At 39.1% G+C, this 245,583-nt stretch overlaps 2 protein-coding genes across 4 annotated transcripts; both read right to left on the bottom strand.

Moving 5' to 3' along the window:
- Positions 1-11,914: 11,914 nt before the first annotated feature.
- Positions 11,915-73,165, bottom strand: LOC131592812 (receptor-type tyrosine-protein phosphatase beta-like). Of its 3 annotated transcripts, none has more exons than XM_058864603.1 (34): positions 73,069-73,165; positions 71,408-71,797; positions 62,807-63,045; positions 57,357-57,633; positions 50,216-50,494; positions 49,624-49,881; positions 48,153-48,416; positions 45,459-45,728; positions 43,292-43,552; positions 40,884-41,150; positions 39,345-39,608; positions 38,088-38,351; positions 36,914-37,177; positions 35,977-36,240; positions 34,864-35,133; positions 33,980-34,243; positions 32,834-33,097; positions 32,178-32,459; positions 30,801-31,079; positions 29,977-30,126; positions 28,516-28,759; positions 27,225-27,331; positions 26,614-26,713; positions 25,054-25,137; positions 24,933-24,950; positions 24,747-24,828; positions 24,198-24,288; positions 22,978-23,054; positions 22,034-22,168; positions 20,847-20,969; positions 20,488-20,651; positions 19,280-19,415; positions 16,751-16,871; positions 11,915-15,739 (listed from the first exon to the last, which is right to left on the bottom strand). In XM_058864603.1, exons 1-34 carry the CDS (start codon positions 73,121-73,123, stop codon positions 15,717-15,719), a joined length of 6,630 nt encoding a protein of 2,209 aa, XP_058720586.1. In that variant the 5' UTR covers positions 73,124-73,165; the 3' UTR covers positions 11,915-15,716. The 3 variants fall into 3 exon arrangements, with proteins under 3 accessions (XP_058720586.1, XP_058720587.1, XP_058720589.1); XM_058864604.1 differs by having other exon boundaries at positions 11,915-13,904; XM_058864606.1 differs by lacking the exons at positions 62,807-63,045; positions 71,408-71,797; positions 73,069-73,165 and adding an exon at positions 57,792-57,881.
- Positions 73,166-73,868: 703 nt separating this feature from the next.
- On the bottom strand, positions 73,869-220,811 carry LOC131572571 (receptor-type tyrosine-protein phosphatase R-like). Its single transcript, XM_058825820.1, has 16 exons — positions 220,708-220,811; positions 212,941-213,909; positions 212,670-212,836; positions 198,957-199,261; positions 143,062-143,175; positions 139,742-139,897; positions 132,377-132,487; positions 127,953-128,215; positions 104,851-105,037; positions 99,346-99,430; positions 93,510-93,589; positions 91,293-91,430; positions 84,802-84,912; positions 83,555-83,712; positions 81,450-81,563; positions 73,869-75,084 (listed from the first exon to the last, which is right to left on the bottom strand). Exons 1-16 carry the CDS (start codon positions 220,809-220,811, stop codon positions 74,991-74,993), a joined length of 3,156 nt encoding a protein of 1,051 aa, XP_058681803.1. The 3' UTR covers positions 73,869-74,990.
- Positions 220,812-245,583: the final 24,772 nt, after the last annotated feature.

Below are 245,583 nucleotides of genomic sequence, written 5' to 3'. Positions count from 1 at the left end.
ACACAGCCCTTTGACAGGGTCCAGCACAGACTGCTGGATTTGAAGGACTTTTCTCAGCTCAGCTCCTCCGTAGGTGCTGCAGGATGCAGGTTGGGAGGTGCAGTGGCGGGGTAGAACAGGTCTCAGTTTCCAGACTTGCACTTCCAAGTGTGTTTTGAGGGATTTGTCCTAGGACAGAGCAAAGACATCTGCGAGGTGTGAGAGTGCAGAGCTCTCCATGCTGAGCTCTGGCTCAGCCTGCTGTGCCCACCCCAGCCCTGGTGCTGCTGCCTGGGGTTCCCCTGTCTGCAGTTTGCTTCTGGGACCTCTCCTCGCTGAGCCAGGTGTGTCACGGCCACAGGAGCAGGTATGCCACACAGCTCAGCTCATTTCACACACAATACAAAATCATCCATCAAGTGTGTGTTAGCCAGAGTCCAGCTGGGAAATGTGGAAGGGGAAATGCTGGTGAATGTTTAAATTCTTTTAATAGATAAAGTGGTAGGGCTTCAGTATTCTTGAGGAAGTGTCTAATGCAATTTGCTAAGGCTTTCTTGAAAAAGGAAAACTATTTAAAATTGGCAGTGGGGCTGGGGTGACAGTGGGACGATGTGGATTGCCTGTGAACAGAAGGGAAGTGCTGTGCAAGCATCTTTGCTCAGCACTGCAAACATGGGAGCTGCCAGCCAAATCAGGGTTTCTGCAAACTTTAGCCTAAATGGCCAAAGTATAAAGAGAAAACACATGGAAGTGGAGACACCTAGAACAGTGTTTAATAAGAAAAGAGAAACACTCATGCCATGGCTTATATTTCAATAATCAGATGAGAGGAAGCATAGATGAATTTCTAATTATGACATCTATTATATTATGCAAATGTGGTCTTTCAATCCCTGACAGAAATCCCATAGCCAGAGTTATCAAAAAATCAGCTTATTCCTGTGTGTGGTTTTCTCTGAGAATCAAAGCCTGTTTGGTTTGGGATTTTTTTCCCCTCAGTGTAGAACAGCTGCTGTCACTCAGAAACCAACTGCTTCCCTTTCTGGCATCTTAAGAGGCTGCTATGCTGATCTGTCAAGCTAACAATCTTTGCTGCAGAAAGCATGAGCAGGAAAACCTCTGAGGGAATATGTGTGCAATTAATCATTCTGCCTTGTCAGGTCACAGACCCGCTGAATGAATCAGCCCCAAAGTTTGATATGTGAGAGGCTGCGCAATTCTCGTTCTGGTTTGATACGCGAGCCCGAATGCTGCCACTGCTTGCACTGTTTAATTCACAGCTCTTTAGTTTGAAGTCTGGTAAGCCAAAAATTCACTCTGTGTGCAGCACATGCATGGCTGGAGATGTTATCAAAAGAAAAAAAGAATAGCTTATTACACTATATAGCTGTAATTTGCCTGTAAAATTATATTATAAAATATGTTGGCATAGCTGTAAAATTGCATACACACCTACAGTACACAATCCCCAAACAGCAAATACAGCAATCAATCAAAAATAACTCTCCCAGAAATTCAGCATTACTTCTGACACTGCATTAAATTAAAAGAAGAAAAAAAGCAAACTCTGTAATTTAATTTAATGAGCTAATGGAGCGTCAGACTTTACTTTTAATAATATAACTTTTTCATAATATTTCAGCTAGCATAAATTCTATCCTTATTTTTATTTGCATGCCAATTGCCATTCACTAAAAGCAGTTGGAAAAAAAACCCAACCAGTAAGCTCTTTCACATAATTGCTCGTTCAGCAACCGAGGGTTTCTGGACAAAATACTTCAACTATTTGGACCCCATACAGCAGAACCAATTCCTTCCCCCTGTTGCAGCCGGCTGGTTTGTCTCATGGTACCCACAGGAGAGGGAGTGGGGCAGCCACCCAATCTCCATCCAACATCTGTGTCCATCCAGCAGCATCTCCAGGATGTAATATCTGGCATTTTCCAGGGGCCTGGATTTCAGGAGCACTGCCAGGCTGTGGGGCTGTGGGGAGGGAAGCATGACCCAGGGGCATGGCCCAGGGGCAGCAGGGAGAGAGCTCCCACCTAAGGCAAGTGTGAAGCGTTGGAAGGGGCATGGGTTTGGCAAAGAATGAAATCTTTCATGGAATCCAAAGGGCTGAGCTATATTTTCCTGCACTATTCCTCTGAAGAATAATGTTTGAGACTATTAAAAATGACTGTGAAAATTTCAGGAAATCTGTTTGTAGGCAGGGGGAAGAGTAGTTTGGAAGGACCAAATATACAACAGTCAGCACACCAGAACAGCAGGTAGCCTCAATCCTTACTGTTTCTTTCTGAAAAATCATGAAAAATGGGTCTGATACAAAAGGGAAAAATATATGGAAATTATGGAGTTAGCTAGTGTCTCTTGCTTTTAATGGAGTAATTTTAAATCCTTAGCAAAAATATAGAGCATATGTTATGAATCTGCAAGTATCTGGACAAGTGAATCACAGGCAGTAAATGATTCTGTGGTATTGAACATAAACAGTGCCTTGTCAACTTCCCTGTTTTTTTTGCTAATGGAGACATATATGGGAAGCAATACATCATAAGGAGCATTTAAAATATTATCTCAAGATCTTATTGATAAAGTTAATTTAGTTCAGGCTGGCAGCAACAGAGAGGAGACTGAAAATGGGCTGCAGAATTGTCAGCACTAAGCAAAAATGAAGAGTGAGATATCAAGCACAGGTGTGGGATGAGGCGTCTCAGTAACTTTTTTCATTATATTAAATGGCAAGATAAAGGGCAAATTAATTGCATTTTTAAAAATATACCAGATCAGGAGATTTATGAGCTTCAGTTTGATGGGCAGGTGATTCAATAACAAATATAAGGAACTAAGAATTCTATCAGAAGAATAAAATATCTTGTGAATTCTTGGAAAATATAAGGTAATAAATAAAGATAAAATGTACAGACCAAATTTTTTGGTGGAAGGAAACATCTCAGCAAGGAAAACTTTGCCTGTAAAGCCTTCTGATAGCTGCTAAAAAACACACTGGTACTAAATAACCTTGGGTTTTGATGGCATTTAGCTGATGTTTTGGGGCTGAAACTGTAGCCTTTTCTCCAGTAGCTGTCACTAGGTGACATTATGGGGACATGTGAGGGTACCATGGTTTTTTAACCTGTTTCAAACTATATTTTTCACCTGTTTTGCTCAGAGCAATGTATTTCCCACTCTGTTTTTTTTTGTGCTGAAATTTCTGAGAAGTTGAGAGCAGTGTTGCATGGCATTGTTTACAGCAATTTGAATGTTTTCTGGTGCCTGAGGAAGGATCTGAAGCAGGCAGAACAATGGAAATAGCCCCACCTTGCCTGGGTCCAGGTAAAGCAGAGTAACAAATTCTACTGCCAGCTTCAAGCTCTGCCAATGCAGCATCAGAACCATCACATGGATTTTTGTTTCCAAAAAGCAACGCAGTTCTGCTGGAAACTCATGCATGACCAGAGGACCCCTGCCTAAACTCTTGCCAGGGGAAGGAAGTTTGCACAACTGGATGCAGTAAGCAGAACATTTCTGGGGATGAACATCTCAATGCTCACTGGTGTCAATGTCAACATCAGGTTTGGGGCTACATGGGGTCTTCCTCCAGACTTCTTTTGGGCAAAAGCCATATATTCAGGCACACAAATTACTTAACAGTAACCTGTCTTCTTCACTGACAGGACATGTACTTGTGACTACAGAATTCTTGCTATGCCAAGCAAAGCAAGATTGAAAACGGTTTAGGCAATACTCCATATTTCAAGTCAGTTTTTAAATAATGCCTTGATCTATGTTGAAAATTTGTGGGAATTACTTGGTTTTGTTTATAATACCTATACAGATTTACAGCCTGTTTGGTAGGAATGGAACAACTAATGTATGGGTGCATAGTGGAAGCTCATTGCAGCAATAACTGTGCCTCAAAGTAAGATGGATTGGAAGTTCTTCCTTCCCTGCATCCTCCTATTGGAGTGATGCACACACGCTTTGATTTCCCTCCGTTGCTTCCTTGTTAAGCAACCTCTCTCCAGGCACACCAATACATATGTATTGTGCAGTAAGTGTTTACCAAACTCATCATTATTCTGCATTCATGCACACTGAGCTTTCTCAATAATTAGCTTTGTGATGATCAAAGACATTCTGTACTCTCCTGCATTCCTCCTCATTTTATTGTTCCTCCATCACTCCTAACTCTTCTTATGTTACGTTTTCAAGGTTGCTTTTATTGATAGCTAAAACAAAAAGGTTTAAAATTAAAAGGTTTTAAAAATGAAAATCCAAATTTATTACTTTTATATTTATTTTGCAAAGACATATTAAAATGAACTTTTAATTCTGTTTGATGTACATTCTGTGCTTTGCTAAATAACCTTGAAGACTGTGCTGCCAAATCAAGCATTGCTATTAGCAATACTCATTCTGTAATCCAGAAGTGTTACAATAGTTTGTCCCTCTTTGTTTAAACTATACCTTTTATACCTTATGACATTTGAGGAAAAAAAAAAGAACACATAAGAGTTGCAGTCTTGTTGACAGTGAAGCATTTTTCACAAGAGTAGAAAAAAGAAGCATCTTTCACAAGAGTAAATTTCTGGCAAATGTATCATATTAAAATGTACTCTGTCCTTGGATGAGGAAGAGTGCTAGCAGTAGAGTTATTAATTGAAGTGAGGTCTCCTCAGAACTCCAGGAAGCAAGAATTTCTTTTACAAGAAGCTGAACTACTACATGCAGAGGTTAGATTTTTTATGAAAGGCTGGACAGTGAAACAGAGACAGATACAAACTGCAGGGATCCGGATTCCTCAAACCCTGCCTCAGAGACTAGCCTGGTTCCCGTCCTTTGCTGGAGACATCTGTGGGAAGGTGCAGGTTTCATGGAGCAATTCAATGTTTTTGCACATCAGCAGCCCAGCTGAATGCTAAAAATGCTCTGGGAAACTGGCTGTGCAGGCCAGGGTGTGAGGCTGAGTGGCAGTGCTTGCTGCTGCTTCCACTGGATGCCAGCATGACAATGAAGATGCAGGTCTCCATGTTGGCTGGGGTTGGTACTCACACATCTGAGGGGAAGGGAGACAGCTTTTCCTCCCTTTTCCTCCCTTTTCCTCCTTCTCCCCTTTGCTTTATCCCTTACTGTTCCTCTGAACAATGCCCTTGCAGTTTGAACTCATTTTCTTTGAGCTGCAGGCACTGTATAACTTATACTTCTGCCTGCTATTCCACCCCTAAACATCTGCCATTATTTATCTGTATGGTTTAAACTCTTTATGTTAGATTTATTAGTCTCTCTGAGAATTACCTCCAGCTTTGTGTGGAAATATGTTCAGCAGTGGAAACAGCTGCAGGGCTCCCCAGCTCCTCTTGTGATGGATTCCATTAGGAGGCGACCTCCACCGTTCAGAGGGTGGGATCTGATGACTATGCCATTTTCCTGGACAGAGGCTGCAGCTAATCTCTTTTACCGCCTAGGTGTTGAGTGAAGATGCTTTTAATGCAGATCCAGAGGTGAATGTCATTGGTGAACACCCTTCCCCAGTTATGTTGGCAGAAGAGCCCCCGTTTCCCTGTTCTGCTGGATGTGCTGCAGTGGGCTCCTGCTACACAGCGCTCCTCCAGCATATCTGGGGACATTTGTGCTGCCAGCAGCTCTGGCACCTTGTCCTCACCCAGCCTTGCCCACTGTGGTCTTAAATGTAAGGAAGACAGGGGGAGAAGAGGCTTAGAGCCCCACAGAGATTAATGATCTCCTCTTTTTGGTGTTTTCCCCCTTACATTTCAGACTTGTGCTAAACTGAAATGCTTGTTTCAGGGCTCCATCTTTCCCACATGCCATATTTCCTACCACTGTCAGTTACCAAAGACCTGGTTACATCACACCACATTCTGTGGCAAATTAGACCAGCCACAGTGTTTGTGGGAAAGCTTGATTTGGATACTTAATTCTGAGTATCAAGTTGAAGGCTGGAGGCCATTCATCCTTCTGCTTAAAGGTCATTGCATGAGCAGCCTTTGAAGTTCAATTACTTCAAGGCCCATATACAACCCAAATCTGTCTGCGTCTCTGCTGCAAGGTTTAACATGCACCACTGTTTTCTATAGCATCTTGAATGCCATCTGTTTTCCAAATCACTTTCCTCAGCTGCATAATTTAATTACTGAGATAACAACTAGAGGGGGGAGGACATGGAGAAAAATGGGAAATTTGTTTGTGAAGCCTCTGCTTCACAAATTTTTTTTTTTTTAACTGAAAGTACCCTTTCAGTGTGTGGGTACTAGAAGATGTTAAGTGGCACTTCAGGAGCAAAGGGGACTTGGTCACACTAACAAGACTGTCAGCTTCCCCATCTCCCTGGAGAAGGCTGACACAGGGAATGAAGTCTCACCATGATGAGCTTTCATGTGCTTGGCATAACACAGGGCATGAACCTGTATCCATCCTCCTCCTGCTATCCAGAGCCACTTCCTTGGGGACAGCAGCATCTCATGCAGACAATGCCAGTGTGGCTTCCCCGAGCGAGGCTGGGTGAGGAAGAAGTGGGTGTCCCCTTGGTGCAAGGACCTCATGGGCGAGGTGAGTGTGCCCCTGCACTGCGTGATCTCGTCAGCTCAGCCCCCTGCTCAGAGCACAGCAGAGACCGTCCCCTGCGATCACACCATATGGTCCTTCATTTTTTTTTCCTCTGGTCTCTTGACAGTGTGCTGGATAGAGAAGGAGAAATAAATAGAAGATGTTACCACAATACTGTTGGAGGTCTTTGGTGGCTTTATCCTTCTTCCTAGCTGCCTTCCCATCCCAGCAGGGATGTGTGTGTTTTTCCCCACTGAAATGCATGCATCTTCCCTAGACAAGAACAGAAAAAAATTCACTCACCACATTTTCTGGCTTTTCTCCTTTTTCTCTCATGGCCTCTGTTCAATAAGATGTTTAGATCTAATCCCAGCAAAGCAAACACAAATCCATGGTGAAGAATACTGCCAGGGCAAGGATCTGAAATTTTCTTACCTGCCTTGGTTCAACAACCACCACATAGTTGACATTAGCACTTCTTTTTGCTTTTTCCCTTCTCCACTTTTGTAATTGAAAGCTCTGGCATTTTAGAGGCAAGATTTCACCCTGGGAACTGCTGGAGGGTGCTGGGACAGTTGCTTGTTCACCAGAATGTTTCCAAAAAATTTGTCACAGCCTGACCAGATCTCATTGGCATGATGTGTAAAGAAACCAGCTCCTTGGATATTTTTAGTATTCTCCAACCTTTCTAGCACAGAACTGTTAGGCATTAATTAATTCCAGTTGTCTGCCAGTTCATTCTCTCAAAGCTGGATTCTCACAAATAATTTAGCTCCAGGTGTCTTTTAGATCCAATGATGAGACAACAGGATGCTGGCATTTATCATGTGTGGTCTTGAGCATATCTTTTTTGATGTTTGATACTTTGGACATTATATATCTCTTTATTGCCTTTGCAACTATCCATCTTTTTCTCCTAGTGGTTTCATTACTGCAACTTTAGTCATTGACAGGCAGGGGAAATGCCCCCAATTAACAGATGGACCTTTCTGTAGCTGTCTTCCATTTGTACAACATTTTTTCCCTAGCTAAGATGCATGGAGCATTCTGAACATCTTCACTTCGCTTTCTGCATCCAATTATTTTTACTCTGTGTTTTTACAGTGGAGCTCTACTCATACCAAACTGATTTGGGTAGCTTTACTACAGGCCATATGGTTGGCATTTGATTTTCCAGGAAGTTTGGGTGTTCTCATCCGGAATGCCCCTAGTCTCTCTTTTAATTTCAGGATTCTTTACTCCCTGTGGTTTGGAAAACAGAATTGGAGGGCCTTCTTCCTGTGCTGGCCACACTACAGCCTCAAACTCCATCTGGGCAAAAACTAGATACATTCATCCCATGTATCCAACAGAACTGGGAGAGATCTTGTGATTATAGTGGGAAGAATTAATTCTTCAAATTTCTATTACTAAGTTTCCAAAGTAAACATTTCTGAGCTAGAAGTGGAGGCAAGGATTTAGAGACAAGAAGGAAGTACCAGATCAAAGCCAAATTTATGCTCTTGATAAACCACCAAAGGGTTTTTATGAAGGTGTTATAGCAGCCTCATATTCAGTTTTCTTCTGCTCAAGTTTTGGATCTATGCATGAGGATGCACTTGGGCATTGATCAGCAAAACATGGACAGTTTTAATGCTTTGTGCAAACCAGTCCAGCCTAGACAGATACATAGAAAAACATCCATGAGATTCAGCCTCTGAAAAAGGGCTGCTGGGAGACATGGACCCCCAGGAGGGTTCACTCAGCTCATCCCTTTATACCTGCCCTGTCCTTTGAAAAGAAGAGTTCCTCTTATTGAAAAATGGGTTAAGATTTGTAGGAGCAGAAATACCCAGGTTTGGGCCCCTTCTTGTCCTGTGAGGACTAAAATTGCAAGTCTCAGGTGTCCCCTGCCAACCAGGTCTCACTGCTGTGGGGAGAGTGGGAAACCTCTGCCATTATCCTTGGTAAGAAGTAGCTTCTCTACCTGCTACTGGTTTGCTTTGGCACATCAGCAAGCAACTACCAAAGGCAAGGAAGGACACTATGTGTGATTTGGCAGGGATTTTGGCATGAGTGTGCAAAAAGCTGTGTACAATGATGTCTGGCCAAGCTGGCGCAGCAGCGGCACTTGGAGCCTGGCGTTTGGCTGCTGCACAAGGCCATGGCTGTTGCCCTCTTGGCCTGGCTTTTGGCACTGAGCTCACACTTTGGGCCTCTGGAGTGTACAGATCCCTGTGAGCCTTGGGATGGGGGCACTGGTAGAGCTGGTGTGTCCCCATCACGCGCCTCTGCCATCCCCACCACGTGCTGTGGCCCCACAGCTCAGTGACTGAAGGCCTCAGCACGGAGGGAGGAACACACCAGTGCTGAATCCCAGCTGGGCTACTGTCGCCCTGAAAACTCAGCTTCTGAGCTTGCTAACATGGTTTTCTAAAGACTTTCCCAGGACAGTAACTGTAAACATAGATATGTGTACATTCTTTCTGTTACACGTCTTGTGATAGGCATCTCTCATGGCCAGTGCAGTGAGAAAGTGTTATCCTGACCATCCAATCCCTGGCTGTGGTCAGGAGCCTATAAATCCTGGGAGGAAAAATAAACTCTCTCTTCCTTTCACCACACCTCGAGCTGTGTCCATGTGATCTATTCATCTTCAGCGGTAACAGGCTACCTCACAGTTTCCTCTCTCCTTGAACCCTGAAGCTGTGTGCAGCCACCTGGAGCACCTTGTTGGCTAGGACATGCTTCTGCCACCCTTTCTGATTGGGAATTTGAGTCAGGAGGGGTGGGGAGGGCAGCCTGCAACTGGGCTTGGAGCCTCCCTGTGCTGACAGTGGGGACCTTGCTTGGTCAGTGGGAGACCTCAGGTGAATTTTAGCCTCTTTTGGGGGACCTGGGACCTCTGCAACAGCAAAGCTGTGGGTGCTGAGGTGATATTTTCCCTGGAGATTTAAAGGCTTTGAGGTTCACAAAACACTTAGCCCTCTTGGACCAAGGTGCCTTCGTGCTGCTACTACTCCAGATCTCTGGGAGCTCGGACCATCTCTCATCCAAAGGAAAGCTGCTCATTGTGAGGGGTTCTGCATGTTGCAGTAAACACAATTGGGGTATAAAGAGGATGCCAGGCACCTGCAGGAGCCAGACCCCAAGAAGCTGCAGCTTTGGCCTTTGGAGAACCAACAGCAGGTCAGTTGCAGGGGGAGACCATGGGCGGCTCAGTGACCAATCCAGCCCAGCCATGGCTGCCTCCTGACCTGCCCATAGCCTGCCCAGCCACTGCCCACATGGCCCTCACCCTGGGAGCAGGAGAAGGGCTTCATGCTTTTGGAACATCTCCACAAATTAATTTAAATGCTTTTTTCTCCTTTTTTCTGCTGTGATGGTTTGCTGGTTTTTGTTTGTTGTTTTTTTGTTTTTTTTTTTTACAGGTTGGGAGTGGTATTATACCAGAGCGATGTGCAAAGCCTTGGCTGGTAACATCTAAAATTTTCACTTGTGGTATTCACTGACATAACAGCATCACCATGTCCTGCCTGACATAAGACATCTAAGCAGCTATTTCTAGGGTATAATAAAACAACTGATAGTGAAGACAGGCAGAGACAGAAAAGTGAGATTATGGTACAGGAGATGACTTTATCAGACAAAACCACCAGCTCATAGGTATGAAGCCCAAGTACAAGTGCATATAAAAATATCAAAGTTAAAAACTAGATTCTGGGGATATTTTAACAGGAATCAAACTCCGTGTTCTTGTTGAACTAGAAGAGACTCTTTAGTTTCCTTGCTGTACCTTGTAAAAACATTTGTATCTATCCTTGTCTACAATGTTGGTCTTGTTTCTCTAGAGAGGAGATATTAACTGTACATTATTTTATCTTTATCAGTTCTCTTTTGTGTCTCCATTGATTCCAGGACAGAGCAGAACTCAGATAAACTTTTATATCACAAAGAAAAAATCTCACAACTCCCTCAGCCTTTGCTACACCTCCCCTCAGCAAGCAGTTCACAGTACAAGTCAATAAATCATTCTTTCTTTTAAATAAACTTGTCTTAAACACTTCCGATGACCAATAAGGAGTAACTGAGACAGAGCATTGGCAGTAAGCACGCTACTGCCAAGCACCCTGACCCCACGAGGATGGTTATGATAATGGTTTTTAAGAACTGTGGAGAGCAGGAGGAGAAGAAATACATTTGTTAAAAGCATGGTTCAGATCCTCGAGGGGCAGGCAGCGATGGAGCTGCAGTGTGGTGCTAATTGGTACAACTGCCTGGCAAAATGTCTCTAAAATAACAGGCACTCAAGTTCAAGACCCACTTGGTTTCAAATAACCACTGCATAACCCAGACAGAAGCTGTCTTATTAAAGGAGGGCACAAAATCAGGGAGGAGAAGAGAACAACAGTATCTTTCCACATGGGCACTAATCTGGCCAGCGGGCAACAGCACAACATCTTTTCCCCCAACAGGCTGAAGCTACTGATGAATTTAATGTTCTCTGAAAACTGTCTCAATTGAAATCAAACTCACTAATGACCTTTTCTCTGAGCACCAGGACAACAAAATCTCTAATGCAAAAACAGAAGACAAGAATGTAATTTTTTTAAATGAATGTTTTATTCATGAAGTATTTATAAAAATGTGTAACATACACTCAAATATATTTGATTTGTTGACTGTAGCTAAAAATATAAAAATATACTTAAATGCATAAATTAAATTGACAATAGTAGCACAGTTCTGTGTTCACCCAGTGTTTGTTAGGAACACAATTATAAGTAATTATATTGCATATGAGCATGGAATATGTACTGAAGATGTTTTTCAGACACTTTACTCCAGGCAGTGGCAAAGAATTTATGGCTTACCACATTTCAAAATGGTGGGGTTTTCACTATAGTGTACTGCCCTGCTCTAGAGCAATATATATTTAGCTTCTCAATGTTACTTACAGTATTTCTTTAGCTTTCAAATAAACCAAGAAACAACTAAACTGTCATGGATATTAGACTATCTGCATCACTGACACTGTTTCCCAATTCCACAGTTTTTTCTCAATTAGCTAGTCCCTAGTCTCAGTATTTCCTTACAGCCTTAAAAAAAAAAAAAAAAAAAATCCCAGTTTGAACCAGCTGTTGATCTGTGAGGCCACTGATAACAGACCAGTTTGCTTTGGCCATGGTGGTGCTACCAACTGGTCAGGAGTTTGATTTTGTCAGTGTGAGGGAGACAGATGAGGGCACGGGATCTACAGCAAGTTGCCCAAATACTGGGGTGAGCACTCATTTAAATTCAAAGTTACAGCATCCTGGGATTATAGGTCCCAGAGCTCACAGCTCCAGAGCCCAGATATCTGTGACAGGGCCATGAGGGAGTGGTGGTCATTCTATATTGCATTTTATTTACACAAACTGTATGTCTGAAGTATTGAAAGAAATCTGAATAAATGTTAAGCACCTGCCAAGGCACTCTTTGGACATGAAGCTGTGGTTGTGGCAGGCTGTATCTCACAGTGTCAGATGCATTTCTTTGATCTGTGGCCCTGGAGAGAGATGCTGATAGAGTGATTTGATGGCTATTGTTCTCATCCCCCTAGTCCATATATTAAATCCCAGGCTGAGGAGCACAGCTAAGTGCTCATGTACTCCTATCTATCTAGTGTTTAACTTTCTGCTTTCAAAGTCAAAGTGTAAATAACCATATACAATACATAATATAAACTTAAAGCTCACATATTTTCTTTTCTCTGTTCTAAAATTGAAAGGAAATTAATAGTATATTATAGCACAAAATAATATTTCTGGCATTTTAGGCATTATTTATTGCTAAATAACTATAGCAGCAGAGAAAAATGTATAAAGTTGCACTTTTTGACATCTTCACAGTATGCCTATTTTTCTCACTCACTTTTGTGTTCCATTAGTAACAAAAAATATCATTTATCAACTCCAGCTATGGAAAATCTTTTTTTTCCTACAATCGCTAGTGGATCTTGTAGTTGTATTGCACAGATTAAAAAAATATTTATTACAATTTTTTCATTATTAAATAACTTTTAATACAAAAATTTGAATTAACCTAAAAGCCCAACCCTGCAAGTGCTTCAGAAGTGGAATGGTATTTTCTTCAGACAAGCATTCCAGTTGACTTTCATGAAAGTACTCAGGTAGCTTTGTGGACAATGCAGAGATTTGAAGGATGGGCTCCAAGTGTGCAAATCTTAGCTTATGGATCAGCAACAACACTAGCCTTGCTTTCTAACATTATTATTGGGAAACATCAAGAAAACAATTCTGAACATCATCAAGGACATTCAAAAGATGCTTTTTTCCTTAAGAGCTGTCTTTGTTCAGCACAAGCTCCTTCACATCCATTCTTGTTACATTAACAATTTCCCATTAGTCCTGCTATTCAGCTTAGAGGCACAGTAAATATAATTACTTATACTGAGAAGTAGGTGTTGTATATTAAAAATGCTACATAGATACTTTTTAACTTTTTCTCAGTGGATTTACATTGGTTTTGTACGAGCAGAATTGGCTAGAGAGCAGAACCAGAGCAATAATATGTGTATACAGTCTCATGTGTGACCTACTTGGGCAGAAATGTAAAGCTGCTCAAGAGCACTGTGCCAGAGTGTTTAAGGTCATCTGTCATGTTATGAAGTGATGAGGAGGAAGAGGCTTATGAAGTGTGTCCATTATTAGCTGAGAGAAAAGATGAAACTACCTGTCTGCTACGCCATCGTCATTTTGGGTATGCATTTGTGAACTCTGTAGCTGCAGAGAACAAGGGAGCTGAGAATGATAAAATAAACTGCAGAATGATGTGTGTCTTTCTGAAAATTATGAACAACATGCATACAGAGCATACCAGCAGACTTTTGCCCTCAGATCATATGGTACTGAGTGAGCTCCATTTCCCTCAGCATTAAAAAATGACACGGTGATATGGAGTGTGAGGTAATTTATAGGGTACACTTGGTGTGTCTTAACTGTAATTGTACTGCTGGTAAATAACATGGTGATCTTCATCCTGCAAAAAAGAAAGGCGCACGTAACGCAGCAACAGTTTTCATGATTCCTTAAGTCCAGCAGTAATCAGCACCATCAACAATCAATCTAAAGTGGCCATGCTTGTTTATCCTTGCTTGCTAATGTAGTCGTCTAGCAAAGGAAATAGCTAAAAGCAGGCATCTCCAGAAAATGTGCACACGTCTTTGTGGTTTTGCTTAGACTTTTCTCTGTGAAAACGTCTTCCACTCTCATGCTAGTTCCCTTCTTCTTCAGTTTCTGTTAAGGGTGGTGAATTTTGAGGTTTGTGGCCAAAGAGGACGTGCAGGAGGTATCAGCAGTATTTTCATTCAGAAACACCTAAAAAGATTAACCAAATTTACATGTTCTGAGAAGCTGTGACAGCTGATTTGAAGGGTGGCTTCTGAGGCATGTGAGGGTATTTGGTGAAGAAAGGATGAGATTCCAGATGGAGCACTAAGAGTGACTATTGGGCTGTTACCTTCTCTAGGAAAACTAGAGTGATGGATGTGCACAGTCTTGATGTGCCACAGGAGTTCCTCAGTTAGGCACTCAGCTATTTACTGATTCTCAGAAGGCCTTCGGAAATAATATTTTTCTCCAAAACAGAAGTGGAATTTAGGCACTTGCCTTCAGCAGTAAGGTAAGTTTTTACCACAAAAGTATGGGTAGGTATATGAAAGAAGAACTATGAAGTCCTTCCTTATTTTCACAATGGAGAGGAACTGTGTATTGTCTCTTCACTACTTTTTTTTTTTTATAAAGACAAATAATAGCTGAACAGAGTGTTCAGAACCTTGAATGAGATACCTCTTTGAAGAAGAGAGAGAGGCTGTGCATAATCCACTTGGCTGGGCAGGATACCTGGTAAGTGCTCTTTGATTATACTTCTTGCTGACCACCGCATGTTTTCAGTAATAAGCCCCTGCCTGGGGGCATGGGGGTTGGAACTACATAATCTTTACTGTCTCTTCCAACCCAAAACTTTTGATAATTCTATGATCAGGACAGCCCTGCCAGCCTACATTCCCTGATGAGCCTTTTTCCATTCCAACTGCCCCTGTGGTGGTGACATCAGGTAATATTCCAGCAGAGAATTCCTTCTATGCACACATACTGGGGCCAAACTGTCCCTTGTGAAAGCAAGTGGCATTTGAAGGATACCAAGACTTGGGGCAAAGTGCAGCTTAAGGCCAGTTGTGTAAATTGTGGGATACATCTTTGTTTCAATATGTTTGCAATCTCTGTACTTTTTTGGCTGTCATGCTACAGACATTGTTCCCAAGGAGCTATGGAACCTGCCAGACTTCACATCCTCACAGGTCTATTAACACTAATGTCTGAGGTGCTTCTTTGAACACCTTTCTTAATTAAAATATACACACATGAAAGTGCACAGACACAAGTTGTGATCTGATTCTGCTCTCTTAAACCAGTGTAAAGAAATCAGAATGTGACCTATCTCCCTCCAAAGTATGTGGTGGGAAAAAGGTCTGCTAGACTTCACTGCAGTGTTTGATATTTTTCTACTATGTCACACTAGACTGAAACAGTTGCTTCTTGTGAGGTGAACCCTGTTTTGCTTGGTTGTTAATGAGTTCTGTAAAAGGTATGCCACTGTGATATGGGTTGCTCCCATTTTCGTCCAATGAAAAGCAGTAAGTTTAAAGTGTAGAGTAGCATTGTAATTCCTATACAGGACTACTGTTCCCTTGCTTAATAGTAGCTTATTTCATCTTACAAACACTGCAATATCTTAAAAATGAGGTTCTCTGTATAGGACTTTTCCCGTGTCATGCCAATAGCGCCCCGAATGCAGCAGTCCTGTTAGCCATACAATTTAAAATAGTTTCTGTAGAACAGTTTATAAAAACTGTGATAAGAAAAAATAGTATTATCTGAAGCATAATATTAATATAAACAATATAGAAAAAAATACATATTTACACAATACCAAAATACATTTATATACATTAATATCTATTACATTTAAATTATATATCTTTAAAAAAAATCACCAGACCAATAAATTATACACAGTCTCAACCAAAAGGTCTGGCACCTTTCTGGTGCATGAAATACATATATAAAAAAACCAAAAAAACCCCTAGTTAACAAATGTGTTCACAAAAGCAGGTATCTCTAACATTCTTAGTGCCTTGAATAAACAGCATCTGAAAGCAAGGAAAACTGAGATTAGAAAAAGTAAACCAACATTGATTCAGCAGTGCTGTAAGAGGTGGTTGTGTGGCAGCAGCACTGCCCGGTGACTGATGTGACAGCTAAAGATCAGATCCCACCTCTGCTTGGACTCTCAATGTGTGGAACCTGGATATTTCAGTTCTTTGGCTTCCTCCAAGCCTGTTCTACCTGTTGATGACAACTGATTTCTACAGGCTAGATCAATAAAATTATTTGGATTTCTTGTAGTATAATCCTAATTCCTAATATCCAAATTTGTAGAGCTACTGAGATCCTTCTTACATGACCCCAAAAACTTCTACATCCCTTAAGAATCATCTCAACCAAGGCACAAGGTCACCACTGCTCACAGCTTCTCCACACTGGTCCCCTAGCCATGGGCACAGGAGGTGAAGGGCAGTGCTAGTGCCAGGTTTGCTATTCCTGCAACTCTTATCAGCAAGAGACTGGATACAAGCTATGAAAAGGAGCCTATAAGGATGGAGAGTCTGGGGAGAAAGAAAGAGCACAGCCTAGGACACCTGTATTTTCCAGTCCAGGCAGATGGGAAGTGTCCCAAGGCTGCCTGTATTGTCAACAGCAGATGAGGGTGATGCAGACAGAAATCACATGCTGTGAATGACAGAAGAGCCCAGTGAGTGCTGTCAGTGGCCTCAGCTGCTTATGGATGGTGTAAAGACTTGTGAGGTAAAACCAATATCATGATAGGGAAAGGGGTTCAGTTCCCTTGACAGCATAGGAACCATGAAGTGTGACATAAGGAGAGCATAAAGGCAAGGTGGGAGCAGGAAGTGATGTTATAATGACTACTAATGGAGAAAATAAAGACACAACTTCAAGAATGAAAAGAGCAGAAGGAACAAATTAAGCTCCAGGAAGTAAAGGAATATCACTGGATAAGGAGAGCACAATTCCCCCTCAATTACACTGTCAGTGAGCTACTACATTTGAAACATTATACAATTTGATAAACTTGCAATTACCTCTGTGATATTCTGGATTCACATTTTCATATATTGGAAATAAGGGATTTTCCTGTTCACTGCGAAGTTTTCTGGCTCTTAACACATCTCTCACACATTGATGTAGATACACATATTGACACTGCAAAAGATTTGTTTTTAAGACACTGAGGAATTTTGTAATTTTATTTTCTGCACTGTGAAAAATCATTACAAGCTAACTCCATCACAAAATCAAGCGTGGTGTTAAGAATTAAAATATCCTTCTAAAATTAATCTCCTTTTCACACTAGTAATACAGTAAACTTTTGTGATCACCTCTCTTTAGAAATAATACCAGTAAAACATAAATGAACACAATATGTTTTGACAGATCATGACATTAGTGAAAGATTTAGCAGCTATAAAGTGCAATTACACGTGGTGCTGTGTTTGATAGATACTACTTCTGAATGCTTTGGTATAAAGTATATGTAGAAGAATTAATATGTACAGGGAAGCATGCAGAAAATACAATTTCCTGATTTTTCTTTTTGTTCTGAGAAGAAATATTTCCCACCAAATTTTATAATAACATATAAATATTTCAGACAACCATGAGAAACCAAATCTCTGAAAAAATCAGAAGAATCTCTGAAAAAACTATTGTTTTGATCCAGCATAAATTTGAAGATTTCAGACTATGCAGCAAATGACAGTCTTTTCTGAAGCATGCCTTTCATAGAATGGAGCTAAGATGACATTCACAACCAAAGTAACGAGGATCAGCATGTAATTGGCTATTGAATACTCACCAAACTGTCTTGACAGAATAAATTATTAAACTTTTGTGCTTTGCTACTCTTTGTGGTTTATGACAGGGGTTATAATAATTTTTTGATTAGTGTAACATGGTACCCAAAAGTCAGGCCAAGCATGTTTATTTATCAAGGTGTACCTTTTTAACATTATCTCGAAAACATAATTTCTCCAATAGGTACCTGTATTTTCACCCCTCACACCTTCAGCCATTGCTCTGTGTCTTTTCCTCAGTACTCTGGCTCTGGGAAAGTGAGGATATCTGCCTTTATGCACACGTAGCTGCTCTCTCTGTGGAGCACAGCCCTGAACCCCACCCACCAATGTGATGGAAAGTTGGCCAAGCATGGACACTTTCTTTGGCAAAGACCATTTTTCACTGGAATGGTTACAGCTGCTGTAGCATGCTGCTTTTTGAGCTGATGCACAGTTTTCCCTTGCGTGTTTCCACCTGCAGTTCCTTGTCTTGAACAATGCTGAGCTAAGTCTGAAGCAGGGGCATTGTTTTGTTGCTGCTGTTTTCCTGCGATTGAATATTGTCAATCAAGTACGATGGTACTGTGGCCTTTGACTTTTGTGTGGATCTGGCTGACTTTGGGCTTAGATGTCATGTCAAGCTCATGCCAAAGGCAGGTTTTGTATCACACAACTTTAGTTGTCTATAAGTCAAATTTAGGCTCTTTAGGTACTTGCCTCTTTTCTCCAGCTAGGGAAAAAGAGCCAGCCTCCTGAGATGTCTCTCTGGCTCTGCAGACTATGGATGATGGGAATGTAGGGGGATCAGTCTCTGAAGATGCCCAGAAATGGCTGGGAATCTGTCTCCCCTCCAATAGAAGGTTTTCTGCGATTAAGATATTTCCAGGAACTCCTTTGTTTTGTGTTCCCAGCTGGGCCTCTCTTTATATGCATATGAGACTTTTACATCTATCAGAAAACACTGTCACTGTCATTGGTTTCCAAATTGCAGCAAAGAACTCCATCAGTATCAAGCTACAGCAGACCCATCAAACTTGCTCTCATTCTTCTATTAATGGTTCACAGGGAAAATGTAAAAACTACCTCCACAACTCACCTTTATTAAAGTAGCTCCTAAGTGTTTAGCTCCTATCAGCATAACATTATTTTCTTACTATTTTAAAAGCACAGAAAGAAACATTTACTTTTTCTGAACTTTGAGAATAAATGTAGTTGCTCTTCCATAGTATGTTAGAAGAATGCCGATCAACTTTACAAAATAATTTTAATGAAAATGACAGAGCAGCTCAATAAAACATAAACTGCATAGGCACAAGGTCATGGTGGCTAGAGTTATAAAACTGCTTACATCTAATTTTCTCTGTCCTGCATTCCTCTTTCCTATTACATCAACCTATGTGTCTGGTCTAGGTTTGTCTTCCAAACCCATCCCTGAATGACCTATCTCCACTTAAAGCTCATTTACCGGACTCGGCAGTAAAGCAACAGTGCGCTGTTAAGTGTCTGCTGCATAATGCTGCTGGAGTGATTGTGGCCCAGGGAAAATAAAAGGAGAAATCTACACGAAGAATAGCTACCACTTAAAATGATTTGGACCTTCTCTAAGAGAGCCAATGGAAAAAAACCTAAACTGAAAATTCTCACAGAACTGAAACACATCTAACTAGTATTCCACAGTGGAGTAAGCACAAAGTGCTTTGAGAGCCTTTAAGACAAGAGACTGATTATTATATCCTGCAGCTGTTGTCACTGTGTAGCAGGCTATCCAAACCTTACCTCTGTCTGAACCATGTGAACACGATGAAGCCTTAGATCATGCACTGCTGCATAAATGTCAACAGTGTCCTTCGAATCCAGCTGTTGCAGAATTCGGTCCAGTGCAATGAATGTGCCAGTCCTACCAACACCAGCACTGGAAAAGAAAACAACGCAAGAGATTTAAAAGCAGATGGATCAAAGCATTCACTGTCTTCATGTGATACTTTTGTAAACTTCAGATCTCCAAGGTGAGAAGCAAATTGTTCAAATGGCAACTTTGGGACTTTATAACACTTTATAATGGAATTTATTTAGGAAGGAGGAAAGGATAGTAATGTAGAGGTATCTCTGCTGCTGCCTGCACTGCTTTCTGCTTTGCATTAACCCAGTCATTGAGATACACTGAAAGACCGCACCTGACTCTGACTTTGAAACCTCTTCTCTCCAGGGATGCAGCTGTGGGACACAGTAGACATCTGACACGCTGCAGCACATGCTGTACAGGCAGACATAGGCAGGGTCATGTAAGATACAAGCCTCAGCCCATACAACCAGGTACCACCATTGAACATACGGCTCTATCAGAAGACACAGCACCACCACACTCTCTCTCTCTGTAGCCCTATACTCTGCTGCAACTAGCGAATCTGTTGATCTGAGGCAGTTCAGTTTTACCATTTTTTATGCGAGTGTAGGGGTGGACCACAGAACTGAGGGAAAATTGCAGCCCAGTGACTGCCAGAGATGGAAAAAGAAGAAAAGCATGAAAAGGCAGTAAGAAAACAGAGTCTCAGTCAGAATGGGGGAAGGATGGATGTCAGCTAGTCTCAACATCCACATGTAGCCAGATTTACCCTGGGTATACCTTATCTTTTAAAACACCCCTTTGTGATTCAAATGTATGGCCACAACAGCAGCACATGGGCAATTTGAGAAAGCAAAAGCTTATGAGCAGCGGCAGCTGCTGACACTTTTGTGCTCCCCAGTGGAACCACAGAGACACCATGCTTCTCTAAGAATAATTTTCGAGGCATCTCGAAAGGGTGAGGTTGTGGGTGAATGCATTTGCTTTGGGAATATTGCTCTGATGTATCTGGGAACTTAAGACCATCAGCTGTCTCTCAGATTCTGTGGCTGCCCATAGTCTAACAAGGATGAAGATTTGGAATCATCCCAAGGGTAGGCACAAGGGCTCTGTGTCACTGACCTTTTGCTGTTGCACATACCTGCAGTGTACAATACTTGGTCCTGTGTCTGGGGTCCTGTTGATATAATCTCTAACGGTTCTGACAAACTGAATCAGGGACTGGGTGGTCTCTGGCACACCATGATCTGGCCATACAGTGTAGTGGAAGTGACGAATGAGCCTTGTTGAGTCAAGCTGCTCTTCCTGTTGGGATTCAAAAGTGTGGGTCATGAGGACAAGAGAGAAAGGGTCACATAGAACAGGTACCTTCAGAGAAAATGCTTTATCTTCCACCAGAGGGGAGCCAGGCATGATGGAACTGTGGTATGGCAGAATAAACCTTCCTAATTTAGCCTTGTTTAAGCCAATTAATCAGGAAAAAAAAAGAAGTTAACATACACTGCAGATTTTAAACTCTCGAATTGTCCATTCTGGGAGCACTGATTCAGACAGCATCTCAACAATCAGGTCTCCATAGTATAAGGAATCCTGGTCATGGGGCCAGTATTGATCACACTTTACCTGCAGGGACACAAGGAAAGACAGATTTAAGAGTTTGAAACAGCTATAAACAATGCCTCCACCCTACACTGGCAGAAGCAGACTTCAGACATCTTGTGCCTGAGGATGAAGGAAGAAAGGCAGCAGCTGAATTCAGAGAGAGATGCCACTCTCTGCCATGTCAATAAACAGGGTCTGGCATAGAAACAGGTTAGCATGGGCATGAGAAGTAGAAGTTCTCATAATTCATTTGTGATGGGGGGAATGGGAAGCATTTCACTGATGCCCTCTTCTAGGGCACATTTTCTGTGCTAACTCTTCTCAAATCTCTGCTTGGATGGCAGCTATGCCTCCAGTGCCCCTTCTTCACCTCTTGCTGAAACATGGCAGTAGGGTCTCACATGGAACCAGTGATACGCAGAAGGACATAGATCCTATTCTGTGGTGGCTTTCACCCTCCCCTCAGGAAGAAATGGTAAGCTGAAAGGAGCTGACCCTACATGTGCCACTAGAGGATCACTACTTCAAGTTTGTTTAATCTTACAGATCTAGTCACTGTCTTACAAAGGACACATGATGTAGTCATTCCTGGGGAGGTATACTACACCTGCACTCAGTAAGACTGTTACGTGCATGAGCGGTGTCTTTGATAACTACATCAGAGCTTATATATCAGAGATAATCTGATGTATTTACTGATCAACATTTGCTCTCCAGAGCTTATATTTTAAGTAGAAGTTGATCAGAATTGATGTGATAAAACAGGCACTTTTTGTTGGTGGTTGTCCTGCTGCATGCTGAAGAGAATTGTCTAGTGAACAAAGTCCTGGATTAGAGACCAGAAGCACTGAGCTCTGCTCCTAATTCTAGCCTTGACATGCTGCATGATCTTGAGACAGTCTATGTATTCTTACTTCACAGTTTTAATCTGTCTCCAGTCTTTATATTATACCTTTTCTTCACCTTTTCAGGTGCTGTGTACCTCCTTGACTGGGCTCCTCTTGGCTTTAGTGTGATACAAGTAAGAAGCAAAAACTTTTAATAAATGTTAAAACAGACAATAACAACGAAGAGTCACTGCTTACCCGGCCCTTCTCAACACACTGGGTTACCATGACAATATTGTGAACATTTTGCTCCCATGCCATCTTCCAGAACTCATCTTTGGTTCCAGGCAAAGGGCCCTGAGTTGCTATGTATTCCCTGCGGAAATTATTGCCCTGCAAATAAAGAGAACTCCATTACTTTCCAAAAAGACAGAAAAAAATGTCTTCTAACAACTGAGCAAGCCTTAGGGTTGCAGCCAGGGCTCTGCAGCAACCCTTGCTGGGACAATAGTTTTGAAAGCTAAATTGCTGCCTTGGACCTGGAAGCAAATGACTGATTGGAACACAGAGAAGGAAGAGACTGTGGCAGTATATCTAAATACTGTTCCTTTTGTGACAGTCAAAGCTTTCCATTGTTCTTTTGTGTTCAGCACAGTCTCAAGCAATTTTAAAACTGCTAGGGGATTTTGTTTTATTTATTGCTTTTAATAAATTAGCTGAATTCTGGCTTGAAATCTGGGTTGCTAAAGCCATCGCTATTATCAATCATAACTCTTTGGCAAAGGGCAATATTTTAATTTCAGCCAGTTCTATCGCCCTGCAAGGTGCCAGTGCTGTCAGCATGAACTACAGCTCCATGGTGAGGATGCCACCTGCAGTGACAGCTACAGTTGTTGTGGACACTGTATAAAATCAGCGACCTTTAAAAATATGTCCTTGGCCAATTAGACTTGCTATCTTACATAACTACAGCAATGCAAGAAAGTGTCCTTATGTGCTGGGTAAATCACCCACAGTTAACTTAATGGTAGTCAGACACAGTCTTGCAGCACACCCACAAAATGAGTTCTCAGCTTTTAAGCTCAAGTGGATCAAGGAAGGGGAATAAGAGCCTTAACTATCCACCTTTATATTCAGTTTTAGATGAAGGAAAAATGACCACTGAAAGAAGGACTGTAAAACACCACCCTTGTGTCACTTACTGGTATGTAGCTTGCATTAATGTAGTCTGAGCAAGGGTCATCATCCACATTGGAAAGCTTCACTCTTGATGTATCATCTAGTAAGAAATTGATTACAAGAGGCTTAGGGCTAGGTCTTGATTTTCAGTCTGTCTTGGCACTTACAGAAATGCATTTGTGAAAGGACTGCCAGCACTATTACAAGATTTTATATGAAGAGCTAATTTATAAGGAGTAACTGCTGGTTTCACTGCCTCTTTAATCTGTGAGTGCTATGGAGTGTTCCAGAGAATAGGAGATAGATGGGTAAGAAGGAAGCAGTAAATATACCGAATTTCCTCTGCTGAGTTGCACAGAATTTGTTACGACAACAAAAGGGCCAAAATAGCATTGATCCTAACAGCAGTGTGCTGTACTGGAAAGCAGCACGCAGCTCTGCCCTTGAAAGAACAGTTGCACTTCAGTGATATTCTGAGCTAATGCTGAGCAGGCCACACATCTTCTGTAGGTGAAGGGCCCTTTGTACAGAGACACATAGAGCGTGAGCTGCCAGGACACTGATTCCTGAGATAATGCCATGTTGGATCTCAGTCAGGTATCATGGCTGGCATGAGCAGGTAGGACACACCAGAGGCTGTGCTGCAAGCACATGCCACATCCATTAGCAGGGATGTGGAGCAGTGAGTTATGTGGTGTTCCTCCTCAATGTTCTACCTCCAAAATGACAGATAGGAAATTAAAGGGGGAATCTCTCAACAGCAGACAGGTCTTGCCTGAGAAGAACAGGGTTAACTTAACATGTGTCTTACCATGCAGAATCACGCTAGGTCTACATTGTATAATAGGTTTGCAATGTACTCTGAAGAACAAAGATTTGGCAAGGATGTCAAAGACCACTTAATGGATGATAAAAACCTGTATGCAAAAAACCCTACTGTTATTTCTACTATCCTTGTTATCAGCAGTGACTGAATGCCCCTAATAGCTGGAGCATTTTCTCCCTGGACTGAGTGTTAGTCATTACACCTCTAGTGTGAAATTAAATTACTGGTCTGTGTGAAGCCATTCAGGGCCATGCATCATCTGCCTCCTAGCACAAGAACCTGAGCTGGCAGAGATATTTCATCTTGGATGGAGAGGAGGGAAGGGATTGGCTGCACACTTTTCCACTAGGCTTGCTGAAAAAAAAGTGAAAAATAGCTGGTGCGATGCAGTATTACACAACCAAAGTTAAAACTCACAGGGCAATATATTATTGTATCGATTTTTCCCTCTGTTCTCTGGCAGAAGTGCTATGTCGCATGTCTGGTTTCGACCCACATCTTTCAAGTCCTACAAAAAAGGAATAGGAATAAAATGTGAGGTGAAAATAATTAAAGGACAAGACAACACAAAGGGAAATAGTGCTCATCAGCTCTCAAAGGCTATGGACAGAAAACAGTTTTTTTTTTTTAAAAAAAACACCTGAAATTACATAGGTGATCATATTATTTTAAAGCAAGTGCATGCCTGGCAGGTACTTTCTATAATTTATCACACAGATGTGCCATACAAACAAATGCTCCTGATCTCAGCCAGACAGATATCAGGCAGAGGCTGCCAACCAGAAGATGACAAATGAAGACCTGGTTTCTTCACATAGCCAAGTGGAGTTCAAGTGAAATGCTCCACCTTATTTGGATTTGTGTGAATAAGACAAAAAAATGCAGGTCTTTCTAATACATTAACCAGTTGATTCAGTCAGCCCGACCCTTCACAAGGCAAGTCCTTTGCCTAGGTTAGGATCCCACCTCATACTCCTTGGACAGAAGGTAGTTGGAGTCTGCTTGAAGTTTGGTGAAGTGTGCTTCAAAGTGACTGACTTTGATCGGACTGAAATATTCAACAGGAGGAAGAAAATCACAGGATGAATCACAGTCATAATTTATCCAGTTCACTACCAAGATGTTTTTTAGGTATTAATTTTTTCTTTTTACCTGGAAGTTTTCCGGTACCTGGAAATTATTTCAAAAGAAAAAGAAACAGTTCATCAGTAAGTGATCAGATGGGTCTGTTCAACCATAATGCCATGTTAAAAAATCAAACTTTTTACATTACCCTTTTTGCCCCAAGTTCAAATGGACTGACAGTGGCCTGTCTCTGCGAATGTTCAGCCTTGCTGTAGGTCTCTCATGGCCATTGCTGGAACAGAAAGGAAGGTATTCTGTTATATCATTAAGTTTTGAAACTGGTAAGAGTTGGCAATGACATAACTTATACTTTCTTAAATTTCTTTTTTTCCAGTTTACCATTTTCCAGTGTGTTTAGACTTTTGGCTCTGATCCTGTGACATTGCTCTTAGCTGAGGCACAGAGTTTTCTTGTATTTTAGCTTGGCAACAGTGATGTGGAGTGTATGCATGACACATGTAGTAAGACATTTTTCTTGTTCTGAAACACTTGCAGCCAAGTCCATCATTAAGGAGTGTGCCCTATACTAAGATGGAGCCTGAATTGGTTGATTCTCTACATGTAGAGGAATATATAGGCAGATTTTCAGAGGTGTAAAAGATCTACAGCTTCCAGCACATCCACTCTGCAGACCAGGCCTCTAGCAGATGCCAACGTTCACGGCAGGAGTAAGTAGCACAACCACAGCAGGCTTTGGTTGAGCCACAGAAGTGGTACTTACTCCACACAGCTAGTGTTGCCTTTTATCTTTTTGCTGCCTTCTCCTCCTTCAAGACACCTCCCTTAGAGAACACTTTCTCTTTATGTCTGATGTGGGAAAACCATACCAGTACTATTGCCATCCTGCTAGGTATATAACTTACAAAAAGAAACCACATTCTATAATGAAATTTATCCATTTTGGCTAAAAAGTATGTCAGAAAATAATTTTTTTTCAATCTGAAATTCTGGCATATGAAAATTCACAAACATATCAACTTAATTTTGTATCAGTAAAAGAAGGGAATTTCAGACTTGCAGTGTTTCCCATGGACTGGGAATGTTGAGCTCTTTTTTCTAATTTCAGAAACTACAAAGAATTTCACATCTCTCAGTCATGCAAAATAGTTTAAACGGATCAAGATTTTTTCATCTGAGATACAGTATTTCATTTTTTTTAAATATGTAGGTTCACGATTTAAGATTCATCTATAATGTGAAATAGACAACTATAACTGACAAAAAATGAGAAGCAAAGTTTGAGCTAGTCTTTTGGACACTGAGGTAATGTCACATCTCAGTATTTTTTAATTGAAATGATAAAGTCTAAATGAACAGTTTTAAAAGCTTCCTCTACAATGCAGATGCAAGTAATCTGAAACACTTCATTTTTTGACAAAAGACATTTTTTCCCAGAAGATAAAAGTTTGAATAATAAACCATTTTTTATTCAGAACTATCCAGACTCCTATTGAAAACTTAAAATTTACAAGGATCCTCTATGACATAATTCTGACACCATTTGAAATAAGTATATATAAATTTCTTAATATGCAAGTCATTAGTTGTATACTTAGTGTGTACAGAATTTGAGGGACACAGATTTTAGCTGTTGAACAGTTCAGTGCATCCATCCAATTTCTACCTATGTCTAATCAATTGTATTACTTAAATGAATATAATTTGACATTACTTCAATAACAGAGACTGATAAAGGGAGTCAGCTTACCCAACTTTTTGTCTGCAGACAAATAAAGCAGTAACAGCCACCAACATCACAATCAGAAACAAGCCAGCACTCACACCTTCAATAACTCCAAAGAGAGGCTCTAGAAACAAAACAGTGTATTTACGTATCTTGAGGAAAGAATCAGAAGCATCAGAGAATCAGTAACTTTCAGGGGATCTGTTATTATCAGCTGAACACAATGGCTAAATACAAGGAAACGTAAGCCATTAAAACACTTAGCTAAAACCTGGCCTTGATTTTCTGTCCTCATTTTTTCAAGCCCTTAAGCAATTTTTTTCACTCCCAACCACAGTAAAAGAAAGCACAACTCCATTATACGGGACTGGTTCCCTTGCAGTTAGAAGCTTTTTTGGTGATAGCCTCACTGAGTATTTTTCCTTTTCTCTACTTTCAGCAGCTCTGTCAAGCAGTCCCCTGAATTTTCCAGTAAAGGTAGATAAGCCAAGGCTCCAGCTTCCTCTCAGAGCAGCCCTCAGGACATGCACAATAAGCTTTGTTCCACTTGTTACAAATAGTTCTAGATGCCAGAGTATTCTCAGGCACAATATATAATCACATGGCACAGTCACTGATAACAGCCTGAAACTAACCTGCCTCTGTAGTGATCGGTAAAGAGAAGAAGGTGTCTGCAAAGAGCGGTTTAGGAAGTTCCCTTGGGTCTTCACTGAAAAGCTGAGTAAAAGCTCGTATGCTGATTCTAAAAGAAACAGTAAAAAAATGGCTCATCAGATGTTCAGAACCAACAGCAGAAAAGTAAAAACTCATTTGCTCCTTTGAGACATCTAAAACCTTTCCCCTGACCACAGATAATTCTTAATACTGACACCTGAGTTCATCAGTCTTCTACTTAATTAATAATACTGATCCCTGAGTTAAACATGGGGGAGCCCAGCTAGTACAGGTGGAGGGCTCTGAGGTACCCTGGCAGAGGTAGCAGATGGGGCTCTTGCTGCTGGCACACACAGCCTGACCATATCTGAAGGCAGGACTAGCAGAAGCTGCAGAGGAAAGAGGACTCAGAAACGCTTCTCAGTGGGGACATATTTTCCCTTCACTTGGCTGGGCACAGCTGTGCTAATAGATAAGTGTCATAGTCTCTTTGTTCTCCTGGTAATGCAGTATTTCCCAGACTGAAGTTTAGGGAAATGTGCCCTCATGAGAGCAGACTATAGAGGGCAGTCACTGCTTTAATGATGATGAAGAAGCTGAGGCACAATGGGCATTCCTTGGCACGTGCCTTTTGTCCATGTGCCTTTTCAGTGAGCAGCTTGCAGATCTCTTGGGACAGTGCTTGCCTGGGTGGGGGTGGTGGGAGGGGTGTCACTGAGCCACACGGGAGCTAACGTTTGGTCTCACAGCCAGTGTAACTGCAGAGGCTGGTCTTGGCAGTCACCCTCTTCTACACTCTACAGCTAACCTGGACCTAGCTCTGGAGCCTGAGGATGGTGCCACAGGGTAGAATGGCCTTTTGGTTTTTCTAGCGTGTTCCAAAAGAACAAGTAGGGTAGTTCTGCCAGACTGAGTGAAGCATGCCTGCCTTCTTCTGTTAAGTACTCTTCTAACTTAGCCAACTGTCTTCAGTCTTTTCAATGAAATGTCGAGCAGCAATAGGCGAGCTTTCCATCAAGTTGAGGTATATAAATAAATGTATCCACTGCACAGAGTTTTAGGTATAATTAATCATATCCTTCCCATGCTAGTGAATGACTAGTTCTTACCTATGGAACAGGAGCATGGATAAAGCTTTCATAAATTTGCAGTGAAGGACAAAGCACGTTGTACAACGCAGTTACTAATCTGCAGAAGCTCAAGTGGATCAGGCACCCAGATGATATCAAGCCTAATAACGCGACAGAGCACAACTACCAATATAAGCCTAACCTATACGCAGTTCGAGGCTTTAGAGGTCCATCGCAGAATTTCTGGTGATCTGGATCACACTTTCCTCCCAGATTTTCCATTTCTCCTCCCAGCTTAATGTCAAAGCTTTTATAGTCACTGTCAGGGTTTTCAGCACAGCTACTGGCAAAATAATTTGTCTGGTAGATGCGTATAGAGTCGTTGTATTTGTACTCCAGGTAGGAAGGTAATGGGTGCTGCTCATCAGGCTTTGGTCCTTCACTGCCTGTGTCATGTGCAGAGAAAGACAAAAGGTTTAGATGCCACAGCCATCAATGTGATGAGATTTATAGGCTCAAGCTCTTGACAGACTTACTCTTATCCAATTCTCTATTTCTTGGTGGCCACCTCATGAACACAAAGTTACAATGGTTAGGGTACCATCCTTTCTATTATTTTTTTAGGCAGATTTCCTCAAAAGTCCTCAGTGTAACTTTTGCCACAATAGGCATGTACAGGTTGAATGCTATGACATTTTTTCCTGTGCTGTTGGTGGTAGTTTTTGTGATTCAGATTCCTGGATCCTACTACTAGCTATTTCAAAAAGCAAGTAAAAAATCCCACACACTGACAACTCTACCGTGTATACAGAGAAAAAACTACAGTAGGAAATGACAGGGGTCCCCAGAATGTAAATTCACAGTACTGGATAAGAGTCTCAGATACGCAAAGCTATGGCAATGAGTAGCCCACTTCTCAAACTGCTTTATAGTTTGCCCAAATATAACAAAGCAGACAGTGGAAATATTATCTGTTTTTTTCCCCTAAGAGAAAGACAGAGAGATTAAGAAACTATCATAAGGATCACAAAATATGTCCTGGTATTCCAGTAAATAAGCCACTTCTAAAAACAAGGTATAAATTGTTGAGACATGTATCTGATTTGTCAGACACACATTTCAACAACAGGTCTGCTGTAGAAAGGGAGGTTTACATGCATGCCACAAGGACAATTTCTGTTTTATTTTATAGTACTGCATGCAAAGTCATTTTCTTCAGTCAGCAAGCATCACCTGGCAGACCTGTGCCTTCTCAGCATGGCTTACTGAGACTCTCCAAAAGAGTTGCCTTTTAGTGTTTGCACCTAACATTTAAACTACCTTTTGAGATCTGTTCACAGCAAGGCACATTCTGTGTTCACTGGCAACGGCAACCAACGTAAGCCTTCTACTATGGAAATTGTCTAAACATACATGACATTATAATCCAGAACACATAAGCTAACTACTGCTTCTGTCTGAGCTCTGTAGTTGCTACAGGCTCCCTGAAAATAGGACTGAGCTCCTACATCCTCAGGCTAGGGAGGAAGTATAGATCTAAAATCTGTATGACACTCAGCCACTAGATGAGAAGAAGCCCCTTTGCTGCGCAGTGATACAGATGTACTTCCCCATGTAAATTTTATTGGCTAAAGAGAGAATAGTGTTAAATCATACCACTTACCATCAGCCTCCCTCACAACCACAGTAAAGTATTTCACAGCTCCATTAGTATCACTAAACCAGCTGCAATTAAAAGTAAAGTTGATGGAGGATTTGGTAATCAGGACCTCTTTTTTGTTCACTCGTATGTCTGGAGGTGGCTGAGGAGGACCTGAGTAATTAAATAAATACAAAATAAATACAAAATAGAGAGAAAGTATTACCTATGTACTTGTGTGAAGTAGACATAGTAAGGAAAATGCAACCTATAGTAAATCTCAGTTGCCTGGACCCAAGTCACTGATTCTATTCTTTGTAATCAAGAAAGTGTCTTCACCTCCCACAGTGAAGCTGCCAAAAGATGAAACAAGCCAGCAGTGTATTCACCATAGTAAGAGTGACACCTCCTCAGCAGGAATTCCTGCAGAAGCCCACAGAAGAGTCTATAGAAGCCAAAAGAGAATGTAGTACTACAATCCAATGTCCTTATAGATGGGTATTTGTGCTGAGGATGGCTACCATCTATGACAAGAAACAGCCAGATACAGAAAGCCAAGCAGTGAGTATGAAGCCAACTGAAGGCATGTGATGATGAGGACAAGGTATTTATGTTTCTCAAGCTATATTTCATGAATGAGCCTAATAATTGAGTCTGACAATGTGATTAGAGGCAATATAGTCAAAATCCTGTACTGTCTGTCACAACAGGGACCAAAGGATGGGTTCAGTCTACTTTGGCCACCACTCCACACACTGGAGTTCAGAACTTCTTTTACTGCCTAACCATGAGCAATTGTTTATTGCTGCTCAATGCCTCTCTTCAGGGCAACTCCGAGTTCCACTTACGATCAATCATTGTGATGGTGCTGTCTTCAACCACTTCACTCGTCATGTCTGCAGAATGCACCTTGATGGACACCAGGTATCGCTTGTGGGGAACAAGGGTCATGATATTAAGCAGAGATTTGTCTTTTTCTATCCTTTTAGAAAATTCCACTTCACGAGTGTCCATTTTCTTGCACTCGACGCTATACCCATCAAAGTCAGAATCGGGAGGAGTCCAGGAACATGCGATAGCAGTAGAGGTTTGGGGCCGACAGTGAAGGCTTTGTATCTTGTCCGGTTCTAGAGAAATGTTGAGAAGTTGAAGCTCAGTGGAAAAAGGGACAGGTGTCATACACTCTGCTCACACTAGCTCCTAGATTCTGCATCAATTATCAGATCAGAGCGGGAGGCTGGGAGTTGGAATTCCCAGCTATCCTGCAAATATGTGCTGCCTAATTCTTATGTAAAGCTGTCTTAACTCATTTTTGCCATCTGAAATCAGATCTAGTGACATCTTCTCCATCAGCATTGTAAAGCTCCAGTAATTAATTGTGAAACCATGGAAAAACTTGATGAAGTCTTAACATGAACAGCAACACCACAAAGAAATGGACTTCTAGAAAGCTATTACAACTTATTTGGAAGCTCCATGTGGTCACTTATTTCAGTCAAGACTAATACTGTCATCTCATGACTGATCTGGTTTCCTGGGCAGCATGTGATGTGTCCATATTACTAAATAACACAGAAAAATGCTTCATCCATGTAATATGGGAGCACCATTTATTATCATATAACATCTAATAAAGACAGGATTCCACTCTCAGATCGCAGGCATCTACATTTAAGTGATTAAGTACCGGTGAAATTTTAATTATTATGCTGTATTAAAGAGTTATATAGCTTACTAAATATAGATGTCAATTTAGAGCTGAATCCTACCCCAAATGACATGAGGATTTGCCATGACTCAGTTATTTTTACAATTTCATGTCACTTTTTCAAATCAGCCTGTTACTAGAGACAGAGTAGAGCTAGAGATGAAACAGATTCATACACATGGCCAGAAAAACAGAGCAGTGAAACACTGATTCCAGTTTCAAATCTAGTACAGCAGTTTCTTTCATCCTTCCTGTCTTATCATTCAGAAACTGATTGATTTAGGCTCTGCAACCAAACAGCTTGACTCTGGATGTGAAGATTGTAAGTGTATGTCCATTATCAGTCTTTAAACAGCTGACCTTGCATACAGCAAGTGCTTAGAATCTAGCTGAATTCATCACTGTCATTCATGAATTTATTAATGGAAATTACTGATTGCATAAGGAATTGGTAATATTTTACAGTTTTGCATCTTCTTCAGCTGAGTGTTAGGGTGCAATAGAAATTTTTACTTACTTGTTCTCACACTTGCAGACTGTGACTGACTGTACGTCTTCCAGCTGTCACCACTGACAGTTCTGACACTGAACTCATAGAGTCTTCCTGGTCGCAGACCGTAGATGATGCGTACTTTGGATTTGCTGCTGCTGTAGGGATTGAATACCGTGAGAGGATCCTTTGGAAGCCACTGCACCTCAAAATCGTCATAGTCTGTCCAGTCTGGAGGACCCAGCCAAGTGATTGATAAAGAGGTGTTTGCAACATCAGTAAACGACACAGTGTTAGGAGAGCTGGGTGCTATGCAGAAAGAGGGGAAAAAAGGAGAGAAGAAGAAGAGATGCTTAACAAATTTTTACACAAGACAAATAAAATGTAACATGCATTATTTTCTTCATGCATCACAAAGTAGTTTGTATTATCTTGTACACACAGCCAGTTACTGCACCTGTGCTGATAACAGTGACTTTCATAGTTGTAGCATTCCTGAGCCTCTGAAAGAAAAACAGTGCTGACTGCTTTTCTTTCACATTCCATTTGTTTAATGCACTTAAGGTTATCCTTCAGCTTTATACCTTCAATGACTCTCATAATAAATCCTCCCTCAGGTAAAGTCTGTTGCATAGTTGTGAACTAATGAATTCAAACAGATGGGACTAAAAAAAATCCCATACCTGTTCTTCCTTCAGCATTTGCTGTGTTGGTCAGGTCACCACTGTGAGTCACCACAACTAAAGTGTACTTTCTGCCAGGAATGAGCCCCTGAAAGTGCCACCCTTCCAGGTCTTTTCTTTGCTCAGTTTCTTTCTGTGTCCCATTTGGGTTGTAAAGATTCAGCTCATAGAAGTCCACATCTCCTGCTGCTGGGCCCCAGGTGAACCACAGACTGTCCGTCATGTTTCGGTTGGATGCCTTGAGACCAACAACTGGGGCTGGTACTGAAAAAAGGAGGAATGAATATTACTTTATGTAATAAAATATATGTAAAAAAAAAAGTAACATCCTTTGGGTGAGAAGAAGCAAAAAGGTCAAGCAGACCTTATACTTGTCCTGTAATGATAGTCATTTTATAAACTAGACAGCCACCACAGCTGGCTGGAAAGCAGAAAGCATATCTCAGTAGCTTCCTTTATTATTTTGAACTGCCACTGTTACCAAAAGAGGTTGCAAAGTTTATAATGGATAGTTTTGCAAATACTAAGCAGCTTTTTCCTAGTCAGTATTTGGAAACACCCATTTCTGAGGCAGCTGAAGAAAGTGCACCACTGTGCAGACGTAGTCCCACAGAGGGGCTCCTATGTGGTGCCACATAGGAGAATAAAGGTGCCACAAGGTGAATAAAGAAAGGCTTCACAGAATGTCAGAGCTGCTAAAGCTGCTTAGAAAACTCTGCTTCCCAAATGTGGCTGAACACACCCAGAGCTGCAACCAGAGCTTCCCATGGGAAACAAGTTTTATTTCACTGGTAGACTGTCTATCCCATTAACACCACTTGCTTTGCCTTTTTGCCTTTTCCACTCAGGCCAATATTGCTTTTAGAATAGGAGACAGCCATTTTCCTGCTTAAGGAGCATACACTGGGATGTCTTTCCTCTGACACAAGCTCCTGGGAACTGTTGTAGGGTTCCTCACTTAATTTTTCCTGCTGTAACTACATCATTCAGAATTTACCTTTTTATGTATCTAATGCTCTTTACATATTAGAGCCAATTTTGATAATAGTTGCTCTAATCTAGTATGAGCATCAGACTAAGACCAGCTCACTGGTGTCCCCCATGAGCACCACACTGGAGACAGATGGTTTTCTTAGATGTTCTTGCCTGTTCTTCCATAGACAGATGACTCGTTAGTGAGGTCTCCACTGTGTGTAACAATCACCATTCGATACATCCTGCCTTGACGCAGATTCTGGAATGAACACTGCTGGAGATGCTGCTCTCCTGAAATCCTGTCATGAAGGGACTTGTCTGGATTGTATAGGAAGATGTCATACGAATCAAGCTCCCCTTGAGAGGTGGTCCAGCTGAAGGACAGTCGGTCAGTGGTGTTCTCTGTGACTTTCAGATTTGTAACAGCTGCTGGAACTGAAAAGAACGATAAATGTAAGAGTAAATATCAGTCTAGGCCCTAAGCTGAACCTTTAATAAATTCATGGCTGTAACACATTTCAATTAAGCCACAAGTAGCTAAGTAATATCAACAGCAACTGTCAGAAACAAGGGGAAATCATTTATGGAATGCCACTGAGTCTCTCCAATACAATATTTTTATTTCCCAGAAGGCCTGATTCTCTAGACTGTGCTCACACAGAACCATCCATTAGCTTCTACAAAAAGCTTTAAATCAGTAAAGACTGCAATCAAGACTTGGCCTTGAGTTTAGAAGTGTGTATTTACATCAATCTTGCACTAAGAACCTTGAGACTGTGAATTAAAAACTTGATGACAATAAAGCATTCAGGTATTTCCACAAGAGGGAAGCATTCAGCATTTTGGTTTAATATCCTTTTTATGAACCACGGTCACATTATTATGATAATCAGTTTCAGATTCACATACAAAGCATGTATCAGGAAAAATGATGCATGAACATCCAGAGTCTGTACCTTACTAGAATCTTTGCAGAATCAAAATATACAGATGGTTCATGTACTTAATGATATCTGACTGAGGGAAGTATAAGTAAACCAAGATGTTCTAATTACCTGTTCGGCCAACAGTTTCTGCACGCTTACTGAAGAGTCCACCACTGACTGTCAAAACTTGTATTTTATACTTCTTGCCAGCCACTAAATCTTCAAATTTGTGCTGTTTGGCAGTAGCTGGCTCTGATTTGTTACTCAGGAGGATTCCTTGCTCATTCAAGAGCAGAATATCATATCTTTCAGCTACACCAGGAGCTTTCTGCCACGTTACTAACAAGGAATGACTGCTGTAAGCATGATGGGCTAGTAATTCCTGGACAGAGGCTGGAACTGGAAGCAACAATTAAAGACAGGATATTACCAGGTGAAATACAGCCCATTCAATACACAATTCTGAATAAAGTAATTAAGTATATATTTTCAGGTTCCCTTGTGGGAAAAGAAATATCTATGCATATGTTTATGCAAACAAATAATTCCTAGACATAAATAAAGACATGAATTCACAGAGCATCATGGATATCTGAACTGGGAATGGAGAAGCAACAGCTATTTATAGACTATCATGAAAAGATGGAGAAGTAGAGTGAAATGAACAGACTGAAACAGATAAGAAAGGAATATGAAAAATAAAGGAGTGGTAAACTGGTGCAAAATAGTAGCCCAGAATAGAAAATGTTAGCCAGCAGCTGCTGCACAAAAATCAAGGCCGTAGATAACAAATACAGGTGCTAAAGAGAGAATAGATTAAAAACAAGGTATTGCATTGTTTTGTATGTTCTGACACCCTGGATACTGGGGCAATGTGTTGTCTAACAAGGCTTGATCATGCAATAGGCTCTGCTAGAATACAATACTTGACTACACATGGAATGGATGTATGTGTCAGATGGGTACAGCCAAAGGAAATGAGAGGGATGGAACTGCATTCATCCTATGAAGGAGGACACTGGGCTGGACTAGAATTCTATGCACATTCACCCAGGTAAAGTTACTGAAATGACACATCTCACTGATATTAACAGACCCATGACTCATGACTCATGCTTTGAGATAGAAACTTCCCATGAATCTAAATGTCCCCCCTATGGTACATTCATAAACATTATTAAACAAGGGTCAGTCTCTGGGAAGATATAATGCAACTTTCTCATTGTCTCAAAAGAAACATACTTGTTCTCCCAGAAGCTTCTAAGCTGTTGTGCAAGGTGCCACTGTTAGATTGTACCACCACCTGGTACTGCTCCCCAGCTTCCAACTTGTGAAACATGTACTCAGAGATGTGTTTGGAGACACTCTGGGAATCAAGCTGATGGTTTTGCTGAAATATAGTCACTGTGTAGGAATCAACATCTCCACCTCCAGGGGTCCAGCTCACTTTCAGGCTGTTTGTCATGCCATTAGGTGACACATGAATGTTTCGGACCTTGCTTGGAACTGGAAAAAAACAGGGAACAAAAAGGCATCTGCTCAAAAATTTCCTGTTTGACTCAGGCTTCCTAATTTCTACCTATTTTATGGCCATAGAAAAATGATTCAAAAGAGAAAGATCATTTACAGGTACAAGGCATGTCACGCATGGGTAAACACAAGTAAAGTTGTAAATATTTGTGCGGCGTTATGTCATTTTAAAAAAGAATTCTACGTGTAACCTCCCTCTTGTCGAAATGATGCTTTAAAAACACCTCAAAAAATGAAAGCTCTTTAGGTACCCTCAGTTAGTTGGCCATTTTGCCATTATTATCTCAATCATCCACTTCAGGTAGGTAAACAGAGGTGTAAAATACCTATTTTACAGGTAAGTGATTAAGCTAGAGACACTAAGCAAACAACTGGCATGCTTGGGAGTAACAGAAACCTAAATGCTGACATCTCAATACAATTCCCATGCAACAAATCGGATTCTCTGCCAACCATCAAATATTAGTAAATGCAACACTTTTTTATTAAGCATGGGTCACAAGTTGGCTGAAGTACTAGTGTGATTTTCAATGAGATCTGTCTCCAAGAGTGTTACAGGAGCTTGAATATAATCATGGCTCAACCTTGATTTTCAGTGCTTCATTCTAGAAAAGCCTAAACACATTTTAAATACCACATTATTTCTTACTTGTCAGGCCTTCTATGAAAGTAGCACGCTGTGCATCTCCACTGATGGTCAAAACAAGAATTTTGTATAGACGTCCTGGAGTCAGAGCTGTGAACCAATACTCCTCGATGGTGTTCCCAAGGAAAATGGGTGGGAAGATCTTCATATCATTGAAGAGGAGCTGAATCTCATACTTATCAACATCCCCCTCAGCCTTTGACCAAGTTACCTGCAGATCTTCTGTGCTCCTGTTACTAAGAGTCAGCTCCTTCACTGACTCTGGCACTGAAGAGGTGAGAAGAAAGACGGAAAACTTCTCAGTACTTACTAACAGATAACAGCAAAAAGCTAGCAGCTCTGAAGCCATGCTTCTGAGCTACAATTTTTCATTTGGTTCCCTAGAAAAAGCAGTAGATTGCATTTATTTGGGTAGTTTGCACCCCATCTAACACTGGAAGGTCCCATTTCAGAACAGAAGTCCACAATCTATCTGCATAAAAGTAATAAATAATAAGTAAATAATAATGGAGCTTGCAGGGAGTTTACAAATACAAATACAGAGAAAAGAGGCCTGAGCTAGTGCCAAGCCAAGGCAATCCATCTGTGTGATACAGCACCATAATGCAGTTTCTAACTTGTGCCAGTCACAAGTGAGTTATTTTTGCCCCATGCTACATCTTTGTTAATAAACTGAGTTTTTCAGTATGGCTCCTTAATTCACATATGGTGCTAGGTGAAGACTGCACCCAGATCCCTGCTGGCTCCCAACCAGCAACCTTACCACTCTTGCCCCATGCTCTCCCAATTCCAGTGCTTGGGGCAATTTGAATAGAGTGAGGTCTAGTCTATCTTCTTTCCCACATTTCCATGACCAGAAAAAAATTGTTTAGTACATTCTGACATAATTAAATTATAAATACTAAGCTCATGTGGAAAACTGTACAACTGTTTTTTGGCTTTCAATGTTTCAAGATTTGCTTTCCAGTTTAACAGCACATGTCTCTCACTTTTTTGTTTGTAACTTAAACACTGGTCAAAAACTAAATACTGCTTTCTGTATTTGGCATAATACACATTCAAAGAGTAATAGTCAACATTCTATGTTAAGATCATATGAAATTTTTGTTCCTGGGTATGGTAAATAAAAAAAAAGTACTCTGGGATGTCTCAGAATGTTTCCAGGGTGCTTACTTACTTGTTCTGCCGTAGATTCTTTCACTGGTTTCATATTTCCCACTCCTTGTGCTGACCGTGACACTGTACTGCCTCCCTGGGACCAGACTGGTGAACACACATTCATTTTCATCCTTTGGGACACTTTTTGTTTGGATGAAATCATTGTTGTTCCTGATGATCACTTCATAATTATCAAAATATCCAGATGCATGTAACCAGGACACCTTCAAGTAGTCACTTCTGGCTGAATTGCTGACAGTCAGTCCCTGGACACTTGAAGGGACTGAAAGAAAAAAAAATGCAATTAAAGATTCAGAAAGCAATAACTCCCTGAAGTAACCAGAGTAGTGGTAGAGAACTGTATTTGTGGTAGTTACCAGAGTTTTTTGAGGAAGTTGCAAAATGACAACAATGTGGATTGAATTGTATCTGCAGTTTCCAGGCTGCTTTACATCTTATGACAATACAATGGTTTGCCTTTCTAATTTTTGGTTTTATGGAACTTGCTCCATTTTTGTAAGAGTAGTGAGTTCCACAGACACTACACTGATCCAAAATTTGTTTCTCATCCCCTTGTGGCTGTTCCGTGGATTTTCACTTAGATCATGAGAAGACTTAAACTGCACTGACTCAATACTCTGTTATTTTAGCACCCCCTACAATCTTTCTTTTGTTCTACTGGTTTACCAAGTGTAAAGTCTCAGTTTTTTTTAATCTTTGAGGAAGTTTTAAAAGGCTCTCCACCATTATTGCCATACTTTTCTGAGATTTCTCTATTCCTATTCTAACATTCCTTGAAAATTGCATGACCAAAACCATAGACACGTGTGTTACATTACCAAAACCAACTGACATGGGTGTTAGTCATTATTGTGACACCTCACTAATATTTTACTAATTAGCCTATCCTATTCTGCTCTTTCAGTGCCTCAATAACTTTCTGAAGAGATGCTCTTCAGGATATACTTAAAGGGCCAAGTAGAAGCATTAAGGTTAGGACAACACATTTGAGCCAAAACTGATACATGATTTCTCGCTCCTAAGGACTGACATGACTTTTATTTATGCTGAAGTATTTTTGCATGAAATAAAGCAACAAAAGGGGCATAAGGATACAACTAAGTCTATAAAGCTGTAATTTTATGGTTTGACCCTCCAACATCCACTCATCCATCCAAGTTTGGTCAGATATCGATAAATCATTGGTAATGGCTATACATTAGCCATTGACATATACATTAGCCAGTGACTGTGCTTGCCCAGAGTTTGTCTTTACCTGTTCGTTCCTGGCTGAGGGAATAGTTTTCATACTTTCCACTCTTTGTGGTTATCATCACATCATAAAGTGTCCCAGGAGTAAGGCTGCTGAAGGAGCATTCACTGAATGATTTGGAAATGGTGAGAGTCTGAACAATCTTGTCATCATGAGAGAGTGTTATCAAATAACTGTCTACATCTCCAGAAGCTGGCAGCCAAGAAACACTGAGGTAGTCACTCCGACCTGAGTTATTTACTGTTACTCCAGTCACACTGGAAGGAACTGTGCAACAAAGAGGAAAAAACAAGAAAAGCATTAACTAGCCAATCATCCCCTGCAAAATAAGCAGTCTGGGACTCCTGAGAAGTTCTGCACTGACTGCCTCTCAACAACATTCATCTCCTTTTTAAAATACAGTGAAGGAAGTTGTCTTTGGTGGCCTGATTCCAGCACTTCTAAAATTCCACAAGTTGAGTCATCCTTTCAAATTGCCTTTCCTCAATAACAGCAGTAACTGATGAGGCTGGTAAGATGCTGAGGCCCACAGCTGAATTTTTCATTTTAAGTGGGTTCTCTGACGCCTAGTGGACGAAACATGAATGCCACTTGTTTTTGAAGCCAGCAAGGTGAGCCCAAAGGCTCTGCCAGAAGTATCATCACTCAGGAACAAAACTCTCAGTTATTACTGGGGCAGAACTTAGACATAACGAACTTCCACATTTTCACTGGACTCTGCTGCACTGAACTTACTTATCTCAGCAGAGGGGCTGGCCAACAGCTGTCAGAGTCAAAACCTCCCCAGATTTATCAAATACGCTTATCTACTTTAAGCCTTTTAGTATTGTTCTTCTCCATTTTTTTTCAGGTTTGCTTTGCCTTTTCACCTGAAAATAGTTGTTTTCAAGGAGAACAGTGCAGAAAACTGCAGAATGCCTGGCCTATGCCAAAATCACATAATGGGTGAAATTGCACTATGTTGTCAAATTTTTCCTCTAAATATCCACAGAACTGGTATTACATTTCATGACTCTTCAAACCTAAAGAATTTGATGCAACTGTAAATCTTGCTCTATGAAGTACAGAAGAACCTCATAGTAACTAATTAGCCCTGGAGGACATTCTTTGGTGCTGGATTAAAGAAAAAGAAAAGGGTTGTGAGAACCTGACACACAAATTCACTCCCGCACTTTTAGGCAGGTTCTTGGCACACATAAGTACAGAGCAATCATCCTACACCACCAGACAGCCAATGGAACAAGAAAGTCCCTTCCAAGGAGTGATTCACCCAGCACAGTTATTCATTATTCTCAGGGCATATTTTTGTCTTTGCTAGAGTGATCCTTCTGTAGAGTTCCCACTGCAGTTAGAACAGTTAGCTCTCTATAAAGCTGTATTTACACAAATCTGGACAGACAGTGTGCACATATAGAATTATATGGATGAAACTCCTGTTTTTCTGACTTCTCAGTGCAGTGGATTAATCACAAGACCATTCTCTTAGATAAATTCAGCTTTTAAGAACTACCAAAAAGCATGCTGGAGTGTTTTCCTTTTTACCCGTCCTTTCCTCTGCAATCGTTTGCCTTGAAGATATTCCTCCACTGACAGTGGTGACAACAACTGAATAGAGTCCTCCAGGTTTCAGGGGATAGAAGTGATATCTGTTGGTTTCACTAGGAACAGTTTCATTTTTAATGACAACATTCTCGTGAATCAGCAGCACTTGGTATGAGTCTACATCTCCCAGTGCTCTTGTCCAGTTGGTGAACAAGCTGTTGGTTGATCCCTGACTTGCCACAGTCAGACCTGTCACTTGGGCTGGCACTGAAAAGGAAATTGTCATACTGTTACTGAGAAGAAAAAAAAAACAAAACAGAATCCCCCAAAGAACACAAGTTTAGTCACACTGAGGAAGTGCATCAAAAGAACATTCCAATTTGCAGCCAGACTCAACAGGACTAAAAATACTTTAACTGGGGACTGTTTCCTGTCTGGGATGTGGTCTATGGGAAACTAACTAAGGCACAGAAAGGTCTTTCAGCCTTTAGCACAACTTTTCTCAGTCAGATGAGAATGATTCAATATCAGGAAACCAAAAGAGATGGCATTTTATAAATATCATTAAATAAAAGCCATCAATTTAGGAAATCTCTCGGGGTTTTTTGATGACTACTTCAAATACAGTCTGTGTCTTTCATTTTCCCTTTCCTCTCCCATTCCCAATCTTTCATTTCTAATAAATGGCAAACTTGTTTGAAGAATACCTCAGGCACAGTCATCTATACTGTGTCAGACCATTTAATTTTGGGGATAACCGACTTTAAAGTTGTCGTTTAACTTTTTATGTCAGAAGACCTGCAGGAACTTCTTTAGCACTTTTATAGCATCAAAAGATGAATTGTTAAACAAACATAACATTTATCTAAGCATAAGCTCATGAACTTAGGCAAACCAAAAAGGATGAAGAAATAACAAAGGAATGTAATATGTAGCACAAATTTTACCCCAAATCCTTTTTTTCATTTGGTTTGACAATACTTGGTCAAAGCAAGGTAATAAAATTACTTCTAAAGATTTCTGTTTACATGACCAAGCACAACTGAAATAAAGAAGACTCTAACTATATAAAATGTGAATGCACTCTTCCTCTCTTGTTTCATATCAACCCTCTTGCATACATAGTACTGGTTTAGTAATTATTAACAAAAGCTAGAAAGTTAGGCACATAGCTGAAGAAAATGTAAAGTTGACAAAAAACTCAATCAAAAATCCTTCCTGATTTATAATGTTCTCATAACACTTAGCTCGAACAAGACACTAAAGTGCCACATTTCTTTGTTAAATGCTCTTTCAGTGATACTGCAGGTTCCACTGGAGGCTGACCAGTCTTGTATGGAAGTATGACCTACTCCTGTCATATTTACAGCAATATTTTTCAAGCCTAGTAAGCTGTTCTGCTGCAAAGAAGATTCAGAGGTTTGGAACACTTATTAAAACCTATGTTCAAGCTAAATGATGTTTCTTCTTTTTAACTCATTTTGAATGTAATATTGACAAACAATCAGTGCCTGATGCGTTTTCAAACATTGACTCATACTAGTGAAGTGGGACCTTTATGCCTGAATAGGTCCCCTAAAGGGGTGTAAGTAAGATGGAAGTGAAATTCCAGCTATCTAATAACATAACAGAGAAATGAAAGCTAAACTTATCAGGCCTTGGAAGGAGTTCTAAAATTTAAGTAAGGACCACCAGCAACCCTAGGCATGCTTAGATTCAGACACAAGTAGCTTGTAATTCCCCATGCTGTGCAAGGCCAGAGCTACATTTTAAAATTTTGCTTGCACTGGAGAATGCTTAAGCAGAGTAAAGCAACCTGTATGGTTTAAAACTTGCACATGTGCACAAAATCAGCAACTTGCAGGAGGCGATAATAGGACCTTCCTTGTGACACAGTCATCATCCTCAGTAACAAATACATATTCTGCAATCAGAAAAGCAAAAAGATTCAAAATACATCTTCAAGGTCACGTATGTTTAGTGTCTGTCAGCCTTGGAATGTTCCCCCTAAAGTAACATCTCCCTGTGTGGTGATGTTTCTCTTTTTCCCAGATGATGAATGTTTTTGTATCAAGGAAATGACCCTCCTGAAAATACACAGTGAAAATGGTTCTACTTATATGGAATCATGTGCTAATGTAGATTGATTAGATGTGACATAATATTTCAGAAAACTCTTTTGCCAGGAATTACACAGCTATTTCCCAAAAATCTTAAATAAATACAGCACGGTAACTGACAGTCAGAAACGAGAAATGCAGACATATAACTTTTTTACTGAAGAAACAACCATAAGATCAAGACTTTTGAGATTTATACAGTGAATTAATTCAGTTTACTACAAAGCAAAAAAAAATTAAAAAAATTAATGGTTAACAGAAGACTAAAACAGTTTGACAAGATGATACCTGTTCTTCCTTCTACTGAAGTCCAGTTGCTCAAAGTCCCACTAATGGTTGTGACAGTAGCTGTATATTTCCTTCCAGGTACCAAGTCAGTGAAAGTGAATTCCTTAGCTTCTTTTGCAAGTCCTTTTTTCACAATAGTAAGATCGCTGTCTCCCAGGGAAACCACATAGCCATCCCATTCTGCAACAGGGGTCATCCACATGACACTAAGTGAAGATTCATTAGCATGCTTTACACGGAGCTGGAGAACAGGCTCTGGAGCTGGAAAAGCACACAGATATCACAACGAGAGCAGGACTGTGTAGTGAGCACAAATTCCCTATCTCAAGCTGTTGTAAGAAATGTGTTCCGTAAGACAGAAATGTGACAGCAACAGAGTATCTGCAATCAAGAGGAGATTCTTTACCTTTCTCTAGGAAGTCATTCTTACAAATCTAGTATTTGTGCCCCTCTTCCACTAAAGGACTGTTAGCAGCAGACTTCAGCAACGCACTATGGCTGTAATGCTTAGGTTTAAACTTACATCAGGATACACGTTCTAGTGCAAATGGAAATGCAGGGAAGTCAGTGAACTTCCTCTTGCACTCTGGGTGCTGAACAGCGATATAAGACATTTGTACCATAAATCAGATCTACACCAATGTACTTCTAACAAACAAGGATGCAAATTATAGGGTCAGAGTGACATTGATTTTGCATTGGTTTATACCTCAGTCAAATTGGGAGACACTTCAAACTTCCAGTGGCACAAAAGAAAGAATTTGATCAGTGAATTTGTGTGGGTTCACGTGTGTGTGCATCTGCATATACAGCAAGCATGTCTTGCCTAATATAGTCCCTGATCTGATTTTGCCCCTGTCACATTGAAATACAATTCACTTTCCAGGTCTGTGGGTTAATGTAAGAGAAAACTGAGTCACAACAGGGCCCAATACCTATACTTCATAACAGACACATTGTGCACCTCACTTTGGGTCAAACACAGTCATGATACATCCACTGCAAGATATTATTTAATGGATCATGTTCTAATCACAGACTCACTTATGTTGGAAAAGACCTCTAAAATCATTGGATCCAATTATTAATCGCTTTGCTATGTCAATTAAAAGTAACACCATAATCTTAAATTACTGCAACATATGTCAAAGTAAGGAAGATGAGATGTATCCTGCTCTGATCAAGTTTGCTACAAGTCAGAGAAAGCTTCGGTTCTGTAGCTTCTACTGTTCTTACTGTTGTGCAAAATTAACAAAATTAAGTCCTCAGGGAATGACAGGTAAGGGTATAGTAGAAAAGGTAGGCCCCAGGAAGGGTGAGGATAAAGTAGAATGGCCCTGTCCTATCTCCCATTCTTCAGTGAGATAAGGGTTAGATTTGAGCCTTGCCTGTTATTGCTACTCCAAGTCTTCCTTTCCTCTGAATTGCACTTATTCTGCATTCACTAAGCAGAAATTCTAACACTTATATAGGAATTATTTTTTAAATTTGAAGTAAATCAGATGTGGCTTTGACTAACACTGCGAAAGAATTCCACTCATGTCCCTGTAGCATATATGGATTTCCTTTGGAAACACAGACTTGAATAGACTTATGGAGCACAAAAACAAGAACTGGGATGTTATAGGATAGCTATACTAAGATACACCTTAGCCACACCATTAATATTCTTTACACAGACTGGCAAGGAAACATACTGATGAACAATACAGGAAGGCCTATAGTGCCGTCTTTAAGATGTTTATAGGGTGCCCTACAATCAGCTACAAAATATAGCTGTGAAATGAACATGTAATGTAACATCTGAGTCATGACAGAATTGTGATATAGTTCCCATAGCTCTCATTAACAAAACTTTTACTACAAAAGTAATCCCAGAAGTTTTCACAGAACTCTTAAAATTATTTCTGTAGTTTACAGAAGTAGTTTACGCCTTTTATTAATATTAATAGAAATATTAATTAGTTAATTAATTAAATTAACTAATTTAGTGAATTAATTAACTAATTAATTTAGTTTTTTAATTTAGTTAATGAAATTTAATTAACTAATTTAATTAATTAATTAAATAGTATTAATAGAAAAGTTATTTTGTGAATTCCCACGTAGTCTATCATTGTTCACAGAACACTTTGCACTCTCACAGTGCCTGGATGAGCATGCTGACCTGTTCTCCCCATGCAACTTGTCTTGCTCTGCAAATTGCCACTCTCCACAATGACTTCCACGCCGTACTCCCTCCCTGGGATGAGGCCCGCATCACGGATGAGGTACTCGGTGGTGTCCTTCTCGAGGGTGGTGTTGAGCACCAGGGCTGAGCGGTTCCACAGGAGAAGGTGGTACCTCTCCCAGTCTCCCGCAGGGGGCACCCAGGTCACTTGCAGAGACCGCAGCCAGCTGCTAGCACCTGCCTGCAGCTCCAAAACTTTCTGGGGAACTGGAGAAGGAGAAGGTGAAAAAGCAATTCTGAAATGGGGTATTTCTGGTGAGATGTAAATGTACAGGCAAAACCTGTCTCACAGAACAGCTATTGTACAAGTCTTGGAACAGCTAGAGCAACATGAGTTATTTTGTTGCAAAGGCTGGCTTTCATTTTAAAGACAATTTTTACTCTTCCCCACACAAACCACTCACTTATTTTCCTTCTGGTTTCTGACATCAGAAATGGGCAACCCTCTTAGGTCAGGCAAAATCTCCCCTGTGCACTTCCCGGAAGCATCTTGCAGTTTTCAGTCAAGTTCCCTGTTGTTTCCTGCACTTCAGCTCACTTAGAAACTCTCAATCAATTTTTTTCACCACTAAGGTTGAAACTTCAATCTCTATCAGCCCAGTTCTGGTATCAGCAGCAGAAATTCAGAGCTGAATGGCTTTTTTCACAGAAACAGCTTCTTCCACCTAGTATGTCCTAATTCCTCCCAGCTGTATAAGGCACTGAGGTTAAGACAGTGCCATAAAAGTGGTCCACTAAAGCATCCACTCCATCCTGTCCTGTACTTCAAGGATCCTGAATTTGCATTCCTAATCCTTTTACCCTATACTCCTGCAGGTCACATTAGGCCACTGAAACTTTTCTGATTTTCATGGAATAATTAAGTATTAGCCAGATAGCAGAGACTAGAAGAGAGATGCTGACCCTTAGGACAGGATACCTGTCAGCTTCGTAATAGATACTCAGAGGTCAACATTGGAGCCCTGAGACCATCCACAAGTATTAACTGTAAACTACAAGGCTAGCATCACGTCCTTATGCTTTATCTAGCTTAGTTACTATTTAATTGCTCAGTATCTAGCACAGGATTGAAACCTCTCTACCAGCATCACAAAATACTCACCTTTTCACTTCCCATGGGCATAGCTGGATATCAGACCTAGAACTCCCATATGCCAGTGAATATGGGGAAATGTGTTTCAATTTCTGAGCGAGTGGATAAAAGCACACAACGTATTGTTAGGAAGCACAGATGACCTTAATGGCATAATGTTTCAGTCTCTGAGATGTCCATATTTCTTACCACAACATTTCTTGGCTGCCATAGGCAGCAATACACAGCAATGTGTATTATGTTCTTGGGCACCTGGCTCTCTCTGTAACTTACAGTGGGACCCTAAGAGTTTAATCCCTTCAGCATCTGTAGACCCAACAGTCTGGGCTTACAAATTTATCTTTACTCCACAGAGCTTCTGCTGAAGTGATTGTTTTCAAAGCTCTTGGTGTCTATGGTAAAGGAAGGAATTGCATATGATCAGCATGCTTGGAAATAGGACTTCAAATCCCCAACTTTGAAAGCACTGGGTCTAGGTAACAAAGCTGGGGATCAGTGGTGTTGAGTGAGGGCCTGAAGCTCTCCCTTTAGATTGAAATGGTAACCTTAAAGGACTTTAATGGTAGGCTAAACAAACAAAACAGACCAGCATTTAAACTAATCCAGCTTTGTACTTTCTGGACATGAAAGACTTCTAAGGCTCTTCCAGCCTCCACCGAGAATGGGGTATCAGCTAGTTATGTCAAGGATGTGACTTTCACATGAGATGTTTAGCTGTAGACAATAAATATTTTCTAAAATAAATACTCTGCTCTCTTACACACATATTTTCTACCTTTTGACTCTGAGTCTACTAGAAATTTATAAATGCATTCTTCACTGAGTTAGAACTTTTAGTTCTAAGTCTAATTCTAACTAAGTCAACTTTTGCTCAGGCTAGGCTGGTATGGAAAATATGACACACCTCTAGGGCCAGTAATGCTGTGGGAGAATTATGCAGGATTTTTCAGGTTCAGAACTCATACAAAAGATACCCGAAAGAAAATTATTACTTCTGAAAGAAGATAAAAAACTAGTAACTCCGCTCTATCCTGGCTGTCACATGCCTTTGTTAATCCAAGCTGTTTATAGTAAAGAAATCCGAGACATAATATTTTCCAGTTTGTACGTTTGTGTCTGGAAGAAGGAATAAGACTAGACCTTGAAAAATTACTTTAAAAACTGTTAATAATTTGACTACATGCACACTTTCCAATAAAGTAACTCAGTTTATATAGTATGCTGAGCTGAATTCAAGATAACAAAGTTGATCAGAAGTGCAGTAGTATGCAACAGTTTTGTCCCAGACTCACTCAACTATAAGGTCCAACAAAAATTCATGACTGTTGCCTGCTACAAGATATGCTGAAGCTGCTTTTGGTTGTCAGATTAACTGCTGCCAGAGAGTCAGCAGGGGATATTCCTGAAACGGTACTGTGCTCTTAATCTCATTTTGCCTGAAATCCAAATTATTTTGTCTCTTACAGTGACTTGCTACAAGGCCAGTGTAGGAAAAAATAGCATTAGTTACAATGTTCTTACTGAAGCAGAAGACTTACATGTCCTGCCAGTTGCCATCCGATCGGTGAACAGTTCACCACTGATTGTGCGGGCAGTAACCTGATAAAGACGTCCTGGAGTTAGCTTGTCAAACTGCGTCTCTGTGACTGGTGGCTGCACAGTTTTGACTTCTTTAACTGATCCAAGATGAGACAGAGTGATATTATAGAAATTGAGGTTTCCTGAAGGTCTTCTCCACTTAACTTTTAAAGCATCTAAGCTGCCATCATTAGTCACCATCAAATCTAGGACTTCAGCTGGGGCTAAAAAAGGAAAATAAGAAAGAGAATAAAATATATCCGTCACAAAACATATAAGACCTGCTGCCTTCCAAACTCCCACAGTTAAGTTTTGATTTTGAACAGTTATATGAGATAGAATATGAATGATTTTGCCTGAACAGTGAAAGGGCAAGATCTGGTCACAGTGCAACTGAACCCTGCCCTGTGTAAGACATTGCACTTCTGAGAACGACACATTTTATGATGCCCACTCTCTTTTCATGAAACAGAAAATCTTTTAGCTGTGTCTACACTCACACCCATCACTTTGACCAGATAATGCACATGCTCCTAAGAACAAGAGATGCCTGCATACATTTTAGTAAATGTATTACATGCATGACTGCAGATATGCCTGTTTTTCACCAGTGTAAAAAGGATTTTTATTCAAATGTTCCACCAAAAGAAAAGCACAGCTACCTCAAATATCTTAACTTCTCAGGCCTGAGGAACAGTAGGTACTAAAATGTAGGACCATGCTGCAAGCTACATGGAATGCTTTTATGCTCTAAGAATACCTGTGAGATTTAAATTTTTTTTCACCCAACAACAGAAAGAAATAAAAACTTCTGAAGAAAAAAATCAAATTAGTATAATTCCCCAAACAGCCCAGACAACAGCACTCATCTGTGCATCCTAAACATAACAATATTTTCACTTAATATACATTATGTTTACATTATAAGATTTCTGTAGAAGAAATTGTATCTTACTCTTCCCAGAAATTAACGAGAGCGAAGGCATGACCCTTGTTTGCCTACATAAGTGTTTTAGTAGGATGTCATCATTATCTCTATGACCACAGAACTCCAGCCCGAAAAGTGTTCCTAAAAAAAATAATTTCTAAGCTCTGTGAATCAATATCTCTTTGTGAAAAGAAAAAGAAATCCCAACAATCCACAAAAACCCATATCAAACCAATCAACTAGGCAAACAAAACCCCAAACAACCAAACCACCATTTAGTTTTAGAGTTCTTAACCTACTTTACCTTTTTTCCATTTCCCTTTCACACTTCTACTTTCATTTTAGCCTCTAAGTTTGTTGTAGTGGTAACTTAGAGAATTAAATAAGCTTATGGTGTCTCTAACTTGGAACACGAATCACTTATTATTCTGAAATATGTCTATCATACTATTAGGTTATGGTCTTAGCTTCTTGTTTTCTTGTGATGAATTCTGAAATCATACCTGTCCTGACTGTTTGAAAACTGCTGCTCTCCAATCCTGCAGCCTGGGTTATGATAGAGAGGTTATACAGGTGGCCAGCTGTAAGTCCTGAAAAAGTGTAGGAGGTCAGAGAACCTTCCTGGTGAACCTCATGAACTCGTACATGATTATCCAGTAACAGCAGTCTGTAATGATCCACATGTCCAGAGCCAGAAGACCACGAAACGTGGATAGTGTCTGTCTTGACACTGACCTGAATATTTTCCACAGGAGATGGCACTGTTGGTAAAAAAAGAATACATGCTTAAGGCTTAATGGTTATCCCCATGCCAGCAATTTTGAATAGATTTACTCTTGGAATATGTTGGGTTTCTTTAGAGTTATTGAAAACCGAACCCCAAACACATAATAAATATGAGACTCCATTTTTAGCAAACAATTCTTTAGGTCAGTCAGAGATTCAAATTTTATTTCTACTTGTAATCAGTAGATACTTATATATATATATGTAGCCATGTAGAAGAATTATACCCATTTGCTAATTTCAAAATGCAGAAATGCAGTATACTTTACGTGGTTTTAAATAGATGAACTACAGCAAAAGAAATCCTACCAGTGGATCCACTTATGTGAAGTTCTGGGGTAGTCTTATTTCCAGCAACAGCACTGAGGACAATGTTGTATTTATTCCCAGGAATGAGACTGGAAAACGTATTTTCTGTTTTTGAAATTCTTCCTGGTACGGAGACTTCTTGTATCTTTTTATTATCACGATCAAATAATACTAGGTTATACATGTCCACCTTTCCTGGAGAAGGATCCCACTGAACCTGCAAGCTTGTCAGTGTAATTTTTTCCTTATTAATTTCCAAACGAGATGGTGGCAAGGGATCTGCAGTTAGGAAAGAAAATCCAGAAAACATAAGCCATTTCTTGCTTTGGGATTGTCTGAAATTTTACACAGCAGCACAAAAAATCTTCCAAAATTCCCTCTTTATCACCATCATGATGCCAATACTTTTCAAAAAGTTTTTTCTTTCTATTTATAAACACTGTGCACTGAAGCCAGTCTACAAGACAATTTTGCAGAATTCAGAAATATTTATAAAAATTATAAACTTTTATATATTTGTACACACTCACACAGACATACATACAGCAAAACACTTCCATTGTGAATGTATATTGCAAGCATGGAAATTTGCTGACAGTAGAACTGTAACAACTTTAATGAGAAACAGCAAACATGTAAACCCAGCAAATTATACTCAGTGCCTCAGTGTAATGCAGCTTTATAGACAGCAGCTTTAATTTCCTAGCCCTCACCCTAAACACTCTATCAGTTATGGGCATGAGCATTTATACAACTTTAAAGGCAATGATATTTTGTTTTTAGTATTAGCTTCAATGACTTCAAACAGATTCTGATAGAGTATGCTTCTGCTCTGTTGTAGTATTGTTCATATACATTTTAAAAAACCCAAACAGTACATTGGGTACACCTTAAGGAACTAATATTGGGATTACTTCTCTGAAATTCTCAACATGAATTATGTTGTTTATTAAGAAGCTCTCCAGTAAAACCATCTGTGAAATAAGATACACTCTAAAGGGAAGGCAAACTGACCAAACCTAAAGAATCTGGTTGCTTTTATTTTTCAGGTGTATTTCATCACTCACAAGCCTTCAAGCAAACCATACAAAATGTATTACATGTTGATGTACTAAGGTGCTGATGTTTATGTCTTCCAATAAGGTTAAGCAAATGCTTATTAACAATCCAAAGCAGTAAAATCAAGCCTTCATAAGTTGGGATGTTAAAGTTTCCCAACAATTTAGGAATAAATTTGCCTACCACAAGAGTAGTAGGCAAAGCACTTCTGTGCTACTCTTTGTAGCATCAGACCAGGAGTGTAAGGTGCATCCAGGCTGTGGTCTCTGTTTGAACAGCACCTCAAACACAGAAGGACAAGATCATTTTCCCAATGCAGACATTGCTGCTTGGTTCCATGAATAAAGGAGATGGTAAAGTATCAATCACATAACTAAAAAATGCAATGTAAAGGCTGAAAGGATGAAGTTGAATCTACCCCCCACCTACAAATCATTAAGTAGGAGGGCTTCAGAAGCCTTTAAGCTGCTTTTTCTTCAAATTCTGGGTGGTGCAGAATCACTTCCTGCAAAGCTCTGATGAGAACAGAGTAGTGCCAAGTTCTTTGTCAATCAGATACATTACAAATGTCAAGGAAGCATCTCCTTCCTTGGAAACATTCAAAAACTGACAGGACATGGTCCTGGGCAACCAGATCCAGGTGGTCGTGCTTGAGCAGGAGGCTTGGACCAGATGACCTCCAGAGGTCCCCAACCTCAACCTTTCTGTGACTCGGAAAAATACTGTGTTCCTTTGAATCCATGTCTCTGCTTAAAGTCAAATTCTTCCTTTGGAACACAGAGATATTAGTGCTCTTCAGAAAAAGAGATGAAAATTAAACAAATTGATTTACAAAATCATTTCATAAAATTAACTATCTTTTCTTGACTGATTTCTTAAAGGCCAAAACTAAGTCTGCTCAAATCTGAAAAAGAAAAAAGTAATATTAAAAATCAATTCAGAGACCAAGTACGTCAAACTTCAGGCCAAATACTTAAAACTTCACCCAGTTACAGCAACTGAAACAGGAGGTTTTAATGAAAAGTGTCAGGAAATCTTAACAATAGGCTTGACTACCAGCTCCACCTATAATATGTACTAAGCCACTAAAGACTATTATGTTGGCAAAAGTGAATAGTGGGGGTATAATCTTGTTCCTTGAAGGCAATTGTTCTAATCTAAAAGGTCAGACTTTGGAAGTCAGAAATAAATTCCAGCACTATATATGGTCAGATGCACAGCCAGCTGAAAAAGTTTTAATTTGACTGACATTGAGAGAACAGTCATGATAATGGTCAAGAAGTTTAACCCACTTTCTGACTAAGTTAGGATAAGGTCGACTGCTCTTTAGTCCTGCAAAAGTAATCATTGTCATCTGTATTATTTGCCAAATTTGACAAAAGAAGATATCTGATTTTTTAGAAGCACTTATACTATCCTGGGTAATCTGTCTTCTAAGGTGCATGAGCAAAGAAGAAAGTTGCGTGCCTAGAAGGTGAAATTCAGAAATTCAGACTTTATCTAATCTATCTGGTCCAGAAAACAAAACAGTCAGTGCTTTGTACATCCGCTAGAACAAAGGAACAATGAGACTGGGAAGTGCCTGGGCTGAAAGAGCTCTGGATGGAAACAAACACTTAAAAAACCATTTACATTGTTATACAAGTCTCTGTTGGCAATGATACAACACTGATATATCACAGAAATAAGATATTTTCATCAAGATATTTTTATACCATTTGACACCATATGAATTAATGTCCCCTGGTCTACAAAGGCATCTTCCAGAAAACTTAATGGTCTTTGAATTATATTGCAACTCCATTTTCACTTTTGGGGAAGAGGATATGCTTTGTGTGCACAGCTGCTGCAGATCCAATTTATAGATATGGCTCTGTCAAACTCCAGTGACACGATTCCCAGATACAGCCTGTAAGCACAGAAACACACCTGCCTTATGCAGGAGAAAAAAAACCCAAAACAACTGGGAGATATGAGCCCAGGACCTAGTAACGGGGAATTCCTGCCAGTCTCAATCATCTTCCTACCGTATTATCCACTTTTTTCCTAGCCTTCCCTCTTCATAAAACAGTAACCTACTTCATAAGCTTTTAGGAAGGTTAAGTAAGGAGGATTGATTTCATTGTCTTTACTAAGCACAAATATCCATTTCTTTGGGATGATACGCAACTTAGATAATCTTTAAAACATTGTTATTTAGTTTCTTTTTGTACTCTGTCTTTGAAATGGTGATCACAACCATTATATGATTACAGATGATAGGATTATAGAGCCTATAGTTAGAGCCATGTCACATGTTGTTGTTACAGATGGCTAATAAATCAAATTTGTCCCAAATAATTTGAAATTTACAGGAGTGAACACATGGTAAGGCTATGCTTCTTGCACTTAGAGAGTTACATATTACAAGGAAAAAACACTCTAACAGTCTGTGTCTTAGAAGATAGAATTTTATCTTCTTTTCATTCAAATATTTAATGGAATTTTCTAGCAAAAAATTATTTACCTGTTAGTTCTCTCAGTACAGGAGGCTTGGATTAGGCAGTAACATAATATAGCACTGCAGTATTTTTGTAGACAATGATTTTGAAAATGGCATTTATAAGTCTATTTTAGAAGACATAGTTGAAAGTAGGGTAATTGCCAAACTGTTTTTCATGGCTCTCTAGACCAGTATCTCAAATCCGAATTTCAATTCAGAATTGAAATTTATATTATACTACTGTTTTTAACTAGACCTAGTCATTCATTGAAATACAGTTATACTGGTGCACAGACATTTGGAGATTTGAGAACTTAAAATGTATGTTGCTTGAAATCAGGAAAGACAATCCTACCATATTTTGCCATACATAAGTTCTTAAACACAGAAATAGTTTTACTGAGAAAGCAAAGAACAGAACTTGAAAGGACTGACAGGTGCATATCCCACCTTTACAAGGTCAGCAGCGTGCTGACTAGTTGTATGGTTTTATGTGCTGGCTCATGTAAATATATATCTTAGAAGAACCCAAACAAATTGTAAATATTATGAAGAAAATGTGCAGACTTGTGCCTACTAACATCTGTAATCTCAGTTTTGCAGTGGAAAATGGATCTGTAGCTCGGAGCTGATAAATCGTGTTATCAGCTTTTTCTCTTTCCTATTCTACCAAAATAGCACAAATGTCCCCACTGTGTGTGTTTCCATAGCTATGTATACATGGCTTATGAAGTGCATATGTGACTGCATTTTCCATCATTTTGGATGACCTATTTTAGTTCTGCTCTACAGGATTAAATATTTGCTGTTTTAAATTGACAACAAAGAGGTCAAAACTTGAGTAAAGACAGTCACTTTAGGAGACTAGTGTAGATTCTTGTACCACTATTTCACGCATTATTAGACTTTAGATCTATGTATCCACAAGTGAACTAAAAGCTGCTTCTCTATGAAAAGATGCACAAGGGTTAATCTGGTGTTACTTAAGAGTTTATGGAATCTTGGCAAGATGCACAGTTAGTTATGCTATCAGAATATCAAACTTGCAAACAACATGGACCATGATTTTAATGTGACATTATATATTCTCAAAAGGCCAATATGGTCCTCTCCAAGCTTTTACATTGCCACTGCAACTGTGGCATGTATTATTTATTGCTTTCACTGCGAGTCCCTCATCAGAAAAGATCACACTCAAAATTTAACCAAATGCTTTGGATTTTATGTGCTTAGCTACTCAAGTACTTTGCATAAGAAACTTGATGAAAATTAAATATAGAACTGGCACACAAAATTTTTTACAGGATTAGATATGAGCAAAAAGCTAGTTTCTGAACTAGGTATATAAACAAACCAGCAACTTTCTTGCAGTTTCTCATGTGTATTTATTATATCAAGATGATACAGATGTTCAAACATTGTTTTGCAAAAAGAAAACACACAAGATGGGATTCCTTTCACTTCAACCAACTACACTTCAGCTTCCTGGTCTAACCTAGCCTCCCTTGACAGTCAGTGGAGAAAGTACCTTCAATGGACAACTTAGCCCATCTTCATTAGAGAAAGAGCTCAGGAGGGGAACCTCATTGAGTACCAAGGTCAGACCTTGTCGTTTTAGATGGCCCATGATAGCTCAGTTCCACTAACACTGAAATTGGTGGAAATTTTGTTTACAATATGGCTGGAAAGACTGCTTATACTTTATATTCACAAGACAATTTCCAGGAATGCATGCCTATGGGCACTCAGGCTCAGTAGATAGTAAACTAAAACTATTGTCATCAAGTCACCAAGGAACAGGTGAAAAAGAGCTTCCATGGGACTGGATTAAAATGCTGCCCCTGGTGGAAACATAATAAGAGGAATAATCTTCCCTCATTGTGTATTGAAAAGCTTAGTATGGACAACACAACATGTGTTGTTCACAGGTATAATCTAGAAAAATTCTTTAGAAAAGAAAAAAAAGACAAATTTTGGGGCTTATTGTGTATTTTTAACACTATCAAGAAATTCAACTCAAGGAAAGCAAGGAACCACAAAGCAATCTGAGTATCTCTCTGCAGGAAACATTCATGGCTCCTCTAGTCTTATTTCATGCTTTTGACTGATCTCTGCTAATCTGGATCCAAAATCCAAATGTAAACCTCACTTCAGCTATGGTATACCAATTTAAAGTATTTCAACTTAAGCTTTAATCAGACTTTTCACTTACATGTCAGCTACATAATATGACTCTAATGATCACCTGCTTCCAATGGCTTTCACCTTGCAGCCTTGAAAAATCTATTTAGTGATTTAAAAAGTCCTAAATGGCATGTACAAGTTTCTGTATTAATGGTTATGCATTAATCAAAATGTGCTCTAAAGTGCACATCTACTCTACTTCTATGTAAGTATTCAATAATAGAACTTTACTATACAGAAATGATGGTGATTTACACCTCTCTGATAACGGCTGATCTATTCTTTCAATTTTCACACTGCAAGTCATCAATATCAATATTAAAAGCAATCAGCATGATACACAACAAATTTAAATCACTGTCTGCATAGAAACTATTACTCATTTCTACCAACTGACGTGACTTGTGCTTAGTGCATAGCTATGACACCAGCAGACCTGTAAATGGATTTTTTTAAAATTTGTGTTACCACAGCAAATCAATGGAGAGTATTTAGTGCATTTGTATGGTTAATGCAAGAAAATGGCTCTGACAGAAAGCAACACAATACCTCTGAACAGGTAATTGTGAAGTATTTGGCTGCTGTAATCTTCAATACTAATATTAAGTACCTCTCTAAAATCAACACATTAGGAGCAAAGAGAGGTATTTAATGATGGACCTCATTTAAGACATCTCTGCTTTTGGTCTTGAACCACTACCTTTAAAAGGTTGAACAATACTATATTTTATCATCTTCAAAAAAGCACAAATACAGATAGAGGCCAATTGTGCCACTGCAGCTGTTGTCATTCAATGTCCCTTTCTTCACAGCTGAGTTGTTCACACAAACATGAATGCAGAAAGGGGGCTTTCCTTGGCAGCCCTCTGTCAGGCTGCTGGACCGTTTCTACAGCCAGTCATGGATGTGTCACTGTAAGTGCTCTGCAAGCAACAATATCATAATACCTCACTGGTGATAACCAAGGAAAACATATAAGAAGGAAGTTTCAGCCTTACTTTCTGACTTTTAGACTACGGTTAGACAGAATAAAAGTATGGAAATGGGCTGCAACGGTAGATTGTCCTTAAAGAAGATTTACCTCAGTAAATAAAGTGTCAGTTGAGGAACTATGATGACAACATGTTTGCATGAGCACAAAGAATGTTATGGGCATCTACTACAAAAAAAAAAAAATATTCTGACTTAATAGCCTCACAGCACCTTCTTCTTTCAAGCCTGTTGGGTTAACTGTAAAGTTACTTCTGGCAGTGGGCTGTAGAGAGCTCAAGCGCAGGGCTGCTGTTTTCAGTAAACACTGTCCGCTTGCAGTAGCTGTAAATCCATCGCTCTCCTCCTCCTCTTAGAGCCGGCCGAAGCAAGGGGAGGAAAAGGAAAAGCCCGGCGCCCCTCCCCGCGCACCTGCCGCGTCCGTACCTGTCTGCAGGGAGATGTTCAGAGCCTCGCCGCCGGCGAGCGGCTCGATGCGGAGGTGGTACCAGGTCCCGGCCTCCAGGCCCCGCAGGGTGCAGCCGTAGGTGCCGTTGTCGGCGGGGACGGGCTGGCAGCCGGCCGCCTCCCCGTCCTCGGAGCGCCCGCTCAGGCTGAAGTTGCAGGCGCGGCCCGCGGCGCCCCAGCGCAGCCGGACGCTCTGCCCGGTGACGCTCCGCTCCGTCAGGTTGGCGCTGCATCCCGCCGCCTGCCCCGGCGCGGCCTGCGGAGAGCGGGGAGAGCTCTGAGAGACCCGCCAGTACCCCTGGGCTCAGCCCCCAGCCCCGTCCCCGCGCTGCGCCGGTGCGGGGCGAACCTGCCCGTGTCCCCCAGGCTCTCCTGCGACCTGCGAGGGGCGACCCCCTCCTCCCGGCCGCTCACCTTCGTCAGGGCCAGCGCCGTCCACAGGGCGAGTCCCGCTCCATAGCTCAGCATCGCCGACAGTTTTTAACCCCAGAAACCCTCGCGGGGAGGGGAAAAGGGGAAGGGACGGCGGGGTTGGGATGGGGGGATCCGAAGAAGCGAAGTGGCGGCGGCGGGCCCCGGGGGCCCCCGCTCCCCGCCGGGCTCCGAGCCCTGTGCCGGGCCGCCCGGCTGCTGCATGCGCTCGGGGCTGCCCCGGCCGCCTCGCCGCCTCCCTGACACCGCCGTGGGGTGGGGGGGCTGCCCGCCCGCGGCTGAGGAGGAGCGGAGGAGGCGGGGGAGGCGGCCGCCGCTTCCCACGCTGCCATTCTGACCCGGGCTGACTCTCCCGGAGCCCTTCCCGCCGACTTCCGCAATCAAGAGGCGATTTCCTCGCGTCTCGCTGCGGGGGGCGACGCTCGGAGACTCGGGACTTGCCGCCCACCGGGCAGGCGACTGGCCCCGGGGTGCCGCCCCTCTCTCCTTAAGGATCCCACCTCCCTCTCTTCCTCGCTGCTTCCTCCTCATGTCGGTTTTCCCCTGTGTCCTGTCTTCCCAAGCGTTCCCCCCGGCGCACGGGCCCTTCAGCGGTGCCGCTGCTGTGGGGCGGCACTCTTGTCTCACGCTGGCTGCACCTCACTAGGCGCTGACTTGCCTTGGCTCCTGGTTGCATCGCCTCGCAATGTCTTCTTGCCTCTGCCCCACCTCACAACTGCCTTGTCTTATGCTGGTCCTGCCTCATTCCCACCTTGTCTCTTGCCTGCCTTACCTCACGGCCGCCTTGCCTCGTGTGGCTCCTTCTCCTCCTGCCTGCCCTCCTCTTAGCCGCCTTGCCTCAGGCTTGCTTCATTCCACGGCCACCTCACCTCGCATGCCTGCCCCCTCACACCTGCCATCCTTCACAGCCGTCCCACCTGCTGGCCCACCCTCCTCTTGGCCTCAGCTATCAGTAACCCACCCCTGCAGCTCCTGAGTCTCAAACTGACGTTTTTAAGGGTTAACCATAGACCACCAAGGCCTCCATTCTCTACCTGACCATATGGCACTGCAGCCAGTGGCCTTGCATCCGGGAGAGTCCAGCAGAGCCCAACACTGAGCTCCTGCCTGCAGCAGCAGAGTCTGTCTGTGAGTAGCCAAGTCATCTCCGTTTTCTATTTCTACTTGTGTCCTCAAAACAATTCCTTCCCACATCCCCTGAATAACTCCCAAGGTAAAATTACACACACCATGGAAAGCAAGAAAGTCTCCGTGTTTTCAGACTGCACCAATAAAGCTGTGTGCAACTCTGAGTTGGCTACTGCCAAAATGAAAACTTTCCATTTCTGTCATGCATACCCATTTCCTTCTTGTTTAAATTTCAGCCTCTGAAAACTCACATATAAGTCTGCATATGGGGAGACAGAAGAATTGTAGGCAGAAGCATTTTGCACCTTCAGATATTCAAGTACACAATAGCACCCACAGAGTGAATTTGGGGGTGCACAAAAGAGAAGGAAATGGACATTTACTTTCTTCAACAGGAATGGCATTTTTCTGCATCTTTCTGTACTGCATTATGCATGTGGGAATTTAACTTTTAAAAGCAGTACCTCAAGCAAATTCAATACCATCCCTGTATCACTTTTGCCCTCTTTGAGGGAGAAAGAGGTTCTACATTTACAAACATTAGTCTGCCTTCTAGGGGAGCTGCTGTTCTAGGATTTTTCTGGGCACCAGCCTGTCAAACAAGATGCAAATATCTGAAAAACCTTAGCTCTCCTTCTGTTCTGAAATCAAAAGTCTGAGCACTCAAGGGTGTTACCTGCACGTACAGGAAACTTCATCTGTCCCAGCGGAGCTCTGTGCCTGGTCCTAGGGACATGGCACTGAAAGTGCTGTGCTGTAATTTGCAAAGCTGAAGATAACTAATAACTTTTTGATCATTGCCTTAAGTGACAATATAAATCTGTGTTGGTTATTATGTCATTCTCAAGCCCATCACAGAAGATATCCCTTGGAAGAGATGTTTTACATACTTCAGACAGAAGGAGGAACCAAACCCCAAAGAGCTAGCACAGGGGATAATCATACCATTTATGGGAAACATGAGGTGTGTTTCTTAGATCTAAGCTGGGACTAAAATGACATAGATGTCTTGTAGTTATTTAAGGTGAGAGTTTCACAGTGTGATTTCTTCTTTAAGTGGTTGTGTTTTTTGGGCTAAACAGCATAAACCACACCAATACTTTTCCAGCACTGGAGAAGTGCAAGTCTGAAGGCTTATTGGGATGTTTGGATTACTTCAAAACCCTCTCTGAAAATTAAAACATTCAGAGTAACCTGCCTTTTCTTGAAAAGGAGCTCACATTATTCTAAGGAATTTTGAAAACATACATGACCTGAACTTGCAGGGAAGATATAATTTGGAGTAAGTTGTTTAAGCAGATGTAGTAAGTAAGAGGAAAAAAAAAACCATAATCAATACTGCAAACATAAAATTCAGGAAAAAGAGTGGAACGTACCACAAGTAAAACTTAAAGACTTTTGGAACTAAATACCTGCTTGTCTCTTCTAGCTAGCATAAGATAATTTGTGGAGGAAAATTATATTAATGCTTCTCAGAAGTGCTCATAATTCAGAAGTTCCTACTTTATTAATCTTATTCTTGCTATCATAAAATCTTTACATTTTTGTATTAGTAGGACAGTACTGGTTTATTACAGGTTTTTAGACTTCCTTCTGTATGTTATCCAGCAAAAGTTGCTACATGGGTAAGGTCTGACACAGATGCTTATGCCAGCACTGGAATAAAACATGAGGGGTCCATCATTCACTGGTGGCAATATATTTATACAGAATAGCCAACATAATACAAGTAATTACTTCCAGACTGGTACTGAATAAATGGGCTTTTAGTAAATCAGCAGTCACACAGCCTTTAATACTTACTGACCTGTGTGGCAAGCCAAGAAACTAATTAAACTGAAAAAAGAACTGGAAGTGAGTTTTGGGAGTTGCCGGACGTGTCTCTAATAGCAGGCTCCAAAGTCCCTTTCAGACACTTTCCCAAGGTTTCCTGACTTTTTTTTTTTTTTTAACACCAACCTCTCTGTCTCTCTAATCAAGAGGAAATGGGCTTTGCATAGCTTTTGTCATGGATTCAAAGTGCAAGCTGCAGTTTTACTTGAAATCCAAGGCAGCTCTAAACCAAACATTTTGTTCAATTGAAATGTCACTATTGTCGCCCCCAAAATTGGTATGTGCACAGCCAAATAACAACATGGCTTTACTTCTGCAAACAAGAGGCCCCAGCCTCAGCAAATGCAGTTCATAGAAGGTATTGTCTTCCTCACAACAATATTCTGCACTTAGTCTATGTGTTTTCAAAGTATTATGTTAAATACAGTTAATCTTTAAACATCCCTGAAGTTTGACAAAAAATGTTTTTAACTCCATTCTAAAGACTGGGAAACAGAGATGCAGGCCAAAGATTTTAAGTTTGTGTATGTAAATTGGTGTATCTAGATTTCAAATGTCCAGAGCCAGCTGGAGGCTACAAGAGAAAGCTATTACCGGTTCTTTTTCATAGATATGTTTAGGCACCTTATCATCAGAATTCTGGTTTGAAAGTTTTGACATAAGCGGCTTGCAAATGATGTGATTCAGGAGGTGAAGTGGGGTAGAAACACAAGAGGCAGTAGTTTCTGTTAAAATGGTGCCATTTCTTTTGCTTTGGCAGGATTATGTAGTAGTAGTGCTGGAGGTAGTTTGGATAATACCTGATTTTATAGGACATTTCCATTTGGAAGGAACAAGTGTTCTGTGCAGGAGGTATGCAAATGAGCAGAGGGCATGAGGAAATAAGCTCAGCCTGCATGCACCGAGCCAGAAGGATCATGTTTAAAAAGAACTGCATCAATTTTGGAATGGGGTGCAGTGCATCCATTCTTGCCTCAGTCCCTTCCCCTCATCAGCATCAGAACAGTGGTGTTGGAGTCCATAAACCATCAAGTTTATGGACCCTGCCAGTCTGTCCACAGCCCTCCCAAACATAAAACACATTTTCTTAGTCTTATCCACTTCAACATACAATAGTAACTAAAACATGTTTGCCTGCCCCAATATATTGAGTGTAGTGTGGTCTCCTGGAAGATAAGCCACAGGGAATTTAAGGATTTTCAGTTCTAAACCGCTGTGAGATAATAGTGATACAGTGACCAATAATGTTCTGCATGTTTTAATTCTAACTGCCCGTATACATTTTGCCAGCAGTGTTCCAGATTTACCAAACTGAGTCTTGCAGAAAAGGAAGACTGGGAATCAATTTGCAGCAAATGGCCTGCCATGTGCTCCTTCTACAGCTGAGGATGGCAGCCCCATTCACTGCCCATTCTCTGCCTGGGCAGTTTGTGGTTGGACAGAGCAGAGACTAAGAAGTGTCTGTGTGTTTCCACTCTGCCTATCAGCCTGTAGGTAAGCTGACTATGGCCAAGGCCAGGATTCCTTTTGAGGCCAGTTAAAGCATTTGGATTTCTTTTGCTTTGATCTGTAAATAATGTATGCAATTATCTGTAAATAAGGTCATTGTGTACTGTAATTCTTAGCATGTAATTAGAGTTAGACCTTCACATAATGCAATAAGCAGTACCAGAGCCTGAGTCACTGAGAGCAGATACCCAGGCTCCTCTGGGTCTTGCCACATCCAGGAGCTTTCCATTGCTTCTCACAGATCCTGGTAATTTCCCTTGAACTTCTCCCAATGCAATGTGCACACCAGGACTGGGCTGTATCGAAGAGGCAGGACTTTTCTGCATCTATGCTTCTAGCAAAGGACACTGTCAGCATGAACATCAAAACAAAGCATCCCAAAAGAGCAAAGCTTAGTCTTGTAGCTAGTTTGTTTTTAGGTTTTGGTTTGTTGTTTTTTTAAGGCCACAAAACATCCACTTGTAATAGCTATCAGGCTCCACAGAGTGGAGCAGGCTCAATAAAAATTAGTAGTTCTTCTGCCTTACCTCTTCTGTAGTGCTAGAGTATTGAAGAGTGGTTGTTGGAATCCAGGCTTTCTCTGTTACTGCAGATTTCAAGTCAAAGTAGAGGTTTTCGATGGGACTTTTACTGAAATGTTCAGTCACATTTCTGATGAACATCTCTGTGCTACTCTTCAACACGTTTTCAGGCCTAGAAGTAGTATCATTTGAAGAGGGGGATGTAGTTCTAGTGCTCCACACAGGAGTGTCTGCATCTTGGAGATCTAAGACAAACAAAGGAAAACTATTAAAATCAGCTCTGCATTTTTATAAACAATTCATTGGATTCAATAAACATGGCTGATACAACTTCCAAATAGTTTAAGTGCACCTGTCAGTCCAGTAGTTTTTTGTTTTCAGTGCAAATGTGTTTTTGTATCAATACTAAAGCCTGCAAAACACAACCAGAAAAAAAAAATAATGTCCCTGAACATTCATACCATTAATTTTAAATTTAGTCTGTCAGTGATTCTGACTGGAAGAGAAAGGTTGTACTTTGTCATTACCGGCACACTGTTCTTCATTTGCAACTTTTCCACTTGCTTGTATCTATCAAATGGCACACAGTATCAGCTTTATATTTTAAACACCTCTAACTGCCTTTCTAACTGCAGGGCCAGATTCTCATCTTGCTATTGTTGGAGTAAGTTTAAAACATGGCTTTGTTCAGTATGATTTTTCAAGGGGACTTTTTCAAGATAATTTTTTTTCTCAACATGTGTTCAATGTAAGTTCCTTGTGCCCACATGAGCATTTCCCTTGCTTTCTAAAATCAGTCCTATGCAGACCCCATGCTAGTCCCTGACTGCTGCCTTCCCAAGGCTCAGCTAATGATCTATCACCTAACTGAAGTATGTAAATATGACAGTGGATTCGCTTTTTCAGTCACGTATCCTTCAGAGAAAGCCAAAGTTGCAATTAGAGCTCAGGAAAGATTTTACTACACATTTTTCCTCCACATTTTCATGGCTCTTCCTCCCCATTGGTATGTATTTAATATCCTTTCTTTGTGGCAGTGAGGGCAGGGTTCAAGCTGTCGTGGCCTCTACATCTGGTAGCATCACATTTCAGTTAAACTATTGGAATTACTCACTGGCCCCTTCTCACAAAAAGCTAACCTGCCATTGCTGTAACACAGCTAGTGTGTATTGGCTCGATGCCCAAGACACTTTGTCTGTCCTTGAACTGGGGTCTCCAGCACAGCAGAACCTTGTTTTGCTGCTGAGCCACTGGGCCGGTTGCCATGTGTAACAATTTTAACTCACAAATCCTTTAAAAACAAAGTAGTGACTGGGTTAAATTGCACCAGATTTCAAATGCAATTACTTGGCTTGCAATTACGATGTCTTAACTGGGCAATGTGTGATTACCTCTTACCCAAAGGAGCAGTAGGTGAGCTTCCGCAAAATCAACATTATCAGTTTTTTATATACATATGTGTAAATATATATATGTTAACCTGATAATGTAAAGAAATCTGCAGCACTCCGATTTGCACAGAAAAGTGAGATTGTAAACCCAGTAGGAGACGTTTCCACGCAAGCATTTGCTGTGCTTGATAGCACAGTGTGTTCACCTGCTACATGGTTCTGGAACTTTTTGGAAAAGAAGTGGTTTACTGGAATGGATTGGTACCCAGAGTAGATGTTTTCCCTCCTTTTACCTAACTGTGTTTCTCTGGAAATAAAAAAAAAAAATCCAAGTCTCCATTAAATTAAAAAATGTTGATCAAATATTTTTCCAAATCAAGGCAGTGAAAACAATACTACAGGTTTAATTCCTCTCTCTTACACTTGGGCAAAGGGTTTCATCGAAACCTCAGGTCTTGTCCAACTGTGCAGGATCGTTTTCAGGCTGCTGCCTTTGCAGAACCCTCTATAGAGAGCCTGAGGTGCAGTCTGCTGTGGTCCCATGTCACATATCTTCCCACCAGAAGGACAGGAACCTTGTGCTCAAGCTGTCATCAGCTGCTACAACACACCCATCAGCTGACACAAGTAGACTTAGTCTAGATTCCATGTCAGTCATTGCTCCTGGAGATCTCCTATTACTTGTGGGTCTCTGAAAGTCTGCTTTAGGCAACTAGAAATCCTAGCCCCAAGGACTTGGAAAGAGCTCTATGCCTCTTAGAGATCTCTGAGTTCAGCAGAAAATAGAACTTAACGATAGAAAGACAGCAAAAAAAGGCTATATCTGCAGCCACCAGTCGCTTAGGAAAAAAGGCCACACAGTTGGGTTCCTAAATATATATTTACACACCCAATGTGAAAACCGACAAAAAAAAGAAATAGCTTAATTTACAGACAAATAGCAGTGATTCCAGCAGGAAGGCATTTGCATTCCAGTGCAATTGTGCTTTAGGGAAGCTGCTCCTCCATAAAAAGGAAGCCGGTGCTGCCAGTAACGTTTATGGGACTTGGCAGCCAGGGAATAACTGACATTCTTGGTGCAGGAGCTGAGGGGAGAGCTTGACTGTCCTGGAAGCAAAACACTTGGTACTCAGAAAAGTTCCACCATTCCACAGAGGTCCCATGAACAAGCATTTGGCCACTGCATGACCCAACCTTTCTTGTTAAACTTCAGGCTATTCTGGGCTTCCAGCTATAGGATTTTTCTCAGAAAACACTGGTTACAGTCTGTTACCTGTAACCTATGGATAGAGTGACTTATGTATAGCACTATGCCATACTGGAACTTCAAATATATGTACCAGTATTTTCCATATATCCTACAGTGGACTGACTAATGGGGTTCATCTCTATTACCCACTTTTAGGAAAGAATATAAATCCACATTTATATTCTAAGCAAAACCACTATTGTGATCCTAGCACAAGGACCTTCATAGCCCTTCTTCAGTAGCAGGCACTTGAAAAAGAAAACTGCATATTATAAGGCCCATGTAGCAGATTTCTACACGGCTTGAGTTCCAATTCTTTTATCCAGAAAAAACTCACCTCCTCTCTGGACATTAGTGAAGTACACAGAAATGTCAACAGTGGTATTTTTAAGATGTGTTTAGCATTGTTCCAGCAGCCTCTGTGGAAATCAGTCATAAAACTGTTCTTGGGAACAGAACAGCAGCACTGACACTGATGTTGATCACTAGTGGCTGCATGATATACAGTGTGTGAACATAATATTGTAATAATCAGTAGCACACCCAGAAGAAATGATGATGTTCTGACTAAGTGCACATTTGAACCATGGGGTGTACTGCAAACCACATCCATCCACACAGCAGCAGGCTGCTTACAAGGAAGGGACTTCCATATGCTTGGAGGTATGAATAGCAGAAGTGCTGGTTAGTTGTCAGGAACCAAAACCCCTACAATGATGCTTTTAGCCTTAGCTGAGCTGGCACAGTGCAGCTTTCTGAAATAGCTCACATTGTACTGATCAGCCTACTCTATTAGAAACTAAGGCTGACCTGCTAGTGAAATGTAATTGAATCAGATATTTAGTGTATAAGATATAAAATACTCTGTAAGACTGCATCTAACTCACTACAAGACTTGAAAGAAGGGGTTGCTTTAAGATCTCTTTTTGTGCAGGACAAAATGAATTATCTTTTTAGGTGTCTAACTACTTGTAAATGAAAAAAACTGTAATTCATATTTCTTTTGTACGTAGGAGTATGACAGAAGAACAAAATCCACTTAATGTCTTCTTTCCCATTCAATGAGACTTAAAAAACCTGCAAAATCTGTGCTGCTTGAAAATTTTTACCTTCTTTATTTGAATGTTGTAGAAGTTAGTATTTCATTTGTATCTTATGTCAGAGAGGACGAATGTCTCCAAACTCCAGTATAATCCGGAGCTGCTCTTTCACTTGCTCATTTTTGAAAAGCTGAAGTAGCCACTGAAAGGTTCTTTCAGCATCAGTGGTAGAAGAACATCCATATTACTATGATGATAACAGTACTGCTGTAGCAGCCCTATTTCTGACACTAAGAACTGGTAGTTCCCAGCTCACCCTGAAAAAGATTTTTGGTCACTGGAATGGCATCTAGACTTCATTAACTCAATGGATTGCACATCTACTGAAGAGAGCTCAGGTACTCAGGAATTACACAGACACCTAGGTCTTGGTTAAGTTGCCTAAACCTACTGGAATCTGAACTGCCCTAGGGCATCTGAGGCATCTGCCCAGGGCTCTATAACACTTATGGGGGACCTATGTCTTTCTGGGCTGGCAGCCAGAGATCAGGTGGAATAGTGTGGAACATCTCAAATGACAAAAAGCACCTTGTTGAGATAAGTGAAATAAACCCTTCAGACACCTACATTTAGACACCTAGAAGTCCAAACCCACTCCAGCTTCCATGAAGGTCTACACAAAATAAAGGGAGAGACTGTAATAATGAAAAATACGAGTATAGTTGTTTGGAATTGGCATCTTTGTTAGCACTAGCAGAAGATGAAATCATAAAGCAGGACTTGTCTGATTGCTCTGGGAAGATGTGCCTATTGTTCCATTTTTTCCCTCTGAAAGTAGCTGAGCTGTTTTCTTTCTATATTCTTTGTGCTGTGGCTCATTTAGACTTTGAAAATTTACAAAACCCAAAGATGTAGGCTACAGTGAAGATTTCTCCCTTTCTTTTTAGAAAATCTAAGCCCACACTTATCTTTGAGCTTTTATCAGTATGCTATTGGATAGTGTACAAGGTCTTGTAATTCTATCCAAGGATCTGACATTGATGCCTCTCTTTGCCCAGGTGGAGCTCAGCAAAAGTGGTCAGCCATGTATTTCTTTGACCAGAGAAAGAGGATTCAAGTAATTTTTGATATTTCAAAATATCAAAATGTTCACATGTTAGCAAACTTATACTTACAAAATCCTGTAAAATAACTTGGAGAGATTAAAATTAATTTCAGTGAATGTATTCTAGGAAAAATGTCTTGGGTCAACTTAAAAGTGAGATGAAAATATTGTTTATCACTCTTCTAATTTATCCTGAAGAAATTTGTGAAAGTTACACACACAGAAAAATTACAACTGGTAGTGAATTTATGGATACATTATTACAGTATCTACAAACACTAAAGATATGGAAAGCTTAAAGCCTAAAGATATTAAAGATATTAAAATTTACATTATTTCAAAAATAGGTAAGGGTTGCTGCCTTTTCTGTGCTTTTGCCACCTTTCTTTGGGGCTTTGCCACCTTCCCAAGAGTCCCAAGAAGATGCATGTGTTCTCCCTTCCCATGTTCTGCAGTTGCTATTGCTGCTCCAATGGTTTAGAGCATGCTTGGAGTGTGCATTGCTCTGGTCTTGTCTGTGGTCCACCTCAACCACTGAAGCATCAGCAGTAGGATGTGAACTTAAATTAGCTGAAGCTCTGATTATGAAGCAGCTAAACTGGAAGGGGGATAAGGGGAAGAGAGAAGCTCATGTGAAAGAAATGACCCTGGACAAGAACCAAGGGTAGAAAAGGGGGAAGGAACAGCATGAACATCAGATGGCACATCACACTTCAGGTCATACTTGGTATCTGGTATTTTGTCTATTTCTGGCTGGAAACAAACAAAAGATAGAAAGATGTTCTAGTTGTTATTTTAGTTCCTCGTCCAGCGTGTTGTATGTCTTTGTAGATCCCACTATAGTTCTTCAGTGCTTGGCACACAGCTGTAACTAAATCCTCCAAAATCAGTTACTCTTTTTGAATGTCTCAATAACCACAGCATTAGGGTTGTCCCTACCATGCATGATATGACAGAAGAGAAATGCAGTGAAGAGTATCATATTACAAAACAGTTGATGTCACCTTCTGCATCCAGATTGCTCTGCAGCCTGTGTGACAGTCTCTAGAGCTCAGAGCATAACTGCAGCATACAGCTTGGCCTTATGTCTCCTCATTTTAAGTAGCTCTCTACTTAGTGAATAATTTTTGGTCAGCAGTGGTTTTGAGGTTAGCTGGTAATATTCAAGTTGCCACATAGCATTGCATCTGTTCTTAACTGGATATTTTATTGAAATTAACCTACCCAGAACAAAAGAAGCTTTTAAGAATTGCTTATGCAGCTCAGGAGTGACATCAGTGTTAGTGTGTCAGAATTAATGGTGGACATTTGTTCCACAAGTGTTTTTTACATGCAGAGGTCTTTGTTCTTTTCAGTTGTCCTGCCTTCTACCTCTTCACCTGCCCCATCTTTTCCTCTTGCCTGTTTCCATTCCTGTTCCTTCTCCTGGCTTCTGAGCTTAGAGAAGCCCTGAACCCAACAGTGGGCTGGTGAAAAGGCTTTAGCATTACACAGATTTTTTCTCCCTCTGCCCAGAATGTCCTCATGAATTTGGTAGGAAATGAAGTCTCACTTTCTCAAGGGATAAGGATACCTTATGACCATTCTTCATGTTAGCTGTTTCAGCCAGAGGCCAGATTCAAACAAGAGTTTGTGTGAGAAGGACTGTTTGCTGCTAGGTCTGGAATTACCTCTGAGTCAGCATACATGGGTTGCATTCCCAAAGTGATCCTGGTTTCCACAAACAGTCATCTAGGTCAGAACTGTTACAAAACATGTAAATCCAAACACATATCAGATGGCTGATTTGAAATCCAAATTCAAGCTCAGACTTTCCCCAGCCTCAGAAAAATCATGTTTGACATTTGAGTAAGAATAAAAGGTAGTTGTAGTTATTGGGTTTGAAGCTTGTACTCTGTCTGGGCTGATGTTTGGGATGCAATTCAGTGAGCTAGTCTTATGCCAAAATATAACTGTTTTTATGAATACTGTGAAAACAGAGGGTGAATTATAGCAAAATGTGGTCTTAGTCAGGAGTAGAAAAACTTGCAGCCATTTCAGCTCCCAAGATTTTGCTCAGTTTTTACTATCTTAGCTAAATATAGGCGAAATGTGTTATTTTAGGCTGATCCATTTCTGCTTGTACTGAAAGAAGATAGATGTTCTTGGAAGGCTAATTTTACACATTCAGCATTGAAAATTTTGACATGCACAACCCGAATTGGGAGTGTTAGATATTGTTCTCATAGTACTTACTACTATTTGAAAAATTAATCTCTTTGCACTACTTCCACTTTATGAGCTTCTTATATTCCTAAAATACTTAGTTAGGCATTGAGGATTATAATGTTTTGTTGATTTTCAAGCAGAGCTTCCCAGAGCTGTCAAAAATAAGTAACACTCTTAGAAAGGATTTACAGTCCCGTCTACAGGCAGAATTTCAGGCAAATTAAGGTAAATTAATTTAAGAACTGAGCACAGTAAATAGATGAGAAGGCAGTTTAATATCCCATCACAATTGTCTTAGTGCATATTGGTCTTCAACTGCTTCTCCTCTGAGGATGATTAAGAAAAGTGTGTAAGGTTACTTTGTTAGGCCACACTCCATCCAGCTATCTGAAGGAAATAACACTACCTGTGTACCTCATCTGAACTGTTCATAGCGTCTTTGAATATGCAAGCCATACACACCCCACAGGACTTCAAATGATTTTTCCTTTTTAATCTCTAACATATATGGGAGGGCTGGGATGGCATCGTGGCCACTTTTCCACTCCCTGATTCTGCAAGCTGTCCTTCCATACCTCCACTCAGGTGAGTAGTCCTGGTCCTATGAGTAGAGTTCTGCACGTGGAAATTTGCTGAAAAAAATGTCACCCTGCCTTGCAATAACTAGGAGTTTAGAAAAAATGAGGATTTGGTTTAAACATTCTGAAAACTTGGCCATATGCAACAGTTTTGGGTCATAAAACAGTTTTTTAACCCCGTAAAGACAAGAATTAAGAGTAAAAAGATGTCTGTAGGTTTTTCTTATTTACTATGAAGAACTGCTTAATTGTGCCTAAGAACAATATTAGCAGGATTTCCAGGAAGGATTGACAACAGGATATTGAAGAAAGCATTATCAAGCAGTATTCAAACCACTGTACCTTGCATTTTGCCATGGATATGGAAACCCACAACTACACAGATATACTGCTACATGTCAGTAGGTATGTGCACGGACCTTTGCATTTCAAGGTACTATTCCAAGAATTTCTGAGACTTTTGAGTCAGTTCATTATTCTCAGGATTTTGAGTGTTCTCATGTATATGGCATCTAAGAGGAAAATTACAGAGTAAACATGTAAATGTGTAAGCCATCACTGTTCTTATCACGCATTTAGGTTAATAAGAGAAATAATTGTGCATGTGTTTGATTTTCAGATGTCTTCTTGCTCTTGATGGATTGAATCTGGATTTGTATGATAAAATGAATGGGGGGGAGAATTTCTTTGCATCCACATTTTTGAAAAGTACTAGGAATCAGTAACCATAGTTTAGAAATGGAGAAAGGAAATGACACAATGATAGCGAGTTGAGATTACATATAAGCACATTTGATCCAAAGATTCAGAGTAGACAAAAGGAGAGACATCCCGAAAATATAAAGTGGCTTAAAAACTCCACCAGTTGTGAGAAAGCACTCATCTCAGCTGTTCTTTAATAGTTCTCAAAACGCTTTTCAACTGTGAAAAACATTCTTCTTTGTGAATAAAATATACTTTTTCACATTTGAGTTAGCATAACAGAGATATTTTTGTTACCAAAACTCCCAGATATTTTCTTGAAGGAATAACTCACCTTGCTTTGAGCACAGATTTACATAAACAGGTTTTCCCGTCTCGCTGGCTTTTAGCTGCATCCATGTATGAAGGTATTTTTTACTCCGCTTGGCCATTACCTTCTGACCTTGTTTTGTGAGGAAAAGAGAGCTGTTGGCCACCTTCAGGAGCCCATCCTCATGGCAATTCCACCTGACTGCCTGGGGACAGTCGACGATGATGCTGCGAGACGACAGAGCAGAGAGCGTAGAGATGCTGAGACACTGGGCAGACTTCACATGGAGGAGCCTGTCATCTGCCATCCACTGCCACTTCTGGTTCAGGTTGGTCATATTGCACTTTTCCATAATGACTCCTTGCTTTTCCGAAAGACACTGCTGTTTCTGGACATGGATAATCAGAAACCCTTCTGGAAAAGGAAAATCCCAGAAAAGTATGGTAGATTACACATTTACTTGACAAAAAGCAAATTCTCAATGATTTAAAATACATCAGCAAATAAATCTCTCTTCCCATTTTTTGTGTGTTGAACTTTTCATGAAACTTCCCATAGGTTGAACCTATTTGAAAACACCCCTTCAAACACAATACCCATGTAATAATGTGCTGGTAGTGGAAATAATGAAAATGCAAAACCCCAAGCTATTGTGGCAAGGTTATCTTGACCTTCATTATATATAAAAATATGAAAAAATTAAACTGGATATAAAAGAAATCCAAGAACTATTAACTTCAAACACCAGTTCCTCATTTTCCCTGCTGGAAAGCATACAGACATCTACATGAGTTCTCAGTCTCTGCTTCAGTTTCACAACACAGACTTTTAAAAATATAATTTACTGCCTAAAACTTGTTTTAGTAAAATTCATAATGTTTGTGAGGGAAACATATAGGAGGCTTTTCACAAATCAATGTGTCTCTCAGTGCCTGTGTTACAGGAATGGAGGTTCTTTACTGATAGGAAGTACATCTGTTTTACTGGATTTATTCCAATGTCTCTAGCTGTTAGCTTTGTGACCATTCCAATTCACGTAAGATCACCTCTCTGTGTCACCACACTTAAAGATCAACACCAGCTACTCAAATAAAGAAAATTACAGTGCATCAATCAAACCCCCAGAAAGTTACCAATGCAAAATGCATACTTGTTACAGAACACAGAACTGGTTATTTCAAATGCAGCCTCCCTGAAATATCATGTTTAGGTTGTTCTTTGTTTTTAATCTCAGTTCCTCAAACATTTCCAGCCCCAGTAGTTACAAAGTGCTACACCAAATGTGCATTTATTTCCCTCAACTTATGTTGTCATTCCCCTGTTTTTGCAGACCTGGAATTTTCTAAGCATTACAGAAAGCTCTTGTCTCTGAAGTTTCAAATAGTATGAATGAAATACAGGAATATCCCCTCTGAAGCATTTGTACCAAAAACTCAGACCCTGGATTTTCTGTCAGATCTTCTTAAAAAGAGAAGATATATCTCCAGCATAGAAGAAGAGAGTTTATTTTCCTTTGGAAAGGAATCTAAACAGAACAGGCTATGTTGGCCCTGCCCCTCATTCCTCTGGTATGAAGCCCAGAGAAGAGGTGACTCGTTTTTAGTAAGTTACCGGCTGTGCCGGAGGGCTCTGCTCAGTGGCAGAAAGAGCAATTCAGCAGAGGGGAAGTGAGGAGAGACACTTACCTGAGAACGTCAAGGCAAGACAGGTAGAAATCAGGACGTGAAATAAAGACTCCATTTTCCCTCTAGCAACTCCCCATGCTTCTCTTAAAAAAACCCACCTCAGATAAGTGAAGCGAGGGCTAGGAAGGAAACGTGCCTTCACGGGGGAAAAAGTCAGTGACGAGCACTTCCTTCTATTCAATTGTTTTGGGGGGTTTTACAGCACTTTGTCCTTTTATATGATTCTTCAGTTTACTAGTTGGTTTATTTTGGAAAAATACAAGCAAAAGAGAAGTTTTCAAGCACCTGGGAAATTAAAAGAAAATTTATTGAATCTCTTTAGACTAAAAGAAAGGGGATCATACTTTTGTGTAATTTGTTGCCTGTGAACTGTTAAAAATCTACAGGTCATCTGGAGGGTGCTGACTAAGTATATTCTATATTATCCAGGGAAAAAAGTGTATTTTTTGTAACTATATGCAATCAAGCAAAATCTCAGTATATTTCTAACTCCAAAAGCTCTAAAAGCCAAGTGGAGGGTGGGGAGGAAGGGGAAGAGGAGGAGGCAAAGCTCTGGCATCTGTACCAGATCTCACAGAAACTCCCTGTGAGGAATCAAGTGATGCTGTGTTTGCCTTCCCATCAGGTGGTGCACCTTGCTCCATGTCAGTTGAGGATTGCCTGTGTCTTCTGGATTGGTTCCCAAGTGGTCTGAAGCCATGGTGGAGGCTGACCAAATTGTGCTGGGCTGAGACTGTTTATGGGGGTACAAGAGTGTGTGTGCATTCTCTCTAGGCAAGAACAGAGACTTCAGTTAATATTTTATATTAAGGGTAATTTATTAGCAGTATGAAGCAAAGTCAACATCACTGCATTAAAAACTCATTATACCCTGTAAACAGACCTCCCAGTGCTGTAAGCCAAAAATGCCAACTTCGCATATCTCTTAAAAACAAACTTTTACTGAACAATAAAGGAAACAGTCATAGCAGCATTTTCTTTCTTGTATAACCTGTCATGGAAGAGTCAGTATCACTAAAAGCATCTATCTCTTACTGAAAGAAATAGAGCAGATAAACAACATATGCAAAAATTTCTGTAATAATAAAAGACAGACAAATAGTTAAAATCCTTACCATTTAATATATGCTACAAAGTTTCTTTTAAAAGTAGAATGACTTACACAATTTACAAATACACTGGATTCAGGTCTGTAGAAGAAGCATTTTCTAAGACAATCAACAGTACAGGGTAAATACATACACACTGAATAATAGACATTGTGCTCTGTAACTGCTCTGTAAGACCTACAGTAAATACACATTTAATAGTTAATAGTATGAAGAACATATATTTCCATATAAAATATTAACTGCTTTTGAATATTTTCAAAAACAAGATTTTTAATTTTTTTATCTCCTTTTTATTTTTAATCCATAGTTGAACACTTGCAATTTTAGCAGCAAGAATGTTATGTGGCCAAGAAACAAGCTCACCACATAATCAGTAATAGCACTTTACAGTACAGTTGACAGTCCATTCACAAGACAGTTTGCAAACGTCAAAGCTTTTATACACTTGTTAAACATTTCTTCTGTAGAAGTCCCAATGTCCATCTGACTGCAGCAGTAGCACACACATACATTCCATATGGCAGATATCAGCATTACAGAATTAAACCCACCTTTAGATACATACACAAAATCCATGTGCAGTTTCAGTACAGTACCTTCTTTATAAATCATTTTTGGGAAGCTCACAATACATTCATATATAGTAAGGGTCCAGCAATCTCTGTACTTTTGCCAAACCGTCCACAATCCTTTCAGAAGTTGGCCTCAAAGCCGTCTTTCTCACTGCAGTAAACTTCTTGAAGAAGCTGCTGGTAGGTAATGAAATAAATTACCTCAAGAGACTGACATTCAGTTTTACCCTCCTCAGCTTCACTGGACAGCTTCTGCAGAAAGTCTGCTTTCATACAGACTCAGTGCATGGTGCACAAATTCATACTGCTCGCTGGTCTGAACCATTCCACCCCTGGAAAGGAAGCACACTGCATTGAAATCTTATTTCTTAAGACTGCAACACCCTCCAGCTCTTGCCAGCCCCATGACCACCAAATGACACAAGCCCTTTTCTCAGTTTTTGACTTACAGTTTGCTTGAGTAAGTGGGAGATTTTGTCAGAGCAGAATTACTTCACACCTTATGCCATCCAGCACATGCCCAACATGAAGAATTCCCACTAATATCAGAGTAAGAATCAGAGAAGAAAACATCTGGCATCTACAGTGTTAAATCCTACTTTTCAAATTCAGTATATTCAAAGAGAATTTTGCTCAATCACTTGGGTAAGGAAGGCCAGATACATGGATGCAGCATTACCATTGATGAAGCAAGAAAGTAGACAGAATCTGGCCTTTCATTTTTGTCCTTTACTAAAAATGTAACCTTCTGTGACCCGCAGATGGCCTGTGCAGAGAACAGCTCTTCCTGTCCTCTTTCTAACGCCTACAATGCATCCTGTCCGAACAGCCACCACCTACAAAATTTTAGTGGTGAATCATTTCACCACCAACAATGCAAAAGAGTTTAACCTAACCATAAAAAGAACTAGTTGCAGTCAGCTTGGATTAAATGCCTACATTTTATACAATCACCTGATAAGAATTAATTTTTCAGGTCTAAATATGAGGATCAAGTCCCACATCTCCAGTGCTGGTTGCAGTGTGGTAGGAAGGGGATGTCCTGAAGGAGGTATGTGTGATAGAAGTGTTACCGTTTAGCTCTGAAATTAAACTGAGCCTCTTTCTGTCAATACTGAGGTACTCGAGGTCTCCCTTCTCACGGAACAAGGCCTCAAGTTTACTTAATTCCACTTCTATTATCTCATCTGCCAGGGTACTCAAAGCTAGCTATTCTGCTTTTAGAAACAAGCCCCTGGTTCATCCTCAGTGTACCCTGGAGCAGCTAGTTACCTTTGGGATGATGAAAGACTAAATGGCCTTAGTGAGAAGGAAGACATTAAGATATGTGTCACACCTGGCTTCAGTTAGATCTTCATTGAAACATTTAAATTTTTGAGGTATTTGGACCCAGAGCACTGTTGGAGCCAGATATCTTGCAAGAACAGGTCTGAAAATCTCATGAGATCCCTAACAACAGATATGGTACTGATATACCAAGCTATCTGAAAAATGGTAAAACCTCCTCAACAAGTATTGTTCTTCAGTTTTAGAGAAGGTTATCTACAACCACAAGGTCTTTTTATTTTCTTCAGTGCTACCCAGCTGGTTAAATGGCTATGGCAGGAAAATCGTAATTAAAATAATACCTATTTCTTTAAACAAGTAACCAACAGTCTGTGCTCCTCCGATGACCTCAGGCAAATATAGAACACCTTCTAGTGAGCTGCATGGCTATTATATACTATTCCTAGGAATAAAATCACAGGCCCTTAAATGGTCCCATCCAGTCCAAAATGCAGCACTTGTAGCTTTGCCAACAAAGACGTCCACAAATTCATAATTCTTGGCTGCCTTTTGCCTTCAGCTACTTTCCTCTGTGCTTGTCCCCTGCCTGGAGACACAGTGAGATACTAAAGGTGATGGGAGGGCTTTGCTCTGGTCCTCTGTGCAGCTTAGTCTCCTTCCTTCCTTCCTCCTTGCTGCTATGTCCTGTTCTGCCCACGCAACCCCTTCCCCAACAGCTTCCCTCCCTGCCTTCCTCATCAATGTTCCCCCAAGATGTTCTCTAAGGGAGTGCACTTCCCAGGTTAGGTCTGCTGTGTGGAAGGGGTGGAGGAAGGGAATGTATCCAGGGAGAAGGACTTAGCAGAAAGGGTAGGTTAAAACAATTTTGTCTGCACCAGGCTGTGTGGTGGTGATCCTTGCTCTCTCCTCTTTGGTGCCGAAGCAACACATGAAACCCCCAAGAAAGCATGTGTAAGACTGGCAGGGACTGAGCCCAGCACCACAACATCTGCCCTGTGTTAGCAATCACAATTCAGAGGTTATGCTTCTTCTGAACCTTGTATGGGCAAACATCCATATCTCTCTCATCTTAAGGACATGTAAATCTTATTCAGAGGTACAGACAACTTAGCCTCGGTCAGTGCCATTATACATGGGATTTATTGAACCATAGTACCACAAAATGGTTTGGTTTGGTAGAGACCTTAAAGACCACATAGTTCCAAACCCCCTGCCATGGGCAGGGATACCTTCCCCTAAGACCAGGTTGCTCAGAGCCCCATCCAACTTGGCTTTAAACACTTCTAGGGATGGGGAAGTAAAGAATTTCTTCCCAATATCTAATCTGAATTTACTCTAAGTCTAAAATCATTATCTCTTGTCCTATCACTACAGACCCCGGTAAAAAGGCTTTCTCTGTCTTTCTTATAAGCCCCCTTTTATACTGAAAGGCAGCAAAAATATGTTCCTGGATCCCTCTCCCAGCTGAACAGCCCCATCTCTCTCAGACTTTCTTCACAGGAGAGGCATTCTATCCCTCTGACCATTTTCATTGCTGTTCTCTGGATCCTCTGTAGCAGGCCCATGCCTTCTTTGTTCTGGGGACGCCAGATCAGGATGCAGCACTGCAGGTGGGGTCTGAGCTGAGCAGAGCAGAACAGAGCAGAGGGGAAGAATCCCCTCCCTGGACCTGCTGGCCATGCTGCTTTGGATGCAGGCCAAGATACACTTGGCTTTCTGAGCTGCAGGTGCACACTGCCGGCTCATGTCCAATTTTTCATCTACCAATATCCCAAGTCCTTCTTACCTTTGTTCTTATGCATGGCTCACATTTAATAGCAGGGAGTTATCTGTGATCCCAAGACATTGGTTTGTGGAAATGTCTGTGTGGAAGAGCGTTTCAGGAGGAAATTTGCTCAAGGAGGGAGGTTTCCTCTCCCATGTCCCTAGTGCCCAGAAGGGATGTAGCCACAGCTACAGCAGCTCTGGGTGTGCAGCCTTCATCTGTTTGCCAGCTTGCACTGCCAGCTACTCTGTGAGCTGCTGGGCTCTCTGCTTCTTTGAGAATCTTTGGGCTGGTGCTGGGAAGAAACAGACCCTGTTATCCTGAGGGCTCAGGGATTGTGACCATCTTGGCTTGGGTTGCAGCGAGTGCATATAGGGTCCTTTACCCCGCCCCCTGGCTTGCTGCTAGTGCAGCTGCATGCAGTCTGCTCCAGAATGAATGTGATGCAGAGTTTGGGATTTTTTTTTTTTAACCTGAGGCCATTAGTCAAAACACTTAAACAATGAATTGACGCACACTGGAAACTCTTTTCATCCTGTCTGAGGAGCCAAGAGCAAAGTTATCGGATGTCATTCCAAGAATGTGCCTTTAAGGTTAAGAATGTGCAAAGTTTCTTGATGTCACAGTAAGTCTTGAAGATGCCTCACATCAAACATTTCCTGTTTCTGTTGTAAAATATAAAAAATTAACTAGGAAAAAAAGCAAGCTGAGCAGACCTGTGGGTCTAACTTTTTACAAATTCACACAGATCATGGCTGCATTTCCATCCTGGGCAAATTATTTTGACTGGATGGTCCATTTTCTCATATCATCTCAGCACTGATGATTACGGTCAGATCCACTTACACTAAACATCTAAGAAGGAAGTGGAACCTGGACATACCCTACCTAGAAAAAGCTCTGTCCTGTCTCAATCCCAGTTGAAGTGCTATTTAAAACTCTGTTTCCGGGGAGAGCTACATGGGCTATTAATTAAACTACTTTCCAGCATAACTTTTTGCCACCATCTGCAATTTGTCTGGATGAATGTTTGGTTTTCACTGAATATGCTAGGCAATAGGAATGTTTTGGTAAGTCACTACAACACTACTTGTGAGTCCCTGAAGTCAGCTATTTTTGTTTTTTCCTATTGCTCGATTCACTTTGGTAGAAATGTGGTCATGGACCCATGTGATAAAAAGTCCACATGAGAGTGAACATCCTTGAGTATGTTCATTCCATCAGTAACCTGTGCTTGGAAGATGCAGCTCTGAGCATAAGCTAGAGTGTCCAGGAACCTAGTGGAGATAGGATACCAGGGATAAAATACTCAGTGTACCTCCTAGCCAGGTTGCTGGATCCCAGGTGGCCAGATAAAACCATCCTGTTCTGCTAAACTCTCCTTTTTTATTTCTTTGAGGGCAAACTGATGAACGCAGAAAAAACTGGAGCTCAGCTACTGGCCAGCATTAATGAGGAACACAGCCTCAGCACTGATCCTGCTCTGCTCAGAATTGTACCCCACTGCTAATGTTGGCTGTGCTGGTAACTGCAGTGCAACACCACAATGACCACAGCCAGCTCTTGCAGCCAAGTCGAGTGGGCTTTAAGTTCATTTTGCCAGTTTCATGAGACAAGTAATGACCCTGTGTCACACACCACTTGCCAATGACCACCATGTCAGGACTGTGACAGCAGGGGAGGCCAGTCTCATCGAGCTTTGTCCACGTAATAGTGACACTTGGCCACCTTATGGACCCAGGATCTGATAGGGCTGGCAGTGACTACTGTAGTCTTAAGGGCTGCTACGCTTTGCCTTAATCATTGTGACTATAAACTGTCAGGTCAGTGAGATTCATTCTGCAATATGGCCAATTGGAAAAAAAGAAACAAGAAAATAAAAGACAGGATTTGGTTACTGAGTTTTATCCAGAAAAATGTCTTTGAAAATTAAAACAGAGACATACGCTTTGTCTCAGGCAATGCCTGAGAATATGAAGCAAGACTTCTGTAGTCTATATAATCTGAAACTTGAAAAAGTACAGAAATGTACAAATCACAATATTTAACAATTCTTATCACAAGCTTTGTGTCATGGAAATTGCTGCTATGAATGTTATATTTGGGTCAGATTTCCATTCTCTTTCCTAGTTTATCTAGGATACTAATATGTAAAAGAAAGTTCATTAGGCAGATCCACTCAATAAAATTGTGTTGTCAGTCAATAATGCTGAAAATCTGGGTTGTTTCTTTATGTGTGAAATAGGGATATTAAAAGAGGCAGCTGAGACCAAACTTTGCTTCCACTTCTCTATAATGGATTGTAAAAGCAATAAGAAAATGTTCTCTCATAATGGAAATAAAAAAATGGGGAAGAACACTTCAAACCTTTCTCAATAAGGCAGACAGATATTCAGAAATGAGGGTTGGAAATTTGCAGTTGGTAATTTAAAACAGAGTAAGCATTTTTCCCTCAGCTATTCCTTCTTATTTTGTTGCTGAGATTTTTAGGTCAATAACTCCCTTGGAGAATTTTACACTCCAAGTGGCTCATGTCATCCTGTAAAGATCACATTACAATGTCTAGTATAGTGAAGCCATATGGGAGAGGAAGGCAGAGGAGATGATCCATAAACACAGTCAAGTATATGGATTCTGGTCCTTCTGCACTTCACGGTTCCAGTACATTTCCAGAGCTCTTCAAAACACCAAAAATTATATATTAACTCTTTGAACTAAGCTCTGTTTCAGTACTTGCACCCTCAGGAATTTTTTTCATTTAAAGAAGACATTCATGTCAGAAGCAGTTAAGATACTTGCAAGGAGATTATATGATCTGGTACCTACAGCAAAAGAGGAGACTCCTCTATTCTTGGTAGAATCCTGTTTATTTACTTTATAAAAAATCCTGTTTCTCCAAGCAGAATAAGAAAGAAAAGTACAACCCAACCAGCAGTTTCCATTGTGCACAATACCCACATCTTCCTTTAAAACACAAATCCCTCTTCAGCCATGGTTTCACAAAACAAAGCACTCTGCAACAATGCTGGCTTACACTGTTCTTGTGCCCAAGCTGTGAATTCAGTCAGGGAACTGACTTCAGAAAAGTCTGGAACAAATGCCTTGGTATTTTCTTAGGCTGGGTAAATTTGTCAATTCAATCCAAAAGTATCCCCAGCACAACTGAGGAAATAGCAATAGAACCAGATTTGTCTTTCTCCAGTGCTCAAAGAAACTACACACTCAATGAGCCTGAATTTCTTCATCAATCCAGGCTCAAAGAAAATCCCCTGTCTCCAGATTGCCTCACCACTCCTGTGTCCTAATGGGATGATGCAGACAGCAAGCAGAAAGTTCTAGGTGGATGGGAAGGGAAAGAGAAGGGACAAGTACCCAGCAACTACATGGTTGTAATTTTAGGGGAATTTCATACAGTGGAAGTTTCACCCAGAAAACAATATGATTCCTTATTCAGGACCTAAATACAACTGTTACCTTGAATATTCAGTTAATGTGGTCATAAAAGTCAGCAAAAGCAATGGCAGCCATTTCATGTAAAGTAACATTCAACTGTGAAAATGTTTTCAGAATCATTACTGATCATTACCAAATCGTTTTGGCAATGACTTCAGAAATTGACTGATTTGTGGTTCTTCTGGAACTCACCGATCCACTCGTAGCTGGCAGACAATGCTCAATGCATCTACAACTCCCTCTTCCTTTAACTGCTGACAACCAATGGCTGTGGCAATAAAACATCCAGTTCTTCCTATACCAGCGCTGAAAAGAAGGCAAAATTTAATAGGGGAATGAAGTTCACAGATCAGGGAGTTACATGGAAAACAGTAAATAGATATGAAACATGGAATTGCTAGAACCCAGAGTTCTTGGGTGCATGTCTAGGAAGGCTGACTTCTCAGCACACTTTCATAGAGGGAAATGAAAGTGTGCACTGTTCCCACAGTCCAGCTGTGGGTAATTGTGAGGCTTACATTTTTTCAGATTGTACACAAGTGTATGGTAAGAAAACCAAGCTTCATTAGCACTACAAAATCTGAGTATTCTCTGGCCTAGTCCATGCAAATGATGGAGATATGCACTGAAAAGGGGGAGAAGCCAGCCTAAAGACAAAATTCAGTAGGCTTTAATGTTTAAAGCCCTCAAAGTATAGAGGGGTTCTGCTAACCATATCTCTAACCATGAAAGCAAAAAGGACCTAGACCCATGCTGATGAAGTTAACTCTGTCTCCTGTGATTATGCAGGATAGTGAAGGATTTGGTGCCATAACTTCCCAGGTTTTCTTGATGCCTGCTGGGAAACAGCCACTTTGGCACAATTTCTGCCCCTGAAGCCTCAACAGTGTTGAGAATCTCTGCCCCACTCTGTCTCTTGCTTAAGTAATGTGGAATGCAGTGCATCTTATGGCTATCATGCTGAATGGCAGTAAAATTGGAGGAAAATAGTTAAAACATGAATTTGAGGTCCAGATCTTCATAGCCCTCTCACTCAGACAAAAAGGGAAGAAACTGACTGGAAAATGGAGCGTGAGATTTGTAAACCATAGAGTAGTGAACATATAGGTATCTGAGTTGTGACTCATTAGACTCAAGTCTAATTGATACCAAGAACTATGAATTTTAATCACAACTGGGATGATATCTCTCTTTAATCATTAATAAATTCCTGCCCATGTTTACAGACCTTACTGCCATATCACTCATCTCAGAAAGACATCCCATTCTTCTGAAGACCTTCATTAATGAAGATCCATACGAGAAAAAGGGCAATCTCAATAGACATCCACAGATTTCTGCATTGTTAGGTAAACTGCAATTTCTGACAAATACAGCTGCATAAAATTTGGGAAAGTTGCTTATTCATCAAATTCTAGTTTTCAAAAATTATGGTTGGTTCAAATCTGTCTTCCTTTTCTCTAAATCTCCAAATATGGAGATGGAAAGAAGTTGTTCAAGATGAACAGTTCTGATTTAATATATTTTTATGGAAAAAAAAGAAGCATTATCCCAACTGTAAGAGATGTTTCATCACTGTTAAGAGACAAACCAAGTAAGAAAACACTGATTTTATTTTTACTTTTTGTTTTGCTTCATCTACTTCTTTCCACCAATATAACAAATACAGTGCTATTTCCTATTATTTAAATTTCAACATGGGGTAATAAGTCAATATAAAGCAATAAAACAGAATTAAATTAGAAGGTCATTCTCTGGCATTATAATTTGTGTCAGCATAGTATATAGAGTGCATATATAGAAATAGTACTCTATTCTTGAGTACTGAATAACACTTTGCTCTTGAATATCTAACCAATTGCTTTTGTGAAAATGTTCACAAATTGTAGTATTGATGTGTTTTGTCTCCAAATTTGGACCTGATGCTTGCTCTTCAAAACTGACTTGCTCTGCAATATACCGGTCACCAGGCACTGCATCTGAATTAGGTATGTAATCATGCAACAAGACAAGAAAGTATGCAAATCATAAATAAGAAACAAAAGGAAAATAATTTTTCCAGCTGGTCTTTAGAAAGCAGAGTTCATTAGCAGAAATAGTGAGCAGTTCAGAAGCGACCTGCTAACAAGGGAATTCTCTAAAAACTCATATCCTCAAATATGAACTAAAAAAAGTCAATTAGCATGAAGAGGAAATGGGTAATTTTGCTCTTCCCCAAACACATTATTTAAGAGGCCTATTTGATGCAATTTGCTGTAGCCTTGCTTTAGGCAGTCACTTAAGGACTGGCTAATTACCTGCAGTGCACAATGACAGGCCCTCTGCCCGGTGATTCTGCCCTGTCCTCTTCCACATCCAGCATGAGCTGCAGGAGAGGCTGAGCGCTGTCAGGGGTTTTGTGGTCCGGCCAGGATGTGTACCAGTAGTGCTTCACACTGTGGGACTGATTCCCTTGCTGAGAATAACACAAATATTTTATATGAACAATTGTATTCTTTTTATTTCTTACAATGTTATGATAAAAAGACAGTAAAAATGTTAAGAGAGATTAAACATTTTTTTATATTAGACTTGGAGGATGTAACTGTGGATGGAACTGATGTGCTCCCAGACACCCAATTGTAAGAAGATTTTGTGCACCTGAAAACTTGGCTGTTTTTCCAGCTGTGTAAGTTCTGTTTTGTCCATCTGACTACTGACTTCATGACTGTATTGTCAGAAGTCTGTGATATATCAGCAACAACATCTAGAGAGAATAGCTTGATGGGCTTCTGAATTTCTAAATTATCATGTATTGCTACCTTTTAAGGTCATTGTCATAAGGGTCTTATACTAAAATTACAAGGATATTGAAGTTAAAGATGCAGAACAACTGCCCTCCTAGATTAATAAGATATCCGAATTTGTTCAGTTATTCTCTCCAACAGTCTGCTAACACTTACTTCTGCAAGGGGCTAAATATGGGCTAGGGTAATTTGCATTGGATGATATGACTTCTGTTCACTTCTCAATGCTCAGGCTGAAACACTAAGCAAATTTTCCCAATACATTATTTATTTTAATACTCTGTCATGAGTAGCAGGTCAATCTGATAGCATGAGAGTGTAGTATGGGGAGTTAACTCGGAAGAGGGACATCTGTCTTATTTTGCAAAATTGATGCTTAGTGAGAACCAGGAAAGTATGAAGATTTCCTTCTTGTATTTTTAGGTTCTCAGATAGTTGCACTCAGCACACAATATGAGCAGTGTATCTTTTTTTAGTCATTAACTAAAATCCCTTTACTTTGCCTTGGCAATGCTAAAAGGGCCCCAAAACAAATGCAATTCAAGAGAATGAAACTTGCACTCTCTTCTGAAGTCTCTACTATTGCCAGAGTGGCAATACAGTAAGTATTCCAGCACGGTGGTCTCAACCCTACCTTGCAGCTTCATAGCTCCTCCTGTAAAAGTTTATACCCTTTAAAAAAGCCACCACTTTAATTTCATTTAAGAGTAAAGAAAAGAGAGCATTATGAATGATACTTCTCAGATGCAGATAATTACCTTTACGGTAAGCTGACGGACAGTGTAGTTTTTGCACTCTTGCACACTGTTGACAAGAACTTCAACCTTCCCATAGATTCCTCTTTTTTCTGGCCAATACAGCACACATTTCTGGAAAGCAAACATCAGTGTCACCAACAAACTGGATCCTGGAGCCATATCCAGATCTAATTTTTACACAGAAGGTATTTTTCTGCAAAATTCAGATGAATTCAACAGAAGCGTTATTCATGTCAGAAGTATTCCTAAATAAGATATTGCAGAGTTCTTACTGAATGACTTAGGCCTGGTTTTCAGGATCTGAGTTTCACAGTACAGATCTCTTCCACAGAACAATTTGTACAGCTATTTTTGTTCTTAAAAGCTCAGTGAAGTTCAGTTATAGGAATTATTTTCCACGTTCAAAATTAAAGAGGTTTTTTTTTCCTAGAAAACTCTAAAACCCAACTTTTGAAGTTTTGTCTTTCCATATGGGATTTCCCTCTGAGCAAGGGATTCAGAATTTGTCCTCTGCTCACAAGACTTTTTATCCTATTTACTCTCCTGGGCCCTGATGCAAGAAAGTATGTAAATGTGTCCTTAGATCTTACTAAACTCAAGTGGACTTAATGTGGATGTTAAAGTATTTTGAGGAACCTGATTTGTTTTACTATTAACTTTCTGGAAATTAGTGTTTAAAAAATTCTTCAGTCTTGCTAAAGCTACACAAAATTGTATGCAGAATTCTCAATGAATCAATAGTGTTACACTATTTCAGCAATTTATCTGAAAAGCATCTACTAAAAAGGAGATGAAGAAATAGTATTTACAAGGCAAATAATATTATTTCTCCCCTGTAATGGTTCACTTATCTTCAGGTCTTCAGTATTCATTTCGAGTATCTCCATAGGCTATATGAAAACAAGTATCTCTTTTGTATAAATACTTCTCTATAAATGGATGCTTATTCACTTAAGAATGTAAGGTGTTTGAAAGCCACATTTTCTGAAATAATGCTGCCCAGTCCAACTCATTAATTAAATAAAAAGACACCCCAACATTTAAAGGAAGCCTTCTATTTTAATATCCAATACATAGGTATAAACACCCAACCAACTAACCAATCAACCAAATAACAAACAAACAAAAAGCCCCCAAACCCCAAGAGAACAGTACTACAATAATAGGAATCCCAGAAAGACCTTGTTTGTATTTCCTCACAAATTCTTGCTGAAGCAACTGGTAGATAGACAGTAGCCTACATTATGCAGCAAAATGAAACAATCCCTTTAATATAATTAATTGTCATAAAGCATAACTTCCAGTAAATACTGCTAAAAATGATCCAGAAAAACAATCAGTAAAATGCAAAGCTTTACCCTCAGGTGTGATATTTATGTTGCTACTTAATAATTCAATAGTGGATTGAACTGAATCACCTCTGTTGTATAAATACTTTTCTAAAAATAGATACTCATTACCTTAATAGTGTAAGGTGTGTGAAAGCCACATTTCCTGAAATAATGCTGGCCATTCTGACTGGTTTCGTTCAAATCCTGTCTTTTGCAGAATTACTCGAACATCCTAAATTTGCCGTCTCCCAGAAGAGATCGAGAATGGCAATAAAATACTCAGAAATTTGTATGAAAAAGAGTGTTCACAAGTCCCACAGTCTACCCATGTGACACATATAGCTACTATCATCTGACAGATCTGCAGTTCATGCCCCTCCCTGGGAGTGTAGTTTTCAGTGCTAATATGGGAAAAAGAAAAGTCTAAATACACAATTGTGCCCTGACAATCAACAATAGCTGAGTAAACTCCTGAGACTTCTTGATAAATGTGAGTATGCAACGCTCACTACAAAGCCTTCAAGCACTCCAGAAGAGTGTTTTTCTTGACTCTTTCCCAGAACTGGAATTGGCAACTTGTACTGGGTGGACAATGAAATGTGGCTGTTCATTAAAATAACTTTCATTTAACAGTCCGTCTACATTTCGTGAGATACAATGGATTATTTTTAACACTGTTGCTGTGCATCTTTTAAACTTACTGTTTGTTGTTGTTTTAAAAATAGCCTTGAAAATACAGGTGGGATAAGCTGATGCAAGCACTTCTAAGGAGTGGGGAATCAACATGTTTTCAAAAGTTAACTTAAAAAGGGGAAAAAGATGGTGGTAGGAGGGATAAAGTTATCAGATATACACAAAATAATATACAAAACCTCAGGACCATAATAAAAAAAAAGTGAACAGCCTCAAGCTGTTATTCGGACATAAAATAAAATTCTCCTCTAGTAGGTACATTTTAAACCTGTTCAAACATCAGATATAGTGGATGAGGAGTCTGGTGTCCAGCCTCGTGTGTGCGAGCAGTAAAAACTCACCGCACACAGTATTTATCAGAAACAACCAAACACGGCCCCTCCCCACCCCCAACCAAACACTCCCTGACAAACAGGAAGTTTATACAAGAAACATGCTCTCACATGACTTTTAATTTATTTCAGCCTTTGTCCTTCCCTCTGTGACAGGGCTGCAGGCTTGGGCTTCCTTCCATTCCCTCTCCTGTCTCCTGGCATGCCCTATCCCATGGCCACTGGGTGCCAAGCTTCATGGGACTGCTCCTGAGGTGGATCTCCATAGCGGAGTGGGATCTGGCCCTGCCTTGGTCTGGAGCTGGTACCTGTGATTTATCACAGTCAATGTTTTCAACTAGCCAGAACTGTGCCTAGTGCAGCCTGGCCCTCAGTTCTGCCAAACAGAGGAAGGCTGTCCCAGGTGACATGGTATTTACTGCCTTTACATTCTCTGGACTTGGACCCTGAACAAAATTAGTTTAACAGTTCTCAAATATTTGTGCAGTTGCTTTATTACAACTCTGCTTCTGGGGTATTTCTGCACATAGCTATGCCTGTGCATTTACACATTAAAGGTCCCAATAACAAAACAGTTAAAAAAAATAATAGCAAAGCTTCAATTCCAGGATCCCTTTTTACTCCTGCCCTCTATTTGCTGTCATGACTAACTCAAGCATGAGGGGTACACTTTAAGAGGGCTTGCAGGACTTGCCTTCATATACTGAAATCCTCACAGCTAGCACCAATCTTCTTAAGTTCTTCCAAAACCGATCTATGGTACCAATACTCAATCAATAAGTAATATTCAAAGAGGCTTATGCGAAGTCTGTAAAAGGTAGGATTTCTGCATTCCAAAATCTACTTGGCTGTACATATATAAGGGTAGACCATATATAGACCAACTGGGAAAAAAATGTTACATGAAATATGACACGAGCTTTAAACAGTGAGTTAACGAGATTGTCCTATATAATTATTGACAAAAAGATTTGCATTATCTGAGTAATCTGATGCATCAGGCAGTATTAGTTCTCTCTTCTTGCAGAATGCTGTACAAGATTCTTCACTTACGCTTCCCAAAATATGTTTCCTGTTTAACAGGTAATATTGCTAGTAAGTTTTAAAGGCAGAATAAATGCTTATTTTTGATGTAGTACCTAGCTCAATGACAAAAATCAGCTGACACAATAGAAGTCTATAAACTTTTCTATGAAATAATATATTTATATATACACATGTCTGTGACATTCTTACATCCTATGTATTTATCTAAATGCCACTGCTCAGTTGTTCTGACTAAACTCAGTGATATATGAAAATTATATGTGCCTTGTGTGCAAAGCTGTGGAGGATTGTGTCCTAGAATATTAGTACAGAATAGTACAGTATGGTACTATTAACCTTCAGTTAATGATTTATCTCATTCTCTCTAAGTGGGATGGATCAGACTCTGGAGGTGACTACTGCCCTTCAGCGACCACAGAGGGTACCTAGATCACTAGATGAAATGTGTTTTTCCTTGTAATAGCCCCAAAACCATGTTTTGGCTTAGTTTTCAAGTTTCTCACCAGTTATTCTGGCAGAAGCTCCTTTGCTGTGGACTCTCCTTGCACAGGTAGATTGTTCAGACATTGTGCAGTTTTGAAGGCAGGTTTTACAAATTCTACATGTTTCCTTTGTACAGCTGAAATAAATATTTTGCTCAGCATTCTACACTCATATCTTCATCTATCTTGCAAAAACTCATACTTACCACAGCAAGTCTAAACCATTTTTTCATCTGATACATGAATGTAACTCTATACAAACCTTTATACATCATCATTTCACACAATTCCCATTGCTAATGCAAATTTATTACATCAATATCTTGAACTAGGACACTAACATCCCAAATAATTTTTCTTATGCAAAATAATTTATTGTTGATATTGAGGTTTTCATGTGTCTCTCATTTGAGAGCTCTTTCATGATACATTAATTCATACATTACAGTACATCATAGCTCAAACGGAGGTTGACTGGTGTTACACCAACTGAGGAATACAGCCTATAAACCAGTCAGTTATGGAGGTTTATTTGTTCAGGGGTGAATATGGATGAGTGGATAAATATACTTAAAGATATGAAGGCATTTGTATGTCTGTATACTGCAGATGTACCTCCCTGAAAATTATGGAAATAAAGCAGACCCCAGAAAGGAAAAAATACCAAGTGCTATTATGCTAAATAAGATCTGCTTTTGCCTTCTCTATAGAGAGCAAATATTTTAACAGTGAAGATAATATGCTGAGCATGGCCAATAAGAGTTTGCTTTTTATAAAATGGCAAGCAAGGTTTCAGGAGGAACCTGCTGACAGTAGGAGAGCTCCTAAGGTTTCTAGACAGGACAGCTTGCACAAACACAGCCTCTCTATATAGCCTGGGAACAACTTGAGGTTGCTCACCCTTTCTATGTGGAGGAAATTACCATTGCCAGGCACAACAATGCCGATAAACACCACTGCCTAGAGCCTGTGTAACTCAGGTAAACACAGAGCTTCCTGACATGATGAAAACCACTGGGCACTTCTTTCAAGTCATTCTTCTTACACGGTGTCAGATGTGAGTGTTTAAACAGTCAGCATTTCCTCAGTGAAATACTTACTCTTTTGGTCTATTAGCCTGGTTGATTGCTATGCTTTCATGATTAATCCTAAATGTGGGATTCCGAACACCTCTTTGAACAGCCTAGTGCAAAATAGCACCTGGTTTGGGAATAGGTCTTGGGACATTTTACAGGACCGACCTACTTTTCATCTACAGTTTCTTAAAATGCCCTGGATTTTAAGTTCATGCTCTAAGTCCAAGCTCATGCTGAGAAAAGTGAAGCAACAGTCAAGGGCAGAAGAAAGAAGAGTATGTCTACTGAGTGCACATTTAAATGGAGCAGTGAGTTTGAGCCCTGGGAATGCACTCAGACTCTTGGTCCTTGATCACTCAGACTAGAAACTTTAACTGAATAAACTCTGTTGCTCTAACATCAAGCATCTGAGTTTGAATAGCATGGGTGTGAGTGTAGCAGGGAAATACAGCCCTGGTGCTTATGTGGCAGTGTGCTGAGACTTGATTGAGGCAACTACCTGGAGCTGGGAGTCGTTACTAAGTCTGGACTCAAGAAAAAAAGTCCATCTCCTTTATTTCTGACTCTCACTTGTTCACAAGCCCTGTAAACCACTTATTTAACGTTCAGTCTTCCAGAACAGGTTTTGTGTTGGTCTTCTGCATGGGAGAGTGACTTTTGTTCCTAATTTCTGGTAGTCAGAAATACAGACTCTGGCACTATCAAGGAAAGCCTGACAAAAATATACATGATTTTTAAATAAAGATATTGAAGATATAGTTTGGAATTGATGCAAAAGTCATGGAATGCATAACACCCATGGTGTTATGCACCCATGGTTAGTTGGCCATTAGCCACTAAAATGCAATTGTCAAGTCTAATTGATACCAAGGTTAAGAGTATTATTTTCATTCTGTCCAAATTCCTCTGTAGTGTTGGCGCCCAACAGTTTGGAGCCCAAACTGTATTTCTGGGATGGTCCAGAAGATTTGTAACATCAGGGATGGATTAAATCCCTGACATTATAGCAAAGTGCAAACTTCAGCCATGTCAGGAAACTGCTAATCAAAACATTAACCATCTAGTCTTTATATACCAGAAAGTAAAAAGAAGTATAAAGGTGACCATAAATAGATAAATGAGGTGTTTCTTAAAAAGCGAGGAACCCAAAAGAACAGATCTAGAAAACAGGATTCCTTTTTTTAATGCATAATGGCTTATGATGGCTATGCTATTGCACTTGGTGTATTTGACCACCCCCTCATTATTTTTCACATATCTTATTAGCAGATTATTTAAGAACCAATTATAATATAATTGGTAATATATATACAATATATAATAATGTTAGCTTCCTTCTGTATCTTCTGAAGTCTGTAGTGTAGTGTAGTATAGTGTAGTATAGTGTAGTATAGTGTAGTATAGTGTAGTGTAGTGTAGTGTAGTGTAGTGTAGTGTAGTATAGTATAGTATAGTATAGTATAGTATAGTATAGTATAGTATAGTCCTGCAGCCACAGGAATAATTTCTTAGTTTGGCTAGTTTTCATACCTCATTTTTTTCTTTCAGCTTCGTGATCATAACAATGACAGGGCTGTCTTCTTGCCAAACCATCTGCCAGAAATCATTCACGGTATTAATCATGGGTCCCTGAGTTGCAATGAAAGCCTTCTCTTTACCTCCATATCCCTGGTTTAGGAACAGACACAAAAAACATTTACTTTAAATTCATGTGATCAGTCAATATTGCAGGTGAATAAAAGAGCAGAAAGAGCAGAAAAAATATCTGAAATAAAAGAAAAAAAATATTTGAACTGAAAAAAGTTACAACTAAAAGTAGAGCAGATCAGAAATTTTTCAGTAGAACAGTTTTTCTCTGGAAACTTATTTGATGAACTTAAATGGTCCTGAGAATACAATTCCCAAATAAAACAAATTTCCCTGTTTACTTGGCTTCTTTTAGCTAACTCCATTCTTCAAGTTTTTGGCACTTTCTTCATCCAGTGGTACTTTAATCTATAATTTAAACTGCACCAGTGTTTACAAGCTGGTTTATAGTCAACAAGCCACAGGAGAGAAAAGAACCATAAAAATGGTATCTACAAAGATTCATGATGGGAAAAAAACTTTAAAATACACTATTGATTGTGGAGTCAAAGACTCTGCTATACGTGTTTTCTACAGAAGAAGTGCCTTTATGAGACTATAGGAAAGACAACATCTATAGGGAGCATAGGGAGTCCCAAGACACACATGAGCATTCAGGAGGTCAAAGAAAAGTCAGGCAAACAGTGGGGAAGCAGAAGAGAGGAAAAGACAAGAAGAAATGGGAAAAACAAACCACACCTTTTTATTTTTTGTGTGAAAAGGAAAAGTTGTGATTTTGTGCAGTGACAGTGCCCAACAGTAGTGCAGGAGAGAGCCTGGCAATGTCTGCAGGGAATGAGTGAATAGAGAACAACATGAGGCGGTGTGGGAGACTAGCCTTGGGTCTTCCTTTTGGGAGCCTTTCTCCCTGACAGCTGTTACTTATTGCATGAACCAGTGGGATAATCCTCAGCTGGCACAAACTATCCTCCTGCCACTCACCAATCTGCCTGAACATACTTTGTCCAAGAAAGGTCTGTCAGGATCCCAACAAGCCAAATGACTTTGTACACATGGATGTGAAATTTCATTTCATTTCTGGGTTGCATTTTTTTCCACAGTTGCTGACAGTTCAACTGGTGTTAGTAGCAGGAGGAATCACCATATGTGAGAGTGAAAGGTGGTGGCACAGGGAAAACGGAGACCTCAGAGAACTCAATGTATGGATGGCCTGGCTCTTGGATATGATGTCATTGCTGTCCAAATAGAATCACTCTGGTTAGATACATGATGATGTCTTCATAAGAAATGCTGAAAGTACAGGATGAAAAGTGAGGCAGGGAAAGGGGTATGGTGCTGTTTACCTTCATATTAATGTACTGTTAATTAAAGAAGCAACATCACTGTAGAGCTCTGTGGTCAAATTCCCATTGTACTATTACTTTTATTCCAGCTGAGGGTCTGGATAATAAATCTAAAGAAAACATTAAATTTTGCAGAGGACTACACTCCTAAAATATGATTGAAGTAGTTCCTTTGTCGTCTATTTAGCATATACTTGGTCATGAGTTCAAGAAAGCTCTGCTGTCTGTGTGTGTGATCAAGGACTATAGCATACCTGACACTTAGAAATACTGCTTTCCAACAGGGCTCATGCTGATTGTGTCACTGTGTTATGTGACCAGTATAGGGAGTAAAATGTAAACAGCTGTGTTGTGGGCACATGTGTATATTTAACATATCTCTTTATGTTCCTTTTCACTTGTAACAGTATTTATTTAATTACTTAATGGTTGATGTCAGGACTATCAATTGGTACCCTGAAAATACTGGTATCTGTCACTGTTTAAAAGGTAACCCTCTTTACTATAAGGCAGTAGGTCAATATGAAGCAGTAAATACCAAAGTAAACAGGCAGTAATGCATGTGTTTCTTAATGTTTTTATAAACTATGTGATAATTATTTTTATTACAACCATTTTTGTACATTCAAAGACTATGTGGTCTTTGTTAGAAATGGCTCATGAAACTGTTTCTATCACACATATGTAGACAAAAAGATTTGGAATTATCAGCGAAGATGGCTAAGGATAAAGTAAGCGGCACCTTGGCAAAGCCTGTTATTCACATGGCAAATAAAATATTTTCTCAAAAGTACATGAAGAGTGTACATTTACTTACCCTAATGTAGTTAGCATTTATGTAGGTACTCAAGGAGTCAGATGGATTTTTTGGTTTCAAATACACTCTGCTTAGAGGATCTAAGAGCACAAGGAAGATGGAAATTAATAAGAAAACCCACATTTAAAAGATTTCTAAAGAGAATCAAAGACTTTCTGAAGGAAAAAAACTCCTGTTATTTGGGGCTGTCAAGCAGTAAAGAATTATGTACCAAATTCTTCCCTCTGCAAAGGATCATCACATGTAACTAAGGCACCCCAGTACTGCACAATGCTGGGCTGTGCAGACCATCTCAGTGAGCTGTGGGCACTGAAGCAACACTGTCAGGCTCTGGTAATGTTCAGTGAGGTCGAGTCTGTCTGCGCTGCCTATCAAGCTGACCTGCCTAGACTGTCTCTGAAACCTGTGTGCTATCACTGTACAATGGTTCATAATTACACCAAGCTCTTTGAACTTGACTTTGGTACTTTTTCCTGAAGCTGTAGTGTTCAGTGACTGCACTGGATGGTTGGATTTAAATTAAGAAAAGATTCCTCTGCCTGGAATAAAATAAAATATATGTTTTATACCAATTTAAGTTCACTGTAAGGGGCTAGATGAGGTAATCCATATTCTTCCCTTCAGTCCTGTGTTCTCATCTGACACAATTTGTGACCATTTATGTGTAGTGGACTTGAGACACCATGCCAAAATACAAGAACATTTTCCTTCACACTCTTCTTTCTTTCAGTCTTGGATGCTCTAGGATGGAGTGGGGGCCAGATCTATTGAGTAAAGAGCTGGGGGTTATTAAATCACTTCTGGAAAGGAAGGTTTTGCTTCTTCATTTGTGATGATGTGACACCCCCCCCCCATCCCCCCCCCCATCCCCCCCCCCCCATCCCCTATGTAATACCATTTTGGAATTAAAGCAGTATATTCTCAAGTATCCAATGTAACAGACAGGGAGCGAGATGCTCATGTTGTGGCTTTCTAGGGACACACTTTGACATTCTTCCCTATTTTTCTTTAAAAATATTCTACCCCTAACAAAATTACATAGAAATATTTCTGTGCTAAAGAAAATATTTTCTTCTGGAAATTTGCTTAAATACTTAGTTATAATCAGTAGGGTTTTTTGACAGTATACAGACACCTATTGGTTTGCAAATAATCTCTGGATAGCTCCTTTGCTGAGTGCAATCTATGCAATGAGTTTAAAGATACATATGTTGGCACTGAGCTGGAAAGAGATAAGAAAACACCATTCAGTGTGTGGCCCTGCAGTTTACACAAAAAATATATAACTGATATATATACATATGCTGCAGCAAAACCTAGTATTTTCAGAGCTGATTCTGGATTTCTTTTGTGACTTCTCATCCTGTTCCTAAGAATATGATAAAATCTTTGCAAATCAAAGAAAGAGGAGGGATGATCCCAAACGCACTTTATGTCCTTTTCCCACTGGAGGTCACAGGAGCACCTTGGACAGGAGTGGAGCCTTTGTAGAACCCAGGATGATGTTTTGAAAGTATGTTTCTTAAAATATGCAAATGACTGCATGATTTCAAAGTGTGCACATGGAAGTCTTATCTTCTGTGGTTAACAGCACTAGGTGAACCCTAATTAACTTGTGTTAAAATAACTTTGTACTAGCTTTCCTAACTTTTTTCACTTAGAGCTTTTTTTCCCCCCTTAACAATATGAGGACAGGAAACCTCTCATTTCTTTTCAGAACAGAGTGGTTATTAGCTATTTCCACAAATGCCTCAGGCTACGTGGCCTTGAAAAAACACCCGCTTCCTCTAGCTCACACAATGCCTCTGATTCTGCTGTCGCTTGACCCCTACCTTAAAAAACCTCTTCCAAGCAGACTCAACATCCAGTTTAATTACCATGTCTTGAGATAAATGCCTCTGTTACTAGGGAGAAGCTAAATCAGCTTCACAATTTCTGAGACCTCCTTCCAACTCCAATCAATGAAACAAACACTGCTTCCGAACAGGAATCTTTTATAAATTAACAGTCATGATCAGTTATGAAACAGGCAAGTGCTGCAAACTGAGCTCTGAGATGAGGAAAAACTGAGTAATGCTAAAGATCCAGAGCCACTAGACAATCATCAGACACAAGTGGAAGTCATTAGCTTCCTCCTGAATGAAAAATACCTTGGAGGTAATAAAGTTATCCTTAAGGATGGCAAAGTCTTGGAGTCTGAAGCTGCAGCAGATAGACAGATGTTGACTGCAAGATTGAATTCATCTATGTCTGTAAAGCATTTGAAAATGCACTGGTGCTGCTAAACACAATTACTAAGAAAATATGTCTTCTATAGTTTTAACTGAGGCAAAAGTACTGCTTTTTTCCATGTATCTAGGAAGTCTGGAATAGTTCTCTCAGTAGAGTAGTAGGTGCTTCTTCCAACTCCACCTTAATTAATTAATTAATGTTGTCCTGAATTTATAACATTGGAGGAATAGGAGGGTGTTAAAGGGCTGTAACTTGCCTTCATGAGAGTGACTGGTGCAGGGAACAAGCAGGGTTATATGGTAGAAGTGCTAGACAACCTCCCACCATGCCATGGATACTGGAGGATGCTTCACTCCATTAAGTCCATTGGTGCTTTCATCAGGGAGAACTGGAGCAAACATGTCTATTTGTAGTCAGGACTGGGGAGTTTAAAAATTTCAGCATCAAGAGAATGGTTTTCCAGCATCTGTTTAAGTGCTTGATCATATGATTTAACTTTCCCCTCGTCTTTAGTGGAATGTCAGAGCCAGTGTTAGCGCAAACACTTCAAGCAACAGATTGTGGACTTCTGGGTTTGACCCCCTAAGTGTTTTCTATCTTCATGTTAGTGTGAATCTGCTGTTCTGCTCAGGGTGTTTTCATGCAGACTTTTGACTTGAGGTTAGTCTTCAGAGAGGGACAGGGAATGGTAAACTAAGGACACACATACAAAGATACCCACAGAACAGTGTTAAACCACTTGCTCCTTTGTAAGCAAAAGTCCATGCATACTCTGAAATACCATAGGAATTCTGCAGCTGGTTTAAGATGGAGAAGTGAGACAGGATGTAGGAAAGATATAGGGCTGAAGAAACAGTGGGAGATACAGGAGAAGATAGTAGGAAGCTGAGGTCCTGCTGCAGGGATATATAGTGGGGGCTGCAGGAGACAAGCAGGCGAAGGTGAGGATGTGGAGTAAGAGGATGGGGAATGAGCAGGAGGGCTGCTGTTCTGCCACAGGAATTTGGCTGTGGTGAGAGACTGGGAAATCTGTGTGCAGGATTAGAAACCTGCTCAGAGGGCGTGAGAAATACTGTAGACTGGTGGCAGAAGGGATGCAGCTAAAGATACAGAGCAGGGTTTAACAGGAGCTATGGGTGGGGTCACAGGAAGAAGGATGGAGAAACACTGATCTTAAGGAACTGCTTAGCCACTCAAGGATTCTGATCCCACATTGGCCCCTCAGTAGTTGAATTAGAATATTATTGTAATGCAAATAACACTTGGAGAACTTAGAGCGGCAGCCTGGTGCTTGCATAAGAGTGTTGGCTGTATTATCCTGCAACTGAAACATCTGTCATAGAAATGTAACATCTCCTGTACTTTGTAGTTTTCCATATAGAATAATTTTCAATAGGCAGTAGCTGTATTTCACATGAGTGCATCTGCCTGGGTGGTATCTGCTAACATAAACCTGCTCTCATGCACCCTGTCATGGAATTATCTCAGAAAATGAGAATATCCACTGCAGCATAGAGGGTGGAGCTGGCAGGACTGGGCATTTTTAGGACGTCACTTGTCATCACAGGTGCCCCAATTCAGGAGACGCACCCAGTGCTGGGAATGGAAAAGATGATGCGGGTGCACAAAGCAGCGGGTTGATATCATCTGAGCAGGAAACCAGGAAAGCTGTTCTATTTAATCACTCAAATAATTTCCAGACCCTCTCAGACTGCATGTCGGCTGTGTGAATATTTATTAGGAACACGTGCCTCAATCCTCAAAATATCTTCTTTGAAGAAACCTGGTGCGAACACACAACAAAGCTTCTGATTTTTGTCAAGGATGGTTACAGAGTGCCTGTCAGTGGGTAGCTGTGGTGCACACCAGCAGTGTGCTTGGACTGAAAACTTGCCGTGGAGCTAGTGGCACATCCTGGCTAACTGGAGGTGAAGACACACAGGCCTGCTGCTTCTCAAGCTCATCAGCATCAAGCACTGCCCAGCTGTTGTGTCCCAATTCAAAACACATGCTACAGTGAAACTAGACTCATTGCATTTGCAAGGCATTGCTGGAGGTGAACCTGATGGTGGCTGGGACAGCCTGGACATGAGATGCTATGGAAGGGGAGAACTCCTTCCAAAATTCTGCCAGTTGGGCAGAGGGGGTTGGTGATCCCCTGTCTCCACTGCAGCTGATGGCAAAAGTCCTGCTGCCATCAAAGGGATCAGGATTTCACCCTCCATGTACATCCTGTTGACACTGGGCCAGATTCTAAGGGATGCTGAATTGTCTAATTTTTGGTATCTAACTTGCATTCAGCTACCTTCTGTTTTTAATTAATTTCAGTATTCCTTGACTGTACTTGGATGCACACAGCTATTGGCTGCAATAGATAAACTAACCTTGAACACAATGAAAATTTTATTGGAAGCTGAAGAGAAGCAAGGATTCCACACAATCTTCTTTCCCAGCTACATATCACATTTCTGAGATTAATCTAGAGGTTGAAAGCCATCAGTTTTCATTAATTTGACTAAAAGGCTTTGGTGTGATATGAACAAATTATAATGTTTTCAGGTTTGGTGAGAGAAACCTCATAATTTGTGTGAATTTGAATGACTAACATATAACATAGGCCTGCAAGGATGTTTCTAGTTGATACGATATGCTGTCATTTTAAAAGTATTCTTCACTCCAAACCTAAGCAAAGGATTTACATTTTTCTGTGGGAATGTTCTGCAATATTTTGAATCATTGAACTTTTTCACATTGGTGATGTCAAAGATAATAAAAACTCAACTATTCATGTGTATATTTAGCATAATGTTAAAACTTCGGCAACCTATTTTGAATCAGAACACAAAACAAAATGTTTAATAAAAGAGAAACGTAATATCTCATTATCCACCAACAAATGTTATGAAAATAGCTGCATTTCAGAAAAACATGTATTTTGAAGGAAAACTATTCCACTGAAAAGTTTTCAATCACCTCCAATTATAACAAAGCAATTGAATATGAATTTGGGCCAATGAAAATACAGAAGCAGTATAGCAAGGCAGTAACAAGTTAAGAGCAATGAAGAGGCAGCACTGTGTCAGGAATGTAAGCACATTTCTGCAAAGAGAGTTTAGCACATGGAGAGGGGAAAAAAAACAATCACCAGAGAGCCTTTAAAGATGAAAGCCCACTACAAGACCAGACAGGTTGCACTTGCTTTTTTAGTCTGGGTTTTTTGAGTCTCAAGTATCTTGACCCAACCAGAGGGAATTCAGTGACTGCAAGATGTTTTGGGCTATGATGAGGAGCTGCTGCAAGGCACATCAGACCTCACTCTCCCCATCTGCCTGAGCTGCCTTTCAGAGAAAATCAGCACAAGCCAGGTTTGCCCTTCAGCACATGGCTGGGATGCTGCCAACCTGTGTACCTACTAAGGCATCCAGTGAGAGTTCTTCATTTGCCAGTCCTACAGCACTGGGCTTCTGTTATCTTTCTACATGGATTATAAATGCAGGTGTGAATGGGTATACATCAAGAAAATAAAAAGACAGATTTTCACAGCAATACATTCTCAAAGCAGGACTAAATGTCATAGTAGGAAACCATGGGCTAGCTCACTTACTTGGCAAAATTGTTTTATAGCGGTTTTTAGTTCCATGACTCGGGATGTCAATTTCTTTGGGATCCACAAAATTCATTGGTATTTCCTATAAAAAATAAATTAAATCAGACTGATGTTTCCAAAGGAGCCATGCAGGAAATTATCACCAGAAGGCCATCTGCTGTTAAACAACTGTCTCTTAACATCAAAGTTATTAAGAAAAAAAGTGGTTCCCACCTCAAGCCTGTCAACACCCTTCCTTTAATAAACACAGGGAGTTGCATATTGAAGGGGTGACTTCCAAGGAACACTTCTGATAAATTATTAAAAAAAAAAGTTTTTATGGGATTAGGACCAAGGTTAAAATGCACTCTAGTTCCAGAAAAGTGGAGTTCAAAAGTACAGTACCATGGCAAAAAAGAGCAATACTTTACATAATTAGGAGAGAAACTTTAAAAATAATTAAATATTAATATATGGCAAACTTTTAAAAAATTTTGTGCTAAGCCCTTAACAATGAAATTCAAAGACCTCACTTGCCTTTTAAACTATGAGAATGAAGTGCCTTAGTCAAAAGTAATAAAAATCTGAAGCTATTTCTTTTGTTTCTCATTTTCATCTTTTAGTGACTGATTTACATTGCAGATGTCCAAGTAACTAATGTGACAGTTTCCTTTAAGTTTCAAAAATACACAAATTATAAACTCCTCATAAACTTAAAATTACTGCTTTTCAAACTGTCAGCATGAAAAGTAAAAAATCCGCAAAATTTTCATTGAACAAAATGTTTAACTTGGTTTAAAGGAGAAAAAGAACAATTTTGATTTTGAGGTCCTGAAGCAATGTTTCTACAATTGAATAAAACCAACCCTTTTAAAATGGCAGGATGAAACATGCAGGGGTTGTTGGTTTTTTTCATGATTGCAGGGGATGTTTCACCAACTAAAATAATCTGGCAAAATCACATTAAAAAGGCTTTGGTTTACTCAAATCTTCATTTTTATGCTGATTTTTTTTGCCACCATAATTTAAATTATCTTAGAGTAATCTGGAATTTGATCTTCCATAAATTAATATTTCGACTTAAAAGAACAGTCATAACTAGAGATTTGGAAACATCAGGCAAGCCTGGGATATTTAGCCTAAGAGACAGTGGCATATTATGTAATTGCCTCTTAGAGATATATAGGAACGTGAAGAGGATCTGTTGGCTTGCATCACTGGAAAATTTACTTAAAGATTTTCCTCCAAAATGAGTTGGCTTCTACTCTAGAGGTAGGGGTCTGCCCACTACTTCGGTACAGAAGAGATGCATGGTCCATGTCCTTCAGACACAAGCTCTCGTCCTGCCCAGCATAACCGACCTCTGCACAGTTTTTTTTAAAAAGGAACAGGGATGAGGCTTCTAACAGCTTGTCAAGCATGCACCCAACAGCAGATTTTTACATGGGTTCACCAAGCAGGGGAAGCTACCCTCTCACTTTATTGCTTGAAGAGATGGCAAAGTTAAGTAATATTTAGATAGTTCAAATGCTGTGATTTGTGTCCACTTCCCAACTTGGCTTCTGAACATCTTACTATGTGAGATTGCATCTGTGTTGATTTTTATTTTTCTACCCTTTCTGCCTAATGCCAGTACATTTCATGGACCTTCTTTTTAGTTCCCATCTCCCTCACTCAGTTTTATCCTTGATCTCTTCTTGGTCTTCAGCTGGCTCCTCAAAAGAATGACTCACTGTGTCAGGCCAAAGTGTTGCTGCTAAGACACACCTTCCTTGCAGGTACTTCACCCAATCCTTTTTCAGATCCCTGTACTGCCATCCATATGATGGCTGCCCTAAGTTCAGGATCTTCTCACTTCTAAGACTTCATTCTTGCATAAGCCTCATCCCCACAAGCTCAGGTCAAATCATCTCACTTCTATCTTGTGTCTAACGCTGCTTCCTCATCCACAAAACTACAAAAAGTCTCATGAGGTCCCATACCCTCCTCTTATTCACCTCTGACTTCTACCACTTCCCAATGGGGACCTCTGTCTGAGACTCTTACCCTTGGCCCTTGGGCTCCAAATTGTTCTAACTGGCTGACCTAGAGCTTCCCTAGCTCAGTTCTGGTACGAACACGTCGTACAAACATCACCAGGACATGGCCTCTGAAAGGTCTCCGTGCTGAACTATGCACCACGTGAGAGAGAGCAAGACACTAAGCTTGTGCTTAATGGGATTTCTGTCTGTCACCTACAGAGACTGGAAAAATATGCGTGAAGAAGGGTCCTGTGCCTGCCCAAGTGATGGTGGTTGGTGAGGGTCTTCCAGATGCCTGGCTGTATCCCCTACTATGCCTGCTGAAATTTTTAAATAGTTCATCATTTGGCAAGTTACTGACAGATACAAAAATGCCACCAGTTTGAAAACAGAAACACATTTCTTTGGGCCAACCGGGACCATTAATAACATTAATCACTTACATCCTGTAAACACTTTCTAATCAGTGGTCTCCTCCCAGTAGTAAGTACTTGTGTGTCCAAGGGCACAGACAAAAATCTGACAATACACTGTGGATCCCAGCCACAGACAACTCACTTATTCTGAAACTGGCTGTGAGAAAAAAGAGATTATTCCAGAAAAAAAAAGATCAGGATAATATTGTGATAACATTCCTGCTAAAAGGGGAGCAAATAAGCCCAGCAGACTGCAAACAGCAGGAATGTGCACAAACTATGAAGCTGTATAGGCAGTATATATATATATATATATATATATATATATATATATATATAAAGTTGTTTTATTAAACATATATATTTAATTAAATACTTGTAAAAAATGCATAAACTGCATTCATTCCTGTGCAGAGTCACTTGCATACAATTATAGATGCATATGCATATTGTTCATGGGCTGGTTTCCCTCTCTGAGCGATACCTTCTAATAGCAGCTATTCTGGCTCACATTCAGTTTCAAATGCTGTTCATACACTTGAAGAGGTATAATTTGGATCTCTGAAAGCATTCAAGAAAATGTGGCAAAATTTAGGAAAAATCAGGCAGGTAGTCATTATACTCATCCCTCCATTTTTACGAGGACCTAATTTTTAATTTATCTAATGATCAGGAACTTTCCCATGCAGGACTGTAGCTCTTAACATTCAGGTGTTTGGGAATGAATTCTGTCACCAACTTCAGATATTCTGTCCTTTGAAAAGTAGCAATTCAGACTACTAAAGAAAACATAAATGCTGGGCAAATTATGTTTCTTCCTCCTTGTAAATCAGGTATATTCTCCCAACCAAATTTTTAATTATTTTAATTTTTAAAATTATTTTAAAATTTTTGATTTTTTAATTATGTCCTTTAATTTTAATGAAAAAAAATTGAAGAAGTAAAAATAACCTGAAACCACTCATGTTTTAGTTTTCCACTGAAAACTTTGAACATTTCTCCATGTTTTTCACATTTGGAAGTTTTTCATGAGAGCTAATAATTCTAGTCTGCAGAAGACTGCCTTACTGTATTTCTTTAGCTCATTAAAATGAGCTGTGTGAACAGCATGGCTGAGGGTTATATACTGCATTCTTTGCAAGCCTCAAGTTCCTACTTGAGCTATAATCTGTAGCAGGGAACATAGTAAACAGATACTGTTCAACAGCTTCATCTTAAAACACATTTTTAAAAATGGTTTAAAAACAGAATAGACAAGTCATGACCTTTTCAATAAAATTCTGTGGAAACACTCAATGGCCAAAGCCATGCTGTGCTCCCCTGAGGGACAAATAAAATGTGACTCTGTCTCCCCAGAGCCATTCACAACTGCTGTGTGAGACAATTTGGGTAAACAGGATCCTGTGAGGTGCCAATTTGTCTGTACAAACTGTCTCCTAACATGGGGGGCTTAAGCATGATGAAGTTATTTCTTCTGACTTTCCTGCCTAAGCAGCAGAATGGCAGAGAACCTATGGCATAACTGGTGATAAAAGTATGTTGGATAACTGTATTTTTTTCTGTGTACACTGTCTATCCATATTTTGGGAGAAGAACTGAGGGATTTACTTTTCTTTGGCAAATGACTTCTACTATAAACCTTGGATTTTAAAGGTAATTAAAAGGGCTGCTCCATAGGATGCAATTATTCATAATGAAAAGCTATTTTTAGAGTAAGATGGCACTCATCATCTATTGATACACATTGTACAAATCGGAAAACAAAATGAAACCTAAGGGATCACGTGCTCTGTCATGTTCAATTTTAATTCCTTCGAGTTTCTCTGATTTAGATATCAGATTTCTAGACATACAGTTAGTTCTCTGGATCAGTTCTGGAACCCTTCTGAAAAATTGCTACCTCTGATTCCTCAGCTGCTGAAGCACAACTGCTACCTTACACCTCTCCAGTCAATACACTAGTAACGGCATATATGGACTCCTTTAGGATTTCTGGGTGACTACTAGCTTTCTTTTATTAATTTTATTGATTTGCTATAGAATCCCTTCCACTAATGCTTCAATATCAGACAGAACCTCTAGTAATCTGCTTGAACCTATCTCTGCACAGATGTAGGAAATTTCCTAAATTCTTCTAGGGTCAATGCAGATGCAAATAATGGAGTCACTTCTCACCTACTGGTTCAACCTCCCCAGATAATTTTTCTACCATTTTTATCATCAATTCTTGTATTCTTTAGTCAGCTTTGTGCTTTTAATCTATTTAAACATGAAGTTATGATTTTTTCAAATTCAAAACCTTTTTTGCCCTGCATTACTCAGCTTCCACATTGAAGTGGCATCAGTTTATGCTCTTTTTTATTTCCCTTGTAAAAAGTGTCTCCTTTTTTCCTAACAGCTTCTTTCATTTGAGTGTTTTGCAGTACCACACTTTTTCAGGTCTTCCTAAAGTAAAGTGTTGTGTTTTCCCTGACTGAGTTTTTCTGCTCTGACTTTTCTCCACCTGGTTATTTCAGATTCTTACTCTTTTTACTAATAAATTCACTTGTAAAACACTTTGGGGTTTTTTGTCTTGAGTATATTAGGCTGCTGTATGGCATGGTATTTTTGGACCTTGGGAAAAAGTCCCTTTTGGACAGGAACTGTGGGTGTCCCTATCTGCTCAAAAAAATAATTTACAGTGACTGAAAATTTAGTGCTCAAATTGCAAACATACATGGTGTTTACATGGGAATAAACAAAATCTCCAATTATTACTGTGTTTTCATCATAGCCTTTATGATCTCTTTGAAACTGTCACAGTGTTACAGTTCTGAATGTTTGCACCACAGCTCTATTATAATACTTAGCCCATCTATGATAGGACTTTAAACCAAGAGGAATCTGTATTTTTCATGGTTATAAATGACTAACTTACCTGTCTTTAGTGTGCAAACATAAAACACCACCTTGACACTGTCTAATCTGCCCTTTGGAAATGATTTGTACCTTGTCATTAAAGTGTTGCCCGATTATTTTTTCCCCACAGTTTCTGTTGTGCTACTTATATAAAAAAATCCTCATTTCAAGCGTGTTGTGAAACTCACCATGAATTCTGTTTGAAGTAAATGAGAACATGCAACTGTGTCTCGAAGCTGCTGCCGTGTCAGGACGCGGCCAGCTGACTGCAGGTATTCCATCGCTACTTTTTCTCGCGGGGTTGGCACAGTGACGAAAGGTTCAACACTTCCCAAGCTGCTCATATCCAAAGTCAGTGAGACATTGGATCCTCGTCTGCATTAGAAAATATTTCAAATGGTTATATGAGATCTGTGTTACTGTAAATCCCACACTCATGAAGCTGATCTGGAGTTATTCATGCACCCTGACTTTCTCTACAGTCACTGAATGGATTTGGGCATGCAAAGACTGCAAGACCAGTTTCACTGGTACCAGTCAGCAGGTGGAAAACCAAGTACATCCTACTTCTTCAGTACATCCTTCTTCTTCATCCTACTTCTACCAATGCTGCAAAAATGTGGGCTCTGAGCAACCATTTGAATTATTCTTAGAAGCAGAAATAGCTTCCTATATGCTACTTTATTGTTAAGAATATCAAATGCAAAAGTGGTATCTTGGAAAAGAAGAAATATTTCACAGAAAAAAGTACAGGGGATATATTCTGATACACATAACAATGTCAAATAAATTCACAGTTATGTCAGGTGCATGTTTAAGAATTTACTGAAATTAAATATACATAATGGAGCAGGGAAATTTGATAAAACCAGCAGAAATAAGTGAAAGGCAGTGCAAACATTAACAAAATAAACCAAGACAGTAGACAATGTTAGGAAGAAGGGAAAGGAGAGTCAATAAACCACAACAAATGATCTGTGTCAGTGGAGAAGAAATGGTCATAGACTTAAAAGGGGCTATTTTGAAATGCCAAACATCTCCTGCAGGACTATAAAATTCCAGGAAAATAAACTTGGATTCAGTAACAAATTTGAGCCATGAAAATACAAATAGACAACACTTTTATGGGGTTTGGTATGAGCCCTATTTTTTGGGGGGGCTTTCTCAACACAACACTTAAGAAAACTGGCTTTTTTTGTATTTGCAACCCATCAATCAAATATTATCTACTCAACCCTTAACTTTAGGCATACTGATTGCCAAAAATCCATGGTCTTCAAATTGTGATGACTAAACACAAATCTATAGCCATTTATCAAAGCTTTTGTGTTTACTAAGCAGCAATCAGTCCTGTAAGACTGACAGGTTCAGCTTGCTGAGCTGATCTACAGATGCCCAGCTCAGTTAACATTTACCAAGCAGCTATGCATGTAGAGAAATATGAGAACACCAATTTGATTCCTACCTCTGCGCATTAAGGTGTGCTTGAAAAGAAGTTCTTTGAACTCTGTTACTCTATCATGCTTGGCTATATACAAACATAATGTAAGGTTGTCTTAAGTCTCTCCTAACAGTCATCCTGCCAGATGGGTATACAACTCCACGCCTAGCCCATTTGCCAAAGATTAACCATTTACTGGATAATCTATTATACAGTGATTCCAGTTTTACTGCTGAAACTGTGCTTGGTTGTGTGCATGTCTCATCTGCAGGAGAACTGCGGGGAGAGTGTGACTGCACACCTCTCTGAACACTGGATGTTAAGATACAATTGTGGTTGTAGTACCTCCTACTATAGTACCACATACTATTATAAATATAATACAGACATCATCTGATAGTATCTGTGAGGCAAGTGCTACTAATGCTGGGGGAATACTTTCCTCTATAGAATCATGGAATCATTAAGGCTGGAAAAGACCTCCAAGACCAGTGAGTCCGACCTTTGAGCACCACCATGCCAATTAAACAGCATTAAGGGCCATGTCCAATTGTTTCTTGAACACTTACAGGGATGGTGACTCTACCACTTCCCTAGAAAGTCTGTTCCAATTCTTGACAACCCTTTCAGTGAAAAAATTCTCCCTAACTTCCTCCTTGAATCTCCCCTGGTGCAGCTTGAAGCCATTTCCCTTTGTCTATTGCTGATGGCTTGGGAGAAGAGGTTGACCCACTCTCAGGTTGTTGTAAAGAGAATAAGGTCTTCTCTGAGTCTCCTTTTTTCCAGGCTAAAAATCCCCAGCTTTCTCATCAGCCTTTCAAAGGACTTGTGCTCCTTCCCCAGCTCCGTTGCCCTTCTCTGGACATGCTCCAGCACCTCAATGTCCTTCTTGGAGTGAGTGGCCCAGAACTGGACGCAGGACTCACCAGTGCTGAGTGAAGGGGGACAGTCACTGCCCTGATCCTGCTGATCACATTATTCCTGATACAGACCAGCCTGTGGAGCTTCATGGGGTTTGTGTGACCCAGGGGCAGGACCTGGCACTTCACCTCCTTGAACCTCATACATGTCAGCAGATGCTTCAGTAATTTTATTTTAAATTAAGCTATTTCTGTCATCTTAGTCTACATGAATAGAAATTACTCCAGTCACTCACCTGTCACTTAGCAAAGCACAAAGCAATCATGTCCAAGAGCCAAGACCACCTGGTGGAGTGGGTGAATCTCAGATTGTGTCATTTTGTTCACAAGCCTATTTCAGCTTAGGTGATACGTGGGCGGCAGCAAGAGCTTTGCTGCCCAGGCCTGCAGATGGTAACAGTGAGTCAGCAGTGGGTGTCTGTCTGCTTCCAGGGTAGAGAGGGACAATTTCTGTTGGCACAGCTAAGTGGGTGGGCTATGATTCTGCTAATTGTGCTAGAAGGTAGGCAGAAGTGAAGGAGCATCCTGAGCATGAAGTGATGGGTAAGTGGTACATGCACAGACTATCGGTAGAGCTCTGTGCCTCGTGGCACAGCCTGCATGGTACTGGAGCCCCAGTCAGCAGTATCAGCACTCACACCCAAATCCAGAGCTGTGATAGTCTGGGAAGTGGGCACACCATGGTGGCTGCTCTCAGCTGGACCCTGCAGGAGGGTGCTGGCTCATATGCCCATCCCATTTCCCTGGGGACTGCCCCAGTCTGTGGGGGGAAATCAATTCCCAGCTCCACACCACCTCTCAAGGAAAACATCCTGCTAGACCTCTCTGTCACAAACCTCTCCCACACAAACACCTTCTGACCACGACCAGCAATTTATTCCATGGAAAAAGGCAGTCCCTCAAACAGGTGGCTCTGAGTGCATATATTGCAAATCCAGTCTTTTGAAAACCAAAGAGCTGTGCAATGAATCTCTCAAAATCTGTTTAGCCTACCTTTGGTTGAGAAATGAGTAGCAATTTAGATTCAGACATACTTCTGGGAGAGCCTACTGGAATTTCCTAATATAGAGGAAAAGTATTCCCATTGTCCAGTAACAAAGTACAGTGAAAATGTTAATATTTTCTTTGGCTTTTACATTGTTATAACTGACAGTCTTGGCAACGGGGTGATTTCCTTTTTAACAGCCACTACCTGATCTAATTATAACTCAGAGTTTACAGCCTTTACCATTTATGGGAATTATTGATGAACCCTGGTCTTGAGGATCTTACTCTGGAAAGAACCAGTTCTTAGGTGCGTATTTAATGCATTTAAAGGTACACATTGAATAAAATCTGAATATAAAGCAATCTTCTTAGAAGTTCATAAGAGGACAAACAATAGATCCCAGTTTTAGAGGCAATTCTTGCATAAATATGGATATCTCAAATAACCCTTTTGAAAAATTATTCTTCAACTAATAAAATTCTTTAACTGAAGTTTACATACATTAGAAATGCTACAACCAATATTAGCATTAATCACACAGACTTCTTTACTGCATTCTTTATGCTGAGCAGCAGGGCTGAAAACAGAACATTTTGCATCGTCTTGAAAGATGAGGGAGGGCCTGAACAATCATGTGTTCATATGTTCTAATAGTAGATGCTTAGTCTCAGGTCCTCCTCTAGATTCTTTGGATTCTCAATGGTCCCCTAACAGTTAAATTATTTATTTAAATTTATCAAATTAGTTAATTAATATTTTTGTTAACATTTTAATTAACCATTAATAAAATTAAATTAAATAATTAATTTAAATTAATTAAAATTTTAATTAAGTAATAATTCTATTCTCTGTTGAAGAATAGAAAGCAAGAATTCTCTTCTGTTTTACTACCTGGATGGAAAGAGGTTACCCATTGAGCTCACCTTTATCCACCTTACTAGGAGGGACTGCACAAGGCTGGCAACAAGGAGGTACCACCTAAAACAAAGCCCATTTTTGGTAATTATCACTTGCGTACATTAAGTTTTGAATAAGGAAATCACAATCAGACCAGTGACACTTTAAGTCAGACAGCTCATTCTACTTGGAGATACATTTATATATATATATGTATCTCTTGACCGGTATTTTTCCACTTCCAATTAGAGTAAGGGACTCATACATGTGAGTTTTCCCTTATTTCTCCCAGCAAAGCTGGTTTTCCCCTTTTAAATAACTTTATATTCTTTATGCTCCCCATGTGAATAGTCTGGGTCAAATTAGAGAAGATTTTATTATGATACACCTACCCCAGCATCCTCTCAAGGTTGTTTCTTGACAAGGAAGAACACCATGTGAGGAATCTGAGGAATTGTAAACATTCGTGACAACATTATGTTAAAATTGTCAGGAGACTAACTCTTCCGAAGTTCCACCAGCTGGGACAGCCACCTCATCACTGGGTACGTGGATAAGTGCAATCAGGAAACCACTTGTGTCTGTGTATTGTCTGGAATCCAGAGGGGGGTCTTACTACGTACTCCCAGATCTCTTTTCAGTTGGATAATAGGAACAAGTCCACTGATGAGAATTCACCATAGTATTTTAAATAATACATTTATAGAACCAGATGATATCAAGGCATGATAAAATAAAAATTTTAAAAAGCAATGTTTGTTTGAAAATTCTCAAAAGGAAGCTCCACCTCTCCACCTTGGAGGGCCACCAGGTTACTAAAGCCCTATCAAACATTAGTGAGGTCATTTCCAGGTCTTCCCTGATCCTAAAATTAAGCCATAGATGTTGATTACAAAAATCCAATTGCCCTACACATTTAGCCAGTTGTTTATTTGAGCTGAATAATTTCTTTAAATATACATCCCCATGTTTATTCAGCGCTCCTGAAAAATGCCACACCCAAATTCCTGAGCCTCGGCCTCTCATTCTCTCTCTAGCGGTTTTGGAAGCAGCGGTGATGGGTGATGGCTGCTGCCCTCTAGGAGTCATTGCCCTCTGAGCCCAGAACTAGGGACACAGGAGGTGTTTCCTCCTGTGCCATCGCTGCTCTGTCCCCTGCCGAGCTGCTCAGGAGCGAGCTGGGTCAGGCATGTGGGTGAAGAAAGCCATCAATGAGCATGAAGAGCACAGCTGGATGCAGTCGCTGGGGAGAAGGAGTTTGCTTTGGGTCTTCAGATGCCGCTTGTACCACGGAATATACCACTGGGCTATTCTCCCTGGGTTTCACTGAAGGGAAAAACACCACTATTCCCCTGTGCCTTTTGCTCCTCTGGTGCTCACAGATTAGCCCTAGACATGGGTCCTTGCAGGTCCATCTCATCAGCAAATGCACCGAGTGCAGGAGGGGTTTGCTCTGCTGTAATTGCACTTGGAGATCACAACGAGGCACATGCTTTCCAGGACTTACTCCCTTGCTGCTGCCAGACTTCACCTGCATATCTAGTTTTATGTTTCAGTAGAGCAATTCAAAGGGGGAAAAAAAAAGTACATTTGGAAAAAAAAACCATGGAAAAAATACAGCTCTTGGCTTGCTTTCTGCTTTTAAGAGAAAACATGGTCACATAGAGGAACTAATGTGATATGTAAAATTCCAGTGAAGTGTGAAAAATGTGGTATATTAGAAAAGGATTTAGTATTGTTATTGTTCCTCTATACCAATAGAAAATAAATATAGGAAACTTTGACTTCATCAAGAAAAGTCAGTGTTGAAAAAGTGAAAAGTAGAAAAGCAGAAGTACAGAGAGGTTAAAATCAGTCTTTTCAAATGACTGAAGATATTGCTGTTTTCTTCCTGCCTTGGGCAAATAGTAATATGGATGATCTAATAAACAACTGAGACATTTCTTCACAAATAAAGATTTGTAATATCCATTACAGACAGTCCTGAGAAGGTTAAGAGATGACTCCCATTTGAAGCAATAATTTGATAAGTTTTAAAGTAACATTCACAGTAGTATTAAATAGTTGCTTCTAACACATAAGGACAATTTCTATATTTTTCAAAAATCCATAGATATGATTCTTGCTCTGTACTTGCTAGCCTTAAATATATATCCACCATGTGCTGCTGATATTACTGGATATCTTGGGAAAGGAGGGCTGAATGAGAGTATGGTTACATTAATGGCTGTGATAATCTCTTGATTTTCTTCTGAGCATCAGCATAGTATCTCAAGTTTTCTAAGAATAAAATAAAAATCCGTTATTGAAAATCCCAATTTGAAATATGAAGATTAATTTTTCTTACATCTACATTCTTTCCTTGGAAATGTAGAGCTCCTAAGTTTCAATTTTCTGTTGTGTTGCAGCACATATTAAAGAATATTCTGATAGAAAACCCCATGAGTTCTGATAATACACAATACCCATTAATGTAATTACCCTCCTATTTATTCCTACTTTCCACAAAGGTTAATCAATATCATCAGTATTAGTTTGAGAAAATAATGAACTAAAAATCTTTAGGTAAATATGTGTATGTCATGCTAACACATAAGTATTTGCATATATTATTTGTTGTGCATACTGGACCTTTAATTTTTACACTCCCAGGTGCCCTACGAAGCACTGATATACAGATGCCATACTTGGCAGACCCACAATGAAAATGCAATTTCCCAAATGCTCTTTGCTTTATCTGCTAACAATTCTGGGTTTCACTTGAACAAGAACTGTGGCTTTTAGGAACCATTCCTACCAGAAGTTATCAGCATTTTCAACAAACCAAACCTGTATCACACCCCAGACTGAAGTACTCAAAAATCAGAAGTTGAGATCAACCAACTAACAAGGCCAAACAAGAATGTATTTTGTATTATGGCCAGTCTAAATTGATAGAACCTGATACCTTGAAGGATCTGTTCTGCTCAGCTCATGTCTGCCTATTTTGCAGTTACTTTATTATGCATAAAAATAAAAAATTCAGGACCTTAGTTCTACCTTCAGCACTCTGGTGTGCAGTAGATCAAAGCTTGACCTTCCCCACTCTCCTGCTATCCTCTGACATACCAGTGCTACTTAAACCATCAGAAATTACCTACTGACTTCTTACCATGCATGGGAACAGTAAACCTCTCTTTTTCTATTGATTCCTGGCCTCATTTCCAAAACCTTATTTCTCTCACAGATGAACATTCCTCTGGCTCTGATTTTTCCTCTCCAGAGAGAGCCTGGAGAGATAGGTAGATATTAGCCCAATTTTCCACAAACGTGCTTAAGAATTAAATGGTTAATATCACTGGTATTTATATTATTTCTACTCTGCCTTGCAGATATCTGCACTTGAGACAAATTCTGTAGCCATTGGTGTGAGCAGCCCCATCTTACCAAACCAAGGACCTCATTTACAGAGGCTAATTGGATACAACACTGAAGTTAATACCTATCACCTGAAAGCCATAGATGGAATATATTAAGCTCAGGAGTCCAAGAAAGGCAATAATATGAAGCATGCATCTTCTTGGGAAGAATATCTGCTATTTCTGTTCATGCTTACTCTGCCACACAGCTCTCCTCACAGTATTTCGGTGTTGTGTTTTTATTTTTCTCTATTTGTCACTCTTAACACTGATGTTTTCTGACTCTGAGGAAGGGGTCTGGAAATGATGACAGTAGGCTGTGTACCTACTGAAAGAAGAGGCAAATATGGCTTCTGTGAGGCAAGACTTCCAATCCTCTCTGGCCTCCCAGCTACAATAAATCTCCTGGCAGCATATTCCATCTCTCTCTGAGTCCACAGAAACAGTTCTGGAGCCTCAGCTATGAAATTTAAAGAGCTTTTTGAGAACTGGAGGCATTTCATGTTCTCTTCAGAGGGTCTGATCTTGTTCCCACAGCCGTGAGGGAGAGGAGGCCAATACATCTAGCACTAAATTGCAAACAATTCTCAGGATCTACTCACAGCGCAGCAGGTCAAAATGAGCTGAGGAAACGGTTTTGACAAGTACTTCTGGATTAAGTTTTAAGCAATCAGTATCTGGTTAGGACAGGAATGGCTCAATATCCTGTAGAGGAAAACAGCTGACATGAGTGTAGTTTCAACTTTCCCTCTTTTAATCAGGCTTTCTAATGTTCTGCCAATTCACTCCTGTTCTGCCCTCGATAAGGCAATGCTCAGCTACGGGAACTGACTGTTCAAAAATGCAAAGCTTAAACAGCCTCCCATCTTTTCCTGTAGATTATTTCTACAATCAAATTGCATTTTGTCACGCAAACTTCCATCTTCAATAAAATTTGAATGGCAACATAAAGCTTTGTTTCTGCTTTATAGGCACATATATGTGTCTGTAGCGTGAGTGAAAATTGAGTTGAATGTTCAGAAGCAAAAATAAAGATGCTAATTTGTTGTGTTTATCTGAGCTGCTTATTCCAAGAGATTAACAAATGTTTACCAATTTGTGGTTAATTTTCTTTAGATTGTAAAGCTTTAATTTAATGCAGTCTTGTTTATTACTATTCTTATCTGCTTTCATTGCAGCATTGATCTATTTCTTATGGGAGGCCTCATTGCACAAACTTACTGGATGACCTGTTCTCTCTCTCTGATTGATGCACATGCTAATTTAAACTAATCTACAATGAATATAAGCAAAAGGAGTTAAAAGAGTAGGAAAAAGGAAAAGAGAATGGGGAGTGATAAAATTGACTGCACATGTTAAATAAATGCACAACTTAAGGAGCTCAGATAATGCATTTATTTAGGGTAAGCCAGCAAGGACTGTTAAAAAAAAACAAAAAAAACCAAACACATATTTTGGCTGCTGTATATTTTGCTTAAAAAATTTAAAAAAAAAATTTGCAAAATATTTTTGTCATACTTGTATAAGTTTCCCCTCTAGTTCATAAGTACCTCTGTGAGACCTTGGAGGAGCTGTAGGTATGTACCACCATTGCCAATTTAGATCTCTTATCCAGGGGCAAAGCCAGATTACTTTTCCCAGAACATGCAACACTCACTTCTTCACTGAGCACTACATCATGCCCAGAGGGTGCTTGTCTGCATTATACAGAGAACAGCCTGTCTAGGAAAACTGATCTAATCAGTGAGGATGGAGAGGTGTGACACTACAGCAATAGCTTCAAGGAAGTGTTTTTTTAAGGCTACTTAACTGACATTTACTGTTTTTCAATTGGTCTATAATTAAATAAATAAAAAATGGAGCTTAGATTTTTCATCTTTTAAATGAAAAAAAAAAGTTGGTTTGTTTTATTTTCATAAGAGAAGCCTTAGGTAAGTCAATTTAGCTTCATGAATTCCATAATTATCAATCCCTTAAGCACAAATTCTACTTCCATCCTGCAACTGCTGCTCATTTAAGGAATATAATCTACAACCCTTACATCCAAACAAGAAAACATAATCTATTTGCACATTAATGTCTTTCAATACTCTTTTGAGACTTTAACCAAAACCAGCTGACCCGGAAAATTACATGGACAGGAATACTCTTAATGTAAATGGTCAGTATCTTCAGACAGTATCAGTAAGATACTATAAGAGAAAATTATTTTTTTATTGTGACTTGAAGACTAATCAGTACAATGAGTTCTTTCCTGGTGAGTTTGCCATTTGGGAATGACAGGAAGGAACATCTGGGAAAAGAGGCGTTTACTACACCCTGTCAACCTTAAGATAAAAAAGCACATTCCTTGTTTATTTGACTTGGTCCTCATTATCTTTAAACTACTGCAAGTGTCACACGGAAGATTTCTAAGCAGACAAATGAATTGTTAGTGCACTTTGAAGAAATTACTGAACTGCAGCAGTTTCTGACGAATGCAAAACCTCCAGACCCACAATGTCGCTCAGCAGAGCTGCGCCACCTATGGACCTTCCCAAAGGAAGCCGGCAGAACAGCTCTGCTCGGTCACACAGCCTACAGAGCACCTAAGGCTGCCTGCACACACCCCAAATCCTTGTAGCACATCCACTTTGGAACACAGTTCCATTTCCAGGGTGACTAATGAGCCTAAGCTGTACAATGGATTGATGGGATTTGAACTCTTAGAGATAGGACCCATATATGTGCTCTTAGATCTGCCCTTTAGCTGCTTCTAAAGTCTCCAGACCTGACATCTATCTAATTCTTTTCTTGATCCACTTTCATAGTCTGGCTTCCCAGCCTTGCTTTCTATGGGAAAGCTTGCTCAAACAAGTGTATTAATGGTATAAGTGCCTGTATTCCCTTTGAAAAGAAAGTTTAGGAAATCCACTTAGGCTTGCAATTTGGAACAGAGCTATGTTTAAATACTTTTAAAACAGCTGCAAATGTCTGCATGCCAAGGTGTACCTTACCTTGCACTTCAGAGGTTAGGTGGACCTTTAAAACAGATATTGCCAAGCTGTGCAGTCCCATTTAGGGCTGATGAGGAACTGACAGGTAAGTGATCTGGAGCTCTTTTCTACAGAGCTCCTTAGATCTCCTGAAGTCCATGGCCCTGGACTGCCTGCCTTCATGAGAGACATTCCTATAGAGGGCTGCATAAGCAGGGCTCTAGAACAGGGAAATGCATCTGTACCTGTGCCCAGAGATGAAGGCCAGAGCACAGGCTTTCTGATCTACTCTTTCTTACACATACCATCAGTGAATGTGAATAGATTATAAATTTCAGAGTGAAATAATAACAATTGCTTCAGATTCACAATCCTCTATTAGCAAAAGATTTATGGCATTTAGAAAATTAAACAGCTTGATTTAAATTTACTTCTCTGAATTTGAATAAAGGAGGGAAAAGTGAGGATCCTGAAAAGAGTAGTATTCCTCTAAATGCACATTACATTATGAAATAAAGAGAAAGAAGTCACATCTGAAAGATAAACTGAAATCACTCCCACCCTGACCTCCACCCCATCTATCTCAGCACAAACGCTTCCAACACACAGGGCTTCATATGGCTAATGATGTAATATAGGTCAGCCTAAAATACATTGAAGGCAGTAATGCAGAAATATGAACATAAATTTGGTGTAAAGCCTCTGTAAAGCCAAAGGTTGACCAGTATCTTGTTTTCAATAGAAAGAGGAGGTTTAGGGAAAGAATGCAAGAACAAAGCAAGAAGGAATGATCAATTACTTAATTAATAGTTACTTAATTTCAGTGTATTCTCCATCTTCTGGCAATCTGTACTTTAGGAATGTCCTGAACCAAAGGGTGTTTCCCCATCTTTGTGCCTGGTGTTTCCTTTCTGTAGTTTTTCCTTCAGACAATGTTCATAGCCCACCTTTTGACCTCTGCACTGACCCAGGATGATGAGCTCTATAGCTGGGAGCCAGGCAACAGTGAACACTATACAGGGGACTAGAGTGGTATTTAAACCATCTTCATCTGTAAAAATCCTTGTGTTGAAGCAGAAAACATTTATTTTATTATAATCTTATCAGTAAATTTCAAATGCAGTCTCTGTAACTACAGGATTAATTAATTAATTAATTAAGGATTAATTACAATACCAGCTTTCTGCTTTTCACAATGCTGTCTTATTTTGCAAACCTATTCAGTATTGTACTCTGTGGGCCAAACTCTCTTCCCAGATACGTCTATAAATCCACTGAGGCCAAACAAGCTAAACAGAGTCTGAAGTGAAACAAGCCCATGCAAATTGCATTTTTTATCCATTGTGTACTTTTCTGACATTCTGATTGTTTTCCTTCTCTTCTTGTAAGACTCTGCATTTAGATCCACTATCAAATCCAGGGAAAGGAACTGAAAGCCTCTGGACTATGTATGCAGAAGTCTCCCAGGGGAATTTTTTATGACTCAGGAAGGATTTGAGACATCTCAAAAACAGGAGATGCCGCTGTCAGGGGATGGTGGGAAGCAGAAGAGCCAACCCTGGCAGAGGAGAAAACTCAGCTGCCCCTGCCTAGCACTATCCCCATCTCTTGCTGGCAGCAGTTTTCCAGGGAGCTGCCATTGGTTATCCTGAAGCACTGGGACTGAATTCCCAAGAGAAACACTGTACTTAACGACATTTTTCTGTGTGGGAATTATATACACTACTTCCCTTTCTGATGCCTATCGCATATTTGAGTGGTCATTTGAAGTTGCTGTGTTCTGTTTTGCTCCTGTTATCAAATCACAGTATTAACATAACAAGGATAATTATAGATACCATAAATTAGTAACAATACTCTCTGTTTGTTAAGCATCAAAGTATATTGTTTGATAGAGAACATAAGGAAAGTCCCTGTCCCAGAAAGAAACATCACTTTTGTAGCTTGTTACAGACTCCCCTGGTTAGAGAAATGAATGGAGAGTTCAAAGCCAAGGTATTTCATGAAGCTAGGCACTGATCTGCAATACCATATTGGATCACTTAACCAATTCATGCCCCACTTGTCTTAGTATGAAAATCACAAAAAGAGTTCCTTAAATGTCTTGGAAACTCAGCTAAGGTTCAAAGCAAAACCAAATGGGTGCATCAGTTTGGATGTGATGATATCAAAGCAGACAAATAACTCTAGCAAGAGCCTGGCTGAAATGTCACATGGAATCAGCTCTGCCTCTGGGCAGTATTTCTTTGGCTGAGCCATTCTCATGGTATACTTTGGGCATCCTCATCTCTGCTATGATGCTATTGCTTCTCTGTTTCCAGAGGCATGTCTGATTGTATGCATTTACTACCGTGTCTGATGTCTAGAATGTATGTCTCTTGGATAGAGGAACATTTTTGTGTACATATGGATGGAGTCTTGCACAGAGGGATTCTGATCTGTGACCAAGGCTCTCAGGTACTGAGACAATGCTAAAGAGAATTTCCAGCAAGAGTTGAGAAGTACTCCGGCCCACAGATTTACATGCAGTATTCTTTAAGCAAAGTTGTATGTGTAAACAGGAGATATTTCTGCTAGCTAACAATGTTAAGCTTTCTGTACATACTAGCTCTAACTATGCAAGAGATCTCTGGGAAATATCCAGAACTGGATTTTTCAAAAAAAGAAGTAGTATAATTAGTCAACTCTCATAAGTTTGAAGAGTTCTCCTAGCACTGCATAGAAGTAAAGTTAATTATGATTGCACTCAAAGAAGAGATTCATGGCCTGGACTGTTAACTGATGGATACAAGATATGCTGGATGTAAGCACTGCCCAGCACATGGCATCTTGCAATTCAAAGAAATACTCAGATATCTTACGTTGCAGTTTTGAAGGCACTTTGATTTTTTGGGTTTGTTTCTTTAACTGTTTTCTCTGTCTGTTCCTAACATTTTAAATTAAGGGGAACTGAACTTAGTTCCGCTTCAGGCTGCCCTGTAAAAGTAAAGTCATGAACAGAGATAAATGCATTTCAAAACAAGAGGAAAGGTGAATATCTTTGTTTTAACTTGAAGCATTAGTCTTTTTCAGGAATTAATGGGGACACTCAAGGAAACTTTTCTATACAAACCCCAAATGCGAAAAATCAACCTTCCTTCTAAATATCTAAACTCTGTATATCTGATATGAATGGTTCCTCCTACACTGTTTTGCTGAAACTAGTACTTGTGGGTACAAGTCAAGGGCTCAGGAGATATTTCCTGCTTACAAACCAATCTCATAAAAAAGCTGGTGCTTTTTCCAACCAACCATTGTGAAAAGGTGATATATTAGGTTGCAAATGTCACAGATGGACACATCCTGCCAAGAGCTGAGACGAGATGCTCAGAGCATTCAAGTCGAGCTAATGTGCATCTCCTCACTTTCCCAGATGTCCCACTCTGCCTGCACATTATGACAGCTGGTGAAGCAGTCACAGAAACCATGCCTGGATGGTCAAGCACAGAAACAAATTAGAGGCAGAGAGGAGCTGAGGAAATCAGTCACTGGAAAGCTGCATCAGAGTTTAACCCTCTGATCCCCAAATAGCACTTAAAGATCCAAAACTGCTGCTGAAAAAGACAAGGAGATCACTCACAACTCAAGTTACTCATGTGCTCAGGGCAAAACCAGTCCCTGTAAATTCCAAGTTCAAGAGGCACTTAAATAATAACATAGATATTTTCCCTTGTGTGACTTTTCAAAAGATCAGCTGGACAAATCACTGCAAACCCACCAAAACTGTCTACCAGATGGCAGCCACTGATTAATTTGTCTTAACTTAAGCCAAAAAGGAAGAAAATGTGATGGGTGGAGCCGTAAAGACAAGCACAATCAACATCCGACCAAATAGGGTTTCCTGTCACCTTGGGAACGACACTGATTGGCACTGCGGTTTCCTGTGTACAAGCTAAAACCAGTAGCAACTGGAGTAACAAGAATAAATGCCAGATAAGAGACCTGGGAATACAATAAAATTATTATAAAATTCCTGACTAAACCCCAGAGGACAGTAAAGGTAAAACCAAGGGCAGCATATGCTAAACAGAACATATCCCTGTACATGAGAGCAGAGGGCCATGAAGCTGCATCAGAAGAATTTCAGAAAAAAGGGTAGGCTAATTTGCCTAAATTAACCACTCCCAAAAGTGAGAGTCATGTGCTTTGGAAAGCTTATTTCTTTGCAAGGAAAGAAAAAAGGGATGTGGGACAATTCAAAGCAGAGATGGAAACAGGAGTGGAAACCTATCATCTACCCACACTAATCTGAAGTAATTTTAAGATGTGCCACAGACACGAGGAAATGGACTGTGGGTGTAAGTTTGGGCATTGGTACATAGTTATTTGCATTTTTTTATTTAGATTATAACTCCCACAGAGTTTTGCTTCCAAAAGCTCTAAACACAACCAAAACAGCTTCTCAAACAGCCAGGAGTCAAATAGTTAAAAAGTGGGTTTTAGAGGGTCTTTGTTAGGCTGGTAACTGAGTTCACTTCCTCTCCAGAGAAAGGGGACAATTCACATTCCTGCCCTCTTCCTACACTGCAGATAAGCAAAGATGTCTGTAATACGTTGGACAGATATTCATGCAATTCAAAGATCTGGCACTTGCAGAAAGTTTTTAGAGTTACTGTGCACTCACAGAAATGCTCCACAAATGCAGGTTGGAGGCACAGCATTATTCTCTCTCAAGTGAAGAATCCATGTGCCAACACCGACCTTGCAGGCATTGAGCAGGAGACAATCAAAGCTGGATCCCATCTCAAGTTCCCCATTACTTAGAGTAGTTTCTCCCACCTCAGTAGCCCAAGTTTACAGTCCTTGCCTTTACTCTTCACTCAGACTGCAAGTGCCAGCAGTCAGTGTGGCTTTCCAGCTAGTTGAGATGGCCTGAGGAGGAGGGAAGCCACAATGCAGGGCTTCAGGGAGACCCTGAACTGAAAAACAATTACCTAAAAGGCCATAAGTAATTGCCAACAATCAAGATTGCTCTCCTTGTATCAGCTGCTACACCCACTTCATGTGCAAGCTACACGTTGGAAAAAAAAAAAATCAAAGTGCCAGGAAAACAATCCCAGGCACTGAATGACAGTGCTACATACCAATCATTGCAGCCCTGGCTTGTTTTTAGCATTTGACAACAAGAGCACTCCAAAGCAATTTAAGGTTTGGGAACAAGCACATGCACAAACTATTCCCAGGAGGCAGTCTGCATCCAGTCCCTGCTTCTCTGGAGGCAAAGAAAGCTTAGCAGTATGGACACAAACCAACTTCTGCTACACAGCCTTAGTGCTGTAAGTGTATCTGAATACACCAAATTTGTAAGTGGATGCCCCAACCCTGGAGGTGTTCATGGTCAGGTTGGATGGGATTTTGAGCAACCTGACCAAGTGGAAGGTGTCCTTGCTCTTGGCAGTGGGGCTGAAACTAGATCTTCTTCAAAGTCCCTTCCAACACAAGCCATTTTATGATTCTGTGATCTTACAGACCAGGATGGAATATAGGTGGCAAATGAGAGAAATGTATTTTTAGGTCTTTCAGAAACTGGGGGGGATGGGGGTGGGGGGGTGGGAGTGGGTTTGAATTGTATCCTCTCACTCTTTAAATGGTGTCAAGAAATAGTAGCAAGTAGGAATGTTACTGCACCTCAGATTAAGGTTCTCATCTTTGCTGCATCTCTTCAGATGAACACAATATCCAGCCATCCTCAATCCAGTGGTGAGGAATATGTCTGGAGATTTATGTGCCATGCCCAAAGTGCTCTAAGGAGTTGGTAGAAGAGACAGATCAGAGCACAGAAATTCTTGCCTCCCACCTCAAACTCAGTTTACTGGTCCCTGGTGCTTTGCAAATTCCTTCTGATAGGCTGTCACCATAAAACTATTCCACAGCTTGTACTTTTGTGTTGGCACATAGCTTTGCTTAGAACAATTACACTGACATTTCCCTAACACAATCCCTACAATTTAAATTAAGAATGCAGAAAGCATATTCAGCACCACACAATGGGGAAAATTTATCCTCCAAATCTATGAAAAGCTACTGTATTGTAGTCAGGAAATCCAAGGCCCCTTCCTGTAAATATATTAAGTTCCCATGTTTGTGCAATAAACTACAAAATCTGGCATGTTTACAGTAGCCTAACTGCAAGGTGCTACCCTCTGAGTGTTACTTGAAATTCTTACTCACAATGAATGGCTTTGTAAAATGATAACGGATAAGCAACATCATAACTGTATTTGCAGCAATTGTGCTCTATGATCTAAAAATCAGAACAGAGACAGAGAGAACTGCTGGAAATTTTTCTCAGAGCAGAGATGTGGTTAAACAGTGATATCCTGAGGTGCAGCTAAGGTTATATTAATGAAGAAAAGAGCATATGAGGTTCTTTACTCCAGCTCCAACGTTTCTTATGAGGTTTTATCCAGTATACTGTATTGTTAAGATAATGATTCATTTTAATGAATACTGCCTTTCTAAAATGAGGAAAACAGGTATTAGAGTTAGTTTTTGTGATAATTGTCATCCACAGTATTTGTCATCCAGATGGCAAATTACAGTGTACAGAAATTGCCTAAGAGGCTGGAGCTATAGTTTAATAATTTGTGTGTCTATGCAGAATGACTAATAAAAAAGAATAGTTTTCAACATTAGGAGCAATTTTTTTTCCACCTCCAAACCTGAAGCTCAAATTATACAAGATTTTCTTTGTAAAGGTGTAAAATACAAGATGTTTCTGAGGAAGGATGCTGAAGACAGAAAGAGAATAATAACTGCTCTCATTATTTGTGTGTGAATCTTTTGCTAATACATTCCTGTTTAAAAATTTACCTTTTGGCACTGAGTTCCATAGACTCCTATGGGTTATCTGTATCTTTTTTTAAGATTATAAAAAACATATTGCCTTTCTTTCCCACTAGAATATCTCTCTTTCTCATGTTACAAGGAAGCGGACAGAGACGTGGTGCATTATAATTCACATTATATTAACTGTTATTTCACTATACTTACAGGGAGCTGTACTCACTGCATGTCTATTGAATAATTCTCAGAACTGGAGAAAGAATTCTGCTGCCAATTTACAGGGATCTTCAGGATGGTAAGAGAAATCTCACTGGGTAGAGTCTATTAACTGTGGCATAGGATTTTTATAGTATTGTTCTGCTTTGTGTGGAAAAGTAACATCACACAGAGTTTTCAGTCAGAGTTCAAGCCAAACTTCACTCATCTGTTCTGTTTGTGGAGAGCAATAATTGATTGATCCAGGTGATTGTCTCCATAGTGTTCTCTATTCTGATGCCTACTGATTTTCTGTAGAGGCTGCAGACTTGGCTGCACATTCTGATGTGAATGATGCCCATGAGCAGCCCTCTCCCCTCCAAGTTTTGCTCTTGCCGGCTCTTCCCTTTCACAGAGTATCTTCTATTTTCCTGTATCACAGCTGTGCCTCCATACCATTGAATAATTATTTTATTTCACATTTTAAAATGGTTTATTATTTCACTTATCTGCCAGCTTTTTGCTTTATTTGTTAAACTCTTTTTCTAATGTCATCTTCACTCTCTTGTGTATATTTGCAGAGAAAAATAATCAGCACAAGGCACACATAAAATACTATCTGTTCTGAATAAGAGCCCTGTAAATCCCTGGCATCCTGATATGTGAACATGAAGAGCTCTTCCTTTTAGACAGAATAATTTTCTGATGAATATGTAACAGACTAAGAAAACACATAGTTGTGATTTTTCCCTCTGATTATTAAAATATAATAGCCAGTTTTAGGTCTTTGTTGCTAGAATGGAATAAAAATGCTTGAGAAAATTTTCCAAAGCACTGTTTGTTTTCAACACACGAGAGATATTTTCCACATTTTCTTTTCTTCCATGTATCTTTGTAACTAATTTGAACAAAACATCATACTGTCCACTAGTTAGTTGAAATGCAGTTGTCTTAGTCACAAATAACACAGGAACTAAAACTCACAGCTGCAGTGGTCACAGAAAATGTAAACCCAGTTGTGATACTGTGTTGGTGTGGTAACATTTATATTTATATCTACCATGACTGTGATTTAACAACTCACTGCTTTTACTAAGAATTTTCAATGCTTGATATGTCAGAATGAAATCCAAAATATCACATTCCACTTCACCAGATTCTGCTTTTGGCTAGGACCACTCACATCAAGATGAATTTTGGGCAACAAACAGAATAAGAGGAAACCTTACTCAGCTGAAGGAAGAAGTAGATATTATTTATATAAACCTATAAAAGCCTAAGTAGAAAAGTAAACACTGATGCAATATTCATAGATGTGCTCACAGGACAGAAAACAATTATTTACATCCGAAAGTCAGGCATCGGCACTGTGATATTGTGACAGCTCATCACTGAAGACATCCACAGGAGAAAAGTAGCTCTCCTGCTCCTTTGGTCAGCCATACAACAGTGTGGGTCACCAGTGGAGAAGGTCTTTGCTGCAAAGGAGCAGCAGTTGTGAACACATGAAAATAGAGCAACTTCAAAGCATTCTGCACTGAGTGATCCAGAGGATGCATGGAGGCTGTGAAGAAATAGCCCTTCACTTGTGTGCCAAAGTAGTTTTAATAGAAAGGGTTCAGTGCCTATTTGTTCTGACTTCCCTCTCACCTCCACCCCTTCAGTCCACCCTCTGCTGTTGGCCATCACAGTTCCACCCTTTCCAAACTACATGCTGCACGTAAGCACACATCCCAGATCAGCATCTAGGAAAATCATAGAATCAGAGAACAGACTGAGTTGGAAAAGACCCTTAGAAGTCATCTAGTCCCACTCATTTTCCATGGATAAGGACAGCTTCAATTAGAATAGGCTGTTTAAAGCCCCATTCAACCTGACCTCAAATGTTCAAAAACTTTTTCCTCATATCTAATTTAAATCTAGCCTCCTTCAGTTTGAAGCCATTGTCCTATTGCAACACGCCCTATGAGAAAGTCTGTCTCCATCTTTCTTATAGGCCCCCTGCAAGTATCAAAAGGGTGCAATAAGGTCTCCTCAGAGCCTTCTCTTCTCCAGCCTGACCAATCCCAACTCTCTCAGCCTGTCCTAATAGGAGAGGTGCACCAGCCATCTGACCATTTTCATTGCCTTCCTTGCTCTATCATCAACATCATTCTCGTGTTGGGGACACTGGAGCTGAATGCAGTTCTCCAGGTGAGAGCGCAGCATGGGAGCAGTATCACCTCCTGCAGCCCCTGGGCCAGTTAGCATCCTGCCAGTGTGACCCTCTTCCCTCCTCCAGGAGCTGCAGCTCAGGGATAACAGCGCTGCCAGCCGGCTCTAGGTGTCACTCTCCCCGCACTCTGCACAGCCGCATCCAGCAAAGCATCGCCGCGTGTGCCCATGTGGCACAAAATCTGCACCATCCCACACATTTGATACGGCAAATAATCTGCCGGGAAGCTGTCTTACAGAAAGAGCTGAGTAAAAGCATTTCCAGATACACAAAAAAATATGTTCATGCACTTGGCTCTGGTATTCAGACGCACAATACGTTTTAAGAAGCTGGACAAACTCCCAGAAATATTTTTATCCGTGCACAGTAGTCCATTAACAATTTGTTTGCCTCTGTGCTGGCCAATGCTATTTTAAACAAAAAATGGTAAAGTTCAGAGAGCCAGAGGCTGATGTGGTGTTTTGTGAAAACTCAGTTCCACTACATTTTTGCACTTAGATCATAGAATCATAGAATGGTTTGGGATGGAAGGGACCTTTAAAGGTCATGTAGTCCCATTCCCCTGCCATGGGCAGAGATGGCTTCAACTAGATCAGGTTGCTCAGAGCCCTTTCCAACCTGACCATGAATGTTTCCAGGGATGTGGCATCTGCCACCCCTCTGGCACACTGTGCCAGTGTTTCATTCTCTTTGCAAAATATTGTCTTCCTTATATCTAATCTAAATCTACCCTCCTTTAGTTTAAAATCATTACTCATTGTCCTGACAAGGGTATGTTCCTCAAAGCAGCAACTAGTGTGCAAAGCAGGGAGAGCCTGAGAGGCAAGCATAAAATCATGGAATAGTTTGGTCTAGAAGGGATCTTTTAAGGGCATCTAATCAAACCCCACTGCCGCAATGAGCAGGGACATCTTCAACTAGATCAGGTTGCATTATCCAACTTTTCTGTCCCATGCTTCAGAGAGACTGTCACAGACTTCCCACTCGGGTGCACAGCTCACTACTGCTCAAAGAGAAATAATGAACCATGGCCCAAACCACAGACAGTTTGGTCTGGATCATACTAGGCATTTCATGACTACGGATCACTCTTAAGGAATCAAACCAGGGAGTGTCTGGATAGTTAGAAGATACTGCTCAGGAACCACTGTCAAGCCATGTGACCAAAGGAATTTCCATGCTAAGTTTGTCAAGGAGCTCCCATATTCACTCTAGCCTGCCAAGAGCTTCTTCCCCTGGCAGAAATCAAAATCAGAATAGCAAAAACTATTGAAAAGGTGCCCCAAAGGTGCTCCATGAGCAGGATGGGACCTCCAGGCTTGATTCACTCCATACGAACTGAAGAAGAGCTGCCATTAGACTGTTTTGAGTATGGTTTGCTACTCCCTGCAGTATGCAGATCCATGCTCTAAAGTCCACTTCTCTCACATGTAATGAGGATGGCCCAAGGCTGTCTAGTGCAAGGAGTTTTTGGGGCAGAAAGGTGGGGAGGAGTTTTAAACTGACCACTTACCTAGTCACTAGATAAAATTTGAGGCATGACGTGTCAGCATGTTATTACTTTTTGCTTCCAACACTGAGTGTAAGAATGCACACAACTTTATTCATAGTAAAGGCTATAGTAAATAAATAAAAAATATACATTGTAATAGCTGCTTATGTCAGAGGAACAGAAGATAAACTATTCCCTAAAGTTCTCTCCCTCATATCCCAGACCTTTGTACACTGAGCTTGAAATAAACCACCATTTCTTAGGAGTGGACTTGGGCTGACAGAGTCTGTGTTAAACATAAAGAACTGCACAATGGGATGTTATCACAATGGATTTCACTTTCTCACAATGGTCTATTAGTGTTCTTTTACAGTAGAAATTGAAGTGCTCAATTCCCTCAACTTCTTTTTCCTTAGTAATAACCTAAATGTCTGGTTTATTTGATCAAACATCAGGTTTAGTTCTCTCTTTATATCTCAGCTCTCCATTTTTTCATACCTGACTCAGAACTTTGTCCTTCCAAAGGATGTAATTAGGTTTAGGAGAATTAAATGCAGAGTTCCTATATATGGTGGAAATTAATATCTTAAATGAATTGTTTATACTTTCTTTGTTTCAGAAATGGGAATGTTTATTCTCCTTATGTACAAAAAGTTTCTTCTCCTTAAGTACAAAATCCCTCTACAAACTCCCTTCCCTCAATCCCTCTCAACTACTGCATATGCTACGTTAGGGACTAAGTATTGTAAATAAGATATGTGATTCCCATGCTTATGGGCTTTATTTTTAGAGCTTTGTGGAATGAGAGAAACTATCAACATTTATTTACTTGCTTCCTCCATTCCTTTTTTTTTTTCTGCAGTGATATCACTACATATTTTGTGGCAGCTCTGCCTTTAAGCCTCTTTTACTCACAGAAGAATCAATCCCCTGCCCTGAGCTCTGTCTGTCATAAATCCATTGATAAAATCTCTGTCATTGATATCCCCCTGGTTCAAGCTGAATCAGGGTTACAGCTCAGCTGAGAGTCCTCACAGATGAGGCTCTGCTTGGTCTCCACATGGCGTCTGCTCTTTCATTTGTCGTCTGTGCAGGGGCAGGAGAGTTCAGTTGCACAGCTGCATGCTATGTGAGCTATTCAGAGCACTGATGCTTTATGAAAGCAGCCTGCAGCCATCAGACAAGAAATTATACAGGTTTCTAACAGAGGAGAGACAGATGTCAGTGTGCATTCTCCTGTGGGAAGAATAACTAGTTTTATAAAAAGAGCACTGGCCCAGATTTTGAAAGGTACAATGAGTGGCAGGGTTTAGTGCCCAAGTATTTCTGAGGAACTGCACATAAGAGTTGGCTCCATTACTCATCACTTTTTCCTTTTTATAAAGCCTGTTGACTTTTCACTGCATCCTGACCATCATGGAAAGCTGCATTTAAGAAGAAAATTTATCTAAAGGTGATAACGGAAACACTGTATGAGATCGCTAAATGCACTCGGTAAAAATACTTCCTCTTTCTATGTTTTCCAGGTGCTAGACACTCCCTGAGAATGAGAATGTCCTTTGCTGGCAATACATAACCAGCCCTTGGACTGTCTTCCAGGATCTCCAGGATTAAAACAGGCAAAAATCAATGAAAAATGAAAAATTATTTCTTTGGAGTAATTGTTGGAAACAGGAAGAATATAATCAGCAAAAAGAATACCACTAATGCAGTTAATCTCAGCCCAAATGGGAACATTTTCATATGACCCGAATCTTTGGTCATACGTAAAAAAAGGAAAGGAGAGAATACCTGTGAGATAGATGTTAACACACCAAAATCCCACTTCTCAGATGTCTGTATGGCAAAGTCTCACATTCATTGACAGAAGAGAAACATATGAAATCATGAAGCATAAGTATAAAAAAGTAGAATGAATCCTGAGCACACCAGGCACCATCCTACCTTTCCTGGAGTCCCACAGGTTTCATTCTGAAAGGAGATGGACTGGCACACAGGGGAGGTTTGAGTTCAGGAACACATTGGCCTTGAGGGTCCACTACAACATTGATAACCTTTGGAGCCTGTTGAGGCTGCACCATGCTGTTGGTGGTCTTATACTCAGTCTGAGATGTCTGCAGGGGAAGTGGTGAGAGGTGGATCTCCTGCTTCTTTTCCTTCTCTTGCCTTAGTGACAACTGGATCTTCTCCTTTAATCTGTACAGAACCTACAGAAACAAAGAGGACAGCTCAATCTCAATTGCCTGGTAAATTAGGCAAGGAAGGTATTGCAAATGCTGGATAAGACTGCTATACGTGGCTTTCATTCCTTGAAGGTAAGTCACAAGTTGTGTTACAACAAGGATTTCTCACAAGATAAATATTTCCAATACATAAACTGCAGAGTGTACACATGGGCAGTAGGGATTTTAACACTGAGTCAGTACTTACTTGTAACACCTGCAGTAGTATTATTGAAAGAGCAAATAACACAGAAGACATTGGGAAGAAGGAAGTACTGATAAATAGAGTAACATTAGAAGAAATTTTAAGCATTTTAACACAAGAGAGACAATGGTACAAAGCAAAATAGATGTTTATGACTTAGCCAGATACAAGTCTCTAACTACAACAGCCTCAATTTGTTTTAGAGCAGATGTTCTTAAAAACCCTTTCTCATCTGGCATGGAGCTGAGGGTCCAACAGAGTAATTTGACTAGGTCACTTTGGTAATGGTAGGCTGTTACTACACTGAAATACTTCTCCAGGTAGGGATAGGCTACAATATCCTCAGAGAAACGTTAACTATTCTGAAATACAGCTGAAGTGATGAGTGGCAAATGAAGTTATTTAACCATCTGTTCAGAAAAGCATGCTTTACAATCACCAAGAAATTGACTTCTGAATACATTGTAGTACCAAGATTATCTATCCACCTATTGCTTATGAATGCAGACATCAGATATGTGCAACAAAAGCAGAAGTTGTACTGATCTTCTTCCATCAAACTCTACGCTAATGTTGCTGAACTCTGGCTTGGTGAGGTCAAGCAGATAGCTTGTGCTCAGTAATGTCACTCCAGAGGTACCCATGTTACACCTGTTTAACACATCTTATTTCCTTGGAGGGCAATGCAAAAAACAGTTTCTGAGCCATAGCTGTTCCATTTTCAAAACATGCCTTACAAGCTATGAAATTTATGAGAAATGTAATTATTGCATGTGGAGATGGAAGGCACTTACACAGTTTTTGAAGGTGTCTGCAGATACCATTGTATTTTCCACTTTGCTCTATCGGTTCCTGTAAAGCATTTGATTTGGATCCTTGTGTAAGACAAAACCTAGACCAGAGCATTTTTTCTCTGCAAGTCAGAAGCTCTTTGAGAGCTGTTGCCCTGCTAGCACCACATAAAGATCTATCACTCCATAGCTTTCCAGTGATGACTGGATATATCTGATGGGTTTGTTTGTTCAAGGATTAGTATTAGAGGTTTAGCTGAGAACTGACCTAATGTCATTAGCAATACACACATTAAACAAGACTTAGCTAGGTAAACCATCTGTTCATTCTGAAGGGTTTAGAATTGCATGGATAAGATCTCTTTGCCATAATTTTGCAGAAAAAACACCCCTACTGTGAAGCAAGGACACTGGTACCAGTAAAGATAAAAGAGAAACTTGAAATATTTTAACTGTTTTTTTTTCCAGTGAGTGCTTTCATCTAATTTGTTTCTGATAACCAGCAGATAAATAGCTCAGATATGCATGGTCATGGCAATTCTCACCATACTTTCTTGTCACTAATATGTTTTGACATTAGTTTCCTTGGTCATATGTAAAGAAAAGGAAAGGAGAGAATACCTGTAAGATAGATGTTAACACACCAAAATCCCACTTCTCAGATGTCCATATGGAAAAGTCTCCCAAACAGACCCAAGGAATTATGGTTTTGACTTCAAAAATGTGGACAGTATTATTTCATATACTATTTAACAATCTATTATTAGACCCTAGGGAAAAAAGATAGCTTGATCCTAGCAGAAATAAAAAAAAAAGTAAAACAACTAACTAACAAACAGCTTTTGATCTAAGCACTAACACTTTTCTGCAGAAAGTGTTATAACAGTTTTAATGAATTCTATGTAAAGTAAAAAAACCTAAATGGCCAAAAATACAGTGACCAACCCAATCTGCCACTCTGACACACATTAAATGGGATAAAAACCAACATGAGCTGTTTCTTAGCTTTACAGATTGCACATACCCCAGATATTATCAGCTCCTGGCAAAATCTTACACTGTCTAAACAGTAGCACACGTAAAGATACAGGTTGGACCTGGGAGGAACAGAAAGGGGAATGCCTGCAGGAAAGACCACAGCATAATAGCAATTCCATCTAGGAGGAATTCAAGGAGTCTACTAGTATTGACCTCCGCCCTAACTTCAGAGCAGCTACACCCAAACTATTTCTGACAGATGTTTGCCTAAAACCTTAATGGGTGAAAATTCCCAAGCTTCCCCAAGCAATGCAATCCAGGGCCTAGTGACACATGTGATAGCAAAGATCTCTCTAGTAAGTCAGCCAAATCACCCTGTGAAACATTTTCTTCTTTTCCAGTCCCCTGTGGATAAAGTATTATCTTCTTCCTTATGACAGCCATTGAAATCTTTCCATGTTTGAGAACTATCATGTTTCTGCTTGCTCCTTTTCCCTGTCATAAATAAACCAAATTATTTTATGTCCTTTGTGTCTCTGATCATTCTTGCATCTCCTTCCTCCTATAATTGCCTGAATTTTTTCACAAATGTGGTAGAGAGAAACAATAGAAAATGAGTAAGATATGATACTACAATCAAATAATTATCATAGCAGAGCTGAATTCATGTCTTAGAGATCATATCCTCATTTATATATCCCAGGATAAGAAGTGTATTTTTTGCAAAATTGATGTTGCTTATCTGCTTATCTACTGTTCTGTGATACTGTTCTGTAATATTGCTGGAACCTTTCCTACAGAACTGGTTTTTTTTTTCCATGTATTTCCTGTATTGTATTGATGCACATGATTAGAACTCTTGTTCCTGCCAAGCAGCATTCTTGTTCTTTCCCTTCTTTTCTCTGGCACCCTAAGAATATTTGAAATTCTGATACTGTCATACAGAATGCTTACAATTTCCAATATCGTCAATGAATTAATGAAAACATTGTGCAGTACCAGGACAAGGACAGTCAGCATTTTCTATACCCTTCCAGTTAAATAGTCAGTAATGACCAAAATAACTCTTCTCCAAAGTAGAGAGTAGAGAAGAAGACTTCTGGATACCCTCCTTTTTTTTTGAGTGAAATGGCGTGGAGAGATGGAGACAACAAGAAAGCAGAAATTAAATAAAGCAACAATTTCCTGTGATAAAATAAGTGCTTTTCAAATCTTAGGAAGATTTAAAAGATCAAATAACATTTTGTTAAAAATTTTTGTGAACATTTGTATAAATGTGAATATTTTTTAATAACTTCAGATTAGATATGCTTTTTGTCTTATGGCTGTAAGGTTAAAGAAAATTAAATGTGTTTGAGAGCAAAATATCTCAAAAGACTCCAAGATACTATGTGTTCATAAATGCTGATAATTGTCAGAGAATTCAGTTAACACTCTCATGTGTGCATCGCAGAAGTATCATACAATTTAAAGAAATTAAAGAAATTTAAAGAATTTAAACAAAACATAAGATACAACATTGGACAAAAATGCAAATATTACCCTACAAAAGTCAGTGGTGGTGTAGTGCTGTTCATCTTCTGTGTGACCATTGCACATCTCATATTCAACATATTAGAATTATGCCTAATGCTCAGAAACCTGGCCACTGAACTCATACAATGTGAATGGCAAAGCTGCTCAAAAATATGGTTACTCCTTCATGTACTTACTAGTTATTTCAGTTTAAAATTTGTGTATTTGATACACAAATACCAACACACACTCTAACAACTATGCACTGACAACACTGTATCAATGTGGTGTTGCTTTTATTAGCCATTAAAACTGAAATAAAGGCAGGTAAGAGGACTTCAGGGATTCTGGGACCTAAGAAGGTTGAGAAATCATCACTCATGTCCCTACACAGTTACCCTGTAGATTTAAGAACTTGTTATTTATTTCTTCAGCTTCCCTCTAGGTACATTCTTCACTCAACTCAAAATACATCAAGAAATGTGATTCTTCAAACTTTGGTTTCCCAGCATTATGACAGTGACCAATTCTTACCTTGGAGTTGAGCTTCTAACAGCCTTGAGAAAACACCCTTCATGTAAAGAATGTGTGACCCTATCCTTCAGACTATGAAAAGCATTAAGTACAAAACAAAATAAAGGTAAAAGGGAAACTTACCATTAAACAAGTCACTAGAATGACAAAGATGCTGAGAAATATGACAACTGCATAAAATCCTTCTTTGCTCCAGATTTTGTCTGCTTCATGCTGGCCTTGCAAAACATTTTTCTTTTTTAAGCAATGAAACAGAAAGAGAAAAAAGGTTATAGAGTGGCATGTGCAGATTAAATAGCTCTCATTTGGCATTAATCATTCTCCTCAGCTTTGTCAGCGTTGAAATTCCACAGCACATGGCATGACTTTGAACGCTGCTCTTGGCACCCCCTGCCCACACCCAGGCCATGGAGCAGGGCCAGCTCTCAGCTCTGCACGGGCATCTACGGCCGTCTGAGAGAATTCTCCACCAGCTCTCACAGCCTGCTTGAAGGTAAAGCAAACAATACCCAGTGCCTTGCTTGGAAACCACCTGGCTCATCAGGTCAAAGGGCTGAGCCCCCTCACGGCCTTTGGGAAGCGCTTGCCCTGTCTCTTTCTCCCCAGTGCTTATCTGCAGCCCCAGCACCCACATGCCAGCCTTCCCAAAGTTTACACCTGACACGGAGCAAAGAGCAGCGACTTGCTGGCTTGCCTTCATGAGCCTGGAAGCCCTCACATTGTCACCTCTATATTACACATACTTATTTTGCTGAAAATAATCTCGTTATCTGTCTATCTATAATTCTGATTATCTCACTATCTTTGGTTTCCTGCTGATAGAACATTTCTGAAACAGCTGTGCACACTAAAATTTCCAGAACTCCTGGGGAACTCCTGGGGATTATGAAATAATAATGATTGTAAAAGCATTTATTTTTGTCTTTACTGCAGTACTGGGACTTGGTTGGACTATTAAATTACCAAAATTTCACAATGTTTTCAAATAGAGATTTTGTAGCAGAAACAAAGTACATGTACCCTCCGTCTAACTGCAGTGTATTATTTAAAGTATGTTGCCTGATGTTTCTGAGACCACAGTTCAGTAGACATTGCCCTTCCAATTTTCAGCTAGTTGCTTTCATTTTCTTAATTGTGTCTTTTCAGTAGAGTTCTCAGACTAAGTAAAGCCAACTTTATAAAATTCTGGTTTCCACTGTAAATGGTCAAGGTCTTCATGTTTCTCTCTCGCTGAAGTTCTCTAATGGCTTTAAATAAACCTCTTGTTTAGCAACTAAGTTGTCTTCCCATCCCAATGCGGCCTTTTTTCCTCTCTGGGGATGCTGTGTAAGAGGACTGGCAGTTTACCACAGAGGAAAGAGCTCCTCCATGCCAAGATGAGGGGCTGTTCAATGGGCCTGCATAACTGCAGGGATGCTCCAACACTGTACATGGGTACATTATGCCCCAGGGTCTGCTTAGCCACGCATTAGCCTGGTTTTTTGCACAGCTAATGTACCAAGCCAACTTTGTCTTCCAAAAAGGCAAAGCCTCCCAAAACCAAGCCTCTTCAGCCTCCCAAACACAGAAAGTCTGGATGATGATGAATTAATGTGGGAAAGCTTCCTGAGGAGTGGGAGATCATGGCCTGAGCAGGAGAACAAGCTGACAAAACTGCTGGGTGCTGGAACCTGATATAACTTTCATGGTCCTCCATTATGTGCTGCTTGTTTTGAGAAAAGTCAGGACAACGCAAGACAATTCACAGATACAATTGCCACAAAATGCAAACATTTTAGAGAGGAATTTGGTAGCATGGCTAATTTACAGACGCTCACTGGGAGTTGAGGACTGAAAGCATAATAAAGAGTTTTCTTTGGAAGTAATAATTCTGGGGACCAGAATGGAAATCCTTCAGGACAACTACAGAAACCAATCTTGTAAAATTAGTATATTTGTGTGTGTAATCATGCATCATTTCATGGTCTGGGCTTTAAAATGTTGCAGGTATTGACAGTTTAAAAAGGCTTATGAAGTGTCAGTTTGATGTTTAATGAGCAACTTAAAACCCAGGGCTTTCAAAGAGAAGCTTGCCAAATATTTCTGAAAAAATTGTTCCTAGACATTTTTAAATACTGCTGCCACTGTAGAGGGGTACAGCTTTCTCTGCAATCTGCCACCTCAGCACAGCAAGGCCATTCTGCTGTGCTCATGGCACAGGACTTGGGTCCCAATACTGGCTCAGAGCCCAATCCTGCAGCTGCTCCACATCCAAGACTGCTCCTGTTGGGCTCCATGGGAATCCCATGGTGACAGCAGCAGCTGCAGCTGTGGCCTATTAGCTATAACTCAAAGTTTGACCCTGAGTGGGTTACCTGATGGCCTTCCGGTGTTTCATATCTCTCAGGAGGAAATTTAGATAAAAAGCAGGAGCTAAAGGAGAATGGCTGTGCTGATCTTTTGTGAGAAAATGGGGTGGTTTAATATCTCTTTACTGAAAGGACAAATACACTAAAAAGTAAATGAAAAGCTAATAGGATTTTCAGTCATAGTGGATGAGAGACTTAAATAAACTTTAATTAATTAATGTCATAAAACTTTTAAAATATTTTATAACAGATTTCATATACATAACAGAATGTAGAGAATAAAAGAAGACTTTCAGAGAACGAATCTCTATGATGTCTGTCTGGTGCTATGTGTGTTCAGGACACGTGTTTGCCTGATTTGTCTTTCTAACAAAAATGTTGAAAGAATATTAACAAATGCTGTAAAAAGGGTAAAAAACGTATACCACAACTTAAACTTACTTGACACACCATTCTGAAACACTTCAGTAGTACCTTCACCTACTCAAGGAAATCTCTCTCACAGATCTAATGGGTGGAGAGTAAAATCATTGCTTAAGCTGCTTACTAATGACAGACGAAGCTGTGACCTCCAGTAACTGAGTCGTCTCACACCCAAGATAAGGAATTGCTTTTTGAAAACGTCAACGCTGCTCATTCAGAACTTTGTTCCTTTGTCTGGGAAAACTGATAAGAGGGATAGCAACTGCCACGCTCACTACAAATTGCTGACGCCCAGGAAAAAAGCTAATAGGATGGCCAAATGCAATGCAAAAACAAGAAGATTCTTGTCCTTCAGATAGTTTTTGAGGAATAGGCTGGAGGATATATTCAGACTAATTTGCAAAGATCTGCAGCTAATAAAGGTGGGGGAATATCAGTGCAGATGGAGTGGCAAGGGAATTCCAGTAGCTCAGGGAGGATCAGATCCTAGAGCAAACAGGGAGGAAGGCATAATTTCCTAGTATTTCCATTCCCTAACAAGACTCCAACAAGGCGAGTTTTTCAGGCAGAATGAGCCAGGTTAATTTAAATTGTTTGAATACATCATGATTCAATGTGCAGAAGAATCAATGTATTCTTACAATGCCATTCAATCTCTAACCTTACTGAGGAGTGCCTGCACACAAGGATATCTGCTGAACTGGAACAAATGTGTTTTTTCTAAACAATTTTTCTAAACCTTTTTTTTAAAAAAGACACTAAAAGTCCACCCTGGCTTTTCTGGTCTTATTATGGAAAAATAGTGGAATATTTCTACAAGCAAGTAAAATGAGCAGCCAGCTTTTGATAATAGTAAGACAGACATTGACCTGAAGTAGTCACTGTAAAATCTGTGACTGAAAGATTCTGCTGTAGGATCAGGGCCTGCCAGAAAAGGCATATTTTCAGTAGAAAACAGGTGAATTTGCAAATTGGGTCAGTTAACCCCAATTAGTCCCTTGGGCTGGAACACTAATGAAAGCATAGCAAGTTGTAGTTTTGAGCTCAGCGGAAAGCTTACAGGGAGCTGGGGGTAGAACTCAAGATCAAAAAGAGTTCATGGAAGTTCACACTGAATAGCTTTGTTTTTTCTGCTATTTTAACTATGTTAGCAAAGGCACATTAGGAAAGCTGCCAAGAAATCACTTCCACCCCCAGTGAAAACACGTAGGAATGTGTGTGAGCTCTCAGGCTCCCAGGACACTGGATAATAACCACTTAACCATGTCATCCATGACAAAGTCTCCCCAAAAGCTCTACCTTAGGCACATGTGTGATGAAGTGCTGTGATTCCACATCCACACTGGCAGCCTGCAGGGCTTCTGCTCCTATTGGGTGCTCTGGGTGCAGCTGGGCAGATGTTACACTACAGCTGCCTTGCCTGATCACAGGAACATGTGTTTGTGCTCTGCTTTGTTCCCAGGTGCCTCTGTCAGTCCAGGCTGTTGTAATTTCCAAGATACTGGTTTTGATCACTTGTCCTTACAACCACTTACAGTTTCTGTATACTTTAAGTGCATGATAGCTTCCTTTGATTTCTTCTCTAATATGTTAATATCACATACTTCAAAGGCAACCTCTTTGTGCAAGGAGGCTGTAATGCTACATTTTGGGATTGCAATAATATTGGTATGAACTCTGGAAATTTCTCCGTCAGTGATATATTTCCAGCTGGCAGTTAGCTTAGCTCTCAAAACATAGTAACCCTTATTTTATTTACTGTAACTTCAGTTATTTTTGTCATTCAAAACCACTTCAAGTTTTCTTCTAGTAAATTCTGAAATCCAGTAGTATTATATTTTAATCCAAGCAACTTAAAGACATTAGGAAGCCAGGATTCCCACACCATAATAACACAGACTGCCTAAGTCATCAAATTTAGTCCTACCATCAAGCACCAATTTTGCTCTGGTGAAGTCTGCTCCTGACTGTGGTACATCCCATGGAGCAGAACTCAATCTGAAATTCCACCTCAGACACAAACTTTAAGCCACAATAAAAGATCAAATGCTACAATTACAATAAGTCATTGGAATATCAAAAAGATATGAAAGGTATAGACATTGTCCTGGACCTCTGAAATGGCAAGGACTCCTTTAAATTTACACATTCCCACTGGTACATATCTCATTCTATGCCAGGCAGTAAGGTACTCTAATGGCTCCCACAGCAAAGACATACAGGGGAACTGCTCTTTCAGCTACTGCAGAATAAGAGACTGGGGTATAATTTTGAGACAGGCAATTCACTTGAAAATAGATCAACCAGTGATCAGTGGATCAGCAGATCTGAACATGCAAATTATTTCTGTAAGGAATGGAAATGTAGTTCCAGGTACTGACATCCAGTGGGATTTTTGCTGTTTATGGTATAGTATGGGCTGAGACTTTGAGCAGAGCAGTTTTCCATGTGGTTTTTCCTACATAATCTTGGTAAAATTTCTTTGGACAGGCTAATCTTCCACAGCATTGACCTCTGGAGGTCTAGTTTACACTAAACCTTGTTAAAAAGGGTCAACCAAGCAATTTCAGGAGAGGTGTCTCACAGATGGGATGAACTGCCTGTAAAACAGGCAGAGATGTAAACATCTCTTCGTGTTTACCAGAGAGAGAGCCAGCAGCCTTTCAAGCCTTAGGCAGCTCTTACTGAAATACAGCTGAAAAAGGAGACAAATTCCAGCCCTAACACCTCTGTGTCAGCCACCCACCTAGAAAGATGAGAGTAAGCTTCCTTTGTGCACAGATACACTGATAATGCACATACAATATGGTTGTGAAGCATTCACACTTTTACCAAGAGATACAAAGATTGTAGGTTGCTGGTTTTTAGATGTTGTTTTCTGTGTAGTCTCACACGTGTAAACTATTTATTGGCATCCATAAGGAATACCTATTAGTGTAAAGCTGCATTATTTTTCAGGATCAGTGCCTTAGCCATATAATCTGCTATCAATTGAAATATCTCTTGTTTCTCCAACAGTATTAGGAGTTAGAGACTGCACAGCCTTCATTCTAATAATCCTGTTCTAAATTATTTATCCACTTTTTTTTCCAGGAAGAAAATACAAATATCTGAGCACTCCAGATTATTGAAATGTATCTAACTCAAGATGAGCTCTTGAGTTCAGTGCTTGTTTTTTTTTCCAGCATCTCATCATAGCTTGATGACATTTCACCATTCATCTATTATTCATATAAGTTCTTGCCCCATGTCTACCTGAAGTGTTATTTGTAACTGAAGTCCTAGGAATAGATAATTGCCTCTATCGCAACCATCAGACTCGTGCTTCAGATACAAAGGAAATTCTGACCTAAATGAAGCTTCACTCAGGTTGCTAACGGATGATATAGACTTGATTTGACATTTGAAAACCACTGCTTTGCTATGTTTTGTATTAGAACAGCTAAAACTTAAGAATCTGAATTTTGCTGTAGTAGAACATGAACTGGCCTTGTTTTATATTTCATTTTTTTGTAACAAAGACATCTAGATTCTTAGAATACTTATAATGAGCAGAACAATTTCTAACCAGTAGAAATATAGGTAGGCATAACAGCCCAGCAGCTCAAACAGCAATGTCTCAAACATGGCTTTGGATATAAAAAAAACCTAAGAACTTTTTACCTATAGAGGGAGACATACCACATGAATGTATTTAATTTTTTCCCCACTTTTTTGGACATGGACACTTCCTCTGCCAAGTTGGCAGTTTCCACTGAAAATCTTGTTTCTTGACAACATGATTGAAGGAGTTTGGCCACGAACTGTATTCTGAGGGTCATTATATGTACATAAGGGCTTCAGGTAACACATTAAATAAAATGCAGTGTAATGTGGCCATGTCCATGAGTTCACTGGCTTTTTACCCTTAAGGCTTTTGCTTTCTTTCATTTCCTGGGCACAGTTTTTAAATGATCTGCCCAGAATTAGATGTCCATCTCACTGATAATGTCTCAGATAACCTGTGGAGATGACAATGTAATCTCTGCTTTGAAATGTTTGGGTTTTTTTTTTTTCCAAAAATGGATGAAGTCATACAAATAATAGCTACCAGTTTCATTTTTACCCTCTTTTTGGACCACATAAAGAAATTAAATCTCTTGCCAATCCTGAAAATAGAAAGAAGCATGTGCGTAATGTACAGATTTAGTTTTTCAAAATCATGTCAGACAAAAATTACATGGGTAATAATGGTGACACCTAACATCTGCATTTCATTTATCTCTCTACTGAAATTGTTATATCTTCCTATCCATATTAATAGACCAGAATTCCTTATGTCCACTTCCTTTAAGGCAATTAGTGCCTTCTTAGGATCTAAACTGTGACTTCAATGGTAGCTCATCTGTGCAAGGAAGACCCTGATTATTAAAGAGTAAATAGCCTAATAAAGCATTATTAAAGTACTTTAACAGAGCTGGTTGGATGAGGCTCTGAGCAATCTGGTCTAGTGAAAGGTGCAATAGTCCATGGCAGAAGGGTTGGAACTAGGTGATCTTTAAAGTCCTTTCCAAGCCAGGCTATTCTAGGATTCTATGACAATTGCCTTATAGTAGTGATGCTATCTTAGCCAATACATTTTCTGCCTCATGCTTGAGAGCCTCAGCCAGAAAACTTCCAATGATGTAAGTGCCTAATCTGTATCTAAATGATACAGGTTAGAAAATTGATAACCAACCTCAGGGGAGACCTCTGTTATTCCAAACTGGGATAAACTCTGATGCAAAATGTTGATATTAAGGGAACGCAGCACTTCTTCAGATGGGAGTGCCTCAGAAATTCCTGGCTTACTGTTCAGTGGAGACACAAACAGTTCCACACAGTTTTTCTTTGCCTAGGGAAAAAAAAAAAAGCAAAATCATAGGAGGCATCTGACATTAGATAATCTCTTCTGTGTGTAGATTGCAACTGTAATTCCAAAGATAAAAGCATGGAATATAAAAGTTGCAACCTGCTCTGTGAGGACAGCATACCTTTTGCCTATCTGTAAATCCCAGCAGACTGTGGATGAAAATGCAAGTCCTATACGTGGGCATGTGTGCTTTGTCTCAATCGATATTGATGAGGTAGACCTTTCCTGAGTCTAGCATCATTAAGCAATCAATATAACATAGTGTTATAAGATAGGAGGACCCATGGGATGGGGTCAATGGCAATGTGCCAGCAGGGATTTTAGCAGATAGTTCACCTGAGCTGAGCTGAAATAGGAATGCTTAGCATAATGCTGTGATATCTGGACATTACTTTCCAGCCCCTTGTCAACACTGCAGACACATACCACAATAAAGTCCTTTTAGTTGACTACAGTGCAACTTAGTATGGTCCAACAAAATTAAAGGACCAAGGAAGTTTTGTTAACACTTAATGGGTAATCTGAGAATGTCCAGTCCCCTACCTATTAATTCTTGGCTTGGTGTCTTTCATGCAGTCCTGTCAGCCTAAGAGGTTCTGTATTAGAAATGTCAGTGATGCCTACTCTGTTTCAAGGTAGCAAAAGGGAAGAGAGTATCTCTGTTGTGATAGACTTGAACAGCACATGAGACAGCTCTGATGTCCAAACAGGATGTGGGAACCCTGGCTCTCCAGGGCTATGGCCAGTGTAGCTTACACCGTGGAGGAGAGTCTAGATCTGGGGGATTCCACACACATAAGGTAGGCATGGTGCTGCTCCCTGCATTGCTGCCTGGGCAGGCAAGAACCTCACCACTCTGGATATTTGCTATTCATCGTTATGGGATGGGAGAGATCAGTTCAAACTGGGATAATCCGGATTTCCCCAGCCTCCTTCCCATCACCTTGAATGTGAATCATTAGCTCTACTGAAGTGAAGAAAAAGACATGTTTTACTATTCTTAAAATACCTTGCATTCAAAATAGAGCATAAAATACTGCTTGCATTCGAAACAGAGCTGCACAGAAAATAACTCAAACATGTTTGCCCTAAATCTGTCCTCTGTGCTCTCAAATGTGCTGCTTGTCCATCTGCTCAATAAGAATGGTAAGGACACTGACTACCAGTGGGTGCTGAAGAAACTGATTTGAGGCTGTGCTTGTACTCAGTCTCTGATGGGGACTGCTGCTGCACGCAGGTCAAAGGCACCAGGCAAGGCTCAGTGGGTATGCAGCATTCCCAGTGTTTTGAGCCTCCCCAGTTTATGAGTTTCTCTATCCCATTAAAGGATCTTTATGGGAGAAGGATGTACTGGAAAGGTTAAGGAGACACTGGAAATACCAAGTTAATATTTACTGGAACACAGTGTGCTGTTACATGTAAGAGGTTAGCAGGCTGTCTGCTTCCCCTGTGCCCATCCACATCCTGGCTTCCAGACTCCCATCACTTCTGAGAGCCGCTCACTTGGGAGTGAGTCACCCCACCTCACTTCAGTTGTCTGCCTCCAAAAGTCAGCAGAGAGGGACTGGCATCTCTAAAGAATTATTTAATCCATCCTAATATAATCAGAATGGATCTCAATGCCTCTTCTCCTACAGTTACCATCCTCTCTACTGCTTTTACAGGGAGCCTAGATGACTAGTTTGGACTACACTGAAACAAGGCAAGATGAATTTTGATGTGCTCTGCTTGCTTGCCAGCACTCTGTGTGAAAGAAATTGTCTCATATTAGAAGGATGAAAAGTGTGACTAATGTCTCCTGAGAAGTATTTGTCTTCCTTGTGAATTTTGACTGTGTGTGATTTTTAGAGCAAATAGGGGAAAAGTTTGCTTACTTTCTTGTATCGCTGAAATATTGACTCATAGAAGAACTTTTACAGGTGTTGAAAAGACTAATTAAATAATAGTACTTACTGTATTCTGGGCTATATGCAGGTGCAAAATGATATTATCTCTTTCCTTAAATCATAAATGAGAGGAGAAAGCAAAAAGCAGTGGAGCCAGTAGGAAAATAAACAGCGTATTTCTTCTGTTTATTTACGTAATTTTTAAAGAGCATAGTAAGAAAGCTACTAGGTGATTCAGTGTGTTGAAATACGCATTTCAGACTCCAAAACATTTCTCATTTAATTGTGCTTTTCTCTGAATATGTCTTTAAACCTTCCATTCTGGTCAATGCAGGGGACAAATTACATTCAGCACCGCTTGTCACCAATGAGTGAGATTCTTGAAGAATATTAAAAGGGCTGCAGTGCATTCCTATTGATCTTTCTCACTGTATTTTTTGCAAGATCTTTTCTCAGAGAGACATTACTTGAAGGAGTTTTATAATCCTTTTTGATGTATACAATCCTATCAAGCTTTCAAGGCACAAAATCCTTTCATGCTGAACCTGTCAGTTTTCCTCCCTAATATTCAACCTGCACATAGAATAAAATCTCTCTTCTTCCCTCTGCAAGTGAATTGAAGGCTAGCAATGTACACATGATGTTGTGTTTTCTTGCTTCATGGTAAAATTGCCATAAAAAGACAACAGTGTTAAGTATGCATACAATTACAGTTGATTAAAAAAAAATCTTTTTTTGCTAGAAGCAAATTTATTGCCATCTTTTGCCAATAGGATACCGTAGTCTACAATTTCTGAGGACAGATCATTATAGAAGAATATCAAAGCGTGAATATTAATACTGTAGATGACATTTAATTTACTTATGGGAAGTCTGAGGCTAAATTGTGAAGATGCCTTTGAAAAGATGAATCACGTGTATTTTTTTGAACAATATTCAACCTTTGAGAAACAAAACATGGATAAGGAGTGAACATGAAAAAGAACTGCATTGGAATGAAAACTAAGAGATAAGCAATCTGCTTATGAATAGGGCAAAAAAGAGGTTTATCTGGCTTAGATGAGAATAGTGTGTTTTCAAAGGAAAATTTAAATAATTTTGTAATGGGGATCTATTTTTCTGTAGTGCAGTTTAAGAAATGGAATAATAAGTATTTTTCTGTCCTATTTAATTGCACTCTTCCATAGTGACAGGTAAATAAATTTAAGTGAATTTAAATAAAGAGGTACACTTTAATACCCACAGTCTTTTGGTACTTACAATGAGTCTGTTGATATGAACCTGCTGAGGTAACAGTCCCAGTGCTGCTGCCACTCCTTGGCGAAATAGCCGAAGCAGTGTGATATTCAGCTTGTTTACATCCATTTGTAATGTCTGAAAAACAAATCAGTTCAAATAAACTCCTTGCCCAAGACATTTAGTTCTCAAGATGACTGATCTCTGGGGTTTTTCACTAATTGTTGCTGGGTTTTTTTCCTGTAACAATAATCTGTGTAATCTATGTGCATCACAATATATAATAAGTACAAAGGTACATTTAAGTACCTTAAATGGTATTCATTAGCAAAGTACCACCTTTATCCAAGTACACTCGGAATGGGTTCCAGATGGTTTTGGCTTAATTCCTTAGACAAGTCACAGTGTTAAAGACAACACAATTACTAGCTTAGAAATGAAAGTCAAGCATTAAAAATCAATGCATCCTTGAAGAACGAGATGTCGAGTTTGCACAATGAAGATTCTTTTGGAATATTGTCTTAGCATATGTCCCTGAAGGTGAAGAATGAGTCAGACATAGTGAAATCATACAATTTTAATTTTGATTAACAGTTTCTGAGATCAGAAATGAAACATTCTGGATATATTCCCCATGTCTGAATTTCCTAAAGTCCCTCATACAAGTCACAGGATGAGAAACTATAGCATTGAAGCATTTTCTTTCCCTGTGTTAGAATTATAGTGAAATTTATAAGTTCCTCAAGTTCAGATCCTTTTTGTGAAGTCAGTGAAATTTTACCCAAGAAATAATTTACGCTCAAATATTCTGTGTCCAAGAAGACCCAGATATTGGATATTCACATGATGCCTGGTAGAAAGGACTTCCCTGTGGTACTTTGGGGCCTGCTTCTTTGTTTTCATATCCCTTTTGCACACAATATGTAGTGGAGAAGAGCGGAAAGATGACTATGTCAGACGACCACAGGATTCTAATGCTTCTGGCGATTTCTGACTTAGGAAGTTACTAAGTTCTGCTGGAGCCAGTTGACTTGAGATAAAAAAGATTTTTATTTTAAATTTCCTATTTAGAGCCATGTGCCAGCTTGCTGCTCTGAGGAACCAAGCAGGTGTTCTTCCTTCCTAACCAGAGCTGCATAAAGAGAATTAAATATCCATGGGTCAGACATCACACTGGGAACATGGTTATGGTTCAGAAAGAAAGGAAACATTTATGTCAAAGAAAAACAACATCACACATTTTGACTGTTGTTCTTTATGAGTATTTATAAGCTATAATATAAAACCATAAAATATTTGCTTCCCTTTTCCACTATCGATTTGATCTTTCTGTCAGTACTCGGTGTTTTTCTTTCTCTTCCTCCCTTTTCCTCATTTTTTTTACACTACTGGGATTGTCAGGCCTTGATGCATGAGATCTGTTCTTACCACACAATTGGAAGTATTGTAAGATTCTTCCACTTAAATTACCCCTTCCACCCTGGCATTTTCAAAATGCAGAATCTTCTCTTCGCTTTTTCTTGAATTAGATAGACATCCTCAGTGGTTCTAAAATTGCTCCAACTGAAGTAGTGATAATAGTGATGTCTTGAGAGGGGGCATGTGGAGGTTTAACAGATGTGAGGACTTCTTCTCTACCCCAGACTGACTCATGGAACACCTGACAAGAATTGGTTTGGAGCTTTGAAGCTGTCACTACGCTGAAACAGCCTGGTCTGAAGGTCTTGACTAAATGAGAAAGTGAGCTGCTGCTGAAATAGAAAGACTGTCATGAAGTCCTGAGAGACCATTAGGATGGCATAAAGAGTGCCCAAGCTGGTGACCCTGAGTTATGGGGATAATAATAACTGCTGTTACTGAGCAAAATCGGCAGGCATAAAATCAAAATACATTCATTTAAACATACTTGAGCCAGGTATCATAACACATTAATAGAGGTATTGTTAAATAGTGTATTAAGACCTCTTTGATAAAGACACGGAAATTAAACAGCCAGAAAAATATCTAGCTTCAGAAGAGCAGAAGATCTTAAAGAGCCTATAAGGAGGCAATAAATTCTCATAGATTTAGTATTCTGTGATTTTGGTTCATCATATTCAGGGACAGTAAAATGTGGTGAAACTCCACTATCTTCAGGAGAGTCACATTTCTGCCTACCAGGTCTTAATGCAGTCCACTGTGTCCTTTAACAAATATTCATCCAAGGCTGAAGTGTGTGTGTGTCTCTGTAACAGCTACACTATCCTTTGTGCTCCTGGGGGAAGCCTGAAGACCCTAGCTCTCTGTCAGTCTGGCATCAGCCTGCTTAAAAATCTCATCTGGAAATGCACACAGAGATTACAGGACCCTTTTAGAAAACCACCTAAGTGGATGGGAAGAAAATTTGCCTTAAGTCTTATCTCAGGATGCATCTTTTGAAGCAATAAAGATTTAATTTTTTTTGGTAACTTTTCACCCCAAAAACCTCAAGAAATATCTGAGGAAGAAGCATCTCACACTGATTATGAGAACCTTCTTTGTTGTCCACTGAAAGGATCTGCTTCTCCTTTTCTGCTGTCAGTGTAAACCTTAGTTCCTTGGCAATTATAGCAAAAATTAAGTGAGATTATTACAGATCACCTTTTTGTACTTCAGACAGCACAGGGGAGTGCATTTGAGTCTTCTTGTCAAAAGGAAAGTAAGCAATCCAGAATCTGTCACTCTAGGAATGGAATTTCTAACTCACTCTGTGAAAGGTAATTTACATAAATGCTTGGTGGAATCCCAAGAGCACCTACTTTAGAGGGAGAACATCACCAATGTGCTCTGTGCTCTCTATTATCCTTTTTTTGGTATTGCATTCATAAAAGCATAAAGCAGAAGTGGACTAGATTGGAGATGTATCAATTCATTATACTGTGGACAACTCTGGATGCTTATGGTAAATGACAGGAACAAGGCAAGTTTTCCCAAGTTCCTTCTGACAAGACACAGCTAATTTATATCTATTCAGCATAGGCAACAGGTCTCCTCAATAACAGCATTAATAACAACAACAACATTATCAGACTGGTCTGGGATAAAGGCAACACTTGGGTGCATTATGTCTATATCTATCTATATCTATATAATCTGTATCTATAGTCATATATTATATCACTCTGGCATATGCCTCCTGAGGGTGACTGAAATGTAAGTCTGACCTGAGGGTCTGCTATAAAATTGCCTTTCTGCAAATTCTTAAGTGTAACAATTTTTGTTGAAAAAAGTTAGTCAGAGAAAAAAAAAAAAGAAAAAGAAAATAAAGAATATAGAAAAGAGAAAGGAAAATAAATTCTTAAGTGTTACCATCAGAAATTTTTCCAAACATTATTAAAATTTAAATACTTTAATATTATTGTGCCATTCTGATGGCATGCCAGGATACTGTCTTGACTATAGTCCACAAAGGTAAGAGATGACTGGATGAATACAAATGCAATAATACCTGTACTTAGACAAACAATATGAAGTGTCATTATTAAGAGAATCACTCCTACAATGGAAACCTGACCAACCATCAACAGGTTATAATTACAAAAATGAAATCCATGAGTTTTAATACCACCTGCAAAAAAAAAGGTGAAATTAATCTCTGTAAAGCAATCCATCTAAAAAAATAAAGTGTTAACAAAGATACACAAGTTATGTCTTACTGTGTTCCTTAGCTGCTCCTTTTGCTTTGGAAAAGAAAGGGCTGAAACATCCCAGTAAGACCGCACTAATCCTTTACCTTTGCTCATCTGCAGTGTTTATCATGGCTTGCAACCACCTCCCCAAGAGGTTATAATTTTGAATCAGCTGCCTCTGTTGGCAATAGCGACTTGTTGAGCCCAGAGGCGAACACCCTGGACGGCTCATTTTCCTGAGCAATTACCGACCTGGAGATTGCAACTGTGGCGACGGTTTCTAGGTTTCTCTGATCCAAGTAAAAGAGGTAGCTTGAAGTGAAGGAGTTTTCTGCTTGTAGTGGAAAACTTGGGAAGACAGAGTTCCAGAAAGGGAAACTTCATTCACAACTGCCATCCTACAGGGGCTTTTTAATGAAGATCTTCATGTTAAAGGGACAAAAAAATCTCTAACATAAGAGAGAATGTGTAACACAGAGTCTAAAATAATATTTTTAGGATATTACACAAGTATAATTTTCCAGGTCAAGTTCTGCTTCTCAAGAAAAGTTAAGAGAAGCATATCTTTCTTATATTTTCCTTATCATCAATTATATCCTTTCTGCAACGAGCTTCAAATATATGATTCCATTTCTATGCATTGTTGCTTCCCCCCAAAAATCGGTTCTGATCCTACCACCACAGATGTTTTCTCAAACCTCCAGCTAAACTGATTATGCAGAACAAAAGTAATAAAGGATAAAGAAGATTAATGGTGCAAGTATACATCTTAACAACACTTTTATGTAAAAAGATGAAAACTAAATCAACAAATTACACGTTAGGAGTTTTACATACTTAAGGGCCACTGGATAATAAGTTCTATTTTGTGCTAAAACAAAAATAAAAATAAACATTTATTTAGTTAAGCCAAACAAGTGAGAAAGCTCAGAAAAGAGTTTTATTGCCTACTTGTGCTCCAGTTATTAATACATGTTTTTAAAAAATCAATGAAAATGCTATAACATGGGAGGGTTTTCTGCACTAAACCAAATATTGCACTATGGCCAAGCTGTGGGTTCCTCTATCTGAGCATGCCAATCTGCTTCCTGCACAGTGAGTGTCTACAATTCATTAGTGCCACAGTGCTTCATCCTATCACCCTCATCAGACAGCCCCAGCTGTACAACCAAAATAAGGATGTATTTATCAGGAGGGAAATTGAAAGTGTTGCAAATTTATTTGTACAGTTTGGTGCAGGACTACAACAAATACAGCAAAAAATTGTGAAAATACCTGCATTTCCTTTCTTTTCCTCTCTGTGAACACATTAGATTTTTCCTTCCTGTCACTGTTCAATATTTGAGATTGCAGCTGCTCTGGGCATCAGGTGAGCCTCCTTTGGCTGGCTCAGGTGCCTGATACACATCCACAGAAGATTATGGCTTTCTAAAATTATGTGAGTCATGTGTCACAGCAACTTTAGTGTCTCATGTAGTCCATGAATCACGTGGGAGGCGGTATATCCCTAGCCAGCATTATGCAACTACAACAATGCATTTTGCCAAGTGCCACTCCGAAGGGACTTTGCCCTAAGGCAAACTGGTATGAGGTGCATTCACTCCTCTCCCATTTACCTCTCCCACTACCATATGATTTTCTCCAATAGGAAAGACCTGCCCTTTTATGAGGCCCACATTAAACTTTGAATTATGTCTGTACACTAAGATAAAATTCTCATGAGTAAAAATCAATTGTAAGTGCTTGTCCAAATAGTATTTGGGTGATGAGAAAATAGAGCTTTAAGTTGGTTCTGTATAAATATTAGGAAAAAGTGATAGGAATAGGTTACTTTGATTGCTTCAGTCCTGATTAGTCCAGGGAAGCTTAGTATATTTGTATTTGCTTTTCAAAATGTGACAATGTAGAATTTCACTCAAATTTTATTAGGAAAAAAACCCAACCCACATCTCTTATGAAAAAATCTTTGTTTAAAGTAAGCATAATATTTCCTGGAATTATGCATTTCTCATATAGTATTAAATAGCAATTTTGGCTCTTGATCAATTTTTCATGAAAGCATATAAATTTAATTATTTATCCATGTTATGAGCTCTCTGAAATAAATCAAAGACAGAAGTAACACTGATGAGAAATATAGGGTTAATCCAATTAGTCCAGATAGCTGTATGGCCTCCCCTCAAAGTGATTTTCAAGTGAATGTTCATTAAAATATGAGAAAGTGAAAATTTATAAATCAAAGCAGTATTTCCCACACTGCGATTAATCCACAGACTTTTACACCACAGGAAGTTGCAGAGGCCAAAGACTGAATATGAGGAGGGAACAGGGCTGAATGCTTATATGGACGTTGAAAGTCACTGATGTCCCTGGAAACTGTGCAGAAGACATACTACAAGCCTTGTCATACAGTTGACTATCCTACCTCTAACTATCAGAAACTGAGATGAACCCTAGTGTAACAGAAGGACTTTCTCAGTCTGCCGTTGCAAGGTTTCAGTGCTGCCCATCATCCTGGGCTAGAAACTGGGTCTCATTCAAGTCCTGTTGGCACAGGTTGGTACCAGCTGAAGACTATCCTAGAGACTGCTGCATCACTGAGGTTGAAGACACCATACCAGCTGTTGAGGTGATGCCAGGGCACTTCACTAGAACCCACTGCTCAGACTGGCAATACTGTTCTGAAGGCGTGATATGACTCAACTGTTTGCTTCAGCTGTGTGACAGATTTACATTTCTTTTTCCAGGGAGAAGAACTAATTTCTCAAATGAGATCAGCTTATTTGGGGCTGATTTGATCAATTCTGTAGGAAGCATCAACACAAGAGTGAGAAACATTCCATCTGTGATCTGTGAGGTCTGGCTCTTGGCCATGATTCCCTCAATTCCCTCACTGAGCTTACTTGCACTTGGGCAGTGAGTCAGTCCACTATAGGAAGGCTTTATGACCTTCATTGACGATTGAATTGTATGAGAATGAAATTCAGCCTACTAAGGATAAGGTTTGTTAATGCCTGTATTCAAGAGTTGCACTTTGATTTCTCTCAGCCCTATGTTCTGCATTAACCTCTGGGCTTGCAAGTCTCTGAGAAAAGATAAGAGCCAGCTCTTTCAGGGTGGTGCCACAAGATAATGAGGATTTACTGATCACATCTAATGAGAAGACAAAGAATTCTTTATTCCAAAGGAAATCTCAGATGGTATATTATTTCATTCTCCTGGCTTTTGAGTTGTATGGGTCATTCCTGTACCACAGTGTGAGGTAGTTAGTAGGGTGACAGTCTGAGACCATGTGTTACAGTCCTCACAATGCTCATTGTACTCAGTTCCCTTTACCTCTTTCCTGTGGTGTCATTAATGCATCAATCATTAATTACATATTTGGGAGAAAGAAAAAAAAAAAAGTATGTGCAAGTTCCAACCACCAAATGCACTCGATTTTGAGAAACTACCATCCCACAGTCCCTAAAGTTAATAGGACCTCTCCTGAGTAAGAACATTGCAGAATCCCATATCCTAAATGCCCATGGGATGCAGGCTTGTCATTGCTAAGGGGCTGTAGGAGAGAAGGAAGAGTTATCTATTGTCCATGGGACACAAGTTTGATGCAGCCTTACCATTAAATAATACCAATGCCAGCAGGTCTCTGTACTGTGGGAGCCCTTAGGAAGGGGAAAGGAGAGGAGCAGGAGGCTGCAGTAGCTCTCTTGTTCTTCATGGCTATTTTTAAAAATCTGACAACTATTTTAAAAAACATTAAACTGGGAGCACTTGCAATTACTGTCGATTGATTACTAGTATGGATGAGAGGCTGAAATGTTGCTATGCCTCTGGCCTTAGCAAGTCTGCTTCAGTTATACTGCTTCAGTTCTATGCCTATAAAAGGGTATAACAGATTTTGACTCTTCACAGGGTATTTTATATTTTAGTAAGGAGGTCAGATATGAAGAATTCAACTTTTCAGCTTTCACAGACAATTTTAATGTTGCCCCCCAAAGTTACTTCCTGTCTGTTTTTTAATTAGGAGCTGCATTTCTTCAAGGACTGGGATTTTCTTAATCACAAAAGTATTTCAGTTTTCTTAAAATAACAGTTGAAGCTCATTTCAAAGCTCTGATCGTTTTCTAGGCTTTTTCCTGCATCCATCCACCTCTCCCTGCCCTCCTCCCTCATGGCAGACAGTTGCAAAGGACATGATGGAAAAGCTCAAGACAATGCAGAGATTTAGAAACACAAAGAGAGCTGGAAGAGCTCACCTGAACACTATTTCAACCTTTTTGTTCTTTGAGAGGCATGTATAATGAGCTCCATAAAATTGTTCTATCTGTCCTTATTCAATATTGGCAAAAAAATTATTCCCTGCATTGCAAAAGAAATTCATGGTGCTATTATGTCCAGTACAACTTTTATGCACAGCATGATTGTACCAGTCACATCCTATTTCATCATCTCAAAGACAGCTGTAATCCTCAGAGCAAACAGATCCTTTTGAGCCTGTTCAGCACAGCACTTTAGAATATGTTTGGTTTTTTCTGTCCAATTATTAAACTTCTAGGTAAAGCCAGTGTAAAGTTCTAAATGTCAGAAACCCAGTATTATTTCTTCTGCTCTTTTTGCAAAACCCTCATTTCAGCTATTAATTCTGTCCAATTATTATATCTCTAGGTAGAACCAGTGTAAAGTTCTAAGTGCCAGAAAGCCAGTGTTGTTTCTGCTTGCTCTTTTTGTAAAACCATCATTTCAGCTATTTTTTTTCTAAATGATTTTTAGTTACTGAAGTTTGAGTTTCCATTACAACTGTATATAATGGTCCTTAATTCCAAAGACAATGAAAATGCCTTCTAGAAAAAAAATGGCAGACAGAAAACCCCACCCCTCATAACCGTTTTCTTTTTATCTTCAGAATTTTAAATTTTGTTTGTAGCAGGCATGGATATAAACATATACATAAGCTTAGAAACTAATGAAGAACAAAAGTAGAAACATGAGATAAACAGCAACTTTCACATCTTTCAGGAACTGATATGGCCAAAATACTCTCACTGACCTACTCTTGTTCTAATCTTTCTCTCTGTTTTGAAAATCAAAGTAAAGTTTCAGGACTGCTGATGTCCTAACTTTCTCATGCATTTATTTTCAGAGACAATTTTTATTGCTAGTTTCAGATGAACAAAATCTACCTGAATTCAGACATAATGGGAATGTTATAAAAAGAAGTAAATGCTTTCCACTTTTTCTCATAATCATAGTTCTCTGCAGCTCCTGGGCACAGGAAGAAGAAAATTTGAACTACATCTAGAGAAAAAAAAATTAATATATTTGACTCAAGTGGAATTGAGATATTTACATAAATGGCTGATCTTGTGAGATTCCTGAATAAGGCTCATGTCCCAGGGCAATCTGGATTAATGGTCCAACACAGACAAGACTTTGAAGGTAAGAAGTGATTCTTAGCCTTCAACCCTTGAGAGATCAGAATCCCATTTTCAGAAAACAAATGTTCAATAACAAGGGCTTTTTAGCATGATGCAATTCATTGGTAAGATTTGGATCCTTATCTGCCTCCAGTCTTTTTAGCCCAAAGAAATCTGTTTATAGACATTATCATCATCATAATCACAAATCAATGAAATAAAACTCGTATTACTGATTTTACCCATCCTACTTTAGCCCTCCAAAAAAACATGAACCAAGGACAGACAATACAAGACAACCTTCTAATTCCGTAATTATGTTGTAATTACATAATTATGTTCCTTTTACCATTTTGCACTTTAAAGAAAGTCAAGCAAAATTAAGCAAAACCTTTGGGGGTCTGCAATTTTTTTTTCTTAGATAAAACCTGAATTTGGGTTTTATTCTGTTATGGAATCACATGACTGATGGAATCGTAAGACTGAACAGGTCACTTTTTTCTAAGTTTTAGCAAAACTATCACTCTAAGTTCAGAAACAAAAAAGCAGATGAAAAGACAATCTCATTATTTTGGCAACTGTCTCAGGAACTTTGACCTTCTGAAAATGCTAATACTGAATGTATTTCAGAAGTTTTTAGGCAAAAATTCCCTTTCCAGCTGAGCAGACTGGATTTTCCTCTTCTGTCTAGTACTAATGATGTGATATTCTAAATGATGTGAATAATTCTAAAATGACAGGGAGACAGGGCCTAATTCATGGATCTTTAATCTCTGTCCTTTATATTCAGATCAGAAGACCATTCTGTGTTCAATTTTTTTAAACAGGCAACACATCTGTCAAAGCCAAACTTAGATGTTGAGAATGAGAAAAATGCATTTTTTCCCTTTTATTCCTAGAATTGATCACTTTTAAAAGAAAATATTGAAAAGCATTTGCATATAGTCCTCTCATTCTCACACACAAAAGCAAAGTAATTCGTAATTCTTTTAGTGAGAAATAGCAGTTACAGATTTGGAGCTTCCCTTTCCCTTTCCCTTTCATTCTTTCTTTCTAATATTTATTAAACATACAAGAAGCAATCCCCCAGATTCCCCCAACCAGTGACCACAATCAGTACTATTTGTGTTTGAGAGGTTCTGCTCCTCTATATGAATGCCACAAGTGTACCTTTATGCACACTTCCTACCTCTTTCCTGCACTCTGGAAACCCAGGAGATTCCCAGTGGTTCTGTGCCTGCTGTTGTGTGTGGGCAGGAAGAGATGTCTGTGAAGAAACACTCAGCTTCTCAGATACTGACTGTATGGCTCCGATCCAGAGCAATATCTGTTTTATACCTGAAAGTCCTGCAAATTATGGCAAGAAGACTTCCATACCTCATTAAAAAAACCAACAAACAGGATATCTAACTTATGTCCAAAGAAAGAGATAACAATTGCATCCATGCTTGTAAATAAAAGGCTGTATAGCTTGGGATACAGATAGAATACCAACCTTGGTCTCGGTATACAGATAAAATTTATGGCCTAACCTACCAGTGGAGTTGTGTTACTTTAAGAAGTCCAGAAGTTAACTGGAAAAACAAAATTAAACAAAAAGCTGCAAAGCCTCAGGAAAAGTGGAAGAGCATTACTTAAATTTGCATAATCATGTTACACTTTTTATTCACAGTATCATGCAGAGAAAGATGGGCATTTCATTGGAGACTATGGTTATTGTTGTCTATTTTTTATACATAATGGCTAACTAATCTTTAGCTTGTTTTGAAAAAATGATCTGTCCTTTAAAGGTCCTGTTCCCGTTTGCTATGATAAGACAGAAGTCCTTTTTGCAAATGGTCCTAATCAGCAAAGGTTTCTGGGAAGAAAATCCACTGACATTATGCCACTGAAACTCATGACTGCTAGAGAGACACTGGCTGTACACAGCAGAACACAGATGTGCCAGGCCTGCACAGTCTCTGGTCAGCAAATAGGAACAAACTTAATGGATCCATTCCATGTTGGATTAAACATGCACTGTATTTTCAAAGATGTAGATGTGAATTTACCGGAGAGCTTTAAAGAGCTTTATTTCCTGCACTATCCTCACTTCCCACTTCCCTGCTGTGTTTTATCTTCTCTTCACACCATGCTGGCAAATCATGTATTTTGGACAGCTTTCATGTCCCATCTTTTACTCCTCCAAAAGACAGATATCACAGTGTTGTGCAGGAGTCTAAATGTATATATTATATCCATTCATCCCCTCTCTTGTCAGCCCTGCACAGCAGAGGCCTTATTATACAACTCAATATGAGGATGCAGTCCCAACAGGATGGCAAGACAGAGTACCAGAGGTGTACATTCAGCAAGAGGCTCAACTCCATCTCTACCATGATTTTACTATCATGGCTTTGCATACAGCAAATTGCCCTAAATCCAGAAACCATCATTACACTACAGAGCAGCAGGGTGTCACGTTACCTCAATGAAAAATGTGTTAGGTTACTGCAAATGGGGTACCTGACTGCCAACGTCATTAAGGCTGGCAGGGCTCATCCTCACCCTGCCAACTAATTCCTCTTTCACCTTTTCTTTGAGTTAGAATTAAAACCAACAAACCTGCCTTAGCAGCCTCATTATTATATTGTGTCGGTAGTAGTGGAAGAATGTTCTTTTCACTACCCAAAACAATGTTAAACAAAAATAATGGACCATCAAAGCAATAACCCAATGCTGACATTAACAAAGAAACAAAAGATTAACTAAATGGCTATTTCAGCTTCTCATTTTTACAAACTTTTTCCCCATTAAATATAAAATTCCCAAAAGAACTTCCAGAAATTGCCTGATTAAATATGTGAAGGGGAGAGAGGAAAGAGTAAGACCTGTGTTCAGCAAGAGCTCACTTAGCCCCACGAGGACTGATGCAGCTCCTGCTGAGTTCCTTCAAATGTATTTCTCCAGAGGTATTTTGGACACCTGCTACAGTGACCTAACCAACAACATGGGTTTCTAACAGACAGAATTGTTCTTATTTGTAGAATCAACTCTTGGTCATCCATATAGTGATTTTATTTCTTTCTTTACTACTGCATACATCATATTTCTTGGGTTGGGTCTTTTTGTCAGGCTGGTACAACATGCTCCAGGTGGCTGCTGTCTCATCTGTTAAAGGCAGAGCTGCTTCTTTCTAAACAATTTCAACAACACTGTGAAGGTTTATGTCAAGCTGGGTGACAGAGAGAGCAAGAATGCAAGGAGAAGGAAAACTTTAGCAAAAAATAGTAATTCTCAGTTTACATTTATAATTCTTTTCACATGGACATGTACTTCTTTTCATGGTTCTTCTAACAGGGGACTACGAATATTCATTAGGTTCTGAATAACCAAAAGTACACTAAGGTCAAGTACTGCTTATCTTAGAAACATGAAAAAGTATGTAATGTCAATGCTGTAAGTAAAAAGATTTGGACATCCAACACAGAATTCTGGCCAACATCTCTCCCTATCTCTTTTCCTGGGTTTTTGGGGATATTCTTTATATTTTATGTTAGAAAATATTAGTGTTCTAACCCTAACAAGGGTTAAAAATTTTAAGCTAGACATAGATTTTAAAGTACAGAAACAATAGACGTCCTATGTATCATTTGCAAAGACCACTAAATCTAAGTTCTTTTTATGTACTATCTCCTGAGTTCATCAAATAACAGAATCATAGAATGGCTTGAGTTGGAAGGGATCACGGAACCAACTAACACAGAATCAACCCCCCTGACATAGGCAGGGATACTTTACCCTAGACCAGGTTGCTCAGAGTCTCATCCAACCTCTCCTTGCATTTCCAAGCAAGGGGCATCCACAATTTCTCTGGGCAATCTGTTCCTGTGCCTCACAGAGAAGAGTTTTTATTTTGATATCTAATTTACAGCTACTCTCTTTTAGCTTGAAGCCATTTCCCCTTATCCTGTCACTACATGGCCTCTTTGTGGGCTCCCTTCAGGTACTGGAAGGTCACCCTGAAACCTTCTCTTTTTCAGGCTGAACAATCCCAGTTCTCTCAGCCTCCCCTCAAAGGAGAGGTACTCCATCCCTCTAATCAATCTGTGGCTCTCTGCTAGACTCACTCCAACAGGTTGGTGTCCTTCCTGTACTGGGGACCCCAAAGCTGATATTTTGTACTTACTTAATGTGTGATCTTTTCTGTCTGTTGCATGTATTGTATAAAGATTCTGTTTTATTAAGAACTACTTTTACAGTTAATTAACATCATAATATATTATATAGCGAATATACAAAACACAAGACAAGCATTTAAATTATTTGCATAACCTGAATGAGATGGGAACTTCATCATGTCAGCAGAATGGTGTCTTTTTTTACCTAATATAATTTGAAAACATATTTATGATTCATGAGTCTTAAAATTAGACTGTAATTAGAGATTCTAAGCTCTAACTTTGCACCTAACTGTGAAGTTTTAAAATTTCATTTAAATTCTGTATTCTGTTTCCTCTGTTTTCTGCACTAGCAATTCATATAGAGATTATATAGATCATAGAGCAGCTCACAAAAGAGAAAAAATATAATTTCAAAAATATTTTTCAAAATTCAATGAATAAATAATAGTATCTTTCCATTTTGTAGGAGTCCAAATACATTTAACCTTTAACTTGAATAGCCATTCTGCCATTTATGTAAATAAAGATTCCAAATCTTCATTCAGTGACTCAAACCTTTTAATTTTAATATTTTTAAGATGGTTTAGTAAAAGAAAGTAGAATCGACAGCTACATAGGCCAACCGACAATTTCTGTTATTTAAAGACATTTTTCACAAATCTTTCATGCAAGAAAGAAACTGCTAGTTGACAGTTTATGTCCTTAAGGAAGATGAGTCTTTGGATATATGAGACTTTTTAAGGTCATATCCTTAAGATACTTATGCATACCTGTGTATTTAAACTTCAAGTGCATTTGAACACATATAGAGCTTTAATTGTTAGTAGAGGATATACTGGTTTACTTTAGACTGAAGAAGTATTACATCTGGTAGTAAAGAGAAGCTGCAATGCCATTCTTGGTTCAAAGATGAAATAAAGGTATGTGATGAGAGCTGTTACTAAGAAGCAGTAGCAGACTGCTTTAGAAACTTGGAAAAGCAGAAAGAGAATTGGGAATACAGACTTAATGTTATTATTTTCCATCTCCCATAGGAATTTTACACTCAAACATTCAAATTCCATTAGATAAGCTTGATGAAAGGCATCAATTCTTACCCATAGTGATATTTGTACTTCTGTAGTGCAGAAGTTTGGGTTTTTTTGGACATGAGTTTGCTAGCATAAAAAGCTTGTAAATCAGTATTTCCTAAAGAGCCTTTTAATAAATATGACCTTTAGCTGGGGCTGCACATCTATCTGCAGTGCAAACCCATTTGCAGGCTTCTTGGAATTCTGACAACAGTGACCACGGCAGTGGCAGTGCTACCTCAGCCTAAGGCTCTTGTCTTATATATTCTGCAGATCTGGAAAAGGCTGTTTGCCTTTCTGACAGTTTTCTGACAGCTCTACCTCGTAAAGGATCAGCTGAGTATGGCCACAATGAAAGAAAAAAAACCCAAACCTTTAGGAGAAACAGAGAAATACTTTGTGAGCTACAAATACAATCTGGCCCTCCAGGAAGCCTGTTGCCCTCCTTTCAAATCCAGAGAGTGGTGACATCTGGACATTCCCCATTCATGAAAACCCAAAGTGCTGTCTCATGCAGAAAACTGTGAAGCTTGTGAAAGGAGTGGAAACAGAATAATAGAAAGAATGCTGCTGCAAAGAAAGGTAATTCTTATTGCTTTATATAACCATATAAATACTGTAAAGTCTACATAAAAAAGAGGCAGCTTCATGAATGGTTGGCAATGCCTAAAGGAAGAAAAACTATCAATGGGTATCTAGGGCCAGCAGACTTACATAAGGTATTTTTGTTTAAATACCCACAGGGATACACACTGAGATGGCAAAATTTTCATTCTTATAGAGAAAAGAAACAAGGAGATTCTAGCTATCTTTTGAGGGATAAGAAATTATGAGTGATAGTAATTTGATGTATATATTCTATTCCAGAAGTAATCATATTGGATGTTGAAAAAGCAAATAGAAGGGTAAACTTGCAAATACACTGCAAAAGATGATTTCTCTCAGAAAACTGCTTGCAGCAATTTTGTGCTCGTCAACATGCTTATTAAAGGTCTGTTGAGTCTGACAAAGTCATACAGAAATGTGATGATAATGCAGAAGCTTGGAGATAACTCAGGATCAGGAGGTAATTAGGTAGGTCAGACACACTGGGTGATTCAGGTGAAGTTCACCTGAACATTGTGTACTTAATATGACTAAACTCAAGAAAATAAAAATTTTGGGACAGCATATGTAGTTTACCTTCCAAGAAATATATTTTTAAAAGTAGTGATTCATAAAGTCAGGGCTCATATCTGAAAAACAAATGAATCGATACTTCCAGGAAAACATGGAGGGGTTATGTGAATACAATCCCTCTTTAATCTCTGAACTGACTGAATGATGTACAGCCACATCAGGGAGGTGGTAAAATTCAGTTATTATATCTTTTATCTTGGTATTCAACAGAAAGAATTACATGCATGCTGTCATTTCCTACCACTTCTCAATTCATTAATGTCTCACACATGCTGGTGATCAGGAGCAGGACCGTGGCCATGACTGCACACATTCACATGCACACAGCTTCTATAGGATGTAATGATTTTGTAATTCTCCAGCTGCTTCCAGTTCTGTAAACACTTATTGACTTTGTTTCTACTAATGAGCTGAGACCTACCCAGTGACACAAAACACCTGAGGGGCAACCTGCACAGACTGCAATTAACTCTTGGTTCCTGTTTCTGTTATTTAATTAATAACATCAATTTTGAACACTACACATACTGATCCCAGAACATACAGGCAATTACCAACAGCCATTAAAACCTATTTTCTAAATTACATGCCAAGGATAAATTATTTCAAAATATAAAAATAATGTAACAAGAACATTTTTTATGCTGTGTCTCTGGTAGATAAGCTTAATAGTTCCTCACATTACATAATTATTCCTACTTCTGTCTAATATCAGTGGACCTAGGATATAATGATTTCATAAAAATTGTTCTTGTCTGCAGAAGTCTCAGAATGTGCCTTCCTAAAGAACAGTGTAAAGATGAAGAGTGTGCATAGAAGAGAATTCAGCCCTGGGAGCACCACGTACCTTTTGCTACTCTACACAGATGTACACTTGAAGAGGGTAAAGTGTTCAGTGGCTACTCAGGGTTTCAACTTCGTTGAAAAAACTGTGTTTTACTTTGGATTCTGTTCCACCTGCCTGCAGCTAACAAGCACTTCACAGCTCTTGGTCCAGAGCTGTCAGGCATAGTCCATACGTACATAACCCTGAATACAGAAATGAGTATCTATGCCAGAAAAAGCTCTGCTTTCAATCCTATGGTTATGTAACATAGGAAGCCTGGGAACCAGGTCTACGCCTACAGTACTACAATGACTTCTATGTCCTCAAGATGAGGAAAACTAGGTTTCTCAGGTTAGCTCTTGTCCTTTCATGCTACAGAGGCTAGACACTGTAAATCAGCAATTGCTCCAGGTTTCTGCTGAGCCTGAAATAAGCCAGACCTGGGAAGAAGTGAAGATGCCTTTGGCAGTGGCAGAGGTTTGATTCAGGCAAAAGCTCTAGGCTTCTGCTGAACTGAAAAGACTATGATGGTGAATGAAAGGGACTGGTATTCCCAATAAGCTTCAAATAGACAGAGACCTGTGATTGGGAACCCACTGCTGCTCACACAAGCACCAAAGTAAACTTTACTTCACCACCGTGAAGACAATGGCTCCGAAGCAGTCGCTGGAACTTGATGTGAGATGGCTTAGACTGGAGAAGAGAAGGTACAGGTGCATAAATTTGTGATGGGAGGGAGCAGAGAAGACAGCTCCAGGCTCCTCTCAGCGCTGCCCAGTGACAGGACAGGGAGGCAGTACTCAAATGATCTAAGTGTGAGTTTGCAGATACTGAACTCAGTAGCAGCGCCCCCAGCAGCTTCTGTAGTACAGGCTTCAACCCTAAACCTTGCTTCAATTATTAGGAATAGCAAGAGAGCATATGGAAGCTGCAGGAAGGCTACCTCCTTAGCTACAGTTATTAAAAACCCCCACTTTTCCCCCCAATAGAACTTTCTAGAGATCAAAGCACTCTTGCAGAAACTGTCAAGACTTGGATAAGTTTCTGAGCCTAAATATGACTTAAAGTTTAGCCAGTTTTTCTGGGTGCCTTCTCACCTGACCAGTGTTTCTTTATGGCAGGACTATAAAGGTGCCATGCAAGTACATGGTTTCAGAGTTTTCCTGCTTGATCCTTTCTGACCAAGTCCTTTCCCGTTATAATTCATGAAATATTAAATTGAAGTTAGTCCCAAGATGCTAAAGACGATTGCTTAGGCTGATGCTTGTTCTAATTCAATCACTACAGTAAGATTAAGTCTACTTTGTTGTAGCAGAGTTACTATCATTAGGAGGCAGAACACAAACATTTTATTTTCCTTCTGGAAAAGACACATTTAGGCACACAGAACTTTTAGACAAAAGATGAAGAGTCATACAGGATGTGGTTTGAAGACAAGAATTCTCCACATATGATAAAACTACCCCCTTATTTTGATAGCTTCATCTTACTCTTCCTTGCCCCCTCACCAGCTGTTATTTTTCTGAATATGAAATGCATCCAGACCATTTCACACAGAGAAAACCAAAAAAACCTCCAACCCCAAATCAACTTAAAAATAGAGTAATTCAAACATATGACAACATGATATCCAAAAAACCAGTCACTTTAGTCATTCAACTGATAAGTCAAACACCACATTGTTAGAATTTAATTAGCAGCCATTGCAGAGATTGACAAATGGCACAATGGAGTGGAAAATCTTGGCTGGGAGATGATAACAGAGCTGTAGAGCCTGATGTTGTCTATCCTCTCCCTTCACATCCTTCACAGCCTCTAATGACATAAGACACATCTTTCAAAACAACATTTCTGCATCTTTAGGATAATTTGAAAATTACCCATGCACAAATTTTGAATGTTCAAAGTCCTGAGAAAAGGATACAATAATTTTATGTACAGTCATCCATATTTTCACACAACTGCAAACTATTTCAGAGAGATAAAGGTGACAACTACGTTATATCCACAACACCACAGTGTCTTTGTACCATCAGGGCCTGACAAAAGTTTTGTCAGCCATTCAGTACTGAATAAATAAACTTCGAATGTCATAAAATAAAATATAAGAGCATTAAATTACTTAATTCACTCAGGCTGAGGGCTGCAGAGTACTTTGCATAGCATGATACATGGAGACTTTGCAACAGAAATTTATTAGGGTAATGCTGCCTTGATTACTGTGGGAAATCATTCATGCTTTAAATGCATAGAAAATTATTCCAAACTATATCAACATCTTTGCAAAAATCATAAAATTACTAGAAAAGAAGTGTGTTATCTTACTCTACATAAGCTGAAGTAATGACAAAATTTTTTTTGGTTAGCTAGTGTTTGATAGCAGCACTCCATCGTTTTTGCTATGGACTTATTATCACTTAATTCCTACTGCTCAGCTGTATCTCTCTATGACGTACATGAAACATACACTAACAAATTAATCCCCATAACAAATGGGGTTTTTTCTTTTGTCAGTATCTTGGTGGAAAAAAAAACACAAGGTTTGAGGGAGACAGTCTTCAGAAATTAGTTGATCAAATCATAAAACATGAATTGAATAGGGAGAAGAGTTGAGACATTCTTTTTTTAGCAGTGGTACAGACCTTCCACTATTTAAATTAACATGACAGATGCAGGGTGAGGAAAAGAAAAACAAGAAAAATTATTGAGAGTGAGAGATTTAATGATATAAAGATTTGATTTAATAATATAAAAATTATATAGAACTCCTGAGATGCCTTGTTTTTCTAAAACTGCAAGGCATAAGAGGAAAGGGATTTGTGGCAAAAAGTTTTTGCCTCACAGTGACAGAAGCCTGTGATTCACAGAGATAACGGTGAGTACCTTTCATCTAAAAGGATGTTTAAGTACATTACAAATTGATTCACAAACCATACGCAGCATTAATTACACAAAATTCTGCCATTTATCACAGAAATTCAGCTATCAGTGGGAGAAACAGAGCAAGTAATGAAGGCAGGAAATTCAAAGCACATGCTCTCTCACCTCTGTTCTCACAAACCCACCCTCTAGGTTTTCCAGTGAATCTTTCTCTTTTTCTAATGGTCATGGTGAATAATGACCTGCAATAAAGGCAGGATGTTTAAGTTCTGCAAAACAGAGCTCAGCAGGCCTATGAGCTGCCCTCTTTTCTGACACATTACAAGTAACAAATGACAAACTGTTTGCCACATCCTCCCAGTTTGCTTTCTGCCACCAAATAATGGATGCCTGCTGTCATTGATACCATGACAGCAGTTATCCTTCCTGCTCAGGTGGAAGAGACATACATTTTGGAGGTCAGTATTTCTTCTCCAGCCCTTGCTGACTGTAGGGCTGCAGAAATACTCAATGCTTTCATCTCTCTAACAAACATCAATGAAGCAAAGCTATAAATTTTGACTTCCCATTGAAATGAAAATCCACAAAAAAAAAAATAAGAAAATCAATTGCTACTAACCAACATTTTCCACTTGGCATTTCACATTTGGCCACATACAGAAAAACAAGAAGACAATGAAAAAGTAGATTTGGTCGATGTTTCCACCTCTGCAGAAAGAGCCTGGCAGTCAGAAGTCTCCATGGGAACTACAGGATGTAAGGTTTGCCACCCTTGTGGCTGGGGGAACTAATTGTCATCTCCAGGCCTGCAGGAAGGAACCTCCACAAGGTCAACTGGCACACTTGGCAAAGGAAATGCTGATTTCTCTTACAGAGAAACTTGCATTTTATCTAAAGCACATTGAATCAGTAAATGGTAGAGAAACAGTCTAGCCTGGTGCCTAGGATGCTACCCATACTAGAATGCTACAGATCCTATCCTAGCAAATTGGCAATTAGCTCAGATTGGGTAAAAAATTGTCAAGGTAAGGCAATGAAAATATCCAATGCACAGACCCAGAAAAACAGGCACTAACTTAAATATTCAATTCTAGAACACAAATCAGTTTCATATTAGAAGGACTGAACTTGCATGAAAGAAAATAAAAAGGGAAATATCTGCATTAAAATAAACTAGCTTTTGCTAGCAAATTTCTACTTCATTTCAAGACAGTGCTGCTAACTTGAATAATCCCTTCAGGTGAATTATAAAAGGTCTCTGAATAAGACCTGAAGCTAGAATATATTGACTTCTCTGTTGTTACTTAATTGCTACATTATTATCTCAGCAAGAAATGTCCCTTTATATTTGCATGCTACTTTTATCTATTATCTTTAATTGCCTGGCTCATTTAAATTATTAGCCTGGGAAATTCTGGGATATTGAAGAAGAGTCCCTTAAAACAGCGACTGTGCTAAAAAACCCAAGGTTTCTTTAGCTGTCAGTTCATTAAAACCACTTCCTGCAATTCAACTTCATCACTTTTGACTTTGTTTTTGAAAACATACTTTCTGGACTTACAAGGTCAAGAACAATCCCCCTCAAACATGAATTAACTTCAAATCTTTCAGAGTTGTCTTCCTGAGTCTTGCAAACACTACTATTTCTTTGGGAAACATGAACTGCTACATTTATCTTTTATAGAACTGAATAGTCATTATCGATATCATTACGTACTGAATTTAACTTTCTTGCTAATACATTGAAGTCAACATGCCCACGTTCCTGCATGTGTTTTAGATGCCAAAACCCATTCTTCTCTTTAGCTGTTCCATAAACTCCAAGAAAAGTCTACACAACATTCTTAAACTTCTCCATATAAAAAATGAGAATGACTTAAACAGAAAGAAATGTAAAATGAAAACAACAGAGATGATGTTGTGATGATCATTTTACCCCTACTGAAGAAAAATTAATCTTAAAAAATCTTAGGGTACAGTTCCAGAGCTGTCTGCTTGCTTTCATAATGAGATGCAGAACCTGGCCTTGCCATTGGCTTTCCACACATTATCTGCCACTTTGGCTACACTGAGATTGAAAGATGAGATTGGGGGAAAAAAAAAAAAAATATCCTTTCCTCCATGACTCATTAAATCTGCTCAGATCATTTGGCCTGATCTTCAGATAATGAAAATGGACATGGAATCATTGATCAGAGCTTGCTGACTGACATTGGCAAATTCTTTTTCTTCAGTCATGCTAATGCACAGACCATCTCAGTGCCCCACACAGCTTATCTTCCTCATCTAGACCCCAAAAACTAGTTCTAGGTTAGTGTGCAAAGGCACTTGCTTCCTTTGTTCTAGACATCTTGATAATCAAATCTATGAGTGTTGATTTCATAAAAGGCACAAAAAGAAACATCAGACAGTGCTCTAAAGGAAAAGGTGAAAGATTTGTCAAGTATGGTAAGCTCAAACACGGGTCCCTAAGTAACTGGTTTATTTACTTCTGTCAAAGTTCTTCACTGTGCATTTCCTCTCTGGTCTTATCCCAGTAACTTTAGGCATCCCTTCATTTTTAGCTGCAAGTGCCTCAAGCTGCCACTTCTGTGGGCTACTTCTTGGACAATGGGTGGGGTTATTTATTGGCAGCTCTAATTTAGAATTTAAATCACTTTTGTATAGGCCTCCTGAAGTCTACTGGTTCATGCGCTAAGGAATAAGTAACAGGCTGTTGGGGGATGATGTTATGCTACATGTCCTCACGTAGCCTAATGGGGCAGAATCTGTTCAAGGGTGTCATATACAATGTAAAAGAAATAAAAAATCTAAATTTTAGAGGAATGGGGAAAGGCTTTTCTTTAATACCCTTAACAGTGCCTTGATAAAAGCAGTGCCCCTGAGAATAAAAGGACACTTTTACTTATAAGAGAGCAAGCAGAAACTCAGAACATCTTGCTAGATTCAATTAAAACCCCACAGAGGATGCTATTATGGAAGAGTTATGTACCAGACGAGCTCAATCTCTTCATAAACTGAGAGGAAAAAACAGAGGAGTGATTTTTCAATTAGCTTCAGAATCAGTTTGGAAGCACTCTAGGAGCAGAAAAGAACCCCTCAACTGCACTGATATAACACTGAACCATACTGAAATAATAAAGAAGTTACAAATAGGTGTCTGAAAATAGATGTACCTGTTAGGTCACCAGGCTAGTTTTCTTGCTAGTTTAATTTCTCTGAAGTCAGTAGTGCTATACAGACGTGTAATCCATTCATCATATTTTACCAACTACATTTCATTTTTTTGGAATGATCAGACATATTGTGTGTGGTGGACATATGGTGTAGTTGCAAACCAGAAGATCTGCCCTGGAACTATTTTTGGTTATTTCCCTCTTTCCTGTCACAAAATCAGAAATCTGTAACAACAAATACTTCACTGAAAGGCTAAGTCTACTATTGTAGCAATTATGCTGAAGTAGCCAGGAATATTAATTCAGTAAACACACTAAAAATCCCATTTTGCATTTGTTATGACACTAGATGATAGTGGCAGTTTATAAAAAATGGTTCTATCTATTGTCCTTAATAGGAAAACACAAGCAAATGAGCAGGGACAGTCATCTAGCACTTACCACTGGCAAATAACAGAATGGTAGATTTTTTTTATCCCTTTCTAACATAAAGCAGTAAACTATCCCAACTAATTCATTATTGAAATAAAAATCAGAAAAAGAAATCAGAAAAAAAATCTTTCCATTATTCCTCCATGTACCTTTTAAAATGTTTGTATTTAAGAAGGATAATATAAAAATTCTTCTAGTATGACAATTTAATAAGCATACTATTGCCAACTACTCACTGGCAAAAACAGTTTCAAATAAACCAGAGTGTACCATAGCACAGATCTTCTGCTTAAGTTAGGGTGTTTTAAGTTTTTGAGGTTTTCTTAGGAACCATAAAATCCCATCCCTCTAAGAAAGAAATTTAACAATTCCCTATCCTTATCTCCAGCTATGATGATCCCTACTCTCCCAGATTTACCTAATATTTTAATGACATCTTTGTCCTGTGCATTCCCTCTCCCGGGTCTGCTGCTTAATTGTATTTTTCCTTGAAACAGGGAGACAAAAGCACCTCTGTGCCAATTAGTTTTGCAGGCCTTTTTTGGTAAGGGAATCAAGGCTAATTGAAACACACTCTGACAGCTGGGTTGCAGCCAGTAATGTCAACACTAAGAAGGGTGTGAGGTAACAGATCAGTCCTTACTGAATAGGCAGAGAGGCACTCTAATAATCACTCTAATAATCTAATAGTATCCCTCTGCAGCATCTCATCATAGTTCTTCATAATTGTTGAAGTAACTATTCTTTGCTAGCAATAGAAATGCATGTTAGACTGTTTATCCATATTATTTATTTTAATAAAGAACACTAGGAACTAAAGTATTCAGATAGAAATAATCTCTCCACTGCTAGGAAAGGATCACTGATAAAAGTTCCTTGTCTTAAAAATGTTTCCTTACAACTCTTGACTTCTGCAAATTTAGGAAGTTCTTGGAAAGGTTTAAATCCCTCATAGTCTCAGAAGAAACCAGGTTTAAAAACTGGTATAATATAAATCAAATAATTTGCTGAAGGAGAGGCAGTTCAAGGCTACTGTCTCAGAGCTGGATGATTGTTGTAGTGCATCTAAAAATCTTGGACAGAGGGGTCCCATCAGGGAGAAGGATCATAACAGATGATGTTTTGAAGGATAATCAGAATCTCTGTTTCTCATCATGCCTTTTTTTGCTTGTCATCATCTCAAACATGATATAATTGCAGCTGAGTGCCTGATGGTTTCTTCTGCATGGGATCACCTTTCCCATTACTGACAGCAGCCTATACAGCAACTTCCAGACAACTTTAGACTAGTTCATTTGTTTTATCCTCTGATTTTTGAAGCTGTCAGCTCTGGAAGAGCCAGAAAGCCACAAGCAAGTCAGGAAATGGGCATCTGACCTTTAAAGATTTTTTCTTTCTTTCTAACACTCTCTGGCATAGCATGGACTATGTGCCAAAGCAGAAAAGCTGATGACTTCTTCATGTTCCATTTTATACACTATCATCAGAGATGGTCCTATTATTTATTGAAGTATCAGGTCTGCAAGATGAGAATAACTGATAATTTGCTAGCAAATAGAGCTCATTTCATTTACTTTATTCTCTGATAATACCAGTGCCCTTCTCATTACCACCCCCATTGTCTGAAGACTGGTGGGAGGATTGCACCAGTCAGACAGGAGATACTGACCTATATCTCATCATGAATTTGGTTTCTCACCAGAGACTGGCTCCGCCACAAGAGAAAAGAGAATTCATTCACTAATGCAGGAAGCATTTACATGTGGCATTATAACATCTATAGAGAATGAACTTCATTAACACAAGCAATACACAACAAAAACCCCTTCAAAACATCAAAACATCTGAGTATCTTTTTTTTTTTTAATGAAACATTATAATTGATTTAATTTCCTAGATGTAGCCTTTGTCAGTCTTATGGCCATCTTAAGTGTGTTACAGTAAGAAGAAAAAAATCTGAAGGTTTTGCTTCTCAGAGGACCGTATTTATTGGCACATTTTTCCCCAGGATTTTTTCCCTTTTCTCCAGTAATATCCAGCACATGTAATAAAGAAGAATATCTGTCCAATATAATCTTATAAGTAAGACATTATTCAGTTAACAATTAGCTATTAATGGAAGTGAAGATTCAAGGTTTATTTACTCTTTTCATTTCTGCTTCTCTGCAGTCATGCTAAATTTAGTAACAAGTGAGAACAGCTCAGCTTGTGCTGGGAGGCAAAGACAACTTTTAAAATGTATGCAATACATTTTTTCCTGCTAAAATAGACAGGTTTAAATAATAGTGTTATGTGCCCAGCTGGGTTTTCTTTTGTTAGCAGTTAATATAACTTTTGCACCTTTCTAAAGCTTTGTAAAAAATTAAACCATTTTTGAGAAATATTTTCCCCAGCTCACTGGAGACCTGAGTGGGAAGCCTAGAGAAAAACCCTGTTCGAAGATAATTCTTCATATATTCATTCATATCTCCTTGACTGTCTGCCTTCACATAGCTTTAGGATAAATACATACATGGGAGCACTAAAGTAATTCATCTGACAGGTTCTTACCAAATTTTTATGAAAAAAGTATAAGGAGAACATAGTGGTGGGTGCAGAAAAACAGTTTTCAATAGTATGACACACAACATTTGATGGAAACGACAGTCCAATCATGACACAATGTGGAATGATAATGGAAGCTTTTTTCACAGGGATAAATGGGGAAGTCTGAAGACTGGATTTCTCAAATATGTCCTCCTGTGATGTCAGCAAAAGAACTAAATTTCTACAGATAAGGTCTTCTGGAGAGAAGAAAGAAGGGACACGATGAATGACTTTTGGAAAAGGATGGACTACCTCCATTCATTTACTCTCAGCTGTCAACCTGTGTGGTAAAGTGGAAGATCTAGAAATTTAGTATTAATCATTAGGGAAACATTATAAATGAATAAATCTGAAGTCAAGGAGAAACTCTAGAAATACTAGAACAGCCACTATTGCCTTTCCCCTTCCCCACACCCTATGAAATTAGTAGAAAAGAGAAATTAAGTGAGGCAGCAAAAAAACCCGTAAGATGAAATGTAACATGGAAAGGAGATGATAGAGAAGGACTAGAAAGAAGTGATCTTCAATCAGCAATGAGTAACACAAAACCACCTGATCTTCAGTGAAGAAGTCAAACAAGAAATCTCACATTCCCAAAGTGACAGTTTTTGCATGCTGTTTGTTTTTTCCGTCTGTTACTTCCTACCCAGCACTGCCACATAGGTTCTTTCCTGCAGTACCTGCCTCGACACCAGTTCCACACTTACACATAACCTTTCATGCCAGCCTTGGAACCCATCTCTGAGATAACCCAATGAGGGTATGACCACCTCAAACATCAGTGGAGTGATGAATCACTAAATAAAATCCCAAAGGTGCACGAGATCAGCACACCTTGCAGGACAGTAATTGTATGCCACTAATGCCATCAGGACATTTCCCGCTGAATTCACAGAGTAATGAAACAAATCCTATAAAAATGAGATTTGTGAATGCACTTTTTACAGAACAGTTTGTCTCATATCAGGGAGAAGCTACAGCTCTGGCAGATTTACAGTAATGAAATTTTTCCATGACCTTTTACTCTGTCTCTTTACATTACAAATAAATGTTAACATCCTACTAATTTGGATCAGTCTGGCCTTCCTAGACAATATTCTTGTAATATATTTAAAGTTTCTAAGATAACACAAGCTGGGTGGTTTTCTTTGTTCTGAAGCAGTCTGTTTTCCAGATAATTATTCACTCTGATTCATCAGCCTACCAATGAGATAAGCATATACCACCTGTAGCTGTTTATTTACCTTTATTACAGATAGAAAGGCCAACAACCAACAATAAGTTTGCTGAACAAATTCAACAAATATTTGCTGAAACTCTTATGGTTTTTATATGAGAGTTCATGATCACAAGCATGAAAACATGAACTTTAAACACATAAAGGCATGGCAATGTAGTTTATGATATTAATAGAACTAAATTACCTATGAGGCTGGTTATTTCATTGGGAATATGCTAGGAAAGTTCTAAGCATGTCTTCCATAAAGGTATTTGCATAACGTATACAAATGGTTTTTTTTTTTTAAATCCAAAGAAAATATTTGTCTTCTACAAAAGATTTTCACTAGAACTTTTCATTCTCTTTAAATTTTCTTCAAAGAACTTGTCGAAGAATAGTTTGACAAATCTGCATGCCAACAGTAATAGATTTAGAGCTAGTTTAGCTATTGGCCAAAAGATTTTGCTACATTTTTGTCCTAGTTTTGGTCAAAAAGCAACCAAAAATTTTTGTCAAAACTCTCTGATATAATAAGTCACTATTATAAAAGGCTGTTTCTGTAAATTACATTGCTTTAGTAGATTTGCCCCTTTCTCCCCCCCGCAATCACTTTCGGCTCTTAATAGTATAGAGACATAATTCTTTATTCAGAATGAAAATTCCATGCTTCCACCAGCCTTAAGGTTGAAGAAGACTAATAATTTTATCTTTAATGACCTATTTGGAGACTTCAGTCATCAATATCTTTTATCTATTCACAGATAAAAGCCCTTGCTGAATGAGAAATCACTTTTTGAAAATCTGATTAATAGAATTTCTTCATTACACCTAATAGTTTCCAGTTTTTCTGCAACTTAGCTACTATACCTACAAGAGCAGAGCGGTCTATTGTCCCTTCAAAAAGGCTAGAAGAATATCTGTATGCTTTTGAGAGGGGGGCTTTGTCTAGATCAGCTCTGCTGCTACTGCCGCCATCCTCTGGAATTACTGCAGCATGGATAACACAGTTCAACAGCCCTAGATCAAAAGCATTCATATTTTCAGATTATTTTGTTCTGCTCCACGTGATTTAATGCATGAAGGATAACATAAAGGCCTTGGGGAACTCTTCTATCTCCTTGGTGCTTGTGTGATACTTGCCGTAATGGTAATGGGAATTACATGTGTGCACCCAGGGAAGAATACACCATGATTTTTAATATGATAAACAAGGAGCAACCTAGAAATAACTCAGTTTTTACTTCAGTGCAATTCTGCAGTGTATATTTGAAGCACATACACAGCAACAGGTTTTTAAAACAGTCGCTGCTCATCGAGAATTGAGGCTGTAAAATTCTCTACCCCTAAATAATTAGGCAGCTTGAAATTTGATTTGACAGACCTGTTTTATGAAAATTAAGTTTATTAATCATTTATTATTTTAGAGATTTGTACCATAGCAACCATACCTAGGTATGATATATATATATTATTTTATATTATTGACTGTATAAAAATATACACATAAGAGATAGCTTATATATATAAATACACACACACATAAATGCTTAAACCACATATATGGGAAATTCTTTGGAGAATGGTTTCAAAGTGGGTGATACCACTGAACACCATACTATGTGCATGTATGCATGCATACTAGAGACAGAACATATTAAATATTGTCTGAAATGCTTTGAATGATTTTCCCTCTTTTCCCTAGAATGCTGGAAACTGTACTTTTATTATTCCAGCATGCCTGTTTTTCTGGCACACTGGCCTTTTCTAATTATGCTCTTCCAACTTTAAGTGACTGTGCTGCAAATCAGATACACACACGTGCACAGGTAAAACTAGAAAGCAACTGCATGTTTTGAAAGTATTAAATACACTTGGTATAATTATATATAAGATAGAGAAACTCTAGAGAATACACTGTGGGGAGACTAGCTTTGATTCAAATTCTTTCATCTAGTTACCAAGGCAAGGTTAGGGGTTAAACAAGATAATGTGAATTCCTCTGTTTCTGAGAGAATTAATTTCTCTGAAAGATACAAGTACTTTTAATTTAATCCAGTTTTAAGTTCTTACCATTCTGCTAGAGAAATAGAAATAGGATCACAAGGCTATTAAGAACAACAACAAAGTCAAAAATATTAATGAGATTGTCTGCTAATCTAAAACATAAATGTGTGCATTTTTTAAAAAATCAAAACTCCCTTCTCACTACAAACTTTTTGCTCAAGAAATACTGACCTGAATAATTCATGTGAATGTACCCTACAGAGCAATACCTTAAGTATAAATCTGCCAGTGCACGTTCCTCAGTGGCCACACATCGGTCTGTAACTTCACAATGCTGCCCTTTCACTTGTAAAACCTCACCCTTTCACTGCCCTTCTTCACCATCATATTGTAACCACAAGTATGTAGAGTTGACAACATAGTTGATACAATTAATAGTTCTTAGGAAAGGTAGAAACCTCCATGGCTGCTGCTGGGAGACTTAGAACTTCACTGGTTTCTTCTCAACAGATGCAGCAAGATAAGCTACACTTTAAAGAGATTTTTCTTGTAGCATGATTCTTTTTTTTCATAGAAGAAAGCACACAAAGTCTAATATTCAAAGTCAATATTTCATATAACATTTCACAGATGAGAATATTTTCTTCCTAATGGAGATTTAATGTTTAGTCCTGAACTATCATCACCTACATACAATACCACTATGTCAAACAGGGGGAAATGTGCAACAATGTAAATGAAATCTGGAAATTCCTTTTGCCCAGCTGATTCAGCTGATGATCAACAGACTGTTGGATTGGCATTGTAACCTCTCAGAATTGCAACTTGATACTTGGCAGATTAGGGATACTTCTGAGATCACTGCAAAGAGAACAGCTCCTAAACTTTTCCAAATCATGACTGTAATCCACAGGAGCAAAAGAGTGGTCAGACCCAGAAGGACTGAAAGACATATTCTGTCTGAAAATTTACCCACTGGGAAATAACATAGTCTTATTTTTTATCAAAGAAAGTAACATTTGAATATTTTTAATATGAAATTTGTAAGTAAAACCCACCCAACAAACATATAGGCTAACTTGACATTCCAGATGGAATTCCTACACTGATTCCATTTTGGAAAACAAAAAATATAATACATCTTTTTTCCCCTCTGAGTCTTCATCCCCGATCCAAGTTTTTTGCCATCTACTGGAATATAAGAAATTATTTCCAGCTTTGCTATTTATTTTCAATTCCTTTCCAGTTTTCCTATTTTTTTATGTGTGTGCTATTTTTTTGTCACTGTTTTTTTAACTTATCCAAATCAATCAAGTTTTTAAGAATTGCAGAATGCAAAACGAAAAAAATATGAATAAAGAACAACCATTAAAAAAAAGCACAGGTACAATTAATTTAATGAAAAGCAAAACAGAAAAAGAGAAAAATAAGAAGATATGTAAAACTGGAAGGAGTGTTGAAAACTAAGAAAAAATATTTTTCATCTAATGAATTGATATAATTTTCTATAGAATATGCAGTGTTGGAGAAAAATACAAGGAAGAAATTTCCAAGTTTTTCCCTTTAAATAGGAAAAAAATTGAAAAAGGAAAATGGAAAGGTACACAGGAGCTTAAAAGCATGCCCCATTACCTTTAGAACTAATATCTTTTGCAAGAGAATTGTTACAATTTACTACCACTATGGCCTACAGAGTTTCTATAGTTGAGGATGATTGCCTGTGGTGTAAACCACCAGCCTCTGCAAAATACTAAAAGACACGTAATAACACAAATAGAGCCTTACCAATCATCCCTTTCTCACAGCCTTCTCTTTCCCAAGAAAACATATTGGAGATGATGCAAGCTTTCTGAAATCAAGGTACTAAGAATGAGGGTAAGGATTTCCCTGCCTGTGTATGGCTCCAAAAAACAAACTTTGACTTACCTGATCTGCCTTGTTTGCTGTAGTAGAATTCAGTGCTGAACAGTTTGTCATTCAACAGTTCACACTGAGCACCCCACGTTAATCCTGATTTTTAAGATTCGATTGTCAGAACTAAGAAGTTTGTTAAAATAGATGGAAACCTGTAATTTCTTGCTTTTGCCTTACCTGCCACATCTGCATGCAACACCTCATCTGCAAATTAAGCCTTTCACTCCTAAAAAACCTGAAAACATATTTATAGACTGATTCACAGTTTTACTGATGGTTTCCCTAAAACTATTTCTTTACATTGTCATAGAAGTAAATGTAGATTTGTTTCTACTAGATACTTATCCCCCTATCACATTGTGCCAGATTCTTTATGATTATAAAAATGACACGGGGCTTTTTTAAAAAGATGGATTAGTAAAAAAATTAGTAAGAAATTATCCATGTTTAGTAGATAAAGCCAGATCCAAACTAGTGAATGTATTACCTGTGATATAATATCAACAAGCCTGTATTTTGATTTTTTGTGTTTTCAGTGTTACAGCTTTAAGAAGATATCCTGTGTATAATGAATGTATATTTGCAGCTATCTCGTTATGTGTCAAAATTGAATAATATTCTACCTAAAAGGAGAGGCAACCAAAGCATAGGCAAGCACAAAACCCATGCTGGAGCTGATGAACAAACCAAGATCACTGTGGACAGTGACTAACTCCTATTCAAAAGGTCTGGGGCAGAACTCTGCTTACTTACACTTAGCCTGCTTTCACATCCAAGACAATATGAGACTTCTCATACTCTTACTCCTCCTTCTAGTAATTTGGAGATTAGGGAAGTAATTCAAAGTAAAAAAGATATGGGTCAAATATTCTCCATTTTACAAGAAGATTTCAAACCAGATTTCCTAGGAATGAGTGTTGTCCAACAAGCCTGAAGTCATTCTAGGACTTCCAGCATTCTCCATCTAGCCTCTTGAAGCCTGTTCAGTGTAAAGAAGTCCAGACTTTTGCGGGAAGAGATAAAGAACGAAAGTGACTGTGACTGCAATTTAGTGACTGCTTTAGGCACAGAAGGAGTAAGTCCTGTCTTCTGTTCCCTGATTTTTATCTAGGAAATATTTAACCATACCAGTATTTGGTATTTTTTTACTTAGCTACCAACAATTAGTAATTTTTTTAGAAAATTATAACCAAACACATTAAAAATACTCATTTTCATTTACAAGCAAAAAAATCTCCCACTGAGTACCTCATCTCATTTTATGCTGAAGTTCCTAAACATAATTTCATTCCATCTTTGAATTTCAGAGAATTTAGAATTAACTTTACTCTTGTTCATGATTATTAATAAACATATACCACTTTGCACATATATAATGCACCAAATTTGACATGCTGTTTATGAAAGAGGTCTTATTTTGTCAACTATTTTATGATCTTGCATTTCATAGGACATTTGATAGGCACCATTCGTCCTTAGGCTAAGGAAACAGAAGAAAAGAGTTTTATGGCCACCTGGTCCCTTCCGGTTCATCAAATGTTACAGATGCCACCTCCTAAGTCATGGCATTTTGAGGCACAGTGTAGAGAAACCCGAATAGCTTCCTGAAGCTTAGAAGTTGAACATGGTTATGGCTACTATGTGATGATGGCACACTGTTTCCAATATCTGATCGGGCTCATTTACAGCTAGTTCTTCATGATGTGTACTATAGATATATCCTTATTTTCTTTTCTGGTTTCCATGAGGGCTATGTGAAGACAGAAATCAGATGCTCATGAGAATGCTCTTTATAGAGGCTGAAAATATGGAAGTGCTTGGGTAAAATGTCTAAGAGTGTAGTAGTTTCTTAAAGATGCCTGCACCTTGGCAGATTTGTGGTTGTGGTCAGAAAAAAAAAAATGCATTGGGAAGCTGCCTTGCTCCAAAGGCAGAAGATTCCAGCACAGAGCTTCAACCCTCTCCAAAGATTATTCTTCTCCCAGCCTACTCCCCAGGCTGAATCAAACAAGAAGTTTGATATGGCCATGTTTATCCAGGTAAAATACTGCTCTTCCTCTCTTAAGTGCCACCCTCTGTGGTACTACCTCTGTCACAGGTATTCCACCTCTACTATTCTAGCAAGAGAAGCACAATCAAAAGGAAAAGGTTAAAATTCAAGTATGTGGGAGTTAAGCTTGAATGAGTGTTACAAGATTAGACAGATGCACTTTCGTTGTATTTGATGTTATTATGTGATACGGCAAGTCATAGAAAAGCAATTAAAGAATCAGGAACATTTTGTTCATTTATACTACTCTGCTGAAGGAAAGTTTTTTTCCTGGATCTTTGTCTCTGTGAATATATTACATCTATCCTGGACTGCAATCCAAATGAGAAATAACCAGCATGCTAAGACAGGAGAATTGCCTTTTTCATTGTGTAAACAACCTTCAAGCACTGTTTTGTAGAACTTATGCACAAATGCTCTAAAATACATTTAACAGACTTAATATTGTTTGTCATTGATGGAGTCAAGCCAAATGTAAACAGATTAGTTCTCTGAAAATCTCTCAGGAGTTAGGTTTGTCCTCAAAAAGAAGGATATCATGAGTGCTACAAGCCCTTATGGCAAGAAAGAAGGACAAGAGGAGAAACAAAGTATAGTTGCATTCTGGGTGGCTCTAGTGGTCTGGAATCTCATTCGGAGAGGTCTCAGGCAGAGTTCAGCGTCACAGTGATGACAAGCAAGTACTGTAACTATCAGAAAAGTAATCTGGGACCACAGATGTAAAACCGACAGCTATTCAAACCAAAAATGTAGCTGTTCATGCTCACTGAAATCTGAAAACTTCAAGATTACATACTCATGGTCGTGTTAGTAAGACTCAAGATGACAACGTATAAGCAGACAGGATTAGTTCAGTCCCTTCTACATTCCTGATGCATTTGCAGTGCTGCAATAGTGCACTGACTGCTGGATGGTAGCTGTCATTTCCCTTTATCCTGAGACCTTTGTCCTCTCCAGGCAGAAACACTGAACTTGACCCTTCTCTTTTCTCATCAAAGTAGAAATTAACACAGTGCCATGTCCTGTGAAGCAATTTATCTAAGGCATGTTTGGTTTGAGCAAGTGATCATAGGTTCCTTTGTCCATAGGGACCTTTGGCTCCCTCTTTCAGTGAGGCAGACAAATAGATGCCCAAACATGTCAACAGATCCCCACACAGAGCAGATGTAGCTACAACCTAGAACAGAAACACTACGAGCCCAAGGAACACGTGGGTATTTTTCACACACCTACCAAGGAAACATCATCCCACACAAGGAAATAGAAAAACATCATCCACACCAAGGAAATAGAAAAACATGCAGTCATGGAAGTACACTAAGCATGAGAAAAAATAAGTAATAGTATAAATATTATCTAAGACCTATTTTCCATTTTACAAGTATCTTACGGATAATACTTCAGAGCTGTTGAATTGTCTCACATTTCTTCTAGCCATGTTTTGACTTTAAAATAGTACATAAAATACTGTTGAGAAAATGCATATGTATGTACATACATAAAAATATATACACATAGACAAGTGTTACTGTCAGTAAATACAATTCATAGAAGTCACAGTAAAAGGATTTTAACTTCTTAGAAAGAATGTTAAGGAAAAAATATTTTAAAAGGCCATCAGTGAACAAAACTTATACATATTTGTATGATATATACTTTATAGAAGTGTAGCACAAATATTGTAGTCTTTCATTACTATCACTGTAGAAATAATCAGTTCTAGATTATCTGTAAACTGAAACTCAGGTCATTAAAAGCACAGTTTGTAATGACCAGTCAAGAGTCATTCTATTTCAGCATTAAAGATATATTTCTTAAACAATGCTAAGTCCCAACTTGGTTATTATACCTTTGTTTATTTTATGCCATTCGTTCTGGTTTTAAGTACAAAATCTATTTAACAATTACAAGTACTTACATAATCAGACTTCATTACTGCCTTTACAGTAGGGGTGTACATTCCTACATTCAAATTAATAAAGTTATGCAAGAAATCATCTCTATTTCTTTTTCAGCCAATGCTTTCCTGAGCACATGCAAGCAGTTTAGTAAGTATGATATTTCATGAGATTAAAGAGCTAGAGATAATCCATGAAACTGCAAAAAAATAACAAGATTAAGTTCTAGTTAGCCCAGTGGACTGAAGCAAATTTAGCTTGCTCTGTTGGCCTAAAATGCATGTAAAAGTTTTACTTTCATTAAACCTTATTCCTGAAAGCTTCTTTACATTAATATCATAGTATATCACAAACTGAAAACATATTAATAAAAATAAACATATCTAGGATGGCAAAAATGGATTTAAAAAATAAATTACATTTCAATTGGTCTATGGATTTGGGAATCAGACTAGCATTTTCTAATGCTCAGACTTAGAATAATCTTTCATGCCTTGTTTACCAGGCTATTGCAGTAAACACTTTCTATTGTTCCTTTGTTTGATAGTAGTTCATCAGAGACAATAATGCCTCACAGAAACAGAAAACTTTGCAACCAGAAAGTCAAAAGAAAATGCTTCGATTTCCATGCAATACACCATCTTGACATACATATACACAAATATACATAAACAAAATATATATTTTCATGTAATAAATATTAAGTGTTGATATCTTAATATAGGAAAGGCAGATTCTTGGCACACCCACCAAGATAAGGATGCACGCTTCTTTCAGAAGTGCCTGGTTTTCTCCAAATTAGAATTATGTTCTATCCCACTACCTTCTTGGCTCCTACTGATTTTGCTTTACTTTGTAAAGGTTACAGCGCTTAGGCACCAGACAGGAGACCTCTTCTTAAGACAGAATTCCTACTGATTAATCAATTGTCAGAGACTGAAATTGTTCATGCTTTAAAGATTGTTACGAAGGAGTTTTACTTATTCTAGCAAAAACTGTACAAAGAAGCTGTGAACACCAAAGCCCACCCCTCCCTGAAGATGCCTTTGGACTATGAGTTAAGCTGCCTAGACAAGATCAAGGAGACACTGTTGTTCAGCCAGACCAGGGAGAACTAAGCAAGGCTGAAGGAGAGGAATGCATCCACAAGAAAGCCAAACTTAGCAGAAAATCATCCCTGGCTGGGTTTGGGGGAGGCCATAGCCCACAGGGGCCAGGTTTGCACAGGCTTTCCCCCAGCCCCCAGCAAAGCAGGGAGGAGGAGAGTTTTTGGGTGTGTGGAGTAACCTCTGGTCAGAGGCAGTGAACACCCATCCTCCCTTACACAAACCCACCCAGCTGTGAAACCCCACCCTTGGAAAGGCCACATCCATGGGACATTCACCTGAGAGGCAGCTGAGGGGGTGTCAGAATCCATCAAAGATCCTCCTGAGGGAGGTACCTGGGATTCCCACCTGGCCTGATACATCAATCCATTGGATTCTGTTTTTCAAGGGGACCCTCACCACCAAAAAGACCAGATGGAGACGCAGACCATCAGGACACTGGTGGGATCCTACGGAGTGGTGGTATTTTCTTTTGTCTGTCTCTGAGACTCTCCTTCTGTCCCCCCCACCTCTTTTTCTTTCTCTCTCTCTCTCACACACACACACACACATTTACTGTTAAATAGAATCCTTACTACCGAATTTGGCATATGGTCTTGTTTGCATCTTAATTTGGGCAGAGGCACTTCTCGTAATTGTAAGAACTGCACCATAGCATACAATCAATTTATATATCTGGTATGACAAATCACATAACTGGTCACTGATCAGGAAAGTCACATGCATATAATAAAAGAAGGAATCACAAACACATTGAAAACAATGAAACTGTATCATTTTCTCTATGGTCATTATTAGAAAGCACTACTAAGAGGCAATAAAAATTTACCCGGTTTTAATAAGGCATTTTTAGGTACCTTTTTATTTTTAAGAAGCAAAAGTTAACAACAGAAATACCCATAAATACATTAATGCACATTCAACAGAAATCTTCAAGGCTAGGCATCTTGCTTAACTTTGTAACTACAATTAAAAAGCAGAAGATTGGTTATAGAACCATCATTAAAATGAAACATTCTAATCAAGTAATATGTTGCCAAGCACAGAAATATCTGGTGGGTCACAACTACAACTATAAAACAATTACTCTGTAAAATTTAATCTCTATAATTTAAATTAACTTAAAACAGAGAAGGTGAAAGGAAGACTTGGACACAGGTTCTGCCACCAATGCTTGACACCTCTCTTTCCAAGGATATATTCCCATGTAGACTTGACAGAGTGAACACCTGGGGTGGGATCTCTCAGTCATGCCAGGGCCTTGCTCCCAGCATGGATTCAGATGCCCTTCTGGCAGCTTAGTTATGCCAGGGAGAAAGAGGACAAGGTGTCCTTTCCATGCTGTGGCATCACTAAAAATTCTAGTTGTGTCTTCAAACTGGCCACAATGCTTAAGTGCACATGCATTGGCAGACCTGCCCAGGTGCCAGCGTGGGTATGGTCAGGTGTATGGTTATGTACAAATTTGAGGGCAGCAGCCTAAGTCCCCACTAGTGAAGGGATACCTCACAGTCCTGCTCTAGCCACTAAACATGCATGGACAGCTGGTAGCCAAGGATTTGGCTGGAACACGCTGCACAGCAAGCCAAGGGAGCAGCTGACTGAAATGAAGCACTGCATGAATACAGGTGCCATGATCAAACTCTGCTCCAACAGCTACCAAAATGAAAAGAAATCTCCACAAAAGCCACAATCCCTCAACTCACTAGTTCTTCAGTTCTAGTCACTTTAACTCTTTTATAGATAGGCAGACAGATTGCTTGGTAATATTTATATGACTAATATATCTAAATGTATAAATTTATATAAGTGACAAATATAAGAGATCAATAGTTATTACTTTTACCATGCAACACATGATAGAGGTAGACTGCTTTCCAAGAGAAGAAAAAGCACACAAAACTGAGATGGCAAGAAGAAACTTCATGGTGAATTCCTGTAATTTATTTTCATAACTACAGCTCTCAAATACTGCTAATAAAATTGCCAGTTATTCACAGTCTTATTACACAGTGGTTAACAAAGACTTACATACACTATACGTAAATTGCCTTTAATAAAAGTAATTAGACAGTTGAATGAAAATTTTCATTACCACCTATGAGTACAGGGACATCTGGTGGACAATATTGTTACTTGATGTATTTTCACTAGACATTTTTTCCTCCAAAACTCTATGGAGTACAAATTCGACCTTTTCAATGCCTACACTTAAGAAATACTGCATACTTTTATGTTGGTAAGTGACCTTTGACATGTATACCTTAAAACAAATTAATCTTAAATTAATATTTTGCTTAGCTGAGATAGCTTTTTTATTGTCTTTGAGCAAACATCAGTTTAGCTTTGGTTAGTCACAATTCATGTATCAAACATTTTCCCTTTCAAAGTGAAAATATTTTTTTTCTGTAACATTTTCTTAAGACCAGCAAAATTTAATCTTGGACTTCAAAGTATATTTTGGTCATGAGTTTAAATAGGATTTTTCAGAAATCAGTTATACCGTAATTTAATTCCAGGTCTGTAAGTACTTGGGTGTAAGTGCTCCACAATAATCCCTACAGAAAATGGAATCCAGAATTCCATGCAACACTGGAAAAGCAAAGCAACCCTATACCAAAAGCAGGAATACTCTCTAATTGTTTTATTCAAGCTTAACACAAGCAAATAAAATAGATGCACTCACAGTGAACCAAAGTAGCTATTTGCCATGAACAAGATAAATAAAAAAAACCGCAAAAAACTCAAGTACAAAACCACGAACAAACAAACCAAAAGAAAACCAAAACACCGCCAGACCAAAAAAAACTAATTAAAATCAGAGTTGAGAACATCTGCCATACTGTCTTAGTATGGGGTGAGAAAATGGACATTACAGCTCAAGAAAATTTCCAATATCAACAGCATTTCCAGAGATCTGGTAACAGAACAGCTCTGGGCAAAAAGGAGCATTCACGATAAAGGGGCAGACTAACAAGGGAACGGTATTGTTTTAGGATAAATTTAGGAGGAAATGTGTTGAAAGGGTGTTTTTTTTTAACAAAGAGTATGTTTTGATAGAATTAATTTAAATAGGTTTCTAAAATAGTTGTTTGACATATATTATTAAGAGAAGAGAGAGAAGTGTGCACTAAAAATATGTAAAAATGGAGAGAAAAAAACCCCAAACAGTAAAGTGGTTTGAGACTACAAGACTAAAGGAAGGACTGAAAAACAAAAGTGAAAAGAAAGACAGAAGTAGAAGGTGATTAAAAAGCAAAGGCAAGCCAAGACCCTGGTAATAGCCTGAGGAAAGAGGCCACACTTATAGAAGGTAAAAGAGTAGAGTATGAGAATGTGTGAGAAAAAGGGACGAGTTCACAGGCAGAAATGTGTAGAAGACCAATAAGGCACTCAAAGGAGGAAAGAAGAGCTAAACTTCCAATGTTTACATGGGGGCATGACCAAGGAAGATGTATTATTTAAAGCATTTTTCCAAGTCTGAATCTATTATGTAAGATTTTGGATAAGATTAGATATTTGCCCTATCACAGCCTGAGACCCAAATACATGTTTAAAAAAAAAAAAAAAAGACAATAAAAATAAAAGTGTTAGCTGAGGAAAGGATATGATTTGCACACAGCAATGAGAGAGAGAGTAGATGAAGGAACAGAATTATTGGGGACTAGTTGAATGGATGGTGAGACAAATGTTATAAGTAGGCACTACAGACTAGATAGTTTGGAGACAAGAACTCCAGCAAACTTTTTACAGGAATGAAAGAGAAGGGTAAAAAGGGGTAGAGAATACTGCATGAGAAACACCAAACACTTGGCTAAAACAGAAAAGAATGAAATAAAAAAAGGATGTATGAAAAATGCATCAATGTTTTGAACCATTGCTTTTGAATACATTACATGCCTGATTAACTGCAGAAAAGTACATTTTATGCTGGGCAACACAAAGCAGTTTCAAGAAGTTAGGACTCCTATTCTCATAAGTTTCACATCATTTCACATCAGTATTATTAAGTTGTAAGTCCCAGTAGAAAATATCATTCAGGAAAGAATGAACAGAATGCAGAAGTAATGTAATGTAAGTTTGGCTGAAATGATTGTCTAGTTGACAATGATTTTAACTAAATGACTCCTGAATATACATTCAATTCTTAAAAGACAGAAAATAACAGATTGTATGAAATTCAGAAAGTGAAGTTTTATTTATTCCTTTCTGTTTATGTAATTTGTCTGACACTTCCTCTGAAAAACAACTTTTGCCTTTCCACTTCATGGACTGCATGTGGTCTTGCCTCTCTGTACAAAAACACGTGTCTGGATTTTTATTTTATAGTGTTTCCTTAATTATTTTTTCTCTAGCAAGGGTGCTGAAACTCCTTACTATCTATATCTTGTATGAGCAACTCAGTATAAACTTATCAGAATAATCTATGTTGAGACTCGTGCTGATACACTGCCTCCTGATTTTGTATAGCCTGTTAGCAAAAGAACAGCTAAGAATAGCTTCCTTCTCCTGCTCCTGTCCCCAGAATTTCTTATCAGATTTTTATACTGCTGAGAAATAATATATTGCTGATAATGTCACTGCAGGACAACATTCTGAAGACCTTAAGAAGATGGATTTACTGCAGAATAAGCAACAGATACATGGTTGAGCTTTATATTGCATGTGGGAGACCCCTGCTCAGGCCCCTGATCTGCATATGCTTCAGGATGAAGAGTTATTGCTTTGTTCTCTTATGCCACATGATAAGTTGAATGACTAGACTTCCAGAAAAATCTTTTTCCAATAACACTACAGATTCCACTCAGTTGAACTAATTAAATAAAATCTAATCTGGAAAGAAGAGCAAAACATTTCAGTGTCTAAAAGAGACCTGGCCTTGCAACTCCCATATATTGAAGGCAAGACCAATCTCAAATGCCCTGAAAATACCCCCTCCATAAGCCTATCTCACCTCTATCCTACAATGTAAATAAAAGACACCAAATAACCTGACTTGGATGATTTAACTAATTTCCCCTGTGACTCTCAGCTCCTACCAGGATGTGACAAAATACGTGCTCGAACCTGAGCACCCATTGTAGCCTTGAGCTTTGGGGTTTTTTGTGATACATGACTTTCATTTCCTCAGTATCTCCCAGTTAAAGGGTTTAAATAGTATAATTTTATCCTAGTGAATTTTTTTTTATCTCAAAATTCTCTAAAAAAGGGAAGTAATTTTCAACCTCTGCCTTGAGTTTTTTGATTTAGAAGACTCCATTCATTTCAGTGATTCTTGATCAGCAGCCCATACTGCTCAATTGCTATAAGGAATGTGTGATCCACTCCATTACTAATGAGCTGTTGGAGAGCTGTTTCACAGTTGATGTGATATGAAAGTGAAGGTATTTTTGTATTGCATCACTCTCAAAGTAATTTTGAAAGAAATCCACAATTAAAGAAAAGGGCAAGAAAAAGAAAGCCATTGGTAGAGGCAGAGTCAGTCAGCCTCCAGGCAGAATAAGATTTAGGAAAGCAAAGCTGTAGTATCTATGTTAAAATAGACAAGCCAAGAAAATAAATTTCTATGTATTTGGTGTATCATCTTTGTATTATAGTAAATTCCTTTCTGTTACAACTGAAGAAACTACAATAGTAGCAACATGGCCAAAAGAGCAAAGATCAGCAGCGGAAGACCACTGGATGGCGAGGGTTGTAACAGAATTATGACAGAGAAAAGCCAGCAGCATTTGCCAAACTTTGCTTGACAAAGGCTAGGATCACTGGGACTGGCAACACAGAAGACATTAATAAGGCCACATTGATTGAACAGTCCTTCTAAACATCAGATATGTCTTTCTGAAGCATTTAATTTCTTCAGTGATTGATAAGGAAATATGAATATGCAGTTTGCCAAAAGCACTGGATTTTTTCTTTAAAGTCTTTTACCTATGTTGCGGTTTTAAAGCAGTAACTAAAAAATTACTTATTTCTTGCTGTGAGATATGGATTAGAACAAGAGCAAAACAGGCTTAAAACTTAAAAGGAAATAAAGAAAGTTTATTAACAAAACTACAAGAACACCAGAATAAACTTCCAGAAAACCCTTTTATCCCCCACTACCCACCATTCCTTTGCTCACATGACAACATAGAGACAAAAAAACTTTGGAACTTTGGTGTTTAAAACAGTCCCAATTCCTGCTAGAGTCTTTTCATCAGCCTTTGTAGAGAAACAGAAGTCTTCTTCTGCTAATCTATGGAGTTTCTCACGAGAAAACGATTTCTGTTACAGTTTTTTATTTCTCCGATGCCAGCTGCCTGGAAATCTGTCAGCAGTTCACTCCTCCCATTTCACATCACTCTGAGGTGTGTATGGGCCATGAGTCTAGGGATGTCATTTTTTAAGGATGAGTTATTCAAAGGCAAAAGTTCTCTTCATCTGTCTCTGTGAGCTTTGCTGGAAAACAGTTTTCTCTTTGCCCTCAAGGCCTCAAATCTTCGCTTCACTCTGTTCCAGCACCTCACTGTATCACAATTACTCTACCTTTTGCTCAAAATCCACACTTTGAAGACTCTATTCCTCCCAATATACTCTGTCATGAATTAAAGGAGTCTTTTCAAAACACTACTGTCCATCTCCATAGCTTTAACAGAAAAATATTTCAGCTTATAAAGCATCTCCTTAGTCTCTCTTCCCCATCTAAAACTTAACTCTTTTCCTCACTGTCTTTGGTGGTTTTATGATGTCTTCTTCATGTTGATTGTCTCTGTCTCTCTGGGAAAAAGGAGTAATCTGTACATTTTATCCAGGTAGTAAAAGAATTAAAGTCTTGGAAAGCTGCAGATGTTCAGGGTGTCAAGTTTCAGTCCAGCAGCAGAAACTACAAACTAAGCCCGGCTGGCCAGCTCTGTTTCTCCCCCCCACCCCCCCCCCGCCCCTCCGTCCTCTGCGGCCTTGTCCGGCCTCCTCGGGGGGGGGGGGGGGGGGGGGGAAGGCCAAGACAGAGCCTTGCTACCTTGTCAGAAGCCAGAAACACAAAGAGAGCAAGAGAACTCTGGCTTTACATCTTAAGGGGGGGGGGGGTCACAAGTTGATCTCACTTTTCAATGGTCAAAACTGCTGTCAATTCTTAGAAATGACTGATAATTGGTCAGGAGAAAAGACTCCCATCAGCCACCAGCAGCTTCAACTTCCTTAGCTCCCAAAGCTATCTTAAAGGTAAAGAGGGAAAGTCACCCCATGGCAACCTATGATGAAAAGAATTTATAGGGCTGTGCTCATAACAGAGGACTGGACAACCAACAGCCAATGAGTCAAAGAGGGCATGCAAGGAAATTCTGACTAGCCCCTGGAACATTCTACAGCTTTATGCTAAGGCTGTTTTACAACCCACTGAAAGATAATGGTAGAAAGCAAAAGTGGATTTTATGTGGGCCAAGAGAAAACACTGAGAAACATTGAACAATGTTTGGCTGGCCAGCCAAATAAATGGGTACCATTGCAGAAAAAGAAAGATCAGTTAGATGAGAACCAGAGAAAGGGCTTGACTGTGGCAGTAGCAGTTGGGAACACTCAAATCTGGCCTAGAAATACACTCACTGACCTGGAAACACTATCAGTGTTCAAGTTGTCCTTGGTCATCAGTTTAATGAATGTGAATATGGAGACACCAAAGGTGGTCTTAGGCATTAGTAGCCCAGAGTCAGAAGGATACCATAACTCAGAAATGAAATTGATGCTCCTCAAGCTCTGTAATACATTCCCCAGCACTGGAACTCTAATGGATTTTTTTTGTTAGGGATGGACAGCTCTGCACATTTATGCTACGCCTTAGATAGCAAGCCCTGAGAGATGTGAGCTAACTCTGTGCCCAGTACATCTACTTCATGTGCTCACTTTCTACACCCATCTGAAAGGAGCCTGTAGCCACAAGGGGGGTCAGTCTCTTCTCCCAGGCAACCAGCAACAGGACAAGGGGACAGTCTTAAGCTGCACCAGGGCAAATTTAGGCTGGACATTAGGAAAAAGTTCTCCACAGAAAGGGTGAGTGGGCATTGGAATGTGCTGCTCAGGGAGGTGGTGGAGTCATCATCCCTGGAGGTGTTTAGTGAAAGACTGGATGTGGCACTCAGTGCCATGGTCTGGTGGACAAGGTGGTGCTATGTCATAGGTTGGACTTGATCTCAGAGGTCTTTTCCAACCTAGTTAATTTTGTGATTCTGTGATGGTTTTAATATGTTCTATCATAGTTTTACATTATATTATAAGAGGTTTTTTAATTATATATAACATTCTTTAGTCCCTTACTTTGAATAAAGAAAAATTGAATATAAAAACATCCTACTTATAACACCTGAACAGAAATAAATATGGCACTTGAAAATAAATTGCCTATCTCTACTTTTTCTTAGGATATTATCACCACAATGAAGATGTACTATTCAGACTAAATAATATAATTGTCAGACAGAATCTTGTATATTTTTAGAACCAATAGTGTAAATCCATTTTTTGTTTAAATTTTTTCTTTAAGTATTTTATTAAAACAACCCTGACCATTTTGCCATAGGCATATCTCTTTGGCAGAATAAACTTATAGCCCAAGTCTCACATTAATTTCAGCATTTATAAAATGCTCTCATTTTTTAAGAGTGATGTAAAATATTTATTTTGGCCATCTTAGTAATGAAATCAGATTACTATTAAAGATTATAAAATGAGAGTTTAAATTATCATGTTTAAATACAAGAGAAGTGGAAAAAAACACAAGAAGGTATTCTCTTCAGTGTTCTCTTGTTCCTACTGACATGAAGGACTGGGCATAGAATGAATTGCCTAAAAAAGGTCCTTGGAATCTCTGCCTCTGAAAGAGGAAACAGGCTCACTGACAGTTACAGTAAGGAATAGACCACCTTACTTTTGTAACTGTACCATACAGCCATTTGAAGCACTTGGAACTGTCTGGGCAATTCAATAGTTAATTCTATAAACACAATTCCATCATGCTTGCTGAGCAAGTTAAAATAGAACACAACTTTCATTGACCAGAGGAAGAGAATAATTTAAACAGAAAAAAAATCCCAAACATGACTAAAGTAGCACTGTTCTGCAAGTATTTTTAATGGATCAGGCCCTCAGCCTCCTAAAATTAATTAATGCTTCAATCAAAATTGTCTTATCTCACTAGAAAATCTAGTTTCTCTAATATCCAGCTACCCTGGATTTCAGTTAAGACTCAAAGAGCAAAGAACTGATGGAGAGGACCTCATAAATGATTTATAGATGTCCTACTTTTGTGTATGGCACATTAATTATTCTGCTTAATGCATCCATATGGTTTCCTAATTCATTCGTTACCAAAAGCCTCACATTACAGTTATTTCATTAAAGTTGATATCCATTTTCAGCCAGATTCTTACAAAGTATATTTAAAAATTAGAGCCACAATCAGATTTTGTATTTAGTCTGTGGATTTCAAATCATATATCTATCTATTCAATTATTGCCCTATTACCTACTTATAGAGGAGTCTTTGTTGTCTTGTTTTGGGGTTTTTTTTATTAATATATTTATCAGCATTCTAGAGATTTCTTGCTATTTCATTATTTGCATTGTCTTTTACACGTGCAGTTTATCTTTCCCTTTTTGCCCAACTCCAGTCATTTGAGCCCAACCACAAATTTATACAGCATGCCAAAGGAATGTTCCTACAGCTATTACCCACCTTCCCTTCTCCCACCACAGTCCTCTGTTAACAAGGATTCTACCAGGGTCAGTCCAGATACCCTTAAAATTAAGCATATGTCAGAGTAGCCAAGGGACAAAGGGGAGAGGTCTTTTTAGGAAGTATTTTTAATTTTCAAGTTAATTTCTATTGTCTGTACACACTTTTATTGTAGCTAATTACGTAGCGCCACAGCATCCTGTTACACCATTTCAGAGAAAGTCTGTGAGAAAGGTTTTGGGGACAATGTCTGCTTATTTTTCATCATCAGCTTAAAACAAGGAATATAATTTCTACACTGTTTCAGCTTTACTTTGTGTAAAGAATACAAAAGCTCTAAGACGGCAGTATTTAAGTTTATTCTTCCACTCACCCAAAACATTTGTTTTAAAGACCTGACATCTCAGAAGACTGCACCACTATGACTATGTGTTACAGTACCTGAAAATAAACTTTTGTAACATGAAATTACTTTTCTACATGAAATTGAAATATTATATACATTTGTAAAGAGTGGCCTCCAGAGCTGTGTTCTTAATTAGACAACATACCATGTGTTGCACGAAGAAAGCATATCAGCAACAATTTGGCTAAACAAAGCAGAAAGCTGTAAGTGTTGCCAGAACACCACAGGACCATAAAAGAAGTGTGTTTTCGAAAAGGAAACAAGATTACTAGTACAATTAGTACCACCAGAAAGATAACCTCTTATGCTGAAACTACCAACAGAAAAATGGGCAAAAAAAAAAAGAAATTCAATTCAATCAGTGCCATTGTATAAATTTAGTTTATTTTAAATGTAAATATTTTCATTTACATTGTCATCAATTTCTATGCTACACTTTATTAACAATGACTATTCCCAAAGAGAACACTTGATCTCAGCCAAATTTATACAAAGCAGATGTTCCCTTATTATTCTCCAATAGCTAAAAAAGGTTGAAATGTAAATCTGTTGCAATTTATGTTTAAATAAACATTAATGTAACATATGCAGTCACTCACCTTTTTACACTATTAAACACTATTATTTTAGCAGTCTTGATATATACTCACAATGCTCTTCATGATGCATCTATTCCATACTCAATTTAAAGTGCTGTATCCACTAAAAATATTTTCCACCAGTTTACTGTGGTGCAGAGACAAGTAAGAATTAAGGTCCATTAAAAATTGTCAGTCATAGCTGACCTTCAAAGGAAGGACAGTGAAACACCAGTTAAATGCTTTCAGCAACAAGAAAACAGAGACAAAGAATTTGTATCTCTATGCTTACTTCCCTGGACTATTCCCCTTTCCATGAATCAGTTTGATATTGAGGTGACTGAAAAAACATCATTCACCCGAGAGCTATGCTATCACATTTAAACTCCAGTATCATCTGAGCCTGTGCATTTAATTTCAGAATCCAATATTTATTCTTTGCAAAACAGATGCCAAAGTGCAGTAGTGCTAGACCTAGGAAACATTTTAAAAAGTAAATTCAGATGATCTTCTGCTCCAAAATGTTGTTTGGCTGATTCAAATACTGTTCAGCTTATTCAAAAATTTAAGACTGTGTCTTAAGATATAACATATTAATGTCATGATGATAGAAAACTAATGAATTTGTGTTTTTTTTCAAAAGCAGTTTTTAGAAGGCTTAATATTTACGGGGGTTACACACCGGAACACATTATGAACCATCTATTAAGGGCCTTTATAGAAACTGTCACTTTTCCTAACAACAGTCAGAAGTGAAGAACCAGAAGGATTATTCCAGAGGCTGAACTGCCAGATCCAACAAAACACTGACTGATAAGAAAACACACACTGTCTTGCTGTCTTTTATCTGAGTGCCCTTTATCTGCCTTTCAAATGTTAAATGTGCCTTTTAACTGTAGGGGATTTGGGTTTTCACAAACATAGTTCTCTGAGGGTGCTAAGAGAATTTTTAGGAAGTGCTTTTGGATTCTTTATTCCTGAACATTATCAATACAATTTATAGATTCACTGTGGGAAGTAGTCACTGATTTTCTATTGCTGGGTCTCATGATCCCAGCAGGGCCAATAGCTTATTTATGATTTTGAACATAAAGCATGTGTGATTCTAGTGATGCCACCTGTAACTCTGCATGCCAGGAAACCTTCCCTTTCCTTAGTCAAATTTAGGCAGTAATAGGTTTCCACTCACCTGTAAGAGGAAAAAAGAACATTGATAGAGGTAGAGCAACCTCCTGAACTTCTGAAATACAAACCTGTGTGTACTGTTCTAGGTAATGAAGTCAGTGCAATTCCAACCAGTGAGGAGTCCTCTGAACCCAAATGGTGAAACACACAAATTGTAGTCTGGACACTGTCATAAAAAAGCCAAAGACTTTCCACTATTGTCTAAATCTCTGTGTCCTTTCTTCTGGAATTCAGTACAGCATGGCATAGAAATAGTATAGAAGCCTTTTTCAATCAGAGGAATAAATGGGGCCGTGTAAGAAACAAGGAGGGGGGCCTCGGGGGGCTTTGTTGTTTATTTAGGGGAAGGGGGATTCCCTCTTTTGGAGACCAAAGCAAAACACAAACAAGACATTTGTACTGGATCAGCCCAAGATCAACACTTCTCTGAATTTCCCATTAGCTGAAACAATGTGATTCGGGTCAAACAAATCATTTCCTCTGCAAGTATGAGATGGGTGGTGCTCTCTACCCCTTAGCTCAGCAACTAGATCATATGAAATGAGAAAAAGCTCAAATTCAGTTTTCTCCATTACCTCCTTTAGAGCAAGGCTTTGAGCCAGGTCTCCCACACTTGGGTATACAGCTTAAGCAACAGTGAAGATCTTTGATTTGGCTGCAACTGTATCTGAATTTAATTTTACGGAAATGCTTAAAAAAAATTAAAATTATCAGTTAATAAAGATTTTCCTAGAGGAAAAAACACACATATTTGGAGAATGGAAGAACATAAGCAGATTCTGTTCTGCTACACACAGGTATTTAATTTATAGCTGGGATTGGCCAGTAACATGAATACACAGTTGAAATAAATATGGAACAGCTGACACCTCCTTTAGAGATAAACTGCACAAGGCTAACTGTCAATGAAACTTTAAGCTTTGGCTTAAAAACATATAACATGCCTGCTCCTGAAATCCTGTTTTCATTTAAATGGTGCAGCTTATGAAGAAAATTAAATGACTTTAAGAAACATCTTCCCTTCACTAAAAATGCAGGAAAAGGAACGCTGTGACTAAAGAGCATATGGGCAATTTGTGAAAAATATGACCAGGTTTTGTGCAAGTGTAACATCCCACTGAATGTTACAAAAGCACCCCCAAAGTTGCCAGCAGTAAGATAATAAATCAAAACATTAGGTTGCTGAATATCCCACTAACATTCTTTTAACATTTTTGCAAATCAGGTGACAAAAAGGTGCCTTAAGGAGGTTTTAGTGCATGTTACAACCTAATGCAATCATTCCTATTTTCCACAAAGACTGACAGCAAACACAATACCATGCTAATGGTTCAGTATGCAATTATCGCTGCTGAAGTGCACAGAAGGAAGCATAAAGCAAATGAGGCCAACTAATGCAGACTCTCTAGATTTCTTTGTGCAAACAAAATCCAGAATGACAGAGCTGCAGGCTACTAGGTCTATTTGCAGGGCTTGCTGCAGATACGTTATGTCAAGTATAATAACTCAAGGAGTAATGGCAAGCATCAATCTAACTAGGAGGTGGACTGGAGTCTAGAAGCCAAATACTGTGAAGACCTGATATTTGGGGTCACAATGTAAAGTGTAAAAAGACACAACAGTGATTAGAACAGTCACACTAAGTGTATTGACTGATACTGCCCACTCTTGAAATGTGTGACTAACATTTAGAGCTTGTTAACAATTCAGCACTGTAATTATAATAAGATCTTAAAATTTCACAAGCAGCATGGCACTTGTCCTCTGTTATTCCAAGCACTGCACAAATACATGACCTGGAAATGGAGATGGATACAGTTGATACCTCACTAGATTCTAAGCTCTTACTCCTCAGAAAGTTCCTGTGAGAAGTCACTGCAGAGACATGATTCTGTTTATGCCTCCTTGGCCTTGGCTAGTGCCAATCCCTCTCTTAGGCCAGGAATAACAAACGTTCAGTGACAAAACACAACATCTGACTTTTCGTTATATTTCATAGATAGCTTGGCTGTTTGCCCCAGCACTGTTTGACCTGTCATTTATGGACTACTTGTTCTCCTCACTCGTATTTTTTTGCCTTATTTTTAATCCATTGTTTTACCTTAATATACTTTCAAAAATATTTTTACTTCATTAAAGTATACAGAGGGACTGAGCTTAGGGTACTCTTACCAGCCAGGAGCAGTAGGATGCAAAGAGCCCTCTGAGTCACAGCACCAAACTGTGTATGATCTTTCCAGACAGCAGGAGGTAAATGGATTTTTTGAAGTCAGAATTTGATGGACTCAAGGCTGAGACCCCAGGGTCAGGCACAGTACTCAAAAAGAAGCTCTTTTGTCACTTCTATTATTGTAATATAGCATAATTACATCTAGAAATAGATAGAACCACATATATATGTACGTCTACAATTATCTAGCAAAAATTATGGCATTACTGCACAGGGTGTAATGGGATGATAAACCCACCATTTTGAATAACTTTCAAACTGACCATAGTATAACATATCACGCAACACATGATGCAAGGCAGACAGTGCACGAGCATCAAATCCTTTGCTTCAGAAACTGTGCCTCTTCTTTTGTAAGAACATCCTCAATCCTCTTCCCTTCTCTAGGTCCCAAAGAAAATTACTTTAAGTCTGTGGTCCCCTAAAAGTAATCCTAAATTTCTGTCTAATGGATCATGCCTAGCTATCACCATTTCTCACAGACTTCTATGCATATTTATCAGACTGAGACTGTAACATTTCAAGATGCCTTTAGTGATTGTTCAGCATGGCCTTACTGGGTCACTTAAGTGGGTGGATGCTGAGCCAGCAGAGGCTGACACGGTATTTGAGAGATAGCAGAGTTCCTAACAAAGAGAGCTGAAGAAAGGAAGGGACTTCATCTTATGTCAAGTCAGGGTATTCAGCACCAGGAAAAAGAATAATAAGAGATTCTGGATAAATAGTCAGTCAAGTGGACAGCTGCGGGAAAAGTGAAAAAGGCTATAAGTGAAAAAAACATTATCAGAGCATCTTCTTGTCTTGGGATTCTCAGAATCATTTACCTTCTGGCATGCAGAAAGATCACACACAACTTGGTGCTGACTCAGAGGGCTCTCTCTATCCTACTCTCATTCAGTAAGACTCAGTGACTTAGCCTTGAAAAAAAAGGCATCTTGTATTACCAATTTGCCAGTGAGAAGAAACATCCATTTTTCATTTAAAGAAAACTAAAACATAAATTCCACAAAAAGTGCTCTATGCTCATGAAAGGAAATCTACATTAAATGTCTCCACAAAAGATGCAGGTATAGGGAAAACATTCTTTGGACTGAAAATAACCATAAGCACTGGATTCCCCACCTCTTTATCAGAATCTTTTCATAGAGTTCTTCTTACAGCCCCCCAGCAAAACCAGTCAGTGGAGAGAATTGCAATGCTCAGAAGAAAGGGTATACAGTAGTCTGGTTCCCGTTGTTTTGCTGGTCTTTTCAAGGAAGAAGCAAGTGGGTGTCCTGTGTGCTCCTGAGAAGGAACTTAGGGATTTCACGTGGATGCCATGGCTTCATAAGAGTACAAAGAATTAGAAAAATAGACATTTCCAGCAGAAAAGAGGTGTGGAAAGATGAAATAAAATTTAGGAACAAATAATATAGAAAATTCTGGGCTTTGACACTTGTAATTAAACCTGACCCATCAGAATATGGGGAATTAAAGGAGAAATAGATGTATACATCTAAGGCCATGTCAGCAAGTGAGCAAAAGATGCATCTTTTTTGAGTATGTAGTATGAGGAAAGTTATATAAGAGAATACAGCAGTACTTGTGGGATGAATCTGACATAAGTGTAAAAGCAGTTCTGCTGTGGTTTCACAGCCACATGGCTTTCAGCTACCCAAACCCACCCAGAAGAAGCTCACCTACTTGAACTGTGCCTAGATTTGGAAAGGATTTCCACATTATTTCCACATAAAATGTGTTGTTTAAGCTGGGATCAGCTCCAGATTAAGATGTCACTAAATGTACACGTCTGCCTGTGTGTATGAGTATATATAAATAGGTAGTCAGTGTGCGGTTGGTGCCTAAGCACCCATTATCATCAATATAAATCTTGTCACTACAGCCATTTGGAATTAGGGAACTCACCCTGAAGCAGATATCAAAGCTGTATTATACTAGTAGATTAAATACATCTGCTACTGTTCTCTGGCAGTGAGAAAACTGATGTGGAAATGGTCCATGTCAGTACTAATCTCCGAGTCAGGATGATTACATACAGTCTGAATACTGGATATGGTCTCTGACCTATATTAACTCCCTAGTAATCCAGAAAGTGTTTAGAAACATGCTAGATACCTTAATAGATTACCAGCTTGAATACCTGGTTCCCACAGGAATATCTACTTATAGATACATATGTTGTTGTGCTTTATTCTTCCACTGAATCTTCTCTCAAAATACTAGCACCTGAAGTTCTTCCTTGTGCTCTCTGGCATGGTTGAAATAGTTCAAATATTGGAGACAAAATAGATGTGATGGTATGGGAAAGCTATAGCTCTGAGGCATTCAGCCATACACAGCCCTACACAAAATGCCATGGAAAAGGCAAAGAGAAGCTCTGTGTGGCTGTCTGTGAATCATATGTCCCATTGGCATTAGCTGAAAGAAACTAATTAAATCAATTCAGTTCAGTAACACTCACGTAAATCAAACAAAAATTAAGAGATGAGCTGAATTTTAGGCTATAGTACAGTGCTGTGGCATTTCCAAGCAACAGAGAAAGAAAGAGATTTCATGTTTATATAAGAAGGTGTAGAGTAAAAGTGAGGTGTGGAAGGGAAAATTTCAATATATTGAGCAAATTTATTACCTTTACATTTCTGAAACACTTCACAGGATGCAAGTGAAAAAAGCATCAGAGTAGCTTGGTCCAATCTTGGTACAATACATGTGTGTGCCTGAGAGAGGCTTTGGACAGACCAAACTACATCAGGTTACAAGGGATGATGCTTTAGCATATCCATGAGGTGATAATTTAGACCTAGTCAGAGCTGTAACCTTTACTACAAGTCCTTCTGCTTTTCTCTCAAGTTCAGCCCTAACTCCATAGATGTTTGTATGTGCTCTGGTTTTTTAATAAGTATGTTAGGTGATGATTTCTATCATAAGTGATTATCCACATTCTATTCCCACTTTCCATGTTCTGTCTTGACCTTGGTGGTTCTCACATTCAGTATTGGAAATACTTGGAATAAACACAAATAAACATTTTGAGAACTTGTTCATTGCACTAATTCTCTACTACTTTAAATGAGCATATGGTTTCTGAGATGCAAAATAAAAGCTTAAAAAATAGAAAATTTGGGTATTATAAAAAAAATTATGTAACTCTGTACGTTTTCCAAGCAATTTTCAGATGAGTTGGTCTCACATCATCTAGAGAGACAGCTAAACAGAACATATGGGTAAGCACTAAGGCATTTATAGAACAGTCAAAATGCTTCTAAGACCTCAAAACTGTCTTCACTTCCTTCAAAAAACAAGGTGAACTGAACACATACAAGCATGAAAACAAACAACAGGAACTTAGTATCAGCTAATGTGATTGCCTTTAATTATATAAAACTCCCTCCCAGAAAATAAATACCTTCTCTTCCTCACTTAGGCAAACAAAGACTGCAATATCTCCAGTTTCAGTAAAATGACTTCTTAACTTGTTCTTTGCTGTTAGTCACAAAACATCACTTTTTGACACAATACCTGCAGAATTCTTGGCTTCATAGCATTCTGCTGTGCATTGGCAACATTTTCCTTGTCAGATGGTTTAGTCCTTAGCACAAAATATAACCTTGTAATAGTTCTGCATTAGGCATCCACTCACCCTACCTGTCTACCTTGATCATGAAGAAAATGGACTTTAAGTCACTAAAATTAGCTTGAATTCAGTTTCCTCTCCTCTGCAGAGCCAACAGAGCATTGATTTATTAAAAAAAAAAAAAAAAAAGTTGCTGGCTTTCATATTAAATCACGATGTACACCAGTCATGTAACTGGATTACAGCAAGCACTAACAGTAGCAACTACCCTTCCAAGTTGAACAACCAACAACATCACTAAAGGCTGGAACAAAAAGGGTCAGCCAGGGCAAAATAACAAACGCTGATGCTTGCCCTATATATTAAAAACCAGAAAGCAGCAACAGGCAGTGAGTGCTAATTCAAAACAAAGAGGGAGTGATACACCTGCAATTCAAAACTAATCAGATTCCCTTAGTAATTACATTAACGCTACAATCTACTTCAGGTGACATTCAAGAGAGAGAAACAGAATGTTGAAATACAGAAACCTGGAAGGAGCAGAGCTGTGCTTGGATGATAGCAACCACCCTGTTGTGGGACAGCTGCCCTTTTAAAGGAGGCATCTTCAAAATTTCTGATGGTGGGATTAGTCCAATTCACTGTCTGACTCACAGCACTTTGGCTTCAAACATACACTTCCCCAAAGGCTTTTTCTCAAAGGATGACATTAGAAACAAACCAAAACCACTGTTCAGCACATCCAGAGAGAGCTGAAGAACCAAAGCAATAAACAGCTTTCATGTCATGATTAGCTCACACTATTATACCTCCCCTTAAAGCACATATGGTCCTCAGCCAGAACAGAAGGCTTCAGAGCAGCAGCTCCATCCCAGAAATGCAGTAGCAAAGCCTCAGACTGAAGTCACTTAATGAGAACTTAATATAGATTTAATGGACCTTTTTTTTTTTATGTGAATTTGTCTGACAATTGAAAATCTGCCTCATTTAGCTTTTAATGCAGCCACAGAGCCAGTCAGCTAAAATCAGGGTAGCCCCAGTATATTTTGCAGGATTCTTCCATTACTAGTTGAGGACCACATGTCTCCAAAACTGTGCAATACCCTACTAAAATAACAGTTCATAGGTAAGAGTGTCATTTAATGAAAACAAAGGAGAGCCATGCCTACCTATTCTGAGTTCTTTGAACTAATAGAAAGGTTTCACCTTGAACAAAGTGAAATAATGCTTGCACTGGAAAGAGCAGAGCAGTACCTTCACTATGGAGTCCGCCCTGCTGGCTTAGGCTAGCTTTGAGGCATAGATATATCCAGCTTGCTTGGCACCTCCTTCCTTTGATCAATACCATTCAATGTTGGGACTCTGTTTGCAGTTGGCCTGCCCCCAGTAAAGCAAGACTGACAGTACCTTATTTTGCTCTGATATGAACACTTCCACATAGCTGAATCTTGTTCACTAACAATGCTAGCCATCTAAACTCTGATGAGGTCTTGTTCATATGGGATGCAACAAGTCCAGAGCACAGCTTTTTGAGCCTAGTTCCCTGACAGTACTTTTTAACTGTTAAAACTTTAATAATGGACAAATGAAATTATTACCTTCTATTTTTTTACCCTGATTATTCTTTTCATTGTCACTACTCTATTGGATTTGGTGCATTCATGAGGGCAGATCTCTGGAGTACCCTACAGGGAACTCATATGGGATTCTGAAACACTTGGTGTGCCAACATGCTCTACTGTTCTATACTCTTTTTTCCTTGTCTGTAAAGGCCATTCTCTCTTAATCTCTCATTTTCCTCTGGAACAAGCAATTTACAGCTTTCACTTTAATCTTTATTAGTTTACTCTAATGAGTGCAGAAGTCGTTTTAAGTGGCTCTTCTTCCCTCCAGGTATCAAGGACAGCTGCCTACACACGAGGGTGAGGAAAGAAGTGTCTGTGCACGGATTGTACCATGCACCCCACCAAGGACAGCTCTCCTGACAGTAGGCTGCTCCTCTGGCACAAAGGGTGAGGATGCAGCAGGGCAGCATCAGTACATGGTTAAATTGACATGCCCTTCACTGCAGGAGGGAGCACTGCCATCATCATTTTCAGAATAGGAAAGGTTACACACAGACTTAACTGAAAGTGGAGGGTCCCCAGTCCATATGTCCCAGAAGAAGAGCATATGGCTTACACCAACAAAGTTCTTATTCTTTGCAAGAAACAGGAAATTTTTTTTCAATCAGAAGTAAGAATAATGGTGGATTTACCAGAAGAACAGAAGTGAATGAAACCTATATGTCACCCTCTTAAAATCTCACTGGCTCTGTAGAATAGTTCCCTGAAGTATATTTTCTTGTGACTCATGCAGAATAAGTTTAAAGCTCATCCAGTAAAAACCGTGCAAACATCAGTCAAGACAAGAGCATCAACAGCATTTGAGGCAAAGGTAAGGTCTTTACCTACAGAGAGGCTATATTCTGCACTGGTTCACCAGTTTGTTTGTTAATCAGCGTGATTATATGTGTGCAAATTCCACCAAAGTGAAGAAATTCAAAACAAGTAGTCATTATTTAGATTCAGATGATCAGTCAGGCTACCCAAAATTACAATCCGTCTATATTTATCTGCAGGCATATTTATTCACAAAAAAAAAACAACCCTCCAGAACCCAGAAAAAGTCACTTACCACAATAATCACATTTCTTGTAGGAATGGGAAGATTCTCTACTTCCAGATCTTGACCAGTCATTGCTAAGAGATTGAGGGATGGGTCATAAACAGACCTGGGGAAAGCTGATTTAAGAATTATTGCAGGGTGCAACTTGCTTATTTTGGTGTGGGAAGCAGAATGGAAATTTTGTTTGGAATCCTTATAGCTGTCTGTATCCAGACTTTTCTCCACACTCTCCACATGGTGATAAATAAACACAGGTTTTCCACTCTTTCGCTGATGAATTGCCAAAAAGTGATCACTGTCTCCAGAAAAGCAGCCTGTAGAAAGAGAAGAGTAAGTTTAGAATGTCTCTCTTGGCTATTCTGTAGATGGCACTGGAAATTCAATGAGATCTTTGTGTTCTGATAAATTTGGAAAATATATTTGGAATACAAGAATCCACTTAAAATCTTACTGTGTGTTTTCCATAGCAATAGATTAACAGTACTACAGAGTCTACTAAGCATGTGAAGCGTACTACATTCTTGAGCTCATTTTCACACAGCTTTTAAAAATGTTATTTATATTTCCAGCCATGGCTACATTTAAAAAATTATGTATAAAAGCAGAACACATGCTGAGCCAAGTTCAGCTTCTGTATTGATATCAACTTCAATTGGAAAACATATGCAGTCAACTTTGTGACGTGTTTTGTCACCCAGTAATATCAAAGATGAGAAAGCAGTCATTATCTGTTACAAATGGGCACTTGAGGAGAAAAGGTCAAGAACCTGATCAAAAAATCAGATTTAAACATGTGAGAAAATTCAGACTTGTCCACAATCCTAATTCTGCATTCCTTGTTCAGCTGCTTGTATCAGGAGGCCTTACAGCTCCTTGTGCGAACACTTGTTATGACCCAGCCTTCACTCAAGGATTGCCTGGCCAGCCAATGGAGCATCTAGCTCTCTGCAGAGGAGATACTGGGGTGTAGCCATACTTTGCATACCTTGGTACTGGGCACAAAGAACTCTCTTAAATTAGACAGGGGACTTACGCAGAGTTACAGAGTTGGGCCTGCTCAGCCTCAAAAGGAGATGGTTGAGAGGGGACCTCATCAATGTCTATCAGTATCTGAAGTCAGGGTGTCAGAGGACGTTTCCAGGCTGCTCTCAGTGGTGCTCAGTAACAGGACAAGAGGCAAAGGACAGAAATTGATGCACAGAAAGTTCCATCTGAATATGAGGAAGAACTTCTTTACTGTGTGAGTGACTGAGCACTGGAACAGATTGCCCAGAGAGATTGTGGAGTCTTGTTCACTGGATATACTCAAGAATGGTCTGGATAAAATCCTGCGCAAAGTGCTCTCAGATGATCCTGCTTGAACAGGGAAATTGGACCATATGATCCCACTGGCCCCTTCCAACCATACCCATTCTGTGATTCTGTAATTACATGGGTTTAATTATGTATTAGTGAAAAATAAGTTCTCTTTTGAAAGACAAAGTACTTCCAGACAATGCCTTTATAAGAACTATGACTAAATTGTTATGTGGTTTTTGGTTTTGTTTTCCTTTTTTTTTCCCATGGATGAAAAATAGTGAATCTTCAGTGCCTTTATGCTGAACAGAATAGCTACAGTTCAGGTCTCAGTCTGGAAGGCAGTTTATCTGACCAGAAAAAAAATTAGGCAAGGATGAGCTGCCTCACAGATAAAAGGTAACTGAAGCTGCATTGGTCACCCTCAGAAAAACACTCTAAGAAACGAAGTGTGGTAGAAAAAGGATTTTGTGCCCTGAGAAAAGTGAACCCAGAGAGGTCACTGATCAGCCTGGAATTACCTCTTCACATGTTGCTGGAGTTAATGGGAATGTTCAATTTGAGAGCTGATTTTTAGTTAAAAAATACAAAATCAATGTTATTTTAATTCTTATAATGAACTACAAAGAGCAGCTTAGCACCAACAACATTTCAATTCAGGTTGAACAAGAAATCATTTTGTTCTATTCAAATCAAATTTTTCCTCTGATTTTTCTTGCTTCTGTAAGCAAATCAAAATAATCAGTCATTTGCACAGCTCTACTCAGTGCCCTTAGGAGGTTTCACTGTAGGTAATTACATTCTGTTGACCTAATTTCCTCATGAAATTTCAGTTAGGGAAATCAAGGACAATACCTTATCTCTGTTATAGTATTGCTTTGCATCATTGAGAAATGCATTCTCTGGAGTAAGTGGGTCCCTGTCAGTAGGCAGTGAAGCAATTTATAACATAGATGAACAGGAAATCAATAGTAAAAAGACAGAGCACAGACCCTCTATTATAAAATAAAATGCTAAATCTAAGACTACTCTTTCAAATGGCTGAAACAAACATAGCCTCCTAGATGACCACATGTTTTTAGGTCTTGTCAGGTTTTGATTGGGAAGACATCTGAAAGCAGGAGGAAAGGAAAAAAAAAGAGAAACTGCAGAGTATAGTCTTAAAGACAGCTGAATTTCAAAACTTGTTAAACTTGCTGAGTTCTCATTAAGCTTTGTGGGTGTTGGCTTCATCGATAAAATCCTGAGGGCTGGTCTTAACTAGCAATTTAGAGAGTTGTGTCAGTGGCAAAATAAAAATAAGGAAACATCAGCACTTCTCATCATCACCTACTTTTCACAGTCATCTCTTTGCTGGATTTATTTTCATGTCTCCTTCACAGAAAATCAGTATTTCAAAACTGATCAGAGATTAAAAAAAGAAATGTAACCACCAACACATTTGGTGTGTCTTCTTTGCTTCTTTCATTCCTATTCCTTTGTTTCTGAGGGAATCAAACCAACTATGATTCTCCTTGAACTCTTTGCATTGCATTTTTACCCACGTCAATATTCCAGCTTTCCCTCTTATTATTTTCACTGAATGAAGAAGAAAAAATTACAATTAACTACCTGCCCAAATTCTTCCCTGAATATTTTTGATAAAAAAATCGTTAAAGGAACTACCCAAAAAGCTCACTTGTCCTTGAATCTCAATACTTTTTAACAGCAGAGTCACCATTTGCTTCTAAATCCCAGACTTTCTTCCATTACAATGCTAAATATCACATCAGTAGCACCAGTCCCTGCAGCCATACAAGGTCCATTGTAGCAAATTTTCAAGATGGACAACAAAATATATTGTTTAACCTGTAGTAATGAGAAATTAAAAGTCTAATTACATAACATTATACTCACACAAAACCCTTTTCATCAGCTAAGCAGTCAGATGTTCAAGTATATTCCAAGAAAATTACTACACTTAATTTGGTTATCTGAGAAGTCCACACAGACCCAGTATTTTAAGCAGGTTACAAGCATCCACAGTGCCCCATGTGAAAAACTTCACTAAACTTAGAAGACTGTGTAGAAGGCCCTAACCACTACCAGACTTGGGCTCCCAGACTGCCATGGATGCCTCAGGTGACGCTCACAAATGAGCCCCCCTTGATACTACAGGGGAACCTAAACTTCCTCTCAATCTGATGAAGTGATAATATATTTCTCCTTGACCCTGCAGACTTTAGCTCCAAACACAAGCAATTAGGCACCAACCAGACATTGGAGAATTAAGTAGTTAGAAATACCAGCACTTCTGCTACATAACACCTTTAAATATTTCCAACCCTAAAGGGAGAGAAGGCTGGGATTCCTGTATCAAAATGTACATCTACAAAAAAATAATATGCTTCTCTCTAGCCACCAGGGAAACTGTCAGAAGCTATGAAGAACTGATTTTGGTGCTTTTTAAGCTTCAGATATCCCAACATACACAAAAATTCAGTAAATATTGTTTAGGAAAAGGCTCAAAAAATATAATTCCTAGAGGTTTCTCTTCCATAATCGTAGCAAGCTTTATCCAAAATTATGTTCTGATAGTATCTTCACACTACCCTGTTTGAACTCTACCTCAGGATGTAGAGTTATTTATGACTCACTTGAAATTCACCCAGTGCTGCTATTATCCATTAACTATAATAATTTTATTCCTTCTCCTAAAATTGTCTCCCCTCAAGTGTATTTACCAAGAATTATAATTTATTCTGCCTCAGCACTGTGAACAGACTAGGTGTTAGTTTGTGATTCCATGCTGTTTCTTCTATCCAAAAAAAATGCTGAGTCTTCATCTATTACTCAGCTCAATGTAGCTATCTTCATGTCAATGGAAATTTTATTTGTACCAAAGTGAACAATAATCAATGGTTAATTTCAAATCCACATCAGAACTTCTCTTTACAGCAGGTTTGTATGTACTTTTGCTCCTAGAAAATAACCAGTCCTTTCTTCATTCAGATCATCTCATGTAATAACCATTCCAACCCTCTTTAGCAACAGAAGCTGCACTGTGACTCTGTACTGATGTGAACTGTTTTCATTCCACCCTCCAGTTCTTCTGTCTGTATGATGTAGTGACTGGTCACCACTCTACTAGATTTCAGCTCCTGATGAATATTGCTATTTCCTCCTCTGTTCTTTGCCTATAGGTCAACTTTTCCTTTCTTCCAGCTCCTCAATGCTGCTGCTTTCCTTAGATTTTTTTTTAACAAGAAAGCCTGTCTTGATCTTGCTTCCATGTTCATCCACTGTAAGCCCCTTCTTTAATTTAGCTGCTCCTGTACAACAGTATACTCCTTCCAGATATTCTCAGATTTAGTTGCATTTCCAATCCCTGGAGCTGTGCTGCTAGAACCTCTACCAAGTATAACACTACATCTATTAAAGTGCAACAAGAAGCTCCAGGGTGACATAGAACACATACTCTCTAAACCTGAACATCTTCACTACTTGTACTAGTTTCAGTATTTCTATCATTTACACCATCCTCCTGAAGGGAAAATTGGACAAATCCCTATGAAATTCCCTGTTCTGCAGAATCTAACTGTCCTACTTAAGGGTTCAAAATATGTATTCATTTTATCTTCTTAGTTGTCTGAATAAACATACAAGATAAAACTATTTCTGTCATAAACTAAAAAGAGAAAAAATATTCTAATCTACAGAAGATGGATGGAGAATGGGACAGTAGAATTCCATATCAAGTATACACATCCTCCCAGTATATGGGAAGCACAAAATTTCATCATGAAAACAGATGGATATATCACAAGAATGTTAGATAGCACATGCTTCTGAGCCTGCCTCACACTACAAAGTTGCATTATATATGCAGAAAGGAAAGCCTATAATAAATAGTAAATCTGATGCGCTGGATGTTGTGGGTACTTTTGACTGTTCCAGCTGGCCTCTGCTTGATAGAGGAAAACCTAAGATTTCTTTAAACTGTTTTGACTGTCTGAATAGTTTCAGACAATTAACATTTTATCTCATAGCAACCTGCCAGAAAATTGTTAGACTCCCAATTCCCAAATACCTTCACTTTCACTAAAAATACTTCAAGATAGTCAAGATCCACTAATCAGCCAGTAACACAGCAGCATGGTTTTTATCTTCTTAAAAGATAAAAATACCAGAGCTTTACAGATATTTTATCTTGCATCCTTGTCAAGGAAACGATGACGTGGGTCCCTACTCACCCCACCTGCAGTCAGACAAGTTTTTCTTGCCAGCCCGACACCAGGTTTCCCATAGCAGAGTGTCAGCCCTCTGGTTCCTTTAAGTAATTTTATCATGATACAACAAAACAAAAGCCACTCAAGCTGGGTACCTCCCATTTAACATCCTCTACAGCCAGAAACCAGAAATTTATTTGACTGGAAAAGGATAAGTCCCAGAGGGACAAAACATAAACCTGATAGGGCCACGATAATGGTGTCTAAAGTAGTGATGTGTGTCTGGAACATAACTTGAGGTAATTTCTTAAGCCCTGTTACTTATCTTAATCTGAACAAATTTGGTAATAAATTATGCTCATGAACAGTCACATTTTTCTATAATGAGATATATACTGTATATTTGCTACTTGTAAGCAGTGCAGCCACCCCAAATCCACTAGCAAAAGTGCTGTGCTGTATCTGACTAGTAAGTAAAATACACAAATGAATATAGACACCTCGTGCACATATTTTAAACACACAATACTACTTAATACTCACACTTAATACTCTAGCTGAAAAAGACTACTGAAGTCTTTTTATTGTTAAAAATAACTTGGTATATTACACAGCTTGAGGTTTTTAGGCTAAAAGCTGGAAATTAAAGGGGAAAAAAGCATAAAATGTAGACTAATTTCACAAGGGAACAACATGCTGAAACTTCACGGATTGCTTTCAAAGATAAATTTAATTTAAATGCAATTTGAGTTACCTACTTAATGCTGTTGCCAACTAATTTCTCATTTTCAGTAACAAAAATACTTACCAAATTTTGGTAATTAAATTTTGTTCCCTGAGCTCCCCATGCCTTTTCCCTTTCTGTTTGGCTCACCACTCTGAAAGAAGCTCTTTGTCCCACACAGACTTCCTTCAAACCTATAAATCAGCCCCAGAATGGACAGGCTTGGCTTCATCATCTCTTGCACTATGGTTTATTGCCTCTTGAGCTAGTCACTGTGAGATGCAGGTCAATGTACTTGTGCAGACCAATGATCAATCCTCTCCAACACCACCAAAGTTCCCACAGCTGGGAGATTCATTCCCTGCCTCTTTTTAGAACATTGAGATAGAAACAGACTCCCTCTCAGAGCAGAGTTTGCAGTTCTCTCTTGTCTGTACAAGGACCAAGGAGCTGTTGATCCACAGAAAGGAGAAAAGAAAATGCTTAAATGCCAAAATGCTTATTATCCTTCTAGCCATTTATGAGCATGGTTCTAACTCTCAGGAGTCACAAGAGCAATGATACTCAGAGAAATGCTAACTGACATAGAATAAACACTGCTGGAGGTTTAGAAGACTTCTGTCTGTTCTGGGCTGTGAAAGTTGTCTCTTCTGGTGCAAGCAACAGGACCTTTGACTTTGCCTTCAAAAGACACAAAATCTATTGTTTTATCTCTATTTCACCTACATTTCCAAGGGAAAAAGGGCAGAAAAAAAACTAAGAAAAAACCCAAACAAGCCAACAAACATATTAAAAGGACTCAACATATCTGGTGAAAAATATAGAGGTTTTAAGTGATGTTGAAAGCAAAAATGAAAACAAAAGCTGTCTGAAGCCAACATGCTTTGCATCTGTACCATCTGACTAACAATATATCTTACTGTCAGCTAAGTAGTACATCAATGAAATCTGAATCTCATTTGGATAAAGTTATGCACTTTTAGTCAAACATAAACTGCTGTTGAACTTTAGCATGGTGCACCAAAAATTATTGCCAATAAAATACAGTTAAAACATTGGCTAAAATATGATTTGAACATTTGCTGGACAACAGAACATACTTTCAAAAGTGTTTTTGTGAGATGCATCAGGGAAACCTGAAAGAAAAAAAAAACAAATCCACTTGTTGCTTTGGGAATACATGAAGTTTCAAACTGACAAAGGAATTCACCTAGGAAACTACATAAATAACAGAAGGACTTACAGGCTGTGACTGTTCCCATCATTCAGAGACTAATGCCAAAACATAAGTCTTCACAACACTGCTTTCTCTTTAGCCAAAACCTATTAGAGCAATACAAATGAAGATATTCTTTATTCAAAGTAGGCTGCTAGACCTAATGACCATGCCGCTGTATAGCTTCTCAGAGCCTCCTTCAGGTAGATGAATTCCTCTGTTACCATCAAAGGCTTGTTTATAAACAAAGATGAAGCACACCTTATACGTGTAAGTGAAGCCAAGAGTTCACTGTCAGCATAGTGAAAACCCTAACAAGCTAATTCAATAAGCATTATTAGTCTAGATCTAACTTTTATAGAATAACAAGGAATACAGAAAAAGTCACAATTATAGGAATAGTACAATTGTCTATTCCCTGCCCTGGTGTTACTCCATGCTTCCCTGGGTCCTCAGGTCAACTGTTTCCCACTGGTGATAGTGATGAGCATTTTTATGAGGAGTTGTCAGCACCTGGAGTTCTTCATCAGGAGGGATTCATGATGATGGATTTTTCTTCCTCCTCTCTTCCTCCCTTCTCTTAGGAAGCTACATATACCTGTGTTTCCTAACATGCATTTATACTTTTTCCTCAATTGGTCTGCAGCTCCAGTTATATTTGAACTTACTATAAACTGTGCCACTTAAGCATGTTAGATACTACCTCTTTGTTCTCTTCATTAATGCCTAAAACCAGTTTTCTCAAGCTCCAGGTCTGCATTTTTTACTTTTTACTGAGCTTTTTATAGCATGGAGTCTTCAGTGCCAAGATTGTACTCCATCTCTTAATCATCCCACACCAGCCCTCCTCTAATGAAACATCCTGTGCCTCCACTCTTTAAGCTTCTGCTGTTCTACCAAGCCTTTGTTCTCCTGTCTAGACTATAGTTGTACCACATACAAACAAAAAAAAAATAGATTAAAACAGATATATATGCTTGCTTAAGGAGAAAAACTGCTGTCAGAGCTAACCCAAGCTAAACAGGCAGGTCAAGGAAAGTTTGGACAGAGCAAATGTCCAGAACAAGTGTGCTTGACATCGGTCAAAAAATCACCAGCAAGGGTATGAGCCAAAGTCAGATTTAATATTAAATGTGTCAAATCCCAACCATGAGGCCTTGCAAAATCAGGACAAAAATTACAGCTAGCCATGGCAACATCCCATTACATAACTACTAGATCACATTCCTTCATAGGAAGAGCTCTGTGCTTTCCTACCTAGGTCCAGTAACCAAAGGCCAGGCCTTTTCCAGCAGAGGAACAGTACCCATGATACATCAAAATTCAAAGCAAATAAACTACACCAGAGCTAAGCAAGAACAGGATAAGAAAATTGTAAAAATTCTGAAAAATATTTTGATTTGCCCCTAAACACAAAGTTCAGAACTTTTGACCAAAAATTTCAGACAAAATCAAGTAGCACAAAACGTATGTATATCTGTGAGCAGGTATATAAATGATTCTTTATACATGTGTTTGTATCTGTGAGAGCAAGGAAGTGCACGCACACATGCATGTGTGGTGAGGGTGGAGTAGCACCACCGAGGGAGAGTGGGAGTACACACAAGAGAGGGAGGGAGGGAGAGAGAGAGAGAGAGGTGATTGCAAGGATTTTTCTCCCTTTCTAATAAGCAATCTGCTGAAAATAGAAACAACTGCAAATTCATTTCTGCTAAATTCGTTCTTTTCTGCAGGAAAAAAAAAATGCCCTGGCCAAAAATATCCACAGCTACAGTGAATTTGGATTAAGCATATGAGTGGTATCTTTTTCAAAAATGTATTTGAATCTCATTTCATGGGTCTGATATGTCAATACTGAAACTAGAAACCACAGACCATTGATTTCACTAGGTCTACTCACGTGAATTAAGAGATGAGCTAGTGGTCCCAAAGGCACTTAAGTATTCTGCCATATTTATGTCTTGGCACTAATGTACCATATAGAGTCATATAACTTTTTTTTTTTTTTTCCCAGAAGGTGTGAGAAGCTGATACATTAATTTTCTAATTTTCTGATTACTGTCATTTTTCCAATGAAGATGCAGATAAATTCTGCTCTGCATAAAACGGATGTAAAAACATAGTATTTCAAGGAAATATATTGTATCTCCATGAAAATCTATAGCTGGTATGAAGGAAAGTCAACTCCAGTCTTAAAGTTTTGGCTTTCTTTTATAGCAGTATTGATCTTAAAAAATCCCACCGAGGATTTCTGAGCAGATCTTATTAACTTCTCCAAGCATTTATTCCGAAGCCATGCTTTAAATCCTACAGCATAATGACTGTGCTTTATGGAGTAAGAGTCCTAAGCTTCCATCTAATTCCCCACAGTAATCCTTGTAACACCCCTGTGCAGGGGGTACCACCACCAAATAGAGCCACACAGCTATGTCATTAGCCTCCTTCTAGAGAGACATAGTCCCCAAGAGCCCAATTCATGGACTTTCAGCAGCTCTCCTACTTTGCTCTCCAGAGAAGCTGCAACGAGCCTTCAACGTCTAAGATGTTTCACTAGTCTTTATAATACAACAAATTGAATTAGCCAGAGATTCCAAGACCACAAACCTCGATAATCTCCTAATGGATCTACTGAATATAAAACTCTCATGGAAGATGATGTCTTTTAAAATTATGAATAGCAAGAATTTCCACATTTAAAAATATGGTGAGTCTCTTTTTCAACTTAATACTTCCTCAAAATACAAAGTCAGATACTGAATTATAAAACTGTTTTTCCCCCAACAGAACCTTTGAAGAGACAGATGACTACCCTCTGATTATCCATGAGTCCTACTAATAAAAGACAGAAAAGTCTCTTCTAGTAAAAACACCCACTCATGGCCAGCAATGTGTTTTTAAGGAAGGCAGTTATAAGAACCAGCTTCATTTAGATTATGTTAGTGTAATGAAGGAGAAGCTTTATTCATTTTTTAAATCAATAGCTCCTTCACTTTCACTCTAAATGTATTTAGAACCTAGAATTATTCATTCATTAGTATGAGGTTACTGAAATGGATCTGATGGCAAATGCATTTTGTGCAGATCTCACGTCGACCCTAGAGGTACAGTCTCCGGATTCCCTTACTTCTGTGACAGAGCTTGTGCATTTTATAGAAAATAGGCCTGCCCAACATCTAAGTAGAAACTGCAGTGCACTAGATTAATTTCCAACCATGAAAATATCACACAGTGCATGTTTTCCCAGGAAAGCTGAGCACAGCAGAACTTAGTAAGGACACCCTGTGAGCTGTGTGAGAACCAGTCTAGCATATTCATAACATACATTTCTACCTAGCAAATTCTACCCAAAGGAGTATTAGTTTGTGGTCAAAGAAACTTCAGTTTTGATATAAACAATCCTCCTGTTACTACAGCATTGCCCAAAAAAAGATAAAATGCCACCATTTCCTACTCTGAAGTTTATGTGATTCCACTGAGGGGCAGGAAGAATGGATCCATCAAGAGGTCGAGGCAAGGATCTAAACACTTCCTCTCTGAAAAGGCTAGCAGGAAAGTAGTGGTTCATATTGACTTAGGGCTGGCAGGGCATGTGTTCAATGATGTAGAATAATAAAATGAGGTAATAAAAGCTCTTAGCAAGCTAATGTAAGGCCTTTCTCATGAAACCATGACTTAGATGACCTGACCAAATAATCAGTTGCTAACTTTTTGCTTTTGCAGGACCAGGATTTGTTTATCCTAAAAGAAAATTCTCAAAAATGCCTTCTTAAAGAGAGTTTTTTTTACGCAAGGCAGGTGATGCATTGATACCGTGATTGTTAATTGTGTAAGTTTTTTCTAGTCAGGTTGGTTTTCCTAGTCTATTTCACAGAATCACAGATTTTTTTCCCCCATAAATTGCCAGTAAATGGATACTTGATTAATTTTAATTTTATTAAGAATTTATTTTAATTTTATTAACAAAATTTGCCAAAAAAAGAAAATGAGGTGAAAGAGGTAATTAATTGAGTAATGGGCATGACTCAAGTGGTTCTCTAATTATAAGTTAGTCTAATGCATCGCTTTGTGTTTTTCTACTACCTGCTATTCTTTAACAAGGAAACAATGTTTCCTAGTCAAGAAAACACTTGCAAGACACTAGGTTTTTTTTGCAAGACCATGTGTATTCGATCATACATAGTAAAAGAGAGCATAACCTGCACTGTTGTGCACTCTCTCATGCAATGCATAATGTAAGTGGAAGGTTCATGCTGACCTGTAATCACTCTCTACAAATTTAGGTCTTCCTGCAACAGCAAGCTGTATATAGGTTGATTACTTCACCTGCTGCACTCAGCAGAAGGGCCTAATTCTGTTTTCAGAGATGCACACACAAGTGTCTTATTTTAGGTAGTAATATATGCATATACCAACAGCATAATTATATTTCATTTTCTGATAACATGACTGTCATGCTACATTGGAATCGGTATCTAAGTCAACTCAGTAAAATGGTACCTTATGGATCACATGAAAATCGCTGACCACAGTTTTGACAAGAACATTTCCCTTTTTTGTACAGAATTTTACTACAACGGTAGTAGAATTGTAGATCCATAGGAAACTAGATTTGCTATATGAATACTACTTAAACACATTAACTCTCTTTGCTGCATCATTAGCTGAAGTAAATGTAGACTTATGTTTTTTCTAAATCTATTACCATCAACTGATATCAAGGGAGATTTTCCTAATATCTACTGACAGTGTCTTCAGCATTCTCTAGAAACATGTCTCATAGAAATTCAGCCTCAGAACAAAAAGCCAAGCAGTTCCCGACACATTACACAAAAATTGACATTTGGGATATAATTTGTGACCTAGCAAGTAGAATGCATCTTGTGATTTCACATGAACCAAAGCTTCAAAATCACTGTAAATAATTCAAGAGTCTAGGCTATACATAAAAGATATCCATAGTAGTAGACTGTGGAAGACCAAATTTTCTACTTGTATCAGATGAAACAGAGATATCATAGCATGTTAAGCTTCCTTTGTTATTTCATTGTTGTGACATCTTCAATGACTTCCAACAAGAGCAAGTTGTATGCAGCCCTGCCTCAGAGGAAGCACAGCTCTTGTGCTCAGTGCAAACCATTCTCAGCCATGCAAAGGTTGAATTCAGCTCCTGTACATCATCCCCCTCATCTTCTCTGAAACAATTATTTTCCATGGTTACTCAGGCAAAAAAGTAGCACCATATAAACATCTATTTTCCTCTCTTTTTCTGATGATTAGAGACATTTACATAATGAAGACCAAGATCTCTTTGCAAACATTCCCAGTAACTCAATGAAACAAGTAGAACTTAGTAAGGAAAGTGAACAGCTTACTGGCAGAATATATATTCAGTTTCCATTAGCAGGATAGAATAATGAAGCACAACAAAACTAATGTAAATTCCACTGTTAATAGAGGATATACTGAAATTAGATGCCATGTTATGTCAAATAGAGGCTGTACTCTAATTTTGTACAGATGGTCAATTTAATACATGTTGTAAAAGAACAATTTAAAAGCAGCTTAAGGCTTTTATTAAAACAGATCACAAAATGCTCCCATCTTTCAGTCAATAATCTCTTGCACATATGAATATAAGGCAAAACAGCATGAGCATCCTAACTATAGATTTACAGGAAAGAGGCACCATAAATTTTATGAAGTACAGGCTAGTATTACAGGGCAATAAAATGCCAATAACTGAGACAAAGTTATTTCTCCTATCAACTGTTAAAAAAAAAAAGCAATTATTTTCATAATGGATCTTATTTAGGATGTTCATACAGTTCTTCCGTATTAAGAGACATGAAGTTCAATTGTTGCTTTTAATGATTCTCCAGTAAGGCAAGGCAAATTTGTTGCATCTTAAAAATCTCTCCTAAAAACAACATTCCCAGGACCAAAAGAATCAGTACCTGTGCATTTAATTGTAGTTCCTAATAAAACTTCATGGAACTTGCAAGCCATTTACTAGGTTAGAAGTGTCTAAGCTTGTCATAAATGACAAAACAAAGAAACTCTTCGACTTTACTAATGGAGAACTTAATTCAATTATACAGTTACCCCAGATTTTATTTCCTTCCTCAGGAAAATAATTATTTGCTAAAGTCTGCACAGGATAAACGGAGGCTCTGAACGATGAGCAGTTTTTCACGGCTTAAAGGAAACCTGAGATTTATGCCAGAAATATAAGCTCTGACTACCGGAACGAAACTGGCAGTGGAACTTCATGTACGTACTAGGGCGCTCATCGCTCACTGCATTTCTGAATGAGGCACACGTTTTGCCAGCAAAGCAGAGAGAGGATTTATTAGCACCGCTAACAGCCGAAATGCCTGCTGCTGTCGCAGCTGAAATTTCCCTTTCTAAAAACACCGCTGCCACGAGCACATACAAGTGGCGACACCTCCTCACCAGTATCTAAAAATAAATAAATAAATAAGATAAGAAGAAGGCATATAGGGAGTCCCGATTTCCCCTCGCTGTCGTAGCCCCCGGCCAGGTCCTCACGATCCGGGGCCGAAGCGCGGCCGCTCCGCGGGGCGCGCAGCGCGGGGCTCGCCCGCCCGGGGCCGCCGCTGTCCGCGGTGCTGACGGGCGCTCCCGCCGCCTCCGGGGCTGGCGGGGTCCGGACCCGGGCAGCCGCCGCCGGACCCGGGCAGCCGCCGCCGGACCCGGGCAGCCGCCGCCTCCCGCCACAACAGGTGCCGCCGGGCGCAAGCGGGTCCCCACCGCCGTCCCGCCCGCCCCGCCGTCCGGCCGCAGCCGCCCCCGCTCACCTGCGGCGCGGAGGTGGAGCAGGAGGCAGAGCGCCCGGAGGCAGGCGGCCGCCCGCCGCCGCATGGTGCGAGCCGAGAACAGGCGAGCGCGGGGAGCCGCGGGGAGCCGAGGGGAGCCGAGGGCAGCCGGGCAGCGCCGCCACACCGCGTCCCGCTCCCCCCGCCCCCGGCAGTGAGCATGCCTGGGAGCGCGCTGCGCATGCGCAACGCCGCGCGGGCGGGCGGGCGGCCGCCCTCACCTGCCTCCCCTCCTGGCGCGGGGTGAGGCGAGGGGCGAGCATGGGCGGCGGGATGGGCGGGAGGGATAGGCAGGATGGGCATGCGGCGGCATGGATGGGCATGCGGCGGCGTCTGACACCGGGGCATGGGGTCGCGCAACAGCCGCGGGGAGCCGCAAGGTCCAATAGGAGAGGCAGAAAGAGCTCTCTCGTTCAAGCGGCATGTTCGGGGAGGAGGCGAGAATGGGTGGCGGGGAGTGATTTCCTCCTCGGCTCCTAGCTGGAGCAGCATTCGGGGCTCCTGCTGCAGCAGAACCGTGGAGATTGTATCTCCCCAATCTCGCAGCGCCGAGGAGGCAGTCTCAGGAGTTTGGTCATGTCTGGGAGGACTTCGACGATGTGTGGGTTTAAGCTTGAGGTTCAGGTAATCCTCCTCTTGTGTGTTGTGCAACACGTCTTGTAAAATAAGCAATTTGCAACAACTGCATGATGAAAATCACAGCTGATACAGAAATAAAGAAATAAACACTGACTCCAGGCAGTGGTTCAGACCAGGCTGATGCAACACCTACTCAGGCGGTGCTTAGTGAATTTGATCAGAAAGCAATGCAAAGAGGCCAAACGTGAAGCAGTCCTGCAACAAGGTAATTTTCTAAAGTTTAGTTTAATTGATCAAAATATTAGCTGGAGAGCAACCATGAGAGCCAGTGGCAGATGTGTCACCCAGCAAGTGATCCACCTGCCTGTTACTGAATATGGCAAGCATTGTACATGCGTGGTCAGGTCTGCAACTGAGAAGTTATGTGCCCTAAGTGAAAAATAGCAAAGGAAATCGACAGAGCTTGCTTGGAACTAACTGGCTTTAAATGAACCATTGTGCAGAAATTCTCTTCATACAGAGATGGGAAGGGCTGCGCAGGCCCTGATATCTAGATGCAATTGCATGTATGACTGTACAAATGCAAACGAGCTTCCTCTGCCAGCCCCCACACGGCTGTTCACACACGTACAGGCAGTCAGGTCGTTCGCTTGACAGCAATATAAGTGAGAAAAGGCTTGGGATGGAAGACAGCACTCAGTCTTGAGCTCTGCCGGAAATGGGGAATTATTGTGATCAAGGGGATTTTTGAACAAAGAGTAGTATTTTAGCCCTGTCATTTCAGTCATATATTTTGTAAGATTGTGCCTCAGATGTCCTGCTAAGCCATGAGATTTCTGCTGCTTCCTCTATGGTAATGATAATTTGTGGTGGGTGTATACAAATTACAGCACATCCTGTTCCAGTTTAATCCTATTAGTCCTGACTAGTAGAAGTGACAGAAATAAGTCTTGTCTATATGGTGCACCCCACTTGTGCCCCTACAACTTCAGTTCCTATAAGCCCAGGCCTCAGAGGTACACATATAGCAAAAACAAATAGAGGACTATATTTACTTCCCTGAGTGAGTTGTACAATACCAATTACAATTTAGCCAACTCCTAGGGAGAGATTAAAGAAAAATTTACTTTCAGTCCTCTGATGTTTTGTAATTTTTTGTCCACCCTTGTGTGTTCTAGGTAAGGATTTAGGGTCAAATATGTCAACAGGATAACTTCACTGAAGCTAATGGTATTGATTTGTCCCCATGCGGTTACAGATGAGGCAGCTGTGGTTTCATATGATTGAATGCTGGAGCAATGTCTACTCACCTCACTTGCAGACCCCTAAGGCACAAAGACCAGATGACTCACCACTACCCTGTTAAGGAAATTATTTTCCACTGGGGAAATGTCTTAAGATAATGTTTGAGCTCACATCCAAGAAAACATTTAAGCTTCCAACTCATATAAGCTGAGTTCAATGGGAAGCTAAGACTAGACTAAGTAATTTGCTGAATTTTGTATCAGTCCATCCTTTTTAGAAGTCTTGTCAGTGCAAAATGGAAGCATTACTATGAAGTGGGGAGACACAGAAAGTAAGTTAAAACATGTTGCATCAGTTTGAATTCTCTAGCTTCAGTGATCTTAAAATTTATTTCCACATGTAGAACACTATTAACAGAGTGGAGATCATTAGTGTGTGACTTAGTTCAACAAAGTGTATAAAGTGTAGAGCTGAATTAAATGTTCAGCTAAATGCTGAATATTACCAGTAATTCTAAGTGAGGTAAATGGTGTGGAATATGGTTAATTCTTTCCAATATTTTTTTCCATAGTACCTTCATCTCTTCTGATATGACATACTGAATGTACTGCTGAGAAGTCACACTTGATTTTGGTTACAATTAAAAGAGACTGGTCTTAAGTGTTAGAGTTCTTGCTGTTTTCCTCCTATCACATTGACTAGACCATCTTCCTTGTCTGGGAATCATTTTGCACTAGACTTTCATTGACAAACTGCTTTAAGAGGAAGCTAAAACAATGAAAGCCGAATTCAAAACTGATCTTTAGTTTAAGAAGCAGCAATACGCAGATTATCAAGCAGGGAATATATCTGAAGGAGAGAGAATCACACATTTGTCTGCCATGAATAATAAGGTTCCTTATATCTCTTGTCCCTTGACAAGCTTCAGAAAAAAAACTGAAGCAATGTTTTTTAATAAATGAAAGGAGGTTGGAGAAGGAGAAGAAGGGGTGAAGAGGAGGTTATATGCGTAGATCAAAGGATTCTTTGGAGACATAAATACAAATCAGAAAAATAACTACTTTTTGGTGAGTGCATGTGTGAATATCCAGCAGTCTCACCAGAGGAAAGCTCATGGCATGTACAATTAGGTCTCACACTAAATGATGTTGCCAGGATGGGGAGAAGGCTTCTTTTTACACAGTGCAGAAAGGTAACTGCTGCAGGAAATGTGTCAGGGAATAGAATGTGTCCTGGGAGATTGCCAGTGGGCAAAGTCATAATTGCACCGAGGCAAATGCATCATATTCCCTAATGAGTGTTGTCAATATAGTATTACAGCCTTCTAAAGTGGTCTGAGACCCTCCAGTGTATTTTTGGCATATTCTCTAATTTAAACATGCAAAACTGACACTGACTCAGCTGCTAGTACAAAAACTTTGATAGCAAGGAGGAGCGGGGGAAGAGAGAGTATGCGAGGATATTTCAGTCTCTGAGCTACTAATTTATGGGTATGTGTGTAAATCTGAAACTTCAAGACCATTATTCAGAATTTTTCAAGACGGTATTATAATTTTTATATAACTTTTTTTAAATTTTACTGAAGATGTTGACTATAGCTCAGATGGAAACAATTCACTGCTGTTTGATGGGTTTGTTGGGAAGGAATCAAATGGATTCAGGCATACCTGGCTAAAAGCTGCCTGTTAAAGTCACAAGGCACAACTTTTAATCTGCATCATGAGCAGCTAAGTACTAAGTGAGACCTGTAAGGGGCTGGTGCAGTCCTAAACAGTACTGAATAACTAACAAATACATGAGTACTTGCAAATGGATTTAGCCATGGCTCTCTGTCCAGGTCCATTCAAAGCAAGTATTTGGAACAGGCCAGGTAGCATGTCATCATTTTCTCAGATTTCAAGTTCTTTTCTCTTTTATGCTATTTATACCATAGGGTAGTAAAGTTATCATCCTCCAATATTCTGTAAGAGGCATCAAGATTTATAAAGTCAGGTGCTTTAAATTACAACACAGCCAGAAGAAGATGTAAAAAGAAGTTTCAGATTATCCTTAAAAGACCTTTAGTCAAGGCTAGGAATATCTCTCTTGAAATATACTTATTTGTGTAGTCAATTATTTTATGTCAAAGTAATTTGATATGATATACCTTATGAAATGCTGGTAAAGTACTCACATATATGCCTATGTGTACACTAATACACATTTAAATATGGAAGGCAAGTTACTCTTGGTTACTAATAACTGCATAGTATTCTCTAAATGATGCAGTAACTAAAGTAAATTGTATAGTACAACTTATATGCTTATATGAATGTAAGCTTCTCAACATAGAAGTAACTATATTTGTGTAAAGATAAGTGAATCAAAACTTGGGCAACTGTGATAAAGCCCGTGGATGTCAGGTTCAGGTGAGATGAGGGAATCTGGGAATTTGACTACTTGCAATATTAGCCTCAGATGGTTTACTTTGATGTTCTGTTTCAAGAAGAGTAGCATTCCTTGAAATAGGAAATAAAACAGAAACCAGTCAAAATCTTATTAATTGAATATGCAATTTTGTGCAAAGTTGTCTTTCTCATTATCTCAAGACCAAGCTGCTAGTCATCTCTTTCAGACTGATATTAACATTCAGTTAAATCAAAAAGTTTTTACTGATTTTTTTATTTGCCTGATTTGGTTGTCCATTGGCTTTTCAAATAATGCTTCTAGAATATATTTACAGCAGGAAGAGAAGTTTCAGTGCTTCAGAAGGTGTAGCATCTTCAACTGGGTGACAAGAACATGAACAGGAGACAGTCATCTGTCAGTACCTGATTGACATTCACAGAACATTAAGGGAAAGGAGTCATAGCAGTTGTCCTCAGCAAATAACAAGTGAACATCTTGTATAATTAATATTCAGCCTAACACTGTTCATAGATTCAGTGGGTAGAAGAATTTTTTTCATTAATTATTTTTCTTCATTTGATTAATTTTTTATTAGGCACATGACATACTGTAATTGTAAGATCAAAGTAATTGCTCTAGCCGGAAAGTTTAGATAATTGGTAGGACTCTGTTATCTGTTCAAATCCAGTGAAGTTATATATGCCTTTGCTGAGGGAGAAGGTACATGATAACCCCAAGACATCTCAAGTTGGGCCTGATTAAATCTCTGGATAAATTCTATCTATCTCTAGATATTTTTTTAAAAGGTTGATAATTGTTTTAAGGTATCAGATCTTCATATTTCTACTCACACAGCTCCTTACACACAGACAATCCCCAGAAGTTCATGGGTGCCTTAAAAACAGTCCTTTTCAGTGGCCAGTCAAAATCATGGAATGAAATTCCACAGGGATTAAGAGCCATTTTAGAGCAAAAGCTAATTTGCTTTCATTCCAAGTCTAAGGCATATTTCTCCAACCTCCTTTATCCAGGATAAGCCCACAGAATAATGCACATGATATTTGTTCTAAAATCTCTTTCAAACAATTTTCCTCTGGGACCGATGATGGGTAAATGAATAACATCAGGAAGATGCTAGCTGTGTTGCTTAATATGATTCTGGAAGAAAGACCAGTCTCACATCAGTGAATTGGTATAAGCTGAACAGTATGGGTTTATGAACTTGCAGCATACTCTTAAATCTTTAATGAAGTCACATATTTTCCTATTAAAAATAATCTTTCATGAGTGGTGGCTTATTGGTTTGGGGTTTTGGGGGGGCAGGGGGAGTTTGCCTGCTTTGCCTGCTTTTTTTATAAGTATAAACCAGAAAGCAACAGCCTGTAATAAATTATTATCTCACTTCAATAATACACATACAATATGTATAATATAATATTTAAATAATGTTTACAGTTAAATGTACTTTTAAAAAGAGCAATAAAGGAATCATCAAAGAGAAAAATCTAGTGTGCACTTTTAAAAAAAATAATTATAGCCAAACATTATTTAAGTTTCAGTCTACTGGTTTGGAATTATTTTTATAAATTATGAGGACTCTATGACAATTTTCTAGCAAGCCTAGATACCCAAGTGCACATAGTTTTGTTGAGAGTGGAAATTATTATGATTCAGAAATAAAACACAATTTCTTCTTTAGGTAAGACAACACAAATAAAAATGTCAGAACATCTGCAATTTTTAAGTGTCTAAGATTTCCTGGCATCCTCCACTAGAGAGTGCTTTTATTCTCCAGCTTCTAAGGCAAATAATTGAAAAAAAAAAATATTAAATTTTCCATGTTTCTTTTAAAGAGTTTGTCTGATTTTATTGCAACAAACTTGACTCTACCTAGTAATGCTAAGTGGTACCCATTGAAATGGATACTACTCTAATGCTATCTCTAATATATCCAAGTTTTCAATGAAATGTAAGAACCATTCTGATGTCACCATGTATATATTGTTGTTACTGTAAAATGTTGATCCAAATTTGTAAGAACTAAAATTTTGGCTGTGTGTTCTTGAGGGTTTCTGGGGACAGTGACTGCTGTTTGTTTTGAGTTGGAAGCAAAATTCCCTCAAAATTTCATCTGCCTTGAATATTATTCCGTTCTAGTTGCTGGCTGGAATGCTCGTGGGCCATTCCATGAGACCAAAAGTGTATGATTTACTGCAAAGGTAGGAGGGTTTCCTTTTAAATTCTGTTCTTAGCAGCAGGGAGTGTCAGGATGGAATACAGGGGACTTCTACCTATTCCTGTTTAAAAGAGAAGCTGAAAAGGAAATACTGAAACAGGTGTGAGTGAAAAGGAAAATATTAGTAACATGAGACAGAACAGGCATTAATACCCTGACTCAGTCTGACTGCAAAAGGGAAAACTAGTACAGCAGTCAATGGGGGAAAACATGAGACTAGACAAAAAGTGGTCAGCGAAACAGAAGGAGGGGGCAATAGAAGAATGAGGGTCTGTGGACAGTAAAGCAAACATTTTAGTTTGGAAAAGAATGCCAAATACTTTGTGGGTTGAAAAAAACATGTTCTAATTTGCTGAACAGCAAATAATTTTATTCAAACAAAGAAGTAAACAAAACTCCCCACTGCAATTTATAGTCTGGAGAAATAAAAATGAGAGGCCAACATTTAGTAATTGTTTCTCTTAATGCTACATCAGGGACTCCAGTCCTACTCTCCCAGTCGCATGGGCTCCCTCACAAGCACCTAGGGGACACAATGATTAAAGGCAAGGAAAATAATTGTGCTTATTAACCATGACTTTAATTGATAAAAAGAGGAAAACACAAGTTAAAAACAAAGTACAAACAAAAGGAATGGCTATTTAATTTTAATTATTTTTATTTAACATTCTGTGGCAAAGCTTTAACAAAGACTGTGTGTGGTCTAACCATATGGAGAATATCTGCTTCTTCTGAGTATGAACAAGTCTTTTCTTAACGTAAGTAACAAAGATAGCTTATAGGTGGATTAGCAGTTCCAGCTAAGGATTGATCTGACCTCTGTAATGTATCACAGACAAGCTAACCTGTATGTTTACAGGTGATCAATAGATAGAAACTTTAAGTCTTAAAAAATCTGAAAAGTGGTTCTATAAAAACAAGTTATTTAGGTAGTTGTCTGTCTTTGTTTACGCCAGAGTTAATTTGTCCACAGTTGTTCTGAGGAGGCAAAGCTTGGAGCTGTGTGGGCATGTCTAGGTAGTCATTCTATACCACTTCATGTCATTGCTGAGGAGCAGAAATCGGGGGCTCTCACTTCCAAGAAGTGAGTATGGCTTGCAGTTGGGGAAAAGTGTGGTGTACAGAGGCTCTGCCATTGTGTTTCGTTGTTCTGGGCCTGGTGAGCATGTGTGCATGGAAATCACCCTTTCTTTCTACACTTTGTTAATAGTATTGTTGCTGTTCATTTTCATTATCTCTGTATCTCATAAATCTATGGCTGTTTCAATTAAATTGTTCTTATCTCAACACATCTCTGCCTTTTGTCTCCCACTGGAGGGAGGGGAGTGGCTTGTGGTTTTCTTTTTAGTGGGAGTATGAAATTGGAGAGTGCCATTCCTAAAACACGGCCTTGTCAAAAATAATAATCACATAGCTATATCTCACTAGTCCTGTGAATATGAAAAAGTAAGTCTCTCTAATGTTCTCAGTTCCCCTTAATATAAAAATAGTAAATCAATATCCTGGTAGGGACATCAAAATAGGTATACCAGTGGATAAGGAATTGGCTGGATGGTTAAGTCAAGGAGCTGTGTCAATGGTTCAATGTCCAAATGGAGATCAGTGACAAGTGGCACTCCTAGTGGTTTGGTATCAGAATTCGTACTGTTTAACATTGTGACTAGTGACATGGACAGTGAGATTGAGTGCACCCTCAGCAAGGTTGCCAACAGCACTGAGCTGTGTGGTGTGGTCACCATGCTGGGGGGATAGGATGCCATGAGAGGGACCTGGACAGGCTTGAGAGCCTGTGGGACTGTGCAAACCTTATGAAGTTCAGCCAGGCCAAGTGCAAGGTGCTGCACCTGGATCAGGGCAATTCCAAGCATAAATACAGGCTGGGTAGAAAATGGATTGACAGTGACCCTGAGGAGATGCTATTGATGAGAAGCCCAGTGCAGGCCAGAAAGCCAGCCATATCCTGGGCTGCATCAAAAGAAGCATGGTCATTAGGTCAGGGGAGGTGATTCTTCTCCTTCTACTCTGCTCTGGTGAGACTCCACATTGTGACACCCCCAACTGGAGTACTGTATCCTGCTCAGGAGAATATGGATCAGTTGGAGAAAGTCCAGAGAAAGGCCACGAAGATGATCATGGGGCTAGAGCATGGAGGACATGCTGAGAGACCTGAGGTTGTTCAGCCTTGAGAACAGAGGGGTCCAGGGAGACTTTGGAAAAGCCTTTTAGTACCTAACAGGGGCTACAAGAGAGCCAGAGAGGGACTTTTTACTAGGGCAAGCAGTGACAGGACAAGAAAAAGTAGGACTGAAAAAAAATAGGTCTAGGTTAGATATGAAGAAGGTGTTTGCTGTCTGTATAGTGAGGCACTGGAACGGGTTGCTCGGAGAAGTTGTAGTGGCCCCACCTCTGGAGATGTTCCTGGCCAGTTTGGATGACGCTCTGAGAAACCTGGTCTAGTGGAAGGTGTCCCTGCTCAAGGCAGCAAGGTTGTAGCAAACGGATCTTTTGCTAAAAGATAATTTTGCTCCCTTTGTCCTCCAAACACCATCACATGGCTGGCCCCCATATCCTGGCTGCCACACAGTGACTCCTGTGTCATGTTTCCAGTGATGTGTAACAGATCATTCTCTCCTTATAGCAAACTCTTCATCTGATCTCTGCAGAAAAGCCCTTGCTCCAAGAGGAATTGGGCAAGACTTGAGAGCCAGTGTCTGTGTTGGTGACAGTGTGGTTATAACAGTTGGAAGTCCCCTTCTAAGAAATCCTGTTGTGCCTATCCAATAAGATGCAGATTCCTTGAGATGTCCACATACTGTGCTTATCCTTTAGATAAAACAAGAAGAGCTGTAACACAATGGGGAAGTCTTCGGATTCCATTCTTGACATTTGAGATATTTGCACAAGTTATCCTCAAATGTGTGCGTGCTTCCAGCATTTGCAGTGAGGAAAAATAAAAAAAAGCAAAGAAAAAAAAGCAGCACTGTAAATGCCATGACATAGAAAATGATCAAAAAAATCCTGTTGCAGTGTGAATTTCATCTATTCAAGTAGCATATAATAAGGCATTTATGTAAAATAAACCTCTCATCCTCCAGCTTTAGAAACTACATAGCACATAATGTAAAGATTTAATTACATTTAGTTTTCCACCAGAATAGGCCTTATCATAAGTTTTGAGTTTCTTCAGATGTTGGCAGGTGAATATATGGGATACAATACTCTAGGCGTAAATGGATTGTGCCTTAAAAAGTAGCATAGTTACAGAAAACCTGTTTCTTAGATTGCTTTAAGAAAAACTACTGAATCTGACCCAGTATCCTTCATAATTCTGATAAAATGTGTAATTTATATAATAAAATGGATGTTTACAGCCTGAATAGGTAGGGTTGGATATAATGGTCATTTATCACACAGGTGAAAGATCACCTCTCTTGATGCTAATGAAGCACTGGAAACTTCCAGTTTGGTGTGTGTGTACCTCAAAACAGTTTGTAAACCCCAAGATGAGAGTGTGATTCACTGCAATCTTTGAGATTTTCTTCCTTCATAGTGACATTTCCAGTTCCTTTTGACTCCCTTTCTTCTGTCCACAGGTCCTTGGAGTATCATCCCTCTCGTCACTTATTCACAGTGCTACAATGTAAAATGAGTGGAATTTTCAGTTCCAAAAGCATTTTATTTCAAAGCTCTAACATCTTTGCTCCTTCATGGATGTGTCCACGCACTGTCACAGTCCTGGACAGAACCCCAGGACAGGAGTGCAGGCTTTACTTCATGGATGAATTCAGACTAGTGTCTGGGGAAGTCCATCTGGCTGCAAGGGGAAGTGGGTATGGCTACTTGCCCTGGATGAGAAGGCAGCTGTGAACTCTGCTGGGAGCTTCCCAGGAGTCCAGAAACAGGAAAGTGCTGAACTAATGAACCACTTACACTTTGTGGTTTCTGGCCTATGCAGCACCTGACCATTGATTGACAGCTTGATGTTTGTTGCCTAGGCAACTCTGCTACCAGTGTAATTCCTCTGCTGCAACAGATCTGTCCCAGGCCACATTCCTACACATTCCTTGCCATGCTTAAGGCCCCTCTTTGAAGTCACCCCACTCCCTCACCATACTGTGTCATAGCTACTTTGCTTTGTTCATTAGACCTTGCCAGAGATGAGCAGCACGTGCAGTTCTGATTCAAGGACCTGTGAAGTTCAAATAGTAGGAAAAAAAGCTAAGTCCAAGCAGAAGGCTCAGTCTTAAAGACCCCAGGGAATGCTCTGCTTCAGTCAGGATGCTCACTAGGTGTCACTGTTCTCCAGAAATAAACGTGTGAGCACTTTTTTCTGTCTGCAAATATACTGGGTCTTTATCCAAGTGCAGCAACTCATATTTTCAGAAACTGAGCTCATTTAAAAAACTGCCATAGTTCAGCAAAAGGTTCTCTAAACTCCTTACTTCACTTGCACTGTCTGATTTTCCACTCACTAATCTCAGAGTAAACCAAGAACAACTTCTCTTAAATTTGAATAGTGGTCCTGGTTCCTGGCAATAGAAGAATCCTGACATTTTTCAGTCTTTTACCTAACCATATTTAATATAATATATGACTTTAGAAATTGAGTGATCTTAAAATGAACAATGCAGCCTTTTTACACTGCATGGCTGCTTGTGTTCTTAACATTTTTTCACTCTGCAGATAAAGAACATATTTTTGATGACACTTTTCTCCAAATACTTAATTCTGGGCACTCAATTTCCTATGTCTAAATTTTAAGTTAGTTTTCTTAGGCTTCTTATATGATGATTAGAGAGTAACTGTGTCTCCTGCTGTGGTTCAGAAAGGAAGAACAATTCACATGCTTCTGGAAAGAGCTTCTCTTTTCTCTGTGAGTAGATCAGCAGCTCAGAGGAAGATGGTTTTCTTTACCTGAGCACATGATTAACGTTTGCCAGTGTGAGTGCCCCCAGACATACTAGAGCATGTTGTATCCATGTATTTTAAATTAGAAATTATGCCATGAGCAAGAAAACAGGTAGGAAGAAGAGACAGATGAGTTACTAGAGAGGTAATCATCTGTAAAGAGGATAGTGTGGTGAATCAGTCTGTGTTAAACTAGGCTCTTTGGAAAATATTTCAGAACATTGTATGTTTGCAAGCAGGCTACACCATGGAGTCACTAATAATTGCCAGATTTGGCACTCCTTTCTTCACATTTGCTAAATCAATAAACATTGCAGAAAAAGGCCCAACCCACCAGTCACCCAAGTGTGTCCAGAACATCATTACTGCATAACAGCATGTTTCAGTGTGGGGGGTCAGGCTGCTGACTTGCAGCAGTTAGCTTAGGTGCTCCAACTTGCCTCATGCAGAGCCTACTGCTCTCTAGTGACTCCTTTATTTTTTTATATAGAGAAACTAGGCTGTGAATAGTCCTCAAGAGTGTAGTTCAACAGCATTTTAAGCTGATCTGAATCAGTGGTGTGGCAAATCCCACCTCCACCTCCAACTGTACATTCCTGCTCTTTCCCCCTTGTAGGTGGTGAATTGGCTCTGTAAAAAAATCAATCCAGAAGAAAAAATCAGAGTACTTTTCTATCTTGGATAAGCTCCCTGAAGAGATGTGATTTTTGACCATACTGTTAGTGAAGGGGTGACTCGATAATGTGCCCTCAGGATGACAGAAGACGACCCAAGTCATCATGATTTGGGTTTGCTCACTCTGCTGGGGTCCCTCCCCCTTAAGGAGATGCCTGAATCAGCCTGTGCCGAATGGGAGCTCCACTCTCACTCACAGAATCACAGAATGGTTCACATTGAAAGGGGCCTTAAAGATCATCCAGCCCCCCTGCCATGGGCAGGGACACCTTGCACTTGACCAGGCTGCTTAAATCCCCATCCAACCTGGCCTTGCAGACTCCTCTCCTTGCAGTCCTTCTCCCAAACACACCTCCTGAAAAGTAAAGCTTCCAGGGCGGATTCTGGCTCCTGGCTCTAATGAGGTAACAAGTCTTCAGCACAGCGTGGAAAGAGTTTCTGTCAATGAAGAGAAGGTGGGAGGGGGTAGAGGGGTCACGTACATTTTCTTGTGGGCAAAATATTAAAGCACAGCTAAGCTAAAAGAGCAGTGATGCATATTTCTGAGCAGCTGCAGCTTTCCCAGGTGCACCTTGGCTCCCACTTTGGTTACAAATTGGGAAGACTGCAAATGGCTTGGAGTTATTTTTTTTTAGCCTCAGTTCTAACCCAAGACAGCTGGCACAGATCAAGGGACCTCTCTCTGCATATTTTAAATTATGCAAAGCAATTAGTCTTCATTAACAGCTTGTCTAATTTAATTTCAAAAGATCAAACTGTTTCCTTGATAGATGACCAAAGTAAAAAAAACAAAACAACCAAACAAAAAAACAACCAACCAAAAAAACCCCTTCAAACTTGTATGTGACTGCCAAGTGTATATATTAACTAAACTCTGGAGTCATTACTACTGACCTCAGCTTGTCATGTGCTCTCATTTTATCCACAAAATTCATATCGCTCTTGACACCATATCAGAACATTTCATGGATGATCTTTTGCACTGCAAAGTGCCAAGTACTATGGGAGACTGATGCTTTATTTCCCTAGAAGCAACTAGGAAAAGGGCAGAAATCAAAGCCTTTCAACTAGCCCATGGCATCAAGAGTCTTACATGAATTGAAATTCCTGTCATGTGGAATTTCTCAAAGAAATTCAGAGATTTCATTGAAATTCCTTAGGATGAAGCTAATACAGCCATCTTTAAATAAACCAGTAGTTGTCAGATTTGGATTGGTGGGTGCCTTCACCTAGAAAACCTCTAGGTTTTCTCTGCAGGATGCTTGTTTCTAAGGTCACATATTCACAGTAACATTAATTGATAGGCTACAAGCAAACAATTCTCTCCTCTTCCATGTCTGGGAGCCTATGCTACTTAAAGATATTCAGTCTAGGACTGTGTGTCTCCTTGGTTACCCTTCACTGCTGAGAAATAAATGCTAAATTCAGAGGTTTTGAAGGCCTGCAAGCATTTGTCAGAGACTTATAAAACTCTGTGGTCTGTGATGGAGGTATTTATCCTTGCCTGCATTTAAGAAGGCTAAAAATCAAATAAATGCTGGGGTTTTTTTCCAAGTAAGCCGTTTACAGTTTCCCTGCTCTGATATCACTGTATTTATATAAAACTATATCTAATGAAATGGAAGGCATTCAATAAATAGGCACAAGAAGGGGTGGAAGGCAATATAGTTTCTGACTGTGGCTCACATTCAAAGGAAATGGATGGTCTTTATTATCCTACTCTTATTTGTTCTTAGCTGGAAACTTTCTCATATTCAGGGGGCTGGAGAGTGCAGGAAAATGATAGAAATGTAAATTTGGGTCAAGATTTGCCAGAATTCATAGGACTGGAGCAGAGAATCAGGAGGAAAGGAAGTAAGACAGAAAGTAGGATGGTCTTGGAATGCCAGTTGGGATGTGAAGGTCATGATCTAAATCCCTTTGGTTTTCATCCCCATCAGGGATTTGATCCAAATTCTTCCAGGCAGTGCCCTGACCAAGGATATCTTTCCTCTCTTTTGCTGAAATAGATTCTTTCTGTAAAAATGCTGCACTTTTTCATGAGTGCATCTCTCCAGGCCCTCATTTGCAAACAGAATATTTGATATTTTATTTTTTTATTCCTTTCAGTTCAACATAATAAAATGCATAAATGGTGTGAGTGTTGCAATTATGTTCCTTACCAGAGGTTCCTGTCTGTTCTTAGACTGCCTTTAATCAGACTTTTGTACACCTTGCTGTTTCAAAACTATTTTTTATTAAAAGCTGAGGACTTAGTTGCTGTGTGAATAAGTAGCTGTTTAGCAGCCAAAGAGTTCCTGCTTGTTTTCAACTTGTCATCTAAGGTGCGGTTCAGAAAATCAAGAGGTTGTTACTGGCAGAACCTTGACAAAAATATTGCTTCAAACATCTCATAAAAAACATTTTAGAAAAAAACAAAAACAAAGACCACTGAATTAGTGAAAACTGTAGATATAGGGCCTTTAAGGCTTCATGGTCTTCTTGTATTCAGATGACATCATGCACAAGAGGTGTTTTTTCCCACACTAGTTCTTGGGAAACAGTCTAGCTATGGAGCTTGACCCACGAAACACAAAGAATTTACCAGCTCTTCTGGATGAGGTCATATCAGCATGAGGGGCAAGGGGGAAGAGAGATAATTTTTTGGCCAACCAGGTAACCCAAATGTCATATAAGGAGTTTGATGAACTTGTTTCCTCTGCTATGAATGTATGAAAGTATGTACTGCTAAATGACCCTTTTGGCCATAGATGGACTACATTAAATGTCAAAGGAGCTTCTTATTCTCCTGCTCTGACTATAGAGAGAGTGTGAAACAGCCATTTTCTTCACTTGAATTCTCTGTCAGATGAGACTCTACACCACATTAGCTGCCCCAAAGTACTTGTAAAACAACAAGTTCAAAGGGAGTATTTTCTTCTCTGTAAGTACTAAAGCAAAGTGAGATTTAATAACTCATCCAGAGTCACCCAAGGAGTCTATGACTGAGACAGAAATTTAGGCAATACAAAGCCTATTTCAGCACTTTAAATATGAAGCAATCTTACCTTTCCCTGTAAAGCTTTCTCGATCTGTTCCATTTTATTTTTATAATGGAAGATTTTAAATGAAAGATTTTGAAAGTAGACTCATTTATTAGAATTCATCTGAAAAGAGTAAGTTTGACAGACTAAATTAGTTTCTGAATATTGGCTTTAGGTCTTCTTATGAATTTCCCATCTAAAAATTGTGCTAGTACTTCACAAAATATTTCCTTCACAAAAAGATTTCCTTTTTTTCCAGTAAATCAATGCAAATGATTGCTGAATAAGTTCCATCAGCATTGCCATTTTATTATAAAAATATTCACCCTTTGCTTCTGTGGGAGAAGGTTGTGACTGAAAGATGATTTGTGTGGCAAACCAACAGACTCTCCATACTGAAATTTTCCTCCTTCAAGCCCAGATGCTTTTAAGACTTTACAGTGCCTTCTCACAAATATGAAAAGGCATATTCTCTCCCTACAGGCTCTCTGTGCTCCTCATCCATTGATCTATGTACCCCTGTTCTTGACTCCAGACTGAAGGCTTCCTTTGTCAATGATTGATGGCCACCCTCTCACAGGAAGAATGACTAACTCCAACCTGTGAGTATTGGAGGCGCTACGGAATATATCTGCTGTGCTATTTATTTTGGGAGGCGGATGTGTGCCCACATTTTTATTCTTGGAATAAACATTCTGACATTTTCTGGCAGGTGTGAATGCTGTAACATACCAGCAGGCAGAAAAAAACCTAAAATGACAGCTTCTAACCTCTCTGATGGAAACAAACTGACTGTTACAAATGTGAAAATTGTAAACCCTCACCAGATTTCATATGAATTGTATCACTTGGAAAGCCAAATTTTGATCTTAAGGGTCCCCTGGCAAACCAAAAGAGATGAATGTTTTTTAAATGGTGCCTACTTGCTCTTCAAAACCAAATCCAAACCATAAGACAACTGCATAATGAATTATGTAAATTTGAAACCTCAACCTGATTGTGGCCAACTCGTTTTGCCAATAGTCTGAAAAGATTATCCCTAATGTGTAAGTGATAGCATGCAGAACTCCTCTGAAACCTCTTTCAGCTGTTGTCTCATCAAAAGTGCATTGGTGTAGCTGGCATGATGCAAAGGGACAATTTCACTTTCTATTTGATTTAAGATCAGCAAAAATTAGTCTTAATTTTACATTGCTTTATTCCAACACTTGCCTAGAAATTTACATAAGAACTTTAGAAACAAATGTAAAAGAAAACCTGTTACAATAATAGTTCCTTCCACATTATTTAATGAGATGTCTTGACTGTACTGTCTAAGAAGCTAACAGTATATATATATATATATAAAACATTAAAAATCAGAGATGGAACATATCTTTTTTACCCTGAATCCCACATATGCGTAATTCTAGATTATAAATATTAACTATTTTGATTGTCATTGGTCCATTGAGAGATAATTTCAAATTTCGAATCAAATGAAATCTTGGTGTAGCACAAATCTTCTGGTGTCAACCAGGACAACATAAAAGAAATAGGAAAATACAGGAGTCAAAATGGGAAAATGATAATAAATTACATTATATAGGGCAAAATAAAAAGAGTTCTGGATATATTGCAAGAAAGATATATTGCAAGAAAGTCTTAGATAAATTAAAATTTTCCCTTAATGATATGCACTGTATTATGTAAGCTATATCTGCTTCTCTACTATTCAAAGAGCATTTTGGTTGTGAAAAATTGCAGCTTAAAATTTAATCTATCCCATATGAGTCCAGCAATATAGGTCAATAGTTACCCATTTTGGGTAAGTACACACAGAACAATTTGTCCAAGAAAATGTCCGTTAAATAATTTCAATGCTTCAACACTACCACAAGAACAGAGTATCCTGAGAAGCCGAGGTTGAGGTGTCTAACTGAAGGTATAAAGGACTCTGCCACTAACCTATTTCAGTGCTTCAGAAGTCACTTCACTGCTCTGTGCCTCAGTTCCCCATTTTGTAACCATCACGCCTTTTCACTGTGACAGTCATCAAGACCTGAGTTCCAGTTTTTAACACAACAAATATTTGAGGTTTAGTTTGGGGACTGGTGAAATCCTGTTTATATAGCATTTCTGGAACAATACCATTTCCAGAGTGTGTTGCTATTCATATGTGACTGAATAATAAATAATCGATTGTGAATAACTCTGGTTAAGAACAAATGGGCTCATCTCTGCACAGATGCCTTGTTCATAAGTAAATTGTTCATATGCACAAATGTCTGAAAGCACAACTGAGCTGAAAAATATTTAGCATTTGAATGAATGTAGGACTGCCAAACCACAGTGTCAGACCACCAACATTCATGGCATTGGTATAAAATCCAAATATTAAGAAATACTACATTTTTTGTTTCTTTTTATTGGTCTTCTGGTTTTTGAGCTTGACATGATTTTTTTTTCCATCTTTCCTCAACAACTACAGCTATTCATAAATGGAATTTCTATCCTCAACACAAAAAACCCCATTAAGTTATTGAAAAGTGTTTTGGAATATAATATCTACAGAAAAAATAAAAGTAGGTATGAAAACACAGGCATATTTCACTCTGATAACATTGAAATACTTAAATAATTTGAAGTCCAGATTAACTTTTTCAACTTTATTAAAATGGAAAAGTGGAAATTATTTTCTCTAAGAAATAATCATTAATCCTTGATGATGATGATGATGTATTTCCCAGGAGAAAACCAGACTGGTAAGTATTCTCCTATTTATGTGTATGAGATTTTGAGGTTGATTTTTAAAAGTAAAACTGACATTTTCACTTTCATGGTAGTGGTCTGTGTAAATCAGAAGAATTTTCCCCACCAGTGAGATCCGTAGCATTGCTGAATCTTCATGTGCTCCATTACTGTGCTTCAGTCTTGCTCTAAGAGAACAATTGCGATGGGGTCAGGTGTAGATATGCAATGGAGAAGAGCAGTGGAGAAGTCCTCTTTCCTTTCCTATAGCCATCATTTACATTAGTGATGTGGCACTGTCTCCCACATTATGTCTACAGGCTGTGCAGCACCTGCCATTTAGGTCTGTGCTGGTTCTTGTCGAGAGAACTATGCAGCCAGATTTAGGGGATCACAGCACAGTTTTCTGTCAGGTCCCTGGCTTGACTGCATGATACTGGGCACTATTCTGCACTGCCTTTACAACAGCCAGGCACCTTAATAAGTCATCCTTTAGTTTTCAAAGCTACTGGGATAACTTGTTTCAGGACAGCAGCTTGTGAAATTGTCTACTCATCAACGCTGAATCTGTGCTGCCTATGGAGCCAATGGAGAGAAACATCTACATCTAATCAGAAGGGTTGAACTACAGGAGTTGTACGGGCCTAGATTGTCTTGTTTTGCTGTGTTACCTCTCTCATCTCCTACTCTCCACTTGCACAGGGATCACTTGCACTTGTAATGCCCTGGAGAGTAGAAAGTTTGAGTTACTCTTTGTTCACTTTAATGCAAAATCCATGTTACTCTAAGGTAAGGTATATGGTAAGTCAGGTGTGGGGGCCATCTGCATACATCCTGCTAAGCCTTCATTCTCTCAAAAAAAAAAAAAAAGGTAGAAATAATACTCCTATCTCTCTCAAAAAAAAAAAAAAGGTAGAAGTAATACTCCTATCCTTTCTTAAGAGTGGACATGCTTGAATACCCTTGCTCTGTCTGTATTCTGCATGTGCTGGAGTGGTACCCTGTTCTTAGAGATTATTGACAAAGGAAGACACCCAGTCTGAAATTCAGAAAGATGTGTGTGTAACACTGAAGACAGAGCTCAAGCAGTTTTCCCCAGGAATGAGTTATGCCTCTAGCAGTTATTATTGAATACTGTAAAGCAAACATTTATACTGGCTTTTCTTTTGTATCTAGATGAGCTGTGTATTCTCCATGTGCACTACAGTCAGCTAATCTGAATGGAACAAAAACATTTGTTTTTCCTCACATTTCTCTGTATACCAAGTCCTTCCAAATAAATATTCAGCTGAAACTTCTTGTGCTGTTAGGGAACACAAATAAATCAAATTAATGAATTTATTTGAATGCCAGAAAGATCTATCATTTCTGTGTTCTAAGAATATCCCACAAACAATTAAATGTTCGTGAAACAGAGGCAGGACTGATAAAATGATGAGTCTCTCTGGCGCCAGCAATTGGCCTGGCTGAAAGCCAGCAACAGACTTAGCGTTTAAAGCCCTACAGAAAGCATAAGTGACCCCAGAATGGATAACTGAGGAATAGCTTTCCTTAGCTGTTCACCATGCTGAATGTTCCTTTAGTCTTTGGCTTCATTGCCTGGCTCAAACTTGCAGATGAATTACCAGACATATTTTCTGGGTCTTTACAACCCAGCAAAAATTAACCAAACATTTTGATTTTGATTGAATGATTTTTGGCTTTGGAGCCAGTGTTTGTCGAACTGATAAAAAGTGGTAAGGTGAAAAGGTGAAAACTGATAAAAAGTGGTAAGGTGAAAAATGGAGAGCTGAAAATTTCCCAGCACATCAATGGAAATTATACTGGGTACCATAAAATTTATTTGTTATGCCATCTGTACCATTAGCTCCTTTGGGTCCCAAAAATGGGCCATTCCCCAATGAAGGAGGAGGCTGAAATGAGCTTCTGCCTTCACTGCCTACTCCAAGTTGTGTTGTGATTTGGCCTGTGGTCAAGGGATCAAGAAATAGAAGAGATTTTCAGGGCAGAATGGATAAAAAATTATCTAGCTTTTGGGATGTACAACCCCTGCTAAACCAATTTGATATACTTTAAACTAGATTTACAGGCTTAAACTTCCTGGTAATGTAAATTATAGTAAGCAATGGGATTGAAGAAGTTGTTTTTTTTTTTCTTTTAAGGAATTCTTAATTGACTTCTGCTAGCAATGGTACTGTCATTAATGGTAGCTGAAATAAACCAAGATTATTATAGTGTTGCAAAAAGGAAAAAAAAAATACGACCCCAGAGAGGCTGAGGAAATTGCTTTGCAGATACAGATGAGTGCTTTGCATCCATTGAAAATCACCCCTAGTAAGAAGGCTTCACTTGTAAATATCCCCAGACTGGTATCAAAATAATCTTGAATATAGGATGTAAGCAAAACTCAATATTTTTAATATGTACAACACATTAATTACACACTTGTCAATTTTAATTTAAAAAGAAAAATCTGTGCTCCACTTACTGAACTGAAACTTTAATCTCATTTGAAATGCTCTAGCCTTAGAGATTAAACTCTTTCTTCTAACTCTTGACTCCCATCCTAATTTCCTTTATTTAAATGGAGCCATCTCCTTCTTTCTCTGCCTTTCCTCAGGAGGGATGCCCTCTGAATAATGGGCAGGGCAGAGCTTTTGCTGATGCACCCATGTAAGTTGGAAATAGAGATGAAACCCTAGCATAGGCTGCAAATGCAGGTTCCTTTGGTAATTCTGTGGGGAAAAGAGAAGAGTAAAATGTCTAGGTTTGCTGAAAGGATTGCATATCCACTGTAATAGAAAATTGCTGAATAATGTCACCCTTTAATTTTGTGTGACTGGGGCAGCCACCACAAAAGGCGTTAGAGGTATGGACTATTTGGTTCAAGCAAAGGGAGGTGCAAGCAGCCTGCCACTCTGTGGCTCATCCATACCCACAATTAAATTCTCTTGTCTTGAGAATCCTGCTCCTTCTCCTTTCAAATATAGTCTAAACTCAAAGATCACTCTGCTGCTTCATTCACTGATAACCTGCGCATAAGAACAAGCACACAAATGCATAGGTGTTCTCCCATGCTGCAGAAGGTTGCTGTGTGTGATGGGACTGCTTCATAATAAAATGCCTTGAAACAGTGTCTGACAAACAGAAATTTTATTTTTTAATGTCCAGGTTTCTTATAAATCACATCAAATGTGTTTCAGGCACTTCAGTCTACCTTGAACCCTAATGTTCAGGCACAAATCAGGTTTCTTGTGAGGATCCTACAGCAGAGATCATGTGCCCTTTCCCTGAGGGACATATCTCTTCAGTGCAAATGAGGAAATGGACACGTATTCTGGCCATTCCAAATAAAATAATTTACAGTTGTGTTTGTGTATATTCTAGCTGAAAACAGTGGCTGGATCACAATCAGCAATTTCTTGTTTGGTACACCCTGTTGTCTGACAAGGTAGAACAGAGGTATTCTGGACTTTTGGAGTTGAAACCAAGTGCTTTTTTTCTCTGTGAAAGTGGAAGAAATCTTACAATTCCATCAACATTTCCTTTATTTTTCAGACTATCACTGTAATTTACTTGAAATGATTAATAAAACCTGGTTTTGAACATTGTGTTTACAGGTATGTGATCAATTTGTGCAATTTTTTTTCTCTTAGCACACAGAAAGGTAGCTGAAACACACATAAAGCAAAATTATTCAGCAAACATAAGTTGCTGTAAACCTGAGTAAAAAGGAAAAGTAAAAAAAAATTAAAAATATAAAAAACAAACAAAAAACCTCCATAAGTTGTTTTCTTCAGAGATGAAAGATACATCCTATATGCCACAACTTGAAGGACTACCATCCTATTGCTCAAGTGATAGCTGCTTGTAAATACTAGTAATAATTCTTAGAGTCATATGCAGTTAGTGTAAATGATGACACATTTTGGAGACTACTAAAGTAAGCTCTGTTGTTTTGTAACTTCTGCCTGAAATCTATGAACTATGTTAGCCTTGGTTTACATTAAAGCAAAAATAAGAGGATAAATTTAAACTGCTCACTGCAGGTAGCATTTTGGTTAGTATGACACACTGTAATAGCTGAAAGAAAACAGGGTTTTGAAGATAATATGGTGTCCTCAGGAGTTCTAAAAGAATGGATAAAGCTTCCAGTGTTGCACTGAGTGAGACAAATCTGTAAATAATGTGTGAGATTTTTCATGAAATAGTATTGTAAGGTAGAACCCGTGATACTTCCAGTCATCTGCAGTTTGCTGCTGCATATATTGTACTTGTTTTTCCTTACTGCCCACAAAAGTGTAGATATTTTTCATGCAATATTTAACAAGTGGTAGTGTTTTCACAAGAGAATTGTACTTACTGTAAAAACAAAATGTAGTAATCCTGCATACCCTCAAATTTTAAAAAACTTAAAACATAATACTGCCTAAAAGAATTGGTTGTGCTTTTTTTTTCAGTCAAGAGGGAAATATTGTTTGCAGTTACAACATTTCTTCAAGGTTATTTAAGTATTTGAGTGTTCTGTTTATTGTACTGATTATGACTTGCTTTGCCAAACCCAACAAATTTTAAGTCACTGCTTTGATAGCCTACCATTCCTTCTGTTCGACATGTGGTTTTTCTTGCATATGGATGTAATATTTCATATTCCACTTCATACCTCTTGTTAAAACTAAAGTTCTTCTGCAAATCTTGGTTCTTTCACCTTCTATCTGTTCTGCTATATCAAATCTGGCCCATTTATGACATGCCCAAGCCTGTCATAGTAGTCTGTTCTAAATCCTCCTGTTAAACCCTTATACAGATCTGGTGAGATTTTCTACATTTTTAAGAACTTAGCTATGTGTGTATCAACTTCTTTCAAAAAGCGCTAGCATTAAAAAAAAACCAAAAAAAACCTACTTATGCTGGGGCTTTTCTGCCTAAATCTAGTAGGTACCGTCAGTATGAAATGTGATGTCTTCCAGATGTTTAGAATATTTTTGCAATTGTCGAGCCAGTTCTATGACATCCTAAATGATAAAATCCAGAAATTCATATTCTGAATACTTCCTTGTGGCATTACTTAAGGGCCTGATCCTGCAACATATTGAGCATGTCATGAAAGGTCATAAATGCCCTGAAATCCCACTGAACTCAGAACTTTAGAATTAAATTTTGAAACTGCATGAGATCTTTGAGCGTTCACAAGTTAAACTCTGGAACACTGGAAATTGAGGATACTCTGGTTTGGACTCATATGTTACACATAGTCACAACACTTGAGGAAATCAGTATATTTAGAACAGGAAATCCCTTTATTACACATGCCAATTAGATCAAAATTCTCACTGAGGAAAATCATAGCTAGTTTAAGAAACATGTTGGTTTCCAATGGTCTCGATTCTTGAGCAAAAACATCTGCTAAGAATACTAATCACAGCAGAAAGAACATCCTAATTAAAAATGCATTTGACATCCAAAAGTTAAAACACAAAGTCAGATTCTGAGCTTCTTTTTAAAATCACTTGGGAAAAAAAAGCATTTTATCCCTTACATGATGTCCTGATTCAGAACCAAAAGCCCGTATAATTCTTTACCTTGACATGGACACACACATTTTTTACCAATAAAAGCAGAAATTAGTTGTGTGTATTAACCTAATAAATTAAATTAAAATCATTGTGCAGTGGCAGTTGCTCCCACTTCCTTTTTTGCCTGTGTAGCTTTCACATACAAGGTGTAATTTTCTTACCAACTCTCCAAATTGCTGCCTCTATGTGTATCATTTAATGGCATGTATTTTTGTGACACATATCTGAGTAGGAATAGATGATTCTGCCATTCTCAGAGTTCGATTTTTCCAAGTGATCCACCAGAAACATGCTTTCCAATCTTTGGTCCCTGAGATACTCTATGGCAAATTTAGTCACTTTCTGACAGTTCACCCTGAAATATTTAGCAAGTGTTTATACAGAGCAGAAAGTGGCAGATTTTTACCCTTTAAAGTCTTGTGTGTTTGATCCATCTTATCATTTGTGATTTCTCAGGTGACTGTAAAATCATCAGGGCAATGTCTTCTGTGAATTTTCACCTCTGTATATTCTTCTCTTAGATGTGCATCATAAGTATTTCAACATTTATTTAAATGATGGCTGATGTTCAACATTCTGAGCTGGCCCTGCTTGTAATTCCCTTGGTTTTCATCACTCTAAAATACAAAAAAAAGTATGGTTGCATATAATATGTATTGTATAACTGTATGTTATATCCAGTCTTTAGTTACCTCCCAGTTTTCCTGCATGTATTTTATGTAACCTCATTCTTTTCTGAAATAATTTCTAGAAATTATTGGATTTCACTATTGGCTTCTTTATTATATAAGCCTGTCAAGGTTTCTCTAATTGCTACCTTACATATTATGATGAAATGTTATTCTGCACTATAAACCTTTCAAAAAAGTAGGAGCAAAAAAAAGAGATTTTATTAGAGTATGAGATTCTGGCAATTTCTCTAAAATATGGGAGACTAAATATACTTAATGCATCCAAAGCTTTCACTACAAATGGCTAACTCTTTGGATTTGAGAAAGATTTTTACATTTGAGAAATGTTTTAGGTTGCATTTTCTAGAGTTTAAAGTCATTTTGGAAAATACTGGTGATCTGCGGTCCTTCAGTTTTATCCGTGAGTTTCTCCATGGCTTTCAAGCATGAATGCCTGTCAACTTGTTTGTACATTCTCTCCTTGCTGCATATTGGCAAGCTGGCAAATAGATAAAAATTTTAAGTGGTTTCCATCATTCTACATTTGTTTAGTTCATAAAAGGAGAAAATATACTTAACCAGAAGTATTATGACTTTTTACATTTAGATCTTCACATTATCTGAGGTTTTTAAATGTAATATATTACCACAACATGAAGTTACTTTTGACATTACCATTGGACTGACTGTCCACAGAAAAGCAGGAAGGAAAGATACATCACTGTATTTTACTGGAACAAAATAAATCTACTCAAATGCCTGAAGCATGCAGGCTGGGGATGTATTATGTTACACTGGTAGAGTGACCTTGTACTATTGACAGAATAGTAGGAGTTCCTTCATAGCACTAAACTGCTGTAAAATTAACAAAGACTATAACAAGATGAGAAGTATAACTCCTAGAAAGGCAAAATCTCAAATCATTGATCCTGACCATTGCTCTGATAGGAACAGAGCAGATCAGCCATGCTGGTCACAGCTGTGGGAAATATGATCTGCTTCCTACTAGAGAATTGAATATGCAGGACTTCATCTGTTTTCATTTCTTCCAAGGATATGGGAAGGCTTCTCTGGTAACTCTGTGAGAAATAGCCCTATGGTTTTTGTGTGCTAAATTATTATTGCCTTATTAAAGTACTTGCTGCCATGTCAAAAGTAGTATAAAATTGGAAACAAATATGATTTTTTTCTCAAAGACATGCAATTTTTGTGTTTGCTGAGTGTTAGTTATAGATCCTTCTTTAGGATCCACAGGATCCATTTTAAACTCTTAGTATTTTCTTTCTAGAGACTGTCTCCCACTTCAGAAACAGTGAGCTGCAGGATTTGGATAGACAGTGGTTATGTGTATGAAGCACTATGAGAGGGATATCTCCAGGAAGTTGAAGAACTTCAGGATTGATTAGTGTGTTTTCCAGAAAAAGTCAAGAAGAAGAAAGGAAAACATTCAGAGACCTTTGGTTTTGACATTACTTGTTGTTTTCATATATATTGTGGGGATTTTTTCCCTAGACTCAAATTTAAGAGGCAGCATTCAGTATTCACAGTCACATTCTTGAGTCTGCCCATGCTGTTCTCAATTCATGGTCTATTCATGGTTCTTCCTAAACACTTTGGCCTCTCCAAACTTATCTAATGTGACATGTCTGCCAGTCCTGTGCAGGAGCTACTGGACATTCTGGTGGGTTGCCTTCTTTGACCACTGCTTGCAAAAGCTATAATCCAGCAAGTCAAACAGATTCAGGGAGCAGCCTCACTTGACTAAAAGAAGGCACAGTGCTGTCTAGGCTGCTGTAACGCAGTCACATGGGGCTGTCAGCGCCTATTCACCTGCAGGCTAGGCAGGACGTCCTTAAGAATTCAAATGAGCACAAGATGCCTATGTTTAGGCAACTGATTTTTAAATATGTGTTCTCTCCTCTTCTGCAAGTCTTGCAGTAAGAAATTGAAAAGTGTTTTGTCAAGGATGTTAAATATCTAGCTTCTTCTTATGAAGAAAAGATGGCACCCACTCAAATACCAGAGAAGAAGGTGAACATAACTTTAGCCAAGCCTTTCAACTGGTCTCTAGCTTATACAGACCAACAAATGACTCTCTACTATATATTAATAGATTGCATAGATAGTCTAGACAGGTAGTCAGGCTTTGAAACACACAGTGCCTTTATGAAAAGATGCTTCTGAACTTGAACTTCAATCTACTACTTGGCAGGGTTTTGGCAGCCAAGGACCACAGCTAAAGCTTCTATCACTGATCCAACCCTTGAAAAGACTTCCCACTTCCAGAAAACAAGCTTGTTCTGTTCACACTTCCATTTTATGTATAGGATTGGCCTTGGTGAACTCTGTTGGGTTGCTTCTTCAATGCCTCTGTCATTTTTAGCACATCCATGCCTGGAAAGCTTTGGTAACTTGGGCACAGCATCAACTTGGGCTGATTCAACTCTCACAAGTCTCTCTTGTTCACATGTTGCAGCACATGAAGTAATGTTGGTATGTAGGCAAGTCTAGTGCAGGGAGGCTCAAGCTGGTCCTGTATGAAGCAGTTCAGGGCTGGGAACTATCGCACTGCCTAGGTTTCTTTGTGCCAGGGTCCTGGAACACCCTGATTATCCTGGGAAACGGGGAGCTGATGTCAATGATATTATATTGACTTAGACAAAATTCTAGTTCTTCATGTGTTGTTGCAGGAAGAAAATATGGAATAAGCTTTCAAAGGAGATTAAATGAATCTAGAGTCTAACCACATTTCAGAAATTTTGCCAGCCCCATTTGTTTGATAGAGTACATTTTATCATAACCAGAACATCTCTCATTCTTTTCCTAAAGAACATTTCATGGCAAAGAGAGTTTTATAGAGCAGAAAAAGGGGAAGAGACAGAACACCCATGCGGTCTGTTTCACTGTTGCCCTCTAAGTTACATGGAAAGGATTCAGGTAATACTGTGGCTGACGGTAACATGTCTAAAATAAGATTTATGCTATACTTCAGTGGAGGAAAGGAGTTAAGAGTTACAGATAACAGAATTGCTAAACTCACAAATAAAAAAAAACAGTACAACAACAATTATCTTCCACAAATAATTACATGGGCTTGAAATGTCAGATTGATCACATATTCAAAGAACAGACACTGATGGGTCTCTTCTGTAGCTAGTGTGCAATGCTCCAAAAATAGCAACAACACTACTGCTGTGATGTGCACCAGTGTCTTCACTGTCACTGATGTTCTCCTCTACTGCAGACTAGGGTTATACAGCCATACTATTCCTTCAAAAATTATTGGTCCCCATCTCCTCTTCTGGATGCTTTCATTATCCAAGAACAAATTCCAAACCCTTATTCCTATCCAGCAAGATCACATTCAGTGCTTTACTTACTAAGGAAAGTGTTGGTGGGAAAAAAGATTTGTCTGAAATGTTCCTGTTTCCAATGAGAACTTAATTTAATTTATTGGGAAACAAATTATATTAAAGAAAACAGTATGTGGTGAGAGGCTTAAATTACAATGAAAAGTAAAAAAGGGAAATTCCAACCCCTCCGTTTTTAAAGTAGCCCCAGACGAGAATTTGCATTCATCTCACCTAATCATCCATGTCTGTGTCAAAGCTCAATATCTGGACTTGTTTTGTCACCAGTGGGAAAAATAGCAACTCAACCTAATACAGAAATATAGGCTGGGAGTTCTCTGAAGGGAATAACTAGCTCAGGACTGGCAGCACCACTAGTGCTGCCTTTGTCTTGAAAAATCCCAGGAGTGGAAAGCTAGGTTGGATGGGACTCCGAGAAACCCACAGTAGTGGAAGGTGTCCCTGCCCCTGTCAGGGGATTGGAACTTGATCTTTAAGGCCTCTTCTAATACAAACTCTTCCATGACTCTACGATTCTATGGAGATTTTACAACTTTCCTGGGAGCTTGTGCAGTAGTTTCCAGAAAATGTTGCCTGTGTGGGTTTATGGAATTAGGCAGCTCCTCCAACCCATTTGAAGTGAGCGCTGCAAAATGAAGGAATGGCACCTCAGAGCGGGAGCCCTCCAGGGATTTTGTCAGATGTGGGTGGCCAACATTTGATGTTTGGCAGGACAAAGCCTATTCCAGTTAGGCATATTGTAGCACATTGTCTGTGAATAAAACTCAGCTCTCCTGATTTTAGATATTGAAAAGTCTGAGTGTTGAGTTTAAAACCACCACACAGACTCCTTCCTTGATCAGTAGAGAAATATTTACAAACAGTGATTCATTCCATCCTAAAGCAGATGTCTCCAAGGTGAATTAGCTGCCTTTAGGAGATTTTCCCTTTTTATCAGCTATGGTGGGAGAATAGGGGAACAATTTAGACAATAGGCATATACTCCAGATTGCAGATATTTAGGTATTTTCAAATCAGATACCCCAAAATTTAGGAACAAAAACTCCTCTTCCACCTACAGATATGTTTGCACACACATATGAATCTCCAACAAACATTACAAGTCCTGCCTATCATATCATTAAAAATTGTTGCACTTTAACAATGCTTTTCATCCACAGAAATAAATCTTGTGCTAAAATACTGCTCAGACCTCAATTTTCCAAAAATATCTCTCTAAAGAGTCAATAATAGAAATTAAATTCTTTGAGGTTTAATTCATATTTTCTACTTTTCCCACCTGAAGGAAAAATACCAAAGGCATAAATGGCTTTTCTCTGTAATTATTTAGGATGATGCACAAATTTTTGAAGGAATTATATTTCAGTATGTGTAGACTGTATAGCTAAAATAATCCAGTGTGCAATGAAACCTAAACAATGCATGCTGAGATTCACAGTTTTGTCTACATATAAACATATTATTTAACTTTTTAACATTTGAAAATTCAACCAAAGCAAATGCTTTTCTAGCAGCCTATGTCACTCAACTGGGAATAATCTAGTTAAAGAAAGTGTATTTAATATAGCTAGTAAAGATTTTTTAATAGGATTACCAAACAAAAAGACAATTTATTACAATTTTTAATGGAAATGTTGCCATCCTATTCATCTTAACTGCCCCATGACTGAATGATGCTGCTGCTGCTATTTGTGGCCTCTGTCTCATTTAGTGAAAATAATGCAAAATATTTTAGTTTCGTTTAAGTTAGTTTAAGTAAAACAGGACCAGTTCATGACTTCAGGAGTGGGAGTGGGGAAGAGAGAGAATTTCAATAGTTTCAAAAAAGATGCTGGTAAAACAAGCAACATCAGCATGGCTGTGACACATCTGTTGTAGACTGGAAATACTGCACAGTATCTGCCTGATAATGCTGTTTTAAGGAAGAAGCTCCCAACAACATATATTTTATTACTGTAATAATAATTGTACTGCTTAGTGTTCCCTTCCCTTTATGCCCAATGTTTGTTCACCTAAAATGAAGATGACTAGGTCAAACATCATTTAAAAGATTTTAAATTCTTCCTAAATAATTCTTCTGCCAATAGAGTACTATTTTTTTTCTGTCTAATATGGACAAATAGTCTGGTCTTGGCTGGCAGTATGTAGCTTGGATTAATGACTTTTGATGGAAACAGGACATTCAGAAGCATCCCCATCACAAACCATAAAGATCTGCTACTCAGTGGAATGAGCAACAGAGTAAAACATTATTCCATGCAGTCATTTTAAATGGATGTAGCATTTTGGATGCTAATTTGTGGTGAGCAGTTGCCTGTATATGGTGTGACAAGCTCAGTCACTGACCATAGGACAGATCTGTGGTTATACAAAATTACTTTGTAGACAGATGTCAAGTCCCTAGGGTTTGGCAGGTTGAACTCTTCGTTCAGACAGGTTTTCAGTGAAGCCTTCACCTTGATTCTAGGCCTCTTCAATTTATTTGGCCTGTAAATTAGTACTAAAGATGTATCTGCAAGGTCTCCTGACCATGCATTGACATAGAAAAACCTCAAAGTATTATATTATTATATCCCTTTATTTACATTATTAAATAAATAGATATTTTCTGTTTTCCTGGTCTGGTAAAGTATGTATTTTTCTCTATTTTCTATGGTCAGAATAAACATCCTAACTGCAATGTCAATCTTTTAGCTCTGAACAAGATATTAAAACAAGGACAGCATTACTGTATCAGCACTTTTATCTCCTCCCTGCTAGGCTTTCCTGGGGGTTTACCAGAAACCTATCAAACAATACCACAGTAACGACCCCTGAGCATAGTGAAAACCAAAAGGGCTGGCTGAAAAACAGTAATTCCATCTCATGAAACACACTGAGGTTTCAAAGCCTGTTCTAACAGGAACAAAACCACTACCTTCTTTTAAATTAGGAGGAAGGAAAGAAATCTAACCCAGGGGACAAGCTGGAATATTATCTATAACCTACAGATTGGTTACTTGCCTTAGGCCAAAATAGAGCAGAACTTGACTCTCAGCAAGGAGCCAGGCAGCAAAGAAGTTGACTTTAAGCTTCTCTTCTTCCAGGTAGATGCTTTTCTCTCTTTCCCCTGAACATGAGAAGCTCAATCATCAAATTTTCAGAGAATACCAATATTCAACACCAGCTCCAGATTTTCATCTAAACCAATTCCAGCAGCAAGCTTAAAATCTGTCATGTAAATCAGATTCCTTAGTTTGCACTCTGAAATAAGTAAAAAAATAATTTTTTAGGATTTTGAGAAACAATTTCTCAAATGCAAATAATAATAATACAGAAATGGGATGCAAGAAACAGAAAATACAGTATAGTGTTTTGTTAAAATCCTCTGTTTTGTTTTTCTATAGTTTTGAACGACAATATTTGTCAGCAGAAATCTGTGAATAGATGTAGTTAATCCAAACCTTATTTTTAATTGGTCTGCTAAATACCTTGTGTTTTATTATTAAGGAAATTAAGGGTAGGAAATATTTTTCCATCTTTTAGGGGGCTCATAAGGCTTTGTAATTCACAAAGACTGACAAGAATTTATGCACATTTAATTTTTATTTAGTATTTTTTTCTGCCATTCTCTAACATCATCGTGCACTTTTAACAGTTTTTAAATTATATCACATTCTAACATTAAATTGAAGTAAGTTCCTGACCATTATAGTTGTAAACACAGAATTTTCACGATCTGATGCATATTTTGGCTTTAATTTTAATATGTAAGCAAAACCTTGGTTACCGTAGTAAACTTAGATAAAGAAATAGCCACTATGCAAGACTAGGTGCATTATGCCTCAGCCTAAAGATATTTCAAATCTCTTTGCATTCACAGTTTATCTAAAAAGCTTATTTTGTTACCTTTTAGAGGTTTTTTTGTTTGTTTTTGAAATGTCCTCCTGCTATGTTATGTAACAGATCAGTTGCTAATAGAAATGAGTTTGACTCAGCCAAGATGGTAGTGGAGTAGTGGCTGCTGAGCTGCAGTGAAGGCTTTAGTCCCAAGGCCTCCAGTCCATTCAGACTAAGTAGAATAAAAAGGTGCATTGCTCAGTGTTGATGAAAGATGGGAAAAGGTCACACTATCTCTTCTTCCCTGTTTCTAATGTAAACACTTCATATGCAATTGATAGGTTTTCAAATGAAGAGAAATACAGTGACAGGACATCACAAACTCTTAGCTCCCTCCTAAACAACCTTCATCATCTATACCCAGGTTATGTGCAAGCTCCTGCATTTACAAGTAGCTCCCTTGTTTAGTGCACAGTATCAGTGCATCAGGCCTGTTTTGTAGGAGTGTCCAATGGTGAGGTGGAGTTTCCAAACTCCAGCTGAACCTTTTCAAGCAGGAGGAACCTGTGTTTTTCCTGGTTGGCAGGCCTAGCATGTCCCCAAGTGCATACTTGGGGAACACCACCAGTACAGCTGTGTTGGCTGCCAGCCATCAACTGCCTAATTCACAGGAGAGGGTTGATGAGCTCTCTTGGATTCAATTTAAACATGAGCTTAATCCCAGTAAAGTCAGTGGTGCTTAAACATATACAGGAAGCTAAACATGTGTTGGCAAAACAAAGATGGTTACAGGAGAACTTAATCTTTTCTACTGCCTTCTGCTTTGGCTCCTCAACATTCAACCAGGTGGGCCGAACAATAGCTTCAGAATTTTTGGCCAACCATCCCTCTCTTGGAGAAAGTTCACATTTATTTTGTTTTCATTGCCAAATCAGAGTAGTCAAATTTTAAATGGCAAAGTACTTTGTGAAATGGAATTTCCTTCTTCTGCCCACTTCTAATAATGACTTAGAGTTGAGTTTAAGTAAAAGATAATTATACTTTTATAAACTAAGTGAAGTCTGTTAACAACACTAAAGAGTCAGACTAGAAATTGTGTTGCTTCATGCTGCCCAAATGGGTAATAAAATGCTAT

The sequence above is a fragment of the Poecile atricapillus genome, chromosome Z (genome assembly GCF_030490865.1).
Source record: "Poecile atricapillus isolate bPoeAtr1 chromosome Z, bPoeAtr1.hap1, whole genome shotgun sequence".
NCBI lineage: Eukaryota > Metazoa > Chordata > Aves > Passeriformes > Paridae > Poecile > Poecile atricapillus.
The sequence above is the reverse complement of the archived record's forward strand: the minus strand, read 5'-3'. Positions and strand labels throughout refer to the sequence as shown.

Coding starts and splice junctions, on each gene's coding strand:
- LOC131572571 (XM_058825820.1), bottom strand. CDS start 220,811: ATGGCAGAGCCTCTGTACACCACACTTTTCCCCAACTGCAAGCCATAC. Junction 139,898..143,061: donor TTCATATCAACAGACTCATT/GTAAGTACCAAA, acceptor TTTTTTCCCTAG/GCAAAGAAAAACTGTGTGGA. Junction 93,590..99,345: donor CTATAAAACAATTTTGCCAA/GTAAGTGAGCTA, acceptor TTGTGCTCTTAG/ATCCTCTAAGCAGAGTGTAT.
- LOC131592812 (XM_058864603.1), bottom strand. CDS start 73,123: ATGGAGTCTTTATTTCACGTCCTGATTTCTACCTGTCTTGCCTTGACG. Junction 24,289..24,746: donor TTCTGTCCAAGGAGTATGAG/GTGGGATCCTAA, acceptor CCTTTTTTGTAG/GACTTGAAAGATGTGGGTCG. Junction 19,416..20,487: donor CCAAGTATTGTACACTGCAG/GTATGTGCAACA, acceptor TTTCTTTTCCAG/TGCTGGTGTTGGTAGGACTG.